The sequence below is a fragment of the Lepus europaeus genome, chromosome 11 (assembly GCF_033115175.1).
Source record: "Lepus europaeus isolate LE1 chromosome 11, mLepTim1.pri, whole genome shotgun sequence".
Lineage (NCBI taxonomy): Eukaryota > Metazoa > Chordata > Mammalia > Lagomorpha > Leporidae > Lepus > Lepus europaeus.
The window spans coordinates 10,394,637-10,677,802 of NC_084837.1; the positions used below are offsets into that span (position 1 = coordinate 10,394,637).

General features: G+C 54.0%; 1 protein-coding gene and 1 long non-coding RNA gene across 3 annotated transcripts; both read right to left on the bottom strand.

Annotated features, from left to right (window-relative positions):
• Window positions 1-3,545: 3,545 nt before the first annotated feature.
• PCSK6 (proprotein convertase subtilisin/kexin type 6) lies at window positions 3,546-175,361 on the bottom strand. 2 transcript variants are annotated; one of them, XM_062204975.1, is made up of 22 exons: window positions 175,077-175,361; window positions 130,747-130,851; window positions 115,660-115,770; window positions 115,079-115,222; window positions 113,624-113,700; window positions 111,683-111,771; window positions 83,665-83,837; window positions 78,397-78,609; window positions 75,170-75,270; window positions 73,512-73,615; window positions 71,962-72,079; window positions 61,108-61,296; window positions 56,777-56,913; window positions 30,323-30,502; window positions 30,123-30,161; window positions 26,043-26,145; window positions 24,550-24,746; window positions 22,815-22,902; window positions 20,388-20,491; window positions 10,935-11,064; window positions 6,437-6,549; window positions 3,546-5,069 (listed from the first exon to the last, which is right to left on the bottom strand). In XM_062204975.1, the coding sequence occupies exons 1-22, from the start codon at window positions 175,359-175,361 to the stop codon at window positions 4,972-4,974; spliced, it is 2,898 nt and encodes a 965-aa protein (XP_062060959.1). In that variant the 3' UTR covers window positions 3,546-4,971. The 2 variants fall into 2 exon arrangements, with proteins under 2 accessions (XP_062060959.1, XP_062060960.1); XM_062204976.1 differs by lacking the exon at window positions 30,123-30,161.
• A 44,417-nt stretch (window positions 175,362-219,778) lies between these two features.
• LOC133769349 (uncharacterized) lies at window positions 219,779-248,486 on the bottom strand. The gene is made up of 3 exons (XR_009867195.1): window positions 248,370-248,486; window positions 246,638-246,770; window positions 219,779-220,282 (listed from the first exon to the last, which is right to left on the bottom strand). It is a non-coding gene; the product is annotated as an uncharacterized LOC133769349 (long non-coding RNA).
• Window positions 248,487-283,166: the final 34,680 nt, after the last annotated feature.

Here is a 283,166-nt window from a genome sequence, read left to right on the forward strand (position 1 = left end):
GAATCTTCCATCCACTGATTCACTCCCCAGATGGCCAGAACGGCTGGGGGTGGCCCAGGCTGAAGCCAGGAGCCAGGAGCTTCTTCCGGGTCTCCCACATGGGTGCAGGGGCCCAAGCTCTTGGCCCGTCCTCTGCTGCTCTCCCAGGTGCGTTAGCAGGGAGCTGGATCGGAAGTGGAGCAGCTGGGACTCCAACCAGAGCCCATATGGGATGTGGGCACTGCAGGCAGCAGTGAAACCCACGGAACCACAGCCAACCCCTTTTATTTTACTTGTTCTTTCTTTAGCTTTTTTCTTTTTGCTCCCCTGTTCACACTGGCTGGGACCTGCAGCACAGCATAGAGCAATGGTGATAGTGGACGGACCCTCTTTAGCAGGCAAGGGGAAAAGCCCTAATCAGGTGATCAAGGGTCATATTACCACAGAACAAAACACAATGAGGTAGCCCCTGCTAGGATGCCGTGAGGAGGACACAGAGCCACTTCCTGTGAGATTCCCGAGTCGAAACACGAGGGAACCTGACAAATCCGAATGGAGGGACTGCCCCCAACACCTGGCCCCTAGCCTTGGACGGCTCAAGGTTGTGGGAGTCCAGGATCAGCGAGGGAAGGACCTTAAAGGTTCAGGGTGACTCAGTGCAAGGTGATTCTACCCTGCAGCGTTTGCGGAGAATCACTGGGCCGAGGGTGGATGGCGGTAACACCATCTGATGGTGTCGGGGAGTACCCTTACTTATAGGAAGCGCCCACTGAGTATTCAGGCTCATGGGGTGTCATGTCAATGATATCGTCTCAAACTGTTCAGGAAAGAGAATGTGTGCTATACTTGCAACCTTTTTATAATCTTGATGTGATTGTTAAAAAGTTCCAAGTATCCAAACTTCACTTCTAGGAAGAACCACCAGATGGAGCTCCAGGCCCAAAGTTATTTTATTAGCTTTTTCCTTGGTGGGTTATTTCACGTGTCTCCCTTGGCTGAAATGAAGCCATGGGTGGTTTTGTCCGTTTTGGGTATCTCTTAGGAAGTTGCAAACGGAATTTTTCGTTCTGATCCATTTCCCAACCTCAGCAGGACTGGCGTTCCGGGCCGTCCTGTGGGTCACAGGAAGTCTGGCGGCAACCCTGGCCTGTCCGCCCTGGATACAATCCCATCCCTCCAGCCGTGCCATGCACACACGGCTCCAGACATTGCCAAGTCTGCCCTGGAAGACAAATCATCCCTGATCGAGAGCTACTGTTCTGGGCAGTAAGACACGCCCTGGTCTGGGCACTGTGGTCCTGCTGACCCCACAGGGAGGCGAAGATGAACCGTTCACCCTTAGTGGGAGGGGACTGGACCCCAGGGTGAGTGCTCCGTTATACACCCTGCGAGTGCTGTTCTCTGTCGGTGACCAGGGCCTGGGGCCTCAGCAGAGGTCTCAGACAACCAAGAACGAAGCCCGGAGATGTGGGAGGCGGCAGCAGTGAAGCCTGGGCACGATGCAGGCGGCTGCTCTCCCGCAGCGACCAGTGCTAGCCGCCTCCCGCTGGCTGGGCAGAACCGTTTGGTTTTCCTCCACAGCCCTGCTTGTACTTGTGAACTCGTCCTTCCTAGGGCCGGCATCGTGGCCCAGTGGCCAAGCTACCTCCTGTAATACCAGCATCCCAGACGAGTGCTGGTTCGAGTCCCTGCTGCTCCACTTCTGATCCAGCTCCCTGCTAATGCACCTGGGGAGGCAGTGGAGGACGGTCCAAGTCCTAGGGCCGCTGCACCCACGTGGGGAGACCTGGATGGACTTCCAGGCTCCTGGCTTCTGCCTGGCCCAACTCCAGCTATTGTTAGCCATTTAGGGAGAAACCAGTGATGGAAGATCCTTTTCGCTCCAACTCTACCTTTCAGTAAATATCTTAAAAATAGAATCCTTTTGTACCTCACTTCTCCACTCGCTTCCCGTCCTCAGGCACCCTAGCAAACCTCAGGTGTTTGGTGAGCGGCCCCCTCCAGCCATGGCATCCAGGGTGCAAACACAGCAGAAGGCTATCTCAAGTTCAAGGGCACCCCGCTCCGGGCCACAGTTAGACCACTTGGCTCCCTTGTTCTCAAGCTCCGTCCCCTCTGCTTCCTATGACGGATATAGACTTCTCCCCAGCCCTCTGAAGAGTGACAAGATACAGTCAGCAGCGGTCTGGGAGGGCAAGGATGCACATATGGGGGCCACGGGGAGGTGCCAAAGCCTCTGGGGACAAGGTCATAAAAGCGTCACCCTCTGGAACTAAAGCCAGTTTAACAGGAACACATGGTGGCTGCCACTGGCCCCGTGCAGAACTGGCTCCTGCAGCAAGCCCAGGAGGGGAGCAACCTGGCCCGTGTGTGGCCCAAGGTGAGCCACGGGGCCTCTGTGAGCCAGGGGCCTGTCTGTGGAGGAACAGATCTAGGTGGTGCCTGGTCCTGACCCTTAAAATCCATAGGCACATGCTACCTTAGCCGGGCCCATCACTGCCTCGACACTGGTCAGTCCGTCTAAACAAGGGGGTGTCCACTGTTTGGGCAGCCGCTCAGCCCAGGGCAGATTGGTCCAGCCACAGCAAAAGGGTGCTCCCGAGGTGGCCATCTGGGACAAAAGGGGAGGTCTCATCTGACTCCGCGCCACACATGCTGGGCTGCGAGCACTCAGGGGGCAAAGTGCTCCCCTTCATCCTCATCCGGGTCTTAGAGGGTGAACTGGTGCCCTGTGCTGGGGTCCTTAAGCTGCTGGGCTTTATTTCATCAGTCTCCTGGGGGGAGGCTGACCCCTTCTGGCTGTTGCTCTGTCTGGGCTCTGGCACCCGGACGTGCTCACTCTCCCTTCCCTGCTCCACGGTGCTGCTGGTGGACGGCTAGCGGGGCGTCCGCTGACCTCTCTGCTGGTGCAGGCCTCCCTGCAGCCACATTCGGCTGCACAAGCCCGGCTATGGCGCCAGGTGAGCACCGACACGGGCAGGCTAACCGAAGTTAGCCCTGGGGGAAGAAACAGGGCGCAGCCAGACCCACGAGGTCAGTGCAGGGGGTAAGGCTGGTGACAGTTCCACGCGGGAGAGTGGTGGTCTTGTCACGCGTGTCATCACCCGCAGGTGCAGGCTATGCAAAGTGAGAGGGGCCTGCTGCAGGGCCAAGGGGGTCCAGATGAGATTTACTGCTGGCCTCGGGAGCCCCTCCCCGGAAACTGCTTCACCCCAGATCCCCAGAACAATGCCCCCCACCCACCTCAGCAGTTCTAACTGGCACACTTCCTTTAGGTGCAGCCAAAAGATTCTGAGCTTCTGACCTTGCAGAGAGGCAGGCCATGGCCCAAACAGCAGCACCTAACCCATGGGGGCAGGGGCTTCAAGCACTGTGCACCATGGGGCAGGCCACGACCTGACCAATGACACTTGGTGGCTACGGTGACAGGCTCATGGTTTGGGCCATGGGCAGTGGCCCCGTGTCGGGATGGTCTAGCCCCTTCTTCCAGTCAGGCTAAGAGGGTCTCTGCCAAACTCGTGCTGGAGCTCTGGGTTTTCCCGTTGCTTTATTACATCAACATTTGCTACAACTCAAAGAAGACCTTCAGCGTAATGACATCAAATAAAGCCATGTCCACTTTACCTTTCTGTGTAGGGAAGAAACAGGCTCCTTTGCCACGGATGTTAACTCTTTTATTAATTTAAGGTTAACACTGTATTTGCTTTGTTGATTTCTGTTCCGGGGTTGTGGATTCAATGAACCACAGCTGGAATTCCCCCTCCCCAGCTCACAGGTGACGAGGCAAATGCACTGTGGTCCAAGGGGGAGCAGGACGAGACGGAGAAAGACGAGGCCGGGAAAATTTAAGGCAAATGTTGCTCCCCTACTCAAGGGAACTGATCGAGCAGATCTGTGCATTTCAATGAAAATATATGAAATATTTGTCAAAATAATTAACATCGGTAAAAATTAGGACATGTAGCTTATAAAATGCCTACACAGGTTTGGCAGCAATAAAGCCAACCGGGTCACGTAGGCAGGTAATAGACAAAGACACAGGTGCGCCCACCTTGACAACGAGTCTCCTGGGAGCAGCCAAAGGGGTTTAAAAACGAGCCCGTAATCAGGAAGTGACGGATGACTGACAACTGAGGGGCTGCCTTGGCGTTTCGCCAAGAGGAATGGTGCGGCCGGGGCACCTGCTAGTGGCCCCGGCTGCCTCCTTTGGCTCCTCTCGGAAGGCTCTGCACCAGGGACAGGTGGTTGTCCAGGGCCACGAGACTCCCAGAGGCACCGGGAGAACGCGGTAAGCAGGAGCGCTCGGCTCCCCGCGGGGAGAACACTGCAGACTGGAACAATCTGATGGGACGCTACGCCGCGGGCGGGGAGAACACTGCAGACTGGAACAATCCGATCCACGTGTGGAACGGGGCGCCACGCCACGGCCGCGGTTTCTGAAGGAGCTGACTGTGCAGAAAGACACACGCCATCTCCAGTGGTCACAGATTTCATGCCCCCAAACCGATTTTATTTACAGTCTGACCAAGCTGCCCCCAGGCTCAGCAGCAGGTGTGGAGCGGCCCACGGGCAGCCAGGGCTCTGCGGTTGCTGGCCGGGCAGCTCACCACCAAGCCACACGAGGCCCATGTGGGAGATGATGACGTGTGAGGCCGGGCGTCTTTTCGTTCTGCTTTGGTCTTGAAGGTTCGGTAAACTTAGGGTCCCAGAAGTGGCTGCAGAGTAGCCGGAGCTGTTATTCCTGGAATTCCTTCTGTTCCCGTTTCGAGTTGGCCAGAAGGGGAGCTGGGAGGACACAGCCCTCCTTCAGCGCCACCGCCCACCTGATCTGGGTGCCCAGTGATGCTGCAAAGACCTGGCTCCTGGGGAGATAAAGCTGTGAGGGCAGGGCGCCGCCTTGCAACAGGCTCTGGCCGACAGTCTGGAGGAGGGTGGACGGACAGACGGCTGGCCGGCCAGGGGGCCCCGCCCTCTGCGGGCAGCCAGCACCCCCTAGCCGGCCAGGAGGCACGTGCGGCAGCAGAACTGAATGAAGAGCTTCCGCTCACACAGCCGGTTGGACTTCACCATCTCACAGAAGGTCTCGTCGGCTGGGACCCGGGAAAGGAAAGGAGGGAGAGGTCAGACGCTGGGGCCTGTAATGGTTTCCACCGCTGCATGTCTGCTGGGCACCCAGGACGCACCAGGCAGGGGGACGCAGAGGGAGGCAGGCGGCAGCTTCCAGGCTCCCCTCCCATGATGCACTTGGCTGTGGGAGCCCAGTGTGGCGGCGGTGGCGCCTGGGGTAGAGGGGCTCTTGCCAAGTCTGGGGACTCACACGGACACATCTGGGGGATGGCCCTCGATGCCCGGGTACATGCACCAGTCATTCAGGACAACTGTGCTGGGGGAGGTTAGGGGGAAGACTGTAGGGATGGGCATGGAGGCTGCAGCCACAGTCCAGGGGACACCCCAAATGGCAAAGAAGGGGATGGGAGGAAGACAGCCATCAAGGCAGACGGACAAGGCTCAGTGACTAAAAACACCATGGGCGAGGCGGAGGCTGGTCCCTGGGCCGCTGGCTTTTGAGGATGCCGTGCCATTTACGGAGCTCAGAGCCCTCGGGGGCTCCCCCTTTCCTGGGCTGCATGCATAACCTCAGCAGGTGACTTCCTCCACAGGACGCTGCCTGGCCCTGCAGGGACACGGTTCTGCAAGCCAGAATAAAAAGCCAACAACAAGGCGCGGAGGCCACCGCTGGGTCTGAGGAGCAGCCCCAAGGATCTCTGTGGGCTTCGTGCTTTGCCAGAGAAGGGCAGTGGCAGCTCATGCCCTCGGATACTGTGGCGCTGGCAGCTCCCCTCTCCCGCACAGCAGGGGTGGTGCCCAGCACTGGCCCCAGGCAGCCCCTCCCTGCTGCTGGCTGAGCCAGGATCCTCCACCTGGCCTGCAGGCCATGGTCCCTGCTCAGACTCTCCAGCTGGGCACCGTCTGTGGTCCCCTTCTGAGTTTGTTTATAACTAGCCTTGTCCCCCAGACTCCTGGAGAAGCAGGCCTCCCTGGGGACAGCTGAGAGTCCAGCTGCTGAGCTGAGCAGGGCCTGGACTCCGGGCTCTGTCCCCCCAGTCCCGGGGAGTTGACAGCCCGGGTCTCTTGCTATGACTTCCAAGGCTGGGCCTCCTCTGGGGAAGCTGCCACACCCGGCCACACCTATGGCGTATGGCATACAAGGGGGACAGGGAAAGAACAGACTACTTTGTAAGGTCACTCAATAAACTAAGCCGCTCTGGCTGGGCTGGTGGTCAGATGCCTCAGGTCCACGTAAGAGAGGCCTGCAGGGGAGTTAGGAAAGAGGGCAGCTGTCTTCCGCAGTAGCCAGAGGCGCCCCGACGGGTGACAGGATCAGGCGCGTGCATGCCTGGGGCTTCCCTCCTCTTTTGACCCTGGGCCCGGCCTGCGCTCGGCCCTGGGGCCTCACCGTTGCTGCACGTGTGGTTGCTGATGCACGAGCTCCCCAGCTGCGTGAAGCCGGCCTTGCACCTGCTGCAGTTCCTGCTGGAGCCCGCGCAGCTCAAGCAGTTCTCGTCACACCTGCGGGAAGAGGCAGCTCCTGCTGGTGTTTGGGGAAGAGGCCCCCCCCCCCCCCAGGCTCCCCACAAAGCCTGCCTGCCCTCACTGGACCCTCACTGGACCCTCTGTAACATGGGCCCAGTGTCTGCAGGTCCCTCCCCGTGTGACCTCACCATGGGCCAGGCAGGGCCAGTGGCAAGAGCAAGGCTGAGAGTGGAGGCCAGGCCTGGGTCAGAGACTCCCTGTGGGTCAGCTGGAGGCCCCGAGAGCACTGGCGCTCGCCCCCCGCGTGACTCCCATGTCCTCTCCAGCAGCCGCCTGCGGCGACACCTGTGGGCTGTGGCCGGACTCCTCCCGGGAACGTGACCGATGACGCCACTGCTGCCCCACTGGCTTCCTTTGGAGCCACACAGGCCTACCATGCAGGGAAGGGCAGGGGCGGTGCCCTTCTAGTTCTCGCCCCGCCTCCCTGCCCAGAGCCAGGCCCGAGGATTTTCTGGGACCCAGGGCACTCTCGCTCTCAGCCTTGTCACGTGGGGTGGCTCAGGCGCTGTGGGGCAAGTGGAGCCGCTGTGACAGAGACAAGGTGGCGCCTGACGGAAACACTGGGCCCTCGGCCGGGACTTGCAGGTTTCCTCCTACAGCCCTGTGCACACCGCACTGGACCTGCTGCCTTGGCTGAGTTCAGCGCTGGGGACTCGGGCTCCATGGTGCTCCCACATGCTGCCCGCCTTCCCCGCTGCGGCCAGCAGGGGGCACAACCAGCACCACGGGTGGAGCTCGGAGATGGGAGGCAGGGCCTGCACCACCCCTGTGTGAGGCACCAGCGATGAGCCTCTGGGGCAAAGCTGGCTCTGATCGCAAGGCTGAGCTGGCCTCTCCAGCCCCCCTCCCCCCCCCCCCCCCCAAATCCCCAGCCAGGATGCAGCGGGTTTTCATTCCCAAGTCTTGCAAATGTGGAAATCCCAGGGGACAACCCGTGTCTGGGAGCCTTTGCAACTTCCTCCTCCTGCAGCGAGAGCCTGGCAGGCTGCCCGGAGGGGAGGCCAGGGTCCGGGGACTCACCAGGGTTGGCTGGGGGGACCCTGTCCTCATGCTCTTTTCGGGAGCACTGGGGCCCCCAAGACGCTGCCCCTGCACCTTGTGGTGGCCCAGCCACAGGGGCAGACCTTCCCCCAGGGGCCCTCCCAGGGTCTCTCACAGATGGTGCCCAGCAGTGAGATGGGAGCTGGGCTGGCTGAGCCACGCGCGAGCCCTCAGTCACCTGAGCTGCTGTAACCACGGACAACACTGTGGAGGGGCTGTGGTGGTCTCAGTAGGATGTGGCTTACTTTCCAACAGTTCATGGAACATGTAAGGACATGATGCATTTTGGTGCAAAGAAATGTAATCCATGCACAGAACGGAAGGGCGGTGGAGGATGGTCCAGGTGCTTGGGCCCTGCACCCGCATGGGAGACCAGGAGGAAGCACCTGGCTCCTGGCTTCGGATTGGCGCAGCGCTGGCTGTAGCGGCCATTTGGGGGGCGAACCAATGGAAGGAAGACCTTCTCTCTCGCTCACTGTCTAACTCTGCCTGTCAAAAAAAAAAGGGGGGGGCGGTCTTCAAAAAGTTCCTGGACAATGCATAGCATGAAGAAACTATGCATGGATTTCAAAAAAAATTTTAAAGATATATTTATTTAAAAGCTTGAGTTACAGAGAGAGAGAAAGACAGAGAGAGAGCGAGAGAGCGAGCGAGCACCAGTCCATCTACTGGTTCACTCCTCAAATGGCTACAACAGCCAGGGCTGGGCTAGGCCAAAGCCAGGAGCCCGGAACTCCACTGGGGTCTCATGTGAGTGGCAGGCGCCCAAGCATTGGGGCCTTCATCCGCTGCTCTCCCAGGTACACTAGCAGGGAGCTGGACAGAAAGGGCAGCAGCCAGGACTCGAACTGGTGCTCATATGGGATGCCGGCATGGCATGGATTTCAAATTCTTTTTGCACCAAAGTAGAGTTATCTCTTAACTCCATTTTCTGTAGACTCTTGAAGTCATGCAGTGCGAGCTCCCAGAGCCTAGTGGGGCGGCAGGTGTCCTGGTTTTCCACTGCTGTCAAACAAATGGGCACAAACACAGCAGCTTCCAACACCTGTCCCGGGCTCCCGCTTGTGCAGCAGAGGTCCAGGTGGGCGTGGCGAGCTGTCAGCTCGGGTCTCACAAGGCCCAGGAGGCGGCTGGCCTGAGTGCTCATCTGGAGGCGGGGGAGAGACCCCAGGGTCCTGGCTCCCCGGGAGAGGGATGATAGCCCCCAGGAGATCCCCCGCTGCCCGGGGCTCCTGCTGCCTTCTGTCCGGGCCGTAGGCTGGCAGGTGCGTCTGAGATGCCTCTGGTTCTGCCACTTCCCTTGCACCTTCCTCACCCCCAGGACATCGTGGCCGCTTTGCCCTGCCCAATTTGCAAAGGGTAGCTGTGTGCACTGCAGTGGGGCCACTTGCCCTTGGGCTGATCCGGGTGAGAGCCAGACACAGGGAGCCCCGGATCACAGGGAAGCCCTGTGTGGGCTTCAGGAACCCTCACCTTGCTCCAGTCGGGGTACAGAATGAGGCAGCAGGTGTGCTCCCCAGGGACTCTGGCCCCACTGAGCATGGAGATCGGGGCGGAGTGAGGGGAGGCTGGGGCCTGAGCAGTGAGGCCAGCACTGCACGGCTGCTCATTTCTCCCATGTCACCCTGGCTCGCTCTTGCAGTCACCTTCCTAAGTCTTGGGGGTTCCTGCACCTCCACTGAGATACTTCACAGGGCCTCTTCTTTGCCTAAGGCCTCAGATCCACCTGCCTTCTGCACTCCAGGCTGCCGACACGGCAGGCCTACATGCCGGCCAGGTGCTTCCTCGGAGCTGCCAGCCTGTCTCGGGGGACAGACACAGCGTCAGCCAGCATCCTAGGGCCTCTCTATCTGAGTTGGGAGAGACGCTGTGGAACCAAGCAGACCAGGCCCTTGTCACCGGGACAAGTGCACGCTGACGGGCTCTGTAGGGCCAGGGGACTCTGATGACGGAAGCTTCCTGAAACACAGATGTGTCCTCCCTGCGGCGGTGGGCTGGGCCTTCCCCAGTGCTGTTTCTCCAACACCTGCTGTGCTGGCCGCAGCACCGGAGCCCCCTCCAGGCTGAAAGCTTCCCCTACGTGGAAGCGAGCACCCAGGAAATGCCTGGCCTCTGATGCCCAGGGAAGCGCTTATGGAGGCCAGCTGCCTCCTGCTTCCCTCCTGGGGACGCCACAGCCGTTGGGTGCCTGCGGGATTCCAGCTGCCACAGCTGTGGCACCCCCGAGAATACAGGCATTTGCCATGTGAGAATGACGATCTCGGTCTCCGAGTTCTCCCTGGGCCACCATCCTCCGCTTAATTCCGCATGGACCAGCTGGCTGGTTAGGATGAAAGGTTTCCTGCAGACGACTGAGCACGGGGCCCTGAGCAGGACTCTGCGAGCTGGCGCAGGGAGCAGGACGCCCCTGACCTGGCACAGGCACGTGTCCCCGGACCCTCTCTGTGGGTGGCCTGAGAACAAGGACTCGGTGGCTCCTTGCTGGCTGCTGCAGGGCTGTGTTTCAGTTTTCTGTTCTGATTGTTTTAAGGAGACAGGTGCCAATCACTCGTTCTCAGAGCCAGCCTGGGCGGAGTCGGTCTGCCAGCGCTTAAAAGGTCGCCTCCCAGGGTGTCCGGGCTTTGAGCCTGTTTCACATAGAAGCCCCCTCCCTGGCCGCCCACCTTTGTGTCATCTGTCTTGGTCACCCTGCTGCTCTCACCCTAACAAAGTCCTGGCACAATTTCCATGCAAGACAAGAGCGACCCAAAGGAGAGGCTTCTCTCCTAACAGCAAGAGGGAACATGACACGGCCAGTCCAGGACGCTGGACGGTGTGGGCGCACAGGAAGCAGTGGCCCAGGGCGGCCGAGGGTGCAGCCGCCTGTGTGTGGGCTGCGGGGGCTGGGGGTGGGGAGTGGGCCGGGATCTTGGCACGTCCTCTGAAGACTTACATTTTTTACAAAGACTCTCAACATGCCTTCCTTGATTACCAACTGTGCAAGGCAGTTCTGAGCTGGGCACAGCTGGGGTCACCCGGTGGGGTCTGTTACTGTGTGAGTGCCACAGGGGGCACCTTGTCATCCTGCTTCCTGTCCCCTCCCAGCTGCCACCCAGGGCCAGGCACACAGCAGGCCCTCAGCAAGTAAATATGCACTCCATGACCAAGCCCGGAGGCCATCGATGAGCTCTGTGTACAGCTTTCCCCGCCCAGGGCACCCACGGCACTGGGGTGATTGGCACGCCCTTCCCCCAGCCCCCAGTGCTCCCCTGGCCACTGCTTGGCCGGACATAGCTGAGCGCTATGCCCTGGCAGTCTGGGCCTCCGCCCGGAGCCTGTACCTGCGACACACTTTGTGGGGCAAGCCCGGCATCTCCTCTGGGTAGAAGCCCTCGCCACAGGCTGGCACACATTTCCAGTCTTGGAAGTGGAAGTGCTGCGCACAGTGAATGCACTCCTCTCTGCTGGGCCCTGGGAGGTACAGGAAAAGGAGGCGTCAGGGGCAGGACCTGGGGTGCCGTTCAGCCGGCCCTGCAGCTGATACCTTCCCAGGTGTCCTGCAGGGCTGGGCGGCCCCCGCCCACTCCCGGGAGCTGAGTGGCACCACCCTCCTTGCTCAGAGTGGGCATGGGAGACATGAGCCCCGATCCCAAACGCTTCCTTCCTAATGGGACAGGACCCTCCTCGGCTAACGCCAGCGTGGCCACCACTTCCCAGCCTCGGTGACCCCTGAGACGTGCTGCGGCACAGAAAGCACACTGGGCGTGAGGGAGGAAGGCAGAAGAGCTGTTCCCTTTTATACGACAAGTGTTGGGAGATCTCTTAGACATGCTGGGTTAAACAGGATGGGTCAGCAGAATCATTTTCCCTTCTTTTTACTTCCCAAGCTGTGGCTGCTCTGCACGTGTCTCTCACGTGTCAGAACACCGTGGAAGACGACCCGGAAGGTGAACCACAGGTCCTTGGGAATGGTGCTGGCAGGCGTTTGGTGTGGACGCCCAGGCCTTTTCCGCCGTGGAGGACAAGTGGCTAAGGGCAGCCGGAAGAGAGGGTCCTCCTCTGAACACAGGACCAAGGGGCATGGGGAGGAGACCTCGGCCCCAGAGGCAGGCAAGGACCTGCAGACAGGCAGTGGGGGCTGCTGGCTGGCAGCGCGGGAGTCGTCTCAGGTGCTCCCTGGTCATCACAGTCCCCAGATGAGCCTCTCCCACCCTCCACTTTGCTCCGATTGTGGTTGTAGACAGAGGTTTGGTGGCTAAGGTGGCAACAGCCCCTCTTCCTGGAGGGAAACTGGCTGGGTGGGGGCCTCTCTGTTGCATGCAGATCCTTTGCAGAGCATCCCCAGTACTGGGGGGCTACAGGCACAGGACTCAGGGCCCCGGGGCTGGCTCCGTACCTCAGGGGGCTACAGACACAGGACTCAGGGCCCCGGGGCTGGCTCCGTACCTCAGGGGGCTACAGGCACAGGACTCGGCCCCGGGGCTGGCTCCGTACCTCAGGGGCTACAGACACAGGACTCAGGGCCCGGGGCTGGCTCCGTACCCCAGGGGGCTACAGACACAGGACTCAGCCCCGGGGCTGGCTCTGTACCTCAGGGGGCTACAGACACAGGACTCAGCCCCGGGGCTGGCTCCATACCTCAGGGGGCTACAGACACAGGACTCAGGGCCCCGGGGCTGGCTCCGTACCTCAGGGGGCTACAGACACAGGACTCAGGGCCCCGGGGCTGGCTCCGTACCTCAGGGGGCTACAGACACAGGACTCAGGGCCCCGGGGCTGGCTCCGTACCTCAGGGGGCTACAGGCACAGGACTCAGGGCCCCGGGGCTGGCTCCGTACCTCAGGGGGCTACAGGCACAGGACTCAGGGCCCCGGGGCTGGCTCCGTACCTCAGGGGGCTACAGACACAGGACTCAGGGCCCCGGGGCTGGCTCCGTACCTCAGGGGCTACAGACACAGGACTCAGGGCCCCGGGGCTGGCTCTGTACCTCAGGGGGCTACAGACACAGGACTCAGGGCCCCGGGGCTGGCTCCGTACCTCAGGGGGCTACAGACACAGGACTCAGGCCCGGGGCTGGCTCCGTACCTCAGGGGGCTACAGACACAGGACTCAGGGCCCCGGGGCTGGCTCCGTACCTCAGGGGCACAACTCAGCTGTGCAGGGGATTCTGGGCTCTGCCTTTGTTGGGAAGCCCAGAAGGCCTGGGGTCTTTGAGCAGAGGGCAGAAGTGAGACCCTCTGGGGTGGCGGGCCTCTGTCACAGACCCGTCTCCCAAAGGAGAGGTGCCCTGCCTCTCTTCCTGCAGCGTGGATGACAAGCCGCCCCACACGCGGGCTTCTGTCTGGCTCATGCTGTCCTAGGGGGTCAGCTGCTCTCATGCCTTGTCCAGTCTGCCCCTTCCCCCCACTGCTAATCTCCAAGGAGCGTCCACAAGCACAGTGGGGCTGTCATTCCAGGTCTGGCCTCCGGTACCCACCACGGTCCGTCTCCTGTGCCTCACCTACTGACCACGCCACGCGCTCTGTCTCTCCTCCGACACTATGGGCCTTAATGGCCGAGGGGCCTGTGGGGAGGGCCGGAACACAGGCTGGTGTCTGCGCTTAGTCTAACGCTCTGTTGATTACATTTCAGTGGTCACATGTTGAGCTGGGGGGGACAAAGGACCCTGGAGAAGGCTGGTAGCGATGGCTGCACAGCAGTGGCAGAATCCTGACAGTGCCTACCCCTAAAATGGTCAGGACAGTGCACTTTATGTTATGTGCATTTTACCACAATAATTAAAAAAAGCTGATTAAACATACCTTTCCCAAGCAAACTATTTTCTCAACTTCAAAAAGTTATGTTTCTAACAAAGTCTCTTCAGGATTCTATTACATTACAAGTCTTTCTAGGCTCCAAATGCTTTAAACACATCCACGGTCAGAAGAATAACAGCAAACCAGGCAGTGCTTGTGCAGGGACAGACACATCATTTGTGGGCCAATCAACAACGTGGGGCCTGGGCCAGCATCATAGTGAATGGGGAAAAGTTGGAAGCATTCCCTCTGAGATCCGGTACCAGACAGGAATGCCCACTCTCACCATTGCAATTCAATAAGGTCCTGGAAGATTTAGCTAGAGCCATTAGGCAAGAAAAAGAAATCAAAAGGATACAAATTGGGAAGGAGGAAGTCAAACTATCCCTATGTGCAGATGACATGATTCCTTATATAGAAGATCCAAAAGATTCCACTAAGAGACTACTGGAACTCATAGAAGAGTTTGTAAAGTAGCAGGATATAAATACACAAAAATCAACAATCTTTGTATACACAGACAATGCCATGGCTGAGAAGAACTTCTAAGATCAACAATTCACAATAGCTACAAAAAAATCAAATATGTCAGAATAAATTTAACCAAGGTTGTCGAAGATCTCTATGATAATTACAAAACATTAAAGAAAGAAATAGAAGATAGAAAAAATGGAAAAATCTTCCATGTTCATGGATTGGAAGAATCAGTATCATCAAAATGTTCATTCTTCCAAAAGCAATTTACAGATTCATGCAATACCATTCAAAACACCAAAGACATTCTTCTCAGATCTAGAAAACATGATGCTGAAATTCATACAGAGGCACAGGAGACCTCAGATAGCTAAAGCAATCTTGTACAAAAAAAACAAAGCCAGAGGCATCACAATACCAGATTTCAAGACATACTACAAGGCAGTTATAATCAAAACAGCCTGCTACTGGTACAAAAACAGATGGATAGACCAATGGAAAACAGAAACACCAGAAATCAATCCAAACTTCTACAACCAACTTATATTTGACCAAGGAGCTAAAACCAATCCCTGGAGCAAGAACAGCCTCTTCAACAAATGGTGATGGGAAAACTGGATTTCCACATGCAGAAATTTATAAAGCAAGACCCCTACCTTACACCTTACACTCAACATGGATTAAAAATCTAAATCTATGACCCAACTCCATCAAATTGTTAGAGAACATTGGAGAAACCCTGCAAGACATTGGCACAGGCAAAGAGTTCTTGGAAAAGACCCAGAGGTACAAGCAGTCAAAGCCAAAATTAACAAATGGGATTACATCAACAGTCAGGGAGGCAAAAAGGCAGCTGACAGAATGGGAGAATTTACAAACTATGCAACTGATAAAGGATTAATAGCCAGAATCTACAAAGAGACAAGAAACTCCACAACAACAGAACAAACAACCCAGTTAAGAGATGGGCCAAGGACTTAAACATTTCTCAAAAGAGGAAATCCACATGGCCCACAGACACATGAAAAATGCTCAGGATCAGCAGCCATCAGGGAAATGCAAATCAAAACCACAATGAGGTTTCACCTCACCCTGGTTAAAATGGCTTTCACACAGAAATCAACAAACAACAAATGCTGGCGAGGATGTGGGTAAAAAGGTACCCTAATCCACTGTTGGTGGGTATGCAAACTGGCAAAACCACTATGGAAGGCAGTTTGGAGATACCTCAGAAATCTAAATACAGACCTCAGAAATCTGAAAACTGACCTACCTACGACCCAGCCATCCCACTCCTTGGAATTTACCCAAGGGAAATGACATCGGCAAATAAAAAAGTTATATGCACCTCCACGTTTATTGCAGCTCAATTCACAATAGTGAAGACATGGAATCAATCTAAATGCCTGTCAACAGAAGACTAGATAAAGAAATTATGGGATATATACTCTATGGAATACTACACAGTGGTAAAAAAAAAAAATCTGGTCATTTGCAACAAAATGGATGAATTTGGAAAACATCATACTTATGAAATGAGCCAGTCCCAAAGGGACAAATACCATTTGTTCTCTGATCTGTGACAACTAACGGAGCACCTAAAAGGAACCTGTAGAAGTGAAATTGACACTACGAGAAGCAATGACTTGAACAGCCTTTTTCTTGACTGTCAAGGAACCATTTATTATTTTATTATTTTTTACCTTTTTTTAAATTTTTTACAGGCAGAGTGGACAGTGAGAGAGAGAGACAGAGAGAAAGGTCTTCCTTTGCCGTTGGTTCACCCTCCAATGGCCGCCGCGGTAGGCGCGCTGCGGCCGGCGCACCACGCTGATCCGATGGCAGGAGCCAGGTGCTTCTCCTGGTCTCCCATGGGGTGCAGGGCCCAAGCACTTGGGCCATCCTCCATTGCACTCCCTGGCCACAGCAGAGAGCTGGCCTGGAAGAGGGGCAACCGGGACAGGATCGGTGCCCCGACTGGGACTAGAACCCGGTGTGCCGGTGCCGCAAGGCGGAGGATTAGCCTAGTGAGCCACAGCGCCGGCCTTATTTTTTACTTTTTTTTCTTTTATTCCTAATACCATTGGTTGAACTCTTTACTTAACATAGAATTAAGTGTATAAAGTCAGTTGGAAATAGATCCCTGTGAAAAATATAGAGTGGGAATAAGAGAGGGAGGAGACATACAGTTTAGCACACACTCCTATGGACTTACCCCTAAGGGTAAAGCTAAAAACTTGCTATGGGACTCCAAACCCCATTAAGCTAGGTGGTACTAATGCCATCTTATGTGTTAAAGTGATCACATTAAATGTGCAATTGATCATATAGATAGCATTAAGTGTCAAAGGGATCACATAAATAAGACGAAGTGTCTGGTAATAACAATAGATAGACTTAAAAAGGAAACAATGATCCAACAAGGGCAGCAGGCCACACAGCAGACTCATAGAATGACAAACACCCTAAACAGCACTCACTCTGGCCTCAAAATCAGCCCTTACGGCATTCAGATCTGGCTGGAAAGCCCAGGAGCACATTTCAGGCATGAAAAGCCAAGACACTGTGGCAAAATATATTCTACATGAAAGATCTCAGTGGAAAGAAGGGGCCGTCAAAGAAGGAGGTACCTTTCTCTGAAGGGAGGAGAGAACTTCCACTTTGATTATGGCCCTGTCTAAATAATGTCGGAGTTTGTGGACTCAAAAGGCTTCCATAGCCTTAGCAGCTCATGACAAGAGCCTTGGGTAATCACTGACATCATAAATAAGGGTGTCAATTGTTAAATCAACAACAGGAGTCACTGTGCACTTGCTCCCCATGTAGGACCTCTGTCCTTAATGAGTTGTATTATGATAATTAACTGTAAAACTTGTTCTCAAACAGTACTTTATATGTTATGTGTGTGGGTGCAAACTATTGAAATCTGTACTTGGTATCCAGTTGGTCTTCTGCATATAAAGATAATTAAAAATGAATCTTAATGAAGAATGGGATGGGAGAGGGAGTAGGAGGTGGGACGGGAATGGGGGTGGGAAGGCAGGTATGGGGGAAGAACCACTATATTCCTAAATCTGTACCTATGAAATCTGTATTTATTGAATAAAAGCTTTCTTTAAAAAAAAAGGAATGCGGGGCCCTGGATCAGAAAACAGAAGAGGGCTGGGTGTTTGACACAGCAGCGAAGTCGCCGCCTGGGACGCCCGTGCCCCGCGTTAGAGGGGCTGTGTTCAGTGCCCGCTCCTCCCCTGTCGTGCTAACGTGTGCCCGGGAAAGCAGCAGGAAAAGCTTCCTGCCACGCGGACGGGAGACCAAGACTGAGCTCCAGCTCCCGGCTGCTGCTGGCCTTTGGGGAGTAAGCCAGCGAGGCGAGCCCCTGTCTCCCCCTTTCTGTCTCTACCTCTCAAATGAAGACATATATATATTTTTAAAAAGCAGGAGAAACATGTTGCTTTAGGAGTCCTAAGACCAACAGCATTTTCTTGAGCAATCTGCCTCCACCTGCCACGTGTTCTTACTCCCAGTTCACGTGGCGCTCTCTCAGGCACAGGAAGTTCACGGGCAAGGGATGACCCTCACAGGTGCCTGGGATGCTGCCCCTTGATGTGCTGTGTGTGGGCCCCCCACCCCTGGAGGCCAGCTCCTGAGCAAAGCAGGTAGCTGAGAACAGGAACGTCTGAGACCCAGACCAGACAGGGAGCAAGAAGCCTGTGGGTGACTCACAGCGGGAAGTGGCGGCTCTCTCCAGGGGCTGCCTGGGAGTAGACGTCAGGCCCCCAGGAGGAAACGGGGAGGTGGGAGAGCTCCCCTTGCCCTGAGAGCTGCAGACCGCCAGTTTATATTCCTGAAGTGGTGGAGAAGTCGCTGGACTGAGATGAGAAAACCTACGAACGACTTTATAAAGCCATCAGACTGTCTGGGGACTAGAGAATGGATTTACTGAAACCAGGAGTTCACAGCTGCACGCCTGAATCACAGGGACTCGAGGGACCACGTGGGGCAGGTGCAGCGGTACAGGGGGCGAAGCTGGCACTCAGGAGGCCTGCATCCCGTATCCAAGGGCCTCCTCCACTTCCCTGCTAACAGGCACCCTTCCAGGCAGCAGACGGCTCAAGTACTTGGATCCCCATCACCCACACGGGATGGATCCAAATGGAGCTCTGGCTCCTGGCTTCAGCCTGGCCCAGGCCTGGCTGTTGTGGGCATTTGGGGACTGAACCAGAAGATGGAAGATATCTCCCTCTTTCTCTCACTCTGCATTTTAAATGAATGAATTAATGAATAAATTACCATAGGTAATTTTTAAAAACTAACCTGGTCTACACAGTGAGTCAAGAAATAAAAAATAAAAGCAATAGATGAAAAGAGGGCAGGTTAACTGGTAGGTAAGACTGCTGAGCTGCCCGTGGTGGGACCCCAGACCCAGCTCCCTCTTGGCTTGTCCGAGGAGGGCCTGAGGAGGGCACACCTCCCACAGTGGCCGAGGGCCAGCCCGGGCCATCGTTGTGTGTGCCGCTTGGCCGCAGCCTTGGTGACTCTGGCATGTCCACTCCTAGACTGCACAGCTGATGGCTACGTGGGCTTCAGAGCCACTTGGGGAAGGTCATGCATATCCTGTGGCATTTCCAACCAGCAGCACTGTGGCAACTGCAACTTAGCAGACTTACTCTTTAGATTGTTATTGAGGCCAAAGCTCATCCTAACGCAGGTTTGTTAGAATGGACCAATGTGCTGGGGGCAGGAAGGAGGGCTGAGAGGAAGAAACCTAACTCAGACCACACACAGCCTACATGTATATGCTGTGCTTTAACTTCCTTGTGAACATAACTGTAAGACAAAACCCAAAAAACGAGTAACTTCTCCACTATTCTGCATAGGAACTGCTCTGGGAGGCTGGTATTGTGGCACAGCGGGTTAAACTGTTGCATGCTGGCATTTCATATCAGAGTGCCAGTTTGAGTCCTAGCTGCTCCAATTTCCTGCTATGTGCCTGGGTGGGTAGCAGAAGATGGCACAAGTACCTGGGCCCTGCAATGCATGTGGGAGACCCAGACAGAGTTCCTGGCTCCTGGCCCAGTTCTGGCTATTGCAGTCATTCAGGGAGTGAACTAGCGGATGGAACATCTTTCTCTGTCGCTCCCTCTCTTTGGTGCTCTGCCTTTCAAATAAATAATGTATTTGAATAAGTAAGTATGTATTTGAAAGGCAGAGTTAGAGAGAGACAGAGGCAGATAGAGAGAGGTCCTCCATCTGCTGGTTCACTCCCCAGATGGCTGCAATGGCTGGAGCTGTGCCAATCCGAAGCCAGGAGCCAGGAGCCTCCCCCAGGTCTCCCACATGGGTACAGGTGCCCAAGGACCTGTGCCATCTTCTGCTGCTTTCCCAAGCCACAGCAGAGATCCAGAACCAAAGAGGAGCAGCTGGGCCCCGAACTGGCACCCACATGGGATGCCGCTATTGCAGGCTGTGGCCTCACCTGCTATGCCACAGCACCAGCCCCACTATATATATATTTTAAAATATATTTTAAAAATAAGTAACTTAGGGCTGGGCCAAGCCAAAGCCAGGTGCCTAGAACTCCATCTGGGTCTCCTGTATGGGTACAGAGGCCCCACGACTTGGGCCATCTTCTGCTGCTTTCCCAGGTGCATTAGCAGGGAGTTGGATCGGAAGTGGAAAAGCCGGGACTTGAACCGGTGCCCATATGGGACGCTGGTATCACGTGCTGTGGCTTAACCTGCTGTGCCACAACACCGGCCCCAATAAATAGCTTTAAAAAGTTGCGCTTGGGAAATATCTGCACTATGATCCGTGCTGGGATGTAAAATGCATGTAAAGTTGTCGACAGAAGTCTCTTCCTCTTGAACAGAGTGTTCACAACAGTAAAGGCAGGCGGGCAGTGCTGCAAAGCCATGCCCACCTGACGCCCTCCCTCCCTCGCCCTGCTCAGCTCTCGGGATCATCAGGCTGTGTCTCGGGCAGCGCCACACCACACAACACGGAGCTCCAAGCAAGACGACTTATGGGTGACAGACACGGTTTATATCCTCCAGAGCTGGACAGCATCCACTGCGTGGCTGGGTTCCTAACTCTGGGGAACATAGGCTGCTTGCTCAGAATGGGTCTTTGCATTGTTTTGGGTTCGGGTTTTGTTTAGTTTTTGAAAGCTTGTGAACTGTGGGGACAATGGACATCACATAACATTTACCAGTTCAGGGACATTAACTCCATCCACAGTGTTGTACAACCATCGCCACCATCCATCCACAGATCTCTTCACCTTGTAGAATTGAAACTCTGTGTCCATTAAACAGTAACTTCTCTTCCCCCTTTTCCACCAGCCCCTGGTAGGGCCTTTGTGTTTTCTTCTTGTTTTGTTTTATGTTGCCTTTGTGTTTTAACACTGCAAGCCCATGAAGGCCCAGGGGTTTGTTTCAAGATAGCTGGCCTGCCCACCCTGGCCACCGTAGTTCTAACTATCTGATTATCCGGCAAAATAAAGGCCTCTGTGGACAGTGAACTCACCCACGCAGGTTCGGCAGGTGTGGTGGCATTCCCCACACTGGATCAGCTCAGAATCAAAGTAGGTGCCTGGTTCACAGTCGGGAATGCAGCTGCCCCGTGCAAGGCTGTTAACGAGAAATGGCAGGTTTCCACATCTGTTCCAAAGCCCTAATTAAATTATGATTTGCATCAAAGGCCTCTCCCCAGAAGAAATGAGTTACTGAAGGTTCCAAGCTAAGGAACGCTGGGGAAGCTGTCCTGAAGCCAGCTAGAGGCCTGCGCCTGGGCAGCAGAGCCTGCATGGAGAGGGCTAAGGCCTCCCAACCCCTCCTGCTCTGTGCTGGCTTCTCTTCTCCACTGCTGCTCCAACCTGAATCTGTACCTGGGGGGAGAGCTAGAGCACGTGGGACACTCCACTGCTGGCTCAGTCTCTGTCCAGGTCAATGTCAACAGTTACAACGTGGGAGGCCGTGTGGGCTGCAACGGTGACCCTGCGATGCCTCTCCCTTGCTTGAAAGCGTCTGTGATTTCACAATGAACTTGAAATAAAATCCCCACTTGGGACCTGCCCGATGTGGCTCCCATCTTCCCTTTCCTCCAGCCAGACTGCCCAGCGCCCAAGCACAGACACAGACTGAGCTAGACCGCCCAGGCTGGATCTGGCCTGTGCCACATCCCAGCTGTGTGATCCCAGGCAAAGCAAGCCACCCCCTCGGCACCTCCATTCTTCTCCCCCAGTTGGGCTTGGAGGACTCCGCGGGCCATTACACGTAAACTGCTGTGTCTGGCATGTGGCCGTAAGCCCACATCACCCACTGTGACTTCTTTAGCTCCTGAGAGTTCCTGTGCCCAATGCCCATGCTCTAAACGCAGCCACTGCACACACTGTGCAAGTGCCCTGCACTGCATGTCGGGTCCAGAGGATCCTGCTGGGGTTCTGTGATTTGTCATTAGAAATATGGCTTTGCTGCCTGTCCTGGCACTCAGCTCCTAATACCCTTGGAGTATGACACATGCCTTTCTCTATGCTAATGCGATGACTGCAAGCTGAGGGCTTCCCAGGGGCCTCAGGATGGGAGCTGGTTGCCAGGGGAACCCATCTGGTTAAACTCTCAGCCTTACCACCCAGACCTGTAGGGAGCAGAGAGGAGCTGAAGGCTAAACCGACCATCCAAGGCTGATGATGTAATCAAGCATGCTTACATCATGAAGCTTCCATCAAGTCCAAGGACAGGGTTCTACAAGCCTCTGGGCTGGTGCACAGAGCACACCCATGTGCCAGGGGGTGGCGCCCCAGACTCCGCACAAGCAAATTCCTGACCCATCTGAACCGTGCCCTGCCTGTCTTCTCCCGGGCTGTTCACCTGTGTCCTCTGCAGCATCCTTTGTAACAAGTGGGTAAATGAAGTGAAGAGCTGCCTGCCTTCCGTGAGCTGCTGCAGATTAACCGAACCTCTGCGGGAATGCTAACAACTGTGGGACAGAGTGCAGGTGGCAGCCTGAGACTCGTGACTGGCCCCTTCAGGCGGTTGGGAGGTGTGGTCTTATGGGGCTGAGTCCTTAACCTGCGGGACCTGATGCCCCCTAGGGAGTGTCAGGACTGAGTGACATGACGGGCTCCCCGGCTGGCGTGTCCCGGAGAACAGCTAGCCCAGTTCGGTGCATGGGGTGAAGTGTGTGGTGCTGGGAGCAGGAGAACAAGCTGGAATTCTGGTATTTCCTATCTCCTACGCCTGCATCGCAGGGAGGCGTCTGCTTGGATGGCAGGTGCCCACCCAGGGCTCTTCCTCATCAGGGCTCTGAGGGCGCTGTGTGTGGCAGCTCAGTCGTGGCTTTGTGGCTGACATTCTCCTGCGCACCTGCCCTGCGTTTATCCCTCCACACACAGCCGTGGCTGGGACTCTTGTGGTTGTAACGCGGTGGTGACGACCTTGAAGTCAGAGCTTAAAAGGACGTCAGGCAATAACAGGAAGCTCCCTGTGGATTGCAGCTGACCACACTCCCAGGGCTGCAGGCCCTCTGCATCCTGTCACTGCTGGACCCACTGCCCTTCCTACCAGGCTGGCCCTGAGCTGGGTATCTGACTTCCCTGCCCAGGGGACACACCCTGCACTCTTCTCTGCTGGGAGACAGGTCCCCGGGGAGCTGCCGCCACAACACCTTCCCTCCTCCCATGCCCAGGATCACAGCAGGAGGCGCTGACTGCTCCCAGCTGCCCCGCCAACAAGCCCAGGACAGCAGTGCGGGCCTCTTCCCGGCGCCCCAGCCACAGCCCCCAGCTGAGCGCCTCCTCTCCAACAACCAGCTCTAATCAGACACAGGATTTTAACAGACTTGGAATCTTCGCCCTGAAAAAAAAGGTCTGGGGCCTGTGACACTTCAGCTTCTAGGAGAAGCCGCAACCAACCCGGCCCCGGCCCTGGCACCCCCAGGCCTCAAGGGCCTCACCTGAATCCGTCCTTGCACACGGTGCACTTCTCGGGCTCGTCCACGCACTTCTTACAGCTCGGGTGGCACTTCAGGCAATTTTTCTGACCTGGAGAAAAACAGCACGAGGAGCAGAAGAGGAGGGGCTGTGTGGGAGGAATCCCGCCCAGCCGGCGAGCCTCCAGCGCCGGGCTGGCCGGACGCCACTTCCCGCCGTTACCAATAACAGCACAGCCAGAGCCTCTGCCCTCCTGCAAGGCCCTCAAGCAAACGCGAGGCTGGGGAGGCCATCCTGCGCCAGGGCAGATGCGCTCTGGTCCTGCTTGGAACTGGGCCCAGTTTCCGGCTGGCTTCGTCGGGGCAAAGCCTTAGAAAGGAGATGGGGGGGTGGACTGACACCACTGACGAGGGGTCCGTACTGAAGACTACAGCTACACAGTCAGACGGGAGCCCGTGCCGAGCCGTCAACACACTGGGAAACAGGGTCACCCACTTCCCACCTGCACTTGTGGAAGTTATCGCCTGGGCTCTTCTGTTGGGGCATCCATCATCAAACGCCACCCTGCACCCTCACTAAGTGGTTGGGGTGTTCTGAGTCTGAAGCTGACAGCCCCCTGCCCCCCACAGATGGGTTACACACAGCAACAGGTGCTCAGCAAGGACGCACTGGGCAAACCAGGGCACCTGCTTCCGACAAAGGAGAACCCCGCCCTAGAGCAGGTCTGGTTAGCAGCCCAGGGTGTGGAATGCGTCCTCGTGACTTCTGGACCCCAGCTTTGCTTGTATTCAGGCATGTCCTGGCTCCTTCCCCACAGGTTAACAGTGAGGCCAGACACAGCAGCGTCCCGAGAGACCTGCCACCCGCCACCCGTCAGAGCACAAACATCACCACGGCAGCTGCGTTTACGGGCTGGAGGACAAGCCCTCCTCAGCTTCACCCAAGCCCTTTCTGTCTCTCCTGGGGTGAGGCGAATTGCGGAGACAGGGCCGTGGTCCTGGCCCAGCGCCGCGGCCTGTCCCACCCACTTTCCCAGGACACGTGGGACCGCAGGACATCTGGCTTTGCTGTGCTGAGTTCAAGTCCCACCTCCGTCATTACCAGCTATGGGCCACTCCCTCTCTCAGCCGCAAGAGGCGGAGAACACTTCCCACCCTCAGGAAGCCCAACCTGTCCCTGTGAGCCCAGTGTCCGTCGGCCACAGCCCCCCTGCCATGTCTGGAGGACTTCACGCCTTCTGCCTGCTCCACAGTCCCCGTTTCAGCTCAGGTGCTGGGCAGGTGCTTTCCCCCCGTGTTGACTGCCAACGCTAACAACTCAGGCCGAGTCCCTGACTCCTGCCCAGAGCCCCCAGGTCATAGAGAAGCTGAGGGCATGGTGTCTCCTGGAGGCAAATCTACAGGGCATCCTCTTCCGGGGCCTGCAGAGTGAGCCCTCCTGCCAGTCACGTGTCGGCCCCTCCTCCACAGCGGGCACTGACTGCAGACGCCTGCAACCCCTGGACTTCTGGGACCCAGTGAACATCACTGCGAACTGCCCCCGGCCAGGGAGTGGGCGCGCGGGAGCTACAGGGGCTGAGTGCTTGGATTTCATCACCATCTCTCCCCTACCCCACTCCCCCACCATGGAAGGTTCTTACCTAAAACAACACAGCATACAAGCAGCACAGGGCCCAGAAAACTCCCCTAGAAGAGGGGACATCAGCCCAGGCCGGGCTGCGGACTCGCTGACCCTGGCGCCCAAGGACGTGTCACTTACTTTCATCAGCGTAGAACCCGGCAGGACAGAGGGTCACACAGGTGTTCATCTCCTGGTGGTGATAGAAGCCGCGCCGGCAAGACAGGCACTGCGTGGGGCTCCTGCCCGAGCACGTCTCACATCCCTTGTGGCAGCGGCGACAGCGTCTCGCTGCGGTGTCCCCAAAGTAGCCCAAAGGGCACGCGCTGACGCACTTCCTGTGGGAGCAAGGGCAGAGCAGGGCCTTTCCACCCTGGCCCAGGCCCACCGCTTGGGGGGGCTTCCCCAACTTCAGCCGCCCCTCCGAGTAGGTGAAACCCTGAGACACAGCAGTCCGCGGGTGAAGGCTACACCAAGGGCGCCCTCAGCCTTGCATGCCGCTGAGGGTTTCCCAAGTGCACAGCGGAGCTCTGAGGACTCGAGCAGAATCAGGAGTCCCTTCCTTCCTGAGCGGCCCCAGTGGGACATCCTGAGGCTGCGCGGCTTCCCCCGGGCACTATAAAGTTCCTCCTTGACTTTTGGAGTTCTGGGCTTTGGCAAAACCCCGTGGCAGGAGTCTCCCGGGCAGTGGGAAGAGCCAGCAGGATGAGCATCTCTGCACAGTGGCGGCCTGAGTGCAGCCATCAACGGTCCCCAGGACACCATCAGGGCCAGGCCTGCACCCCTGCCCCTCCCTGCCATGCCCCACCCCAGCACACCACTGCACCCCTGCCCCTCCCCACCCCAGCACACCACTGCACCCCTGCCTGGGCCCTCATGGGTGTGCTGCAGTGGTTTAGGGGTGCACCTGTCACCTTGGCCTCCTGGGCCAGCATGTATTGCTCCCAGGAGACGCTCGGGAAGGTCTGAAAGGAACAAACCAGTGACAGAGTGGCTGTGAAGCTGGCAGGGATGAGAATCTGAGAAGGTGACTCCGCTACGGGAGCTCGGGAGGCAGAGGGCAGGGCCGGGCTGCAGGGACACACAGGAGAGCCAGCTGGGCCTGGGCAACGGCCACCTGCCTGAGGCCCAGGTCTCCTGATGCCCTTGCTCGGGACACTCGGTGTCACGGGCTGTCTGGGGCATGGCCAGGAGAAGGCCTGTGGAGGCCACACACACACAGTCACCAGCCTGCAGGAGAGTGAGGCCCCCACAGCCGGCCCGGCTAGGCCAACAGTACTGGGCCCTGGAGTCACCTCTGTCCCAAATTCCCAGGTGGGCAGCCCTGGCATGCTCAGTAACACAATGGGTAGAGGGAGGGTTATCAGCACAGAACCAAAGTGCCACAGCCAGAGCTCTCCAGAATGCACACGTATGGCTTATGTGATGAGAACAAAGTCACTGACCCCGATGTCATCTCCCTCCCGGGATGTTACACTGATTCCTGACCGGGGCATAGGTGAGGAGAGGCTCAGAGCACCCCGGTGTGTCCTGGGGATCCCTGATGGCTGCTCTGAGCCTCTGGTCCTTTGGAGGGACCCCTCAGCGGGGCACCCTGGGGCCCAGGAGAGGCCAGCGGCCATGCCAGTCGTTACCTGCTGGTCTTGAAGTTGCCCAGGCTGAAGTGCACACAGTTCAGGCACTGGTCCGCACCGGGGCCGTCACAGCCCTTGTTGCCGCACTCCGGGTGGCACACACCTTGAAGAAAGAAACGTTTCCTTTCATCCAGAGACGCTCCCCAGCCGAGTCCAGGCCCCCGGGGCCCGCGTCCGGACGCTGGAGCTGGGTGGGGCAGGACATGCGCCCCTTAGGTATGGCGGGTGCTAGGGGCTGGAAGGCTAGGCCACAAGGTGTAGCAGCCACTCCCACAGGACCGGGTTCCAGCCCAGCTGAGCCCAGCCTGGCTTTGGGGTCAGAGTCTGGACAGTCTAGACAGGGGCTTCATGGGAACAGGTGAGCTGGCCAGCGAGGGTGGGCGACCAGGCTCACTGAAAGATCAGACTGTGACGTCCAGGAGAGGCCGAGCAGGGGAGGGGCGTGCAGGGCCCTGCGTCAGTCATGCTGGGACTGCCAGCGCTTCGATGTCCACTGTGACAGAGCAATGCCATGTGGGGTACTTAGCGAAGCCACCACCAAGCCGAGCGGATCCAACACGCATCAGGCAGGGAGGGTGGATTTCATGTGTTCAGAACCACTGGGCAGGTGTGGGGAGGGACAGACAGCACCCAGCAGTGGGACGCTGGGGTGAGTGGGTGTGCACTTCCTTCCAGAGAATTCCTTTTGGCTCCCCTCGCTCTAGTCCTCAGGGCTGGGTGGCCAACATCTTCCTGCAAGTCCTTACAGACCTACAGATTCTAGTGGGGGGCCTGGATGTGGCTGGCGAAGAGACAGGGATGTGTAGCAAGCCTCCCTGTTCCAGGTGCCTCCCAGGCTACAGCACGGGGCTGAGCCCTCTGCATGGGGAAACGGGTCAGGAAAACCTTTCAAATCAATCTAAGGAGACCCAGGAAGGCTGAGCGGGGCACAATGAAGGCTCTTGAGCAGGCAACACCCAACACACACACACACACACACACACTTCTGGGGGCACTGGGCTGAGGGAGACACAAGTCCTCACTCCCTGCTGCCCCAGAGGGTCTCTGCTGAGCACACGCGGCCCTCTTCCTTGGCCCCTTCCGAGTCTCCAGGCCCTCCCAGCATGAGGCCTGCTTATTTTGCTTCCCTCCTGGAAGCGTCCCTCTGGCTGACAGCCCCAGGTCTGCACCGTGGACCCCTTCAGCGCCTGGCGTGACCCCTCCTGCCTGCCGCTCGTGCTCCGTGTTCCAGACACGCCCGCTGCTTCCAAGCCCTTCCAGAAGCCGGGGCGCCCTCCCCAGCCTCCCAGCTCCCCCGTTTCTCTCATCTGGAGTCACCTCTCGTCTGTTTGAATCCTTGTCGGTGTCACCCGGGGTCACTTACAGGGGCAACCTCAGCAACTCGTGCTCCCTGGGCCACGGTTTTCAAGCCCCACCGAGCCTGGCCACGGGGCTCGGCCTCCCCACCAAGCGTGGCGAGGGCCTACAGTGGCCTCAGTGACGCAGTGACTTAAGGACGTCCATCCCTGTTCTCCTGCAGGACTTTCTCCCAAGGCTGAGGGAGGCAGCAGGCCGTCTGCTGGATACACTGGACACTTCCCTTCATGTAAGGGAGATCGGCCACAGGCTCCTCACTCAGCCCATGTGCGGGGGAGACAGGAGCTCCCTGCAGGCCACCATGTCCCAGCACCCAGAACTCACATGGCATGGGCCAGGCACGCAGGAAAAGGGCAGGTGCAGGAATCCTCACCCTACAAGGCAGAGTGTTTTCTAGAAGATCTGCACAAGGGGACGGTTCTGTGGAGGCCTGGAATGGGGTTTCCAGCCCTTGGTCTCTGGGATGTGGACTTCAACCCGTCAGTCATCCTGGGGAGCTCCTTGCGAGGCTGGGTCTACCCAGCAGCCAGGGCCACGGGACCCTGACACGCAGCCAGGCTGTGGCTGCACAGGCCACATGCGGAGGGTGCCAACAAAGCCTCGCAGCTCTGCACCTGAATGTCTGGAGATCAAGTCCCATCTCCCACGAAGCCCTGGATCCAATCCAGCGGGCAGGCCTCTGGCCCAGTCACCGCCTCTCTCCCAGGCATGCTCTGGCCCAGCTGTCACTCATTCTCGGGGCAGTGCATGTCAGTGGTGGTGTGGTTTGTACTTGCTATTACTTTCCCACTTCCCTCAACTCACGGGCAAGCTCCTTGAGGGCCGCTGACTCCCAGGACACAGGGCGGCCGACAGCAGGGCCTCCTGGGGAACTGCACCCGAAGTCCTTTGTGGAGTGAGTTGAGGGGGTTTTAGATACACAAACAGGCAAACAAGAGAAAGCAGTGGGAATTCTGGCCGGGCCGCATCACGCCGTGCCTAGGCCAAACTGAGGAGAGGCCAGGAGGAGGTGGTAGGTGGGCACCATCTTCGTCCACAGTCACTCCATCCGGGAAAGCACACTGGAACTCAACCTGACGCTGTTAGACCCAGTGTGGATGCAAGAGCTGGGCTGGCTGACTGCAGACAAGAAGCGCTGGCCGGAACAAGAGACCCCTGTCCTCACAATGCTGGCGCTGCCTCTGCTCCCACTCCTGGGAGTGACCCTGGCCTAGAATGCCTGATGCTGGCAGCTCCCTCAGGGTGGCTCCCTTCGCCAGGCGGCAGTTCAGCCGGGCCCTGGTGGCCCTGCAGCTGGGAGCCCCTCCCTCGCAGTACATGACCTGGCCGGCCGCTGTCCATTCCACTGTCCAGGCACACTCCCCGGCCCTCCCTCACTTCCTCTCGTTCTCGTCCCTCCTCTCCGCCCTCTTCCTTATGCTGTTTGCCCCCTCCCCGTGCCCCTGACCCACTGCTCCATGAGACTGCCCTCTGTGCCGGGGTGCAGGTGGAGTCTCTGCTGGCCTGGGCCCACGGCCCTCAATGTACCTTTGGCTCCTGGCAGCACTCTACGTCCTGGATGCCCCCGACCTTGCCTTGGCCTCTACGTGGCTGCTCCCACTCCTCCTCCCATGCCTCCCTCGCCATGGTTCTGGCTCCCTCTGTCTCTCTGAGAGGTGGGGTGCTCCCTGCTGTCACTCTCCTGCCCACCCCACTTGCTGCAGACTTCAAGGAGCTTCCCAAGAGCCTAGAGGGTGTCTCAGTCCCTTGGGGACCCCGTTGCTGCAGCCAGGCTGTGCTAGGCAGAGACCAGTTACACAGAGCCGCGGGACAGTGTCCTGGTGAGTTTCCAGTGTGCAATGCTAAAATCAGTAGCAGATTTTACAAAGAAAAACCCAGTCCTTTATTAATAATTACTGAATCTTGCCAAGGCTTATAAATCACGGGGGGAAACGCAGCAGATTAATCCATACATAATTCAATGCCCTGCGTTAAAGGAATGGTAGAAGAAATTTAAAATGGAATTGACCATAATTTATGCTTGATATGTATTGGTAGATTTGTCTGTTATTATTTTTTTCGGAAGATACTAGACAACTCAAAGCATCAGTTTTCTTAGCAAGCACTCATCATTTATCAAGAAGCCGGAACACTCCGCAAAGGAGAACACGTCCAACTAGAAACATCCAGTGTGGCACAAAGTGCTACAGGACGGCTCAGAGAGAAGGGAGCAGTTTCTGACCAAAAATGCTAATGAAAACCGTGCCTGGCTCTGTGGCCGGCAGTGTCCAGCGCTGCTGCTGGGCTCTGTGGCTACTGAGTGCGTTAGTGCAGGAAGCCGGTGGCCCAGCGCCAGGGGCCGCTCTGGCAAGGGGACGGTGGGAGGAGGATGTGCACGTGGCGTTTCTGCCAGCGTCAGCATCTACTGCCATCAGCTCCTTGGTGCCAGCCCTCAGGCAGGTCGGCTCTCTCCTGCCAGCTCCCTTCCTGGCTGTGCTCACAGAGCCTAACCCTCCAGGGCTCTCACTAGTGACCTTGTCCCTCTCGGGTTCTGGTCGTGGAGAAGGTTTGGACTTGGGAGAGTCAGGAGGCTGAGCCATGAGATGGGGCTCTTTGGGGGAAAAGAGGGTGCCCTGGAGGTGGCCAGTTAACCAGGGGGCAAGTCCAGTCCTGGCTGGGCAGACACAGGCTTGGACTCCCCACTGGGAAGACAGGAGGATACTTACTGGTCTGCAGCATACTTACTGGTCTGTAAAATATTAGGAGAGCCTTGGGTGGAAGGAGCTGTGTGAGTGCAAATTTACCATCATTATTACAACTTCCAAGCAAGAGGAGGCACAACCATACCCCCGCCTTCTGCCAGGAACAGCCCCACATCTGAAGGGCCAGAGAGGGAAACCAGAACTCCAGGAGGCTAGCCGTCTCCTCCCACTCCGGGCTGTCACCTGTGTAGTCCTCTTCATCCTCGGGGCCCTCCGCCTGCGACGGTGACACGGCAGCCTTGGGGGGCTCCAGCTCCGGCGCTGAGAGCTCCAGCATCCGTGAGCGGGACTGATGGGCGCTGAAGGTGTGGTACGGGTGCTCGGCTGTGCCGTACAAAATGAGGCTCCATTCTTTCAACTTCCCTGGAAGACACCAAACCCACACGTACCTGGAGGAGCTCCCCAACACGTGCAAAGACCTCTGCCACCCACAGAAAGAAGTGTCTTCCTCCCAGAGCAGGGTTCTGGTCCACTACCTTCACTTCCTGGTTACCTGTTCGCCAGGTGTGTGCCTACTGCCCAGGGCCATGGTGTTTTCCCCAGAAGTCTCCTTCCTGCAAGCTGGTGCTCCTGAAGTGCCCTACACTTCCTGTGTGCACCCCATCCCACAGTCACTCAATGCGATAACTAGGCCTCACCAAGGAGCCCTGCTGGGTGGCTCCTGCACCTTGGGCTCTACCTGTGCAGCCAGCCCAGGGCTGCTCAGACCCAGCTGTGCACAGAGGCTGGGTGCAGGGCCAACCTCCTTGCGAGCAGCAGGGTAAATGGCACACGTCAGGCTCTGAGGGGTGAGGACAGCACCTGGTGGAGAGCACCCAGTCTGTGCTGGAGGTGGCAGGGACCCCGCCCCACTGGCTGCCTCCATGTGGGAACAAAGCCCACGCAGCTAGGCCTCAGGATAAGCAGTGGGAATGCTGGCCCGTAGTTTCCAGATGAATTCTGGATGCCCCAGAACACTGAGGTGCATCTGAGCGCTGGCTCACTTGCAGGCCACTGCTCTGGGGTTCCCTTCCTTACGTAGCATCCTGGGCACTCAGCAAGGTGACTGTTTAGGAACCATTCCTGCGCAGACGGCACCACAGTCCTAGGACACAGTAACAGGACCCACGGCCGCCCAGCCTCGCAGGGTTTGTCTGCATTGGCATCGGCCCAACGTGATACACACTCACGCCCCACGCAGACCCCTCAGTGAGCCTGCAGGAATGACGGCTGCACCAGCTGGGGACGGGGTCTGTGTCGCTTCCTCGTTCTGTCATCGGGTGTCTTGGCACCAGGATGCTTTAGGCAAGAAAAGCGCTGCTCTGACCCTTTGCTAATGGGTGTGCTTTCACGGTCACTTCTCGCTCCCATACTAACGACTCCACACTTTGTCCTGAACTGCAAGCCATTCGCTTGCCTGAACACTGTTTCTGCATCATGGGCAGCTCTGCCCGGACAACTTCACGTTCTGCTCCAATTCTGGGCTCATCTGAGACTCCACATCCCAGAACAGAGGGCACCGGCTTGTCCATGTCCCACAAGCCTGTGGGCTCTCATCCCTAAGACCCAGAGTGGGCGGGATTCAGGCAGGACTGGCTCTGCATCTCCCAAGCCAGACTCTGCTGCTGCTGCAAAGGGTGCTGGACTTGACCCAGTTACACAACGCAGCACAGAGCACCACTGCTTTGCTTCACCTTCCCCCTCGCCGACGACCGTACCAGGTCCCCAAAGCCCGCAACCGTCCGGAAGTGTCTCCCAACGTTAATGTCCTCGAAACTCAAGCCCCAAAATCAAACGCTGATGGCACCTGGAGGCAGAGCCTTTGGGAAGGGATTAGGATTCGATGAGGTTACGGGGTGGGGCCCCCGTGACGGCACGAGGGGCTGTGAGTGGAGAGGCGAGACCCGAGCTCGCAGGCCCGCCCCTCTCACCTCGCGACGGCCCCGCCCTGCTGGGGTGCAGACTGGGGCTGTGCTTAGTGTCACAGCCTCCACCCCCAGGAGCCAAACTGCTCCTTACAAGTCACCCCCGGGCACCCTAAGTAAACTGCTCCTTACAAGTCACCCCCGGGCATCCCAAGTCGGGCCCTGTTTGCCACAGCCTCTCCTGGTAGACAAAGTCCTCCCTCAACGTGGGAGACACCTTCCTGGGCGGATGGCCTCCTAGCTTTCTTCCATGACACACGCAGTGCTCATGTCCCGAACACGCTTCCACACACAGCTTCTCTGGACATCTGACAATGGCAGGATGAGGAGTGCTTTGCAGGCACACGTGTGGAAGACACAGTCACTGGGGGGTGGGGGTGGGGGGGAGCCTTCTTCCAGCCCCAGCTCCTCAGGATCCAATTTCAGCTACATTTCAAAGCCACCACAGAATCTGGGCACTGGAAATACTGAGTGATGAACTGTGATTAAGGCGGGGGTATAATGACTGCAGGACAGGGACCAGAGGCTCCGCAAGCTGTCATTTGAGCTGAAATTTATTTCACCCCTGTGGAATGTCTCCGCGAACACCCACAAAGGCCTGGTCACTGGAATTATTTCTTATTTTTAGATACAGCATTGGGAGGACAAATAGCAGGCGCCACTCCAACCTCAGCGTCAGTGCTACGTCCTGCATGGAGGGACGTACAGAATTCCCACGAGGCGCACAGCAGGGTGGCCTTGGAAAGGACACGCTTGGCGGCTGCCTGGCAGAGAGAGACAAAAAGACAGAGAGACAGAGAAACGTCCACCTGTTGGTTCATTCCCCATATGCCCACAACAGCCAGGGCTGGATGAGGCTGAATTCAGGGGCCTGGAACTCCTCCTTCCAGGTCTTCCAGAGGCTCAAGCACTTGGGCCATCATCTGCTGCCTCACATGCACATTAGCATCAAGCTGGACTGGAAGCAGAGCAGCCAGGACCGGAACCAGCACTCCCATAGGGGATGTGGGCATCTCAAGTGATAGCATAACCTTTGGTGCCACAACATCCACCCTTGTTTTTTGTTTTGTTTTGCTTATTTATTTATTTGAAAGTGAAAGTGAAAGTGAAAGTGAGAGTGAGAGTGAGAGTGAGAGAGAGAGAGAGAGAGAGAAAGAGAGATCTTCCATCTGGTGGTTCACTTCCCAGCTTGCCACAATGGCCCGGGTTGGGCCAGACCAGGCTGAAGCCAGGAGCTGGGAGCTTCATCCAGGTCTCCCACATGGGTGTAGCAGGGGCCCAAGCCCTTGGGCCATCCTCAGCTGCTCTCTGAGGTGTATCAGCAGGGAGCAGCCAGGACACAAACTGGCACCCACATGGGATGCCAGTGTCACAAAGGCAATGGCTTTACTGGCTACACCACCGCACTGGCCCCTACCCTGGTTGTTTTTTTATTCCACAAGCATGTATTACTTACTCACATATATAAACTTAAAGATATTTGATTGGCTGGCGCTGCAGCTCACTAGCCTAATCCTCCGCCTGCAGTGCCAGTACTCTGGGTTCTAGCCTTGGTTGGGGCGCTGGATTCTGTCCCGGTTGCTCCTCTTCCAGTCCAGCTCTCTGCTGTGGCCTGGGAAGGCAGTGGAGGATGGCCCAAGTCCTTGGGCCCTGCACCTGCATGGGAAACCAGGAGGAAGTAGCTGGCTGGCTTCAGATCAGCACGGTGTGCTGGTCATAGCAGCCATTTGGGGGGTGAACCAACAGAAGGAAGACCTTTCCCTCTGTCTGTCTCTCTCTTTCACTAATTCTGCCTATCAAAAATAATAATAAATAAATAAATGAAAGAAAAAGAAGATATTTGATTTTGGATATCCATGAACAAAGTAGTTATGTAGTCAGAGAAAAAAAAAACTTTTTTTTTTTTTTTTTTTTTTTTTTTTTTTTTTTTTTTTACAGGCAGAGTGGACAGGGAGAGAGACAGAAAGAAAGGTCTTCCTTTTCTGTTGGTTCATCCTCCAATGGCCGGCACACTGCGCTGATTCGAAGGCAGGAGCCAGGTGCTTCTCCTGGTCTCCCATGGGGTACAGGGCCCAAGTACTTGGGCCATCCTCCACTGCACTCCCGGGCCATAGCAGAGAGCTGGCTTGGAAGAGGGGCAACCGGGACAGAATCCGGCGCCCCAACCGGGACTAGAACCCGGTGTGCCGGCGCCACTAGGCGGAAGCCTATTGAGCCGCAGCGCCGGCTTAGAAAAAAACTTTTAAAAGCAGTGGGATTCAGAGCTTTTGCTTGATGTTGCAGAATAAGTGATGTCCACGGATGGCTCAAATCCTGAAGCGTAAGAGAGAATGCAACAGAGGCTCTCCCCACAGCCCGGGGGCCCAGGTAGCTGTTTCTTGTGTGTTTTCCCACAGCTGTTTTGCTCTTATCCAAGGGCCCCTGTATTTTCTTTTCTTTCTTTCTTTCTTTTTTTTTTTGACAGGCAGAGTGGACAGTAAGAGAGAGACAGAGAGAAAGGTCTTCCTTTTCCGTTGATTCACCCCCAATGGCCACTATGACCGGCGCACCGCGCTGATCCGAAGCCAGGAGCCAGGTGCTTCCTCCTGGTCTCTCATGTGGGTGCAGGGCCCAAGCACTTGGGCCATCCTCCACTGCACTCCCGGGCCACAGAGAGCTGGGCTGGAAGAGGAGCAACCAGGACAGAATCCAGCACCCCGACCGAGACTAGAACCCGGTGTGCCAGTGCAGCAGGCGGAGGATTAGCCTATTGAGCTGCGGCGCCGGCCGCCCCTGGTGGTGGCTTTCTCCTGCTGCGGGGGAGATGGGCAGCACCTGTCACTTAAACACCCTCTCCTGCCGGGCACTCGGGGTGCTGCACGATTATGTTCTGCGACCACAAAAACCGCCGCCGTGGAACCTGCGCTGCAAACTCGGCCACACAAGGAAGGACTTGGTGACAGCCACAGAGCGAGGGCCGGGGCAGCATGTCGTGAATCCTGGCTCCACAGCCGACCTAGCTGTGACCCTTCAGTCTCTGCATCTATAAAGCAGGAGTAACAGTGCCAGCTAGCTCACCGAGCTGACGGGGAGACAGCACCAGCACAGCGCCGGGCACATGCGGGCTGCCCCCACCTGCATCCCATGGTCAGGTCCTTCCCACGCTCAAGCCTGCCCATCTACAGGCAGCCAGGACTGGGCTGGGACTGGCAACTCAGGCTAGTTTTGTATTTCTCCAATCCTGTGAGAAGCTAAGCATCATTCCATGTGAATTAGAGCTGGATGCCTTTCTAATGAAATGAAACATGACGCCATTTATAAACTTGGCGATTTACCAAAAGTAGTGGCTAGGAATAAGTAACGAGTTGCTAGAGATACTGAGAAGCACGCTTTCGCTGGTTCGTAGTAAGGGTGCTACGGCTGGGACGAGGAGGTGTTTTGTCCAAACCTGGCTTATATCTTTGCTCCTCACCACCTGCAAGATATTCAGGAGAACCTACAGGGGCAGGCCAGTGCTGAGGGGGAGGGTAGGCAGGTGCCGAGTTGGGGGAGGAGGTAGGCAGGTGCTAGACTGCCTGCCTTCGTGAAACACCTTCCAGTGAAGCCATCAATTTGAAATGAGACTCTGTTTTAAGTCACTCTTTCTCTAGTGATAAAGAAAAGAAACATTATTAAATGCTGGAACGTGCAAAGAAGAAAACGGAAGTCCTTCAGAGTTCCGTGGGTGGTTTCCCAGGCACGTGTGTCACCGTGCCCCGCCCCGAGTGTGAGGTCACACCCAGCGCATCGGAAGCGGCCTCCCTTTTCCAGCTCGTGTTTTCCCTGCCAGCATCAGACCGGCGGCGTCTGGCGCCTGCGCAGAGCTGCGTCTTTCTCACCCCGTGCGTTAGCTTTGGGGGGAAGAAGCTTCTGCCATGCAATAAGTGCTCAGTAAGTATTTGCTTAGCAAAAGAATTAGACCTTAAAACATCATTTTTTGGACAGGAAAATATTTCACACGAATGAAACTCTAGCTAACCAATGTCCTCTGACGGATTATGACAGAACACCTGTTTTGGTACCCTCTTCTTCTTTAATAATAATAAACTTGCCAGACACATCATTGGCTGCAGCCTGGACTGGTTTCCCCCACTAGATTTCCTGACTGAGGAACCACTGGTTAGTGAGGCACTGCCACGACTCTTCACACATCTGGCCAAGGGACCACACCCGGTCGCCCGATGCTAGGTTCCAAAATTGCAGGTCGCCTGGGAGAACGAGTGCCCCTCTAAGATCACACCTGTATTCAGCCCCAGCTAGCTGGTAACTTCAGGAAGCAGACGGAAGCCGGGCACAGGATGAGCTGCAGCGACTCCTTCTGTTGCCAAGCCAACAGGAGCCACCGGGCCCAGCATCTGGCACGCACGTGCCAGGCAGGCTCCCCAGGGCTTTCCCATCGGTCACTGCAGACTGTGAGGACAAGGCACACGGGTGGTGGACCAACGGCGAGAAGGAGAGCTGCGCCAGGCCGAGCAGGATTCACACCTGATTCCTGCCCAGGCTCGGCAGACTGAGAACGTGGGCCCTGCAGGCGCCGCACGCGCCAGAGAGGAGAATGCACTGTGTGCTCAGCAAGCCGGCCTGCGTCTGCCGTGACCAAAACCCAGCCAGCGCCGCGAACTCCTTCAGTGCCCAAGACGGTGCTTCCAAGATGCTGAACGTCAAATCCTTTGCCTTTCTTGTCATTAGATCCCCAAACCAGAGAAGAAAGAACCGCAATTCCACCTGCTTCAACATCCTGGGCCGGCACTGCCGGCACGCTGCCTGCAGATGTCAACAGCCTAGCCCTGGGGACCGCCACAGAGGATAATCCGCCATAATGCCATGGAGGCGGCATCATTCACTCGCTTCAATCCATACCACCCCTTGGTGAGTTAAGGTCCTAATGAACAAACAGGATTATTTCTGGTCTTCAAAGACAGACCACAAAGGAAGGTAAGACCAAGCATGAATTTGCCAACAGGAATGCACCAGCAACAATAAGGCTTTTCTCTGCCCAGCATTTTGAGCTAAGCCCTAAAAAGAGGGGAACTGACAGCCAGACGCCAATCTGGTGGGGGGGGGGGGGGCAAGGTTTTGCGAGATTAAGGACTCTGAGCTAGTGCTCTGGAATTCCTTGGCTTCCTTGTCCTTAGGAGAAGTTATTAACAATGAAGAATTCATTAATCCTTCCCTTCACCTCCCACCCTTAAAATATGCAGGAAGACACGGTTTAGTTGAAACACAGAAGAGAAAGGCAGGCCTAGGAAGGCAGGGTTAGCGCACATTTCAGGCCCACACTCCAGTGGCAGCTTTTCCCTGCTGAGCCCCAGGGACTTGGTCCTCTGAGGGCTGCATTCAAGTCACAAAGCTGAACACAGAGGTTGGGTGGAGGGAATGGGAAGTGAGTGCCTCCATCTATTTATAAAATAGACAGTCACACTGCAAAAGGGTGAATCATATCTCAATAAAGCGTTTACTAAAAATATTATTTATAAAATACACAAACTTTTATTCAATAAGTTTAACACATAATTAAAAACTCAGGGGAAGGCATCTGGTGCAAAGTGCGCCAACACTTGAGATGCCCGCATCCCACACTGGAATGCCTGGTTTGAGTCCCAGCTACTCCGTGCTTCTGATCCAGGGTCTTGCTACAGCACCTGGGAGGCACTGGATGATGGCTCAAGTATTTGGGTTCCTGCCACCCACGCGGGAGACCCAGATGGAGTTCTTGGCTCCTAACTTAGCCCGGCCCAGCCCTGGCTGTTGCAGGCATTTGGGGAGTGAACCAGCAGATGGAAGCTCTCTGTCACTGTTTCTCAAATCATCTTTTTTTTAATGCACTGAGTTCACATCATGGCAAGCGACAGGGAGGAAGGTGAAGGAGATGCAGGAGCCGGCCTGGAAACCAGGACAAAGCAGAGGGCACAGGTGCACACGTGTGGGGTACAGATGCCCTGCACCCTCGAGCAGATGCAGGAGAGACATGGAGAGTTGTCTCTGTGCTCTGTCAAGTGCCAGGAATAGGATCTAAGAACCCTTAGCTCCAACTGTTATTTTGGTGAGACACAGAAACAACTCTAGTGGCCTTGCCTATCCTCAAGGGATGTGTTCTAAGACCCCAATGTTAATAAAATCAATATGAATTTTTTTCTTCTTTGTAACTTGATGGACAGTTTTTTGTTACCATAGGTCTTAGAAAACTCAGAATACAACTTTTGTTCTCTTAGGAAGATCTTTCACCCTTTCACTTAAAGAAAGCACTTGTATGGCTTCTCTTCGCCATGTCCGGATCACCAGGGACACCACCCTTTGCTCTGGAGCCACTGTTACATGAAATGGGGGTTCCTCAAGAGCATAAACACCGTGTTGTGGTGGAGGCCACCAAGTGGCTGAGGGCAGCTGGTGCGTTCAGTTCAGATCTGCTGGACCAAGAGAGGCGCGTGTGCTGGGAAGCGCGGAGTGAGACTGCACCCGCTGCTCACGATGCGGTGCCACTGAGCGCCTACGTCATTGTCTACAGGACTTTCCCTGTGACATCTGCAGACGGAGGCTCACCGGGTAACCCAAACCGCAGACCCTGTGGACAGTCAGTAAAGCGCGATCACTTTGCCAGGACAACAGTGCACAACACTAAGCTCGTCGGTAAGGTTAGACAGGAAACACCAGACAGCGCCTTTTCAGATTCTTCAAATAAAGAGCATTCTCAACAGCCAAACGCCACAGCACGGTGGGTAACAAAGAGCAGTCCTCCGCCTCACGCTGCCTCAGAGCTGCCCAAGCCTTCTAGAACACTGGGAGCTGACCTGCCCAGCGTTTCCCACTGCACCGACAAACACGCTCACAGCCACGTCTAGTTTCTCAATTGCAGGCATCGCCAGTGCCTTCTCTTACACCAGGGCTGGGGACCGTCCAGCCAATGGGCCATGGGAGACCTGCAGAACCACGTGGTGGCCCTGTCAAGGTGACCACGGGCTGTGTACGCCCTGTGAATGATTCCTCGATATCCAAAAAGGCCTGGGCAGAAGAGGTTCCCCAGCACCGGGGAACGGGGTTCTCAGACCACCGCACCTGAACATCTTCCCGCACCGCAGGTCTTCACCACAGTTCCCACTGGGCCAGTGCTCAGCATTTCCGTCCACCCTTATTCATTATCTGGGCAATTTCCTCAACTTTATCCTCTAAATTGTCTGTAGGATTTAAATTTTTTTTAGCTCATATTAAAATTTTAAAGCATTTACCTGGCTCTCCCAATGTCCAATTTTTTTTTTTTTTTTTTTTAGAAAAGGCTTATTTATTTATTTGAAAGAAAGAGCGCCAGACACAGAAAGGGAGAGACAGGCAAAGATCTTCCACGAGCTGGTTGACTGCACAAACCAGGGCTGGGCCAAGCCCAAGTCAGGAGCTTGGAACCCCATCAGGGTCTCCCCCAGGGGTGGCAGCAGCCCAGGGACTTGGCCTGTCCTCCACTGCTTTCCCAGGTGCACTAGCAGGGCGCTGGATCAGACGCGGAGCAGCCGGGACTTGAACCAGCATTCCGACACGGGATGCCAGCGCTACAACGGCAGCGTAACCCGCTGTGCTGCTTTCTAACAGGCAGCGCCCTGTTCCGCTCTCAGAGGAAGCGCTTCCTCTTCCTGGAGGCCCCCAGCTTTCTCTGGCTGACAAACTGCCCCTTTTGCCTCCGAGTTTATTCTGCACTGTGCTCGATTCGCACTGACACTCGGACACACTTGAATGTCTGGCGATTCTTGAGGAGGGAGGTACTAAGGAGCTTTGGCTTCGGGTTCTGTGTATTCCTGGAATAGGAGTGCGTTTTTGTGTTTCTTTCTTTCACACCAGCAAGTTCAATAGCTGACACAGGTAAGGTGATATTTCAGTGCACCAGGGGTCCCAATACAAATGATAGTTACATAAATGTAAAGTGCTTCCCATCTGAAACAAGAGGTCAGAAGAAAATGCAGTATCTTTGAAGTGCTGAAATTTTAAAAAATATTGCCAGCCCAGAATTCTATATCCAGTGAAAATACCATTCAAAAATGGTTGAAATTAGGACATTTTCAAATAAATCAAGGCTGAGCAAATTTGCCACCAGCAGGTGAGCATGACAAGAACTGGTCAGAGAAGTTCTTCAGATGGAGGGAAAATGATACGGGATAAAGATTCAGATCTACAGAGGAGGAAAAAGAGCGCTAGGAAGATAAATGCGTAGATAACACAGAGGCGTGGTGTTTGCTCTTTGCTCAGTTTGCTTAAGGGACAAAATACTGCTTACAGCAAGAGATACTATCCCTGTAGCACTGAGTTAATAAGTAGACGGACGAAAACACACACCACCACCACAGCACCAAGCAAGGAGGGAGGGGGGAGGGAGACCGGAGACCAGAGTCACCCTATTACTAGTCTCTCACCTTTGTCAAGTGTGAAATCACTACAATGACTTCTCAGTAAACTGTACTCGATTAAGGATGCCTACTGAAATTCCTGCACCAACCAAAGTATGGATAAAAAGGCAAAAGAGGAAATAAAATGGAATACTAAAAAATATTTAATTAACCCAGGGCCGGCATTGTGGCGCAGCGGGTTAACGCCCTGGCCTGAAGCGCTGGCATCCCATATGGGCACCAGTTCAAGACCTGGCTATTCCACTTCCAATCCAGCTCTCTGCTATGGCCTGGGAAAGCAGTAGAGGATGGCCCAAGTTCTTGGGCCCCTGCACCCACATGGGAGACCTGGAAGAAGCTCCTGGCTCCTGGCTTCGGATCGGCGCAGCTCTGGCCGTTGCAGCCACCTGGGGAGTGAACCAGGGGATGGAAGACCTCTCTCTCTCTCTCTCTGCCTGTCCTCTCTCTGTGTAACTCTGACTTTCAAATAAATAAATAAATCTTTAACAAAATATTTAATTAACCCAAATAAGTCAGGGAAAGAGGAACAGAGTATATTATCTTTCTCGTAACAATGTTGGATTGAGTTTGTTGACACTGGACTCAAGAGTTTTCTTAGTTATGTTCTTGAGCGAGATGTTGCAAATTCTCCATTCTCAGAGCGCGTTGTTGGGATTTGGTCCTAGGGACGTACTGGCTTCACTGGACCAGCTGGGACTGTGTCTCTCTCTGTTGTCCAGAACGGTCTATGCAGCATCGCCACTACTTCATCCACTTGAGAGCTTAGCATCTGCCAGTGAATCTACCTGGCTCCGAATCTTCTTTTAAATTATAGAACCAATTTCATTAATAGGACCATTATAATTTTTATTTCAACTACATCAATTTTAAATAGTTACATTTCTTTTTCTTGGAATTTGTTGATCAAGATTTCAGATTTTTTTTTTTTAATTTGAGAGGTAGAGTCACAGAGAAAGGGAGAAACAGAGAGAAAAGTCTTCCATTTGTTGGTTCACTCCCCAAGTGGCCACTACAGCAGAGCTGGGCCAATCCAAAGCTAGGAGCTTCCTCTGAGTCTCTCACGTGGGTGCAGGGACCCAAGCACTTAGAGCCCCTTCCACTGCTTTCCCAGGCCATTAGCAGGGAGCTGGATTGGAAGAGGAGCAGCCGGGACAAGAACCAGCACCCACATGGGACGTCAGTGCTGTAGGCAGAAGCTTAGCCTACTACACCACAGTGCCAGCCCCTACTGCTTTTGTTTTTGTTTCAAAGTTGTTTATAGTAGCTGCACAATAATTTTAACATTTACAGGATCTATACTAATATTCCCCATCTCATTTCTGGAATCATATAGTGCTCTTAGTTTTTCCCTTAATTGGTCTTCCTAGAGGTTTATCAGTTTTATTTGTTTCTTCAAAAAAAAAATCAACTTTGCAGATGTTTTTCTATATACTTGTATGTTTATTTTCTATTTCATTACCTTCTGCTATCTTAAAAATTCTTCTTCCTGCATTCTTTGGGTTTATTTGTTGGTCTTTTTACAACATTGTAAGTTGGATGCTTGGGGCACTAAGCTTCAGTCTTCCCTCTTTTCTAGTATGTGCAGTGAGGGTCATGAAGTTTCTCTCTCACCACGACTTTAGTTGTATTCTCTTTGCTTAGACATGTAATATTTCCATTGTCATCCAGGTCAAAATATTTTCTAATGTGAATTATGATTTTCTTCCTTTGATTCATGAGTGACATAGAATGCTTTCCAATTTTCAAATACTTTCAAAGTAAAAGGGAGGCAAAGAGACCGACCATAACATTAATGCAAATTGGGTTAAAAATGGAATTTTTGGACCACCACAGGCATGGGGGCTGTCTGGCAACTACCGGGTTCCTCCCCACTGTTTCCATGGGAGCGGGAATGGCACTCTGTCCATGATCGCATTTTCTAGAAATGAAGAGTTCAGTGGCAAACATTAAAGTCTGCCCAGAAGGCTTGTCCTCTAAACCTGTCTTCCTTCCCAGCATCAGCCACAAGATGGATTGAGCCATTGGGTGCACACTGCAAAGTTTCAGCTCTGATCTTGGAAATGAAGATTAGCTCAGAACAGATGTCAATAAAACAGAGGTCCATAAAGCCTGCAGTAAAATGAGAACAGCTATGCTCCTAGGAAAAAGACATGAAGGAGTCACTGAAATCATGGACCACTTTATGAGGGGAAAAAGGGGATAAACAGTCACACAGGAGAGGCCAATTTCTGCCCCTTTTATCTGATTATTAAACATTTTGCTGAGTACACATAGCTGAAAATAGAGCTGATTAAAGTCATACGAGCTCTTGATTTTCAACAAGGCTCACGCTTGCGTGCACGTTCATTTACACAGTCCTTCAACAACTACTGATTAAGCAGGTGCTAAGCTCTGGGCTCTGGGGAGAGAGGGACAAGAGACCCAGCCCGACCTGCACAGGTGACACAGAAGCACACGGCCTCGCTCTCCATAGGATGCCTTTCATCAGCTATCCCCCTGCAGTGCCTCACAGGGGTCAGCGAAGCTCGCGCTCGGCTTCCCAGGAAGCAGAGTCTGCAGCCAGGCTCCCAGATGGGGGCTTTCCTGGGAGTGCAATCCCAGGGCAACAGGCAGAGCCGGGCTGGGCAAGGGAGGGAAGCGCAGAGGCCGTGAGAAGGTGTGTGTTCCTCACTGGACCCAGCTTCATCCAAGACAGGTGACGTCCTCCAAATGGCCCTGCGGTGCCATCACACCTCAGAGTGGCTGCTGGGAGTCTGGCTCCTGCCTCTTGCTGGGCTAACCTGGGTTATGTCACCTGCCCCCTCCAAGGAGCTATGCACCAGGGAAGACGGGTGCCAAGGCTCACCTGGGAGTGAGGAGAAAAGCCATAGACAGACCCCGTAGAGCCACTGCAGGTCCTACCTGGGAGGGGGAGGGCAGCCATGTCAGAGCCCAGCCTTCACCTGCAGGAGGCCAGGGGAGGAGAGAAGCAGCACGGCCAGGGCTCGCCAGGGGGCAGGAGGCAAGGCCCGGGTCCAGCGTGGCACTTATGGACTGGTCAGTCATGGGTGCTGCAAGGGATGAAGCACGACTGTCGCCAGGTCTGAAAAGAACCCGCTTCCCCTTCCACAGGATTGCACGCGAGCGGGCGCGGCGCTGTCCGGAGACGCAGAACTGCAGGATGCAGTACTTAACCGACATGTGGACTGGATGCCACGGAAACTGCTGTCAAGAAACGGTTACTGCAGTTTGGGGCGTGGGAAAAGACAGGGACTGTGCACGTAGACTCTCCTGCACCTGAACCTCACGCAGGCCCGGGGTAGTGGATTGCACCATCTCCACCCAGTACACAAAGAAAGGGAGGCTGGGAGAGAGGTGACCAGACCAGAAGACGCCGCGGGATCACCGCAAACAGGCTCTCAAGGCCCAAACCCAGGGCAGCGACTCCCGTGCACGTCACAGCCTGGTTTCCCGTCCGCCAGCCTCCTGCTGGCTCATTCAAGCTGACCGGAACGTGGGTCAGGCTTGGTCTTCATGGCTTCTCTGTGCCGCCCCAGTTTGCTCGGCAAGTTCTGGCAAAAGCCTAACAGTTCTGACCAGGCCTCTTTGATCTCGCCCCTGCTTCGACTTTCAGGTTCGTGGGAAGGAGAGAACCAAAAACGCGACGCCACGGAGGTGAAGAGGTGGAGTCGGGTGTACCGGGCTGGGCTCCAAGGAAAGCCAAGATGTGTGGGAACCTCTTTAATGGCTCTGACGCTGGGGAGTGTGCCCGGTGCACAGGCACTGAGCAGCCAATGCAATCTGCGGCTTGCTATCTCCTTGCGGCGGTTTCGGAACAAAGCCATTGGTTAGCAAGGTTTTGTTTGGCTTGCCTGGAAAAAGCATGGCGTAAGAAGACAGGACTCAGAGAAACGCACCTGCCGAGTTCAAGACTGGGAAGAGTTTTCCCCTGGGCCAGCTGGCAGGAAGGCAACACAGCCGCCTTCCACGCACACCCCCGGACTGCGCCATGCCAAATTGCTGGGTTCTCCAGAAGTCACTGCCAGTTTCAGCTTCCTCAAAGGGCATCGCTGGGCTAGAACTTTCCCACAGGGGAAACAGACCAGGCCTTAAGGGCTGTGGGAAAGCCTGTCCTTGTAGCGGGCAGGCAGGAAGAGGGGACACACGGGGACTGAAGCTTCCGTGACCACCTAGGACAGGTCACGCTGGAAATGGTTCCCTCGGCGAGGTGCTCACAGCATGCTTAGGAGGGAGTGACCCGTCCTCACAAGACCTGTCAGACAGGAAGCAGTGCGGCCGGCGTGGTGATCCTGTTTGTTTTGGGGTCCCCAGGGCTTCTGTCTGTAGGCTTGCTCCCAGGATACCCACGGTCCTGAATCTTCATTTCTGTTTTCTCTAATTAGCACAAAGGTAGCTAACTTTCGCTTGCTGGCTTTTGTATTTCTTCATCAACTGTCCTTGCAGGTGCTGTAGTAACATGTATACTCACTGTACAGTAAGGTCACAACGCAGCACAAAGCTCTGTTGGCAGGCATCTGACACGGGGAGAAATGCCGGCAATGAAGAAGCTGTGTGCCCCTGGACGAGATTTTTAATACCAACTGCTGCTTTAATTGCTTCCCTTGACTCTGGCATATTGAGAATTCAAACGATGACTATTCATTGACAAGCAAGATTTAGTAAGGAAAATAGCTTAATTTTTTTTTTTTTTTTATTTTTGACAGGCAGAGTGGACAGTGAGAGGGACAGAGAGAAAGCTCTTCCTTTGCTTTTGGTTCACCCCCCAATGGCTGCTGCGGCCAGCGCACCACACTGATCCAAAGGCAGGAGCCAGGTGCTTCTCCTGGTCTCCCATGGGGTGCAGGGCCCAAGCACTTGGGCCATCCTCCAACGCACTCCCGGGCCACAGCAGAGAGCTGGACTGGAAGAAGAGCAGCTGGGACAGAATCCAGTGCCCCGACCAGGACTAGAACCTGGTGTGCCAGTGCCGCAGGCGGAGGATTAGCCTATTGAGTCGCGGCGCCGGCCAGCTTGATTTATTAAAGAAGCAGTTAAACCCACCGCAATGAGACCTCCACTCCTCTGAGTGGGCCCTGAAAAGAAACTAACCAATGAGAGGAGAGCACCTGGTCCTGGGTGGGGATCAAGGATAAGGAGGAGTCGGAGGCTGAGCTCCACCACACCCTGAAAGGCCCCCATAGGACACTGCTCCCGAAAGCCCGTCCAATCCCTGTGCACGTCTCATTCTGCACGACTGTGCTGGGGCTGGCTCAGTCACACGTAAAAGAACCGAGTTTTGACATTTTCAGGAACTCTGTGAACTCGAAGTTCAATACAATACTTACTTAAAATTAAATAATATAAGCTCAGAATTAAGCATGTTATATTGAAAACAAAGGTAACAAGTACATTAAAAAAAAAAAAAAAAAAAAAGCCTGTCCTGGGGCCGGCACTGTGGTGTAGCAGGTAAAGCTGCCGTCTGCAGTGCTGGCATCCCATATGGGAGTCCTGGCTGCTCCATTTCCGAATCAGCTCTCTGTTTTGGCCTGGGAAAGCTGAAGATGGCCCAAGTCCTTGGGCCCCTGCACCCACGTGGGAGACCCGGAAGAAGCTCCTGGCTTCAGATCTGCACAGCTCTGGCTGTTGCAGCCAATTGAGGAGTGAACCAGCAGATGGAAGACCTCTCTCTCTCTGCCTATCCTTCTCTCTCTGTGTAACTCTCAAATAAATAAATAAATCTTTAAATTAAAAAAAAAAAAAAAAAAAAACCCTGTCCTTGCTCCTTTAGGAGTTGCTGCCGTTGTCTGTGCTTCAGGGACTGGCGAGCACCCACCCTGTCTATGCAGTGGAAGTGCTATCTACGGTGGCTACCAGGTACTTCTCTGCAACTCTGCTTTCAGTGAGGTCATGCTGGAAACTCATATTAAAATAACTACGTGGGAAGTCACTACACTGAGGCGTCTCTAACACCCAGTTTCCCTATACAAGCAAATCAAAACCGAATTCAGACTCATTGCCTGTAAGTGGTTAATGTAAGAGAAAACAAAACGTGAGTACAATAAATCACAGGCAGTCAATTGGGCATTAATTTTATTGTCTTAAACTTCCTTCCAAGATAGTTGAACTAAGGCAACTGCCCAAACTTTAACCAAATGACGGCTTTACTATCCTGTAAAAGCTTTTCCTTCTAGCTCCAGCGTTGAGATGCCGTGGTTTGGCGCTGCCCAATTCATGAACAGCTGTTTGCTGAAATAAATTTTAAATTTTAACGTGCCTTATTTATGTTTTCACACTTGGAATCAGCCACGCTGGGACATCAACACACGGAAATCGACAAATGCCACAAATAAGGACTTGATTTATTGTTGATCTTCTGGACTTAGAAGGCCATGACGAACATGTTAACAGCGCAGATTAAACCTCACAGCATGTGGTATCTGCAGCCATGGTGTGTGAACAGCATGAAAAGCAGAGGAAGTGGTCTCCCTGCGTTGAAAACTCATGTCCAGTTCAGCAAAGAAGTTGCTCACATCTCTGGTGAACAAAGGAAGCTCCTTACACATCTTTGTTGTTTTTCTGACAAAAAATGTCAACCACTCTTTACCAGGGGTCAAGAATTGCAACTAGAGATTGGCTATGGGTACTAGAGTTTGGTAAAAGCCAGTGAGAGTATGAGAATCAATTGGCTATACATCTGTGAACTACTCAGGTTTGCCCGGAATATTCTAACCAGTTAAATTTATTTGAAAGGAAGAGACAGACATGGAGAAGGAGGGAGCTCTCATCTGCTGGTTCACTCCCCACATGCCCAACAGGCAGGGCCAGGTAGGGCCAAAGCCAGGGGCCCGGAACTCAATCCAGGGTGGTAGCGGTGGCAGGGACCCACGTACTGGAGCCATAACCTTCTGCCTCCCAGGGGGAGCGCAAGCAGGACGCTGGGATCAGGGGCAGAGCCAGGGCTCAAACCACGACACTCTGATGGAGGATGCCGGGATTTTAAGTGGCTTCTTAACTACTACACCAAATGCCTGCCCTTAAGGTATTTTATAAATATGTTTCTAATTTTAATTTTATGGTTTTTGCCATTTTTGTTTTGCCAAACAAAAGTTTCTAATTTTATGTGGGAGCATCTATCAAGATAATTACTTCCTTCCCCCGCGGCTGGCCAGTGGTCAATGGCTTCTGCGCCACACTTGCTTCTTCCCCACCAATCTGAAAGGCTGCACTCGGCGTTCACGGCCCATGCATGGGGCAGAAATGGAGAATTCAAGTAAGGACTGCTGTGTTGCCACATGCGGGCCTGAGAGAAGGCAGCCTGCTGGGCTAGAGTATGTACATACATACGCACATGCGTGCACACCATGGTACATGTGTGCACACAGTCACAAACACACACATCTGCACGTACATGTGTGTGCCACCCCACCCCACACTGCTGTGGTTAGTTCCCCCAAAGGCCCAGGTGTTAAAGTTTGTTTGCTGTTAATGGCATGAGAGGGTGGAACAGGACCCACCTGTGGTATCCGAGGTGGGGCCCTGGGAGGTGACTGGATTGGATCAGGCTGTCCTGGTGGGGTCCCCATGACCAAATCGTGGTGGATTTATAAGAGACATAGACAGACAGCCCTGTGCACTCTGTCCTGGGCTGCCTCAGGACTCTGCCAGCAAGACGGTCACCACCAGACGTCAGATGAGTGGACTGAGCACAAACAAGACACTCCTGCCTTCCTAAGCAGCTTGTCTCAAGTATTTCATAGCGGTGACGAAGAGCTAACGATGTACACACCCACACATACACACATGTACATATCCACGTATACACACGTGTACATATCCACACATACACACATACCCACACATACACATATGTACATATCCATGCATAAACACATGCACACACATCAACACGCGTACATATCCATGTATACACACGTGTACATATCCACACACATATCCACACATATACACATGTACACATCCACGTATAAACACATGTGTACATATCAACATGTGTGCATATCCATGTATACACACGTGTGTACATATCCACACATACACACATGTACATACCCACACATACACATGTACATATCTACGCATAAACACATGCGTACATATCAACACATGTACATATCCATGTATACACACATGTGTACACATCCACACACATATCCACACATACACACATGTACATACCCACATATAAACACACACGTACATATCCACACATACATGTACATATCCACATAGACACATGCATACATATCAACATGCATACATATCCATGTATACACACATGTGCACATATCCACAATAGACACATGTACATACCCACATATACTCACACATGCATAGCCAACACACATGTGTACATAGTCACACACGTGTACATATCCACACACACAAACATGTGTACATATCCACATATACACACACGCATACGGACCCGTCACACACATACACACATACACAGTGTAGGACCCTGCCTTACTCCTACACAAATTTCCGACTGACTTCCTGTGAGTGAGAAAGTCCAAATATAAAGAGGAAACTAGTTCTCCAGGCACACGGAGTGTTTTTCTCACACACACGTGGAGAATGAGGCCAACTTTCTCCCTCGCAGCTGACTCAGAGCAACTCCTCTTTACGCTATTCAATCGACTGTGCAGTCTCAGTCTCTCTGACAGACCTTCCTTCCGACCACCTCGCCAAACCTGGGGCTTTAGCAAACTTCATCAAGGGCATTCTCATACAAAATGGAAGAGCACACTGACTCCACATCCCCACCACACTGCCCTAACAACCGCCGCATTTTCCAATCTCGCGTCCTCTACCCCCTCTCCATCCTCCATCCCCACGCCCCTGGAGTATTTTAAGGCAAATCCAAGACACTACAGTGTGCAACCACCTCATTCCTTACCACCCGCTGTACTGATTTACAATAGAGAGAGAAGATTCCATCCATGCCTAAGGAAACACACAAGCACCAAACATCAGTCTAACCCAGTCTCGTTCCTTTGACAAATTTGCCCTCTTCCCTACAGTGCTGGGAGTCTGAGAAGCGGAGGGAGGCCAGACGCTTCAGCCCCAGGCCCGTCTGGTCCTGCAGCACGTGTCTGCAGACAAGTGAAGCTTCCTGCACTCGGTATCAAACTGGAACTCTCTGGGCATCCGGATGGGGACGCTCTGCTGTGCAGCCAAACTTCCCCGGGCACGCTCTGCAGGCGGGGACCTCAGCCCCACTGACTGCCCTGCTGCCCGGCCTTGCAGGCTCCGCGTGGCGACAGCTGCTGGGTGGGCTCGGCTCACCCTGCCCCACACCTGCACAAGGTCAGACTGCACACGCCTAGCCCTGGGCGTGCCCCTAGTGTCACAGACCCAGTGCTGAGCAGAGCTCCACAGAGGTGTGGAACGGATGAACAAAAAGCAACTGCACTCGCAGCAGCGATGCCGAGCGGGACCACACCTGCTTTCATCCCAGAATCAGCTCCCAGAGGAGAGTGAGCCTGGGAGCAGACACACCCTTCCCTTGGCCTAGGAACGGAGAGGGAGAGTGAATGACTAAGCTCTGCTCAGCTGTAGAGAATGGTTTTAAAACCAATTACGGAAGTCAAGTTCCAGTCCAATCTGACAGGTGCTGAGTATTACCGCAGCCCGCCTATCACTCAGCTCACTTAATTACTCAATAATCTCCAGGCCTTCTTTGGGACTTGCGAGCACTTTCACACAGCACACCATCAAACACAGGGGCTTTTCTTTTCCTTTTCTTCTAAGCACTTAAGTCGCAGAGATTTGAGCGAGACTGAAACGAATAGCACAGAATGAAGCCGCTCACGGCAGGCACAGGCTCTCGGCATCCTAGGACTGGCACTGCCCTTCTGTGCACAGTGCCTGTGTCTTCGGAACACAGAGGGGCCCTCACACTCACAGGCTGCCCTGACCACACGACCAGGAGGCCGGAGACCACGCCTGTTTCGGATCAGTGCTCACCTCGGGCCAGCTGGGCAGGCAATGCTGTCCAGGCCTGCATTTCTCCTGGGCTCCAGAATCCAGGCCCTGGAATCTGGCGTTATCCGGAGTCGCCATCTGCTGAGGTCTCAGTATGATTTGTCCCTCAAAGCCAGGCAGCAGTTTGGTCTCCCAAGTCTCCTGTCCATGGCATCAGGAGGGTGGTGTTCAGAGGCGGGGCCCTTGGCAAGCGATGAGATGTGGTCATTAGGGTGGAGCCCCCAGGATAGAACCGTGGTGGCTTCGTAGTGAGCGGGGGCAACCACACAGACAGACATGCGCTCCGCCCCCTGCGGTGGGATGCAGGGCACTGTCATGGCTCTGCCAGGAGCAAGGTGGCCTGCACCCCACGAGGCTCCAAGACCTTGACCCAGGGCACCATGAGCCCAAAAGGGCCTCTCGGTGAGTTTGCTGCCTCTGCTGACCATCTGCAGCGATGCAGAGTCGAGTGACCCTTCCCAGCCTGGGTGCCCAGCAGGCACCCCAGGGCTGCCCTGGCCATTTCACAGCCTGCCCTTCCCTCAGCATCACCACACCCCGCCCCCCGGTAGAACAATGTGCACTTGGAGCTCAGGTCCCCTCTTGGCCCAAAGGCCAGTTATAGACCCCTGCAGGAAGCTGTCTCACCTGCCCAGCGTGGCCTCTCAGGGTGCTCTCGGCCACTCGGTCACTGGCTGACCAGTGACTGCACCGGGACTCAGGACTCTGCAACAGTGCAGCCAGCACCTCAGTGGGCTCAGGGTGGGCGCCCAGTACTTGGTCCTTAGAGCACCTTTCCCCCAAAGCATCCTGAGTCTCACCCGCTCCGTGACATTTCCTGGCGCCATGGCCATTTCCAGAGTGCAGGCTCCCCTCCAATGTCTCAATGTCCCCTGCCCTGGATAGCCCTGTCCTCCAGGCTGCCTCGGCCAGAAGCCCTGCCCCGGTCTGCAGTGAGGAAGGCCCCGGCGCATCTGGGCCCAGACCTGGCCCTGGAGGGAGCCAGCAGGGCCGGGTCACACTGCCTCTCTGCCCTGGGGGCAGGTGTGGACACTTGCTGCCTCAGGAGTGACCCCGCTGTGGTCCATCCCACTGCCTGATGAGCAAACCCCTTGGTGATAAGGCTGAAGGGGGCAGGTGAGGAGGAGGTGATGGGTGGGGGTTGGCTGACACTTTGTTTTACAAAAACCAAAGGTGATGGCCGCATCCCATAGAGATGCTGGTTTGTGTCCCAGCTGTTCCACTTCCAATCCAGCTTCCTGCTAATGGCATCGGAAAAGCAGTGGAAGATGGCAAAAGTGCAACTATGTAGGAGACCCAGAAAAGTTTCCTGGTTCCTGGCTTCAGCTTGACCCAGCCCCAGTCATTGTCGCTACCTGGGGAGTGAACTAGGGGATGAAGATCAATATCTCTCTCTCTCTCTCTCCCTCCCCCGCTGACTCAAGTCAATAAACAAATATTTTTTAAAAAACAAGAAACCAAAGGCACAGCAGCCCCCTGCTGGTCAGCCCCCCTCTCCCCAAGTCCTCCTGACCGTGGGAGCAGCTCTGACATCCCAGCAGGCCTTAAAGCAACCCTTCCCTGCCAGCCCTTCCTTGCTCCCTTTAGCAGGCGGTTGAGGCTTGCTCCACTGCGCTCTGGGGCAGTCTGCCACCAGTTCCTGAGAACAGATCTGCTCCCGACCAGCCCGCCAGCTCCTTGGAGCCCAGGGCCCTCTGTGACCCTGCCCCCTGCCTGCCATCTGCCACCAGAGCTCTGCCAACATCCACTGGTTAAATGCCTGTGGGGACACATGGCCCTTCCATTGTGACATTGCTGAGACACCTGGGAGAGGGGTCCCACACTTGAGGCTGAAGGGGGCTTACCCCAGACCGACCCTGAAAGTACCAGGCCCCACAGAGGCCCAGGAAAGAGCCGTTTCACCTCCACGCCACCCCTCACTCCACTCACCACGGTGCTGGGAGGCCCCGCTTGCTGCACTGAGCACCAAGCCCAGAGGCGGCCCTTAAACAAGATACAGAATAGGGCACAGTGCACTGGGGAGACTTGGCTGCAACTGTGGTGTCTCCCGAGAGGACTTGGAGATGCGGATGGAACCATGGTTGACTCCAGCTGTGTTCTGGAGGATGCACCAGTGCCTGGGTGGCTGAGCTGGGCCCAGAAAAAGGCAGCTCTCCCCGGGGACACACGGAAGGACACACTCACTGGGCCTCAACAGGGGCAGGACACTGGGCCACCCTTGCTTAGGAGCACACAGCACTCTGCAGGGAAAAACTCGCGATGAATGAAACGACCCCCGAGACCACTGCAGGGACGTGCAGGCTCCGAGAGGGCACTGCGGCATGTGTCCCCACCCCCAAGGTTCAGTCGGCCACAGAAGTCAGAGCTAGAAGGTTGCGCAGGGTGTTTATTCTGCTCCCATCAACTTTCTACAAAGACCCAGATTCCAACAGTGCCTGAGGACAGAAGCTGCCTCATTAAGGGACTTCATCTGGGCCACGCCCAGGAAGTCTCCCGGTCCCCACTAACTCTACGTCCTCTGCAGCGACCTGAGCCTCTGGTCATGTGGTGCTGGTAGACAGTGCCCACTGTGCCAACGCCCTTGCCAACATCTACTCCACACCTACATGAACCAGCAGCAGGAGGCCCCAGGCCACACCCAGCGCCAGAAGACCAGGCTCCATGGCAACCTGGCAGCAACAAAGACCAGAGATGCTGTGCAGGCAGGAAGCAGGGAGCTGACACAGCAGCACCTGCTTAGGCAGGAGAGGGTGGGCAGGTGCACAGGTGTGCAAGGCGTGCCAACTCTGTGCTGTGCACACTACAACCTCCAAGCTGGCTGTCTAGGCTTCAAACGCTGTTTGTTTGTTGTTGTTATGTAAATGGGTCTCCCATGGCCCCTTTGCCCTGGATAAGGACCCTCTTACTATACTTGGTGTGTATTCCTAGCCCAGCCCTCCACCGGACTCTAGGTACACGTGGCTACCTGGACTTGTCACAGCCTCTCCAACTGAACCCACTGGGACCGTGACCCTGATCTTTCCAGTACCTGATCCACCTGCAAAGTCGCACGCCCAGGAAACTGTGACTGTGTTCTTTGGTTGTACAGACAAAAGCTCCAGAATGGTCGACGCCCGGCTCCTCTCACGGCCCACGTCTGACGTGTCAGTAGTTCTCAACCCTGCTTTTGGAACCTGACGGCTCCTCACACCTCCAGTGCTGTGCCCTGAGCCTCCCTCACTGCTTACCGCAGTGACTGCTGGCTGGCTGTGCTCCCCACCCTGTCCCTTCCCCCCCTACTCCACACGACTCCCGCCAAGCTGTCAGCGAGCCTGTTAACACCGAAGTGCAGACCCTTCTTCCCTGCCAAAAATCAGCCCCACCAAGCCCTCGCAATGGCCTGCAAAGCCCTGTGTGACCCGGGCCCACATGCCTTCCACGAATGACCTTCTCTACTGTGCAGCCTTGCGGGCCTTTCTCTTCTGCCAGGAACACACCAGTAGGCTGCTGCCCCAGGGCCTTTGCACTTGCAGAGCCCTCCGTCCTTTCTCCAGGTGTCTGCATGGCTGCTCGCTCCCTCATCTTTGACCCTTACTCAGTTGTCTCTTCTAGGGGCCTGAGCTGTGGCACAGCAGGTTAAACCATCACCTACACTGCAGGCATCCCATACGGGCACCGGTTTGAGTCCCGGCTGCCCCTTTTCTGATGCAGCTCCCTGCTGATGTGCCTGGGAGAAGCAGATGCAAAGGCCCTGCGGTGGGTAACACCCAGTGAGAGCGAACCCTGGGGAGACTCCCCCTGGGAAAGCAAGGCGCAAGCATGCTCTGTGCCCTTTCCCATGAGCCCACGGGGCGGGGGAGGGGGCAGTGGACCGACCTCTGGGGCCGCCAAAGGATACGGAGTCATGACTGTTCCGGTTTCCTTTCCTGGTTGCACCGCCATCAGCAGTGCCTGTCCATAGTAGGCAAGGGGCAAGAATTACCTGAGAGAACATAATCTGAAAACCTGCAGTAACCACCAAAGGAACACACTCAGGAACAACTTCAACCACGGAGGCAAAGGACTGCACACTTAAGAATCGTTGTTAAATGGGAAGGAATCCCGTGGTCACGAATTAGAAAACTCGATTTTGTTAAGATGGCAATATTCCCACACCTACGGATTTAGTCTCCGCCAACGTTTCAACTACTTTTTCTCTTTAATAAGAAATATGCAAGTCTACCCTGAAAGGTGTCAATTTGCAAGGGACCTAGAATAGCCAAAATAATCTTGAACCAGAACAAAGTTTGAGGACGCAACGCTCTGATTTCAGAATTTACTGTAAAGCTACGGCAATCAAAAGCGCTGTGGTATCAGCCGAAGGACAGACACAGACGCTGGAACACAACTGGGGGTCTGGGAGTAACCCCTCCCAAGGCTGCTGATTTCCCACAGGGCACGAAGGTCACCCGAGGGGAAGAGCGGTCCTCCTGAAGGCGGTGCTGGGGTGACTCAGCCGCTTCATGCGAGAGTGAACTTGAACCTTCACCTCACACCATGTAAAAAGTGAATTCAAAACGGATCAAAGACCTGAGGAGAAGAGCTAAAACTAATACATTCTTAGAAGGAAACGTAGGCGCGAATCTCTGTGGTCTTGGGCTAGCAATGGTTTCTAAAATTTTACCCCAAAAACATAAGCAACAACAGAAAAAAAGATAAAACTAAAAACTTTTGTGCAACAGAGGGTACCAGCATGAAAGTGAAAGCAGAAATCCACAAACAAAAACAAGAATTTGTGAAAAAAATTACACAACTGGTAAGTACTCTTACAGCTCAACAACAAAGAATGATCTAATTTTTTTTTTATTTGCAGGTGGAGTTATTGACAGTGAGAGAGAGACAGAAAGAAAGGTCTTCCTTCTGTTGGTTCATCCCCCAAATGGCCACCATGGCCGGTGCTACACCAATCTAAAGCCAGGAGCCGGGTGCTTCCTCCCAGTTTCCCATGCGGGTACAGGGACCCAAGCACTTGGGCCATCCTCCACTGCCTTCCCGGGCCACAGCAGAGAGCTGGACTGGAAGAGGAGCAACTGGGACAGAATCCAGCGCCCCAACCGGGACTAGAACCCGGGGTACCAGCGCCGCAGGTGGAGGATTAGCCTAGTGAGCTACGGTGGCGGCCTTAATTTTTTTTAAAGATTTATTTACTTATTTGAAAGTCAGAGTTATGCAGAGAGAGGAGGCAGAGAGAGAGAGAGAGAGAAAGAGAGGTCCTCCACCTGTTGGTTCACTCTCCAACTGGCCCCAATGGCCGGAGCTGCGCCTATCCAAAGCCAGGAGCCAGGAGCTTCTTCCAGGTCTCCCACATGGGTGCAGGGGCCCAAAGACTTGGGCCATCTTCTACTGCTTTCCCAGGCCATAGCAGAGAGCTGGATCAGAAGTGGAGCAGCCAGGTCTCAAACCAGTGCAGATACTGGATGCCGGCAGTGCAGGCAGGTGGCTTTACCTGCTATGCCACGGTAGCAGCCCCAAAACAATCTAATTTTACAACTGGGCAGAGCATTTGCACCGATCTCTCTCCAAAGAAGACACACAAGTAACAAGCACATGGAAAAATGCTCAACATCATCAATCAGGAAAATGCAAATCAAAGCACAAATACCACTGCAAAGCCACTACCTCGGCTGTAGTAACAACAATAGTACTCAGAAACCCTCAGACAGCAAGGCGCATCAGTGAGGACCTGGCGGGCAGGAGCGCCCACCCACTGCTCGTGGGAAAGAAGACGGTACAGCCACCGCAAACAGTCTGGCTGCTGCTCCGATGTTAGAGTGACCACAGGAGCCCGCCCCTCCATTCCCTAGGCACCACGGGAAGTGAAAACAGACGTTTACCCAAAAACACGTGTATGCACCTTCACAGAAGTACCAGTCCTGACGTCCACCAACAGGCAAAGCACAGACAAAATGCCATGGTCTACCCAGGCAACAGGCGACTGTGAGGCTACCTCAGTCACGTGGGGCTGACGGCCACTCCACGGCTGATCCGTGAAACACCATGCCAAGGGAAAGAAGCGGGCCCATCATGTACAATGTCCCAAACAGACAAACACATAGAGACAGCAGGTAGTCCGGGGGCTGGGAGGGGGGCGGGAACAGGGCTGTGACTGTTTAATGGGTGTGGGGTTTCACTGCCAGGTATGAAAATGTTCAGGACACTGCGACTACACCAAAAGCCACAGGACTGTACAGTTTAAAATCATGGAGATGGTGAACTCTGTATCCATTCTACTTCCATAAAACAAAACAGACTTACCAGAGCCGCTGCACACAAAGCGGCAGAGTGGGAAGGGGTGGAATTGTGGAATCCCCAGGACCACTGACCTTGCTTCTCCGGGTTGCGGACCTGGGACGGCATGTCTTGGATCTCCAAGGTCCATTCCCCGTCAGCCTTTTCTCCCCAGCAGTGGACGGTCATGAACTCCCAGTTTGTGAACCCTTCGTTGGAATGATCCAGCAGCCTGCAGTGGGAGACGCGGGATTAGAAACTAGTGGGTGTGACGCCAGGTGGCAGCCCGGGGACGGCTCTCTCCTGCACCTCTGGCATCTGTGTGGTTCAGACAGGGTGCACCTGGGGGGGGGGGGCAGCAGAGCAAGAGGTGGGGAGGCAGGGGAGCAGGTAAAACGTTGACAGTTCTTAAGCTCTCCCAGCAGTTTCTCTCCTGGCATTGCACGGGGCTCACACGGCCCACAAAAGATAGGGACAGGGTGTGCTGTGGCCTCCTCCCTCTCACCCTGACTTAGAGACCCCAGGAGCACTGGGCTGCTGCAGGCTCAAGTGCCCATAACCAGCCAAGCGGGGCTGACTTCCCTTCTGAGTTCTTCCAACCACCAGCAGGTGTGCACAGGGTCAGCACCAAACGCCCTCCGTCCCATCACCCCTCTGAGCAAAGCGTCCGGGCCCTTCCCATGGCAGGTAACCAGAGCTCCTTCACGGAGGCAGACGGAGGCTGGGCCACATCACCCTCTGGGAGTTCATGGAGAAGCCTTTCTACAGTGGGGGGTCGTGACCTAGGGCCAGCTCTGGGCACCTCTCTCCAGAAGCTACAGACAAGAACCAAAGAAGCAACTGCTCAGACTCGCGGGGGAAAGTGTGGTCCCTCCAGGGCTTGGCCAGTTTTATCGGCCACCTCTGGGGATGAAGCTGATGCTAGGCCTGGTTGTGCTCCGACGTGGGTGGGAGGCACCCTTGGGCAAGGCATGAGAGGAGCAGGAAAAGGCGGCTCTTTCTCCTGCCCGCCATTAGGCCCCCTCGCAGGCTGTGACGAGCCCCCCAGCTGTGGTCTGAATACGGCCTGTTGCCACCAGAACTCATGCTGCACGCGGTCCTGATGTAACGGCCTGGGCGATGGGGAGGAGCCTTCATGAACAGACCAATGCCTCCTGAGTCCTGCTCTCACAGGACTGAATTAACCACTGCTGCTCCAAAGCGAGGTCCCCAGGCTGCATCTCCTCTGCACCTGCCCTGCCTGTCCACTTCCAGCCATGAGCTGAGGCATCAGAGGTCCCGCACACGTCTTCCTCCAGAGGCAGGAGCTGAAGCGTCAGAGGTCCCAGACAGAGGCTGCAGCACGATCTTGAACTTGCAGCCTCCAGGACAGGGAGCCAGAGTAAACGTCTTTCCCCTTTAAGTACCAAGTGTGCCAGGTGTTCCCACAGAGCCACAGAAAATGCACGGAGGCGCTTCCTTTGTCTTTGCTCTGAGGCTGGAAGGTCTTTCTTGGCTGTCCCCGCCAGTCCCTGGGTCTCCAGCCTCTGTCCATGTTGCACGTCTGGTTTCGGCAGAAGCAGGAAGCAGCCACCGGCACCATCTCTTCCCACACCCAGGCTCCTCCTCCTGTTCTCGCCTGAGACGCAACAATTCCAGGTTCTTCTCACCTCCTCTTTCTTCACAGCCTAATTCTCCGCCTCCTGTTTGGAATTCGTTGTTAACATAGGGCTCCTAACTGTTCACCAGAAATTCAAACAGGTAAGCTGGGAGATGTGAGATTCCACATCCAACATCGTGGAACCTGGGAGAACACTGGGAGTGCTTTCCCTCAGGAACCAGCCAAGGTCAGGGCTGAGGGTCACGAGCTCCTGCACTGACCCCGATGCAGCCGGGACACGCTGTTTGGTAAATGCCGAGCTTGAGGAAGTCAACTTCCTCTTTGCGGTGAAGTGGCAGCCTGAAAGACTGCCACACTCGGAGAGGTGTGACGTGGAAAGCAATAGATCCCAGCAGATCTTCCGGATCTAACTGAAACATCTGCCTTAGGATAAAACGGACTCCCAAGGCTGAGATGATGACCGGGTGGCCTCGGGGCACTCTTGAAAGTGCTCAGGCACGGGTGCGGCGCAGCCTAGCCAACGGGCAGGGGCAGAAGCAGAGGGAGGGAAGGCAAAGCCGGCCCGGGAGGGATGCGAGGGCCCGGAGAGGTCTGTGGACCAGGTGGCTGCATCAGAACAGGACACAAGGGCAGCCAGACGCCGGGGCCAGGGACACTGCCGAGCATGGTTATTTACGTGATATTGCAACTCTCACAGTCCGCCCAACGTTTACAAATAAGTGACATGACATTCTAGACATGAGGAATAAGGTGAGGCCAAGTGCTCCCAGCCCACATCCTCTGGACACCAGCAGCCTCCATGCCCGCCTGTCACCTGCCACCTCAGCCACGAGCCTCAGCACAGGCTCCTGGGCTCCCCACGCCATCACTGTGCCAGCTCCTAGTCTGCCTCCCATCAGGGGTCACAACCTTGGGTGCTGCTGGGTGTAACTGCAGCCGGGAGAGAACGGGGTAAGGGGGCAGGATGCTTCTGGAGAGCCCGTTAGCACCTGTGCTGTGCCAGGTCAGGAGGCTCGGGCTGCAGGGATGCAGGCTGGCCTGCCGGCCCGAGGCCGGTGTGCACGGGGAAGTGGGCCCAGGGCTGCGGAGCTTCCAAATCTTGAAGAAAGGCTGGAAATGTGGAATTCCTTACAACTTCAAAAACAAAGAACTTCTAGGAGCCAAATGGCATCACGTTCCGGCTTGCAGCTGTACCTGCAAACTGTGCGTGCCCACGCTGGGCTCTGCTGGGCTGGGGCAGGGCAGGCCGTGCCACATCTGTGGGGGGAAACGACCTCGTGTTGCTAGAAGAAGCGAACCTGGTAGGGACGGCTGTGGGGACCAAGCTCTTTTTTTCTTTTTCTTTTTTAAGGTTTAAAAGCAAGCTTTATTAGAGTCAGAGACCTCCAGCTAGAGCGCCATTAGGGGGGCGGTCCAAGGGAGGAAAGACCCCGGGACCAAGCTCTTGAACCCACAAAAGCAGAGTTTGGTGTCAGGGCTGACTCCAGGCCCCCGTGCTCTGCCAGCAGCAGAGAGGCCGGGCAGCTGGGCAGAGGCCCAGAGGCTGCGCTGCCTGTCCATCGCTCCGCCTTACATAAAGCAGCCGGGGAGAGGGGAGGCCTGATCCACAGTCCTGCTAATCTCGAGGCCAACTGCGGACCAGAGCCCAGGCAAGCAAGCCAGACGGATCCTGGGAGCCCTGGGTCAGCACATGCAATGGAGGCCACGGCCCAGTGGACAAGGCAGCCTCTGGTCTCGGGGTGCTTCCTGTGGGAATGGGGATCCAGTCATCAGTTCCGGTTTCTAAGAGAAGCTGGAAATGCTGCTTTGTCTCCCTCTGTCTCTTAGTTAGCAAGAGACAAAAAGACACCCTAGTGCTCCCCTGGCCCCAACCTCCCACAGATGCCCAATTATATAAATGCATTGAAGCGCTGTGGGAAATGACTCCACAGCCTTCCACAGTGACGCGGTAAGCTTCAGTGCTCAGAGTTTGTGTCTGAGCACTGGCATCTGGGGGAGAAGGCCTCAGAGGGCCTCCTGGGAGCCCCTTCCTGCGCCCTGCCCAAGCCTGGATTTCCCATGGGGCACACTCCTGGCCACTATGGAGCCCACGAACAGGTGGGGGCAGCTTCAGGAGATGCATGGTGCTCCTGTGACATGCACACTCTCACCCATGTGTCTACTGCAGAGGATAAAGGTGACCCTCAAGGGGCCGGCACTGTGACGTTGGCAGGTTAAGCCAACACCTTATATGGGTGCTGGTTCAAGTCCCAGCTGCTCCATTTCCTATCTAGCTCCCTGCTTGTGCACCTGGGAAAGCAGTGGAAGATGGCCTAAGTCCTTGGCCCTCTCACCCATGTGGGAGACCTGGATGAAGCTCCTGGTTCCTGACTTTGGCCTGGCCTAGCCTGGTCATTACGGCTACTTGGGGAGTGAACCAGCAGACAGATGTCTCCGGCTGTCTCTCCCTAACTCTGCCTTTCAAATAAATAAAATACATCTTAAAAGTAAAAAAAAAAAATAAAGATGATTCTCAACAGATGTCTAAGAGCTACGAGGGCACAGCCAGAACTCCATCAGCCTCTGCACCACACAAGAAAACGAGGTGAGCAACGCCTCTGTGGCTGCTTCCAGAACATGCGAACTTTCCAGGGCTGCTCGAGACCAGGTTCCAGGGTATCCCCTTTCCGTGAGAGAGGGGGCTGCTGGCTGCTGGTAGACCCCAAAGACCCTCCCCCCCCCACATGCAGGGGGCCTTCCGGGACACTGTGGGCCTGGACTGGATGGCACTGGTACACCCCAAATCCCATGGTGAGCCCCAGCCCTCCCAGACTAGCCCAGCCTTACCTCTTGGCCAGGAGCTGAGATTTGGTTCCTGAGGGAGAGATCAGGTGGATCTGAAGGTCTCCCCGGCGCGGGTGCGAGATGGAGATGCGAGCCACCACGTGTTCCAGGTAGACCACGCGCTGGTCCGAGTGGTCGGCGCAGGCGCTGGTCAGGGCCGTGCTGCGTAGCACCTGCACTACCGGGATGCTCCTGGGGAGGGAGGGGCAGCTTAGGACGCAGTGTCACGCACGCCACAGCCTCCTCCTCGTGCTTCCCGGTCAGATGCCCCACCTGGAGCTACGTCACCCACCAGAAGTTGCTTACAGCTTTGCAACCTGTCCAGGGATTTCAGTAGTTGGTTCCTGGGCCGGCTTCAGGCCGAGCAGACAGCTTCTAAGCAGCATTTGGCCAGCTTACTTCCTCCAAGGTTGTGGTCTACAAGGCTGGACTGTCCCACTACTTCCCTTCAGGCTGGCCTTGACCACAGAAGCACAGCGCTGAGTAACAGCAGCGGCGAACATCGGAGCAGATGGGCTGGGCTCCGGTCTCAGTGACCAGAGGCGGCACTGGGCTTGGCGGCTGGAATCCAGCGCCTCTACCTCTATGCCTTGCAAATGTGCCCATGGGGACCCCATGCAAGGATGCAGGGCCACAGTCTACTCGTCTGTGCTGACCACCCTGGTCCAGGCTGTTGTAGATGGGCCAGTCCCCAGAGCTGACCAGAGCTGGCCAGCCCCCTCCTCTCTTGTCCTGGGGTGGACACACATCCCATGATGATGGCCACAGGGGGTGGAATCAAGCCCCAGTCACTCAACAAATGATTTCTACCAGGATTCCCTGACACACTGCTCACCCAAACAGGAAGTCTGTCCCCAGATGCTGCTCACGCGTCCGGGCTAAGCCGTCACCTGCCTCTTGTGGGCCACCTCGCCTCTGCCCTCCACCCCAGGAGCTCCCAGTGAAGAAAGATGGCATTCTTTGGGGCAGACCTCACTGCAGCCCGCAGCCTGTCAGTGACGCCCCCCCACCCCCATCCGGCTGGCGCTCAGTTTATTACAGGGCGCGCGTTTCCCATTAAGCCCTGACTCGCCTCCCAGGGGGCTGCGAGTGCCCCGAGCCTCTCAGGGATGACATCGCCTGGCTCTAGTGGGCCTGAGTCATAAAAAGCAATGCAAACAGTTAGAGCAGTGATGTAATTCCCTCGGAGACTCTGTAAATATTTGCAAACATGGTTTGCACGCACCGTAAACTGATGTAGGGACGTTGCCTTCTTTCATTGCCTTCTCCCGAGTTTTACTGTCTGTGTTTATCGGTCAGCAGGTCCTCAGCATGGCGGCAGATGCAGAACACAACAGAAAGCTCTAGAGAGTTCCAGGCCCTGCAGGTCCCACATACAACTCCAGGTAAAGTACACACCGGCAGCACTAAAAATGCAAAGTGGCTGCTTCGGGGTAGGGGTCTCGTGAGGGCGCAGAAACTGTAAGTCCACGGACTCAGCAATCGCTTCTCTGGCTGCCCGTCAAGACCCCAGACCCAGGAACAAGCCTACATGCTTAGACTTCTCAGACTGGATGAGCAAGATCAAGGCCAGCAGAAGCCAAACAAAGTTAAGAGAGCGTCCTCCATGGGAGACCTGGAAGAAGCACCTGGCCCTGGCTTCAGAATGGTGCAGCGCCAGCCATGGCAGCCATTTGGGGAGTGAACCAACGGAGGGGAGACCTTTCTGTCCGTCTCTCTCACTGTCTATAACTCTACCTGTCAGAAAAAAAAAAAAAAAAAAAGAGAGAGAGCGAGCGAGCGAGCGAGAGCGTCCTCACCCACCATGATGTGCTAACTGGCAGGGGGAGCAACAGACCTGGGGTCCCAGGGAAGAAACCTTGTTGACAGGACAGCGGCTTAAGAAAGCAGAAGCAGGGTAAAGACAGGAAGACCTACCCCTCACCTGCTCTCCTCTGCACCCAGCCCAGAGCACGAGGCACAGAGAAGAAAGACCTCAATGTCTCTCCCATCTGGCTTCACGGTGGCCGACTCCCACCAAGGGACTCCAGCCGGGTTAGGTCTGAGCCGCAGGGAGACGTGAGGCTGCAGCCTGTGGGGGGGCTGCAGTGGGCAGCACTCAGCTCCTTCAGGAGTCAACGGCTCGGTTTCCAAAGCCCAGACCTTCCCCTTCCCCGGGGGCGAGGAGCCGGAGTGGCTTTTGGAACAAGGCTACGTGTAACGGTTTTTCCGTGGACGGTGCAGTTCAGGTCAGCAGGACTCCTCATTTCTGCCAAGTTCTAGGGGACCGGAGGGGACAGAATGGACAGAAGAGCTAGCACCAGGCAGTGAGGTACTCTCCTCCTCATGTGCATGTGACTCCCCTCCCCCCATTTTATTTCTGCTCTTGCTGTTGAAGCCAATAACCGTCAACACAGCACATCGCGGGCTTCTAAGTTTCCTCACAAAAAGCAGCAGGGGCTGCTGCCTGTAACGCCAGAAGCCCACAGGCGCTGCTCCTCTTCCCACCTTGCTCCCTGCTAATGCGCTTGGGCAAGCAGCAGAGGATGGCCAGAGTGCTTGGGCCCCTGCCCCCACGTGGGAGACCCGGATGAAGATCTCGGGTCCTGGCTTGGCTCTGGCAAGCCATCGCCATTGCAAGCCATTTGGGGATGAACCAGCAGGTTGAAGATCTCTCTCTCTCTCTCTGTAATCCTGCCTTTCAAATAAATAAATAAATCTTTAAAAAATGAAATAAAGAAGGAAAGAAAGGGAGGAAGGAAGGAAGGAGAAAAAGACAAAGAACAAAAGAAGAGGCAGCTTTAGCATGTTTTAAGACAGCGAGCTCAAGTTTTGCTGGTTCAGGTGGGAACTCCAGGTAGGAGGCAGGTGCTGGTGCGGGGGTGGGGATGCTGCTCAGGACGCACACGTCCAGTATCAGGAGGTGGGGGTTTGAGCCCCAGATGTTTCTCATTCCAGCGTCCTAGTAGTAGCATGCACCCAGGGAGACGCAGTGATGGCTCAAGGAATTGGATTCTTGCCACCTATGTTTGGAGACGTGCACGGAGGGCCTGGCTCCTGGCTTTGGCCTGGCCCAGCCTTGACTGCTGTGGGCATTTGTGGAATGAACCAAGAAATGAAGATTGCTCTGTTTCTCTCAACAGGTAAATATATATATATATACATATATACATATATATATGTATGTATGTTTTTTTTTAAAGGAAAGAAACTCTAAGTAGGGAAGTCAAATATCAAAAGTTCTCAGCTTAAGGATTAACTTAACTCCGAGGCAGAAAGCGAGATACTCGATGAGAACAATGGAAATTATTTCCTGTGCTACAGTTAGGTCATGGTTAGACAATGTAAAGTGATCCTTTGTCACACAGATAGAACGACATCATACTTTAACCATGAAAATTGATTTAGAAACATCTTAAAATTCCCAGGAAAACTGAAAATGTTCTTATGCTATTAACTTTTGCAAGAGTGCACAAAGCCATCTTTCCAGGGCCCCAAAGGAACCTGAGGGTTTCAATGGGCCGAGGGAGCAATGTTCAAGCCAGGGAGACAGTGATCTGGAAAGTTCATGGAGGACAGAGACGCCACTGCCCGCCAAGGCACATTTCAGAATTAACGACTCTGGTCCTGCAGCCGCTCTCCACTCTTCCTAACCCCTCTGGACCAGGAGCCCCTGGGGAGGCAGAGCCATCGCGACAGGCGCCAAGCATCCCAGACCACGGACATGATAGCCTCCTCCTAGGTTTCCCTGTGGAGATGTAGAAAGCTGTGAATCTGCTAAGATCACCCACGGAAAGTCTTGAGGGGTCAGAGTCACATGCAGAGACATACACATGTGCACGTGCCCAGGTGGCAGGGAAGGCTGGGAGACCTCCACTTCCCACAGCCGCTAGCTCCCAACTCGCCCTTCTGCTGTCCGGGGAAGCTACTTCAAGTTCATTTGTCATCCTGAAGACCGCTCTCCAGCTCAGCTTCCTGAACTGACCCGCACCTGTGGCAATGCTGCCCTGCCAGGCTGCAGGGAACAGCAGGGTGCCCACTCCTTACTGGACAACCCCAGCTCATGGGGGCTCAGCCGGGAAGCCTCTCTGGCTTCTAAGGGAATGAGCAGAGCAGAGGGCAAAACTGGAACAGGATTTTCTTTTTTTGGGGTTTAAGGTTTTTTTTTTTAAATTTAATTGTCCTATTAATTGTGCATATTTATGGGGTACAGTGTGACATTTTGATGCATGTAAACAATGTATAATGACCAAGCTAGAATAATTAGCATATCTATCATTCAAGTCTTTATTGTTCCTTTAAGCTTCTGGTCAACAATTTTCTTCAACCAATCGATACAGAACCTTGATTTACATATCCTATAATCTAATAATTTTGAAACGTCTAAGAAATGAGTGGTAACCAGTCACCCCTCTGTGTTTCAGAAAGAGAACGCAGTCCTCCTAGCTAATGGTATTTTGCACCAACCTGTGCCGGCCCCTCTGCCTTCTCAGCCCCTGGTAACTACTACTCCTACCGCACACTCAGTGGGCACAGAACGGTGACACCACCAGGAAGCCACAGCAGGATCTGCACGGCCACAGCCCAAGGCTTCAGTGCATTCTAGAGCGTCGCTCTCGCACGGACCTCGCAGCACGCTGCTCTCAGGGTCGGAAGTTGACCGAGGACCTCACTACTCTGTGCGCCTTCTTGTCCACAATTAGTTCACAATTACGATAATCAAATCCACAGCCCATCAATGAAGCTAGAAAAAAACTAAAAAAGGATAATGAAGTACGTTAATGAAGACAATGCTGTCTGTGAGAGATGGGCTGTGAGGCGAGTAATACACAATATTTAAGTTTATGGCACACATTCCTCCTTGTCTGTGGAATGCCTGGGCTGTCTGTGCTGGCTTTAAACACTCCTTCTCGTTCCAGAGGTCTGACATTCAATTGGGTGCGGAGTGAAAAAGGCAATGGGATCTACAGTCAACCCTCGTCATTTTTCAAGGATTCTGTATTTGCATACTCATGGACTCGCTTAAGTTTTATTTGCATCCCCCAAGTCAATACTTGTGATGCTTTCTGGTCATGTAACAGAAACGCACAGAGCGGTCCAGTGTCGGAGCTGCACACGAGCACGCCCCAGCTGAGCTCAGCCAAGGCTGCGCCCTGCACCAACAAGCATTCCTTTTGCCATCAACGTGGTGCCACGCTTTGCACCCACGTGTGCTTTCTGTCCAGGAGCTCAGTTTGAAATGGCCCCGTCTGGCACCGGAGTGCTGTCCGATGCTCCTACGTGCCAGAGGCTGGGATGTGCCTTCGGAGATGAGTTCAGCCTGACTCACAAGGCTGTGGGCTGCGGGATCAATGCTAACGAGACAACACATGGAACAGTAGGCGTCCTTAAGCACCAGCCGATAAAACAAGGGTCTGCGTTGGTCAGTTGAAGAAAATGTGACCAGAGGCTTAAAGGAGGCTGACCTTGTATCCCCACGCTGGGGCCCAGGACATGACCCCCGCAGAGGGAAGGCCACAGAAGCAAAGTCCCTCTCTGTCTCCCGCTCCCCTTTCTCGTCCCCAAGGCCAGCCACACAACGGAATTCCTCTTCCCCACACCTAGCCGTAAAGTCCAAAAACAGTTTGTCCTCCTCGCCTTTCTTTCTTGGAGCTGGCCGTGGAGACATTCTCTGGTCTACCTTGTGTGACAGGTCCTAAGACCCCGGTCCTGCAGCACACGGGGGAAGAAGGACCCGGAGAATCTGGACAGACAGGACTCAGTTTCTGCCCAACTGCCTCACTACACGCTGCTCCTGCTTCCCCAAAGGGAAGTGTAACACGGACAGCCCACCCTGGATTTGAGTTTCCAGCCGAAGGCTCCGGCATCACTATAACTTGGACAGAACAAATGTGCTGTGCGTTTCTTTTCAACCTGTCCTGCTGTGGGTGTGTGGCCAGTGATTCAGCACTCACTCCGTGGTGGCGATGTCTCTGGAGCTACCAGGAGTAACGTGAGCCAGGACATTACTCAAATTCAAACACTGATTTGAGAAGTAAGCAGCCTTTACCGTTAGGGGTGGGGTTAACTTAGCTAGGAGGGCAAGAGCTGCTTCTTCAGCTATCCAGGGCCTGGGAGGGGCACCGGGAAGCAGAAGAAACATGGAGTCCAGTGCAGGGCTGTACAGCCTGGTCCAAGTGTTCTGGGGATTAGTAGTGGCTCAACAGGAAAAAGCAGGCAGCGGTCTCTGGGGTAGCCAGAGACGCAGAGACCAGACGTCCTAGAGGGAGGCCTGGGAAGGGCGGGAGGGGGATGGGAGAGTTGGGGCAGGCGTGTTCCTGCGTAGAATTGGAGGGAGCCCAAAAAAACAGTGGCTTTTAGCTTCTAAGCAGATGTCAAACCAGGCTGTGTACCTGTTCTCAACAGGCAGTCAGGTGGACATGAGTCCAATCCAACACGTCATAAATAAGGGATCTTTAGACACAAGCCTAAAAACAGGGCTCTGTGTTCACAGGTCAGCTGCAGGGGCTGCCAAGGGCTTCAAGGAGCAGCTGCGGCTGTTTCCTGGCTCACCTGCTGCGAACAGCCGCCAGGAGCTTCCCGTCCCCACTGGGACGAGCGCCCAGCCACGGCTGGAGGACCTCTGGGTGGCCGGGGCCAAGATGCCCTCCCATTCTGGGAGGCAGTGTGCTCATCCAGAAGGGGGGACATGGAGAGTGGGAGGTGGGGTACAGGTTCCTGTCCTTGGCTCAGCACTGCCTGGGGTGGAAGTCCAGCCCCGGGGCAAAGTTCTGATCTTTGTGCCTCAGTTTGTTCATCCATAAAATGGGGATAAAAATAGCACCTCACACCCATACTGGGGGTCTTGAATGTGTTACTCTAGGAAGATGCCTGGACCTCACTGGTGTATGGTGAGTGCCTTTATAATCTTTGTCTGCTCATCAGCCACAGCCATCCACCACTATCTGTGGAGCTGATAACTCCAACCATCACAGGGCCAGCATCACGGAGTAGCGAGTTAAGCCGCCACCTGCAACACCAGCATCCCACACGGGTGCCAATTTGAGTCCCAGCTGCTCCATTTTCAATACAGCTCCCTGCTAATGTGCCTGGGAAAGCAACAGAAGATGACCCAAGTACCTGGGCCCCTGCCCCCATGTGGGAGACTTGGAGGAAGCTCCCGGCTTCAGGTGGGCCCAGCCCTAGCTGTTGCGGCTACTTGGGAAGTGAACAGCAGACGTAGGCTCTTCTCCCTCTCCCTGTTAACTCTACCTTTCAAATAAGCACATCATATATATATATATAAATATATATATATATAAATCTATCATGTGCGGTCTGGTTTAGTGAGGTGCCAGGCAATCGGGGGTGTGGCTAACCTGGAGTCGGGTCGTGAGCACACGTGAACACTGTCTGCACCTCACGCCTCTCGCTCACAGCAGCCCTGCGCGAAGCGGCGCGGGCCGTACGCTCTTCAGTAACACACCACCTGAGCCAGAACCCTCCACACCAGCGAGACTCCAGAGGTGCAGTGCCGCCTTCTGTCGGCGTCACTGCTGTCCTCCAGCACCTGGCCAGGGTCTCGGGCACCACCGCAGCCTGGGTTTTAAAGAAGCGGGGGAAGCACCAGCCAGAAGAGCAGAAAGGGTCAAACAGGAAGTTTAATAAGCCCGGCCTCCTGTCGATTCATAGCGTTAGGCTGAGCCTGGTTTTTCTTTTCACTTAAGAAGAGCTTTGAGCGAGTCCATTTCATCCTCCTCTACTGACTGCACACAGATTTCTAACGGCCTGGCACGGGCGCTGTCACTGGTCGTGATCCCATCTCCTTTCAGCCACAGGAAGGTTCTGCATAAATGAGCGCCACTGTGCTGGGGAGCTGTGTCGGGGGTCTTTGATCTTCCGTGTGGGTCTGGCTGGACGTGGCAGCAGACAGCCAGGCCCGCCTGCAGTTTCTTCCAGTGCTGTCTACAGGACTCCCAACGAGTCTTTCTCTTGTGCAAAAAGCTCCTGTCAATCAGTTCAAGTGGCTTCCCCTTGCAGGGCTGTGATGGACCCTGCCCCGTGGGGTCTCCTGCTGGGGGGACTCAGACCTTTGTTCTGGGCTGGGGGGACAAGAGGCTACCAGATCTGGTAGTGCCTCAGAGCAGGGGGCCCAGCCCCTCCACCTACGCCTCCACACACCTCTACCCAGGTGGGCTCCCTGCCCTCCTCTGCACTCTGGGAGATCCATGCTCAACCCCTCCCCATCTCGGCATGGGCAATGTCCTGGCTCGCAGTGCACAAGGTTTCCGGCTGGTCCTCAGTCACAGCACATATGGCCTTTGCTTGAATAGCAGAGAGTGAGTGACAGCTTCCTGCTGGTGGGGACGGTCACAGCCCTGCTCCTGGCACAGCGGCCCTCCCTGCACAGTGCTGTTGGCCTTTCTACCCCTTTGGGCCTTAGTGAGACTTGGGGTCTGCACTGCAGAGAGCAGCTCCGTGGACGGACTGCGTGGATGGCCGAGCGCCGATGCGGTGTGGTCACCTGGGGCGCAGTGGCCACCACGCAGCTGCTGAGTGCAGGCGGGTGCGCAGGACGGATGTGCAGCCAGGGGCCCATGGCTCCTGCCGTCACTGCCTGGCAGGACCCACCTCGAGCCACAGCCATGTCCCAGGAGAGGGACGCATTGCCGCTCAGGGCTGGGGCTGGAGAGAGGAGCCCCGCCTTCACCCTGCACGTGACCAGAGGGTGGGCGCAGCCCCAGCCCCTCTACCGTGCACATTGCAGGGCTGGCCCCAAAGCCTTCTAGGACTCCTGGACTGGATGTCCGGTGAGCTCAGCTCTCTGCCTTTGGCACTGCCAGGGCACTGTTTCCCTTCCACTCACTAAAGAGGAAAGGCACAAGGTTTACACAGCCTGTGCAGTGTACACACAGCTGCCCATGGATGGAAACAGAAAGACCCCTCCCCCGGCCCCGTGCTTCCTCTCTGTATCACTTACTCGGCTCCTCACAAGGAGCCACACCTGGGACATTCCAGAGAGGAAGCACTGGACCGAGGCTGTGACAGTGGACAGCTGGACCACGTATGTGGAGAGGAGAGGGAGAGGCCAGGAGGGTAGGACAAGCAGATGTGTGTGCACCCAGCCTTTCTAAGTCAAGCGATCCCAGTGGCTGGGACAAAGCTGGGTGACAACCTTGATGAGGGTAACTGACTACAACTATGGGGACACTCAGAAGCCGGGATTCGAGTGATCACCCCCAGGCAGGCAGGGCCCGTACCCTCCTCACAGCAACACTCTTCTCTCTGCAGGATCAACTGCTTTATGGAGCTAAGCAAGTGGTTTGGGACAGAATATTCCAGAAAGTCTGAGCCTGGCCAGGGTAGAGGGGATTTTTCTTTAGAAACAGGAGTCTGATTCTTGCTTCCCCTTGGAATCTGCAGAGTCCTGATTTTCCTCAAAGGAGAGGAACAATGTCACACTGTGTGTTACCCTCAACCTGCTGTCTAGACCCTGTGTGCTTTCACTTAAAAAGCAAAATAAAATAAAAATAAAAACAGCCACTCGCCACCTAGGCACCACTCGACCATCTTAAAACGGCTTCTGGCAGGAGAAGAATGCTTCATTCAGGAGCCGCCCTGCCGGGCAGTCTGGTGGGAGGGGACAGGGCAGCCCCACGGGGCGGGAACCAGACCCAGGAGCCGGCATCGCCTTACCTGATGGCTGATTATCTGTGCTCCCTGTGTTTTCCAACAAACAAAGCCAAGGCAGGCAAAGGCCTCCTTTATCTCAGAAACACCACCCCTCCCGACCCTGCTTTCCCCCAGATTTGCCGGTCTCTGGCCCCCCAAGGAAAACGAGGGTAAGAGGTCAAGGCTGACACTGGCCCAGTGGCCTTGGCGTGAGCGCCCAGTGGTAGATGTGCACGATTAGTAACAAACAAAAACACGGTGATTTTCGGAAAGGCCCTCCCTGGGGGCGCTATCGAGGCAGCATTCGGCAGGAGAGACTTTCTGAGCTCCTCCGTGGGCAAGGTGTGCATGGAACACCTGTTCAGCATTCAGTGGCGGAAGCGCCCATGAGAGAAGAGGCCGTCTGTCTACGTTCAGAGATAGAGCGACACCGAGCCTGGCGTCACCTCCCGCATCGTCTCTCTCATACGCGCATTTCCCGAGGGTAGCAAACAGGTGCAGCTGGAAAGGCACCCCTCTGGTCAGATGCCAAGGCCTAGAGGGGCTCTCCTCTCCCCTCGGAGCCCAGGAGGATCACCTGGCCCTCTCCCCTCTCCGCAGTGGGGAGCAGCTCTGAGCATCCGACTTTCTTTACAGCAGATTCTTTTTTTTTTTTTTTTTTTTTAATAAAAATGTCACTGAGCAAATGTAACTGGCAATGCCAGGGAGTGCACCAACATGGAAGAGATGAAGTCAGGGCCCAGTGCCTGCTCCTCAAAAGTCTTCTTAAAAAACAAAACCCAGCACTCGAACCTTGAAGGCCACAGAGGACAGATAACAGTGGTGCAGAGCTGGACACTGAGCCCCGCAGTGCCACAGAGAAGGCTCTTGGCCAGCCCCGAAAGGCCGCACCGCAGGCAGGTTGCCTCTGGGTGGGCACAGAGAGGACACCTGGGGCTGCTCCTTGTCACACCCTGCGAGCCAGGGCAGATCTCCAGTCTGGTCCGTTGTGCTAAACATTAGGGACAGGAATTTCAAACGCGGGCCAAGGGATTTGTACTGAGATTGGCTCCCTGCCACGGATCCATCTGCCACAAAAGAAGACACACGCACAGACTCACACCACCATGCACACACACACCTGCCTGTGCACGTGGCACCATGTGTGTCAACACGGCCGGCCACACCACAGAACAGCAGGGTTGGGTCCAACATGTGAGAAGTCACTGTACTGGAACGGAGCCTCACCTGGGCCTCTTGTCCACGGTGGCCACACACATGTGCTGGGAGGGCACTGCTGTCCACTTCTTGGCTTCGAGAACCAGAGCTTCTGCATCCACCAAGCCGAATCCATAGAGATGGCTAACTGAAAAGACAGGGCCATCAGCGCCAGCCCCCTGCCTCCTCAAGCCCCGGCTGCAGGACAGGCCCTCAGAGGGCTGCTGGGGACTCCGCAAGCTCCATTCCCTTGCTCCTGAACCCCTTCGTGTAAGATGGGGCCACACATGCCCTGTTCAATTGCACAGTGCGAGTGTGGAGAGGGCCTAGGACTCTTCGGTGGAGACCAGACAGATCTCTTTACATCGAAGGAGCTGCTGGCACGTGTACTCCCCAAATCCAAGACCAGGCAGGAGAAACCAACCCTGTGATCCACAATGTGCTGTGGACACAGTCAAGCAAGGTTGCCATGCTCATCTTGTTTGCTGTTTTCTTTGCTTGCTGAATTCTCAGGGCGTTTGGGACACGTGGTGACGTACAGCACGAAGAGAGGGCCTGTGGACTGGCCTGACCTGGTGTTTAACTTGGCGAAGACAGGAGGGGCTTCAAAGTTTAATTTACGAGGCAAGGTCGGGACCCAGATACAATCTGTTTTCCTATTTAATTAGGCCAAAATTGAAATGTAGGGCAGCTCTTGTTACAGCATACCACTACCGCCAACACTCCTGCAGAACAAAGATGTGGTGAGGCTCGAGCAACGGCCTCCTTAGTGAAAGGAATGTCCCTTCGCCCATGAAGGTAAAAATGACACTTGGCCTCCACCTGACAGGTCATAGTACCAGGCCAGGGGTCCTAATAGCTGGACTTGGGCTTCAGAAAAGGAGTCTTTTTTGAGTATTGCTGGTTGATTCATCAAATCCAGCAGCCCAGTCCTTTAACTGCCTGCTCCCAAGGCTCCCCATATCTGGGATAATGAAATTCTAACCAGGCACTGATGTCATGGTCTGCATGTCCCAGGGCAGACTGGGGCCAGAGGTCCTGTTGCCCTGTGAGTTACCTGCACAACACAGGAGTTGGCCACCAGAAGTTGCACAGTTGGAAAGTAACTTACACAACCGTGTCAATGTCTTCTTTGTACAGATGAGGAAAACCACAAATCTACTCAGGGCTAAGAATGCAAGTTGCCCTAAGGTGGCAAACAAACATCATCTATCCTAATAATCATGGATTTGTCTTAATGTAAATTAAAAAATATAATTACCACTCACCCCCATGATTAACCAGATGGAATAATGTGTCCTTTAAAACACATTCCTGTTGTTGAAAGAAAGGGCGTCACCTTGAAGAGTCAACTGATGTCTCAACTCTTGCAGCTCGGGGACCCACCTGCTGATGACCTTGGGGTCCTCCCTGATGCCAGCCTGAGCACCCAGGGTGCTTCTCTAAATCCCTGTGTGTTTTTAGTTCTCACAATGCACACCTAATGCTGACGGCTAGTGCTATCTGGGGATCTTGCTAAGCGATTCAAGAGAATTCACATGGCCCCTGAGACGTGTTCCAAGGGCGCGCGACAGCCGCACCTTTATGCCCGGCACCGTTGACCTTCCAGTCGCTTGCCTTCAGGTGGGCCGGCCGGGAGGTCTTCACTAGCAGGTGCTGGACATCCCTCCAGGTCAGCTGGCTGCTGCAATGACACAACAACAGACCACTGGCCACACCAACCAGCTGAGAGGTGGTGTCGGCGCTGGCCGCAGGCTAGCGACTGCGTTCTGCAGGGGTCTACGCCCCCAGCTCTCGGTGAGAACAGTTTCCAGCAATGAAATCCCGAGGTAAAAGAAAGCCCAACCGTGAGCCGACATCCACAAGCACGGCGCCCAGCCTTGCTGCCAGGCCCTCCTGGGGTCCGTACGGGACCGACAGGCAATTTTGGAAGCAGAGAAGAAAGACTGTAATGTCATGGTAAATTTTGATTACGTATTCGGGGCCATTCTGAGCATGATGCGAACCCTAGTAAAGCGGACCCACATCTGTACAGAATGTATGCAGTTTTTTAATATCATTTTTTCCTATGCAATTCCAGATGATACCATTTGTGTAGCATTTTCTAGAAATGACCTGAAGTATCGGGGCACACTGTGGCAGTGACAGACCACGCATGGGTTCACAAGTCAGAGTTTTCATTTGGTTCATGGCAATCAAACTGTCTTATTGTCAATTTCTGCGCTAAAGTCCCTAGAGGAAGCTATGGCAGCGGAACGTGTGATTTGGTACAAATCGGAGCAAGGCTTAGGGCTCTGCTCCGCCCAGCCCCAGCCCCCAGCCAGGGCAGGAAACGGTGGGCCCCTGGAGGGAAAGAGGCACTTCACACCCATGTCGATGGCCTGAAGAGGAAGGAGACTGACAACACGGAGTACCCTTGATCCGAAACGTGGGGGACTAGAAGGGCTTCAGATTGAGGGCTTTTTAAATTTTGGAATATCTGCACAGGCCTTATTGGTTGAGCAACCTTAATCTGAAAATCAGAAAAATGAAAAACAAAACAAAACAAAACAAAACAAACCTGATGCTCACAAGGTTTTGGATTTTGAAGCACTTCAGGGTTTTGGACTAGGGATGCTCAGGCTGTACAGTGCAAATCCACCCTCATGAGCAGTCCATTTCACATGGGCAGCAAGTCCAGGGGTGGCCTGGGGCAGGGTGCGATGAGTGCGAAGGCTGGAATGGTGTCTCCCTAACATTGGTCTGCTGGGGTCCTAAGCTCCAGTGCCTCAGAATATGACTATATTTGGAGACAGGGCCTTTAATAGAGTGATTAAGGCAAAAATGTTGTATGAGAGTGGACACTCGTCCAGGATGGTTACTGTCCTCACATGCAATCTGGACCCAGACAAGTGCAGAGGGAGGGCCATGTGAGGACTGGGAGAAGGCGGTCACCTGCAAGCCACAAAGACCAACCCTGCCGAGACCCTGACCTTGGAGTTGCAGCCTCCAGAGCTCACGGCAAACAAGGGCCTGCTGCAGAGACACCCAGGCTGAGCAGCCTGAGAGACCAGTCAGGTTCTACCCTGGTCAAGGCTTCGATTTGGGAAGCTGCAGCAGCTCTGAAGGTGGACGGTGACAACACGGCACAGTTCCGTGAATGTACTAATGCCACAGACCTGTACACCTGTACAGCAGCAATGGTGAGTCCTACACCACGCGTGTCTTACCACGAGACAGAAGGGCAGTGGGGACTTACTTTGCTTCCAGAGCCAGGGCAATGATGCCCGCCACCATGGGGGCCGAGACGGAGGTCCCAGTGTGGCCGTCTGTGCAGCGCTGGCGCAGATCCGTGGTGACCTGGACGAGAGGGCCACAGGCTGAGGTGAGGATGCAGAGGCTAAGCCATTCCCAGCAGACATCAAGGCTACACGGGTGCCAATGGGGTGCGGCCCTGGACCCCAGGAAGAGAAGGGGCCTCTGGCCGGCCACAGGCTCCTGCGGCTCTACTCTCGGTACACATGGCACAGACCTGCCTCGGGTGGGAACAGGCTAACCTCAGGGAGAGCAGGCAGGGGGAGGCCCAGCAGCATCACTGCTCAGGCGGGTGGGCAGAGAGACAGGCAAGGCCAAAGGAACCCAGAGGGAGCCTCCACACACCCTCTCCTTGCAGTGCTTGGTATCATGCCCCTGCCACTAACATGAGAGGCCCCCTGGCAAGACCACCTGCCAGAGCCCACCCCAAGTCACCCCTGACTTCAAGGCAGCTGAAAATCCCCCATCCAGATACAGGCGCCCAGGTGGCCCAGTTTCTGCCCTTAGCCACAAGGTCACAGATGGGGTCCCCACCCAGATGTCCTCCTCAGATAACTGACAGGTACCACATGCCTTGCAGCTGGCCCCACTGCAGAGGCAGGCAGACCTGGAGCACTCTTGACCTCATAGGGCCTGTTGAGCAGGAGGCGGCCAGCTGTTCACTTCGGGGAGGGGAGGCTGTTCTGCTGGGGAGGATGGGGCGACTCTGCCTTGGGGCAGGGGAGCTGTGCTGGCCCACGCCTAGGGTGCTGATGCCAGCGGTGTGGACAAGGTGTTTTATACCTCCCTGCAGAACTGAGCCGGGGAGACTGACTCTGGGCTTAGCTATGCGAGACGGGACTGTGGCCCTAGGATCTTGGCCCTGGTGTTAACCCGGGAGATTATCCTGGGTCATGAAGGTGGGCCTGGTATGATCGCAGGACTCTTACAGGTGGAAGGAAGGCAGCAAAGCCTGACGGGGTGACGTGGGCCCTGAAGAGGGAGCCGGGGGTCACAGCCAAGGCACATGGTGCCCCGGAGCCAAGAACAGGCCTCAGCTGACCGCCCATGAGGAAACAGGAACCTCAGCCCTATAACCGCAGGGAACTGAACGCTGCCAGCAACCTGAAGGAGCCAACGCAGCTCCCCAGGGCCTCCAGAAAGGAACTTGGCACTGCCGGCATCTTGGTTTCAGCTCCAGGAGACTCAAAGCAGAGGCTCCGCGGAGGCTGCTGGGCCCGACTGCGGAGCTCTGAGCTGCAGGTCTGCTTAGTTCTGGCAGGAATGGAAAAGTAACACCCCACCCACCAACTCTGCATCACCCTGGGGCATGAATTCTTCCAGGATAACAATCCACACCCACTCCCAAATGCAACTCCTTCCCTGGGCTTCAATGGCTGAGTTAACCAGTGGAGGGGCTGAGCCTGCGTCACCCGGCCACAGGAAGACTGGACACCAGAGCCCCACCCTTACCCCTAGCCCGTTCAACAGGGCTGAGGCACTTGGTGTGCAGGGAGCCACTGAGGGCAGGGGAACGGGGCAAGGATGTGAGCTCGCTGTCCTCAGCACCCACCTCTGCAAACAGCACAAGGGCACGCCCTTCATGGGCACCTACAGGGCCTTGTGCTTGGTAATGGCAGTCAGCGAGAGAAACTGGGGTGACTGGGCCAGAGCCCAGCTCCCAAGAGGCCTGAACCAACATCCTGCATCCTGGTGCTGAGCCTGGAACGTGGCTCTTGCTCAGTGAACGAGCAAACTCTCTTCTAGGGGACTGGTGACAGGCATCACAGGGGCCAGCAGCACAAGGGGTCCACTGCGAACACGGGCTCTGGTGCGACAGCGAAGCCGCCATCTTCACTGCCAGCCGAGTCCCGGACAATGACTGTACTGCGGGCATCCATCCAACTGCAACCTTCCGACCCTCACGTTAGCACTTGAAGAACTTTTTAAAAAATTCTTTTCAAAAAGAGTATTTTGTAGCTATGGTGTGCACACCCACAGACACCTGCAAACAGGCACACCCTGGCATGAAGAATTAAGCAAACACAGCCCCAAGCCCGGTCTCCAGGGTTGGGAGACACGGTGTTCCCAGCACACTGCGTCTGTCCACATGCCCTGACTTGTGTGACCAGTGGGGCGACAGGCCCTTGTCAGGCTTTGGCCCAAGCATCTGTTAAATGAGACTCAGGTATGTCCGTGTTCACGTGAGCTGGACTCCTGAGTGAGCAGGACACCCCTCAGAATCTCGGCTGCCCATCCCGGGGTGCGTGGTCCGGTGGAAAAGGAAAAGAACTTACATTAATCCTTAGTGAAGCAGCATGGGCCGCTGCCAGGCCATTGGCAGGACGATGGTGGCTGACCCCTCGCTGGCACAGAGCAGAGCAGGGAGCAGGAAGCCTGCCTGCTTCTCCCAAAAAATGTAAACCTGCAAGTAATTTCTAAAGACGTGGCTCAGCGGCCGGAGGAATGGAAAAACAACGTGAGCTCTAAGACTAAAGCTTGTCTGACCAGCGCCATCGTCTCATGTTTGTTTGTTTGTTTGTTTTAAAAAAAAGTCTAGTTAGTGACTGTGCAATTAAATTCTGCGTTAATTTGGGCTAGAAACTCTGCATTTGTTTTTTTTTTTTTTTTTAAGTAGGAAAATGTGTAGGGAAGAAAGCAGCACACAGTCCTCCCATATACTACAAGAATTACTGTTTAAAAGATAAATCACTCTTGTATTCACGTAAGCGGGCGGCAGACAGAAACTACTGCTCAAGGTAAAAATGACCAGGGTACAGCCTGTGTGAGCAATGCAATGACTAGAAGAACATTTCTAGAATGCTCCAGCATGAAACCAAGACTTTCTCTTACTCAGTTTTACAGGCTGGAACTGCACTGGTCAGTTGGATTCCGAAGGACGTGACCATGGAATTCCAGAGAACTAAAATGAGAAGTGCTGAGGATGAACCCCATTCTTAAATGCTATTTTGAGATCTCTGAAGCCAGAGAGGGTTTTCATGGGTTTCTGGGCAGGGAGCAGAGTGCCAGGACACTGGGGTTGACATCCAGGCCCTAACGGTTCTGTAGGGCCCTGAGATCTGGAACAATCTGGCCTCGACCTCACTCATCTTTCTGTGAAGGGGAAAGGGGGCCCCTCCCAGAGGGCTGAGGCTTGTGTTCCAAACCCTCCCACTTGGCAGGAGAACTTACGATTTTCCGCTCATAAAAGGCCCCGCTGCTGTAGGTGGTGGCCAGGGTGGAGGCGCACTCTTCCAGGTACCAGGGCTTGTACCCGTTCTCGGTGGTGCTGCTCACAGAGATGGTGTAGATGCTGTTGGTGTAGCCGTCACAGGAGCAGTAGTCCCCTTCTCTCCCGCCATTCCCAGACGCCCAGACAAAAATGGAGCCCAGGCCCTGGCGGCCCTAGAGGGAACAAGGACCAGGTGGTAATTCTAGCAGCCAGAACCTCACTGGCCAGGTGTCAACATGGCCAGAATCTCACCTTCTGAACGTCCATTCACAGAGCAGGACAAGGAACTGCTCAGACCACCCAGGTGCCAGCCTCCAACAGCTTGGCTCTATTTTTTTTTTTTTTTCTTTTTTAAGATTTATTTATTTACTCAAAAGGCAGAGTTGCAGAGAGAGGTCTTCTATCTTCTAGTTCACACTGGCCAGGCCAGGCCAAAGCCAGGAGCTTCATCCAGGTCTTTCCCATGGGTGCAGGGGCCCAAAAAGTACCCGGCCCATCTTCCACTGCTGTCCCAGGTGCATCAGCAGGGAGCTGGATCAGAAGTGGAGCAGCTGGGACTCCAACAGGTGCTCCTCTGGGGCGGCAGCGGTGCAGGTGGTGGCTTAACCTGCTGCCCTACAACACCAGCCCCAGGGGGCTGGTTTGGAGGACTCTGCTCTGGTGTCGATGATGCACCTCTGCCTGTGGCATCAGCCATACAAGTGGGGAAGCACAGGACTGTGGGGGAGGGGGCAGCAGTGTCTGGGGGTTCTTTCTGGAAAACTCAGGTCCCCAGCAGAAGCTGCTCTCCTGCAGGGCAGGCTGCACAGACTCCATCATAATGGCCGAGGATCAAAGAGACCCAGCAGTGCCACAGTAGCACCGAGGTTACAGATGGTGGTGGAGCTGACAACCTCAGTTTCTCCAGACTGAAAGAGCCGGTCTTGTGGGGAGAACACATTTCTGTGAAAACATGGCCAAGGAGGAACCCTTCCTGGAGAGCAAGCTCAGCCTGCAGCAGGGGCTGAAGTCAGAACAGCGGAAACAGGTCTTGGTGCGGAATGCTGGTGGCTGCACTTGGGAGTCTTATTCACACTCCTGGAGTCTCCACTTTGGACGAGTGTTGGCGTGGTCAGATAGGCAATGCCTGCCCAGGACACTGGCCTCACTTCTGTGCAGGTTTCTCAGCACCCATGTGTGAAAGCAAGGCTCTGAAAGACAGCAGCCTGTCAGGACAGGTTCCTCCAGGATCAATGACTTCTGACCAGACCAAGAGCCATCAACGCACAAACACTTGCAAAGCGTTGGCTGGATTCACTGATGCAGCCCCTGTAGCTGGGCCTGTTGGTGGTACACAGGCAGCCCCAGAGAGCAGTGCCAGCATTTGTCTCCACCTGAAACCAGATCCATGGGGCTGAGACCGTGCGGTTCTTACCCAGGCCTCTGCTTTCCAAACACACAGGAGGCAACTAAGGCTCATACCCAGCAACTGGCCACTGCAAGGTCACTCAAACCACACCCTGCAATCCTTACAGCCAGCTTGACGCCCCGCTGTGCCCTGGACACAGCACGCTCACCTCAGAGTGTGGATCCCCCTTGCAGAGCACAGCCACCTGCTTAGTAGCCCAGGGGACTCCAGAGGGAACCCAAGGCTCCCGACAGTCTGCTCACTCGGCTCAGCTGCTTCACGCTGCTTCGCTCACTCTGCCGGCTGCGTCTCTCAGAGGTCTCCCCTGAGCAGGTAGCAGCTCTACAGAAAGGTCATTCACGCTCAGTCAAACAGTCCACTCTCTGGGGCCAGCACTGTGGCGCTGCCTGTGATACCAGCGTCCCACGTGAACACCAGTTTGAGTCCCAGCTGTCCCACTTCCAATCCAGCTCCCTGCTAATGTGCTTGGGAAAGTGCAGAAGATGGTCCGAGTGTTTAAACCCCACCAACCTCATGGGAAACCTGGTGGCATTCCAGGCTCCTGGCTTTAGCCTGGCCCAGCCCTGGCTATTGCGGCCATCTAGGGAGTGAATCAGCAGATGGAGGATCTCTGGTCACTCTGCCTTTCAAAATAAATTTTAAAAATTCTTTAAAAATATTTATTTATTTAATTTGAAAGGCAGAGAGAGACAGTGAAGGAGGGAAAGAGAATGAGAGACTGATCTTCCATCTGCTGGTTTACTCCCCAGATGGCTGGTGCTCATATGGGATGTAGCAGGCTTAACCTGCTACACCACAGCACTGACCCCAGTAAATATTCTTTTTTAAAAAAAGTTAATACTGGGGCCAGTGCTGTGGCGTAGCAGTAAAACTGCCACCTGCAGTGCCAGCATCCGTTATGGGCGCTGGTTTGAGTCCCAACTGCTCCACTTTCGATCCAGCTCTCTGCTATGGCCTGCGAGAGCAGCAGAAGATGGCCCAGGCACTTGGGCCCCTACATCCACATGGGAGACCTGGAAGAAGCTCCTGGTTTTGGATTGGCCCAACTCTGGCTGTTGCGGCCATTTGAGGAGTGAACCAGCAGATGGAAAACTTCTCTCTCTGCCTCTGCCTCTGAGTAACTCTGCCTTTTCAATAAATAGATTTTTTTTTTTTAAAGTTAATCTTCCAGAAGAAAGGCACAAAATACTCTGGAAAAGGTGTGTCTGCATTTAGCTACCTGGAAGAACGGAAGCCAGCATCCAGTGAAAAGGCACTTGGGCCACCAGAGGCGGATTTCATTCCACATGAGACTCACCCCTAGGCACTGTCACTCTCAACCCCCATCCCCCTCAAAGTTACTTATAAAACGTGGTCACTTTGCAGAGAGGAGCAGGCAGTCTTACTGCTCCAAGATGATGGCTTGCAAGGGTGCTCCCAAAACACGAGCCACCGGGAATCCTGATCCCACGTGGAGCCTGCTTGGCTCCCAGGTGATGCCCTGCCTTGAACACCCAGGGCCTTGAACACCCAGGGCCTTACACTGGGCACCATCTGGACAATCCCTTCTCACGTGCATCACAGTACCAACAGCCTCTCTGCTTGCTTAAATGATTCCTTGAAAGTGAACATGGGAATGACACGGCGGGCGTGGGAACATGGGAACGACACGGCAGGCGTGGGGGGTGGGGGGTGGGGCAGGGAAAGCACCTGGATCTGAGGTCCAGGTCCAGGTCAGATCTCCCACTGGCTCCGCCTGGGAGCCACAGGGCAGCAGCAGCTACAGGGACGCTGCAACCCGACTACGAACTCGCGTTCTGTTCAGTAAGGCCACAACCTCAGCCTGACCAACTCGCAGTCTAGGGAGCTCCCCAGGACGCGGAGAGTTTACCCCTGAGCTCAGAAGCATGACTCGTGCCGGCCAGCGCCTGCCAGCCGCCTGAACAAGCTGTGAGGTCTGAGCTCCGGTCCTGCACCACAAGCCCCGGGAGGAGCCGGGCCTCATAAGTACCGACATTCAGCCAGGTCTCCATGCCAAGTTACAGCACCATCCACCAGAGATGAAGTCAGATCTTACTGAAAACGACTACAGGTGACAAACGGGGTGGCGAGGAGGAAAAACAGATGGGGGGACGTGGCTGGCTTTGAGATCATCCAATTTCCAGGAGGATTTTCCGTGACAGCCCCAGACAGCTGCGATTTAAGGCTCCCTGTATGACATATTTTACTTCAGAATGACTAAAAAAAATTAAATGACCTCAGTATTTCAAGAAACCGTGACAAGGAGGAGGGGGACCACATGGCCCTCCTGCAACTTCCGCGCTCCCCTGACAGCTGGTCTGAAGTCAGAAGGCAAAGCTCCCCGCTCTGCTCTCGCCCCAGGGAGACAGACGACCCTGAACACAGCCCTGAGCGCCGCAGGAAACGGGCGGGCGTCTCCTCCTGGGAGCTCACAGCCCCAGAAGTCATCTCAGGGAATCCACAGTCAGGTCACCTCGTCACCAGGACGGGGTCCTAGGGATGTGGGGGTGGGAGGGGAAGCGGAGTAAAGGAAGGATGGGAGCTGTATGTTTGGTGGCTCCCGTGCCCAGGGACTGAGCTGAATCAGCCAAGTTCACCCTGCCCCAGTTCAGGGGCTCAGCCGCCTGCCTGAAGCACCCACTGTGTTCTCCTGGGGCCTGGGGGGATAAAAGGAAGCTGCCAGGCATCCTGGAGCACGGGCCACACAGTGTGGATGTGTCATGTGTGTCTACACCATCTCTCTTCCTTCACGGAATTTATTCTCACGTGGACTATCTGAGCGAGGACCGAGCTCCGAGGGACACGAGTGGATGCCCGTACTTCTGGTCACCTATTTCTCAGGCACACAAGCCCTGAGTGGTCAGAGGGAGACGGCAGGGAGGGGACGCCTCAGCAGCACAGGTACCGGGGCAGGTGCGAGCGAGCAGGTGCACCTCAGCTGCTCTGGCAATAGGCAGAGATTCCTGCAAGCCCCAATCCAGGAAGCGCAGGGAAAAGGGCAACTCGGGGCTTGGAGAAAAACTACTCGATCCCACAAGAGGAAATGGATAAACAGTGATGGAACAACGCGCCCAAGAAAGCCAGCACATCCTGTTACTTAGAAAGACAGAATCCCATACATGACTTAAGAAGCTGTTTTCGATACAATCCTTGCTTGATGATTTTTTAAACCATGTTTCACTACTGTATGTGGATTACAATATAATAAAACCTTTGAAAAATGTTTAACAAATAAGAAAACGGGCACAGCCCCTCCCCCCCAAGACGTCAGCGATGCCTGCCCTCCCGCAGTGGCCCTGGCCTTGCTGGCCATGCCTCGTGTTCTGGGCTGGGCCTTGCTGGGCCACCCAGGGCTGCCTGGACACTGACCGCAGCGCCGTCTGCTCGCTCCAAGAAGCTGTCTGTGCTCAGGACTGCGCCTCGCCACCCACGGCTAAGAGCTCGTTCACCTCCAGCCACCTCTTCACATCCTTGTGGCTGGTCGGCAGCCAGCCATGCTGCGAGGGGCCCTGGAGTAGCACACACCCGTGGGTGGTGCACAGCGTTCCACACCGGGTATTTCTCTGGACAGGTGAGCCGAGGGCCAGGACACCCTTTCCACCTGCAGAGCCCAAACAGGGACCCCTCCCACCCACCAGCACGTCACTGGCAGGCCCAGGCAGACCCACGGCCAGCTGCTTCCCACTGGAGCAGGTGGAACCCGCCTACCCCCTCCCTCCGGCCCTGGCCGTGTCTGTCCAGCTTCAGGGCTCCGACAAGCGCGTCGCTGACTCCTGAGCGTGGAGACCGCCCCCCGCCCCCCGCGGCCCCGTACTCACACCTTTTTAATGCCGTACTCGAAAGCCTGCTTAGCCAGGCGGCCAGGCCCGTCCACCGTCTTCCCGTCGTCGTCCGGGCCCCAGCTGGCGCTGTAGATGTCGATGTAGTTGGGCCGGATGCCCAGCGACTTGGCCTCCACCACGTCCGTGACGTCGCCGTCCAGCATGCGGATGCCTGCAAGCACAGCAGGGCGCGGCTGCAGGGTCCTGGGCCGCACCCGAGCCCAAGGAGGGCGCCTTCCCAGCGCACGGAAGGCTGGGCACGCTTGCTCCCCGCTGCAGGCTGGCTGACGTGAACAACCACGACGAGCCGTGAAGCGCTGCCATGGTGCGGCGGCAGAAAAGGAAACCAAGGCGCCACTTCCGGAAGGGAAGGAAGGCGCCATTTCCGGAAGGGAAGGAACGCCTTAGCCACTTCCGGAAGGGAACAAACGCGCCACTTCCGGAAGGGAAGGAACACCTTAGCCACTTCCGGAACTGAAGAACGCATTAACCACTTCTGGAAGGGAACAAACACACCACTTCCGGAAGTGAAGGAACACATTAGCCACTTCCGGAAGGGAACAAACACACCACTTCCGGAAATGAAGGAACACATTAGCAACTTCCGGAAGGGAACAAGCACGCCACTTCCGGAACTGAAGAACGCCTTAGCCACTTCCGGAAGAGAGGAAATGGGAGGGGAGGGATCGCAGTCCCTCCGGAAGGGCCCTTCCCAGCCGCTGCTCAGTCTTCGTGATGTGTGATTCCCCTGACAGTGAGCCTTTGACTCGTCCGGCGGAGGCGCACCTGGCCTGTGGCGGAAGGGCTGGGGTCTCGCCCTCGGGCAGCCATCTCAGCTCCATCTGGACTCAGGCTCCTCACAAGTGGGCGCTCCCTCAAGAGCACCACAAAAGGAGAGGGGGGCTGGGTTCCCATGAGCCTCCCTGGATGCCCACCAGGGGCCGCTCCGCCTTCCCACCCCCGGCCCCACCAGCCACAGGGGTCGGTAACACTGGCACGAAACCGGGAGCCAGGCGTTGACAGTGCCCAGCGCGCCCCTTCCGGATCCCTCTGGATGGGGAAGGCAGAAGTGATGCCCAGAAAACCCGCTGTCCCCTCAGAGGTCCCCGGGGGCCCTCGGACACCAGGCCCGGGCCTGGGTACAGCACCATCGTCCTCTCATCAAAGCTAATTCGAGGGCTTAGAGTTCCTGAAGACGCAATGGGAAAGTGTCCTTTTTCTAAGAACAACATGTTTGTATGCTTTCTGCCCTGAATTTGGGAAACACACACCAGAGGTGATATGTTTGTCACTTTCTCCTGGTGTCTTATCTGCTCATAGCACAGATTCCCTTTCCAAACAATTTTTTCCCCACTAAACTTTATACAGAACATTTCCCTGTTCCATTTAAAACTCTCTCCCCAAGACATGGATGATAGCAGGTGCAACCCCCACCCCCCACACCCCATCCGGGTAACTCTCTCTTTGGGGCTCACCTCACCTGCACTGGCCTACATCAACATGTGGTGGGTACTCAAAACAGGAACCTTGAATATAGCTGAGCACACCCTTGACGAACGTCCTAAAGGCCGCCTCCGTAGTCTACTTCACCAGAGACCAGGAAGAAAAGAACAACGTGAAGATAGGTGGCAGGCCAATCAATAACAGCTTTGCACAGCGATCTGCCAGTCCACCCCCAAAGTGTACCAGTTTTCGGTGTGGTAGGCCAGGGCTTTGTACTCATAGTAGTCATGACAGAAGCCAGCTGCAAAGAGCTGTCAGCTCTGCCAAGAGCTGGGCCGCTGGTAATGGAACTGTCCTGGGGCTGAAGCACTCCCAGGTCAGAGCTGCAGACCCTGTTGGCTCTTCCTAAGCTGAAAAAGCCCTTCACTCCACCCAGCTTCCAAATAACCATTGCTATTGAGGGCATGGCCAAGGATCAGTCACGGGGCAGGCAGGACTTTTAGAGATGCCATCTGTTCTATACTAACCTGCTCCCAGGCCAGCTAGCTAATGGAGTCAAGCGGCTGAGTTACTAATGAGCTCCACACCTCCCTCATAATGTCTCTTCCAGTACTCCGCGTGGAGAGAAAGGCAGGTCTGAACCTCACGTAGTCCTGGCCAGGCCTTTATACCCACCTGGTTACTATGAAGCCACTCCTGTCCATTTCTAGTTGCCTCTCAATGGGAAAACTTCCTCCTAAGTCCTCTAGTGATGGTTCTGTCCTTTGTCTGGGACCCAGTGTATTTAATATGCTTGTTAGAGTTGTCGCCTCCAGACTTAACGACCATACATGTGAAATCTCAAATAGAGACAGTTTCTGCGAGCTGGCACGGTGGCCCCGAGAACCCTGCTGGAACCCTGTCTTGACCACAGGTCCCTACTTCACCCCTACCCAGCCTGAAGAAGCCAGACCAGTCATCGCGCTAACCCTGGTCAGCAGCCAGGGTTTCCATAAGCAGAGGGAAGGAATGAAGGAGCCTGGGATGCGAAGTCAGACCAAGACATCCCGCAGCTCCCTGCTGGCACATACGGACTAAGCAAAGCAGGAGTGTTCGTTCTTTGTGCTAAGCAGGCATGTACCTGTCTTCCCACTAGCTGGACAGGGACCCGTACTCTCATATTCTTACTTCTTCCTTCGTCCTGTACTCTAGGCCAAACGTTATTCCCTGTCCCCCGAACCAGATGTGTGATGAGGGACACTAGACTTAGCCTTAATTACACTGGTTTGGCCAGCGCCGCGGCTCACTAGGCTAATCCTCCACCTGTGGCACCGGTACCCCAGATTCTGTCCTGGTTGCTCCTCTTCCAGTCCAGCTCTCTGCTGTGGCCCGGGAAGGCAGTGAAGGATGGCCCAAGTGCTTGGGCCCTGCACCCGCATGGGAGACCAGGAGGAAGCAAGCACCTGGCTCCTGGCTTTGGATTAGCGCAGCAACGGCCATAGCGGCCATTTGGGGGGTGAACCAATGGAAGGAAGAACTTTCTCTCTGTCTCTCTCTCTCTCTCACTGTCTAGCTTTGCATGTCCAAAAAAAAAAAAATTTTTTTTTTAAAAAAGAGCAAGCTAATGAAATCTGTTTGCAAAATAGTTCCTCATCATTTTGGCTGTGGCCATCTTTCCCACCGTGGCTGATGTCTCCACTTTACCCACTCCTCCTCACAGTCCCAGTGCTTTTATTCCTACCATGTATAATTAACAAATTTCAAAAGTTTCTACACGAATGGGTAACCACTGTGTCCTGAGTCATCACACAGGAACACAAGACTGCTCTTCTCCAATCAATCTGATCCAGAGTAGAGACCTTGTCCCATGACAACGCCACATACAAGCAGGAAGTAGCCAGAAAGAAACCGGCGCCCCTTCCCCCTATCTATATTCATTCAGAGTCAGGATTGATGGAGTAAGGACCAAAGCCTTAGCTCTGCTTTGGCCTCTCACCTGCATGACAAGCAGCCCCCACTTGCCTGCACTCTCCTCCAGCCGGCTCAGCCCGTCCTGCCTTGACCAGCCCTGCCCTGCCTCAGCTGCTGGACATACCACCATCTAAAGAGTCTGGCCATCAGCCTGAGCTCCCCACACCCTCCCAAGCCACTCCAACCCAAGGTCTCCTTACTCTCTTAGCAGCCCAGCCTTAGTCTAGACCCCCAAGCCCTCCCCAACTGCTTTGTGATACATAAGCCACTACTCCGTAAGGGCAGGTGCGCTCTCTGCTGTACATTCACCAGGAGCGGGCCCCTCCCAGGCTTATTCTTTGAATAAACCTGGTCTGGTTGTGAGTTCCTGTTTTGCCTTGTCTTTGTCCTTCTCTCCTGTCCTCACCCTAATAGCCTTAAGAGACAAAAGAGGGACTCTTCCCTGAAGATAGGGGAAGGACAGGACTCAAGGTCGGCCAGGGAGGCGAGGACAAACATCTCACGTGAATCAAATCCTCCCATCCCATCCCTTTAATCACAGGGCCAATGCTGTGGTGCCGGGAGCTCCAGTTTGAGTCCCAGCTGCTGTGCTTCTGATCCAGTTCCCTGCTGATGTGGCGGGGAAAGCAGTGGAGGATGGTCCGAGTGCTTGGGTCCTTGCCACTCATGTGGGAAACCCGGATGGAGTTCCTGGCTCCTGGCTTCAGGAGCGGCCATTCAGGGAGTGAGCCAGTAGATGGATGATCTCTTGCACTCCCTGTCTCTCCCTCTCCATGTCCCTGTGCATTTCCAATAAATAAATCTTTTAAAAAATAATGACTAGGTGTGCATCTTCCCAAGTAGTATAAAAATAAATAAATGGCAATCGGGGGCACTGCGCTGTCACTTCCAATGGATAATTGATGGGCAGAGGTCTCCAACACCCAGCAGTGGCTCTGGCCCAGCCCCACATGGATCATAAACAACTGCGCCCCATGGCTGGCCAGGGTGAGGGCCTGTCTGCCTACAGGGGATGTGAGGACTTGCTGCAGTCAGTTCTTCTCTTCTGCCATCCATCTGACCCCGTTCTGAAGGCCCAGGTTCTCTCTGTCAACAGTGGCCCTGAAACTGTACAGCCCTGAGCCATGGAATTCACGAGTTACCGCAGTGGCCGGTGCTGTGGTGCAATGGTGAAGCCACCACCTGTGACACCGGCATCCCATATGAGCACTGCCTTAAGTCTCAGCTGCTCCAATCCAGCTCCCTGCTAATGCACCTGGGAAAGCAGTGGAAGATGGCCCAAGTGCTTGGGCCCCTGTACCCAGGTGGGAGACCTAGATAAAGCCCCTGGCTCCTGGCTTCAGTCTGGCCCAACTATGGCCATTATGGCCATTTGGTGGGTGAACCAGAAGATGGAAGATCTCTCTCTCTCTCTGTAACTCTGCCTTTCAAATAAAAAGTCTACAAAAATTTAAACAAAACACTATTTGTTATGTACTAAGGATTCTACGTCACACGCACTGATTATAAAGCCTAGTAAATGAGGCCTCTACCCAACACAGAACGAGGACGTGACCCCCGCCCCGTGTCCTGCCACCCTGGCCGTCAGAGGAAGGGCTCAGATTTTGGATGACTCACTCCCTCACCTTTTAAAAACTGCTGGACTTAACCAGGGGATGCTTTAATAGCACAGATTGCTGTCTTCCTGGATGGGGAACTCACTCTGTGCTGCTTCTACAGGTTGTAAAAACCCTCTCCCAGTTTAAACCCTGACTTCTCACATTGTTTGTGGTGTCTCTTGATACACAGGGGTTCGTCTTTCCAATTCAGCGAGCGCTTATGCCCCCTCTCAGGTCAGGGAGCCACAGGGGGACCAAGCTGCTCCCGGGTTTGTCGGCATCTAGTCTGAGGCTCCTTCCTTCCACAGGCTGGGCAGAGCCCTCAAGGGCTGTGACATCAGTTCAGTGTACTCTCCCCACTGTGAATCCCAGGAGGAAAGGAAATCGGGCGACCATGAGTGCCGGCCCCCTCCAAGGCTCGGATCCATGTACCCAGCCCCATCCATCTCCATGACAGGGACGCTGGGCCAGGTGCCTCCAGGAGAGGGACCACAGCTGGTGCAGGATGTTGGAGGTGTGGCCAAGGGCAGCCCCTCTGAAATTCACAGCAGCTCACGTCTGGGGTAGAATCCTGGCTTCGTGTGCCCCAGGCCATGGCTCAACCATGTTTTCTGTACCTTCTTCCTGGTGAGGTAGCTGTTGAGTCGATCAGTGAAAACCAAAGTCAAGGTCCTGGCTTTTGGTGCTGCCAATAAATGGTAGCAGCATCCTCCACACCCTCTGTAGTGGTCAGCTTCTGTCACTACAATGAAATGCCCGAGACAAGGGACATGACAGAGACTTATTCTGGCTCAAAGTTCTGGAGGGTCAAGTCTGCTGGTTTGGCTCCTGTGAGGGTAGTGGAGTGTGTGTGATGGACAGACCACAGGACAAGCCAAGAAGCAGAATGAGGCTGGGCCCAGCTCCAGCTTTGCAGAAAAACCATTCAACAAGAGCCACTTCCGAGGGCACGCCCCCAGGGACCCAAGGCCTCCATGATGAGACCCACCTCTGGAGTCAGCTTCTACCCTCGCCCTCACTTTACCATAAGCTTATGTCTGAGGGGTTTAACAGTCTGTCTGAGTGCAGGAACCAAATCTGCAAACCATAGCACCATTGCATTCGGTGATGCACTTTCCAGGGCTGGAGACCCTGCAGCCACACAGGCGGCCAGAGCCAACTCCGATAATATAGAGGTGAAACGGAACCTGCTGTTCCAGGCCTTCTCCGTACAAGTCATAGGAGCTGAACCGCTCATTTTTGGACAAGACAAACAGGAAGCCAGAAGGCGTCCAAAAATACAGAAAGACATAAAACCAAATGGATTTCCCGACACCTCTCACCATACTTCAACTTGGAAGATGACTGACGGGTGTGTGGGGCAGCGAGCATTGTGTATTTATACTTTAACGGAACATCTATTTTCCCCAACACTGACAAGTTGCCAACCGAGAAAAGGTAAATATTTTCAGTAGAAGCCTGCTGTTCCAACATTAGCTTTAAATGTGAATGGCTCTCTGCAAGTGCCAAGGAGAAGAAAAACAGTAATCGCTTCTCTAATGAAAAAAGAAAGACCCATTTGCTATAAATTGCTGGGTACGAAAATACTTCGGACAGACCATTTTGACGGCAAATTAACTCCCCATTGTCAGCAAGCTAATGGGTAGCTGTTCCGCACGCTGGCTGCAAGCTCGGCTGGATAAACACACTTGACCTGTCTGCCGTGAGGACGAGGCTGCAGGCACGAGGACGCGGCGTGGACGGGAGGAAGATGGCGGCTACGTGCTGGGTGCGTGACATGACCACTCTCTCGCAGTTCCGTCCCGGCCACTGAGTCCCCGAAGTCCCTCCGGGAAACTCATACAGGCTTGCCTCGCTCTCCGTGACGTATGCACGCCAACAGAATCCCTAAACCCAAGAATTTTTTTAAAATGCCCTGGCAGGACTTGCTGAAATGAATGATTTTAGAAGTCTCTTTATAAACACCATCACCAAAAAAAAAATATGCAACTTTTCTTCCCAGTGACCCATCTTTTCTCCCTTTCTCTTGCTTCTTAGTTCAACTTTCCACATAACAGGTTCACGGAAGCGAGGCAGAACCATCCACCTGCAGTCGGCCCTAGAGAGCAGCAGAGAGACAGCAGTTCCCCTGCACATTCTGAGGCAGCTCAACACTGAAAGGCAAGGAGAGGAGCACTCACACCCACGTACATACGTGCCCACACACCCACGGACACACGTGCACACACATGCACGCACACCCACGGACAAACATGCACGCTCACCCACGTACACACGTGCACACACACACGTGCCCACACCCACGAACACACGTGCCCACACCCACGTACACATACCCACGTACACACGTGCACACACACATGCACACACCCCCAGGCACACGGGTATGTGTATAAGCATACGTGTACATGCACACACACACACAAGAACTCAGCCATCCTATCCTGGCTGCAAACCCAGTCCGCAGGAAGGCAGAGGAGTGGGGTAGCTGGGCCCACTGTGTCCATGGAGAAGCAATAACTTTTGCCTTCAGCAAATGAGTGGCAATGCAAAAGCAATGACAGTGGCAAGCAAAATTAGACCGTGGCTCCCTGAGTGTGACAAATGGGTCTCCCAGACACATTTTGCTCATTAATCCTGAGCCTATTTTAGTAAATCCACAGAGAATTTTGTTTCCAGTAAAATGACAGCACGTTCTGTGCTATGAGCGGCTGTTCTGAGCCCAGCAAGGTCTTGGCAGCTGTTTAGAAACGCCACAGACCCAGAGGCTGTCTCAATCCTTGTTAGCACTCGAGACAGGACTCCCAGATATCCAATATGCCCCTGCAAACAGCCTTCCCCAGCAGCCTCAGGGAGCCGTGGCTGTCTGGCTGTCAGGGCACCTCTCCAGCCACACTGTCACGTGGAGACTGGCAGTGAGTTACACGCCGCATCTCTCCTGGCCTCCCTGCTCTGCCCCTCGTCTCCTGACAGAGCCACTGCTTCCCCTTCCAGGGTGGAAAGGCAGCTGCAGCCAGCGATGTAGGCCATGAGCGTGTGTGCCGTGGGCTGCGGCCCCATAATGCAGCAGTGAGCTCAGGGGCGTGTGTGCCGTGGGCTGTGGTCCTGTGTGAGCTCACAGTTGTGTGTGCATGGGCTGTGGCCCCGTGATGTGACAGTGAGCTCAGGGGTGTGTGTGCCGTGGGCTGCGGCCCCATAATGCAGCAGTGAGCTCAGGGGCGTGTGTGCCGTGGGCTGTGGTCCTGTGATGTGGCAGTGAGCTTGTGGGTGTGTGTGCCATGGGCTGTGGCCCCGTGATGTGGCAGTGAGCTCGTGGGTGTGTGTGCCGTGGGCTGTGGCCTCATGATGTGGCACTGAGCTCGTGGGTGTGTGTGCTGTGGGCTGTGGCCTCGTGATGCAGCAGTGAGCTCATGGCCTTGTCCCCAGTGAAGCCATGGGTCATGAGCTGATGCTGGTATGAGGTGGGGTTTGTGTTAAGTTTGTCTTCTCATTTTGTATATTCTAATGCTTTAGCAACTGGGGCCTGGCTGACCCTTCTAAGGCTGGCTAACTGCTAGGGAGGGTAAAGACTCTGCCCTTGAGTGTGCCCTTCACATGCAAATCTGCCCACCCAGGGCCACACCCCACCACCTCCCTGGGCGCACGCATTCCAGGCCACCCTCCAGCTGCCCTCATCACCGCAGGCCAGGGGCCAGACAACCAGGGACAGCCCGCTGGAACGACAGTTGACAGTTGGTCCAGGGCCGCCTGCCCCGCCTCTCTGGCTCTTTCCCATGGAAACACTAACAGCTCTCGCCCACATCTTCCTCTCACTTCCTCTGCCTCCTGACCCTACCCGGGCAGGTCCCCCCAGGGCCCTGCGTGGTGTACCGTGCCCTTGCTTCCTGGGAGTTGTGAGCAACAAACCACTGTTGCCATCAGTGGCAGGCACCTCCACAGCTGACCGCCTTGCCAAACCTAACAACAAAAACTGTTCAAACCGGCCTCTTGCATTAGCAGGTCCCACAAGTTCTTCAAAGAAGGGTAAAAACCCAAGGTGTCCAGAGACCTGGTGTCTCCCTGCTAGGATAAGGGGGCCGGAGCACAGGACACTGCCCAGGACGGCCAGTGGCAGCTTGGGACACAGGACAGGACAGCAGGCTTCTGAGCCAGGATGGGGGCACAGGTCCCCACAGCACAGATGAACAGGGAACCCCAAGCAGATGTGCACCTACGACAGAGAAGGTAAACGCACGCGCTGAGGTGGCCTCTGGGGCCAACTGTGAAAAGAACAGGGGACCTTGCCCCTGAGACTTGAATGGGCTTGCTTTGCTCCGCTCCTGTCTGTCTGTCTGTCTGTCTGTCTCCCACAATGACCCCTCCTCTGTGTCTGCGAGGTGCCCAGAGCCAGACTCACCTGTCCCACAGGGTGGCTGCAGCATGGGGCTTCAGGAGGGTGTGGCCATCAGAGACCCCCAGCGCACAGGGGCTGGGGCCACTGCTGTCCATCTCTGCCTTCTCTCTTTGCCTAAGGACGCCATGAGCCAGCACACAGGGGCCTTTGGGGACACGCTGGGGGAGAAGGATGAAGGAGAGGGGCACCCTGGCTGCCTGATGACACGAGGTCCCCACGTTCACAACTCCCCCAAGCCCCCCGACCCATCTGGAGCCCTTCGGCCATGGAGACGACGCTGCAGGCCCAGACCGCTTCACAGGAGACGGAATTCTGCGACTCAGAATTAGCACAATTAACCCCTTTATGGGCATGCATTACTTTCTCTGTGAGGTACTTAACGTTTTCATGTTTATGACAGGAAAAACATGATTCAGTTCCCCAAGCAAAAAACAGGGCCAAACACCAGCAGAGACTTGGCTGTTGCTGTTTACTTTTCCTTCCCAGAAGTGCCATAAACAGCCTGACAAGATGCGAGGGCCGTGTGGGGCCTGGGCAGGGTACTCCTCCCAGCATTTGTCACGCCCCAGGGGTCCTGGCCCAGAAGTCGCCTGGCCCTGCTGACTTAGCCTTGAGCCTCCTTCTGTCCCTCCAGCTGATGTTGCTTGCCCCAAGAACAGGGGGTCCCTAGGATGCCCCTCCTGCCCCAGGAAAACATGACCAATCTTGTTAAGCAACAGGTGAGAACCTTGCCAAAGATTGAGTTCCTCTTAAAGTTACAGGAGTGGGGCTGGCACAGCCAGCATCCCGCATCTGAGCACCAGCACCAATCCGGGCTGCTCCACTTCCGATCCAGCTCTCTGCCAATGCACCTGGCAAGGCAGCAGAAGATGGCCCAGGTACGTGGGTCCCTGCCACTCACGTGGAAAACCCCAGTGGTGTTTTAGGCTCCTGGCTTCAGCCTGGTCTAGCACCAGCCAATGTGGCCACTTGGGGACTGAACCAGCAGATGGAGGCTCTCTCTCTGTCTCACTCTCTCTTCTCTGTCACTCTGCCTTTCAAATAAATAAAATAAACCTTCAAGAAAAAGTTACACGGGGAAGGGCATCCCTAATTGCACACTCTACTCAGGCTGAAGAAGAGGCACACCCGGCTCCCCAGAGTCCAGCTCAGGGTGGGGCTGGGTGCCCTCAGCCTGCAGTCCGGAGGGGCCTTCACCCCCTGCAGGCGCCAGCAGGAAGGGCTCTCCAGGGAGCTCACCTCCAGGGTGAGCCTGTGATGACGATGAGCTGCAGCCGAGGGACGCAGCCCAGGCTCGTGACCCTCATCGGGGACACCAGGCAGAAGCAGACGGGATGAGAGAGCAGCGACGTCACACAGAGTAAGGGAGGAACGTGAGTGCACTCCACCGTGCTCGTAGAACACGGAGTTAAAGCTCAGAGCAGGCGCCTGGCCTGGCGGCTAGGTTACCCACGTCCTGCAGCAGGGACCCACTTCTGAAACTCCTGACCCCAGCCTCTCACCAGTGCAGACCAAGGAGGCAGCAGGTGATGGCTCCACTGACTGGGGTCCCAGCCACCCACACAGAAGACCGGACTGGGTTCCTGCCTTTCAGCTCTGGGCCTAACACAGCCTGGTTGTCACGGGCATCTGGGAAGAAACCCATTGGGTGGAAATGCCTCTCTGTCTCTGTAATAATAAAATACAATAAGTTTATTTGGTGCAAAATACTTTTGAAATCCATGCATATTAGGGGAATCTTCAAAAAATGTATATTATGAAAATACTTGTACAATTTCAATTCTTTCTGCACTAAAATAAACCCATCTCTTAATTCCATTTTCCTATGACCTTACCTTGAATTTTGGTACCATAGAGCTCCAAAGTTGTATATAGGTATGTGTAGGATCAAAATTTTTAATAAAAGGCTCAGAGCTCGACAGAGCAGGGACAGGTTCAATGAGCGGAGAGGTGAGGAAAGAGGACAGCCACTTTCCGACACAATTCCCACTGTCACTCATTTTTAGGTGAGGAGGAAGGCAAGGCCAAGTTATGCCAGAGGGAACATGGCCTTTGGTCAATAAAACAATGCACTTACACCCCACATAGGCTTCCTTTCTGGGCGTGTGGGGCCCCTGGGCTCAGGGGCTGCTGCCCCCACCTTGTCACTGCCCCATCTTAGCATCAGAGAGCTACACCTGCAGTGCAGAAATCCAGGCACCAGGTCCACAGTCCTGAGTTCACATCTCTGCTCTGCCTCCTGACAGCTGTGTGAACCTGGACGTGGCATTCAGCTCTGATTGGTGTTTTCCCTGGTATAAAATGTCATAATAACATCCAACCCGCCAGCATTGCGGCAAGAAGGTAAAGCCGCCACCACCTACAACATTAGAATCCCAGTGGGCACTGGTTCAAGTCCCGGCTGCTCCACTTCTGATCCGGCTCCCTACGATAGTATTTGGGAAAGCAATGGAAGATGGCCCAAGTGCTTGGGTTTCTACCACCCATGTGGGAGACCCTGAAGGAGTTCCAGGCCCCTGGCTTTGGTCTGGCCCAGCCATGTCTGTTGTGGTCATTTGGGGAGTGAACCAGAAGATAGAAACTAGCTCGCTCGCTCGCTCTCTCTGCCACTCCCTCTCTTTTTGTAATTCTGCCTTTCAGATAAATAATATAAAACTTAAAAAAAATAAAATAAAAACCAGGAAGGTCGCTGCTCAGAATGACTGAGCTCTTGGTGTAGCACTGGCAGCCAGCAGCAAGCTGCAATGGCCATCAACCACCATCATAATAAAGATACTAAGATGACCACATCAAGAAGGAGGGTTGAGCACGCAGCCCAGCTGTCCACAGGGACCAAATTCCTAGAAATGAAATTCGAAAGAAAAGAACAAACCGGTAATTGGCAAGCACAATGTTCCAAGATTTGTGGGAAGCAAAAGCAGATGGCACTGGCCGGCAGCAGGAGGCAGTGCCCTGCAGGGAGACCTCTCCCGGGCAGGAGCAGTCACGGAGGTGCGGGTGTGCCAGACAGGAAGGGTCCCAAGCAGGTATCAGTGCAAGCAGCGGGGGCACAGCAGGTCAGCTGCCTACTCCTCTACACTGTAAGTGGCGGCCAGAGCCAGCCAGAGCCTCATGGTCAAAGAGAGCGCTGAGGCCATCGGCTGGGACAGTGCCCTAGGAACAGCGAGCCACCCACCACCCTCCCAGGAGAGAAAGGCCTCCCTGCCCCACAGCACAGAAAGATTCCTGCCGTCAGACTGGACAGCCCCCCTTGCCACACAGGGGTCTGTGGGCACAGACACGAGTGGCCAACTGAGAATCAGAGCAAATATTTGAGGAAAAGCATCCAGAGAGAGAAGCAAATTACAAAGCAACAGACAAAAATCAGAGGAACCCAGAGATAGGGTTCATAGAAGAAACAGAAAAGACCTTCAGAGTTACGTATCACACATGTGCTCACAAGAACATGAGGAGCTACAGCGTCTGCAGAAATCAATGGGAGGCCCCTGTTACCAGGCGGATGGAGTAGAACCTCCTCATTCTGCCTGTGACAAAACGCCAAATTCAGGCCGGCGCCATGGCTCACTAGGCTAATCCTCTGCCTGCGGCACCGGCACACCGGGTTCTAGTCCCGGTCAGGGCATTGGATTCTGTCCCGGTTGCTCCTCTTCCAGGCCAGCTCTCTGTTGTGGCCTGGGAGTGCAGTGGAGGATGGCCCAAGTCTTCAGGCCCTGCACCCACATGGAAGACCAGGAGAAGGCACCTGGCTCTTGGCTTCGGATAGGCGCAGCGCGCCGGCCATGGTGGCCATCTGGGGGGTGAACCAATGGAAAAAGGAAGACCTTTCTCTCTGTCTCTCTCTCTCACTGTCCGCTCTGCCCGTAAAAAAAAAAAAAAGCCAAACTCGGATACCACACAGGAAACACTTGCAAGAATACTCTCAAGGGGGAAAGAGGGCAGGCTGGCTGGGACCGTGGGACAAAGTGACACAGTGACGCGTTCTTTTCCGCTTCTTTTTGTCTCATGCATCCCAGAGATGAAGATGAAGATGCCGGCCACCCAGAAACACCCAGGGGAGCAGACAAAAAAGCCACAACAAGAGACTACTTTCTCCAGTGCAAACACCAGAGGAGGGCCAGCGCCAGGACAGAAATGGCCACATAATAACTGCTCTCCTCCTGCCAAGCACCACAGGAAGAACTGTGTACCCATCGCTATCTATGGAGGCTCCCTGGGAGGTCTACACCTCCACCCTTGGGAGGAAGCACCAGGGCGCCCTGCCCGCTCTGCTGGGTGATGCCAACGTGGGTCAGAGCGAAGGGGAGTTTTTATCACCTCCAACTAAGAGGTTCAGCTTCATGGTGTCGTGGACAGCAGCCCGTGGGCCTGGTCTGCCCACTGGGAACCAGGTGTCCCTCCTCCTCCCTAGACTTGCATCACGAGGCCCCACAGAGGGTCTGGATTTTTATGGTTACCTGGAAACAGGAAGTGACCTCCACTGGGGCGTCACTAGAGGCACACGGGCAGCTGGAGCCCCCCTCTCCCCATGCTCAGCAGCCAGGAGGAACCCTGTGGCCAGCAGGCATCAACAGAGGACGCACGGTGGGCCTGGAAGAAAAGCTGCACCTGGCAGTCACCACGTGCTGCTCCCCCACCCCCGCCGTGGCAGCGTGAGACGAAGCCAGCAGAAAGCAAAGATGTCAAGTAAGTTCCAGACGCTGAGAACCTGCCCCAGAAATGTATGGGTTTCAGGTGAAAATCATGCATCCTACTAAGAACAACTAGGAAGATCTCAATTGCATGAAAAATGAACCAGTCACGCAGTGAGTGACGGGGTGTTCACCTGAGCTGACAAAGACTAAAGCAGCCAGGATGAAAGGCTTCAGTGAGAAGTGATAAATACGCTGGAAACAAATGAGAAGGCAGCTTCCACAAAGAAACAGAAGATACACGAAGAACCAAGTAGAGCCACGGTGACTGAAAATACAATAACCGAAATAAAAAGCTCAGTGGAGAGTCTCAATAACAGAAAGGAGGAGACAATGAGAAAAAAAGAGTGAACTGGGAAACAGAACAATGGAAACTACTCGGTCTAGGGGCTGCTGCTGTGGCGTAGAAGATCAAGCCTCCACCTGCAGTGCCCGCACCCCATATGGGTGCTGGTTCCACTCCCAGCTGCTCCACTTCCCATCCAGCTCTCTGCTATGGCCTGGGAAAGCAGTAGAAGATGGCCCAAGTGCTTGGGCCTCTATGTCCATGTGAGAGACCCCGAATAAGTTTCTGGCTCCTGGCTTTGGATTGGTCCAGCTCTGGCCATTGCAGCCATTTGGGGAGTAAACCAGCGGATGGAAGGCCCTTCTCTCTCCCTCCTTCCTTACCTCTCTGTATGCCTTTGCCTCTCTGTAACTCTCTGCCTTTCAAATAAATAAATAAATAAATCTTTTTTTTTTTAAAAAAAAGAGCATAATACCAACAGAGACCCCAAAAACAACATGGATAAATCAAAGTGAAGTTCCAAAAAGTGTTCAGGTAACTCACATGAAGGCACAAAAAAGTAAATACAGTTATGAAAAGCAGAGAAAACAAAGTATAAAAGGGAAGACCTAAGCCCTAACATATCAATAATTACATTAAACATAAATGGTCTAAATACAGCAATAAAAAGAAAGAGATTGGTAAATATTTGGCCCAAATATATGCCGTTTAACAAAAACTCAATTCAAATATAACAACATAGGGAAGCTGCAAGTTAAAGGATGGGAAATGATATAACCATGCAGCCCCTAACCAAAGGGAAACAGGAACAACTACATTAATATCAGACGAAATAAACTTTAGAGCAAAGGAAATTATCAAAGGCAGAGAGGGACCCTTAGAAGAATACTGTCATGGGATAGTATTTTTAAAATTATTTTGAACTTAATATCTAAACCTAGCCAAATTTGTAGGGAGAAAATTAAAATGTTTTTAGTTTTCAAAGACTCAAAAAGCTTACAATCGTTTACTATCTATATAACCATCCATATGTATAGCAACCACTCAAAAATGTCTTGAAAACAAGATTTGATAGATGAGAAAATGCAGTAAAATTAAAAATCAATATAAAAGAAAGACGTGAGAAATGATAGTGACCAAGGGAACTGGTCAACCTTATGGATAAGCTCAATAATTGTTGACAGAGGACACAAAACTGTTGAAAAGAGCATCGAGTTAAGATCCTGGATCTCTGCTCAGGGAGGCGCTGAGAGAGCAGAGATGCACAGAGAAGCCCAGGGTGGTGAGGCTGCGGTTCTGCTCAGGAACAGGAGCAAGTACTGATTAGCCAAACGCTGTAGAGAAATATTCATATGTATGTATTTTTTTTCCAGGGTAACAAAACAGATTTAGAAAGTAAAAATTTCAAGCCATTAGACTGAATGGAAACAAAGAGAGAAGAAACTCTATCAGGTAGAGGCAGGTAAGACATGTACATCTATACTCACAAACAGGTTTTACACACACACACACACACATAAAACCAAAATACAAAGCAGGAGGCCGGCGCCGCGGCTCACTAGGCTAATCCTCCACCTTGCGGTGCCGGCACACCGGGTTCTAGTTCCGGTCGGGGCACCGGATTCTGTCCCGGTTGCCCCTCTTCCAGGCCAGCTCTCTGCTGTGGCCCGGGAGTGCAGTGGAGGATGGCCCAAGTGCTTGGGCCCTGTACCCCATGGGAGACCAGGAGAAGCACCTGGCTCCTGCCATCGGATCAGCGCAGTGCGCTGGCCGCAGTGCGTCAGCCGCGGCTGGCATTGGAGGGTGAACCAAAGGCAAAAGGAAGACCTTTCTCTCTGTCTCTCTCTCTCTCACTGTCCACTCTGTCAAAAAAAAAAAAAAAAAAAAAAAAAAAAAGCAGGAATAAATCCAAACACATCTGAAATCTGCACCTGGGTGAATTTTTTTATGAAATTTCCGCTTTAAAGAAATTCTTCAATTATGTTAAATAAACGCAGACACAGGCTGCTGACAAAACCAAAGTTAAAATAAGGAAAAGGAAACCGATGATAAATTAACTCTGCAGATGTGGCAATATTCATATGAGACAAAGTGCAAATAAAGAAACAAAAAGAACAAGACAAAGAGAAGGCCACACACTGATGAGAGACTCATCTCACCAGGAAGAGAACCCCCCCAGGCACCTTGTAACACAGCGATGAAGCCTACAAAGCGAAGGGAAAGACGCTGACAAAGCTGCAGCCATCGCAGAATGACACCCTGTCTCAGAAACAGGTCCGGTGGATCGAAGGTAAGAACGGTCCCAGGACTTCCGGATCGGTTTGGTCAAACGCCCAGCTGACCGATGCAGAGGCCTCCAGGCAGGCAGGGCAGAAGCTGGGGATCCCAGCCTGGCAGCGAGGTCGAGGCGAGGAAATGGGGACTGCTCTTGGAGGCAGAAGCAGCCCTGTGGGGCCTCAGGACACAGCTGCCGTGAAGGAGTGAGGCCACAGCATGGACCACGCTTTTGATTTTTCAAGAGAAACACCAAGTTCAAATATGTACATAAAATCTCATAATTTGTCAATGTGTTTAGAAAAAAAAAAACAACCATATAGGCCAAACAAAGCACCTACAGGCTTAGGGCAGCCTGTGGTCCGCCAGATGCAGTTGCTGATCGAACACCTACATAGCTTGTGTGCTGGTGCTCACTGTCTCACACAGAATGTCTGGCACAGTAGACAAGTTTGTGCTCAAAGTATAGGATGAAAATACTCTTCAAATAGCTAGTGGGATATTTACAAACAATGAACATGTGTCAGGCCACAAAGAAATTTTCAATCAATCCCAAAAGGCAGATATTACATGGAATGGTCTCCGATCCTAATGCAATAAATGTTCAAATTAGCAACAACAGGAACACCACAAAAACATTTTCCACTGAAAAATTCTGTAAGTCTCTTCTAGTCGGCTGGCGCTGTGACACAGCAGGTTAAGCTGCTGCCTGTGATGCCCACATCCCATATGGATGCAGGTTCGGGTTCCAGCTGCTCCACTTCCAATCCAGCTCCCTGTTATGTGCCTGGGAAAGCAGCAGAAGATGGCCCAAATGCTTGGGCCCTTGCCACCCACGTGGAGACCTGGATTGTGTTCCCGGCTTTGTGCTGGCCCAGCTCTCACCTTTGCAGCCATCTGGGGAGTGAACCAGAGGATAGAAAATACCTCTCCCTCTTTCTCTCTCTTTTTCCTCTTTCTATATTTCAAATAAGTAAACAAAACCTTAAAAAAAAAAAAAAAAAGGTCTGTTCTAAATAAACCTTCAATTACAGAGAAAAATCCAAGCTGAAACTAAACCAGTGATAGGTGTTGAAAGGAAAATCTAGAGAACATTTATTTATTTATTTATCAGAACACATAAAAACCTAGAACTAAACAAGAATTCCATGCAAGGAGCCAGGAAAAAAACAGCAAGCTTAAACGTTAGAAAGCTGGAGGAATTACAAAACAAAGAAAATAGGAATGCATGAGGCAGAAAATAAAGGAACTTAAAAAAATCTATTTCACAGGAAATAGTAGATTTTCATTAATTCAGGGAAAAAGAAGAGCCCATCACAAGATTAGGAACAATTATAAATATGGAGAATGTATTTTTAAATTATGAGCATATTAAACTTATGCTATATATTTTAAAGTCTGCCGAAATGGATGAGTGTCTGGGAAGACTTAATTACTAAAATTTCCTCAAGGAAAAATAAAAAAAAAATATGAATAGACCCAATCCTTTGAAACGTCTCCATATCCAATCAGATTGACTGCTGAGGTCTAACATTTCACCAACCAGGCACCATCCACAACACAGGAACTGCTTCAGAGTGCACTTGGGAAATCTCCCAACTTCCCAAGGACAGCCATGGTACCCAACCGGAGAGACAACACAAAAACAGAAACCAGAGTCCAATCCATCAACAGAGACCGAAGCCGAACGTGAAACATTAGCAGTCAAATGCACATCTGTGTATTAAAAGTTCACTACTTAGGATCCAGTGGAGTTTATTCCAAGAATGAAAGAAACTGCAAAGTTAAAAAAACCTATTGAGGCAGGGCGGGGCTGGCATTTAGTGTAGCGGTAAAGATGCAGCTCAGGAAACCTGGGTTCAAATCCCAGCTCCACTCCCAATTCCAGCTTCCTGCGAATGTGCGCCCTAGGAGACAGGAGCTGGCTCAAAAGCATAGGTCTGGCCGGCGCCGCGGTTCAACAGGCTAACCCTCCGCCTGTGGCGCCGGCACACCGGGTTCTAGTCCCGGTCGGGGCGCTGGATTCTGTCCCAGTTGCTCCTCTTCCAGTCCAGCTCTCTGCTATGGCCCGGGAGTGCAGTGAAGGATGGCCCAAATGCTTGGGCCCTGCACCCAGTGGGAGACAAGGAGAAGCACCTGGCTCCTGGCTTTGGATCAGCGCGGTGCACCGGATTGGGGGGTGAACCAACGGCAAAGACCTTTCTTTCTGTCTCTCTCTCTCACTGTCCACTCTACCTGTCAACAAAACAAAACTAAAAAGCGTAGGTCTATGCACCCACGTGGGAGACCCGTATTGAATCTCTGGTCCCAGGTTCAGCCTTCCCCAGCCCTAGCTGTTGCAGGCATTTGGGGAAGGAACGAGCAGATAAGAGGCCTCTCTCTCTTCCTCACTCTCCTTCCCTCCTTCCCATCTCTCTGCCTTTCAAATAGAGAAAAATAAATACATTTTGCAAGTTAAAAATCTGTTAATATGATTTACTACATTAAACAGACCAAATGGTAAAACTGAAAAACAATGACCTCAACACTTATTTAAAAAAAAAAAATTCAGTTTTCATTGCTGATTGAATCTCTTGGAAAAGTAGAAATATAATAAAATTTCATTAACTTGATAAAGGGTAACTATAGAAAACCTACATAAGGTAGCCACTATTAGTAAAAAACTAGAAGCATTCCTGTATAAGCAAGAAATAAAACAAAACCTATAAATCTGCAAACCATTGTTCAGTATTCACCAGGAGTCCCTGTATGTTGAAATAAGGTAAGAAAAAGAGAATTATCCATATTGCAAAGACAGAACCACCTGTACCTTTACAGATAGCTATGACTCACGTCTATCTAGAAAAGCCAAGAGAATCCAGGGAACATCATTGCTCCTGTAGAGCTCAACAGGGTGGCCAGAAACAAAAACCAACCCACAGAATCAACACCTTCCCGGAATGCTCTCCAATAACCACTACTAGAGATACAATTTTGAAAAAAAAAAAAAAATCAACCTAGATATAAAGCTAATCAGAGCTGCATAAGATCCACATTGAGAAAGTGCTCCAATTTTTTAAAATGATGCACAAGCCTGAATAAATGACAACATACCATGTTCCTGGGTGGGAAGGCTGCCATTGCTCCCCCAATTAATCTATAATTTCCATGCAATCCCATGCAAAATCCAAACAGGATTTTTTATGGAACTTGACAAGCAGATTCTCAAGTTCATCTGAAAGAGAAAATGTGCAACAATAGCCAAGAAATTTTTGAAGAAGAACCACAAGAGAAAATTTGTGCTGTCACTTATCAAAAAATTCTCAAAAACCAAAATTCTCCTAAACTATAATAATTCAGGGAGTGATATTGTTCATTCAGACTTAGAAAAAAAAAAAAGGCCAATGAAACAAAAAGGGTGAGCCAGCACACACAGGAATCTAGGATGTGCTAAGGTAGAAGCAGGATCACCGAGCACTAATTGGTATAGAAAACAGTCAGGTTTCTATCTCCCATTAGTCACAGGAAAAAATTCCATATGGATTATAAAGCTTAACATGGGTCTGGCATTGCGGAGTGACAGGTTGGGCTGTCACCTGCAGTACCAGGATCCCATATGGACACCAGTTCAGGTCCCAGCTGTTCCACCTCCAATCCAGCTCCCTGCTAATGTGCCTGGGAAAGCAGAAGATGGTCCAAGTCCTTGGGGCCCTGTACCCATATGTGAGACCTGGAAGAAGCTCCTGGCTCCCAGCCCCTAGTTGTGGTCATTTGGGGAGTAAACAGCAGGTAGAAGATCTCTTTCTCTCTGTCTCTTCCTCTCTCTGTAACTCTGTCTTTCAAATAAATAAAATAAATCTTAAAAAAAAAAGCTAAACATAGAAGACAAAACCATTAAGCTTTTAAAATAAACTATTGTTCCAAAATTCAATTTCTAGAAAAAACACAGGAAAATAGATTATCTTGGGTTTTTCTAAGCTAGATCTCAAACTCCAGACACAAAGAAAAATGAACAAGTCTGACGTCATAAAAACATTAACCAGATTTTTAACAAAATATTACACGTAGGAAAAAAGGGCAGAAATGAGTATGCAGCTTGGCAATTTAATAAAAAATTTAAATTTCTCTAAACTGCAGTTCATCAGGGACTACCCCACTCTCCTCTCTGAAAGCAATGAAGATAATGCACACTTCTGGATTCCTGGGGATGCATATCTCCCGACATAGGTGAAACCGAGGGTGTGGGGCCTGGGGAGTTTACTCTGGAGGTTATAAGGACAGTTCCACTATGTCTCTCATTGAAGTATTTGTATATGATACAATGTGTAAGAAACACGTACAGTGTTCCAAAGAAAGGAGGTTAAAGTTATTCCCCTGTGTAAACATGTAGTCCAACGATTTAGGCGATTTGAAAATACATCCGCAGATTCTTCAACACCTTTTCAGTCAGAAGATGTAGACACCTTCCTGCCCCTTGAGTGCATGGGAGACTTGTGTCTGCTTCTAACGACCAGAGGGTGGCAGAGAGATGGGGTGTGATTCCAGAACCAGGTCACGGCTGACACTGCTGCTTCTCCTGCCTTCTCTCTGGGACTGTGTGCGACGTGGAAGGCCGGCTCTCAGGAAGATGCTCGGACAGTGCAAGGAGAAAGCCACGCGTGGCGAGAATCAAAGCCTCCTGCCAATCAGCAACCAGCAAGGGGACCAAGGATGCCAACTAATGGCTGCGTCAGGGACCTGATTTGGGAGTGGATGCCCCAGCCCCCATCAAGATTTCTCAGTATTGTCATAGCCAACAGCCTGACTTCCATGTTGTCAGTGACCCTGAGCCAGAGCCACTGAGCAGGGCCAAGGTCTGTGCTGTAACAAACGTTACAAACATCTGTTACTTTAAACAGCTACATTTTGGAATGACCGACATGTAGCCATGGAGAACTAATGCACAACCAAACCGGTAAAGAAACAAACCACAAGCTTTAGTTTCAACAACGGCAGAGTAGCTCCTATCAGACTAATTCTTCTAAAGATAATCATTACAAACTCTGAAAAAATATTTATTTTAAAGAATCCAAGCTTTTAAGGGCACTGGGGAGTAACCCAAAGAAGGCAGAGCACACGGGGGTTCTGGAAAGAAGGCATGTCACCGGACTTGTCCCGAGGGAGCTCCCATTCCTCTCGGCACAGAGGGTAGAACCCAGGGAATGTAACGTTACTCTCCTGCGGAGTCGCAGAAGCTGGAAACCAAGGGAGAACTCGGACAGGAGAGGAGGACATGCGAACTGCCCGGAACCACTCACTGCCCCTAAACGGTCCACGTGTGGGCAAAAGCGAACAAGTCCAGGAGGAAAACAACAGCTGAAAGACAGAAGGAGCTGAGCAGAGACTCCAGCTGCTGCCTTTGCAGGGACCCAGTCTGGAGTGTGTGCTGCTAGGTCAAAGGTCTTGGTAAACATTCCCCTGAAATACCAAAGGGATCATGGTACAGGAGCAAAGATTATGCACCTGGGCTAAGAGATATTCCTTAAGGCTAAGGGGAAATCAGAAAACCAACTGTTAAAAAAAAAAACAGTTCCAATGTAACTATTGGAACAAAATTCAACCATATTCAAAGAAACAGAATCCAAAGATTACACAATGTAGCATAACAATGCCAAATGTATAATAAAAAATTACTAGACCTGTGCAAAGGAACAGGAATATGTACCCCATTGTAAAGAGCTGAATCAATCATCAGAAAACCTAGTTACTGTAATCAGTACAAAAGACGTTATGTCTTACAGGCATGCTAAAGAGCTTAAAATAAAAGACAGATACAACAGGTGAAGAGATGGGGAAGCTCAGGAGAGATTGGAAACAGTAAAAAGAGAAAAAAGAGCCAATGGAAATCATAAGACAGCAAAGTGCAATCTGTGAGATCTTAAAGAATCTTGGGATGGAATTAAGAATGGACTTGACTGAAGAATGTGTTAGTGAACCTGAAGAAAGTCTGATAGGAATCATCTAATTTGAAGCACACAGAGAAACAAAAGATTTTTTTTCAAAGATTTATTTACTTATTTGAAAGTCAGAATTACAGAGATAGGAAGAGAGGGCAGGGGGAGAGGTCTTCTACCTCCTGGTTCACTCCCAAATAGCTGCAATGGCTGGGGCTGGGCCAGGCTGAAGCCAGGAGTCAAGAGCTTCTTCTGGGTCTCCCACATAGGTGCAGGGGCCCAAGCACCTGAGCCATCTTCCACTGCTTTTCCAGGCCACTATAGCAGCGAACTGGATGGGAAGTGGAGCAGCAGGGTCTCAAACTGATGCTCATATGGGATGCTGGCACTGCAGGTGGTGGCTTTACCCACTGCACCACAATGCTGGCCCAGAAACAAAAGGTTTAAAAAAATAAACAGACACGTGAGGTATATCAAGCAGTCTAACAACTAATTGGTTCCAAGGGAAATGAGAGTAAAATGGAATGAAAAAAATCTGTGAAGGAATACTGACAAAAATGTTTCCAAATTCAAGGGAAAAAAAGAGAGCCCACTAAGACAGCAAACCCCAAGAATCATATTCAGAGAAGTACACAAAAGAACATTGTAGTCAAAGGCACAAATAAAAGAAATAAAAAAATAACATTATAAAAGCTGTCCATAAAAAAGAAGAAAAGGAAACCCAAATGCCATTACATAAAAGAAACGAGGATAATGGCTGACTTGGCACAAGACACAATGCTCCCCAGTAGACGATGGAGCAGCAACTTTAAAACATTCAAAGGAACTCTATGCTCAGCAAAAATTCTTCCAGAAATGAAGATAAAGCAAAGACAATTATAAATAAATCTGAGAGATTTTTTTTCACCAGGATATCTGCGTTTCAAAAGCCACTGGATGAAATTCTTCAGGCTGAAGAAAAATGGAAACAGGATGGAAACCTGAAGCTGGGGAAACTCAGAGTGCCCTTGGAGTGGAACATAGGTGGGTACGTGTGTTTCCTTTCATGACTAAGTTAAAGTTACCTGAGTATTTAAAGCAAGAATAACAGCAAGGCACTACGGTTTTATAACATATGACGTACAATGTTATAGGACAGAGTAACTGTGAATTGAAATCATCTGTTTGAGATTCATATATTGTACATAAAATAGTATACAGGGTGAACATCTGTGATACAAAAATCTGAAATCCGGGTCTGGCGCTGTGGCGCAATAGGTTAATCCTCCTTCTGCGGCTCTGGCATCCCATAAGGGTGCCGGTTCTAGTCCTGGCTGCTCCTCTTCTGATCCAGCTCTCTACTATGGCTGGAGAAGGGAGTAGAAGATGGCCCAAGCCCTGAGGCCCCTGCTCCCTCATGAGAGACCCGGAGGAAGCTCTTGGCTCCTGGCTCTTGATCAGCTCAGCTCTGGACGTTGCAGCCATTGGGAAGTGAATCAGCAGGTGGAAGACCTCTTTCTCTGTCTCTCCCTCTCACTGTCTGTAAATCTACTTCTGGTCATGCAGAAATTTGAAATCTGAAATCTGAAATACTCTGGAATCCAAAACTTTTTTGAGTGCTGCTGTTATGCTACAATTGGGAAATTCCACATCTGCTTTCCTGTGATGGGTCACATGCAAAAGGCAGCTGTGGGGGCTGGTGCTGTGGTGTAGCAGGTTAAGCCACTACGTGCAGTGCTGGTATCCCATTTGGGTGCTAGTTCGAGTCCAACTGCTCCACTTCCAATCCAGTTCCCTGTTAATGGCCTGAGAAAGCAGTGGAAGATGGCCCAAGTCCTTGGGTCCCTGCACCCATGTGGGAGACCCAGAGGAAGATCCTGGCTTTGGCATCACCCAGCCCTGGGTTCTGTGGCCATTTGGGAAATGAACCAGTGGATGGAAAACCTCTCTCTGTGTTTCTCTCTCTCTCTCTCTTTCACTCTCTCTGTAACTCTACATTTCAAAATAAATAAGTCTCTTAAAAACAAGGGCAGGTACACTAAAAATGTATAAAATTACCTTAATTCTATGTGTATAACTTATATGTGAAGCAAAATGGAATTTTGTGTTTAGATTTGAGTCTAATTCCCAAGATATTTTATTATACATATGAAAATATTCCAAAAATCTGAAAGAAAGCTCAAATCTGAAATACTTCTTGCTCCCAAGAATTTTGGACAAGGGATAGTCAACTATTAATCCCAGATAAACTGGGAAAAGTTAGCATAAACATTATAGCCTCTTCAGCAAAAAAGTAAAGGGAAAAAAATGACAAAAAGAAGTTAGCTTCAAGGCCAGCTCCAGGGGCATTCAGAGGGATTCCCTGCCTGCACTAGCACACTGGAAGGGAGGCCATGCCATGCTGGGGTCCCCACCCAAAGGCTGCCTCACACAGGCGTGGGCTTAGAAGGAGGGGCAGGAGGGAGGGGTGGCTGTCTGCATGCAGAGACTAAAGCCATGTCCAGCAGCTTTGAGGCCACACGCTATCTAGCGGTCCTTGAGTCAAGGCCAGCCTCCACATCACACCTGCGTTCCTACGTCCCGGCCTCAGCCCCAGGCTCCCTTTGCCCCCAGCTCCATGCTCCAAAGCCTGCCGATTTCTCCACACCCTGTCCACGCACAGTGGAATCCTTCCGTGCAGAGCTCGGGCAGGTCCTGTGTGTCTGCCTTCACGGAGGGCCTGCCTTGAGGCTCCTGGGCTCCCTAGCTGCCCCTCTCATTTCAGACTTTGTTCCCCTACGGTCTTCCCGGAGGCCCCGACTGTGTCTGTCATCTTTCTTTCCTCCCTCAGTGTATCCACAAAGTATATGTTCAAAGGGCACGCGGACATATTCAGTGTATTAATTTAAAACATTCCGGTTGGAGCTGGTGTTGTGGCGCAGCAGTTCAAGCTGCTACCTGTGATGCCAGCACCCCGTCAGAGCACCTGTTTGAGTCCCAGCTACTCTGCTTCCAATCCAGTTTCCTGTTAATGTGCCTGGAAGGAAGATGGCCTGAGTACTTGGGCACCTGCCACCCATGTGGGACACCCGGCTGGAGTTCCTGGCTTTGGCCTGGCCATTTGGGGAGTGAGCCAGCCCATGGATGGTCAGTCTCTCTGTCTCTCTCTCTCTCGATCTGTTTTTTGTTTTTTTTGTGTGTGTGTGTTTAAAACCCTGTTCCCAAGCCCAGCAAGTGGAGGTGCTCACCACAGACTCTGGGAAGCCTGGGTCTCCACTCCTGCGTGAGGGTGGAACTGCCCGATGGTCACAAGCTGAGCAGCTCTCTGGGAGGTTCTGCAGGGCATCTCTTCCCTGGACCGCCTCACGCTTCCCTGCCTGCATCACCCCAAGTCCTGCGCACTTGCTCCTCCAGTGCCATCCGCAGGCACAGCCTCTGGGGGTCTGTCACTCTGAAGACAGCATCTGCAAGGTCTGAGACGGGGGCTAGGAGTCTGTGCTCCGAACAGCGTCCAGCTGATGTCCTGGCTGCCTGCCAGGGGCACATCGAGGACTGCCAGGATTTGGAGGAGCAAAACTCACACAACCCCATTATGGACCGAACACAACTTGGCTCCCCCAACTCAGGGAGACATTTAAACCCCAAAGTCTTATGTTAACCGTTAATGGATTGGAGGCAGTGTTGGGGTACAGTGGGTTAAACTGCCACCTGTGATGCTGGTGTCCCCAATCCCCTATGGTGCCAGTTCAAGTCCTGGCTGCTCTGCTTCCAATCCAGCTCTTTGCTAATGCACCTGGAAAGCAGCAGAAGATGGACCAACTACTTGGGCCCCTGCCACTCATGTGGGAGACCCAGATGGAGCTTCTGGCTCCCGGCTTCAGCCTGGTCCAGCCATGGCTGTTGCAGCCATTTGAGGAGTAAACCAGCTGAAATATCTCTCCATCTCTGTCATTGTGTTTCAAATACATAAAAATAAATGTTTAAGAAGCCAGCTAGTGGGTTAATGCTTTAACAGTGGATTAGAATAGAGTCATAATCTAAATTTGACAGCTGGGAGGTGGGCCCAGGGGTAGGTCTTTTGGTCCTGCGGGCTTGTCCTCGGCAGGTAGCTCTCAGGAGAGGACTGGGTATCCCAGCTTTGTTTCACAAAGCTTCTCTGTTTCCTGGTTGCCATGGGACGGCCCCTCTGCACCTGCTCTGCCACCGTCAGCATCCATCCAATGCCAGACCATGGAGCCAGCTGATCATGAACAGTGAACTTCCAAACCACTAACGGAAGTAGCCTTGACCTCAAGAAGGTCTTCTCAGGTATTTTCATTAAAGTAACGGAAAGCTAACCAACGTAAGCCCAACACTGGCCTCCAACCCCTCACTCAAAGCAACACGAACATCTTCGTTCTCTCTCCCGGGGGTTCCTGCATCAGGGAGCGAGGAGGCCAGCGGCTCCCTGCAGGCCAGGCTCCGAGCCCACGCTCACACATGTGGAGTCTGACTTCAGCGCCACAAGAAAGCCACGTCACTGCCACTTCCCCCCACAAAAGCAGACAGCTTATGCAGGGCCGGCTTGTGGGTTGTCCAAGGACACACAGCCGGGGATGGTGGGAATGGGGAAGGGGAGTGGTGCTCAGGTCAGCCTGATTCCACCGCACGTGGGAAGGCTTCTTAGGGTTTCTCACTCATCACCAAGGCTCCAGGGAGCACCCCTGCATCTCCAGAGGAGTGAGGCCATCAGCTGAGACCCCCAATTTGAACCCAGACTCAACGACACGCCCTTGGGGCGTACACCTGTCACAGAACCACAGATCCTGGCGACTTCAAAGATTACCCAGGGAAAAGTAAGTAAAAGCTTGGGACCCTCTTTCTAAACAAAACTCAAGAAATCCCCCAAGGACGGAATGGCCCAGCAAACCCCTGGCCCAACCCCCCAGCCTTGTGCAGCTTGTGAGTAGAGCTGAGAGGAGGCAGCCCAGCCGTGCCTGGAGGGTGCGTGAGAATGGCCACGCGTCCCAGGTGAGATCGGCAGGCACTGGGGCTCTCTGGCATCTCAGCCCCTCCCTACAGAGGGTCTGGCTAAAGCAGAGGGGCAGGGGCAGAAGAAGTGGGTCAGCAGGTTCGAGTGGGAGTCGGACTCAGAAAGAAACGAAAAGACTGTAAATCTATATGGGAAGAGACAGAGGGCCAGCCAAGGGCTAGAAGCAGGAGAGGACCATCACGGCCATTTAGGGGGGTATCTGACAGCCAGAGGCCAGGCTAGCAGACCCAGAGGAGAAAAAGAGGGGGCCTTCCTGAGGGGAGCTATGATGGCTCTGCAGGCAAAGCTGTGAGAAACTCCTGTCTCAAGGCCCCAGCACGCGTGCTGCCTGGGCCACGGCACATGTGGCCTTGCTGCTGCTGGCCCGGGGTTTGGCACGGCCATGGCTGAAGGACATGAGGCTGCTGAGCCTGCAAGAAGGGCACGCTATGGTCCCCGGGGCCCCCGGCCGCTCAGCTCCCAGGCTGCACGCCCCAGCCTTACCTCCGATTTTCGCGTTGTATGCTATGCCCACGATGCAGTACGAGTTGTTGGCTGAAGCAGCGACTTCTCCCGCACAGCGAGTGCCGTGTCTGAAGCAAAGGAGCAAACACGGTGAGGACCCAGCCCAGCAAATCCTAGGGAACTGCATGCGTCGGCGACAAGAGTCAGCTGTCCCCAGCCCCCACTGCCTTTCTCGTCGCCACCCTCAGCCGGGAGGGAGCATCAAGCCGGGCTGTACGTGGCCCTTCCTGGCCCCTGCGAGCCGCACACACCTGTGCATGGGCCATCTCTTGCAGGATGCCTCCCCTCGCCCTTAAGTCAGGGGCAGGGCACCTGCTCTCATACTCTTGGCCCTGGGCTTGTCCCCTGCCCCCCTCCCCACCCCACCCCCCCCCCGCCGTCACTTCTGCTCATGGGGCAGGGACCGTGCTCCATCAGCTCTGTGTCTCTTAGGACTGACAACATGACACTTGGCACACACAGGTGTAGCATCAATGCCTCCCTACCTGATGGCATGAAAGAAAGAAGAAACCAGCATTGATGTCTCAGGTCTTGCCGCTGTGTACATAGGGCACCCCTCACCCCCAAGGACAGTCCCCTCAGCACTCCTACTGCCGTGTAAGCAGGAGCCGAGGAAGCATGGACACGCCATAGCAGCGAAGAAATTACCAGAAAAACCTATCGCTGTGCTCAGTAATGACTCCATTCTCAGTGTGCCACCTTGGGTCAATTTCTCCCACGGAGGCTGAAAAATGGGTAAATTCAAACAGCACGTCTCTGAGAAGAGTCCACGGGAACCGGGATCATTGATTCAAGTTTAAAGCCGCCTTTAAAAACGGGTCCCCGTCTGGCCCTCTGGAGGGCCTCAGCTGTCGTTCCCTTCAATTCGCTTGGCCCCGGGACTGGGGCCGGACACAGGGCACACGGATCCATTCGATCCCGCCCTTCAAGGGTCACTGCATAGGCGCCAGATCGCTCCTCCCTGCTCCTGCGGCCCCAGGTGGCCTCCCGGTGGGGCAGCAAGGGCACCCTGAGACGTGAGGCAGGCAGGCAGCCCTGGCAGTGGCCTATGCGGGCCCACACGGTGTCACGCAGGCCTGAGTCAGATCAACCTCGGCTAAGAGACGCTGGTGGGAGGGTCGGGCTAGCACCTGGTCCAGAACTGGGGGAAGAATGCAAGGGCGCTTGGGATTTTCCTCTAAACATTTTCAGAAGAACGCTAAGGACTCGGGGCTTGGGGTCTACTGGTAGAGAAAGGATAAACTGGCCGCACACGTGAGCATCCAGGGCCGGGGCTGCCCAAGTCCCTTTACAAAAGGATGGGCCCGCAATGACCCCCACAGCAGCCTGGGCAGCCGCTGGGCGGATCCCTCACCTGCCCTCTCCCCAAACCTCACACCAGTCGCAGGAAGCAGAGCGGCAGCTCCTGGGACAGCCTCTAAGACACAGAGTCCCAGCAACATCTCCAGTGGGCAGGAGGCCCCGGCCAGTGAGTGACAGAGCTGGGGTTTGTCCAGCATCACTCAGGGCCTCTCTACCTGGCTCATGAGGTCCAGAATGGTGTCACAAACACTCAGGCCCGTGACCCGTGTGCTCCAACACACCACGGCTGTCTTACCCCAGCCAGCCACGGAGACCTCCTCGACTTCCACGTTATTCTTTCTTGAACCATTTCAACATGGTTGGAAACAAGAAATAGCTTCCATTTCTAGCTGAGCAGCAGAGGCTGCACCCCCCCAGGAAGAGGCTGGCTCCGCAGAAGCCTCCGTGGCCTGAAGGCTGGTGTGGACGTGGCTTCCAGCTCCCAGATAAAACCCCACCAGACAGCGCCCAGGCAGGTGGAGACGCGCCCCCCGCCCCAGCCCAAGCTGTCTCTGGGACCGCTCTGTGCAAGGTGCAGCCTGCAGGGAGAGCAAGGGGAGAGGGCACAGAACAACGTACTTGTTCTCATTGCTGGCGTCGTACCGCGGGGACGGGTCATAATCGTTCCCGTTGACGTCATAGCTTGCATAGGAGTCCTAGAGAGAAGACCACAGACAGGGTGAGCAATGGCACAGCCCTTCCACTTAGCATGTCTCTGAAGCCCGTGCTCATGGCTGCAGGTGTCAGGATTTCCTTCATTTCATATTTTCAATATGTATGTTTTTGTTTATATACTTTGAACAGTAGTAGCTCACATAGTTTTGTATCTCCCTTTTAAAACATATCATAGGGGCTGGCGCTGTGGCGCAGTGGGTTAACGCCCTGGCGTGAAGCACTGGCATCCCATGTGGACACCGGTTCTAGTCCCGGCTGCTCCTCTTCTGATCCAGCTGTCTGCTGTGGCCTGGGAAAGCAATAGAAGTGCACCCACGTGGGAGACCAGGAAGAAGCTCCCGGCTTCAGATCGGCGCAGCTCTGGCCATTGCAGCCATCTGGGGAGTAGACCAGCGGATGGACAACCTCTCTCTCTGTCTCTACCTCTCTATGTAACTCTTTCAAATAAATAAAATAAATCTTTTTAAAAATATCATAAAAGCTTTCTCACTTTATTGACATAGTCTCTAAAACTCTTTTTTTTTTTAAGGATTTATTTATTTGAGTCAGAGTGAAAGAGAGACAGAAAGATACAGAGAGAGAGAAAGAGAGAGAGAATCTTCTATCTGCTTGTTTACTCCCCAGATGGATGCAATGGCTGGCCAGGGCTGGGCCAGACCAGGCTGAAGCCAAGAGATGGGAGGTTCATTCGGGTCTCCCACTTGAGTGCAGGGGCCCTATGATGCTTTTGCAGGCACATTAGCAGGGAGCTAGATTGGAAGTAGAACAGCTGGGACTCGAACCGGCTTCTGTACAGGCTGCCGGTATCACAGGTGGCAGCTTTACCCACTACACCACAGCACCAGCTATCAGATGGACACAATGTGGCTGACTACACCACTGCCAGCACCAGGCTCTTCAGAGTATCGAAGGAATTGATAATATTGACTCTCTACTGGGTTCTCTCCTTCACCCTATGAGCCCACTGAATCCTTACAGTGATGCTATGAGGTAACCCCCTTTCTTAGCCCCATTTTACAACTGGGCACAAAAAAGTCACCCAGCTTCCTCGAGGTCTCAGAGCGGTGCAAGGGGCTCACGTGCTAATCCTGGAACCGCTCCTATCATGAAAGTCCACACAATGACGGGCTCTGTGACGCATTTAATTCCGTAAGCTCCATTCTGAGAAGTGGGTGACTCCTCAAACCCAGGCTGGCTCCCTCGGCAAACCCTCTCTCCTCGGCACCTGGCCAAGCAGCTGGCAGCCTAGCGTTCGCCTGGGGAGTGGGGGGCAGATGGGGCACTTGCTTTCTCAAGTTGAATGCGTCTCAATGGCGGGCATAGCTGAGCCTCCAGGCATCAGGTGCACGGAGAACTTACGTAGTTGGGGGCCAGGTCAGGGTGGTTACGCTCTATGCCATCATCCAGGATGGTGACCACCACGTTCTTCCCTGTGTAGCCCCTCTTCCAGGCTGCCTGCACGTTCATCTCCGACCGGCAGCGGCTGTTCCTGTCGCCACAGTGCTGTGTACACAGAAGACACAAAGCCCCCCACCGCCGACATGGACCCTCTGGATGTGGAATGGACACCCAGGGCAAACCCACAGCTCGTGCTTGCAAATAAACAAGAGCCGCCCCAGGTCCCACCTCTTCCTCCCTGGAAGCACAAACGTGGAGGGGCCCCTCCCTTTCTCTGCACCTGGCACCTGCCTGTCATTTCCCCCCTCCCTCCAGGGGCTCTGCCCAGGGTCTGGGGTTCCCCAGTTAGTCCTACAGACTGCATTAAGAGACCCCCTGGACTTCCACCACTTCAGAGAGAATTCACAAGGTGGCTCTTGTGCTGCCCCGCCTCAAAGGAGGGGTTTTGCACTCAAGCTGCAGCGTGACCATCTGGAGCTGTCGTGCAAAGTCAGCTGTGTTAGGGGAAGCGACCCGCGCCAGGCCAGGGCACCGCCACTCACCATGTACCACATGTTGGACCAGATGGGGTCGTTGAAGTAGAGTGCCTGCGAGTCGCTCCGCACCTGCCTCTTCACCCTGCGCTTCACTTCCTGCTGTTGCAGCCACTTCACCTGCCGGGAAGAAGCGAGGGGACGGTTCGCTAGGGTCTGCATGTGGGCCGAGCACGTCCCCAGAGGTTCACGTGCCAGAAGCCGGGTCCCCGGCGGGGCAGGGTACAGGCAGCAGGACCTAGAAGAGGCGGGTGATTCTGGAAGGTAACTGGGTCACAGAGACTCCCCCTGGGGAGGATCAGTGCTGGCGGAGTGAGCGAGTCTCTCGTGACTGTGGGCTGTCGCAAAGCAAGGCCACCCAGGGGCTCGGCCCCTCCCGCACGGAGCCGTTTCTCTTTCTGCTTCTTGACCACACTGGGATGCAGCCAACCAGAGACCATGCAGAAGGGCCACCTAGTCTCGGACTTCCAACATCCAGAGCTGTGAACCAAATGGACCTTTTCTTCATCAATACCAGCTTGAGGTATCTGTATCACAACAGAAAATGGAGTCACAGGGGCCAGCATCCTGGTGCAGCAGGTTGATCCGCTGCCTGGGATGCCAGCATCCCATATGAGCACCAGTTCAAGTCCCAGCTGCTCTGCTTCCAATCCAGCTCCCTGCTAATGCGCCTGGGAAAGCAGTGGAAGATGGCCCAAGTGCTTGGGCCCCTGCACCCATGTGGGAGACCCTGATGGAGTTTCAGGCTCCTGGTTTCAGTCTGGCCCAACTCTGGCTATTGAGGCCATTTGGGGAGTGAATCAATGGATGGAAGTTCTCTAACTCTGCCTTTCAGATAAAATAAACAAATCTTTTTCAAAAAGGAGGAAAATGGATTAAATCTGTTTTTAAAACAATCTCCTGATTTTCTACAGCCTGTCTAGGGTGTTATATATCTGTGTCCTAGTAGTGTTCTGTAGGCAGTAGGGTGGGGTGTACAGTAGGGTGCAATATCTGTGTCATAATAGTGTTTTGGATGGTGAGTTCCAAGGGGACATTTTTACTTCATTTTTAAAAAAAGATTTACTTATTTATTTGAAAGTCAGAGTTACAGAGAAAGTGGGAGAAACAGAGAGATCCTATATCCTATGGTTCACTCCCCAAATGGCCACAATGGCCAGGGCAGAGCCAGGCTGAAGCCAGGAGCCAGGATCTCCCACATGGATGGCAGGGGCCCAAGCACTTGGGCTATCCTCCGCTGTTTTTCTCAGGCCATTAGCAGGGAGCTGGACTGGAAATGGAGCCGTTGGGACACAAAGCAGTGCCCATACGGGATGCTGGCGTCACAGGTGGCGGCTTTACCCCCTAGTCCACATGCTGGCCTCCCACTTGTACTTCAGAGTGACCATATTTGAAAAGTGAGAACTTGCATGCCTTTGTGAAAGGAGAAATACTACCAATCTGTAGATTATAAAGTCATTCTACCAGGGGAAGGTGGGGGAGGAGGACTCGTGAAACTGCCAATAAACTATCTGATGACCCTTGTCCCCTCCCCCAAAGGAAATGCAGGTATGGAGAGAGAGGAAGACACGTGTGATCGAACTGTCATTGGACGCCGTCTCACAGTGAGGGCTTGAGTAACTAAATGCTGGAAATCCATTCATCGGAATTGTTGGCAGCCACTAGAAACGAGGAAGTGAAGCATGCACAGAGAAAAATCTAGAGCGGATACAGCAAACTATTAAAAGCAACAATGCCTGGATGCTGACATTGTGACAACTTTAAGCATTTCTAACTGCTCTTGGGATTTTACACCTTTCTTTCGACTGTTACAATCTGCCTTCACGACCAAGGAATGAAGTCTGAGAGGTGGCACAAAAGATATTTAAGAGAGGAACCAGGGGCCAGGGTGTCTGGGTCAAAACCCAGGGCCACACTCCTGGGAAGCAGTCAGCTCACCTCCTTGACCTCCGTTTGTTCATCCATAGACTAGGGACCATCCCTTGTTGCCAAAAGGGGTAGTATACCCAGAGTCCAGTATCAGTGCTTGGCACACAGCCAGTATCATTGTTTGATGTCGATTTATTTATGTGTGTTTATCCGAAAGGCGGAGACAGGGGCCAGCACTGTGGTGTAGCAGGTAAAGCCACCACCTGCAGCATCAGCATCCCATCTGGATGCCGGTTTGAGTCCTCACGGCTCCACTTCCAGTCCAGCTCTCTGCTGTGGCCTGGGAAAGCAGTAGAAGATGGTCCAAGTCCTTGGGCCCCTGCACCCACGTGGGAAACCCAGAAGAAGCTCCTGGCTCCTGGCTTCGGATCAGTGCAGCTCCAGCCACTGCAGCCATTTGGGGAGTGAACCGGCGAATGGAAGATCTCTCTCTCTCTCTCTCTCTCTCTCTCTCTGCCTCTGCCTCGCTGTAACTCTGCCTTTCAAATAAATTTTTAAAATAAAAAAAGGCATAGATAGACACAGAAATACAGAGATCTCCCATCTGCTAGTTTCTTGCCCCCAAATCCACAAAAGCTCAGACGGGGCCAGGCCAAAGCCAGGAGCTGAGAACTCAGTCCAGCTTCCACCACGGGCCTGCCACCCAGGGTGTGCATTAGAAGAAAGACGCAACTGGGGGCGGAGCTGGGACTTGAACCTCGGTACTGACGTGGGACGCAGCTGTCCCAAGCAGCGTCTCAGTCACTAGGCCCAACGCCTGTCCCCCAAAGACTGTGCAGAAAGCGGGACCAGCATTGTGGTGCAGTAAGCACCACTCGGGAAGACTGCAGCCCACCTTGGAGGGCCTGGGATCAAGGCCCAGCCCCTCTGCTTTCCATCCAGCTTCCCGCTAATGCACCTGGGAGGCAGCAGACGATGGCTCAAGTACTTGGCTTCCTGCCACCCACGTGGGAGATCAGGATGGGGCTGCTGGCTCCTGGCTCCTGCCTGGCCTAATCCTGGCTGTTGAGGCCATTTGGGGACTAAGCCAGCAGGTGGAAGATCTCGCTGTCTCTCCTTCTCTTGTCACTCTGCTTTTCCAAGGTGGAAGGAAGAGGAGGAGGAGCCCAAGGTGACTCAGAGTCTGGGCTAAGGCAGGGGACTTCAGGCTGGACCCAGAAGCTAGGACAGGTGTGGGGGTAAGGAGCCACCTGAGGCCGAGAGGCAGGGGGCGAGCACTCCCCGCGGGAGGGGAGTACCCTCAGTTTGAAGGGAGGAGGGGATGGTCCTCCAAGGTGTCCTTGGTGTAAGGGCCACTCAGCTCAGAGCACTGTCCCACCGCCAGGGGTTTGGCCCAGAAAACACCTGTTCAGGGGGCTCCCCAGGAACACTGCCAGGAGCTCAGGACTGATGGTGGGTTGGTCGCTTCAAAAAGCCTCTGCGCCAAGTCTGAGATCATTTATAATGCCCCTGGCAGGTATCTCCAGGGAACATGAAACCGGGAGAGCCTCTGTTCACAGTACCCGCTGAGGGCAACTTGCAACTGCCCCAACTAGAGAGCTCTGACCTTGTGTAAAATACCGAGGCCAGAATCTCACAGCCTGTCCACCGTCCTGTCATAAAACCACAGACTGCATCCCTCTTCCCAGGCTGGGCCCAGCACCTCCATCCAGCCCCACCCACAGGGCTGCCCACCAGGCAGGGAAGCAGGTGAGAGGGTGGCTCACCCTTACCCTCCCCAGTCAGCTGGCATTTGCCAGAAGGCATGAGATATTCCCTGGTGGGATGGCAGAGCCCCCGGGCCCCTCACGGTTGCTGGGCTCAGGTTAAGTGACCCCCTACATCCACACAGCGCTCTGAGGGGCTGTGACAGCACCAGGTCTGCAGCACGGTGCTGGGGGGCTCTCGCTGGCCTGGTTTCAGGGGCAGCCTGCTCAGTCTAAGTCTCTGGCCAAGGAAGACTCTGCCAGGCCAAGGGGGCTGAGAGATTATTTGCCAGGGATGGGGGGTTCTGGACCCCGACTCTGTAGAGGTGGAATCCAGGCGGCCAGTGCAGTCACGGAGGCAGGGTCAGCCAGTGGGCACGCGGCTTCCTTGTCCAAGCTCTGCTGACTGTCTTGCTCTTTGCCCATCCCCAGGAAAGTGCTGGGGGACCCCACACCCGACTTGCTGCTGGGGGACCCCCACACCCAAGTTCCTGTGCTAGGGGACCCCACACCCGACTTCCTGTGCTGGGGGACCCCACACCCGACTTCCTGTGCTAGGGGACCCCACACCCGACTTCCTGTGCTAGGGGATCCCACACCCGACTTCCTGTGCTAGGGGACCCCACACCCGACTTGCTGTGCTAGGGGATCCCACACCCGACTTCCTGTGCTAGGGGGTCCCACACCCGACTTGCTGTGCTAGGGGACCCCCACACCCAAGTTCCTGTGCTAGGGGACCCCACACCCGACTTCCTGTGCTGGGGGACCCCACACCCGACTTCCTGTGCTAGGGGACCCCACACCCGACTTCCTGTGCTAGGGGACCCCACACCCGACTTCCTGGCCAGCACAAGGACTGCGTTTTCCCGTGTCCTCCTTCCCTGATTTCTCTGGACAGTGGGCATGCTGCGCGTTGTCTACCCAGCTGCTCACTCAGCTACAATGTACTGGGTATTCCTGCTTGTCTGGCACGAGGTACCTGGAATACACCTGGTCCGGTCCAGAGCCAAGGTGCCTGGCCCTGCTTCCCCAGCTGGGATGCAAAGCTCAGGCTGAACCCAGAGTCCCCGGGCCACCCTGGGGAAGGTCAGCCGTGTGCCGATGACCCAAGTCACTGCAAGTTGAGCTCTCATCCAACAGAATCAGAACCTGCCCACGAGCGAGGGGCACCCTTGAGAGACCCTTCAGGGTTCTCGTTACATGAGTGGGTACGCAGTGTGTGATAGAGGGCTGTGGCCAGCGTGCAGGCGGAGAAGGACACGCGTACCTTACACGGTCAGCTCTCCGTGCAGGGAGCAGTCGCCATGCTTCCCTGTCACTCCACGTGCAAGCTGCTGTCAGGGTCTCTTCACCGGGCCCTCCCAAGCTCCTTGCGGCTCAGACCTCCTCTTAGTGGAGAAGGTGTGGGGAGAGACAGCGGTGCACATGGATCCATGTTGCAAAGCCCCCGACATTGGGAAAGCAAGCCCTACACAGGATATACCCACGAACGAGAGCCTGCAGCAACACAAAACGACATTGCTGTGGCTGAGGACAGACAGCAGGGCCGGGGTCGTGCGTGGGGGCTGCCATCTTCTCGTGTAGAGACTGCTCCCCTTCCAAAGCCCTGAGACCACAGGATCGTGGGAAGGGGAGCTACTGCTAGCAAGGAAGCTCCTGCGCATTCTAGCCGATTCCCTGCGGGTTTAGGGAAAGCGTCATTAAGACATGGATCCCGAGATGCACGCATCTTGGATTCTCCGGGTGCGCTCTCAACACAGTAAGACGTTAGGGAGGCCAGGGGGATGGAGACACGGGAGGAGATGGAGGCAGAGGCTGGAACGGTGCAGCCGCTACAGACCAAGGCGGCTTCTCCCACACCCTCTCCTGGAGCCCTGGGAAGGACACGGCTGCCGACGCAGCAGCCCCGACTCTTCGCTCACCAGGACCACAAGATGGTCAGTTTCAGCTATGCTAAGCCCCCGGTTTGTGGTATTCGTTATGGTAACCCTAGAAGACTGACAGGGGTTTCAGGCACTAAAACCCAGCCTGTGGGGCGGGGGGTGTTCCCAGCCTGTGGGGGTGCATTCCTCTCTTGCTGCTACTGACTGATGGGGAGGCTGGGGCCTCTTGAGGTGGGAGGGTCCAGGTGGCCAAGGCTACAGCAGGTGCCCTGGGCTAGGGAGGAGGCTGCAGGCAGAGGCTTTTTAGTACTATTGAAAACTGGGAGCAGCAGTCCCGGTGTACTCAGGGGTGGCCCTCTCCTGCCAGAAACACCACCCATACCAAAGGCCTCCCAGACCACACCTCTCAACCTGAACGCTTCTCTCCCTGCACTCTGCTGGGCACAGGATCCCAAACCGGCTGGCAACTCCAATTAAAGCCGCCCCAAAGGGAATCTTCACTCAGATCCTGTTCCTACTGGCCTTACAATGCCTCTGCTCTCCAAGTCAGAACAACCTGGAGTCCCCTCTAATGCCAGGGTCTCACAGAATCCCCTAACAAGCCAGGGTCCAGGCCCTCCACGGGTTGCCATGGCCACCATTCCCTGTATCAGGACAGTCACAGTGGGCTCTGGTGGGGTGCCCCTCCTCCATCCTGCACGTGATGCCATGTGACAGATACCTGGTATAAACTGGACCTCCTGCACCTCACAGCCCCCAGGCCACCCACAGTGCCCGAGGCCTCTTAGCCGGCTCTGCCTCCTGGTGCGGCATCGCGGGGCAGCAGCCTCGGCTGTTTCTCCAGGCTGGGCCTCGCAATGAGAAAGCCCTTCTCTCCTCACTGGGCCAACCGGGATCTAAACGTCAACCCTCACCACCTGGAAGCCTCCAGCGCCCAGGCTGGACAAGGCAGGGCCTCCCTCTCAGGCTCCTGGCTTTGACTGGCCCAGCCCCAGTCATTGTGGCCATTTGGGGAGTGAACCAGCAGGTGGAAGATTTCTCTCTCTCTCTCTCTCTCTCTCTCTCTCTCTCTCTCTGCTTCTCTTCCCCTCTCTCTAACTCTGCCCGTCAAGCAAATAAAAAATAAATCTAAAAAGAAAACCCTCCTCCCTGCTATGGGATATTGAGAAGAAACTTAACCTACTGTGGTGTTTAGAGATGGGGGCGCCGGGAGGTGACAAGAACTAGACAAGGTCCTGGGGTGGCCCCTGGTCCTGGGGATGCCTCCTTACACCTCCAGAACCCAGAGCCAGAACTTTTAGAACTCTTCAGAATCTGCCCATCTGCCGCAGTGCTCAATAGCAACAGAAAGGAGCCTGAGACATGAAGAACAACTGTGAGAGAGCAGCCCAGGAACATCACGAACCCCTGCTGAGCCCCTGCGGAGACCCTCCCCCACCCCCACCAGGCACTCCCATCAACACTGAGTGCACTCCCCCACAGGCACGTGCCACTCAGCCTACGCAGGTCCCTCTCCACTGCCAGGCCCTGGCTAACGTCACACAGGGGACGTGGGGGACTGAGCCGAGCTCTCGGCCGGGGCCGTGCTCCCTGAATGAACGAAGGGCGGCCAAAGTGCTGGAAATGCCAGGAGCTGCGTGGACAACGGTGTGGGCAGGGGTGCATAACCTCTCTCTGGTCTGGAGAGAGAGAGAGAGAGAGAGGACAAGCCCACTAGCCCACAACTTTCGCCAGCTCCTGCAAGGGGCCTGTATCCCCAAATGCTTACGAACCATCAAGCTACGCTGGTCTCACGAAGGAGGGAAGAACAGACATGACAACTGTCACTTCTGGAGGGCAGTGGGGACCAACACCGAGAGCAAGCACTGGCTAAAGGGCTCCACTGGGCCCCTGGGGCGGGGGAGGGGGCTGTCAGGCTCCTACCGCAACCCCAGAACCCCACAACTCCACAACCCCAGGGCAACAGAGGAGGAAGAGAAGTTGGAGGGACCAAAGCAATAAGAGAGATTCTAACAGCCTTGAGACCCTCCCAATCACCATGGCAACTGGGAACCCAGCCCTTCCTGCCCCTCCCCCTTCCACACCTGCAGCCCAGAGAGAGAGAGAAACAGGGCACAGACCATTTGGAGACCACCCTGTGGAAGAGCCCTGGTATGCAGTCTTTAAAAATGACAGCCCTGGTTCCCCTGGTTCTGGAGACTGGAGAGTGGGTGAGACACACCTTGGGAAAGGTCTCTTCTCTCCTCTGCCTATCATTGGCCTCCACCCATGGACACCAGGCCCGGCAGCCAGAGTCCCATTCTCTTTGCTGTGAGCCCCCTAAATCCTCACGTTGAACGCCCAGGACCTCAGAATGGGACTGCATTTGGAGACAATCTTGGTTAAGCTACCATGAGGCCGTGCGGGTGGACCCCAGCCCCTCTGACCAGTGCTGTCCTCGGCAGAGGAGGTCAGCTCAGACACACACAGCGGGAGGGGCACGGGTGGACACAGCGCAGACGCGGCCACCTTCTGTCATCTCTCCTGACCCTGGACCTCTAGCACCTGTACTCGGGAGACGAGGCGTTTCTGTTGTGCAAACCACCACCGGGCGCTGGTCAAGGCCGCCCTGGCACACTGGTCAAGGCCGCCCTGGCACACTGGTCAAGGCCGCCCTGGCACACGAACACCCCTGCGAACCAGACCCAGGCCAACGCACCCAGGTGCAGCCTCCGCCAGCGCCTCCCTCGGCGTGGCTGTAGCCGCACAGAGTGCGGCTTTGTTCACGCAGGCTCCCAGTCTGCTTTAACCAAGGTGGCCCACTATGTTCTTTTTTTTTTTTTTTTTGACAGGCAGAGTGGATAGTGAGAGAGAGAGAGACAGAGAGAAAGGTCTTCCTTTGCCGTTGGTTCACCCTCCAATGGCCGCTGCGGCTGGCGCATCGTGCTGATCCGAAGCCAGGAGCCAGGTGCTTCTCCTGGTCTCCCATGGGGTGCAGGGCCCAAGGACTTAGGCCATCCTCCACTGCCTTCCCGGGCCACAGCAGAGAGCTGGCCTGGAAGAGGGGCAACCAGGATAGAATCCGGCGCCCCAACCAGGACTAGAACCCGGTGTGCCGGCACCACAAGGCGGAGGATTAGCCTGTTAAGCCATGGCACTGGCCCACTATGTCCTCTTGAAGCATTCGTACGGAAGGCAGCTGACAGGCGACACAGCCACAGACAGCACTTGTGCATGTGAACCTAATCTGTGCAAACTGAGACACAGCTCAATACACCCGCACTGAGCACCCACCTACTACTGACTCTGTAGCTGCCGGGCCTGCAGGGGACTGAAAACAACCCAGACGTGCAGCGCGTTTCACTGCACCAGTGAGAGATGGCTTGCATGTGCCTAACCACGAGCCAGGTCAGCTCACTTCTCACAGCCCCTCCCCACCCTGCCGCCCCAACCCTCCCAGCACCATCTGCAGATCCCCTGCCAGCCCTGTCTCTGTCACTCTGTCACCAGCTCCCAGGCACACACCAGCCCTCACCCCCACCAAACACTGCCCCGGGTGCCCTCTCTAAACCCACAACTGCTAGGGAGAGCAGACAAGCCGCAGGACTCTCCCCGGGAGCTGCCAGGGGGCTGGGGAGGAGAGTGGGGTGCATTCCATGCAAAAAGGAGGCGTGAGGGCCATTCAGGAGGAACTTAAAAGCCAGGGCTCAGAGGCTGCAGGAGGCCAGACCAGGAGGGTGTGGGCGGGGCCCTGTACCTCTCACATCACCCCTTGGGAGCAGGGCCAGCAGAATGACGGGGGCCAAGGGCGCTTGGGAGACCAGCAGTGCAATGGTCCGGGTGAGAGAAGACAGATGCCCGCCTGGGTTAGGGGTGCGGGCCACGACGGGCAGGCTAGAGCCAGGCAGCTCATGGAACGGCTCCAACGGAGGGAACCACGCTGGAAGGCTTCAGGCTGGCCTCGGAATTCAGAGAACGGTCTCTGAGATGCAGCGGGGGTCCCTGTCGCTGATCTGGCTTTGGGACAGAACTTGGAGGTGTCCTGGAGACATCTCAGGGGACGTGCTAGGCACGCAGGTAAGCTAGGAAAACAGCACCTTTTAAGGTGTATTTTAAGACTCAAAACTTTGTTGCCAACTTCTGCCAGCCACTAGGACCGGCTGGGTTGTGCTGAAAACGTGAAAGGACAGCTTGTTACTTCTTCATCCCAGACGCCAGGGACGGGAGTGACGGTGTCTGCGACCACTGGTTAGGACACCTGAGGTTCCCACTCTCCCCGTGGCAACAGCCGCCCCCGCCCCGCTCACTACAGTTCATCGCCCCCTGCGGCCCAGTCTGCTCACTTGCTGTCTCTGTGACTTTATTTGCCAGGAACTTTTTGTTTGTTTGCAGTTCGAGTGGCTCTAGCACACACAACTATCAGATAAAATTCCATCTGTGGCCGATGGAAACATCGGCTCCGTGCGTTGCATCACTGCTGGAGGAAACCTGAGCTCTGATTACACTCTGGGGGCAAAGTCGCAGCCTACAGAACAGCAGGCTCGCTCCAGTCTCGAAACCGTTTTTGCAATTTGGGAGCTTTCAACTATGAATGGGAAGCATGGAACCAGAGGCTCCCACCGCCCCCGGAAGGAGACCCCGGGGGCCTCCCTACTCACATCTTGATCCTTCCATTCCGGCCACCAAACTGGCTGAGGAGGGAAGGGAGGAGAGGGCTGAGCCCGAGTCATCCTGCTGAAATGTAAGGTTTGGAAGACGCAGGCAGCAGCAGCTAACTATAAGCCAGCTTGGAGCAGGACCAGAACGAGTAATTTAAAAAAAATTTGTGAGCCCTTTCAGCTATTGGCTGATGCGTTGGTAGCACCCACCCTTCTCCAGACTTTTGGCAAAAGAGCAAGTTAAAAACAAATGCTTTCAGTTTGGTGAAATGACAGCCCTTGGAAAACCCAGGGGTTGATACAGACCTCGGAGAACACTTGGGCCGTTCTCCCCAGGATGGGCTGAGCGACCACACAATCAGCAGAATGGCCCTTTTCAAAGATGGTTAAAAAAAACACACACACAACAAGGTAACTGCGAGTGCAGCGAAAACTATGGCACAATTCTGGGACATGGTCAGTGCAAAAGGATGCTGCCTAAAAGTGTAGGTGTGAGTGGGTGTGTGTGCACACACGGAGGAGTGTCGTGTGCGTGTGTGCACACGTGGAGGAGTGTCGTGTGCATGTGTGTGTACACGCGGAAGAGTGTCGTGTGTGTGCGTGCACATGGAGGAGTGTTATGTGTGTGCACGTGGAGGAGTGTCGTGTGCGTGTGTGCGCACACGCGGAGGAGTGTCATGTGCATGTGTGCACACGTGGAGGAGTGTCGTGTGCATGTGTGCACACGTGGAGGAGTGTCGTGTGCGTGTGTGTGCACACGTGGAGGAGTGTCGTGTACGTGTGTGATTAAAGAAGAAAATCCTGCCTTGTCTCCTCTCCCCCAGCCTGCCCCTGTGCATTTCGTTTTGTTTTAACAAACGCACACTGACTATGGGGAGGATCGTAAATTCTATCAGTTATTGGAGCACTCTTATACAATAGTGACTGGAGCTAATTAAAACAAAGAGCCATCTGTATTCAATCGAACTTTATCCTAAGCCCTATAACATTCATTTCCAGTTTGGTCATTCAAAGGCAATGGTAACTTCGCATTCCAATGTCCCTGGATCACGTTAACTCATCTTTGCCTTGTGTTAATAATACTAATGACAGGGCAGACGTTAAGGTGTCGTGCAAGCGCTCTGCTAAGGAGAGGAGACTGCTTGGATGCACTGCAATGCAAGATAACCTTCAACACCGATCGCAAACCGTTCGTTTGGACAAACGTTGAATCAGAGTGACCAGGCGCAGTAAATATTAGTCAGACTGACGGCTAATTGATTCGGTTTGCCTTAAAACTAGACTAATTTTCACCGAGGTATTTCAGTTGCGATTCTGAATTCCTAATTGGTTCTGAAGCCTATTTGCATTTCCTGGGGCTACAGCTTTAATGAGAACTTGGAGAAACAATCAGCCAATCCGTGGGGGCCCAGGCAGGGCTGGGCTATCTGGGCTGTTTACCTCCCCCCTTTCTTCCTGACTGGCAGAGCGCTTTGATAGCAGTCCTGCCAGGAGCTTATTAGGCAACTCTGCACAAAAGGGGATTTTATTCAAAGACATTTAACTGCCCCAGCCTCTGCCTAGGAAACCTACCCTTCCCTCTGTTGCCTTTCTGGGAACGCCCTGCCCACAGACCCAAGCTCATACACCCAAAACCAAGCCGGTGCACGGCTGCAGGAGGGGGCAGGCCTGGGGCACAGTGGCACTCAAGCTTTGCCTAGAATCTGTCTCTGCTGCCTGGGCATACGTTCCTCACACACGCATGGGTCTCTGGTCCCACTTCTCTGGGTGCTCCCCAGTGCACAGGCCTGCTGGGCCGCTCTCCATCCCCCAGCAAGGCCTTGGACCCCGCAGGTGCACAGCCGGTATTTTGAGAAGGCAACGAAGAGCAGTAGAGTTGAGCACCTTGGAAAGTTTTATGGCTGAGTCACCAAGAACAAAGGATGTCCCTACAGCAGATGAAGCCGCTGGTATCTACTCTAGACCAGGCTGAGGACTCCAGACGCGGGAGGGGCGGGCTGCCTACACCCGGCAGATCACCTATGTGTGTGAAGACAGTGCTGCAGCGACTCCTCTCCCAGCTCAGCATTGTCCCCAGGATGACAGAGCACGGCCACTTTGGACCTCACAGAACCCAGGCCCCTCCATGATCACGCCACACTCCTTGCCCGGATCACACGTGGATCACACGTGGCGCTCAGCCACGTGCCAGGTCTGCTCGTCCTTCTCCACTTGCCCCACTCTGGCAAGGAGCAACTACAATTTGTCTTTGCTCTCCAGAGGAAGAAAACGTACCAGCCCTTAGGAACAACATTTCTTCAAGTCCCACGGTGCAGGCTCAAGTATGTATAATCGTAACCCTTTATGATTAGATGAGTAATATGTTAAAATGCCTAATAAACACATGGCAATCCCTACATAAACATTAAATTCCTCTCCTTGGTATTAAGGAAAAATGCAATTAGCATAATTGGATATCTACCTCTTTGTATCTGTATGTCCATCCATCCACCTATCCACTCACCACTCACCACCCATCCATTCATGTTTCCATCTATCAATCATACATCCATTCAACTACCCACCCATCCATCCACCCATCTACCCATCCATCCATCCACCCACCCACTCACCAATTTGCTCATTCATTCATCCATTCCTCACTCGCCCACCCATCTGTCCACCTTTAAAATGAATTTAGAAACACATTCCAGCCATGTCCGCCTTTTCACAGCCCACTTCCATGAACAAGCTCCCCTGGGGCCCATGGAACAATGACCCGGAGGGCGGCAATGCAGGCAGAGTGCCCCAGGATAAACTGTCCTCCCACAGCCCAGCTTGGCCAATGCAGAGGGAGCCATGACTGTCAGTGGAGTATACAAGGTAACACCAAGAACCCCTTTTCCATGGAAACCTTACCACAAATGCTCTCTGGGAATAGCTGAAATGGTGTCATGTGCCAGCCAGGGAGCCCAGTCTAGCACTGAGCACGTTGCTGTTGAGAGAAGATAACTTCTGGGGAGGCACAGTGAGGTACAGGCTAAGCCACTGCTTGGGATGCCGGAGTCTCATGCCAGAGCGCCGGCTGCTCCACTTCCAATCCAGCTCTCTGCTAACGCGCCTGGAAAGCAGCAGCCCAAGAACCTGAGTCCCCACCACCCAGGTCGGAGACCCAGAGGGAGGTCCTGGCTCCTGGCTTCAGCTCTGGGCATTTGGGGAGTGAACCAGAAGAAGGAAATCTCACTCTCCCTCTCCCCTCTACCTCTGTCACTCTGCCTTTCAACTAACTAAATTAAAAACCGTGTTTTTAAAAAAAAGAAAACTTCCACGCTGTGCTCTAAGACCACGATCTACCGAAGGCCGCCTGAGGTGCTAGGGCTGCCACTGCTCCGTCCGTGACCTTTGCTTTCCCTCGGGCAGACGTCCCCTCTGTGACTGTCGCATGCTTTTCTATGGTCTGCTTAATCGTCACCCCCACTGTCAGCTCCACTGGCCTTGCTGTAGACAGAGCCAGCCACAGGCAGATATTCCACAAATACCCATTGAATAGAGGAACTTACTGAAGGCTCACTGGAGCACCTTAATTTTTTAATATTTAAATTTTTAATATTAACCAACCATCTGTTGACTGATAGGTGTCAAACACTAATTTCAAACTTATATACGATGTATAATTAACCACTTAACAGATATGAATTAAATTAAACCTTCAAAGGTTAGCATCTGGGGGTGGAGGCAGCATTATGATGTAGCAGGTAAAGCTGGTTCAAGTCCTGGCTGCTCCACTTCCAATCCAGCTCCCTGCTAATATGCCTGGGCAACCAGCAGAAGATGGCTCAAGTGCTTGGGCCCTTGCACCCACAAGGGAGAGGTCTTCCACCTTCTGGTTCACTCCCCTAATGGCTGTAACTGCTGGAGCTGGGCCGATCTGAAGCCAGGAGCCAGGAGCTTCTTCTGGGTCTCCCACATGCATGCAGGGATCCAAGGACTTGGGCCATCTTCCGCTGTGTTCCCAGGAGTACCATCAGGGAGCTGAATGGGAAATGGAGCAGCCAGGACTAGAACCAGCACCAATATGGGATGCTGGCATTACAGGTGGTAGCTTTACCTGCTACGCCACAGTGCCAGCACCTAAGATAAATTTTTGAAACAACAACAAAAAAAATTAGCTTCTTTGTGAGAGTGGGGGTGGAGGTTCAGCCTAGTGGTTAAGATGCCTATGTCCCAAATCAGAGTACCTGCGTTAGACACCTGGCTCTGGTTCCCGACTCCAGCTTGCCGCTAATGCAGGCCCTGTAGGCCGCTGCGATGGCCCAGCTGTCGGGTGCCTGCCACCCATGTAGGAGCCTTGGATTGAGCTCCCAGATCCTGGCTTTGATGTGGCTCGGCCCCTGCCACTGTAGGCACTTGGAAACACTCAGAGGATGGCACTCTGTTTGTTGCCTCTCTTCTGTCCTCAAATAAATAATTTTTTTAAAAAGGTTAGCCTCTTTTCAAATTTCTGTTTTACATCTCAAAGAGCACATGAATTTTTAAGGCAAAATAGTTACATTTACTTCCCTGGTTTAAAATGTACAGCAACTTTTAAGATATGTGTTAAAACAACAACTAAAACATCTGTCTGATTTTGAATTTCATTACTGAAATATTTGCTTGAATTGCCTAGTGTTTTTACTTCATGGATAAGATTCACATATACATCTCTCATAATTACGGTGTATTTTGTTGGTTTTTTAAATATTGCTAGTGCTACCCTAACATGATTGCTACTCCCAACCAGAGTGACGAATTCAAATTCTCAATGTGACAAGGGATCTATTATTTGGAGGATGAAGGATTTAGACGGTTTGGTGCATGGCTTCACACCTGCCTTGTCTTATTCAAAGTGGGTAGAGAAAACAAATATCCGTCTCGTACCACATTATCGTCCACCCTCAGCCATCTGTTGGACCACCAACCCACACGCTGCGGCCCCGCGGGTACCTGGGGGTCCATTCTGAGGAACGTGTGAGGGCCTCTGCTACTCAGGGTCGATCTCTTAAAGGTTTTGCTGTGGTAGAAATGGTAGTAGTCCTCCAGGTTGCCAATCTGGAAAAGAAGAAGAATCCATCAGTGACAGCGGGCTGAGGGACAGCTTCCTGCACCCCACAGAACGGGCCCCGTGCCTTTGAGGTTTAACCTGTCCGGAGAGGAAATACAACCTCCCCGCCCCACCCCCGCCACGCATCCCACTCAGAGCCCTGCCTGGACTCAGCGTTTATGAATGGGGACGCTGATCCAGATCCCCGCCCCCTTGTAGATAAACAGCACGAAGTAACATTTCCCACGAAGAGCATTCTTCACCAAACCCTGGGCTGAGTTCGTAACACTCAAAGCCTGGACCACGCTGGCCAAGATGCTTCAGACATGAATTAGTGTTCATTTAGGGTCAAGCTTCCCCAAAGTAGCTAAGTTAGTGTCAACTCAGGTCCACACCAAAATATTCCCTTATAAACAAACCCCGTCCTCCCCACCCCATGGGTAAACCGAAATATCTAAGAACGAACGCTCGGTCTCAAGTGCAACACGGGAGCCAAAGAAAACACACAGACCCATCTGCTCGGGATTGTGGGACGGTCAGGAGAGAATGGCCCAAGCACCCGGGGCGCAGGGGGAGGGGCGTCCCGCTTTCCCGCTAGGGCCAGTTTGGGGGGACTGGAGAGGAGGCTGCAGGGAACCCTGAGAAGCCAGGGGGCCCAGGTGCCAGCCTTCAAGGACCCCGTCGGCCCCGCTGTGGAGCTGACTCGCCCACGTGTCTGAGACACGGTTCCCAGGGGGCTGCTAACTCGCCCTGGTTGGAGAATGCGGCCTGGCAGTCACCACCCTTGAACGTTCTAAGCAAAGATGGGCTCAGTGGGTTTGGTTCTTGTTCGTCTGACTGTGCCTACAACCTTATCATGGGCAAGCATGTATAGGAGCAAACAGCACACGGAGGGCCCGCTACCCTCCCAGAAACGTCAGAAATATCCCCCGCAGACAAGCAGCGACGACTTGTCCTGGAGAGCAGGTACGTGTGCTGACTGCAAACATGAGTTCCCAGTGAGATGCACTTCACTCAAACCGTCCGTACCCTCATTTGCCACCATTAGTCGTGTGACCACGAGCCGGGATAGTCAATCCCTGTGGATCTTGATGCCTCAGCTGTGACAGAGAGAAGACCCTCTTGGAGCTATTTAAGGGCTGTAGCACGCTCACAACAAGCCCTCGCCCGCCCCCCTCACTCACAGCCACTCTGTCTGCCATGGTTGACCCAGTAGACCTGACTGGTCCAACAGACCTGGATGCTGCATGAGAAGATACAGCAGGTGCACAGAGCAGGTGCACAGCCTCGTGGGTACCCTGTAGCTCTCCTTCCCAGCAATGCTGCCAACCTACCTGCCTCCTGGTTTGGGGTTAGAAGACACCCCTACATCTGTGAAATAAAGAACCTCTTTTTTTTCACTTAGGCTGGCCCTAGTGTGTTTCTAACACAACCACAGAACATCCAATATGGGGACCATCAGCAGAATCCAAATAGCTATCATCTGTATAGTGCCTCTAACCCGCCAGGAGCTCAACAAAGCAGGCACTGGGAGCTGGGACTGTCTCTCGGCCCCTCTCTAAGCTCTCCCATCCCCCTCCCAAGATGATCTGGGTTTTGGCCAAATCTGGGTCTTCACCTAATTAACCTTCCCTGCTGGATGAGAATCCTTCCCTGCTGGTTTCGCCCTCTCTGGGTCTCAGTTTTCTCCCGAGACCGAAGACCATACTCCCAGGGATCATTTCTATAGTTCGCTCCTGAGACCCACAACGACCACCTTGCGGGGTTGCTCCAAGATTCAAATGACACAGGCACGTGTGAGCACGCCAGCAGGGCACCGGGGAGGTGAAGCCCCTGACAGCTGGGTTTCTGCAACTCAGTTCATTTTCTGCCATCACGAACCTCCTAAGTTCGGTCCTCTTTTGCACGGGGCACTTTGGTTTCTCCCCTACAGATAAGTCACCTTGCTCATTTCTTCAGCAAAGTTAATTGCCACCTGTGTCCAGAGGCTCTGGTCATGGCGTCTTAGCCTAGAGCGGTGTCTCATCAGCGTGTCTGCCTACATGCTGCCACCACCATCCCTGGGAGACATTACATAAGCTTCGGTCACGTCATTCTGGGCGTTCAAGTCAATTCCTATTCCGAGACATGGAGAACCCAGGAGCTGAATGAAATTTACTGGCAAAGGAATTGAATTCATTGCAGAGCAGCTGACGCTTGGAAGGCCCGTGTCAGGGCGGCCCCTGGAAGCCACCCAGGGAGGCATCTGGCCTTTGGGTGGCTGAGCCAGGCCAGAGGCAGCCACCCTTCCCCTGGAGGCCGATCCCAACGCTGTCCAGCCCCTGGATCGGGACAGCCAGGACCATTCTCAGAAATGGCTCACGGGGTCTGTGCTGAAGGGAGCCATCCTTCTCCTTAAACAATCCAGGAAAGGAACAGATGGTCTCGTCCCCCGAGAGTGGACCAGGCAAACCGCATCTGGGGACAGGACTGGCCAGCTCCACATCTGTTTGGATGTACGTCCGGCCCGGGGCAGAGCTGAGGGTCTGGGGAGGGGAGGAGCTGCCCTCCTGCCTTGCAGAGCCAGCTGCTGAAGAAGCTGGACTCATCGCATCACTCCACTGGAATCACACAGTGGTTGTCCTGTGATTATCCCACATATTTTACTGTTTTACTTATTCCAATCAGCCCAGTGTCCCCATGGCTCCTCCACGTGTGCAAACCTCCTTCCTGGTTTAAGGCTGAATGATGCTCCACCCCATGCATGCACACTGACTTAGCCACACCCCCACCACGGGGCACATGGGTAACCTCCACCTGCTGGACGCCGCGTAACGCTGCTATGATCGCAGCCCACAATATCCGTACAAGACTCTCCCTTCATTTCTTGAGGCAAATACTCATCTCTGGTTCTGTAAGTTCTACTGGAACATGGCCACACCCACTCACTCACCTCTGCAGCCACTTCCGGTCTCTCCTCCCCAGTGCTCCCAATCCCCCGGGTTCTCATGGACCATCAACCCCAGAGACGCCCTTCCCCTGTCTGGGAAGCAGCTCCCTCAGATCTGAGTGCTTTCGGGAGGAAAGAGGGGAGAGGCCAGGCTGGGAGTTGCTGGGCTTGGCCAGGGTCACCTGGGGGATGTGGCCATTGGCCTGGGAAACGAGGGAAACCTGTCTGCCCTCTGGCCCTGACTCACAGGTTGGTATTTATGGGAAAGAACCACAGAGACGGCCCCATACTACAGATGAGGAGACTGAGGCCAGGTTCAGTTCAAAGTCACAAGGCGCGAGCCAGTAGTCTCCTCACTGTGCCCACAGAAGAGCAAGTGACAACATTCGATTCCACACGACATACAGGGGCACAAAATAGTCTGAGATGATTGCTATACCTCTGGTATGTACACACACACACACACACACACACTTGGAGGTCAGAATGGCAGGGGCCGGACTCCTAAGGCAGCCCACCCCTACCTCTATGCGTGTGTTCCAACACCCACAGTGGGTCCTGGGACCTTCCCACGGTCCCAGCCCTGGGTGTCCTGGGCTTACTCCTATACATACACGCCCATGGTAGAGTTGAGTTTAAATCAGGTGCAATAATAAAATGGAACCATTGTAACACTACGCCGTAATAAAAGTCTGTTGGCGTTTTTAAGTTACTTCTCTCTGGAACTTTCCACTTCGTATTTTCAGACTGTGACCGGCCTCAGATAATGAAACCATGGAAGGAGGAACCTCAGATAAGCAGGGGACTCAGGAGAGTTTGCAGGGGCACCATAAAGACGGTTACATCCGGGGCCATCTTCTAGCAAAAGATCCTTTTTACTTGACATTGGCCCTGACATCACAGTAGCAGCTCCTCCCAGCTCGGCCGCCGTCCCCCGGCTGTGGCTTGGAGTGGCATCTACACAGGTGGTGGCCGCTGCTCTGCACCCCACTTCTCAAACCAGAGTCTGAGCAGCCTACTAGCTTCCAGGGGACACCACTGCTGGCCACCATGGTGGCCCCCATCTCCCAGGACGCTGCCTGGCCCTGTTCCGCCCCCCGCCCTTCCCAGACCCCCATCTGCTCCTCATCAATGAATCCAGTCTAGGAGGCATTGTTTGTCAAAGTTACAACATGAAGTTCCAATATGCACTTCTGCTCTGTCGTGCCCAGGGTCTGTTAATTGGAGCCAGCCTCTTTCCGCACTGTCAACAAACCACTCGCTCAGCACGGAATATTCACGTCTCTCCTCGCTGATACGTCATCATACACACTGCTTGGTGAGGCCGGTATCATCACTAAGGTCACCTTGAAAAGCCTCGGCAACTGTTCTCAAGCAGAACTTGGAAGAAACGAGATGGAAGCACCCAGAGTCGAGGGTGGTTTAATGCTCTTGGACCAGACATTCAGGTGATGGGGATACTGCAGAAGTTCGTAATAAACGGAATTAAAAGGAGTTTATTTTGGTGCCAAACTCCATGCACATGCGTTTCCATGAACTTTCTGAAGACCCCCGTGTATGCACCCGGTATCCAACGTGGAAGGCACAGACGGGTGAGAGCTGGCGAGAAACTGAATGCGCCCCCTTCCTCTCCTGTGCCCACTCGAGTCCCCAACCTCCAGTGAGTGCTCCCAGCTCCCAGCAAGAGCTGCTGACACTCACCGGGTGCGTCCCCACGCCGGCAGCCAGCTCTGAGTCCAGCGAGTTACAGACGCACCCTCACAACAGCTCTCAGAGGCAGCTACTGTGACGGACACAGGCGGTGCTTAGTGCCGGGGTCCCAGACCGGTGCTGCTGGATCAACCTCATACCCCCGGAGTGTGCGGACACCCACAGCTCAAAGCTACAGCTCAGTCACTGCTGTGGGCTCCTGACAGTCAGCACACGCAGTGAACACAGGCTGGCCGAGGCTGCTTGCTGCTGGCATTTTTACAGTAAACTCATTTTTAGGGTCGGAGGAGCGCACCCTAAAGGAAGGATGAAAAGTCGAGTATGGGAAACACAGCAGCAGTAACACGGGCGTCTATGGTCACGCGTTGCGTTTACACCAGTGCCTCCCACGCCAGACTCAACAGCGTCACCATCACTAGGCGACAGCAAGTTCTCATCCTATACGCACTTGGTGGCTGAATGCCATGACGTGACATATGGCTGTGTGTGTTCAGGTGTGTGTGTGCGTGTGAGCACACATAGGTACATGTGCTGGTGTATACAGGCATGCATGTATGTATTCAGATGTGTGTGAGTATAAAACAGCCATGAGGACGTGTATATGATCATGTATGTTTGTACATACAGTCATGAGTATATGTGTCCAGAGGTGTGCGTGTGTGTGAGAAACATGTATACATATGGTTGTGTGTGTGTACAGACATGCATGTGTTTATATATACATGCATATGTACTAAGGTGTGTGTGTGAGACAGGGAGTGAGTCTGGATATATGGCTGGCTCTGTGTGTGTGAGTGTAGACATGTGTTTGTATATACAGGCATGGGTGTATGTACTCAGCCGTGTGTGTGTGCGAGTGTACACGCGGGTGTCTGTATACACAGGCATGGGTGTATGTACTCAGATGTGGGGGGGGGGGTGCACACGCAGGTGTCTGTATACACAGGCATGGGTGTAGGTACTCAGACGTGTGTGTGTGTGTGTGTGAGTCTGGTATATGCCTGGGTGTATGTGCGTCTACTTTCACAAACCCATAAACCGACGGCTCTAAAGCACCACCAGGCAAGTCCTTGGTTCTCCCGCCGCCCTCAGGCACATGCTAACTCCTCCCGGGGCCACTGCCAGACTCCACGCATCAGCGCCCTTGGATCTGGGGCTCCCCGCCTCAGAGCAGGGCAGAACGCAGGGCCTGACCACCAAGGTCTGGGCAGCGGCCTTCCCCCTGAGCCAGCCCAGGGCGGCGGCGGCGGCAGAGCAGAGGCCTCTCTCAGGAGTCGGCTCTTCCGCCCCGGCGCACAGCCAATCCTCCTGCCTGGGCTCTGGCCGTCGTAGGCAGACAGCATGGGCACACCAAGGTCTCCACAGCTGGCCCAGGCCTGGTCCTCACCCACACTGCTCTCCTGTGGGGATGGTTAGTGAGGGACGCACCCCTCGCTCGCTGTTTCTCACCCCAGCAGCACTGATGTCTCTATTCTCTCTTTAACCATCACTTTGGCTTTCACCGCCTCCAGGAAGCCCTCAGAGACCGCTTCCCAGGTGATAACTGTACCCTCCCCCCAGAGGACATAGGTCATCTGTCAGTCCTCGGAGCCTGGCAGCCTGCGGTACTCAGGACCTCTCAAAACTGGAGAAAGTAACAGAGTTCTGGCCCCCAGCACCACTGGATGGACACAGGTGCCTTTCCCACTCCACTCGCACACAGGGCCCAGTCCTGTGTCAGTCTTGCCTGTGGGCCTTCCGGTCCCTATCCCAGGACAGTTCTGAGGCTACAGGCAGACCACCCCCCCGTTGTGTGGGACCCCCGTCCCCAGGTTCCCTGAAGACGTGAGGCAGGCAGCCCTGTGCTCTGCACTGCACCCTTGGCCAGCACGCCCGGCCGGCCAGAGAGGAAGGCACTGGGGCCGGCAGGTGGGGATGGGCGAGAGTAAACAACTCGCAAAGCCAAACAAGGCAGAGGGGAGGCCTGGGCCGGGTGTCCACAGGAAGAGCCATTCTTGTCGTGTTTTCTCTTTAAAGCGCAAGAGTAGCCGGCTTCTGCCCTCCACGCTGCCTTCTGCAGAGCAGGTGCGGGGCTGACGGACCCGGGCGGGCGCTGTCCCAGGGGCCCACGCTGCCTTCTCGAGCGGAGACCAAACAACTCAGCACTTGGACGGGCTGGAGGAGGAGCCCGCAGGCACGCGGCCCTGCGTCCACCCCAAGTGACATCAGAGGGTTCCAAGGGCCCGCCCATGAGCGCTCCAGTGGACATGACTCCAGATGCAGGTGCAAGCCTGTGGGGCCTCGAGCCGGCAAGTGGGGCTTGGGCGGAGGCAGGGCTGGCTACGTACGCACTCTGGAACACAGTCTCAGAACACGGCAGCCCGCCTCCCCAGGCCAGGGCGGCGAGGTCCTGACAAGCAGCCACAGAACGTCACAGTCCAAGGTCTGCTCCCAGTAGCTCTCAGTAGCTGCGCCCGCCAGTCTTCTGAGGGCCTCTACATCTGAGAGGCACGCTCGCCTGAGCTCTGTTATAGAATGTGATCAACCCCAGTTGGTCTGCTTAAGGAAAACATAACTAATTAGAGCCTATAAAAACCTACACACCAAATTAATTCTGTATTGCTCCAGTGAGTTCCGCCCCCCAAAAAAGTCTTAAACCTAGATGGCCACCAAGCCTATATTTAGTCAGCGCTGGGTTACCTGGTATTTATAATTAAGGAAGCCCAGAGAGAGAGAGGGAGAGAGAATGGACATTTTGTTGTTATTTTTTTCCAAGCAGGTTTTAAAAAGTGCTTCCTATTTCGGTCACATACACACAGAGCAACATTCCGTTACTGCAGTAATTGCCATGCTGACCCCAGCTAAGATGATTGCACAACTTCCCGGTCTCTTAAAATTACTTTCTTCATCACGTATCCACCCAAACGGTGCAATTAAGCAGCTCGACTTCCTACAAATTCCTGAAAGTCATTAATTTTACTTAGTAGACTTCATCCCCTCTTCCCATAAGTCACCCAACCTAGTGGCGTGACTTCTGCTGAGGGTGCCTGCCTTACCCACACAGCGCCAGCCGAGACGTCCGACGTCCACAAAAATCCAGGCATCTGACTTTGAAGATCTCTATTTTAAATCATTTACTAGGGAAAGGTTTCTTTGCAGCTGTCTGGAGTGAGACACCTCACCAGATTCCTAAATCCAATACCCTTTTAGAATTCGTTCATTCATGTTTTGTCTGTTTACACACAAAGTATAGGGTGGGTGTTACACTGCTACTGGGGATGCCCACATCCCACTCAAAGGCCTGGTTCAAGGCTCAGCTGCTCTGCTTCCAATCCAGCTTCCTGCTGATGTGCCTGGGAGGCAGCAGGTAGTGGCCCAAGTACCTGGGCTCCTACCACCCACATGGGAGACCTGGATAGAGTTTGGGGCTCCTGGCTTTGGTCTGACCCAGCCCCAGCTTTGTGAGCATTTGGGGAGTGAATCAGTAGATAAAAGCTCACTCCTGCTCTCTCACTCTCTCTGCCTTTGAAATAAACAAGTAACTTTTTTTTTTAAGGAAAAAAAAAAAAGAGTATGAAGACCTCCTCTTATGAAAAATACCACTCTAAAGGCACCACACAGGGCAGAGGGTGGCATGTGTGGGAAGGGACAAGCAGGGGACCTGGAGTGGCCCAGAAGAGGGCATCATTGGAGCCAGCCCACTCTGGGAGTCAGAATCCAGGCAGATGGGGAGGGGGCTCGCCTGGGGCAGGTGCAGCCGGAGGCAGGGCAGGCCAGTGACCTGCAGGGAGGCTGGTCAGTACGCTCACATACCAGGAGCACCAGGAATAGGTTCCTCACTGTAGAGAAGACAGGGCCAGAGAAGGCGGCACCCAGAAAGGACCTGGTGGAGTTAGAAGAATCAGGAATCCATGTCAACCACAGTTTTCAACCGCGAGTGCGCATGCGTCTACATGTGAGCATGCGTGTGTGCCTACATGTGAGCATGCGTGTGTGTTTCAAACGCGGTGGGGGCGCAGGCACACAGCCCCCAACTCCCCTACCAAGCAGTCCTGGAAGCAGCAAAATCCCAAGAGTGATGAGCCCGAGAGCCCACATCTTGGCCTCCAAAACACCCTTTGCTGTACCGAACAGAACCAAACCAGGCACGAAGGCAGGGACAGTGCAAAAGGAACCTGTAAAGCTGCATTAGGGCAGAAAACAGGAAACCGCTCAGAGAACACGGAGACAGCTTCCGAAAGGCGGGGACAAGGTGAACATCAAAACAAATACTTGTGCTAGTAGGATCATCCATCGACTTAAAGAGGAAGCCATGGTCCTGAGCAGTGTAACCGGGCCAACAAAAAACCCAAAGTGTTATAGGAGTATTTGGTATTTCTAGAGTTTCAATGTAACTCTCCACAAAAATACTAATTATAAAAGCAAAAAACAATCAAACAAAACCACAGTGCACATCCCAGCAAGCAAAGGGACCAGCTTTGTGGCACAGCAGGTTAAGCTGCTGCCTGCAGTGCCGGCATCCCACATGGACTCTGGTTTGAGTCCCGGCTGCTCCATGCCTGAGAAAGCAGTGAAGATGGCCCAAGGGCTCGGCCCCTGGGGACCCAGGCGGAGTTCTAGGTTCTAGGCTTCCACCTGCTCAGCCCTGGTCATCATAGCCATTTGGGATGTGAACCAGCAGATGGAAGACCCTCTGTCTCTCCCTCTCTCACTCTCTGTAACTCTGCCTTTCAAAAATACTTATAAGAACCTCGTAAAAAAAAAAATCACTTTAATCAAGCCATCAAGATGAACATCCCCAGTGATGGAACGAACTGAAGCTGAGGTCACAGGTCAGGTGCCGTAGGAACAGAGCACTGCCTCGGGTGAGGCTCGCATCAGGGTGCACAACCGAGCCTGGCGGACAAGCCCCACACAAGAACATCAAGGTCCCAAAAGTCATAGCAAGGCTGCAGAAGCCTCCAGACGGGGAAGCAACCTCCCACCTGAAGCCACACCCGCGCCTGGGGCTGAGCCTGCCGTCTTTGACAGGCTTGATATTTTCTTCCTGGTGGGTCCTGTGCATTCATTTTTAGTTCAGGAAACATCGCACTCACGTGCTGTTCATCTTGATTACCGAGTCTCTGGCATCCCATTCTATTTTATACTCGACGTGTGCACAAGCCTTGCCTTAAACAGACACACGTCCACTAAAGAGACCCGTAGACCCAACAGAACCCGACTCTGAACACGCTCCTGCCCTGCCAACGCCACTGCTGGGCACCCCGGGAAAGCGCAGGGGTGAGGCCGGGAGGGTGGAGAACAGCTGGCGGCCACACCCTGGGTTCCGTGGCGCTGTACCTCCAGATGGCCAGGCCAGCAACACTCGCTCCAGGGCTCAGAGCCCGTACTGCGCTTTTCTGTAAGTTTGTGGTTGCTTTAAGAACTTCTGCAAAAAACTGTAACAGCAAAAACATAAGGCCACCAGACTTTCTCAAAAAAGCTTAAATAGGCCGGCGCCGTGGCTCAACAGGCTAATCCTCCGCCTTGCGGCGCCGGCACACCGGGTTCTAGTCCCGGTCGGGGCACCGATCCTGTCCCGGTTGCCCCTCTTCCAGGCCAGCTCTCTGCTGTGGCCAGGGAGTGCAGTGGAGGATGGCCCAAGTGCTTGGGCTCTGCACCCCATGGGAGACCAGGAGAAGCACCTGGCTCCTGCCATCGGAACAGCGCGGTGCGCCGGCCGCAGCGCGCTACCGCGGCGGCCATTGGAGGGTGAACCAACGGCAAAAGGAAGACCTTTCTCTCTGTCTCTCTCTCTCACTGTCCACTCTGCCTATCAAAAAAAAAAAAAAAAAAAAAAAAAAAAAAAAAAAAAAAAGCTTAAATAGTCCGCGATCTACAATCATAAACCCCGTGTCACACCGGCTCCCAGAATCACTCTGAGAGCATCTTCCTCCAACTCCGTGTTGCAAACCACCGACGGGTTTTAGGCTCATCCCACCTCTCCTTCCTGCCGCCAAGGCAGACCCTCGGAGGCCCAGGAACTGGTTTGCAGGAGAGCCACAAGCAGGTGGGGTTGATTCCTGGAGCAGGTGACCTCAGAGGCAGGGCACGGGGCCTCCGCCCCGAAGCTCCCCGCCATGAGGCTGATTGGATGGTAAGGGCAGGGGCTGGTGTCGTGGTGCAGCAGCTTAAGGTGCCTCCCCCCCCCCCCCCCACATTGCTAGCATCCTGTGTGAGTGCTGGTTCAAGTCCCAGCTGCTGTCTTTCTGATCCAGCTCCATGCTAATGTGCCTGGGAAGGCAGCCTGCCACCCACGTGGGAGACCTGGATGGAATTCTAGGCTCCTGGCTTTGGCCATCTCAGAGTGTATCAGCAGATAGAAGATCTCTCTCTGTCTCATTCTCTCTCTCTCCAACTCTGCCTTTTAAATAAATTATGTATATACATAAAAAATGATGGTAAGGATATGTTTGTGCTATATGTCCCTGCTAACTCCCCTGTGAGAGAGCAACCCCAGTGCCTGCAGCCTGGACAGGGACCCCACAGTGGGGAAGAAGGGGGCCAGGAACCCAGAGAGCCGGACCTCCTGAAGTCTGCCACAGAATCTGGTGCTCAGACACTGCAGGAGCTCCTATTCAGGGGCCCAAGGACTTGGGCCATCTTCCACTGCTTTCCCAGACCACAGCAGAGTTGGATGGGAAGTGGAGCAGACAGGACTTGAACCAGTACCCATATGGGATGCTGGCACTGCAGGCAGTGGCCTTACCCGTTACGCCACAGCGCCGGCCCCAAGAGGAGCTCTTATTTTAAATGCTACCACTGATGTGCAGCCTGCCCAAAACACACCCACAGGCTGCAGGTGGCTTGTTGTCCTTGGACCGGGGATGTAAACGCTGGGTTCAGACTGCCCTGATCCAGGAGGCCAGCTGGGTATGGAAGGAGGAGGAGGACGCCTTAGCCTCAAAAAGTCTCATCTGAAAAACTTGCCAGGGAGGAGATGCTACGGCCGAGGCCAGATCTGCTCTCAGGAAGACGAAGTGAGTCTGTGACTCCAGCAGCAATGGCCGCCCCCAGCCCACCTGGCCAGGCTGGCGGCGCCACAGACGGAGAGCAAGCCCACCCTGAGCACCCTAGGGGGCGGGGTGGGCCCAGCGGCTGCTGTCTGGGGCTGCGAGGCTCAGCAAGGTCATATTGGAGGAGGCTGCAAGGTTTAAAAAAAAGAAGGCAAAACACAAAAACCAGGATTTTGTTTTAATGAAAGAAATATTGGAAATTTAAACTTTAATATCTAAGACATTCTCACTGAAGAGCAGTTATCCTAAGGGAAATTAAACTGTATTTTAAAGAAATTAATCCCCCAAATTTTCACTTTCAAAATAAATCCCTGGGGCCAGCATGGCAGTGCAATGAGTAAGCTACTGCTCACAACACCTGCATCCCAGTATCAGAGCACCAGTTCGAGTCCCGGCTGCTCCACTTCCAATGCAGCTCCTTGCTAAGGCACCTGGGAAGGCAGCAGGTGATGGGCCAAGTGCTTGGGCCCCAGACACATGTGGGAGACCAGGATGAAGCTCCTGGCTCCTTGCTTCTGGCTTCAGCCTGGCCCAGCCCTGGCTGGTGCAGAGAGAACCAGTGGATGGAAGAACTCCCTCTCTGTGTCACTCTGCCTTTCTTTTTTTTTTTTTTTTTTTTTTTTTTGACAGGCAGAGTGGACAGTGAGAGAGAGAGACAGAGAGAAAGGTCTTCCTTTGCCATTGGTTCACCCTCCAATGGCCGCTGTGGCCGGCGCATTGCGCTGATCTGAAGCCAGGAGCCAGGTGCTTCTCCTGGTCTCCCATGAGGTGCAAGGCCCAAGGACTTGGGCCATCCTCCACTGCCCTCCCGGGCCACAGCAGAGAGCTGGACTGGAAGAGGAGCAACTGGGACAGAATCCGGTGCCACTACCGGGACCGGGACTAGAACCCGGTGTGCTGGTGCTGCAGGTGGAGGATTAGCCTATTGAGCCACGGCGCCGGCCCACTCTGCCTTTCAAAAAAATAAACACTTGCTATAAATAGCAAAAGTGAAAGCAGCTATGAGACACCTGTGCACCCATGCTCATCACTGTGTTATTCACGGCAGACCAGGGGAAAAAGCCACCCTAGGGTTCAGCGATGGCTGAGTGGATGCTATGGTTTTATTTTATCCGCCCCGAAACTCACCTGGACTTTGATGCCACTGGGGCGGGGCTGGGAAGTGAAGCTGCTAGGAGGCATTCGTGTCACTCAGGAGGAATGAACCCTTCTCTGCAGGCTTCTCACTCACTGAGAGAGCAGGCTGTGCAAAGCCGAGTCCACCCCGGCACCCCGCCTCCTCCCCAGGCGCCCGCCTGCCCGCCTGCTTTCTGCCACGCGCTGGTGCTGCCCGAGGCCCCCCCCTCCACACAGCAGCCCCCCAATCCCAGACTTCCCAGCCTCTGGTGTTCTGTGATGGCAACAGAAGGTGGGTGAGCCGGCGCATAAGTGACAGGTGATCTGTCTGTAAGTGGAGTACCACCGAGCCTGACAAAGGAAGCGACAGCGATGCCTGCTGGGACACAGAGGAACCCTGAGGACCTCAGGAAGGAAGCCAGCCCCAGACAAACGTGATTTTTTTTTTTTTTTTGACAGGCAGAGTTAGACGGTGAGAGAGAGAGAGACAGACAGACAGACAGAAAGAAAGGTCTTCCTTTTTCCGTTGGTTCACTCCCCAAATGGCCGCTACGGCTGGCTCTGCACTGATCCGAAGCCAGGAGCCAGGTGCTTCTCCTGGTCTCCCATGCAGGTGCAGGGCCCAAACACTTGGGCCATCCTCCACAGCCATCCCGGGCCACAGCAGAGAGCTGGACTGGAAGAGGAGCAACCAGGACAGAACCCGACGCCCCAACCTGGGCTAGAACCTGGGGTGCCGGCGCCGCAGGCGGAGGATTAGCCTAGTGAGCCACGGCGCCGGCCCTAGACAAACCTGTGATTCCACTCAAGTATGCAGTCACATTCATAAAAGACAGAAAGCAGCATAGGCTTGGGTGCAGGCCATGAGGGAGACACCTGTGCCCTACATTGCAATGACTGGGCTTGATTCTGTTTTCGGGCTCCTGGCTCCAACTTCCTGCCAAGGCAGACCCTGCAGGCGGTAGCGATGGCTCAAGTCCCTGGGAGACCTGGATTCCGGTCCCAGCCCATGGGCAGCCACGGCAGGCAGCTGTGAGTGGAGCTCAGGCAGTCTCCTCCGATCTCTGATCTTCACTTCTCTCTGCCCCTCAATAAGAAATCATGAAAAGAGCACTGCTGGCTAACTGGACCGTCGGGGTAAGCCGCCGTGCTGGAGTCGGCGCACGCAGTGGAGTCGGCACACGTGGTGGAGTCGGCACATGTGGTGGAGTCCCGCACAGTCGCCTCTGCCCGGCAGCTTCTGCTCTCTCGGGGGAGGAGCTGCCGCAGCTTTCACAGTGACATTCACAGTTCATAGAACGTTTGCCAATAAATGATTGACAGAGCTGCCACAAACAAAGGAATGGACTTAGACACGAGAAGGAATCCCCGGGAGGAAGCAGGAGGAAACGGAGCAGCCCCATCCCACTGCCCTCTCCCGGCCACCCACGATGTGCCAAGGCACCGCACACATGGCCACCTGCAGAGCAGGCACCCAGGCAGACCCAGCCAAGGGCCCTCACCCGCGGGAGCCTCCTCCCTGACCGCTGGGTGACTCTGGCCCTGTCCTGCCCAGAGCCACCGCAGGTCCTGCGGGCAGGTGTTTCAGCCAGGGTCTCGACATGGGAGATCCAGCAGGGCCACTGGGGGGGGGGGGGGGGGGCTTGGGCCTGTCTCCTGGGGAGACCCTGGTAAGATGAGCATCTAGAGTGAGATGCTACACGGCCCCCTGCCCGCTCCCACCCCACCCCCCGCACTCCAAGGGCACAGCTGGGAGCAACAATCTGCCCTAAACAGATCCTGAGATCAAGACAGGCGCCCGCATTCCTGGGCTTGCAAGAGCAGCAGGGCGCAGCCAGGGTGAGGGCACAGGAGGGGGCAGGGGCAGCGACGAGGGGACACCTGGCCTCACCTTGCATGGACCGCACAGGACACTCCTGGCAGGCAGACTGCTCAGACCTGAATCCCAGCTCCTCTGGGGTTTAATCAAAGAGGTACTGTGGCACGATCTCTAATGTCCCTTTGCATGCAACGGAATAACTGGACCCCATACCAAGGCTGCTGCAGGACTGAGGGGGGACACGAGTGACTGCCCACCTCAGGGCCGTGTGCACAGAGGCTGTTCCTCACGTGGCTCTCCTTGTGTTATTTCTTCAAGAAAGGGACAAGGGTGCCTGTCACTTCTGGACTGTAATAGTTAGCTGCAGTTAGATAACATCTCATTTGCCTTCAGGTTTCAATTAAAAACCAGTGGGTTCCTTATCTGTGGTTCCTGGAGGAATAATGGCACCTAGACCAAGGCAGGAAGGGAAGAGCCTGCCGGCCAGGCCTGCAATGCAGGGCGGGTTGTGCAGGGTGAGGGGGAGCAGAGTTTGTCCCAGAGCATGAAGGGGTGGGGGTGGCAATGCTGCACCCACCTAGGGGGCAGGCCCGGCCCCACGTCTGGCACTCAGCTGCGTTCCCCAGTTCCCTGGAGCCCACTTATGTCTCATCCGTTTATTTTTACAAACTCTCCAGAGATGAGCTTGCAGGATACGTCTGGTCCAGGCTAGAGCGTTTCTGAGGCCCCAGACTTCTGATTCTGCACGGTGCATCCAAGCCTGCCCCAGCTCTTGGCTCACAAGTCTGGAGAGACAGATTCAATCCAATCAGAGACGTGCTCCCTGGCTGCTGCCCTCGAGGTCCTACCTGACGCCCGCGCACCACCTCCTTGGCTGACAGCTGCCGTCTCCAATGTCCTCACTGACCAAGGCTCACGGTGCAGCCTGCCCCGCCTCGGAGTCAAAGACCCCAGAGCCACCTTCCTCGCAGCCCCAGGGTTTGGACTGGCCAGCGCATCACACACAGCACCATGCCAAGGACCCCTTGTATGCCTCCTGCTCACTGGGCCACCTGTCCCCACTGCCTTCCACTCTAAAAGCCCGACATCCCCTGGCCCAGTACCCACGGAACATCCCAGATGCAGCCCCCACCTGCTCCTGACTCACCAGTCCTCACCCAGCCTCCGCACTGGCTACTCCCATCACACCCTCAGGAATCCCCTGGGGTGGGGGTGGGGAAGAAAGCCACAGAGAAAGAAAACCCTCCCTGACAACGCTTTGATAAACAGTCCCTGTCTGGCTTTCTCAGGCCTGCTGCCCAGGTAAGATTCCGTGGGTCTCCCTCACTCTTAGAAAGGTCCTGGGCCGTGCAGTAAGACACTGCCAGGCCCGCATGGCTCTCAGATCTCCCCTGAGGCTCCTGCTCCCATGTGCACACCGCCTGCCGCCAGCTCCTCAGTACCGTTGTCAACAAATTCACCTCAGCCAATGCCACTTTGCGAGGGCTGGCGTTGTGGAGCAGCGGGTTAAGTCTCCACTTGCAGTGCTGGCATCCCATACTGGAGCGCGGGTTCAAGGCCTGACCCCTCTACTTCTGATCCAGCTTCCTGCCTGGGAAAGCAGCAGAAGATGGCCCCCTGGGAAAGCAGCAGAAGATGGCCCACATAACCTGGGCTTCTGCCACCCACATGAAAGACCTAGTTAGAACTCCTGGCCCACTGGGGCTGGCGCTGTGGTGCAGCGAGTTAAAGCCCCAGCCTGTGGCACCGGCATCCCATATGGACACCGGTTCGAGTCCTGGCTGCTCCTCTTCCAATCCAGCTCTCTGCCATGGCCTGGGAAAGCAGTAGAAGATGATCCAAGTCCTTAGGCCCCTGCACCTGTGTGGAAGACCAGGAAGAAGCTCCTGGCTCCTGGCTTTGGATCAGCTCAGCTCTGGCCGTTGCGGTCATCTGGGGAGTGAACAGCAGAATGGAAAACTTCTCTCTCTCTGGCTCTACTTCTCTGTAACTCCTCTTTCAAAATAAATAAAATAATTCTTAAAAAAAAAAAAAAAAAAAAAAAAAACAAAAAAAAAAAAACTCCTGTTCCAGCCCTGGCTGTTGCAACCATTTCAGGAGTGAACCAGAGGATGGAAGATCCTCTCTCTGTGTCTCTCCGTCTCTGTCACTCTCTCAAATAAATAAATCTTAAAAAAAAAAAAAAAAAAAAAAAAAAAACTACTTTGCCATCAAAGTAATGACCCTCCCGATACCTTGATTCTCTCCCCACCCCCTCCTATGCCAGCCACCATGATCACCGACTCAGCCAAGCCCCCACACCAAAGCCCCACCACCACCAGGTCTCACTTGAGGCAGCCTTGTCGGCACCTGCTCCTTGGTCCCTCCCACCTCACCCACTCCTTCAATTCAGAGAGGTCCCTTCCGGGAGCTGGGTCAATCAGCTTCTAACCCCCTCCCCCTCTGCACCCTTGCCTCCCTGGTCCTCCCTGGCCATCCTGAGACACAGCAACACTGGCTCCCCTCTCAGTGGCCACACAGAGCCCCCCACAGCCCAGCCCATCAGCAGCCTCCCCTGTGGATCTTGCCTCATCACCTCTCAGACAACTCTCTCCTGTGCCCTCCCAAGAGGGGCCTCTCCCCTGGGCAGCCTAACCTCCCTCTGCCCTCTCCCCAGAGGCCGCTCCACTCCTCCCACCCCTGCTACCTCCGCCCAGGCTCTTCCCTGCCTTTACCAGGTCCTCACGCACCAGGGCCAGCCCAGTACTTGCTCCTCCTAACCAGCACCCTGATCCCGGGGCCCACAGGGCTATCTCAACAACAGGGGGTCACCAGGATCACAGCCAAGGGCAGGGACAGGGCGGGAGCCACTCCGTCTCCAGGCCTGCTGTGCAGACGTAGGAGCTCTGCACCCAGGACAGGGAACAGCATCCTCCCCCGAGGACACAGACTTTGTTTCCAAAGACCAAGCCAGCACTAGGATTCCAGGCAAACGCCCCAAAAGCCAAAGAACTGATGTCTGAGGCAGCGATGCAATTAAGCTACAGGTCATGCACACAAAGAGAAACTGTAAATGCCACACTTCTGAGCAAATGCAGTCACTAACATAACTCGTAACTCGGGGTCCAATAGCACAGGGGGCTTCAAAACAGGACCGGGTGATGATGGAAACGCTCCTCAGGACAGCTCAGGGTGGGAGGGACCCGGACCCCAGGGCTTCGATCAGAAGGGGCAGTGCTGGCCAGCCAAGAGATTAAGAGGCCAATGAAAAAGTGACAAAGAGAGAGGGGCAAAGGGGATGGCAGAGAGAGGAGCGGGGCTCTACAAAACAGAAAGTAAATTTGCACCAATAGAGAAAACAAAGTTTAAGATTTATATATTTATTTGAAAGGTAGAAAGAGAGAGAGAGAGATCTTCTATCTGCTGGTTTACTTCTTAAATGGTTGTAATGGCCAGGGCTGGGCCAGGCTTAAGCCAGGAGTCAGGAGCTCCATCCAAGTCTCCCACATAAGTGACAAGGACCCAAGGACTTAGGCCATCTTGCACTGCTCTCTCAGGCCTGTTAGCAGGGAGCTGGATTGGAAGTAGAATAGCCAGGACTCCAACCTATGCTCATGGGATACTGGCATTGAAGATGGCAGCTTAACCTGCTGTGCCACAATGCCAGCCCTAGGAGAGAAAATTTTAGAAGCCAGAAGCAGTTCTTCAAGAATCTAGCCAGAGGGGTAGGGATTTCATGCCGTGGTTAAGATACCACTTGGGCCACCTGCCTCCGACAGCAGAGTGCCTGGCTCTGAGCCACAGCTCTGCTCCCAGTTCCAGCCTCCTGCGAGTGTGCACTCTGCAAGGCAGCAGGTGACGGCTCAAGTAGTTGAGTCCCTGACCCCATCTGTTCACTCGAGTGGGCTCCTGGTTTTTCCCTGACCCAGCATCTGACATTGTGATCGTTTGGAGAGTGAACCTGCAGATGGGAGACCTGTGTCTGCTGTCTCTCTGCCTTTCAAACAAATAACTGAAATAAAAAGCATTAAAAAAAAATAAAAACAAACAAGAGAGAAACCCCATCTCAACATTGATAAAAACTGAGAGAAAGCAGAGAAGTAAAATTTTAAGTCAAGAGATTTAAAGAATAAGTTGCCATTGCCAACAGTAATATATTTGAAAACTTAGACAACATGAGCAAATTCCTAGAAAATTCTTACTTATGAAAATGAAGAAAAAAATACTTATAGGACTAGTCAGACTTTCTCCTAAGGAAACTGAAGCAGTAGTAAAATGCCTCTCTCACACACAAATCAGGCCTAGACAGTTTTACAAGTAAGCACTACCTAAATTTCAAAGTATAGATCATTCTCACCTTGTACAAACTCTTCCATAGAAAAGTAAAATTTTATGAAGCTATAATAATTTTAACATTAAAAACAGACATGGATGCTGTAAGAAGGGAAAATGACAGGTTCACTTTAGCAATGAATATTGAAACTGGACTCCCAACTAGAATATTAGAAAACCAAATTGAGCAATGAATAAAAAAGATAATCTACAAAGACTGCGGTAAGTTTATTCCAGAAATGCAATGATATTTTAACATCAGAAAATCAACCAATATAATTCATTCCTTTAACAGACTAAAGATGAGGCAGGGTCCACCGCCTGCAGTGCCGGCATCCCATATGGGTGCAGGTTTGAGTCCTGGTTGCTTCACTTCTGATCCAGCTCTCTGCTATGGCCTGAGAAAGCAGTAGAAGATGGCCCAGGCACTTGGGCCCCTACATCCACATGGGAGACCTGGAAGAAGTTCTTGGCTCCTGGCTTGGGATCCGCACAGCTCCGGCCGTTGCGGCCACTTAGGGAGTGAACCAGCAGATAGAAGACCTTTCTCTCTGTCTCTCCCTCTCACTGTCTGTAACTCTACTTGTCAAATAAATAAATAAAGTCTTTTGTAAAAGGGGAGGGGAAGTTTATAACAAGGAAGGTAGATATGAGGTCAATATTTTTAAAATTGCATTTCTGTTTACTATTAAAAACTGTCCACTCCGCCTGTCCAAAAAAAAAACCTGTTAGAAAGATTAAGATATTTCTAGAGTTAACAAAAGATGTATATGTCATATATAGAGAAAACTTCAAAACCTTTATTAATAATTCAAGGAAACTTAAATAAAAAAGAGCTATACCATGTTCATGGATTGGAAGATCCCCATCTCATAAGGAAATGCCAAATAGATTTATGTATTAAGGAAAACTTCAGTCAAAATCTCAAAGGGTTTTTGTGTGTCTGCTTGTTTTATGGAATTTGCCAAACTGATTCAAAGTCAACATGGAAGAACAAAGGGTCAAGAATAGTCTTCGAACACCTACAGAAGAACAAGATTTGCTCTATCAGATTTCAAGGTTTATTATAAAGCCATTGCTAAACCAAAAACTCTAGAGACCCTGGGACAGCTTAAGTAAAAGGGTTTATTGAGCCATTACAGATGCTAGCCAGCAAAGTTCCCACAAGGTCCAGCAATAAGGCGAGGTAGCAGTTGACAAAGTGTGTGCCAGATCCTGAGCTAAGAGTACTTTGGGTAAGGAAAGCATAATTTGTTGACACTGAACCTAGCTGGCTACAGATAAGAGGGCTAGATAACACCCAGCAGCCCATAGAAGCACTTCCGGATTGCTGGGGGTTAGAAGTCTGGAAGGTGTGGCCATGATGGGATTACTCCTGATGGAGATTCCAGAATGTTTCCCAGGCTGTTAACTGATTAACTTCTCTTATCTTTCCCCCTCCACCCTGCAGCCTTTGTAATTAAATTGAGGACATGTGAGAATTTCTTCTTTATCACTGTACCACTGCCGTCTGTGAGGCACTGGGTCAGAGACAGACCCATTTAACTCAGGGAACAGAAAAGAGACAGAGCCCAGCAAACACAGCCTTTGTTGGATGACAGAGCATCGGGGTGGAAGGCAGCACTGATTAGCTGATGGTGTGGGAAAGGTAGCTATTCAGCGGTGAACAGAAGCAGCTAAGCCCCTCCCACACATCCACACACACCCATCCGAGGGAGGTGGAGCAGGCAAGGGTGGGAATCAGACTGCAGCCTGCAGAGGAGCAGACAGCAGTGGGCTGGGGCTCCTCTCCTCACCCCTTAGTCAACGTTCCAACTTCCTCCACCTAGCTCTGGGCCCCAGGAATCTGAATCACCCTAGCTGGGCTCCTGTTCCCTCCTGCTGTGGGCCCGGTTTGGTAAGAGAGGAGGGTGGGGCTGGCCTATTTCCTTCCCCAGCCCCTCCCTGTGGGGTCATTCCAGGCCAGGCCAGCTGAGTCTCACCCTGAAGACCCCTGTGCTCTCCTTCTGGGTCCCACCAACATTCCCCTCCCCCTTCCCTTCAAAGCAAGAAGTAGAAGCAACTGTGCTGTTACCGACCCCACTGATTTCTCTGAACCCTGCCCAGGCCTTTGGGAAAAGTCCATCTGCGACCCTCCCTCACAGTGCCCAGGTTGGAGCCTGCACTCTCTTTCCTGCTGAGAGTTTGACTGACAAGTCCCTGCCCCCAAAAGTGTGCTCACAGGGGGAGGCTGGGACCAGGGAGCTCTATCCTCCAGCAGGCTGATACTCAGCTGGCCAGCGTGTGTGTGTGTGTGTGTGTGTGTGTGTGTGTGTGAGAGAGAGAGAGAGAGAGAGAGAGAGAGAGAGAGAGACAGACAGGGACCCACCAGGAGATAGAATCAGGGCAACCACAACATTTTGGACTATATGCGAATCCACAGCATTTGTAATTAGGCATAGTGATTGAAGAGCCACTTGCCAAGGTGGGAGGCCTTGGCAGACTGGGAGACCAGTGTGGCAACAGTGCTTGCAAAAGTTGTAAGGTCACATAGATTCTTTTTTTTTTTTTTTTTTGAAAGGCAGAGTGGATAGTGAGAGAGAGAGAGAGAAAGGTCTTCCTTTTTGCCGTTGGTTCACCCTCCAATGGCCGCTGCGGCCAGCGCATCTCGCTGATCCGAAGCCAGGAGCCAGGTGCTTCTCCTGGTCTCCCATGCGGGTGCAGGGCCCAAGCACTTGGGCCATCCTCCACTGCCTTCCTGGGCCATAGCAGAGAGCTGGCCTGGAAGAGGGGCAGCCGGGATAGAATCTGGTGCCCCGACCGGGACTAGAATCCGGTGTGCTGGCGCCGCAAGGCAGAGGATTAGCCTGTTAAGCCACAGCACCGGCCAAGGTCACATAGATTCTCCTCATTGCCCTAGACAATGACTTAAACAATTCAAAATGGAATTAGAAGATAAATTTATTTTGATGCAGCACACAAGGGATCCTCCTAATGTTCATGAAAAATGTGTATGATGGAAAAATTATGCATGGGCAAGGGGAGGCATCCTCTCTATCCTGCCAATGACCAAGGGAGACTCCCATGCCTGGGTTCCCCAATCTCACGGGAACCGGGGCACCCTCAGTGCCGGAGAGGCTGGGCAGGGCTCGGAGCAGCAAAGGTCAGCAGCCTGGTCAGAAGCTGGCTGACATACAGAAGCTGGGAGCCACGGCCTGCTGGGCACAGCCGCAGTAGGGTCTCACAAAGCCAGAGGCAGTGCCCACGGCCAGAGGGAGGGTGAGGTCCCTCCAGGGATGGCCCTGCAAGGGCCATAGTGCATGCAAGGAGCCTTCCCTCACATTTCTCTCGGAGACCTTGGCAGCCACGTCCCAGGCAGGCCCACCGGTGGCCCCTGGACAGGAGTCCAGACCCTGCATTGCTCCTGCACCCCAGACCCGTCACTGTGGTCTGCAGGCCCCGCCTCTCAGACAACCCCTTCTCTTTTTCTGCTCACCTGTGCACCTGGCAGGGCATCAGGGCAACCACCGGCTCCTCCTGGGGTTATTCCCCAGCTCCGGAGTGTGGCGTGTGAGTAGAGACATCAGGGAATGGCCAAGTCCCCTGCTGGCTCGGGATGGGGGGCATCCGCTGCCCTCTGGGGCACCAACAACAGACAGAATCCTTCTGACCTTGGAGGTCAGGGGTTTCTTAAACAAGATCAGAGGAAGCACCCCCATGAGAAAAAGCACTGGTGCCCTCCAGGGTTGGGCAGGGAGGGGGTGGGCTCGGGGACCCTTACTCTAAAACATTTCCACCACAAGAGAGCAGCATGCTGTTCCCGGAAAGTGTGCATGTGGTACACTCTAAGGATGCCATTCCATTTCTAAAAATCAGTATAATTTTTGATATCCTAAGTGAGGAGATAAAGTGGAATTCTATGAAATTAAAACCAGAGAAGGCATGGGTGGAGTAAAGAACAAATAGAAAACAGGTACAACGACAGTGGACAGAGACCCCCGAAGCCAGCAGTCACTGCGAATGTGAGTGTCTAAATCAGGCACAAGATGCCATAGCCCACTGGAGAAAAGCAGGAACTCTTGGCTGCAGATGACACCATGGAGAAAGCGGGAAGCGACCCCCAGGGTGGGAGAAAGTCTTTGCAGACCATCATTGCTAAGGGAGTCAAATCTAGAATACACAACAGTAAAAGCCAGAGAGGCCAATTAACAGTGAGTGAGTGAGAGAGCTGAACAGACTTCTCTCTTAAAAAGATACACAGATGACCAACAAGGGCATGAAAAAAAGAGAGGCTCGGGACCATTAGCAATCAGGAAACGCAAGTCCAGACCACGCTGAGCTGCCATTTCACACTCACCTGGATGGGCTCAATGATAACAACTGAGATGAGGGGTGAGGGCCGGGAGAAGCCGGAGCCTTCCAGCTGCCAGTGCCGCCCTGGGATACGCCCTGGCAGCGGCTAACCCTTTAAACCTACAGTTGCCACACGACCCAGCAACCCCACTAAAAGAAAACCACACATTCACACAGCAGCTCGCCCGCGGATGTCCCCAGCAGTGTTATCCACCACTACCAAAAAGGCAGAGACAGCCGAAACAGTCATCCATCGATGAACGGACACACAAGATACTCACACATCAGCCTGTTTATACAGCAGAAGATTATTTGGCAACAAAACAAAAACTACTAATAAATGCACTTCCCATGGATGAACCTCGCAAACCTAAGTGAAAGACATCAGTCACAAAAAGGCCACTTTTTATATGAATCTATACATGCAATGGTCAGATTTAGAATAAGCAAACGCAGAGACAGCAAGTAGATGAGCAGTTGCCCCAGGCTGAGGGAGAGGCTGGGTGTTGCTTTTGGGGTGAGAAAAAAAGTCCCCAAATTTATCATAGTTATGGTCACACAACTCTGGATACACCAGAAACCACTGGGTTGTATCATTTAAATGGGCAAATAATATGCTGTGTGGACAATGTTTTAATGAAAATGTTACCAAAGGAAAAAAATGGATACACATACACAGGTAAAAGTTACCTCCTCCATTTTAACCACACAGGTTAAAAAAGAAAATCATAAACCAGGAAACACTATTTCCCACACTCGTTAACTGGTAAAGGGGTTCGCATCCAGTCTGTATAAACCCAGGCAAAGGTCACTGCAGGGCTGTCCTTGGTAGCCATGTTCTTAATGAAAATCACCTTCCAGCCGGAATGGACAGAGCCCCTAACACTGCGAAGGACTGGAAGTGAGCGTATCACAGTTCAGCCGGCGATGCAGCCACAGTGCACCTGAGCCTTGGAAACACAGCGCTAGCTGATAAACAGAGTGAGGCCGGAACACCAGTGTAGCACCCTTACCCGAGCTCAAAGACAAAAGTACTGAATACCGGCCTAAGACACACACACACACACGCACACACATGCATACGCACACCATGTGCACAGTGGCTGCCTGTGGGGGCTGCAGGCCTGGTGGCCATTTGCAAGGTAAAAGAGGAATACAGAAGAAATAGAAGGAGACTTTAACAGGTTTGTGGAAAAGATAATTAAAAGATGTTTATGTTGGTGCAAAAAAATTCTGCATGTCTTTTTCATACGACATGTGTCTCCCATGAACTTTTCTGAAGCACCCTGGTATCGGTTACAGACCTGGCTCTGGGCTGCGTGGTGGCTGACTTCACAGGTCCTAACACAATGCTCTCATAAGTAGCCTGTGTCAGGGAAATAGTTTGTATGCATCCAAGAACGTGACTTTCAGATAAAGGGGAGATACATGTGGCTTCAGCTCTGTGTCTGTCATTTCTTTTTTAAAGATTTATTTTAATTGAAAGAGTTACAGAGAGAGGTACAGCCAAAGAAAGAAAGAAAGAGTGTGAGAGAGAGAGAGAGAGAGAGAGAGACTTCTACCCTCTGGTTCTCTCCCCAAATGGCTGCAATGCCCAGAGCTGAGCTGATCCGAAGCCAGAAGCCAGGAGCTTCCTCTGGGTCTCCCACGCAGGTGCATCCACACAGGAGCGTGTGTCTCGGACATGGACTTCGCATCCATGCTCATGCCGAGGGTCCCTCTCGCAGACTTGCAAGCACCTGCCCAGTCCTCGCCGCGGGCAGACCTAGAACCGTGTCTCGGCCGTGCTGACTGCAATTACATTTCACAGAGGAAAGTTCTGACGCCGGCTCCCGACGGTTGATCGACGCGCTGTCCAAAGTGCTTGGGTTAGAACCCAGCTCTTCTAAACGCTGTGCTTTTGCCATCGGCTCTGTCTGCAAGAGCTACCGGATCAAAACACCCCACACAAAGGGAACAGCAGGCATATCCTTGCGCGTGACGGGAAATTTAGCTATTATGGGAAATTTAGCTATTATGGGGAGAGGAGGAGGAGGAAGAAACCCCTGGCCCCCCAGTTCTGGGGTCACCTTATGAGTTCTGCTCCCTTAACCAGGGCAGTCAGCATTTCTTGCAACCCATCGAGCGATGCCCAAGCTAGAACAGTCTGGGAACAGGGACAAACCCAGCCTGTCCAGCACAGCCTTCTCTTAGGGGAACAGAGGAACGTGGACACTTGGAAAGAAAAGGCAGTGCACACCGGGACCCAGCCACCGCGGGCCCCCCGGGCCATGTTCGGCAACAGACCACCCCTCGACCCGCCAACCAGGCTAAGTGATGGGACCCAAGGCTTTGTTCTGTCTTCATGAACTCCCAACAACCAGGTCCTCTCTACAGCTGTGGCGGTGACCACGGGCCTTGCAGAACCTGCAGCAGGTGGAGGGTGGAAGGCGCGGCCCTTGGGCCGCTGCACCCTGCAAGCCAGGACACTTGGAACGCGTTGAGTGGAGGTTCATTGGGTCCTCGCTAGCCTGGCCTGTCACCTTCTCCATCCCAAGCCCTTCAAATCAGCTAAGCTTTTGGTCCCCAATCCACAGAAAGTAAAACATGCAGCATGCCCTAAATCTTTTCCACAACTAGCAGGTAGCATGGTCTCCCTCTCTTTCCTTGCTCGTAGCAATCGCCCTGACCATGGTACTAGCGTTCCCTGCAGCAGCCGGCCCTGGGTGCCTGCTCCGGGGCTGGGGCAATCCCAAGCGCTCGACTGACTTCATTTTTCAGAAGAAAGAGCTGGGGCCAGGGCGGCCGAGTTACTCTCCGAGATGAGACATGTGGCCTTCCCTGCCTTCTCTCCCAGGATCTCATCTGAGAAGTGAGTTCTATTTCTTGCCTTTTTTTTTTTTTTTAAGATTTATTTATTTATTTGAAAGAATGAGAGAGAGAGAGAGAGAGAGAGAGAGAGAGAGAGAGAGAGAGATCTTCCATCCACTGGTTCACACCCACGTAGTTGCAGGGGTCGAAGCACTTGGGCCATCTTCCGCTGCTTTCCCAGGCACATTAGCTGGGAGCTGCATCGGAAGTGGAGCAGCCGGGACTGGAACCAAGGCTCATAAGGGATGGTGGCTTAACCTGCTATGCCATGGCTACAGCCTCTCTACTGCTTTCTAACCACTCACTTTAAGAAACCCTCATTCACTCAGCAAGGCATTCTTTTAGCAGATTCACCACATTCCAGCTTTTCCAATGTAAGTGGCCCCTTAGTTTGTATCTGGTCCCATCAAAGAGCTATCCCACGTGAGGCCCTGTGCTGGCTGCTGGGACCAAGCAGGCAAACTATAACTATTTACATATTTTATTATCTTTAATACATTTTATTTTGCCTCTTAAAGCACATTAAGTATTTAATTAGCATTATCTGCTTTTCCAACAATGACATTCTATTTGTCTTTATGATGTAATTAGTATCATCTCTGTATTTGTTTGCCCCTTGAGTCAGTTTAACACTTTCTCCTTTTCATTACGAAATATTTTATGTTTCCTTCCAAGGTTTCCCCTCACTGGGTCCTTAACTCAGGCTCACTGTCCTGAGTACTCTAAGATGATTTTATTTCAGAAAAATGTCATATCTTCCTTTTAGAACTCAGCCCCTCTTCTTACTTTACTGTTGTTCCCGATTTGAGCCGAAGGTCTTTTCATTTCTATGATGTGTTGTGTTCCAAGTTTCATATCCCTCCGGCACTCATTTTAATAGAATTAGGAGAATCTATAAATAAAAGCAGCTTCTTAGAATACTGCTTTCATTCTCCTCCCCGTCTCCTGCCTGAAATTGACCAGCGGCCCCTGGCGAGGAGCCCCTCCTCCAAGGAGGGGGCCAGTGTGGCTCCAGTGCATCTGGGCTGGCACAGCCCCTGGCTGACCCAGGGACCCAGCTCCAACTCGGGACACCGTCCATCCACCGGGGCGCCGGCAAGAGTGGCTGCTGGTCCCTCTCTTCGGTTTGACAACCCAAGAGAGCATGGAATTCTACAGAAAATCAATACTAATTCAGATCCTGACACTAGAGAAACCCCACAGAGCAAGACCAAGGAGACAATTAGCAGGCAGGCTGCCCAGACACCCAGGGCTCGGCTGGGTACCTGCGCAGACTCGCCTCTGCTCCCCTCCTCGGGGTGGGAGGGGAGGTCTGGGAACCCCGGGACTCTGCCCCATTCTTCACCAGGTCGGCTGCCCCCCTGGGGCCGGAACTCTGCTCAGGAACACACAGAGATCCTTCCAGAGGCCCGCTGGACCCACAACACAGCTGGCAAGAGAAGACGCGCCCTAACCCTGATCCCACTTCTTTGATGACATCATTCACCCCCACTGAACCCCTAAGTCGCTGAATCCTCAGCACGGAACCCCTTCCCCATCCATCCCACCCCCAACACCTCTGACTCCCGACTCTTTGCTACACGTGGTGAGCCTGGAGGATGCCATGAGCAGGGACCTGCTCACTAAGACTCCCCTCCTTCCCTCCACTTCTCACCTGTCAATCTTGGGCTTGGTGCTTTCCAATATGTCTAAATACTCCATCCTCAAGACTGCATATATGCGCTTTTGAGATCAAATTTACATACAATGAACTGAGCAAACACACGAACTGGTGTGGCCCATGTCCCTCCCAAGATCCGGAAGGCAGCCCTCACCCCAGCAAGCTCCCTGTCTGTCATCCCGGTTAGCCCTCTCCCCCATACACACAGTCAGTTTCTACTCTGCACAGATCGGTTCTGCCTGTTCTAGAACTCCTGCAGAAGGAACCATCGAGCTCTTGCATGAGGCTCCCTTCACCTGGCATCGAGTGTGAGATTCATCCACCTGACCCTTTTTACTGCTGAATAAAGGACACGCTCACTGGATGAGTCGCATCTGGCCCCTGGACAGACCTCAGAAACTTACACTGTGATAAACAAGCTCAATGGCCCAAGGAACCCCATAATCCTCTGGGAAAAAGAATGTCACACAGAGGCAGCAGCCAGGTTCTGAGATCCCAGCAGGGGACAGCAGCCTGGTTCATGCTCTGATCGATAGAAGCACTTGTTCGCTTCGTTCCCTCATCAAAGCCTCACAACCAGGCAGGGCAGCCACAGCCCCAGCTCCTGCTGGCCAGGGGAAGGCCCAGTCACATCGGTCAGCAGACCACCTTCTGCTGCGAGAGGCTGCTGCAGACGTCAAACAGGGCTCAAAGACCTTGGGACGATCGGATCAGGTAGGTCTGAGAGAGGGCTCTTCCCTGGAGGCTGCGTGCACTGTTCCCAGTGATCTCTGCGGCATCTGTTTCGTGCCTGCACTGCACACAGATGGCCTGGCAATCTCATTCCCGTAGCCTAGTGGCGCAATCCAAGCAAAACTCAGACACCACAGGGAGAGAAGCAGGGACAAGCGTCCTCGGCCTCGGGGGACAGAAAGACCCCTCGAGGGCAGCGCCTGGCGATGGAAAGATGCTCCTCGCCCCAGAGGAGGCCAGTGTTTGGGGGAGACCCAGGAGGAGGTTGAGCAGCCGCCTGGCACCAAGACAAGCCCCGGCTGGCACAGCCGTCGGCACAGAGCAAGCACAAAGTGCCGTGAGCAAAAGACTTCACAAAAGGGACCGCTTGCTAGAAAGGAGAAGCTACTTGAATAAGAAAAATAAATCGGCCTTACACAGGATGCTCTGTAGCTCTCTGCTGCCATGGAGGGAAGACACACCCAGGGCCCTTTGAGGGTGGGAAGCAGAGTGGAAAGGGGGTGGGGCCTCCAGCCCTGGGTCCTGGAAATGCACTCAACTCAGCTGGGGCTGGACCACCGCCCAGAGGGTTCCTCCATCCTGGTTCCCCCAGCACATGTCTCCACACGACACAGCGTGAGAAGGAATCAGTTTGCTTTCACCGTTCCCACTGTGGGCAGATTATCAGAACAAGCTAGAAAACCACGTTCCTCTAGACACCCCAGCAGTGAGGAAGTGCTGACAAGGACACGAAACTCTGCAGGCACAGGAGCTCCCACAAACCGGCTTGTGCGTCTTGTGCTGAGATGAAGGGCTGTGAGGGCGCAGGACTGGCCAAGCGGGGCCACGTGCACGTGTCCAAGCCACAGACCGCAGCCTGGCTTCATGCTGGGGCTGGCGGTGCCCCACGCCTGAAATGAGAATCGGAGAGATGTGCACACGGAGATGGCTTCCGCTCAGTCAGGAAGGGGTAATTTAGAGCTGGATAGAAACACGGCTTCTTTTCCTTATTTTCAGTAGACATTGGACTTAGGGGGACACACATCGGGACTTTGTTTGCCTAAGTTAAAAAATACTGCAGAGGATCGAGATGTGGGTTAGTTGAGTGCACTCATGGCCAAAAATGGACTCCTTTTTCTGTGTTCAAACCTGTCCCCAGACAGACACACCTACATAAACTGCAAATGGGACAAGGAGGCCCGGACGTAGGCACGTGGGGTCTCGCAGGCACAAAACCACAGGCTTCAGCTGTGTGCCTCGGTGGAAAGCTGACACCGCTCCGGGGCCGGCATCCCTGGGTGCGCAGCCCGCCTGCCTGGCCCATCTTTCTAACTCAGTGCCCTGCACCGTGCCCCGCTTCACACTGGCTTTTGATAAATATTTGTGCATCAGAGCCCCGGCCAAGGAGTGCCCATGCTGCTAACACCCTCAGGGCTGAGGTCTGCACGTCCCCAGGATGCTCCCAGCCCAGGCCCTCCCCTGACTGGGCTGACTCTCCCACAGCCCCGGCCCTGTGCCCTGCAAGGCTGAACCTCCAGCCACAGCACGGGAGGCACCAGAAGGAAGCCACATCTGCCACAGCTCCGGCTCCCACGGGCCTCTGCCAGCACTCGCTCATCCCCTTGTCCCTGCAGCAGTGCCCTGTCCCTGGTAGACCCCTGGTACCTCGCGCCCTCTTTGGGGGCTCCCTCACCTCTGCTCACTCCTCTCTAAGCAGTGCTTCTGTGAGACTCTCACTCAGGGTCCATCTGCCCAAACACCAGCTCCCTTCCTGTTCCTGTCTCCAGAAACCCCGGGGACCCATCAGGTCTGGCCACAAAGCCTTCTGGGAATCTCCCAGCGGAAAGTCGGCCCCCTCCCCTCTGATGTCCTAAAGCGCTGGAATCCCATCTCTAGTGTATCACGATTTCTCTGGCAATGCTCACTTAACTTCTCATCTGCCGTAGGGAGGACCCTGTCATTCCTCTCTGAGTGACACACAAGTGACAAGTCCAAAGCCTTGCACACAAATGGCGCTGCAGTTTTTACTTAAAAAAAAAAAAAAAAACCAGCAGGCAAGCAGACCCTCTAACAGAGTTCAAAGCAAAGTGACAGATGGGAGAACTATCTGTAACATACTTTAAAACAAGGGATTAACACCCACAATAGAGACAAGTACCTACAAATCAAGAGAAAGGACAAACAGCCCAACTGGAGAAAATGGGCACAGAATATAAATCAGCAACTCAAAGAAGAAGTAAAAGGGCTAATAAATAGGCCAGCGCTGTGGCTCAACAGGCTAATCCTCCACCTTGCGGCGCCGGCACACCGGGTTCTAGTCCCGGTCGGGGCGCCGGATTCTTCCCCGGTTGGCCCTCTTCCAGGCCAGCTCTCTGCTGTGGCCCGGGAGTGCAGTGGAGGATGGCCCAAGTGCTTGGGCCCTGCACCCCATGGGAGACCAGGAGAAGCACCTGGCTTCTGGCTTCGGATCAACGCGGTGCGCCGGCCGCAGCGTGCTGGCTACGGCAGCCATTGGAGGGTGAACCAACGGCAAAGGAAGACCTTTCTCTCTGTCTCTCTCACTGTCCACTCTGCCTGTCAAAAAAAAGGGGAGGCTTTCATAGTGATCAGAACAAAAGCAAATCAAACAACCATCTGATCCGACTCCTTTTCAGCTACAGAACTGGCCATCAATAACCTCCACCCAAGGTTGGGTACCCTGTCCCCATCACACAGTGACAGCGGCAGCCTGGAGAGCCACACTCACTGCCTAACACAACGCCCTGGGCGTGCACACGCTCAGCCTCCACGGCTGCCCAACCTGTGGAGCCGTCTCAGTTCAAATACTGGCCCTGGCACCGAGAAGCTGTATGACCATGCACAGGTCATCCAACCCGTCTGCTTTGGCTTCCTCCTAATCACTGGCACCCACTTCACAGGGCTTCTCAGAAGGTTAAATGAGTCAATACAAGGAAAGCACCGGGAAAATTACCTGGGAGCTGGCAAGGGCCAGAGAGGTTATCTGTGAGCGCCACTCATTGTTTTTGCTACTGTTGGTCCTACAGAAATTCTAATCCATGTGCACAGAGAGGCCGGAAGGAGGATGGTCGCTGCAACATTGCTTCTAATATGAAACAAACTGCAGGCAAATCAAAGGAACATTCATAAACCATGTAACAAAATGTCGCATCCATAAAAAGGCTATAAAACTATTTAAAGCTGCTTAAAAAGAATGAAGTAGATCTCTATGCACCAGTAAGGAAAGACGGGAGGAGGGGAGGAAGGCGATCAGGGCTTTTCCTCCTTCTGTATCTGTCTGAGTTCTTTACACTGGGGGCGTATTTGTAGAAGATGTGTCACTTTACAAAATAAAACTGCTCAATAAAATCCTTACAAATTAAACTGAACCAACGTTATCAAGCCGTGGACTTCTGCGAGACCAGTGGTACAGGATGGAGAGCCACAGAAAAATGGGTCAGGCGTGTCACCAGGGGCGCAGGGCGTGTCAGGGCAACACAGCATCCCCTTCCTGCACAGGCCTGACGGTCCAGCCCAGCGGCAACACCTCCGCCTCCCCAGGAAGTCACAAAGAATCCGTGACCTAAATGTCAGGGAAAGAGCAGGTCGGTCAGGGACCAGCCGTGCAATGGCATACGGAGCAGCCATTAAAAATTACACCATAAATAGTTAGTGACTTGGGAGGAACAAATCGAAAAGTTGTACAATCCTATTTGCATATGGCATCCGTGTTTGTGTATGCTTGCATGGATATGAGCAGGAGCGCACGCGCGCACACGAACACACACACACACACACACAAACAAAAACCAAAAGAACGTGGCCCAAAATATGCACAGGGCTGATCACTGGGTGGTGGATAATGGATGGTTTTTGTAGTTTTCTCTATTTTATGCATCCCAAATTTTCTGTATACACAGCGTTTCTGTATTATGCCGAGAAAAATCAAGTAAGGTCACCAGTTTCATTCCGTGGCTGTGCCACCTCCGTGCAGCCTGGCTCCCCGCTGGGCCCTCTTGCTCCTCTGAGGCTCTAGCTTCTGCTCTGATGCTCGGGTCCATGAGTTCTAGCTCCTCCCTGGGCGGGGAAGCACACACACAGGCTCTGGTAGGCTAGGGAGGGACAACAAGCAAGACCCCTGCCCTTGTGAGTCTCAGATGCCAACGTCAAGAACGCTGGCTGAGAGCCCTCAGCGAGTCACCCCCACTCTAGCCGGTGGCACAGGGACCTGCCCCAGCCAGTCAGAAACCCCACTCGAGCTCCCCGGCTGCTCCCTTCCCGAGAGGACGTGGACTCGGCCTACGAGGAAGGCCTGTTCGCTCATCTGCTTAATGAGGCTAATTCTAGTGATCGGGGGCGACCATCAGTAGTGCCTGGCAGACAAATAAAGATGACACAGGGGCAGCTGGGCAGCACTCATGGAGGGGATGCGGCATTCTTTATATTATTCTTCGAGAGACAGAAGAACAGACAAAAACAGACAGAGACATCCTCTGGTTCACTTTCCAAATGCCTACAATGTAGGAGCTGGAGCTGAGTCCAGGTCTCCCTGGTGGGTGGCAGGGACCCAGTCATTTGAGCCATCACCTGCTGCCTCCCAGCATGCACATGGGCAGGGAGCTGGGATTGGGAGCCAGGGTCAGGAACGAAGCCCACAGACTCCGACAGGGGAGTCCCTAACCACTAGGCCACACACCCAGGAAACACAGTCCCAAGTGGGGCAGAGAGACCTGGGCTTTTTTATTTTTTTATTTTTTTTGAGAGGCAGAGTTACAGAGAGGAAGAGACATTTGGCCTGACCCAAATGGCCAGAGCTGGGCTGATCCAAAGCCAGGAGTTTCTTCTGGGTTTCCCACATGGCTGCAGGGGCCCAAGGACTTGGGCCATCTTCCACTGCTTTCCCAGGCCCTAACGGAGAGCTGGATCGGAAATTGAGCAGCTGGGACTTGAACCGGTACCCACTTGGGATGCTGGTGCTGCAGGCAGAGGCTTAGCCTCCTGCACCACAGCGCCAGCCCCAGACCTGAACTTCTTCATAGAGGCTGAGCCGGACACGGGGCAGACTGTACCTGAGGCCCTGGGTGCACCCACACCTGCCACTGGGTGGTCTCCCCACCCCTTGGGGCTTCCCCAGTCCCCCATCTCGTTCTTTCTTTGGCTTCCTTTCTCCTTCTTCTGCCCACCCAGGGGCCAGGAGCCGAGCCCCGATTTCACTGAATGCCACCAGGATTCTGCACGCAGCCAGATCTGCAGGTTCTGCCACAGAGCAGCCCTGTGGTGCGGGAGACCCTGAAACCACTAAGTAAGAATTGGTCCCACGGACCATGTGGCCCGACTTCCAGGAGCCAAAGATGCCACAGGGTGGGAACCTCAATTGGTATCTAGCTATAGAAAAGCACCACAAACGTGTGTACCCACCAACCCAGGGGTCGGCAAGAGAGGCAAGAATAAAATGAACATTCGCCCCTCGCTCATGCTCCGAGGACCACGGAGTAGAATTACAAAGTCACAGGGATAAAAAACCTGGAGGTTTCTCACTCGCTAAACCTTCCAGGGCCAGCGCTGCGGCACAGGGGGTTAAACCGCCGCCTGCAGTGCCAGCATCCCACACAGGCGCCGGTTTGAGTCCCGGCTGCTCCATTTCCAATCCAGCTCCCTGCTAATTTGCCTGGAAAAGCAGTGGAAAATTGCCCAAGTCCTTGGACCCCTGCACCCAAGTGGGAGACCAGGAAGAAGCTCCTGGCTTCGGATCAGCTCAGCTCCAGCCACTATGGCCATTTAGGGAGTGAACCAGCAAATGGAAGACCTCTCTGTCTCTCTTTGCATCTCCTTCTCTCTGTGTGTAACTCTGATTTTCAAATAAATAAATATTTTTAAAAATAAAAAAAATAGCCCTTCCGTGCATCAGAATCGTGTTGGGCCCGAGGAAACACAAAGGAACAAGGCATACGCTGACCACGAGGCGCTGTGGCCGATGGGGAGACAGACACTGCCCACCACAGCCCAGCCCCTCGGAGGGGCTCCCGGGCCAGTGTCAGCCCTGCTGGGCAGCACATAAATACGAACGCTCCATCTCCCCTAATCCCAGAGGAGAACAAAAGCCCTAGGCAGACCACCCAGGGGAACAGCACCCAGGTCAGAACAGAGGTGCAAAAGGCCGAAAGCGGATGGCAAGAGCCCAGAACCCCCAGGTCTGGCTTTGCTGGGGCACGTGACCAAGGTGAGGGTTCCGGGCTGAGGACAGAACAGGAAGGTAGAACAGAGGGAGCATCCTTCACTCTGCCCGAGCCTCTGCTGACGTCAACGTGGTGAACGCACAGCACTGGGGCTTGGGGCTCTGTACAACCACGGCTAGCAGTGTAGGGACGGCCTGCAAGGGCGGCCAGAGGCCATCACGAGAGGGTGCAAGCAAGAAGGTGCAGCCAGGGCTACAGCCATGGGCTCGGCAGCAAGAGGAGCTGGACGCAGGCCGGCCAGGACTTGTGGCAGGGAGACGTGGGCTGAGGGGAGGGGGAGTCCACGGTAACAACCCTGTTTCCAGCCTGGACAACAAGGGAAGGGGGTAGGACTCCTTCCCCTGCAGTCCTCTCCTACCAGGCCTGGTCTGCAGACAGAGGACCCTTATGGGACAAAAGGGCAGCACCCTCCCCCCCACCCCAACCACCCTCCCAGCTTGTGCCCCTAGGAGAGCCTGGCAAGGAACTGCAGTGGACAAGGCGGCTCGTTTGACGACAGCTGCTGGGCTCCTGCAGGGGGACAGCCCGGGAGGTGGAGCTGGGAACTTTCCCACGGGTGGTCGTGGGTGTGGTCGTGGACTGGGACATGCAGCCCAACACTTCACCTTGACCCAATGCTCATGCTTCCCTGAGCGCCTTCTTGGGGTGGCTGACGTGGGCAAGGGACGTGAGGTGTACGGGGTGACTGATGGGCCGGGGGCGTGGGGAGTCCTGCCCCACTGCCAGGCGAGTAGGAGCTGGCTGAGTGAACCAAGGAGACCACCCCAGAGCTCTCACCAGGGCATCTGGAAACCAGAGCCAGGATCGCTGACCTCTGACCCCAACTTCCCCACCCTGTGGCGACAGCAGCATGGCCAATGCTCACAGCTCCAGGAGGCTGATCCGTGCAGGCCATGCCTTCCCATGGGGAAGACGAGGACCCCATAATGCCTCCATGGGCCACGGGCAAACAGCAGAGGCTCAGGGAGGGCAGAAGGCCGGCACGGTCAGCCCTGGCCTGACCCCAGCCAGCAGGTGGGTCTGTGCAGGGCCAGGCAGGGCAGCACGCCGCTCCGGGCTGTGGGTCCCTGTGGAACGCAGTTTGTTTGTGCCCAAGCGACTCAGGGGGAGACAATGAGACTGTTTCTTCCTCTCCACGGTGCCACCGACTCGACACTGAGGGCATTGATGGGCTGGTTACCATGGAAACCCGAGGCTGCCAATCCCATCCCACGGAGCATGAGGCTCCCGACAACTGACGGCCATTCATCCCTGTCCTCGCGACCGGCCTGTGGGCCCGGGCCTGCCAGCGGGGCGCCAGAGCCCGACTCGGAGAGCAAGAGCTCTAGGACATCAGGGGCACCCGGTCCCCACCGGGGTGACGGGGCCCACTGGGTCTGGAGCTGAGCGGATCCAGTCCCAGAGAGGGTGCCCTCACACACAAGCACACCCGCAGGAGGGGGCCCACGGAGAGGCCCCTGAAAGGCAAGGGGTTCAGGTCAGAAGGCAGCAGGCGGAGGGGCGCAATCACTGACGCCAGCATGCAGGAGCTCACCGAGGGGCTCCTGCCAGGAAGGGCCTTACCCTTCTTATTGCTGAGCGCCAGCAGGAGCAAGAGCATGTGACAAACTCACTGAGGGAACGAACGCACGTGCCCCGGCTGCAGGCTGACCTGGTGTCGTGGCCTGGCTCACTGGAACTGACCCGAGGCAGCGGCCAGAAGGCCACCTTGGGGCAGACTTGCCCAGGAACCCAGAGCCCGGGGCCAACACAGGCCACCGATGATGGCTGTCTGCGGGACAGCAGAGGGGCTGCAGTGGCCTGGGCAGGCCCACGTGCAGCCAGCCGTGGGGCAGAGCCGAGGACGAGGGGCCCAGCCGGCAGACCAGGGAAAGCCATCGTAGGGGGAAAGAGCAGCGTAAGAAAGCCCAGGCGCGAACAAGAGTGAAGAGGTTCAGCGGAGCTGCAGCTGGTACTGGAGCAGAGATGGCAGGGCAGAGGCACGAGGGGACCCCTGGCGTGCTGGTGGGCAGTGGCAGGGAGAAGCAGGGGCACCTGTTGGCCACCTGAAAGCCAAAGGGATGGGCGTGGCTACCGACCAACAGCTGGAGAGATTGGAACAGGCGGAGGCAAGGGTGGCTCCCAGCCTCTGCTCGGCACCAAGGGAAGACAGTGGTCCCTCTCTGCAGACAGGGGCCCACGTGAGGAGGGGTCTGCAGTGAGAAATGAGTAGTCCGGGGGCTGGCATTCTGGTGCAGTCAAACCATCACCGCAACACCAGCATCCCACATGAGCACAGGTTCAAGTCCCAGTGCTCCACTGTCAATCCCTAGCTCTCTGCTACTGCACCTGGGAAAGCAGCAGCAAATGGTCCAAGTGCTTGAGCCCCTGCTACCCTCTGGCTCCTAGCTCCGGCCTGGCCCACATGGCCATTTGAAGAGTGAACCAATGTATGGAAGATCTCTCTCTGTCCTTCTTTCTATGCAAATATGCCTTTCAAATAAAACTTAAAAAAAAAAAAAAAAACCATTAGCCCTGTAGATGATGAATGGTTTGAGCAATTGGGAGAACTGGAGGATGCTGGGGAGTTTTATTCCCCTTGGAGAAGAGAGATTAAGTTTTGACACTGATAAAATGTCTGAGTATCCCCAGCAGAGCATCGCTGGAGAGGGGGCAACAGCGGTCGGGGTGGGTCCACACAGGTTCATCTGTCAATCAACTGCTCATCTCAGAAGGGAAAGGCTCACCTGCGTGAGGAGCAGGAATGAGCGCCACCTGCCAAAGGTGACAGCCGTGAACTGGAGGATGGGTTATCGTCCCTGGCTTGTCCCAGCCCAACTGCACCTGAGGCCTCACCGCCCCTCAGTGGGCTGGGCACGAGGGTCCATGAGCAAGAGCCCTCATACGAGAAGCAGTGGCTAGGGTGAGGGGTGCTGAGGTCAAGAGGGAGACAGGCACCCGGGGCAGCACAGTGTGGACACTGCGTGGGTGCCAGGTGCTGGGAGAGGGTGAGGAGGGTTTCTGCACCAAGGAGGGTCAGAGGAACCACTTTTCAGACAGTAAAACCCGTGCAGAGGCCAGCGCCGCGGCTCACTAGGCTAATCCTCCGCCTTGCGGTGCCGGCACACCAGGTTCTAGTCCCGGTCGGGGCACCAATCCTGTCCCGGTTGCCCCTCTTCCAGGCCAGCTCTCTGCTGTGGCCAGGGAGTGCAGTGGAGGATGGCCCAAGTCCTTGGGCCCTGCACCCCATGGGAGACCAGGAGAAGCACCTGGCTCCTGCCATCGGATCAGCGCGGTGCGCCGGCCGCAGCGCGCCTGCCGCAGCAGCCATTGGAGGGTGAACCAACGGCAAAAGGAAGACCTTTCTCTCTGTCTCTCACTGTCCACTCTGCCTGTCAAAAATTAAAAAATTAAAAAAAAAAAAAAAAAAAAAAAACCGTGCAGAGGCTCAAAGCCCCCTGGGGACTGAGTTGGCAGACCCAGAGCACGGGAGCAGCCCATGGACAAAGCCTGGTGGAGTTCTCCTGGCTCCACCCACTACAGCCCTCAACTTAAGAGGGCTGGCCACTCAGTTAAAGCCCTGTCCACTTAAACCTGTGATCTCAGCACACATGCCACATGGGAGGGTCGGGGACAACAAGCCTCACCAGGCCACTCTCATCTGTGTCCCCAGGTCCCATAGGGGCCACTCCCAGGTCACCTGTGCACATGGCTCTCTGCTTGGAGCAGCAAACCAAGACAGCATCGGCCAGAAATCGCTGAGACCCAGGACGCGGGGGGTCACTACTCTGGGCTCCCCCTTGTCCCTAGCAAGCCCCCGACACTCTGGCGGATCCATTTCTGGCCCGTAAGTTAACACCCGGTGAAGGCATCAGCGCGCTGTGCCGTAGGAACTGGCTGTCTTTAGCACGGGAAGTCTCCCGGGCTGACAAATGAATTCCACAGACCCACCTGAAACGCTGGGCCAGGTCCGTCCCACTCCGCAGCTATTTTAAGTAAAACTATTTAAGGCAAGTTCAACATCGTTTAAGGCTCTTAGATCTTTTAGGGCCCTGGCAGCTGGCCCACCTTTTTATGTTCAGACGCCGAACCAACAAATTAGCTCAATACCCCAGGCAAAGCAAAAATGCAAGGGGAAGTATGGTGTCTAAGTGCCACCCTCAAGATAAACATCACTCCCGAGCTGCCGTGCACGCGGGACCTCACTGCCATTCTCGTACATAAACATCTTGTCTTGTCCCAGAGGCATCAGGGCCCCTTCTGCCAAGAGAGGACTCCATGGAGAGAGGGGCAGAGCAGCGGGGAGGGCAACAAGCGGGAGCCACGGGTCCAGCTCTGTCCGAAGGGCTGTGTGATCTGCAGCCAAGCACTGCTTCTCAGGGCCACCACTTCCTCGACAAGCGGATTCGCGCAGCCTGGGAGGTCCAGGGCTTGTTCAGCCAGGGCCCAGAGGCGCTTGTGTATCTAGAGACAGGCTTCGGGTGGTCCAGGACCACCGAGGGGTGTGTGTGCGTGTGTACAATGTCCATTTCCTCTTCTTCTCCTTGAACACCTGATGCACATGTATAAACGTGTGTATATAAATCCATACATGTATATGAATGCATATATACTTCTGGGTATGCACACGTACCTGTAGCCACATGCCACACACACTGACACAAATAAAAAATGCACAGTGCCTAAATAGAATCTTGTATGTACTCTGCATATATTCATATTCATATAGGAATAGGAATACATACATAGTTGTTCCTTGGAATCTGAGAGAGGAACAACGCAGATACCAAGACCCGTGGGTGATCAAGCCTCTTATTAAAATGGTGCGGTATTTGCATATAACGTACGCACACACTTTAAACCACCTCCAGATGATTTGTAATACCTGATCCAACGAAAAGGCTATGTCAACAGCTGTTAACGCTGCATTGTTCAGGAAGAGCAACAAGAAAGCGTCTGTGTATTTTCAGTCCTGCCGCATTTTATTTTTCAACGTTTCTGATCTATGGTTGGCTGAAGGGGAGGCTGGGGAACCCGCGGATACGGAGGGCTAATGTACACACCAACACACGAGGGGCTTCCGAAAGCCCACGGGACACAGAATTAAAGGGTACATTCATTCTGGAGCAAAGAAAACTCCCGAAGTCCACGGGCAGTTCTCCCACTGTGTATGTGTTTCGTGACCTTTTTGAAGAGCCCTCGTAGGCACGGACTTCAAATTTTTCGCACCAAAATGAGCTCACCTTTCACTTCCATAGTCCATGAAAGTTTTGGCCTTCCCTTGTACGTGTGTCTGTTGTGAACGAGAACAGTGCAGTTCAAGTTCTGCTCCCAGTCTCTTCCTCTCATCCCCCCCTCAGAGGTGTGCAGGGGACTCGCTGGTGCCGAGGGCGGCTGCCCCACCAACTCCCAGGGCAGCTCGCTGTCACCTCTCAGGGTTTGCTCTTCACCAAACTCCCCATCCATATATTCTCCAGTTTTCTACCAGGCATTTATATTTTTAAAATAATATTTTATATTTTTAAAATAATCTATATACTAATCTATCTGTAATATGTTGCAAATCCTTTCTTCAGTATTACTTTTTAATGCAGATTTGTTTATTTGAAAGACAGAAAGAAAGAGGGAGAGGGAGAGAGAAAGAGAGAGAAGGAGAGAGAGGGAGAGAGATGTTCCATCTACTGGTTTACTCCCCAAATAGCCACAACAGCCAGGTTTGGGCCAGGCCAAAGCCAGGAGCTTGGGTCTCCCATGTGGGTGCAGGGACCCAAGCACTTCAGCCATCTTCTACTTCTTCCCCAGGTCCATTAGCAGGGAGCTAGAATGGAAGTGGAGCAGCTGGGACTGGAACTGGTGCTCAGATGGGATGCTGGCACTGCAGGCAGTGGCTTAACCTGCTACACCACAGTGTCAGCCCCTATTTCTTGCTTTTTAACTCTGTTACCATACCTTTGTTTATATAAAACTTCTAAAAGCATCAATTGTTTCCTTTGTTTATTTGTTTCCCCTGGTACCTTCTCTTTCCTAATGTCATAAAGGTATCCCACACGGATATTTAACCCTCGCTGGAATGTACTGTGAACAGTTCATTCTCCCAGCACCATTTATTAAACGCCCTCCCCTCCCCCATCCATCTGCAATGATTCTGCCCAGGCGTCCCCATTCGTGCTTGGCTGGGCATCAACTCCCCTGCCCGAGCACTAGGTTGGGCCCGTGCCCAACGACTGTGATCACAACTTCGTTCCTATTTATGTATTTATTTCCAAGGCAGAGAGACAGAGAACTCCTATCTGCTGGTTTACTCCCCACATGCTTACAACAACTGGGGCTGGGCCAGGCCAAAGCCAGGTGCCAGGAGCTCCATCCAGCTCCCACGTGGGTGACAGAGACACCTGCTGCCTCCCAGAGCCTTCATCAGCAGGAAAGTAGCGCAGAAGCAGAGCCCAGACATGGACCCAGGCATCACAAGTAGCATCTTAACCCCTACGCCCAACACCCACCTCTCCTCTTTTTTATTTATTTATTTATTTATTTATTTTTTGACAGGCAGCGTTAGACAGTGAGAGAGAGAGAGAGAAAGGTCTTCCTTTTGTTGGTTCACTCCTCTAATGGCTGCCATGGCCGGCACTGCGACAATCCGAAACCAGGGGCTGGGTGCTTTCTCCTGGTCTCCCATGCAGGTGCAGGGACCCAAGCACTTGGGCCATCCTCCACTGCCTTCCCGGGCCACAGCAGAGAGCTGGACTGGAAGAGGAGCAACCGGGACTAGAACCCGGAGTGCCAGCACCACAGGCGGAGGATTAACCAAGTGAGCCGCGGCGCCGGCCACCTCTCTTCTTTTTTAGACCTGTCCAGACATTATTCTTGAACCTTACTCCTCCTTGCAAATTCTAGAATTCATTTGTGCAATTTCATATTCCACAGAAAATCCTGCAACTGAATCCCATTGAATTCACACAGTAAGTAATGATTATATTCTTGAACACAATCTCTCTCTCCATTTTCCAGACTTCCTCCTTTCAATCCTCCCTTTAAATATCTCAAAATCTTCCCCACACACATGTCAGTGTTTTCAGATTTAGTCCAAAGTATCTCAGAGCTTTGATGCTAGGCTGGATTATAATATCTTTTATTCCTTCGGATGTTGCTGCTGTACAGGTAGCTACGGGTGGCCAAGCAATGCATTAACTCATCTCTCTTCTTTGTTCTAATATTCACTCTCTAGCTACTCTCAGATCATCTGTGTAGTTATGTCATCTGTTAATCATGACATTTGATTCTTCCAAACCTTTGTTGTATCATCTGGAATGATATACAGAGGAGCAAAAGGATGCAATCTTATCTTGTGCCTGAGGATGTGCATTTTTTTTTCCATCGAGAAAGGCCCAGAGCCTTTCTTAATTCAAGAAAGACGAACAACACGAAAGGCGAATAACCCAGACCGTGAACTGCATCAGGCAATCCACTGTGTGATAGAAAGTAAAACAGTCAAGCCAGCCGGAGCGCACGGCAAGGATCCCGGAGAAAGCAGGGCTCTGACTCGCAGCGGCTCCCACTAGCTGCCCCTTCCAAGAAGGGGAGGAGAGGACACAGCAGGAGACAGCGGGCAGGGGCACACTGCCAGCGCTGACACACGCTTGCCCTGTGCAGGTGAAAGGCCGTCCCCCCTTGCTTTACTTCCAGGTGCTCACCTGCAAACCAAGGCTAGTCCGATACGCCTATGTCTCACGTGGGACTCACAAAGTCTCCTGGGTATAAAAGGCAGTGAGGTTTCCAAAGAGTTCTTACTAAGTGGGCAGTCTTCCACACGGACAGTGCTCTGAGAGGTGGGAGGGACGGCTGGGTTTGGAACAGTCTCAGGTGCTCCTGGAGTGATCACAAACCAACCTTGCAGACAGTACCTGTCCCCATCCAACTCATTCCTGGGTCCACCCTGACTGCACCCAGGCCAGCCGGGGCAGGGAGTACAGGCAGGGAGGAATCTTCTCTCCCCCAGGCAAAACCAGGCGTGCGCTTCCGGCACCCGGCATGTTCATTCCCAGGGCCCAGAACCAGGGTGGGGTGGGGTGGAGGTGGGAGGGTAACCACTCCTCTGCCTCTCGCTGGCCACGTCCAGGCACCCACAGCCCAACTTTAGCTCCTTCCTGCTCGTTTAATTATAGGAGCCAGAAACGCAGCCCTTTGTAATTTCCCGTGCACTGGAAGAGTCACTTTCAGCTGAAGACAAATTTCTGGGCCACCTGGGCAGAGCAGGGACATGTTGGCAGGAGCCAGGGGCCCCAAGCCAACACCAGCAGCACCCACCTCCCTCTGGACAATCAGCCAGGGCAATTTAGGAGAACAGAGAGAAACAAAGGCAGAGTGGCCCAGAGGCCACGTCTTGGCCCTCAGCACGTCTGGGGAGACTAAGTGTGTACCCACACATTTCATCTCACTCACTGTATTTCACACAGGTGGTGAAAAGCATGATCGAACTCTCCCGCCCGGGGCAGGATCGCGCCTTCCAGAGGGCACAGCGCCCACGGGCGCATCCCCACGGGGCCTGGCTGCAGAGGGCTTGTCACTGACGCCGGCGCGCGGCACGCTCCGCACGCAGGCTTCGCCAGCGGTGGTGATGAAACTGAATTTAACGCGGTCTGGCACTGACGCTGGAGTCCGGAGGCGCCCCCCCCCTTCACTGAGCGCCCCGAGTGCAGGTGGGACCCCTGCGCTGGGCACTCTCCTTGTGGGAAGCACACTCCACCATCCACCCGGACCGGGACCCGCACCTCGGAAAGCGCACCTGCCAGTGCCCAGGACTGGTCCCTGACTCATGGGCAGCACAGGGGCGAGGTTGGGGGTGGGAGTCTGGCCCTGGTTCTTCACGGAGGGTCAGGTCCAGTAGCGGCCACACGGAATTTGGCATTCCACTGTCACCGGCGCTACGGACCAGCAATCCGGCAACTGACTGGTCCAAGGCCACACAGCTCAGAGGCAGGGGGCCGCCCCCCATCCTCGGCAGAACCCCAGAAACAAAGCAGTCTCCCTGAGTGCCGCGAGCGGTTTTAAACGCAGGGTGCCTGTTCCCGGACAAGGGCGCGGCTTCTGGGACCTGCGCTGCGCCGGGAGCACCGACGCCCCAGGGGCCGAGCCCCGCGCACGTCGCCCGGAGCGAGCGGCGGCCGGCGCGCACACGGGGCCCAGAGCCCCGCGCCGCCCCGTCGAGGGCAGAGGGGCTGGCGGGTTTGGGGCTGGGGCCGGGAGCGGTGCGGGGCAGGGAGTGCGCCAAGGACCGAGCCTCGGGCAGCCCGAGACGCTCCCACTCGCGCGCGGCCCGGCAGGTGTGCGCGCCTGCCCCTGCTTCCGCGGCCACTCTCCCGAACGCCCTGCCCGGGGACTGCGGCCCGCGCGCCAGGCCTGCGTGGGCGCCCACGCGGGCCCCAGGTCGCCCCGCCAAAGCCCGCGGGGGGCTCCCCCGAACGTGCGGGCCGAGCCGTCCCGGATGCCTTCCCACGCGCGTGCCCGCCGACGCCGGGAAAGTTTGCGGCGCGCGGGGCCGGCCGCACTCACCTGGCCCAAGTTGAGGTAGCCGTGCGCCGCGGCCACGCGGTCCGCCGCGGCCGGGCCGCCCAGCACTTGCACTGCCCAGTGGTTGGTGTAGACGGGGCGCGGCGGCGGCGGCGCGGAGCAGGCGGCGGGCAGCGCGAGCAGCAGCAGCCAGCGCCAGGGACGCGGCGCGAGTGGCCGGAACCCGCGCCCGCCGGCGCCCCCCTCGCCCCATGCGCCCGCGGCGGCGGCGGCGGCGGCCCGGGGCGGCGGCCGGGGCCGGGGCGCAGGCGGCGCGCGCGGAGGCATGGCAGCGGCAGCTCGCGCGGCGCCCGGGCGGCGAGTGCGCCGGGGGGTGGGGAGCCGCCTTTTAAAGCCGCTCCGCGCCGGGAAGCGCCGCCGCCGCGGGCGGGAGCGAGGGAGGAGGAAGCGGCCGCGGCGCGTTCCCGCCTGCGCGGCCGGCGGCGCCCCTGGGCCCGCGCTCGTGCGCCGGGTACCGGCTGCGCCGACCGCGGCGGGAGAGGCCCGGAACGGTCCCCGCCGGGGTGGCCTCCCCGCCGACTTCTGGGACCTTCTGGCGCAGGACAGCCCCGGGGGCTCTGCCAGGAGCTCGGAGGCCCCGGGGGCATCTCAGGTGCGTCCCGCGTTCCCCAGAGCAAATGCCAGAGGTCGGCGCCACCCCACAGGTAAGGCACCTGGGAGGCCGCACTCACCTGGTGGGGCTCCCAGGCCCAGTGGCCTGCCCACGTCGGCGGCCGACCCGATGGAAGGCGCCCCGCGGACTGGGGCCGAGGCACCTGGCAGGTTACCTGGGTGTGGGGAGTCCCTGGGGAAGCTGGCTGTGCGGGAGTCCCCGGCCCTCCCCTTGGCGGCTGTGTGATCCTGGCTAGTGCCTGGCCTTGTGGGGCGCGGGCGCTTCACCTGTAAAGTGGGGGTGACGGTGGCATATACCCCACAGGCCGTCAGGATGACGTCAGAGGCCGCTGGCGGTGAGCGAGTGTTTTGATGGGGCCAGGCCTGCCGCGTGCTGGGTGTTCACGCACCCACAGAGCTGGGGGAAGGAGTTGCCTCGTGGCTACCCCTGCTGGCTGGAGCAGCCCGGTATCCAGTAGATGTTTATCCGACTGCACGCAGGAGAGCGGTGGAAACGTCCCCATGGTAAACAAGCCCGCACCATGGAGAGACGGAGATCCCCAAGAGTTAGCTTTCTCCTCTCGTCCCTCCCAGACCTACTGCTGCCCGCAGGCCCGGTGCGGGAAGGGAGCCTCCAGCTTCAGTACACTACGAAAGCCTAAGGAAGCTCCGTTCCCAGGAGCAGACTTGTCCTGAGTGCTTGCAGAGGCACCTGCTCCGGGTGGGCATTGGCCGGGCCGTTAAGCTGTGGCTTGGGAGTCCTGCATCCCAGATCAGAGCCTGGGTTGGAGTCCCCAACTCGGCTTCCACCTCCTGCTTCCAGCTAAGGTGCGCCCAGGAAGGCTCAAGTAGGCGGATTCCTGTCACCCACGCGGGAGACTTGGGTGGACCTCTCCGCTCCTGACTTCAGCCTGGCCCAAGCCCAGCTGCTGTGGGCATTGGGGGGAGCAAACCAACAGATGGAAGATTCCTCCTCCCCACTATCTTTCAACAAATAAATGAATTAAAAAGAAAAAGGATTCTTGCTCGATAGTGCGGCTTGGCAGGTGGAGGTGAGGGGCCTGGAGCAGGGGTGGGGACGGGACAGGACCGGCAGAGACAGGGTTCCTGAGGCCCTTCCCAGCCTCCCTCTCAGGAGCCCTGGGGTTTCGTAACCCACATGACTCATCTCTTCAGCAAGTGTGAGTCATTCTAATGGAGTAGGGGAGCAGGGGGTGTGGCGGGAGGCCCCACCCAGATGAGCCGAACCCTCCTTCACAAGGGCTCCCATGGCAAGCGGAGTCTACCCCCTGGTCCCTCACCCCTGCAGGGCGCAGGCACCCCTGTGGTCCAACATACAGCCCGGATGCCTGCAGTCCCTGCCCATCTGGGAGCCACATGGCCCTAACTCAAACAGGTCAGCCTTGCAGAGGAACGTGCCACACCTGTTGGGCAAAAGTACCAGAACCTTCAACCCATCTGCCCGTGTCGCCTGGAGTGCCGGACCAGCTTCCTCTTCCACGAGGAGGAAGGGCCCACTGTCACTTTCAGTGATCCACTGGGGTGAGTCCAGCCACCTGCCCATCTGCTGGCCACGCTGTGCCTGGAACGCATCCTGTGTTGTGCTCCTTCCAGTAGGGGGTACTTCACAAAGTTTGTGGCAAACGGAATTAAAAGATCAGTTGACTGTGGTGCAAAACTCTGTTGAAACCCTTGCCTGATCTTTTTCATAATACGCATTTTTGAGAATGTTTTGAAGGCCCCACGTGAGGCCTGCTTCAAGATAATGCGCGCTGCACACCATCTAAGTGATTAAGGCTCGGCTCGTGCTTCCCAGGGGACGCCCCCACGACAGTGGTGGCTTTGACAGGCAGAGATAAGGGTTTTTCCATAATCATCTGGAAGATTAAGGGATTCAGCCTGCCGAGCTGAGAGGAGGCCAAAACCCATCTGGGTTTTTATTTGGAGGGATCTGAGTTTATCGTGTTATGGAGTCTGGTCCTTTGAAGCTAAACTTCGCACTCATCATAGAAATGCTTGGGCCATCTCGGGGCCCCAGCGCTGTGGGAAGACCAGGATCCCAAAATGAACGAATGTCCTAACCCAGATCGCCCCCTGTGGCTTTCCTGTTGATTCATACAGTGACAGGAGTAGCTCAGTCATAGGAGCAGCAGCCCTGTGCGTTGGCAAAGGATCTGCAATAAAACGTGGCTTGTCCTCCTGTCACCCTCGGGTGGCCCTGGAGGGCCACACGGCTCTGGGCAGGTGCCCTGCTGCTTCCCTACACCTGGTACCGGTTCAGAAATTGTAGAGAACATAAATAAGGAAAGGTGATATTTATGCTAACTTCTTCCCCAGACAAGAAGGAGCTGGAAGAGGCACCAAGAAGTTACTGAGTTGTGTGCGGTTGCCGTGCCCACGGCTGGCTCCTCTAAAGCAAGTTAGGGCAACCCAGCTGGGGCCCAGGACAGCATCAACACAGACTCTAATCCAGAGATTACCTCCATGGAGGCAGTAGCCACTTGATGGGAAGACTACATTTTTTAGATCGTGCTGGGTTCGGCAGGCCAGGGTGGTGTCCCTTGGAGAATGTTCCACGGGCACCACCTTCGGGATCCCAGAGCAGAGCACGTGCAGCGTCAGGCCCTGTCTGCTGACCGTGGCAGGAATGTAGCTGCCCCCTTGCCTGGTGCATCGCACTGAATCAGCACTCCCCGGTGGGGTGGGGTGGGGTGCGCAGAGCTGCGTGCTCTGTCTGCTGGGCTCACGGGTTCGTACGTGTGCAACTGTCCTCCATGCTGCTCGAATAACTTCTCCCACTCTTAACAGGAAGCACCTCACAATGGCTGCTTTGCACTTACCACTGCCTGGACTGAACTAAGTTCTTCCAGGGAGGCTTTGTAATTGCATCTGCCAGTGCCTGGGGGACAGCAGCTCCTGGTACCCCTGGAGACATCTGGGTAGTGTCCCTCCAGACTGGGAACCAACTTACACCCTCATGGTCAGTCCAGGGCCTTTCTCCCTATGTCTCCCTCTAAGAGGGCCAAGGTAGAAACCAGGCAGCTCCTGTGGGCCCTGTCTGTGCCCTGGGTTCATGTTTCATTTTCTCCTACACAGATGGTGTGGCCTCTTGTTCCAGCTCTATTTTTAAATTTATTTATTTATCTATTTTTTGGACAGGCAGAGTGGACAGTTAGAGAGAGAGACAGAGAGAAAGGTCTTCCTTTTTTGCCGTTGGTTCACCCTCCAATGGCCGCCGCGGCTGGGCCATCCTCCACTGCCTTCCCGGGCCACAGCAGAGAGCTGGCCTGGAAGAGGGGCAACCGGGACAGAATCCGGTGCCCCAACCAGGACTAGAACCCGGTGTGCCGGCGCCGCAAGGCGGAGGATTAGCCTAGTGAGCCGCGGCACCGGCTCAAACGTGATGTTTCTATCGGGAGAACCTTGGACACTCCAGGTGACATACCTGATGCAATTGGCGAGCCACTCCTTAGGGCTGCCTGTGCCTCCCACAGCCCGAGACACACCTTGGCATCAGGAGACGCTGACACAGACCTCTCGCTCAGCAAGTGGGCCTGAGACAGGGAGGGCCGGGGACAGACAGGCTCTGCCTCCCCAGCCCTCCCCTCACCCTCCTGTTCCAGAGAAATCTTTATCAGGCTCAGTGCTCTACAAGCTAGGGGGACCCCAGCCAGGTGCACTTTTCCTCTCCTTTTCACCCCCTCCCCACCCTGATCTCCCTCTGCTTTGAATGTGGTTTGCCCCCTGAACGTTCAGCATGTAGGAGCTTAGCCCCCAGGGTCTTAGATTGAGGGCGCTCCAACCGTGGTTCTCGGCCATGGACTCTTTAGAAAGAGATCGAACTCAGCCTGGTACCTGGTGTGGAGTCAGCAGCACTGAATCCCGGTAGCTTTAGAAGGAGCGCGACAGAGACAACGCCATGCCTGCTGCCTGTCTTTTCTCTGCCAGCAAGAGGCTGAACCAGGGAGGCCACCTGGCCTTGGACTGCAGAACTGAGAGCCGAAATAGCCCTTTTTTTTTTTTTTTTTTTTTTTTTTTTTTTTTTTTTGACAGGCAGAGTGGATAGTGGGAGAGAGAGACATAGAGAAAGGTCTTCCTTTTTGCCGTTGGTTCATCCTCCAATGGCCGCTGCGGCCGGCGCATCTCGCTGATCCGAAGCCAGGAGCCAGGTGCTTCTCCTGGTCTCCCATGCAGGTGCAGGGCCCAAGGACTTGGGCCATCCTCGACTGCCTTCCTGGGCCATAGCAGAGAGCTGGCCTGGAAGAGGGGCAACCGGGATAGAATCCGGTGCCCGAACCAGAACTAGAACCCGGTGTGCCGGTGCCGCAGGCGGAGGATTAGCCTGTTAAGCCATGGCACCGGCCAGCCCTCTTTTCTTTATCAGTTGCCTCCGGTATTTCCTTATAGTACTGGACAGCTGCATCCACCCACAGCGGCCCCTGCTGGCCGTAGTGGGCCAGGGCCTCCTGTGCTGTTTCTCAGTGGTTCATGCTGAACTGTACTCCCTTCTGGACAGCAAGGGGGAGGACGTGGCCATCCAAGGTGGGCAGGGAACAGAGCAACTTCCATTCCACTCTTTGCCTCTCTCTTTGTATCTGGATCTTAGTTGTTTTAAGAGTCTATGAATGGGGCCGGTGCTATGGCATAAAGGTTTAAGCCTCTGCCTGCAATGCTGGCATCCCGTGTGGGTGCCGGTTTGAGTCCCGGCTGCTCCGCTTTCAGTCCAGCTCCCTACTAATGCTCCTGGGAAAGCAGCAGAAGGTGGCCCAAGTGCTTGGGCCCTAGAGCCATTGGGAGACCCAGAAGAAGCTTCTGGCTCCTGGCTTCGATTAGCCCAGCTCTAGCCATTGTGACCATTTGGAAACTGAACCCACAGATGGAAGATCTCTCTCTCTCTCTCTCTCTCTAGTTCTATCACTCTCTCTCTTTCCTTCTCCCTGCATTTCTGCCTTTAAAATAAATAAAATCTTGGGGCTGGCGCTATGGCGCAGTGGATTAAAGCCTTGGCCTGAAGCACCAGCATCCCATATGGGCGCCGGTTCTAGTTCCAGCTTCTCCACTTCCGATCCAGCTCTCTGCTATGGCCTGGGAAAGCAGTAGAAGATGGCCAAGGGCCTTGGGCCCTGCACCCACGTGGGAGACCTGGAAGAAGCTCCTGGCTCCTCCTGGCTTCGAATCGGTGCAGCTTCGGCCGTTGCAGCCATCTGGGGAGTGAACTAGCAGATGGAAGACCTCTCTCTCTCCTCTCTCTCTCTCTCTCTCTGCCTCTCCTCTCTCTGTGTAACTCTGACTTTCAACAAATAAATAAATCTTTAAAAAATAAAATAAATAAAATCTTAAAAAAAAAAAAAAAAGCCTGTGAAAACTGCTTCTCTTGCTCAACAGTTATCCCGGAAGTTGTAACTATCTATCAATGTCCCACGTGGAATTTAGTGTCAAGCAGGGAATTAGGGGCTAAAGCAAACAAACAATAAAAACCTGAAGCTTCCTGAAAACGAGAGCTTTACGGTTTATCTACTTCCCCTTTTTGCTTTGGCTTCCAGGATGCGCAAAGCTGCAAGTGCTGGAAAACCCACAAGTGTTTATTTCTTCCTGCAGCACAGCCCTTGGTTACAGAATCCTAAGGTGCCCAGCTAAAGGGAACACAGACAGTAGACACAGCTCATTGTTTCGGGGAGAGGAATTTGCTGAAGGTGGATCCGGGGTTGTTAATTCCGCCACTGGTGACGCTAGGCCCCCAGAGAGCTCTTCCCTCCGCAGCCTGGCTTTCCTTGCACATTCCTGGATGCCTGCCACAGATGGAGCCTGGGATCCCTCAAGACGCCTCCAAAGTGGGAGGGGCAGGAGCACCCTTCTGGGTCCCTTAGGAGGGAGACGCCTTGAACCCCCCCGCCCATCTCCTCTGGGCTCCAGCACTGGGGCGCAGACACAGCCCCTGCTGCCAGGGCACCCTGGAGGACAAACTGGGCTCCACCCCCTCCCATAGCCCCTGAGCACCTGCTGCCCCAGGTTGGGCACAGCCAGGATTCTGTTAGCACCAGGAGCCCCAGGGGGTCCCAGAGGGGCTGCCACCTCCCCCTCTCTGTGACTTTTCTGGGGCGCTCATACAGGTTGTGCCGGGTTCCAAACACATGTTTATTGAAAGGAGCGGAGGAAGGAAGGGAGGAAGGGGTGGGGTGGGAAGAACACAGGACAGTGAGGGGGACAAAGGAAGGGGTGCAGGGAAGGAGGCTGCTGTGCTGTTCGGTATTTTAAAGGACACAAATCCGCCACCATAAACAGCCGAACTTGGACCCCTCCCCCACCCTCCACCCCCGCCCCCGCCCCAATGAGGATCAAGTCGCATCCACCCAAGCGCAACCTCCTGCTCCCACAGGGCGGCTCTGGGGTCTCTTGCCCAAGAATCTTGTCTGGCGGGAGTTGGAACTTGGGCTCCCTCCCAGGTCAGGAGCTGGGGAGGCAGAGAAGGGGTGGGTGTGCCGGAACTCTGGAGAGAAGGGCTGGAGTGGCGTTGAGGAGCTGAGCACATCCTGAGAGCCCGGGAAAGCCGCGTGGGTTCTTCCTGGCCAGTTCCTATGGATGCCTCTCTGCTTCTGTGCCCAACCCAGGAAGCATCGGACACAAACACCATCGCTGCCCTGCCTTGGTGCCCTGGTGCCCTCCTGACTCTCACAGCCTCCCCTTCTCCTGGCCCCTTGCCCTCCGCTCCCCTACCTGGCTTCCTTCCTGCCCTCCCTGCCTCTTCTTCCAGCTAGCTCTCTCTCTCTCTTTCTCTCTCTCTCTCTCTCTGTCTCTCTCTCCCCCAGCCCCGCCCCTGCACAGCCAAGTTTCTGGAGACTGCATCCCTCAACTCCCCATCAGCTCAGCGCCTGCACCTATGCCACGAAGAGGTGATGGAGAAGCACACCACCCAGCTGGCCTCACGCCACTGCTCAGTGCACGCCGCTCCTCCCAGCGATGGGTGGGTCCTCACTCTCACCCACAGCCTGGCTTCCTTCTTTATTTCTTCCTTGGAGAGAACATTCCTCACCCCCTCCCCCCGCACCTGGCCCTGCCCTCATCCTCATGGAGACCCAGTCTCCATCCCAACCTGGTGGCAGTCACGGGCGCTGTACACCACCTCCACACTCCGCTTCCTCTGCTGAACCACGGCGCCCTCTACGGCTGCCCACCACTCGCTGTTCTTCCCTTTAGAGCAAAGCAAAACTCAAAGGATCTCCACCGCCTGCGGCCTCAGTTTCTCTCTACTGTTGCCTACAAACCTGCTTCTGCAGAGACGCCCCCATGCAGCCCCCACCCAGCTCTCGTGCCCGGCACCCGCAGCCTGCAGGGTGCTGAATCCAGGCGTTGGTTCTCAGTGGGTCTTGGGAGACCTGCCTGTGGCGTTTGACCTCAGGGCCTGTCCTCCTGTGACTTCCGGCCCGCGCCTGGTTCTCCTCCCTCAGGCTCCTTGCTACTTCCTTCGCAGGCACAGGGAGCCCCAGCTCCGTCCTGGCCTCTCCACCTCCCCCCCTCCCTCCCTGATGGTCTCAGTCTCTGTAGCTTTACCTGCCCATGACCTGCCGCTCACTCCCACGTGTGCAGCTGCTGGCTTGGACGTGGACAGCCGACACCTCCACAGGGACATCTAAGGCGCTTCACAAACACTGAGCTCCTGACTGGACGCCCCAGCCCACCCCAAAGCTCCCCTGCCTCCTCCTGTCCCCAGCTCTGCCCATCACAGCCAGGGCCAACTCTGGCCTGAGGCACCCAATGCCCAGGCTGCTGGTGAATCGGGGGCATTCTGCCTTGGAGCCCACCCAGAGCCTGGCCACTGCTCGCTGGGCCCACAGGGCTGAGCCTCCTCTGCCCTCAACAGCCTCCTCTTTGGCTTCCCTGTCCGCCCTCACCCTTCATCACAGAGGAGTGTCTGAGAACAGACGACCGGGCCAGCGCTGCGGCGCAGTGGGTTAATCCTCTGCCTGCGGCACGGGAATCCTATATGGGCGCCAGTTCAAGTCCCAGCTGCTCATCTTCCAATCTGGCTCTCTGCTATGGCCTGGGAAAGCAGTCGAACATGGCCCAGGTGCTTGGGCCCCTGCACCCACGTGGGAGACCTGGAAGAAGCTCCTGGCTCCTGGCTTCAGATTGGTGCAGCTCCAGCCGTTGCAGCCATTTGGGGAGTGAACCAGCGGAAGGAAGAAGACATCTCTCTCTCTCTCTCCTCTCTTCCTCTCACTGTCTGTAATTTTACCACTCAAATAAATAAATAAAATCTTTAAAAAAGAAACGAAAAAGAAAACAGATGCCAGCTTGGGCTGCTCCTTGGCTAAAAATACTTCCGTGGCTTCCAGGCTCGTGCAGAGAAAGATCCCAAGCCCTTCCAGGGTCCCACAATCCCACATGACTTACCCCTGCCCCAAACACACAGACACACACACAGATGCATGTACACACGCATACACACATGCACACACAGTACACACGGGTACACACATGCATGAACAATACACACGGGTACATACATGCATGAACAATACACACGGGTACACGCATGCACACACAATATACATGGGTACACGCATGCATGCACGACACACAGGTACACACATGCACAACACACTCAGGTACACATATGTACACACAATATACACGGTACACACATGCATGCACACACAGGTACACACATGCACACACAGGTACACACTTGCATACACACACACACTCAGTGGGGCCTGCCAGATGCTAGAAGAACATTGAACAGGATGGCTAGGGCTTCCCAGAGGAAGTGCCTTTTAAGCTATGTTTGAACAAATAAACAGGAAATGGCCTCCAAGTGGACCGTCCATCAGGTGTCAGCCGGAGAACAGAAGCCGCCCTCAGTGCTCACAGCGGAAGGGGCTGGAGACTCGCTGGGGGGTGGAGGAGCAGCCCAGGCGCCGCCTTTCCCGGGTGGAGGCACCCACACAGGGCACCCCAGGTGGGCCAGCTCGTGCAAAGGCCCGAGGCAGGAGGAAGCTTGCTGGGTGGACCAGGGGACAAGCGAGGCGGCCAGAGGCCAGGCTGGGACAGCTTTGTCAGTCTGGACCGAATCCCAAGAGGAGTGGAACACAGAGGCGGGACACTCCCATGCCCTGGCCGGTCTGGCCTCAGCGGCTGCAACCTGAATGTACAGCAGCCTCGCTCTGTCTGCAGAAGGCCACACCCCGGTTCCTCTCTGTCTCTTGGCCTCCCCAACCCAGACAACCTGAGTCAACTCCCTCACCCCCAGGCCCCTGCCCCAGGGGTTCCCTGTGAAGCTCACGGAAGTGACCCAGCCCCGTCCGGACTCTCCACCCCTCCTGCAGCTCCTGTCCAGCTGAGATCCTGCTTGTGCGTGGACTGTCACTGTAGCTTCCCCAGAGCAGTCCCTCTGGCTTTGGCCACTGCCCCCTCACCCCCACCTGCTGATGGCTGTCCGGCCCCACAGCGAGTTTCCTGCCCGCGGGGGTGGAGACAGAACCTGGGGCCTGGCCCACAGCAGTCAGCACTGATTTTCTTGCTCTTCCTGCCCCACCACAGGGCCACTGGCTCTTCCCAGGCGGACTGGCCATGCAGGCCTGGACGCCTTGGCTCTCGCTGTCTCCTCCCCGGGCATAGCTTTCTCGGCTCCCTCCTGCATGCTCACCTGCTGCTGGCAGGCTCACACTGTAGATGCCCTCCATGGAGCCTTCCTCAGCTGCAAGTCCGCCTTGGGGGGGGTGGAGTCCCTCGTGGCCAGCTCAGTGCCCCACAGACCTGGGGTCGGGTCTCAGCTGCTCTGAATCTCAAGCTACCTGCGCTCTGCAGGCGCTTCACTTAGAAGATGAAGCCTCACCCCAGGGGAGCTCGCCCCACCCGATCCCCAGGCAGAGACTCTGACCCATCTCTCCCTGCAGGGTCTCTCAGGGCCCGGCTTCTCTCTCCACTGGGCAGAGCAGTCCAGGGAGAATGCCCAGCAGGGGGACCGCCAGGGCGTTGGTAGTGAAGGGAGGGTGGGGGGAGAGAGGGCTGGGATGCTGTCAGCCAAAATCCAGTAGAACCCTGAATTTCTCCTAGAATTGGGATGGCTAGGGGCTAGCGTGGCATAGAGTTAAGAGCACATGGGACGTCAGCATCTAGTCCGGTTGCCCACTTCCTATCCAACTCCCTGCTAGTGGCCTGGGAAAGCAGTGGAACATGGCCAAGTTCTTGGGCTCCTGCACCAACAGTGGAAACCCAGACGAAGCTCCTGGCTTCTGGCTTTGGCCCAGCCCTGCCCAGGCCATTATGGCCATTTGGGGAGTAAACCAGCAAATAGAAGCACTCTCTCTCTCTCTCTCTCTCTCTCATTGTGTGTGTTTGTGCACACGTGTGTGCCTCTTTCTCTCTCTGTAACTGTGCCTTTCAAATAAATAAGTAAATCTTAGATGAACTCTATAATATAAAGTGTCAATTTCACTTCTATAGATGACCTTTCAGGTGCTCTGTCAGTTACCACAGATCAGGGAGAACATATGGGATCTGTCCCTTTGGGACTGGCTTATTTCACTAGGTATGATGTTTTCCAATTGCATTCATTTTGTTGCAAATGACTGGATTTCATTTTTTTTAACCACTGTGTAGTATTCCATGCTGTTTATTCCCCATAATTTCTTTATCCAGTCTTCAGTTGATGGACATTTGAGTTGATTCCATATCTTAGCTATTGTGAATTGAGCTGCAATAAACATGGGGGTGCTGATAAATCTTTCATATGCTGATTTCATTTCCCTTGAGTAAATAACCAGGAGTGGGATGGCTGGGTTGTATGGTAGGTCTACATCCAGATTTCTGGGTATTACCATACTGTCTTCCACAGCGGCTATGCCAGTTTACGTTCTCACCAACAGTAGATTAGGTACCTTTTCCCCCACACCCTCGTCAGCTTTTGTTGTTGTTGATTTCTATATGAGGCCATTCTGACTGGGGTGAGGTGAAACCTCATTGTGGTTTTGAGTTGCATTTCCCTGATGGCTGGTGATCATGAGCATTTTTTCATGGGTCTGTTGGCCATGTGGATTTCCTCTTTTGAAAAAATGTTTAAGCCCTTGTCCCATCTCTTAACTGGGTTGTTTGTTTTGTCATTGTTGAGTTTCTTGAGCTCTTTATATATTCTGGATAGTAATGCCTTATCAGCTGCATAGTTTGCAAATAATTTAGTTTTTTACATACTATTTGTTGAACTCTTTACTTGGTATGGACTTAATTTTATGTGTATAAAGTTAGTTGAAAATAGAGCTTAGTAAAAAATAAGAATGGGAATAGGAGAGGGAGGAGGAAGAATGGTGGGAGGGTGGGTATGGTGAGAAGAATCACTATGTTCCTAAAGTTGTATTTATGAAATGCATGAAGTTTGTATACTTTAAATAAAAGGTTTCTGAGTAAAAAAAAATCTAGAAAGAAAGAAGGAAGGAAGGAAGGAAGGAAGGAGGGAGAGAGGGAAGGAGGGAGGGAGGGAAGGAGGGAGGGAGGGAAGAAGGGAGGGAGAGAAGGAGGGAGGGAGAGAGGGACAGAAGTGACGGCCAACTTGAATCCTAAACATCACCCCTCTGAGTTATCTTTCCTCAATGGTTTCCTGAAAGGGCTAAGAACAGAGCTCTGTTTGTAGGTATCCAGGAGCTGGCAGAAGCCTCTGGGGAAAAGCCCTGGGTCTCAGCTTATTCTGAGCACCCCTGTGGCCAGGGTGAGCTTCCGGCTTCCTGAGCACCAAGGGGTTTCAAGACAATCAGTGCATTAAGTGAAATGGAGGGCATGGACGAGGCAAGGCTGGGGACCCCAAGTCTCCCGGAAGTAAGCCACAGAGCAGGCAGGCTCCTCCCCACCCACTGCAGGGGTCTTCTGCCGATTCTAGCCTTGCTTCCTGGCCGATTGGCTTTGGGGTGGCCTCGAGTGAAAGTGGAACCCGCCCACCAGCTTGGACGGGGCTCCTCCACTGTGGGTGAGACTCCCACAGCCCTTACTGGTGCCTGTGAGTGAGGCCAGCCTGGGCTGAGGCAGGCCGACGGCGGCAGGACTTCCCAGAGGGCGGGAGTGTCAGGTGGAGGGGGTGGCAGAGGGTGGTCCCACACCCAGCTACATTTATAGCTTGCAAAAACCCCAGCCGTTCCTTATCTTGTTGGATCTATGTGGCGAATTTAAAGCTTCCCCAGATCCTCCGAGGCTTTTTATATACTCCTCACTATTTATAGTCTAAGCTTCCAGTATCTCCAGCCCAGCCCAAGTCGCTCCCAATATGCTGGCTGTCCATGCCAGACTCTCCCTGCCGTGCGACAAGCCCCTCTCCTGCTCCAACAGGGTCACCTGCCGCGTCTGGTGCCACTCCCTCATGGGGGCCTCAGCAGCCCCTCCCACTCCTGCCTTCCAGGATTGCCATTTCTCAAAGGCTGGGCATGTGGCGACCAAATGATGCTGTGACTGGGGCCAATTCCCTTAATTTTTCTCTTTCTCCCCTCTGAGCACTCTCTCCCTCCCTCCTGGCAAAGGGAGCTTAAGTTAGAAGCCAGCAGAACAACAGGACAGCGTGCACAACCACCGTGGGCCACAGATGGTCACCAGCATCCAGAAGCAAGTCTCACTCAGGCCTTCCCTTCGGTGGGTGGCAAGTCTAGAACCTTCTCACGGTCTAGAACCTTCTCATGGTCTTTCAGTGCAGTGATCAGTTCTTGCCATGGTTCAGAGCAGAGAAGGACCTAACAGGCAGTGACACGCCAGTCCTGTCCCACGGAACAGGCAGGGAAGGGTCCAAGCAGGAAACTTGCCTAGGCAGGAAGATCAGGGGCAGAGTAGCCCAGTGGTTAGGGCAGAGGTTCTGGAGCTGAGCCTCTGGGCTCTCATTCCAGATCTGCTACTTCCTAGCTGTGTGACCTCAGGTGAGTTCTGAGCAAGAACTGGACAGGATGTGCACGTCGACCTCCAATGAATTGGTAGGGATAAACGTTCCGCTTGTGCTAGGTATGTAACTGCTAGTATCAAAATATAAAACCTGGGGCCGGCACCGTGGCTCACTGGGTTAATCCTCCGCCTGCGGCGCCAGCATTCCATATGGGCACCGGGTTCTAGTCCCAGTTGCCCCTCTTCCAGGCCAGCTCTCTGCTGTGGCCCGGGAGTGCAGAGGAGGATGGCCCAGGTGCTTGGGCCCTGCACCCGCATGGGAGACCAGGAAGAAGCACCTGGCTCCTGGCTTCGGATCGGTGCAGCACGCCGTCCGTAGTGGCCATTTGGGGGTGAACCAACAGAAGGAAGACCTTTCTGTCTGTAACTCTACCTGTCAAATAAATAAATAAAAACATCTTAAAAAAAAAAAGGCAAAAGCCTGGGCAACAGGGCCAGCTTCGGGGCTCAGTGGATTAAGCCACCACTTGAGACACCAGCATCCTGTATCAGAGCACTGGTTTGAGTCCCAGCTGTTCTGCTCCAATCCAGCCCCCTGTTAATGCACCTGGGAAGGCAGCAGAAGATGGTCCAAGTGCTTGGATTTTCCGGCCACCCACATGGGAGACCACCATTCAGTGGCCCTGGAAGTCAGTTCCTGGCTTCAGCATGGTCCAGTCCTGGCCATTTCGGTCACTCAGGGGAGTGAACCAGAAGATGGAAGATCTCTCAGTCTTGATCTCGACCTCTATCTCTGTTTCTACTCTCACTCTACCTTTCAAATAAATGAATAAAAATTTTTAAGGCTTTGGCAAGATCTGATTGCTTCCTGTCTACATAAATGGTTCTGCGTGTGTGCCCTGGCTGGCCAGCCCCAGGGGGAAGCAGCCTTACATCTCCCTCCAAGGAGACCCTCTGGTAGCTACCCCGCCCCATCTCCCAGACCCAGAAGGGCCTCAGCTCCCTGGTGGTGCCGGCCCAGAAGGGGGCACCAGGCAAGGGAGAGCGGACGGAGGATGTCACAGTGTCCCCATTGTCATTTCTAAAGCACCTCTCCTCCTCCCATTTGACAGACAAGAGAACCCAGGCCCAGAGGGTAGCCGGGCCTGGCCCAAGGCCTCCACCTGCTCAACCTGTCAGGGGTAGGGTTAAGGGTCAGGGCTGCAGCAGGCCGAGGTGGAGGAAGGCCCAGAGGTTCCCACCGCCTCCTGTGGAGCAGGAAGACCAGGAGGGGAGCGGAGGCAGCACTCTCCCGGGTCCAGCCCCAGGGCAGGAGGACCAGGACCCAGGCCGGGGAGATCAGAGACCGTCTACAGTGTCCCCATCCAGGACTGGGCTCTGTCCCAGGTGCTCCCTGGCTGGGGAAAAGACCTGCTCCCTGGGGATCAGCAGGACACACTGTTGCCAAATCGACGAGAGAGAGTGGCCAGCCCGTGGGAGCCACCTGTCCAGCTGCATACCCTGAGCTGCCCTGACCTGTCGGGGGCTTAAGACAGTGAGTCCCTGGGGAGCCAGTGGAACTGGGCCTTTGGGTGGAAAGACCCCAAAAGGCAGAGTGTGGCCATCTGAGGAGGCAGATGAAGGGCAGGTCCCTGTGTCTGCCAAGGGGCTGCCCCAGGGTGCATTTAGAAGGCGCCGAGCCCTGGCCAGTGGCCTCCGCAGTTGGATTACTGCTCCTTTCACAAAGAGGGCGGAAGCCCCCTCTGCAGAGCTGCAGCCACGTGCCCGCCAGCTTGGCCATCACATATGAATATTCTCTTCAAAATAAAAATTATGGTGCACTTAAGAAGGAGCATGTTATATCAGCACCGGTGATAAGACAATTTATTACTGTCTACAAAAGAAGGCACTCACGGTGTGCTGCGAGCTGGCTCAGCGGGCTGTAAATTAGGAGCCATTCACTCCCCGGCAGGAATAAATCCCCGTCAGTCACAGCTCTCCCCGTGGCAGGCCGGCCGCAGCAGGGGGCAGGCAGAGCCCTGAAGGACAAGTCCATTACCAGAGCAAGCCCAGCAGAGCCGCCCGCCCTGCTGCCCGGTGTACCCTCCCACGTGCACACCGCGCCCACCGGAGACTGCCAGCCACGGCTTTGAGACGCGTGTCCTTTCTGACATGAGGAAATCGCAGCTGTCTGTGGCCTGCTCTCAGGCCAGACGGAAAGGAGGGAGAAGAGTTCCGAGAAATAGGGGCGGCATCGCAGAGGGGAACCCCCGACGTGAGGACAGCTCTCTGCACCCCTCCTGGGCTGCCTTTCCCATGCCTGGACGCCTGGACGAGCCCACAGGTAGAGCTGCTCTCCCCGGGAGGTGGGGGCTTCCCATGCAGGGAGGGGTCCAAGCAGGGCTGGGGAGCGCCTGCCGCAGGTGCCGGGGAGGGCGCCCTCCAAGCTCCAGGGCCATTCCTGAAGTCAGTGAAAACAGGGCCAGCCCTCCCACCTGCCCCATCCTGCCTTCTTCCTTCTGGGAGTCTCAACACCTTCCAGAAGCACCCTGTGCAATTCACGCCCTCCGTGAGGGCAGCACTCAGAGGCATGGCTTCCTGTGGCTCTCAGTGCCCGGGACCCCCTGGTGCACGCCATCAGCACGCAACGGGAACAGGCCCCTGTGTCTGTGGTGTGTGAGGTGGACTTCGTTGTGTTTACGGCAGAGGGCTTAGCCGGCAGCATGAGCAGAGAAATACTAGGCACTTTCTGTTCAAGAATGAGAAATCTTTAGCATAAGTATATCCCACACAATTTGTGGGATGTACTTGCACTGACAAAGTTACTTACCTGTTACCTGTCTGAAACTCACACTGACTTGGGTGACCTGTATTTTTATTTGCTAAATCTGGCAACCCCAGATGGAGGGTGTCCAACGCCCAAGCTGGCAATGGGTAGGGAAATGCATCGCTAACATATTACAAATGAGTGACAGGCTATGGTTTTTGTTTAAGCATACTGTTGTGGCCAAGAATCGAAGCAACTCATGCCATTAAAAGTGTCTGGTTGGGCTCAGATACAGCCCACTGGGCATCCAAGCAGATCAAAATAAAAAAAATAAATAAAGGGGGGCGGGGAGAGAGAGGCCGAATGGAGCAGGTGGGAGGCCCGAACTCTTATGACTTCAGGCAGCCATGTTCCTGGGTGGGGCTGGTTCTCCCTCCACGCACATGAGCTGGTACTGCAGGAAGGGTTGGGGACCTGGGGAGGAGCCCCTTTGCCGGCCATTCCCTCTCATCCTGGTCTCACTGGGCTCCGGGCCTGGGAAGGGCAGTGCTGAGAAGGGCTTGCTCCCTGGAACAGGGGTGCCCAGACACCCCGTCCCCCAACACTCCTGTTGGCTTCTGTTTCATCTTCGTATTCCCAGCTACCTTGTCCTCGCTGAGTTTTCCTTTGGGTCTTTCCTCCACGTTCTTGCTACTTATCCCCCCTGACCACCCAGGTTTTTCTGGGGGTCTGTGTGGTCTGTGTTCTATGGGGGGGCATGAGAGCCCCATAAACAACCCACCATGAATTTCCAGTCTGCCCCGAAAGCCCAAGTGCCCACAAACTTTGCCAGTGTTGTGTACACTGAGCAGACGGGACCGGAACAGTCGTCCTGTGGAGAGATGCACTTGGTACGGGAGACATGGATACAGGCCGTGGGGGCAGAGAGGAGTCCAGCCCGTGAAGGAAACATCAGCGCCCCTGTCTTCCGGCTCTGACTGCTAGAGTGTTGAGATAAAGGGGTGAGGACGGGGAGGAGGGCCTGGTTTGCTCAACAACCTGTAAACTGTAGTTCAACATTAACCAGCCCCTCTGAGGGTCTACAGAACCATGGCAGTGCTCTGTCATGGGTTAAATTGTACCCGCGGCAGAATACTTCACCAAAGTGTTTCTTGATTATTTAAAAGTTGATTATTCATGGCAGCCACATATGGTTGTGTTGTACCAGCTACAGGTTCTTTTTTTTTTTTTTTTAAAGATTTATTTATTTATTTGAAAGAGTTAGAGAGAGAAGGAGAGGGAGAGGGGGAGAAAGAGGTCTTCCATCCACTGGTTCACTCCCCAGATGGCTGCAACTGCCAGAGCTGCGCCAATCGGAAGCTAGGAGCCAGGAGCTTCCTCTAGGTCTCCAACGCAGGTACAGGGGCCCAGGGTCTTGGGACATCTTCTACTGATTTCCCAGGCCATAGCAGAGAACTGGATCGGCAGGGGAGCAGCTGAGGCTCGGACTGGTGCCCATACGGGATGCCAATGCCACAGGCAGAGGCTTTACCTGCTACCCACAGTGCTAGCCCCAAGCTACAGGTTTTGACCAAGGACCGTTTCTCCCGGTTGAGAGTGGGCTGCCCCCGTGGCCTCTGGACCCTGAGTTCTGTTCTGTCTGATTTTGTGCTTTGGGCCAGAAGAAAAGGATGGATCGGGACAGAGAAGCAGGTCACAGGCTACCCCTAAGTAAACACGTTAAAAGGCAAAGAGCTATGGACATGTCACCACCTGCTGCTGCCAGCGCATAATCAGAGCGCTTTTCCAGCTGAGTGGGTCTGCAGCGACACCGTCCCCACTCCCTGCTCCATAGGGCAGGAGGAGGCTGCTGCTGCCACACGGGCACGTGGACAGTACTCCGTCGCGGGCTTGCTCCCAGGCTGTGGCAGTGGGCGTCTGGCACTGTCTGGACTGCACAGAGGCCCAGAGCAGGACCGCTCTGCTCTGTTCTCTTCCGCGCATGCAGCATGTGAGTCCGTGCAGCTTGTTTTAAACGCGCTCCAGATGGACACCGCCCACCGCAAGAGGGAGGGCCAGGCAGAGGGCTCCACCTGCCACCCCGAAAGGAAAGACGGCCAGAAGGCCAGGGAGCGGGCGGCAGAGTGGCTGTGGTGAAACTGGCCGGGTCTGGTGGAGAGGATGATAATGAAGAGAGCCTAGAAGAGTCGGGGAGAGGGCGGGACCAGATTAAGGGACACGCAGGGGCCTGGGGAGCATCGGGGTATTTACAGAGGACGCTCATGGGACCCGGTGGGCGGAGGGGAGGCTCTGTCCTCAGCGTGGGCTGAGGCCAGGAGGACCGGTCCTGGATCAGGGAGGCGTTCCTCTCGGCACCCCCTCCCCCGCCTGGAGCCGCGTCACCCAGCCCCTCTGGACCTAGGACTGGCAGCAGCAGCACGTGCACTCCCCACCCGCAATGCCAGGTTCCCAGGCCTTTGGGTCACGCTGAGACAGTGTCAGCTTCCTGGGTTCCGGGACTTAAGACTTGGGCTGAGCCCGGCTGCTGGAGGGTCTCCAGTTCACAGGAGGCTTGTCCAGGGCTCCTCGGCCTCCTGAGTCGTGTGAGCGGATTCCAAGTCCTCCCTCACACCTCTATCTTTCTTTTTTTTTTTTTAAGTTTATTTAAATTTTTTTTTTTGACAGGCAGAGTGGACAGTGAGAGAGACAGAGAGAGAGGTCTTCCTTTTGCCTTTGGTTCACCCTCCAATGGCCGCCGCGGCCGGTGCACTGTGGCCGGCACACCACGCTGATCCAATGGCAGGAGCCAGGTGCTTCTCCTGGTCTCCCATGGGGTGCAGGGCCCAAGCACTTGGGCCATCCTCCACTGCACTCCCGGGCCACAGCAGAGAGCTGGACTGGAAGAGGAGCAACCAGGACAGAATCTGGTGCCCCGACCGGGACTAGAACCCGGTGTGCCGGCGCCGCAAGTCGGAGGATTAGTCTGTTGAGCCATGGTGCCGGCCATATCTTTCTGTATCTGTATCTATCTACCTACCCACCTATCTGTACTGTCCATCTATCATCTATCAATATCAATCAGCCATCTGTCTCTATCATCTACCACGTCTGTCTATCTATCTATCTATCTATCTATCTATCATTGGCTCCCTGGAGAACTTTGGAGAATATAGGTGGCTGCATGTCTGGCCACACTAGTGTTTTTCGTGTGACATCTGTAAGTGATCTGTGGGCATCTGCCACTGTCCTGGAATACAGATCTGGTCCAAAGGGGAGAGCACTCCCCTTCACTGATGCTGAAAGCCAGGGGAGCCTGGCTTCCTGTGGTGTCGCTGCACAGCACGGCCATCGGGGTGGGCCCGTGAGTGTGTGCTCTGAGATCACCCACGGCCATCGGGGTGGGCCCGTGAGTGTGTGCTCTGAGATCACCCACGGCCATCGGGGTGGGCCCGTGAGTGTGTGCTCTGAGATCACCCACGGCCATCGGGGTGGGCCCGTGAGTGTGTGCTCTGAGATCACCCACGGCCATCGGGGTGGGCCCGTGAGTGTGTGCTCTGAGATCACCCACGGCCATCGGGGTGGGCCCGTGAGTGTGTGCTGAGATCTCCCACGGCCATCGGGGTGGGCCCCTGAGTGTGTGCTCTGAGATCTCCCACGGCCATCGGGGTGGGCCCGTGAGTGTGTGCTCTGAGATCACCCAGGGGCATCGGGGTGGGTCCTGAGTGTGTGCTCTGAGATCTCCCACGGCCATCGGGGTGGGCCCGTGAGTGTGTGCTCTGAGATCACCCACGGCCATCGGGGTGGGTCCGTGAGTGTGTGCTCTGAGATCACCCACGGCCATCGGGGTGGGTCCTGAGTGTGTGCTCTGAGATCACCCAGGGGCATCGGGGTGGGTCCTGAGTGTGTGCTCTGAGATAACCCACAGCCATCGGCTGCTGTTTCAGAGCCCATGGGACAATGCCTGTGAGCTGGGATCTTTGGCATGGCCACCAAAGGTTTTGCTTGGGACATATGTGAGAAGTAATACACTATGGGGGATGGGGACTTCCTCCCACCATGGTAGGGGCGGAGAAGGGGGGGTGCCAGGTGGACGTCAGAGGACGCACAGAGCAGTGGCTGGCTGTTTACATATGTACACACACCATACGCCCAGGTCTGAAGGTCTAAGAAATGGCTCGTCACTCTCCAGGTTTTGGAAGACACATTTTATATTGTTTGTGTGAAGCATTTCAGGATGTATTTGAGAATCCACAGGGTAGCGAAGGTATTCTCCCATTCCATTCCCTTTCTTATTTTTTTAAATTTATTTTTTATTTTTTTGACAAGCAGAGTTAGACAGTGAGAGAAACAGAGAGAGAGAGAGAGAGAGAGAGAGAGAGAGAAAGGTCTTCCTTCCGTTGGCTCACCTCAGAAGTGGCCGCTATGGATAGTGCGTTCCAGTCAGTGCGCTGCGCTGATCCGAAGCCAGGAGCCAGGTGCTTCTCCTGGTCTCCCATGGGGTACAGGGCCCAAGGACTTGGGCCATCCTCCACTGCCTTCCCGGGCCACAGCAGAGAGCTGGACTGGAAGAGGAGCAACCGGGACAGAATCCGGCGCCCCAACCGGGACTAGAACCCGGGGTACCGGCGCTGCAGGCGGAGGATTAGCCTAGTGAGCCGTAGTTCCGGCCTCCATTCCCTTTCAACAGCCTCCACCGTTAACCATGATGCATTTGTTTTTCTGGACGTTGCTATCCTAACTCTAAATGGCTAACTCGTGCCTCTATCTTGGTAGTCAACCTAGGCACTGTCTGTTGACTCCTTTATTTATTTATTTATTTAACTTATTTGAAAGGTGGTGGGGAGAGAGATCTTCCATCTGCTGGTTTACTCCCCAGTGACTGCAAAATACGTGGCTGCGCCGGAGTGAATCCAGGAACCAGGAGCTCTGTCTGGGTCTCCCGTGTGGGTGGCGGGAACTCAGTTACCTGAGCCACCATCTGCTGCCTCCCAGGGTCTCGTTAGCAGGAAGCTGGAGCTGGGAGTGGAGCTGGACTTAGACCCGTTCACTTCCCGTATGGGACGCGGGCATCCCAAGTGGTATCTTAGCCGCTGTGCCAAACACCACGAGGCGTTAGCTGACCTGCAGCACAGCTTTGCCTGTGTTTTCAGTCACGTTGTTCTTCTTAGCGTTTCAGTTGTTTATCTTTTTTGCTTTCAATCTCATACCTAAATCTTATTTCTTCTACTGTTTTCAAATAACACAGCAATTTCTCTTCGCTACATTTTAACCGTTACACTGTCACAGCTCGTAGCTTTATGTACTGTCGCTCATGTTTTGTCCACAGCTTGAGCCTAAAGATCCAAAAATCCTTCAAAGCCCATCATTATGTTAGAGTTGTATTTGTTTTATCTGTAATACAATGTCATTTGCTATAAATCACTGAAAAGTCAGCTACGGAATTCATGTCATATTCGTTCCCTCTGCATTTAGACAGAAACATAGATCTCTTACATAGCTTTTGTTTTCTTGGAATTTTTATCTTTTATTTATTTATTTTTAAGATTTTTTAAAATTTATTATTTGAAAAGCACAGTTACAGAGAGGCAAAGGCAGAGGCAGAGAGAGAGAAAGGTCTTCCATCTGCTGGTTCACTCCCCACATGGCCGCAACTGCCGGAGTTGGGCCGATCTGGAGCCAAGAGCCAGGAGCTTCTTCCAGGTCTCCCACATGGGTGCAGGGGCCCAAGGACTTGAGCCATTGTCTACTGCTTTCCCAGGCCACAGCAGAGAGCTGGATCAGAAGTGGAGCAGCCAGGACTCGGACCAGTGTCTATATGGGATGCTGGCACTGCAGGTGGACATTTTACCTGCCATGTCACAGCACTGGCCCTTATATTTTATTTATTTACTTATTTTTAAGATTTTATTGGGGCTGGTACCACGGCTCACTAGGCTAATCCTCCACCTGCGGCGCTGGCACCCCGGGTTCTAGTCCCGGTTGGGGCACCGGATTCTGTCCCGGTTGCTCCTCTTCCAGTCCAGCTCTCTGCTGTGGCCCGGGAGTGCAGTGGAGGATGGCCCAAGTGCTTGGGCCCTGCACCCGCATGGGAGACCAGGAGAAGCACCTGGCTCCTGGCTTCGGATTGGCACAGAGTGGCAGCCATTTGGGGGTGAACCAACAGAAGGAAGACCTTTCTCTCTGTCTTTCTCTCTCTCTCTCACTGTCTAACTCTGCCTGTCAAAAAAAAAAAAAAAAAAAAGATTTTTATTGGGCTGGCGCTGTGGCACAGTGGATTAACGCCCTGGCCTGAGGTTAGGCATCGGTTCGAGACCCAGCTGCTCCACTTCCGATTCAGCTCTTTGCTATGGCCTGGGAAAGCAGTGGAGGATGGCCCAGGTCCTTGGGCCCCTGCACCGTGTGGGAGACGTGGAAGAAGTTTCTGCCTCCTGACTTCAGATCAGTGCAGCTCTGGCCGTTGTGGCCAATTGGGGAGTGAACCAGAGGATGGAAGACCTCTCTCTCTCTCTCTCTCTGCCTCTCCTCTCTCTGTGTAACTCTGACTTTCAAATAAATAAATAAATCTTTTAAAAAAGATTTTATTTATTTGAGAAGTAGAGTTACAGAGAGATGGAGAGACAGAGAAAGGTCTTCCATCCTCTGGTTCACTCCCCAAAGGGCTACAATGGTGGAGCTAGGCTGATCCGAAGCCAGGAGCCAAGAGTGTCCTCTGGGTCTCCCAAGTGAGTTCAGGGGTCCAAGCACTTGGGCCATCTTTCCCACTGCTTTTGCAGGTCATCAGCATGGAGCAGGATTGGAAGAGGAGCCACCAGGATTTGAACCAGCGCCCACACAGGATGCTGGAGTCTCAGGCAGATGCTTAACCTACTATGCCACAGCGCCAGTCCTGTTTCTTGGAATTTTTGATTGCCATAGTTTTTCTTTAAAAAAAAAAAAAAAAACCATACTTTGTCAGATCCTCATCATTAGCAAGCCTCTTAATCACACTGTCTTTTGAAGCTTTTGTTGGCCTGAATCCTGCAGTGCCAGAATGAGCGCTGGGGAGCTGAATTCTCAGAGTACTTGAGAAAAAAGCTCTGGTTTGTCATCTGCTTCGTAGTTCTCTGAGCATAGCATCCTGGTTTTTAAATCTATTTTCCAGAACTTTCTCTTCTAGTATCCCACATGACCGTTACTGATGTCTGAGAACTGTTCTTTTTGCTCTTTTGAGAATGACTTTCTCTTGTTTTCCTGGAAGCTTTTGGGAATTTCTCTTTGTATCTGATGTTCTGGAAGATCTCCAGTCTGTGTTGAGGCGTGAGTCTCTGATTCTTCCTCCTGCTTAGAACACGGAGCTCTTTTACGCCAGAGAGACCGTCCCACCTTTCCAGGGAGCTTGCTTCCAGCATGTCTTTATCCTTTTACTTTTGATTTTAAAAGCAGTACATTTACATGGCTCAAGAATTTGAGAGGTCTAGGAGTATCACAGTGAAGGTAAGAGGTCCCTTCCAGCTCCCTGGAAGCCACTACTGTGGATGCTTCTAGTGTTATCGCATTTGCCCTCATATTCCTATATAGCTTCCTCGAGTTCCTATTTATTGAGGTTTTAGATATTGAAATATCATAAGGGTTTAGGTCTCCTGCTCCCTTCTCATACTCTTGAAATTATTTATTTATTTGAAAGAATGAGTTCCGGGGAGAGAAGAGATAGACAGAGAGATAGAGAGAGAGATCTTCCACCTGCTGGTTTCACTCCTCAGATGGCTGTAATGGCCAAGACTGGTCTAGGCTGAAGCCAGGAGCCTGGAACTCTATCTGGGTCTCCCACACGGGTGGCAGGGACCCAAGTACTGTTCTCCTGAGCCCGTTAGCAGGGTGCTAGATCAGAAGTGGAGCAGCCAGGACTCAAACCAGTGCTCATTTGGGAAGCCAGCAACATACGCTGGCCCCTTCCTGCACTCTCAAATTCATTTCTTTTCCCTCTGATCTTCTAATAGCATGCTGTTATAATCTTTGGACAAATCAATATTTATCATTTATATTATTATGATTATGGAAATACTATTTGAAGCTAGACCCATGTAGTATATTTGGCTTCTTATACACTTTTTGTTCTCACAAGAGTCTGTATTTTTCCATCTGTTTAATTTTCTGTGCACCCTCACCAATCCATCCATAAACTGAGAACGTGAACAATTCAAATGACTTGAGACACTGCACGTCTTCAAATGTCCAGTCATCTGTTTGATCCTAATAGCACCTTGATTGTCAGCTGCGGATAGAGGGTTCTCAGCGAGAAAGTGTACTCAATTCAGCTGTGGGAGTGCTGCTCTATGATCACTTAGCTCTCACACTGCTGGAGGAGGCTAACGCAGCACTAAGCCCAGACCTCTTGAATATGACCCCTTCTTCCTCTCTCCGAGTGTTCTCCACTGCTCCTTATCCCTGGTATTCTGAGATTTCTGACTGATGTGGTTTGTTTTCATTCATTGTGCTTGGCACTTGGTCTCCAAATTCGTGTTCTTTGTGTCCAGGAAATTTTCTTGAATGGTTTCTTCTATAAATTGTTCCCCCACTTCTTTTTTTTTTTTTTTTTAAGATTTATTTACTTATTTGAGAGGCTGAGTTACAGAGACAGGGAGAGATGGAGAGAGAGGTCTTCCAACTGCTGGTTCACTTCCCAAATGGCCACAATGGTCAGAGCTGGGCTGATCCAGAGCCAGGAGTCAGGAGCCAGGAGCTTCTTTCAGGTCTCCCACATGGGTGCAGAGGCCCCAAGACTTGGGCCTTCTTTCCCAGGCACATTAGCAGGGAGCTGGATCAGAAGTGGAGCAGCTAGGACTTGAACCAGAACCCATATGGGATGCTGGTACTGCAGGCAAAGGCTTTACCTGCTATGCCACAGCTCCAGCCCCTTTCTTTTCTTCTTTTTTTCTTTATTTTTGAATGTCCCATTATTGAGGCTGTTATACTCTCTTTTTAGTTCAATTTTCTTATTTTTAGCTTCTTCACTGTAGTTCTAATTATTGGAAGATTTCCTCAATTTTATGAGTTTTTCACTAAGTTTCCATTTTTTAAAAAAATTTTTTGTTTATTTGCGAGGTATAGTTAGAGAGAGAGAGAGAGAGAGAGAGAGAGAGAGAGAGAAAGTTCTTCCATCTGCTGGTTCACTCTCCAAATGACTGCTACAGCAGAGCTGGGCCTATCTGAAGCCAGGAGCCAGGAGCTTCTTCTGGGTCTCCCATGTGGATGCAGGAGCCCAAGCACTTGGGGCATCTTCTGCTGCTTTCCCAGGCCATAATGGAGAGCTGGATCTAATAAAGAGGAGCAGCCAGGACTAGAACCGGCGCCCACATGGGATGGCAGTGATGCAGCCAGAGGCTTAGCTTCCTGCGCCACAGCACCAGCCCTCATTTTTGTGCTTTCAAATTCCAAAATCACTTTTGTTTTCTAACTGCTCTTTCCTACAACAATATTGTTTTTCAGGCTTCTTGGGGGATAAGTCAGACCTAACTGCCCATGTTTGAAGACCACACTTTGGGGCAGGCATTGTGGCATAGCAGGCTAAGCCCCCACGTGGGGCCTGCATCCTATGTCGAAGGCCCGCTTGAGTTCTGCCTGCCCTGAGCTTCCAGTCCAGCTTTTTGTTAATGTGTTTTGGAGCCAGCAAAGACGTGCCAAGTGGGTTCCTGCCACACATGCGGAAGACATCGATGGAGTTGTTGGCTCCTGGCTTTGGCATGGCCCAGCTCTGGGAACTGTGGGCATTTGGGAGTGAATCAACAGATGGACAATCTCTCTCTCTCACTGTCTCTGTCTCTCTGTTTCTACATAATCTAAAGAAAAAAATAAAGCATACAACCCGTAAGTTCTCATGCATATGTCCATGAAATCATCCCCACTGTCAACTTAATACACAAGCCCATCACCATCTGAAGTTTTCTCATGCTTTTTTGTAACCTCCCCATCTTCCCTCTCCCAGAATCCCAGATAGCAGCCTCAGATGACGGCCGATCGCCTGTTCCTGTCACTGCAGATTATTCTGTATTTTACAGAACTTTGTATAAGTGGAATAGAAAGGAATCTGCTCTTTATTGCACACATGTTCCACACATTTCATTCTTTTTTGTTCTACATCATATTTCACTGCATATTGTATATAATGCAGTTTGTTTATCCATTTGCCTACTCATTGACATTTAACTTATTTCCAACATCGGGCTAATACAAATAAAGCTGCCATGAGCATCCTTATATGGGCAGATTCCTTCATTTCTTTGAGTAAATACCAAGAGTAAAGTGATTATATCATATGGTAGGTGTTTAACTTTTAGAGAAACTACATGATTGGTTATCTACTACTGGGTAACCAAATACTCCAAAATTTTACCAGCTGAAAACAACACGTGTTTTTTTTTTTAATTTTATTTATTTATTTGAAAAGCAGAGTTACAGAGAGGCAGAGGTAGATAGACAGAGAGATAGGTCTTCCATCTATTGATTCACTCCCCAGATGGCCGCAGTGGCTGGGGTTTAGCTGATCTGAAGCCAGGATCCAGAAGCTTCCTCCCGGTCTTCCTATGCGGGTACAGGGGCCCAAGGACTGGGCCATCTTCTGCTGCTTTCTCAGGCCACAGCAGAGAGCTGGATTGGAAGAGGAGCAGTCAGCCCCCAAATGCTTGTGAAAGAAACGGAGGCCAGTGGGTTTTGGTCCTTTATTTTTTTTTTTAATTTAAAACTTTCATATTTGCATTCCAAAAAAAAAAAAAGAAGAAGAAGAAGAAGAAGAAGAAGAAGAAGAAGTGGAGCAGTCAGAATTCGAGCCAGCACCCATATGGGATGCCGGCACTGCAGTTGAGGTCTTTACCCAATACACCACAGTGCCAAACCCCAACACATGTATTTTAATCTTGGACTCTCTATGGGTCAGGAACGCAGGCATAGCTTGGCTGTGAGTGGTCAAGGTGTCGGCCAGCCCTGAGGTCTCACCAGAAGAAGAAGACCCCACTGAGGAAGAATCTGCTTCCCAACCCACTTATGTGGTGGTTGGTAGATTTGGTTCATTTGAAGATTGCTGGGCCTCATTGGCTGGAGGTCTCTCAGTCCTTTGCCACCTGTGCCTCTCCAGTATGGTAACATGATTCCAGGGAGCCGGGAGCCGGGGAGGGGCCGCTACAAGAGACAGCCACACTCTTGTGACCCGGGGGTGGAGGTGGCAACCCCTGCACGTTGTGTGGGTCAGTGCAAGATTTCTCAAGGAGAGGGGGTGCACAAAACCACGGATGCTGGGAGGTGGGAGGTGCTGGGGCAGGGGGGCTTTGTCAGAAGATACCTGCCACCCTGCCCCGCAGCTTTCCGAAGTAATCGCGTCATCTTACGTGCACACCAGCCTTCAGGACCAGAACAGGTTCCCATATGGGATGCTGGGTTCCCATATGGGATGGCGGCACTGCAGGCGGCAGCCTTATCCACCATGCCACAGCGCCCGCCCCGCTTTGTATATTCTGAATATAAACCTTTATCAGATACGAATTTGCAAATACTGTCTCCAAGTCTGTGACTCTGCCTATTTATTTTCAACATCTTTCAGATAAAAGAAATTTTTAACATCAATGCAGTACAACTTATCTTTTTTTCTCATTGTATTTTTCTATGTACTTTTGTGTTGTGCTTTTGATGCCCTACCTGAGAAATTTCTTTCTGACTCAAGCTCACAAGGATTTTCTGTTTGCTTTGTTGTGTTTTTTCTTTCATCTAGTAAATGTGTAGCTCTAGGTTTTACATTTATAATCTATGACCCAATATAAACCAATAATCCAGGGTTGTTAGTTTTTCATGCATATTTGTCTAATTGTTCCAACATTGCTTTTTTTTTAAGATTTATTTTTTTATAGGAGGCAGGGTTACAGACAAGGGCGAGACAGAGAGAGAGAGGTCTTCCATCCGCTGGTTCAGTCCCCAAATGGCCACAACAGCGGGAGCTGGGCCAATCCGAAGCCAGGAGCCAGGAGCTTCTTCAGGTTCTCCCGTATGGGTACAGGGGCCCAAGCACTTGAGCCATCTTCTGCTGCTTTCCTGGTGCATTAGCAAGGATATGGATTGGAAGTGGAGCAGCCGGGACTAGAACCGGCGCCCATATGGGATTCCGGCACCGCAGGCGGAGGCTTAATCTGCTGTGCCACAGCGCCGGCAGTTGCGCTATAGGTGTGACTCTAACCTGGCCTCCCTGCTCTCCTCTACTGATCTGATCTATGCTTACCCCCATAGCCACACTGCTTGGTTACTGTAGCTGTATAGTCAGTCATGAAATCGAGTAGAGAAAGACCTCTAAATGTGTTCTTTTTTTTTCCCAAGATGTTTTAGCTACTCTAGATCTTTTGTATTACCATACATTTTAGAAATAGCAGGTCAATGGCTGTGAAACAGTCTGCTGGGAGTTTGATTGAGTGTCTACTAAATGTGTATGTCAGTTTGGAAAGCGTTGTCATCTTGATACCACGGAGGCTTCTGACCCATGCACATGCGTGCCTGTTTATTCAGATCTTTCTTAATTTTTCTCAGCTCTGTTTTGTAATTCTCAGTGGAACATCTTCCACATCTTTTGTCAAATCTACCCCTAATTATTTGATAGTTTGGTACTATTGTAAATTATGTTGTTTTGTAATTTTATTTCTAATTATTCATTGTTAATATGCAGAAACCCATTTGATTTTCTTTTGTACGCTGATGCTGTGTCCTGTGATCTTGCTGCACTAACTTCTTAGTTTTAGGAATTCTTTGCAGATTCTGTAAGGATTTTCTGTGCAGATGATCAGGTCTGCAGGTGAGGGAGTTTCTTCTTTGTCAGGGTACAGCTTTCTCTCCCCTCCTCCCCGCCTCAATCTCTCTCTCCTGGCTTTACTGAATGGGCCAGAACCTCTAGGGCAAAGCTGGAAGGGAGCCACAAGCGCCAACGTTTCGGCTTCCTCCTAATCTGAGAGGAAGGGCATTCAATGTTCTTCCCCCTCCCTTTTGTAAAGACCATTTTAATAGAGGTACAAAGTCAAAATCATAAAAGAAACCTTTTGAATGAAGTGGACTCTTTGGATTCGGCCAGGTGCTGAAACACTGTTGCTGCTGCTTTTTAATGGACTGTATTGGTAAGGAAAGCTTCAGAGTCGCAGCAAGACTGAGCAGACAGTAGCGAGCGTTCTCAGGCACCTGCTCCCCTGCGCTCACCGACAGCCTGTCTCATCAGCAGTGCGTGTGCCGTGGTCCTTGACTTACCTGGATGCATCACCGTCACCCAAAGCCCACAGTGCGTTAGAGTTCACTCTCGGCGTCGTATGTTCTGCGGATTTGGACAAATCTGTGGCATGGATTCGCCACTGTGGCATCACACAGAGTCGTCTCATGGCGCTGAAAGTCCTGTTTTCACCCTGTTCATCCCTGCCTTCCTCTAACGTTTGCCGGCCGTTGATCTTTCCACTGTTTCCACGTTTGGACTTTTCTAGAAAGTTCTAGAGTGGGATCACACGCCATTCAGATTGGCTTCTTTCACTTAGTAATGGGCACTCAAGTTTTCTCTGTATCTTTTTACAACTTGATGGCCTGTTTGTAAAAATGTTTCTATTTATTTGAAAGGCAGAGTTACAGAGAGATACAGAGAGAGAGAGAGAGACCCAAGCACTTTGGTCATCTCCTCCACTGATTTCCCAGGCTCCTTAGCAGGAAACCGGATTAGAATGGAGCAGCCAGGACTCACACCAGTGCCTACATGGGATGCTGGCACTGCATGCTGGGGTTTAACCCGCTGCACCACAGCGTGGGCCCCGAGATGTGCATTTTTCATAGCTTCCTTCTGTCTGCAGGAGGAAACTCTTACATTTGTAGTTTGCAGAGAGTGAAAACACTTGATCAGGAATGGATGTTGGATTTTGTTAAGTACTTTTCTGCATCTACTGAGATGGTTATGTAATTTTCCCCCCTTTTAGTTTGCTAACACGGTGAACTGCATCGTCCGATTTTTGAATGTGATATCAAACTTGAATTTCTGAGTTAAACCCCACTTGGTACTGGTGTATCATCATTTTTATTTACTATTTGATTAACCTTGCAAAACTTCATTAAGTACTTTTGCATCCATGCTCATGAAAGATACTTGTTTTTAGTTTTATTGTCTTCTAACTCCTCAGGATAACGCCGGCGCCCACAGATTCGGTCAGGAAGGACTTCCCCTTCTGCGGTGTCCTGGCAGTTCCTGTGGACTTGGCTGTATCCATCCTTTAAACGCATCTCGGAACGCACCAGCGCGGTCACTGAGGCTGGGGTTGTCTTTTGAGGGAGGATTTTACTAACAAGCCCAATCTCTTTAACAGATATAAGTCTATCCGGAGTCTGGCTTTCTTTTTGCTTTTTATTGTGCCACAACATTCATGATACAAAAGTTACCATTTTAAAAGTACAGTTCAGTGGTGTAGAATACATTTGCAATGTTCTGTAACCATCACTACTCTCTTTTTCCAGAACTTAAGAAAAATCATTTCAAACTAAACTCTGTTTCCGTCAAATATTAACTCTCCTTTCCCCATCTCCTTGCCCTGATTACCCCTGTTCCTCTCTGCGAATTTTCCAATTCTAGATGCCTTATATAAACGCCAGCATGCAGCATTTCTCTGTTTGTGTCGGGCTTGTCCACTCAGCGTAACATCTCTAAGGTTCCTCCATGGTGTTGCATCTATCGGAATTTTATTTCTTTTTTATCACTACCTCTTTCTTTTTGTCTTTAAAGTCATTTGTCTACATTTTAAATTTTATTGGAACAAAGTTGTTAGTCCTGTCTTTTAATCTTTCTTCTACATCTATGGAGTCTCTAGTTCTGTCATGATTCTCATTCCTGACATTGGTAATCTGTGTCTTTTTTTTTTTTTTCCTGATCTTTCTGGCAGACACTTTATCAAGTCTAATGATTTTATCAAAGAATAAAGTTTTGATTTCATTGATTTTTCTGATTATTTGTTTTCTATTTCATTTATTTATACTCTCAACTTGTTTCCTTTTCTTCTGCTGTCTTTGAATCTGAATTGCTCCTCTTTTCCTTATTTCATATTCTGGAAGCTGAAATAATTGTTACTAAACTTTTCTTTTTTCTAATATATGCATTTGGTGCTATAGATTTCCCTCTGCACACTGCTTTAGCTGCATCTCACAAATTTGGGGAGGTAGACTTTCCATTTTGATTCAGTTCTTCTTTGATTTATTCTTTGATTCATGTGTTATTTAAAAATATATTTGATTTCCAGATATTTGGGAGTATTCCAGATACCTTTTCAATATTAATTTTTAAATGATTTCTGCTGTGGTCAGAGAAGTTACTTTGATTTAAATCCTTATACATTCATAGAGCTGTGTCTTTTTTCACATGAAGAATAAAGTCCCTCTTAGTCGATGTTTCATATACACTGAGCAGCGCACATTCCTCTGTGGTTGGGCGGCCTTTTCTAGAGACACCCACTTGATCATGCTGGTTGAAAGGGCTGTGTAAGCCTCCTATTTGCTAACCCATTTCCACCTGCCTGTCCTATAAATTATTGAGAGTGGGATGTTGAAATCGCTAACTACAAGTTGGACTTTGCCATTTCTTCCTTCAGTCCTATTTGCTCTTGATTCATGAATTTGAAGCTCTGCTATTATGTGTAAAAATACTTAGGTTTGTTCTGTGTGTGCTCCGTAAATTACATTCTGTATCACTATGAAATTACCTTCTTCATCCCTGGTGACACTCGTAGCTCCGGAATTCATCTGTTAGCATCTCCCGCTTTCTTTGAACTGATGTCAGAATGACGTATCTTTTCAAATCTGCTTTTCAATTTTCCCTATGCCATTTTCCAACTTTGACTTTTAATCCATTTGTGTATTTTTATGGTTGTAAAAGTACATGTTTGTTGAGAGAGAGAGAGCCTGCTCCATCTGTTGGTTTCCTCCCCAGCGCCTACAATGGCTGGGACTGGGCCAGGGGGGATTGAGAGCTGGGAAATCCATCACATGGGCAACAGAACCCAGATACGTGAGCCGCCATGTGCTGCCTGCAGGGTCTGCGTTAGAAGGAAGCTGGAAATCGGAGCGGAGCACGTACTGAACCCAGTGTGGGACGTGAGCATCCCAACCGGTGCCTTACCCGCTGGGCTACACAGCCACTCCCATCTTTTTGTTTGAATAGTCTTACTGTAGGTGATCCAAGGAGGTCTCCCCACCTCCTGTGTAGACTTCACCCAACCTTCCCCTGGGAGACTCACCCAATACCTTTGATGCTGCTAACCCTGAGTGTTTTTAGGGTTCTTCAGTTTCTGGGTTTTCTCCAGAGCCAGAGAAGGCTTGGCTTTCCTGGGCTGCTAGCAGTCACCACTGGTCAGCTGCTTCCCAGCTCTCCTACGCACGCTTCTGTCCCCTCCCCCACCAAGTCTGCCCCTCCAGCTGCGCTCTCCTGTCCTCACTTCAGTGGAGCTTCGAGGAAGCAGCCGTGCCTCCCGGTGTTGTCACCGCCTTGCTAACCAGCACCTGGCTTTCCAGGACATCTCCACCTTTATTTGATCATACCCTCCTCTCCGTTGTCTATTTCTAGAACTCCGAGATGGATGTCCGCTCCCCTGGGCGCAGTCCTCTGGCAGGCTCCTGGTTTTCCTTATCGTGGTGATCTCTCCGTATTTCATGTGTGGGTGATCTCCCCCACTTAGCTCTCAGTCCTTCTATTGAACTTTTAGTTTCCAAGAACTTCATATCCTCTTTTTATAATGTTCAATTCTGATTTTATGGGTGCAAAATCCCCCCAAATCTCTCTGAAGAAATTAATTAAATTTCTCAAGTTCTCTCTACTCCTTAGTTTATCTTCTTTTTTTTTAAGATTTATTTATTTATTCAAAAGACAGAGTTACAGAGAGGCAGAGAGAGAGAGAGAGAGAGAGAGAGAGAGAGGTCTTCCATTCTCTGGTTCACTCCCCAAATGGTGACAATGGCCAGAGCTGGGCTGATCCCAAGTCAGAGCCAGGAGCTTCCTCCAGGTTTCCCATGTGGGTGCAAGGGCCCAAGGATCATCTTCTTCTCTTTTTCCCAGGCCATGGCAGAGAGCTGGATAGGAAGTGGAACAGCCGAGATTCGAACCAGTGCCCATATGGGATGCTGGCACTGCAGGCAGCAGTTTTGCCTGCTTAACTTCTTTACAGTGGAGCCAGCTCTTCCGTTCAGTATGTGTCTGGGGCCCTTGGCTGGAGGATGCAGGGCCACATTAACAATGGTTGGCATGAGCTGTCTCCTCAATGAGCCTCACCCTTGAGTAAGTGAAAGGTTCGAATGGGAAAGCCTGTGGGGTGGGCTCTTGTGTATCAGCACCTCTGTAGGGTTCTAATGTCGTGGGGCCATCCTTTGATGTTAGAATAGGTGGGTCCTGACACCCACGCTAGAACCTTAGGTTTCCATGTTCAATGTGTTTAGCGGAGAGTTGATTGGGGAAAGCATCTGTCAGTCTCTTTCTGTGGAGGGCAGGGAGTTCAGGGAGGGCCTGACTGGCACGACGGTTCCGTTGACAAAGCTTCAGCAGACGTCCTTATAGACGCCGTCTTCGCTTCCCGCTGGGCAGCCGCATCCTCCCACTGCCCAGCCTCGCAGCCCAGTCCCTGAGCCCCGCCTCCGTGCCCTCCGCTCGTTGGCTCCCCGTACCACGTCCGTGCCCTGCTCGCGTATAACCCTCCTCCCACCCTCCTTCCTGTCTGGGAAGATTATTTCATTTTGTTCTTCTTTATTGGGATTTGTAAGGAAAAGGAAAAATCCATGTGCAAAATCCACCATCTTAAACCGAAAGTCTGTTTTCCTCTAGTTTTACGAGCCCTTAAGCTTCTGCAGAATAAACACATAATTGGCTTTCTCCTAAACTAGAGAAATGTCTGAGAGGAGTTCACAGACCTCCTGAGTTCCCCAGCTCGCCTGTGCCATGTGTCGGTGTGCACAGAACGTGTGTGCCCTAGTGTGTGTGTGCACACACATGTGTGTGTGTGCCCGTGTGTTGTGGGGGATGGATCTCAAGCCAGAGTTGCTATCGTGAGATCTGTGATTCCAGTAGGCTACAAGAACTGAATCATTGCAGTGTGGACAAAACCAGCAACCTGAAGCTGCTCGTGGAATTAAACTGAGTTGGCACCTGAGTGGATTGCTCCTCGGTGAGCACAGTCCAAAGAGAGATCCTGTGAACAGTGCGTTGTCCTGAGCCTGGTGCTGGAGACGGACCGCTAAAGCCCACAGCCCAGGGACCTGTCACTCAGGGCGTGCACTGCTCATTGTCTTCTGGGGGCAGCTGGTTTATGGATGCCAGAGACCCACAGCCAGGGGAGATGACCCTTCAGACCCACCCTCCGATTAAAAAAGAAATCCCGATTTGCTAGTATCTCTGAGCCTCCACAGAGTCTAAGATGGGTCAGCATTCGGAGTGTCACCAGCCCCTGAATGTGGTGCTTCTAAATACCCAGTTTCGCCATGACACAGATGTCATTTCTAGTGCAGAATACGAAACAGCCCCACACCTTCAGCCATTCTGTCTTCGGCTATTTGCAGATACGTTTTGAAAACACAGCATTTAAATATGGACGGCAACTTCCTGTTAAACTTTGGATACAGCAACCGACAAGAAATATGGCCCTTGGTGGCGAGGGAGGGAAAAATAGTTTGTGTATACAAAGCCCTAACATAATAAACAAGCAGAGGCACTTCCTGATAAATAACGCCAAGCAAACATTCATATCCTTGCCTCTGCTGTATTCAAAATATTTTTACTAAACCAAGTGCAAAGTATTATTATCATTAATATTAAGTTTATCCTGCTTGGAAGGGATCCAGGCTCCAGTTGTACCAGAAAGTCTGGTAGGAGCCCAGGGTAAGGATGTTAATTGTGGCAGTGTCTTTGACCTTAATTCTCTTCATAGAAATGCCGCAGAGCTGGGCACGGATGGAGACATCACTGGCTCCCTGCAACCCCCGCCCCACCGCCCCAGACCCGCCGCACCCACCCCACAAGCCCATCCAAACGGAAATCCCAGAGCAGGAAGCAGATCCAGTCCTGGTCCCTGGAGGCAGCCTGTCCAGAGGCTGGACAGTGGTGAAGGCAGCTGGGTGTCCACGGGCTCCTCCAGGCACCCCCTTGGGGAGCGGCCAGGGCGCAGGCGTGGGTCCCTGTGGGAACGGGCCGGGAGACACTTCTGTGTGTGTTCTTCGCTGCCCAAAGCAAGATGCCAACTTGGGTGTCCCCTTTATCTGAACAACACCCCCCACCCTGCCCACCGACCCCTTTTCCTTAACAGAGGGCCAAGACTGCAGGCATCCTGAGTACATTTTGGTGAATCTTCCCCAGCCGAACCCGGCAGTGTGAAAGGCGCCCAGAACGTCAGCAGCCCCCAGCAGGTGGCCTTGGGTCCTTTTTCAGTCAGCCCTGCCTTCACCCACACGCCCTGCCCATGGCATCCTTATCTGCACATCTTCCTGGGCGGGACCCGAGCTCCAGAGAGGAAATGGAGTCGATCAAGCGGCTTCGTCCCGGTGCACCGCGACAGAGCTGCAGGGCCCGCACATGACAAGCCGTGGCTTCCCCAGGGTACCCTCGGCATTCCCCACAGGAGCTAAAGGAGGCTCTGCGGCAGGGGGAAGAGTGGGGAGGAGAATGAGAGAACCCGCGTGGGAGAGGCCGGAGTCCTCACAGCTTGTCAAGGTCCTGTGGGACCAGGCAGAGGGACAGGGACATCACAGTGACATCTGTCACAGCCACACGGGCTCTGCCTAGCTGGTGGGCAGGCCAGGATCATGTCCCCAGCAGGGGGTGGGCTTGGAGACCCCACCTAGGCTCCATCTCCCTTTCATAGGTTGAGTCACGCTGGCCACAGTGGGGGAAGACAGCCAGGTGTCACACGGTGTGGAGTGGGGGAGACGCAGGGCCCACCCTCGGGCGTGTCCCCAGGGGTCACCACGGTCCTTCAGCTGAGTGAATGCACACAACACCTCTCCCGTCTTGCTGGAAGCATCTGGGAGGTGCTGACAGCCAGCTGGTGTGACACATGACGCGGGGCCCCACCCCGGACCCTCCCTGAGGACTGCTGGGCTGACAACGTGCTCCGGGGAACCGCGGGCAGGCGAGTCCCAGGCGTGCAGCTGACAAGGAATGAGTTCAGGAGGTTAGCATTTCCCGCAGGATCCGGGGAAGGCTTTGTACAGAGGACCGCATGGGGCAGGGAATGAGCGGGGGGCACCAAGGCCCCCTGTTGGTTCTACTCTGTCCCCTCAGCATGGGAGCCACCTCCCTCTGTGGCTGTCACTGGGTGGCTGCCCTGGCTCAACACCCCAGGGAGGCACTGGCCCAAGCGTGATCACCCAGCCCATGGGGAGGCTGAGAAGGGAGTCTGTCGCACTGGAATTTGCTGGAAGCCTCTCTTCCCAGATCTCTGCCGGAGCAAGGGACGCAGGTGGCATCAGCACATGGGAGGGCCCCTCTGTACCCTGCCTCTGAGTCTCCAAGAACCAGGAGGAGCCAGGAGCCCGGGGTCTGGGGCTCGCCGAGTGACAGCGGGCAAGTGCCAAGCGATTCCGATCTCACGCTGCAATGAAGCAGAACTGGATAGGGTGTCCCAGCCGCTCCACCTGCCTGGTGAGAGGCCCCCACGTGATCGCATGAACGTGACTCACACAGGAAAGCCTTGGGAGCAAAAGAGTCTGTTGGAGGTAGCCTCTGTGTGACAATTGTGTTGGTGAGCACAGTCCAAAGAGACTATGGCTGCCGGCTGAGCTGTGTCCCCTGGAGACCTAGGTTCAGGTCGTAACCAGCATTCCTAGAAGAGAGAAGACAGACATGGACACACAGGAGGCTCGCCCGGTGGTGCTGGAGGCTGGCCCTGAAATGCTGCAGCCACCAGCCACAAGTGCCCGGGGTGACCAGAGGCTGGCAACGGCAGGGAAGCAGCTTCCCCGGGGGGCATCCAGGCAGCACAGCCCTGCTACCCCTTGATTTCAGACTTCTGGCTTCCAAGACTGGGATACGGTAGATTGTTTGCTGTGTAGACCACTCCGTTTGTGGTCCTTTCGAAGAGCAGCCTCGGGCACCGACACAGATGATGCGCTGAACCTGCAGTGTCTGTGTGTCCTCCCACTTCCGGCACGAGGCAGGAGAGGGATGTAGTGGAGTTTGCCTTTGCCCTCAGCCAAGGTCGTCACGTCCCTAGGGAGAGGCTGGACAGCACGGGGTTAACAGCCTGGACTCTGCTCTACCCCTTCCCGGCCTGTGTGACCTTGGGCAGCTTATTTAACCTCTCTGGAAGAGCAGTGAGTGAACAAGCACCAAACTCCCCCGGGGCATAGCTGGAGCGCAGGAGGTGCCTCTGATCTGTGGCTGTCTCCTTGTCCCCAGGACAGCAGGGGGTCACCTCATGGCTGCACGGACGCAAAGTGGACAGAGGCGAGGCAGGAGGGATCGCGCCCGCAGGTGGAGTCAGTGCAAGGTTGGCTGGAAGAGCCAACAGCTAAGAGTGTCCGGGGTGAGGACCAGGACACACACTATGTGGGGTCCCTCACAGGACCAGACAGCTGTCTGGGGAAGCCTGGCAGCCAGCCCCCGCAAAGAGGGTGAAGCGGAGGGCCTTCGACGACGGAGACCCTCGGAGCAGGCAAGGGTCTTAAGGAACCCCACAAGCAAGGGGTGTGGGGGGGGTCCACTGCCCACTTGGCACATGGCAAAGTGGACACCCGGCTCGGGAGGGTGTTGCAGTGCCAGGCAGTGGCCGGCTGGTCCCCAGGCTGGTGCACTCCGACTCTGAACAGCTGTGATGACCGCCCCAACTTGCCGTCTCTGGACTCAGCCAGACACGGCACAGCGCCTCCCAGAGGCACACTGACCCCGGTTGTGTAGGGCCCCCGTAGCCAGCTTGAAGCTCTCTGGGCAGCCAAAGCATACCCAGGCTCAGGCCGCTGCCCTGAGCAAGCCAGAGAGACGTCTAACTGTGAAGACACACTCAGCTCACCCTCCCTGGGGTCCTGGGTGAAACCCTCCCCCACCCCACCCCGGGGCGCAGCCATGCAGCCCCCCGCCTTGCTTCCCTTCTGGGGACCCCTCTGTTCAGTGTCATAATTCTGGGTAGCACACTTGCACCTTCCCTCTTCCTTTGCCGCTGGTAGGCAACATTCACTGATTCTGTACTGTTAAAAAAAAAGAGAATTTTATCTGTTCTCCCAACCCACCTCCTCCAAATCGTGGTTTGCAGCTTCCTGGAGAGTTAGGTTCACAGCATCGGTGCAGACCCCGGCGCATCTGCTTTTCTGTCTGGAGACGACGCTGAATCTTCACCACGCCCCTCCCTCCTCCCCCCTTCCTTCAGCGGGGCTCTCCCTCCCCAACACCACAATTGGACGAGGTTCTGCCGGGTTACTGTAATTAAGTTTTCTGCTCTTTGTGAGGTTTTATCTGTGTGCAGAGACAAGTGACAACTGTGCTTTGACGACTCCGTAAGTCGTAGCTCTTGGTAGCAGCGGGTCGGCTTCCTCCGCTGCAGAGCTGGTGGGCTGTCCCTGGGCCCCGCTCGAAGGAGAATGATTCCAGCGTCAAAACCGGGCGGGTTCTTTCCTTGCGCACCTTCCTGTGGCTTAAGACCATAGCACGTGTTCCGGTTGTTCGTGATTAGCTCGTGACTTCCGTGGACGACTGGCCGAGTCTCCACCTCCCTCGTGTGCTAATTGCCTTTCTTTTTTCTCGTTGACACGGAAGAACTGTCTCCTAGCTCTGTCTCAGCCTTGCTGTCTGTGCTAGCTCCTGCCTGCTGCCACAGCTCCAGACCTGCCGTGGTAGCTCCCATGTGTGCTGCAAGCCGGTGCACTGTTCCCCATGCCAGCGAGAGACCCTGGGGGCTGGGAGGCAGGGGCACGGAGAAGGCGTTCCGCCACCCTCTGGCTCGGGCAGCATCAGCCAGGGCCGCTGTATCGGTAGAGGGAGCGGCAGTAGCCATGGGGCTGCTGGTTGCCAGTCTTGGTAGCAGCAGCAGAGGCTGGATCCTCGTTTCTGGTGGTGGTACCTGCAAACTCTGGACTCCTCACTTCCACTTCGTTCCTCCAGCCCTACTGGAAGTTACCGGCCTGCTGTCTTAGGGGTTGAATGTTTCATGTGTTGAAAGACCTAACCCCTAACGTGACTGCATTCGGAGGAAGGGCCGTTAGGAAGTAGTTAAGGTGAAATAAAGTCATAAAGGCGGGGCCTTAACCTTACAGACCAGAAGATCTCTCTCTCTCTCTCTCTCTCCGAGCACATGTCCATCAAGAGAAGGACGGATGAGGGCAGCGGGGAGGTGGCCTTCAGCAGATACAGCTCACATCTGCCTCTGCCTCTTCAAACTACATGGGTTTTTTTTTTTTTTTTTTTTTTTGGTCTTTTATTACGCCTTGTAGCTTCTTGTTGAAAGCCAGACATGATGTATCAGGTAGGAGGAAAGAAAGGAATTAGGTTGTTGGTGTGACGTTTCATGCTTCCCTGTGTAGAGGTCCAGCTGTTTGCTGCTTACTATAGCTGCTGGGGTTGGAGGCGACAACGTCCCTCCTCTGCTGTCTCTGGAGAATTCTTCTTCGGTAATGTCTGAGCACCGCCGTTCTCTCCGCTGCGGCCCCCTCGGCTGTACGGGAGCCCTCCAGAGAGACGAGGGAGGGGGACACTCTGCGGCCCCTTCCTCGGCCCAGGTGTTTTCAGCGGCAGCCTTTTCCCCTGGGCTGTGGCCTTCAGAAATACTGCTCAGCTTTGCTCGTGTCCCCATCCGAGGGCACAGGGAGGCTGGGGGGGCTCACTTGGCTCATCCTCCACTTGTGGCGCTGGCATCCCATGTGGGCGCCGGTTCTGTCCCGGTCGCTCCTCTTCCAGGCCAGCTCTCTGCTGTGGCCCGGGAAGGCAGTGGAGGATGGCCCAAGTGCTTGGGCCCTGCACCCACATGGGAGACCAGGAGGAAGCACCTGGCTCCTGGCTTCAGATTGGCGCAGCGCGCCGGCCGCAGTGGCCATTTGGGGGGTGAACCAACGGAAGGAAGACCTTTCTCTCTCTCTCTCTCTCTCTCTCTCTCACTGTCTGTAACTCTACCTGTCAAATAAAAAAAAGATAATAAAATAAACCCTCTGCTTGAATTGTCTGGAGTTTTGGTTTTCCTGACTGGATGCTGATGTGCTTGGAGGCTGCGCTGGGAACCACAGCTGGGCACGAAGCCCAGGTCCAGGGCGGGACCTCAGGCCCAGCTGGCGTCTTTAGCATCAGGCCAAATGTTCTCCCCATGGACGCTTCCTTGTCGACCTACAGTGGCACGGGGTAGCTTTTGCAGCCTGAGGATTTGTCTTTGATTACATCTTAGATTATTTCTGCTCGCCCTGGAACGGTGGTAAATCAAACGCCGAGCATCCTGATTGATTTACTATGCCGAGCGTCCTGATTGATTCACTATGCCTGTTTTCCTCTCCTGCTCTTTCCTGTTTTCCTCTCTTTCTCCTTTTCACTCTATGCTCTGGGAACTTCCCGGCTTTATTGTGTGAACAATTTCTGAATGTTTATTTACTTTTTTTGAATATTTAAGCAATCATATTTTTAATTACTAAGCTTCCTTATGATCTAATTGTTTCTTTTTCATAGCACCCAGTTTCTGTTTTCTAGATTTAAAAATGTCCCATAACCCTCTGAAGATATTGTTGAACCCTTGAGGAATTATCTTCCGACACCTGGACTAGGCTTTTCCCTAGGGGGTTGGTTGTTCACATCCTTGGTGTTTGTCTCCCATCGTCCGCTGTCTCTTGGTCCCTCCCTGCCGAGAGTGACGCCCCAGGCCGAGTGCTCTGGGTGTCCTGTGTGCTGTTTGCCTGTGGTTGGAGTAGACCCCCCCCCAGGACCCCTCCGTGAGTGGGGACAGTGACAGGGAGCAGTGGGTGAGCACAGAGCATGCAGACTGGGAGCAGGTTTCGGGATGAGCAGGGGGAGAAGGCTGGTGCACGCCGAGTGAGAAAGGCCTTGCTCTGCGCCCGTGGTTCCTCCGTCCTGGCTGGGGCTGGCAGACTGCTGAAAATCCCGATTCCCGGACCACACACAGAACCAAGTGAGACGAAATCCCCGGGGGATGGGAGTCCAGAGTTCCCTGGGACTGTGTGAGAAATGCGATTCTTAGGCCCAGCCGCCCCTTTGTGGACCAGGAACCCTGCGGGCTGGACCGATCTGTCCTCATCGATGCAGGTCCTCCGGGAGGTTCCGGGTGTTGCTGCTGGCCTGGGAACGTATTTTGAGCCATTTCTTTAGAGCAGCTCAGCCCACGTTGGAAGCCCAGCCCTTCTCGGGAGGTTTGTGCAATCTCTCTCCACCAGAGCCTTTCCTGGTGGGGAGGAAGAGAGGACCTGCTGGGAGTCCGGCCGCCTCTGCAGCTCACCCACCGCCTGTGGCCCCTGGGGTCACAGAGGGAGCCGGCGCCCACACTCCCAGCCTCCGCTGGTGATGTTCTGAGTGGCGGGCTGTGTCTCTCTTTCTCCTCAGCCCTCACCTGTCTGCTCTCCTGGCATCACTGAGCTGGTTCTTCCAGACCTTTCCACCGCTAAGGACCCTTCCCAGGCCAGCAGGCACGAAGGCCCTCATCTCCCATGGCCGACATCTCTGTGCCCCTAGGAGGCTTTCCTGGTCTCCACAGACTACTGCTGGCTCGCTGTGTGCAGGCCCCGTGTTTCACTGACAGGGCCACAGTCGACTCTCTCACAACACTATTCCCCCACTTAGGAACCAGGAGGGTGACTGCACAGAGGCCCCCCGGGCTGGGGCCCAGGAGTCCCGGCTGGGGGTGTGAGATGGGCCACACCTCCCCCAGGAAGCTGCCCAGACAGCACGCAGCGCCCCACCTGGCCCACACGGGAATTGCAATCTTGCACCCACCACCTCTTCTCCCTGGTTAAAAAAAAATTTTTTTTAAAGAGAATATGTCTTTTAAAAATTAAAGTGAATTGGAGATGATTTTATTCTGAGAGCTTCAGAGTAGCTCTTGAGATAAACTAAAGTGACTTTAAATTAGTTTAGTTTTGAGATGCTCTCAATAGCTCTTAGGATATGCATAATTATCTTGGAGCCTCACAAAGCCAGGCTAGAAATCTCCGGCTCAGACTGGAGAAAGATAATCCTGTGCGTGCACATGAGAACTCTCTGAGGCTCCCACAGGAAGGGAAAGGCGTGGGTGGGAGGGAGAGCCCGCCCCTCCCTCTGCATGAACTTTGGCTGTGCCCCACCCCACCCCACGGGTCACCCAGGAAGGAGGTTTGAACTAGCAGGTTGTCAAGTCCTATGGTGATGACCACATCCACAGGGGGACAGACACACCCTGCACCTGGCCCTCCAAGTCAGCTCCTTGTGATGTAGGCAGGCAGAGAGGGTAAAATTGATTAGGTTTGTGAGCTGGAAGACCCCTACCTGGCCCCACCTGTATGCCCACCTGCCAATCAGGCTACGTGGCCACACCCCTTTGGAAATGGATAAAAGGCCTGAAACATGGCAGGTCCAGCCCTTTGTCCCTTTTTTTCCCCTTTGTCCCTTTTTCACCATTATGGACCTTGGTTGCCCTTGCTGCCCCGCGCCTTCGGGCCACCTGCGTTCTCTGGCCCTCGCTCTCTGCCTTCGCTTTGCTGCCCGTGCTAAGCTGCTTGTAACTGCTCTTAACCAAACGCTCGCTGCACGTGGCTCTAGGCCTGCTCTCTGCTCGTTATGGACTCCAACTTAATTTCCGGACTTTTCTTTCAGCCTTAGATTAAAGCCCTCACTCTCCCATGCATTTCTCTCACTCAATAAAAAGCTTAAAAACTTACCAAGCTGCCTGGTCTATTTGAGCCCGAATTCAGAATTCTTCTCTGGATATGTGGCAAGCACCCACACAGCTTGTTAATTTCGGGAAATATTAATAAGCAAATCAGTATCTTGCTCCGCCCATCCCACTTGGGGGTGGCCGCTGAGCCTTGTGGGGTTCCAATGCCCAGGGAGCTCTTTCTCTGAGCTTCGTGAGCAGGTGTGGGTGTGAGAGAGCCACCTGCTTCCGAAGCATCCCACCAGGGCAGACAAGCCTAGGACTGAATGTGCCCCTCTGTGTGCCGGGAGGCGGGAGAGGCCCCTGTTCACACTTCCGAGTGTGTTCACTACGCTGAAGGGGGAGCTACAGAGACCGATGGGAGAGGCAGGGGGAAGGGAGCAGAGATGCTGGGCCTTCCCACAACTCCGTAACCAGCAGGGCAGGAGCGGCTGCGGCTTCCTTCCAGCCGCAGTGGCTCTGGGCCGGAATCAGCAATTACTTACACATTGAAGGCAGACGCCTGTGCGTGGAGGCTGCTCTTTGTTAATATTTAAGCCGAGCCCATCGGTCACAGGAAAAACAAGTGTTTATACCAGCGAGGCCAACAAAACACCCAGAGTGCTCAAAGCTGTGTGGCGCCCCTGGGGACGAACTGCTGCTCGGCTCCCTACCTCTCGCAGCTGGAGTGGGGCCCACGCCTCTGCCAGGCCACAGGGTGGGGGGGCCACGGCTGTCCCTGGGGTGCAGAGAAAGCTGTAAACATGCAGCTCGGGGTCAGCTGCCCTGCTCCAGGCTCGCGGTTTGCAGGAAACCCAGCCCTGCAGCTGAGCCTGGGCGGTGGCCGCTGGCCGGCCGGCTCCTCACTCAGGCAGCTGCTCCCCATGGCCCCTGGCCGGGCTGTCCCCCTAGTAGACATCCTGAGAAACTGAGGCAGGTGCTCCAGGCGGGACTCTAACCCAGGCAGAAACCACGAGCCTGCCTGGCAGTCTTCCAGCTCTGGGGTGCCAGGCTGGACCATCGCCCAGGGGTGACAGGCTGGCCTATTTTCAGAGGCGGTAACGCAGGAGTCTTTTAACAACAACATTCCTCCCGGGCCAGGGCCAAGGCCAAATGCACGTACTTTAGGCCTTACTGCCCAGAGCCTACTCCCAGCCATCCCACCAACCTCAGCACCGTCCCACCGAGGCCTCCTGGGGCCACACAAGAGACGCTTCGGGCTGCACTGAGTGTGAGATCCCAGGTCAGGACCAGCAATGCTGAGACCTTGAATTCCGATGCTGCCTCACGTGAGGCCGAGAAGCCTGCTTCTTATTGCACCCTCCAGGGTGTTGACTGTGAAGCTGCCCAACCCAAATCCATAACCCTGGCCTCTTCCTGGAATGACCTGCCCACGCTATGGGTGACCCTGACCCACTGACCACTCTCCAAACTGTTGTTTGCACACCTGGCCGTTTGTTACAGAGGATGGAATGCTGAGCAGGGATTCCTGCCCTCAGAAACCTGTACAAGCACCTGGCCCTTGTTTGTTAGAGCCAATGTTTGGGCAGATATTCAGCCCTGGGTTGCACAGCATAAATGCATTTTTATATTACACTGGGCACCAGGATACTTCAAGTACCATAGTAGTCCTTTTTTTTTTAAGTTTACCCATCTTAAATATTTCACTAGCAATTTTTTTTTAAAGATTTATTTACTTATTTGAGAGGCAGAGGCAGAAAGAGAGATAGAGAGAGAGAGAGGTCTTCCATCCGGTGGTTCACTCCTCAAATGGCCGCCAAAGGCTGGAGCTGCGCCGATCCGAAGCAAGGAGCCAGGAGCTTCCTCCGGGTCTCCCATGCGGGTGCAGGGGCTCAAGGACTTGGGCCATCTTCTTCTGCTTTCCCAGGCCATAGCAGAGAGCTGGATGGGAAGTGGAGCAGCCAGGACTCGAACCGGCACCCATATGGGATGCCGGCACTGCAGGTGGTGGCCTCATCCACTGCACGGCCGCACCGGCCCCACCACAGTATCCTCGGCCTCTCTGAGTTCTCAGCACCGTTGTGAAGGGTGGGCACAGGAAGGAGCACTTGCAGGAGTCACAGCGAATGTCAGAGTGTTCGAGCAGCGCGGGAGCCCACAGGGCGGTCCCTCGGGCTTTCTCGTGGGCCGCTGTCGTGGCTGTTGCTGCGGTTCACCTGGACTTTGTCTCCTCACAGGCTCACGTTGGAGTTCAAACCCCACTGCGAGATGGAAGAGGGCAGAAGCGTGATCCACCATGGTGTCAGTGCCGGGGCCCTTGGGCTGTAATTAGGGGCCGATAAAGCCATCAGGTAGCAGGGCTCATGCTGAATTCTGATGGCTTCATAAGCAGAGGGAAGGACACATAAACACAGTCGGGCACACGCGCCCCCAGTCCCTGGCCACGTGATGCCTGGGGTCACCTCGGGCCTCTGGCAGCAAGAAGACCCCCAGCAGACTGCACCCCCAGAATCAGGAGCCCAAACAAACCTCTCTGCCTTCCAGCTCCCCGGGCTGCGCCATTGTGTTCTTATCAAGTGGGTGAATCCGGTGTCCAGCACTGGGCCCACACCAGGACCCTCAAGGGTCCAGAATGTCACATCCTCACCCTGCAGGGAGAAACCCTCGCCCCAGCAAGCACAGCGACTTCAGGTTCACCTTCCACTCCCCAGCGGCCAGGCAGGGGCCGGCAGGTGCCCCCAGCAGCACAGACCATGCCCCGGCCACACATTCTGGGGTCAGCAGCTCTGGGGTCCTGGCCGTTTCCCCAGAGTGATTCTGCAGCCAGTCACCCACTGGTCACTTGATCTCTTGTAATGCATTTGTCTTCCTGTGATTCACTGGCTTGCTTTGACAGGCACAGCTCCAGGGTGTGACCCTGGTTGGACAGTCTGGGAGCCACCTCCTGTCCCCACGGTGCTCTCAATGCAACCCTGGCCAACTCGGTGTGATGTTCAACGTCCAGCAGCTGTACCCAGGCCAGGCACTGCAAGCCCTGCCCTCCCGAACCCCTTCTTCCTCTTGTACATTCTGATGGCCTCAAGTGTCCCGAAATCACACACAGCAATCGAGAGCCGGCAGCAGGTGCTCCCGCCCTGCTGCTGTCAGACACAGTGGCCGGAACAGGACAGCAAGTCTGGGGTGCAGAATAACGCAGGGCTTTCTCCCTTCCCTTCCCCAGAGGTCATGGCAGGGTATGCACAGCTTCCCTGCATCAGGAGCCGGAAGCTTACCTGAGCGACTGCACACTCTTGGTGTCCACGGGGCGACGATGCCCCTGGCCCAGCCTCGGGTAACAAGGAATTGTGACAAGGATAGGGCAGCCTCGGGAGGGCCAGGCTGGCCCAAAAGCTGGAAGCCCCGGATTGACTGCACCCCTGGGACCACTCTGGGAGCTCACAAGCTCACAACTCTCCTGTGCCAAGCCAAGGATGGAGCCACCGCTGTGCTCATATGGAGGTGTCCCCTGCTGGGATGTGGCTTCTCCATGCCCGGCAGGGGACAGTGAGACAATGACCAGGCAGCATGGCAAGTGGCAGAGGGGCCATGGCCCTGTGGCCCTGCTCTGTATCAGGTGGCACAGGGACAGCGGGTCCTGGCCCCTGGCACTGTGGTCCTGTTGTGTATCAGGCTCCCTGAGGGACAGTGGCTCCGTGAGCAGGCAGTACCCGGCCCCCCCAGCAGGCTGGCGGCTCCTGAAGGCATCCCGAAGGCATTTCCCCTGCTGCTACTCCTGCCCCTTGAAGGTCCCTGGGATCAACTGATCTCTCTGGTTCCTGTGCCAAATCTGCAGGGGCCAGATTCGATCCTGCCTGCCAGCTGCTGCCTCCTGGGCTCCCCTGGGCAGCGAGGGAGGCCTTCCCGTCCCATCCTGGGGCCGTCTCTTGGGCTTCCCTCTAGCGCTGGCCCTGTCTGGGCCCCAAAGGCAGCACCCCTTGGTCTGTGCCCTCCACCCCCGCCGCCCTGCGGTAGCCAGGGGAACCACGGGGCTCCCAGGGCGGCCCTGCTGGGCACTGGAGGCGGAGGGGCCTCCTCGGCGCCGCTCCCCCGTCCCGCTCAGCCGGCGCTCTCCAGCGTCTCTCCGATCTTGGCTTCGGCTGTGGTTGGAGCGCTTCCGCTCCTATTTAAACCTTTACAACGGGAGTCCAACTCAACATACAGATGAGGAATGTGGCTAAAAGTGGAGACGTGAGGAGCAGCTTTTTTTTTTTTTTTTTTTTTAAGGCAGTGCAAACATGTTTGGAATTTAATTTTCCTTAGGAAAAAAACACAAGTTGCAGACAGAGCGTCTGCATCCTATGCTGGAGCCCCTGGGGCCTCTGGTGTCTTTATTTGTAAACTCAGCATGGTGATATATGACCCCGCACACCCACCCATGTGGCCCTCCTGGCGAGCCGGGACCACGGTCCTGCTGTTCCCCCGGCCAGCCCCTGCCCCTCCCCCCCACTCTCCCCCCTCCCTTTCGTCTTCTTGCATAATTGTGGGCATAGAAGATGACATCCTTAGGGCTCCAGACACAGGCAGCGTAGAAAGCAAGCCAGCCACCGCTACCAGGGTACGGGCCCGTTGCACTAGGCACACTCTGAAAGGGGTGCCGACAGGTGGCAGAGCCACCGTGCACGGTGAGAAGGCAGAGGCTGGTGGGAGCAGAGCAGGGTGGGGACAGCAGGGGACAGCAACCGTGAACACTCAGCCCCTGGGAAGGGGGGCTCACACTTGGTAGGCGCTAAAGCTGTGGCCGTGAGAGAAAGAAACCCCTCACGTGGCTCCCCAGCCCCAGATGGCCAATCTGTGCTGCCCTGTGGGGGGGTCCTTGGCACGCCTTCCCCAGCACTGTCGGCTCAGCAGCTTGCCCCCACTGTGGTCCCCAGGGAGTCCAGGTTGGGGATGAAGGCGCCAAGGGTGTTCACACAGCCGGTGACGGTAACAGGGCATCTGGTCAGGAGCACTCACGTTTCCCTGGTGGAAACTGGCAAATCCCCACAGCTCCAGCCCCGGTTATTGATTAAATAAACTACAAATGTCCACACCCCTGCGGGCCATGCAGCCACTGAAAGTGAAGACGGGCGTGGGAAACAGGCTGACGAAAGCTGAGTGCATATGCATGTGCGTGTATGCGTGTGCACAGGCGTGTGTATATGTGTGCAAGTGTACATGTGAGTGCATGTGGATGTGTGTGCATGCATGGGTATATATGCACGTGTGTATGCATTTCCACACTCCTAGTGTTTCTATAATAGACTGGTATTATTCATGCTTTAAAAGCAGGGCTTAAAATACGAATGAATGAATTTCTGCATGGACACAGGACCGCAGAGTGTATTCAAGTTCCCTGTGCAGGTCAGCGTGTGCCGTGGTGGGGGCCTGGCCCTGGGGCAAGTCTGGGGGAGTGCAGAGTGGGGCACTGTGAGCCCCACAGGGGCGTGCCACTGTGCGCAGCCTGCGGCCGGCAGCGCCCGCACCTGCACCTGTCGGACCTTGGGCAGCCCTGGGGCAGGCGATGTGGGGGCATTGCAGCTACATGCAGAGGGGACTCCTGACGGGCCAGCGATGCATTTCTAGCGAGGCTTTCAGTCCAAACACCCGCCAAAAGCCAAATGAAGGGTCGTAGCCTTGAACACTGCATCTAAGAGCCCTATTAAAATATCCCCGTAAGCACCCACATTTTGCGTTTCAGACACACAGACCTCAATACAACATAGTGTGGTCGGTGGCAGTTACACGACACTCGAGCTTTGGAGGTGCTGGGAGGCGGATGGACGCCCAGCACTCTTTTCCTAAACCAGGGCAGGATCTCAGATCTCAGATGTCCCCTTTCTTATTCCTGTCCCTGCTGCCTCGTTCCTAACCCTCCCAAGAACACCCCACCATTTCCAGCCCACAAGGACCAAAACAGCGGCTCGTGAGAGTCCCCCGAGGGAGGCCTCTTTGCTGAGGACCCAGCTTTCCGTAGAGACTTAAGCCCTTCTTCCCTGTCCACTCTGCCCTTCATTGTTTAACAAAGTCTGGATTTTAAAGAACCTGAACCAATTCAAGGTGTTTGGGGCTCTTGAGCTACACACCTGGTACAGTGCACTTGGTACTCTGCACTAGGTACAACCTATCCAGTACTGTGCACTAGGTACTACATACCTGGCACTCTGTACTAGGTATGATGTACTTGGTACAAAGTACTCAGTACTACATACTTGGTACTGTGTACTAGGTATGATGTACTTGGTACAAAGTACTCAGTACTACATACTTGGTACTATGCACTAGGTATGATGTACTTGGTACAAAGTTCTCAGAACTACACACTTGGTACTACATACCTGGCACTCTGTACTAGGTATGATGTACTTGGTACAAAGTACTCAGTACTACATACTTGGTACTGTGTACTAGGTATGATGTACTTGGTACAAAGTTCTCAGAACTACACACTTGGTACTACATACCTGGTACTATGCACTAGGTATGATGTACTTGGTACAAAGTACTCAGTGCTACACACCTGGTACTACATACCTGGTACTGTGCACTAAATATGACACACCTGGTATGATGCACCAGGTGCTGCACACTTGCTACGACACACTAGGTGTAAGTTCCTGGCTCCACCAAGGATGCTGTGAGCCTTTGAGGAGTAAACCATCAAACGGGAGCATTTTCTCTCTCTCTCTCTCTTAAAAAAAGTGAAAACAAAAACAGACAACAGACAAGAGAAGGGGAAGGCGGCCAAGGCTGCTGCTGGAGTCGGAGTCAGCGCAGCAGGGGCAGGGAGCTGGGAGGGAGGGCCAGGCGGGGCCAGGCACAGCCTGCTGGGGCTCATCAGGGAAGAGCCGGGAGCTGGAGCTGGCTGTGAGCCCGGAGCCAGTGCTGGCCGTCCGGCTCTAGCAGCCTGGCCTGGGGACCGGGGGCACCCGGGCTGGTTAGGGCTGCTGGAGTGGAGGGCTCTGGGGACAGCTGAGGGGATCCTGGCAACCACTCCAGCCATCACGAAGTCCCATGCCCCAGGGCAGCCTGGGGCCCTGGGGGAGACAGGAAAGGGCGCAGTCTGTGCAGAGGGCATCTCCCCTGGCTCAGAGAGACCACCAGGACCCCCAGGGGCCTCAAAGCTTCTCCCCAGGGAGAGGGGATCTATGCTGAGGCAGGCACCTGTAGAAACTGCCACCCCTCCAGTGGGCACGGCTGGGACCCTGAGCTCCTGGTGGGGTCAGCACCTCGCTCTTGGATTCTCTCCTCCCTGTCGGCACAGACTGGGGTCTCCACTGATGACCGTGGAGAGATGAGGCCTGGATACGTCCATGCTGCCTGGCTCTGGCTCACCTGGGCCTCTGCCTGCCCCCTGCACAGCTGCAAGCCCCTTTCTTCTTCTCCTGGGACCCTCACTGTCCCTCCTGGCCCCCTGAGCACTGGACACAACAGAGTGAGCCCTGGGCAGCCACGCGAGAAGACCTCACAGTCATACCCCCAGGGGTGCAGGGAGAGCCCAGGGGTTCCCATCACCACTGCTGTCCCCACACACGGCTCAGGACCTCCCGTGTGCCCCGTCCCCCATCCTTGTCTCCCCACTCTTCCCCTGCCCTGCTCAGCACCTCAAACCACATCCTGGGGTGAGGAGTGGAACCTGGCCCAGTGGCTGCTTTGGTGGCTGCTGTCTGTAGCCAGGACGAGCAGGGAGGTGTGTGGGCGGGGAGGGGGAGGCAGGGGTGGTTCCCAGGCACCGCTCTGTGTCCCCTCGGGGTGGCCACAGTCTTTCCAGTGCGCAGGCCAAGGACTACAGCTGCCCCCATTGCCCACGGAGGAGACATTGTCCCAAGACCCCCAGAGGATGCCTGAAACCATGGTCTCCCGCCTGTGCGCAAACGTCCTGGTTGCCCCATACACACACCTAGGGTAAAGTTTCATTTATAAATTGGACACAGTAAGAAGCTAACAATAACTAATAATAACATACGACAGTTATAGCAATACACCGCAGTAGAAGCTACTTTGAAAATCCATAAATTGTTTCTTCTGGAATATTCCATGCACTATTTTCAGACTCTAGTTAACCGGGATAACTAAAAGGGCAGAAAGCGAAACCATGGATGGGGGCAGGATGTGGGGCCTCCATCCGGGGTGCGTTGGGAGGGGTCCTTCAAGGGCACAGATCTGACCTCAAGGAGCAGTGGTGTGGACCCCTGCCTCCCAGCCTCCCAGCTCTGGGACCAAGGTCGTGGCCCTGCACAGGAGGCCCCAGGTCTGCCAAAGACAGAGCTGGGGGTGGGCAAGTGACCGACAGGCTTTCAGATGGGTTCTGGAAGGTTCCATGCACAAGAGCGAAAGGTGTCAGGGGTCAGCCTTGCCCCTCCCAGGCAGGGCTGGGTCTGAGTGGGGCTCTGGAACCAGCCAGGCAGGAAGGACTGGCTCTGCCCGGGCGCCTGCTTCTGTGTTGGGGCAGCTCCCCAGCCTCTCTTCCTCCTCCTGTGCAGCCCGGCCCCCTGCCTCGGACGCGCCGAGGGCTCTGCTCCTGTCCCAGGGCGGCAGCTCCAGCCTCCACGTTCTGAGCCCACACTGTCCTTTCACAGGTGAGGAACTGGAGGCTGGGGAAGGCGAGGGACTTGTTAGCATAGGGAGGCCAGGGACCTGCAGGCCAGCCCTGGGCCCCGGGCCCCGGGCCCCGTGCACCCACCCAAGACCCCAAGCTGCTGACGAGTCTTATTTTTCCTTTTTAAGACTTATTTATTTGAAAGGCAGAGAGAGAGAGAGAGAGAGCGAGAGAGAGAGTGCTTCTATTCATTGCTTCATTCCCCAAACAGCCACAATGGCTGGGGCTGGACCAGGCCAAAGCCAGGAGCTTCTTCCAGGTCTCCCACGTGGATGCAGGAGCCCAAGCACTCAGGCCATCCTCCGTTGTTTTCCCCAGGCACATTAGCAGGGAGCTGGATTGGAAGTGGAGTAGCCGGGACTTGAACCAGCGCCCATATGGGATGCTGGCACTGCAGGTGGAGGCTTAACCTCCTACACCACAGTGCCGGCCCCAACATGTCTTATTCTACTCAGGAGAGCTCTAGAGGTCATAGCAAGTAGCCTTTTTGTTTGCATGGGGTCCTGAGTGGACTTTGCTCCCAGGTGGAGACCACAGCAAAGGACAAAGGATGCTACCTGCAACCTGGAGCCCGGAGAGACTTGGTTCACACCCACATCCCTGGAGCTGGGAAGGCACTCAGGGCGCATTTCCCACAGCGGCGTACAAAGCCAGGAGGGCTCCCAAGGACTTTCTCAGTTAATACTAAACTGGCAGCCCCCCGGGGACTCACGGCTTCCTCCCTGTGCCGCCTCCCCCAGGCCTGCCTGTGCTTCTGAGGTCAGGGGAGAGCTTTGCTGCACAGCCGTCTCTGGGGGTCCCAGCCTCCCTCCTCGCACCCATGCCATGCCTCCCGCTCATGGCTCCTGGGGGACTCAGCTGCCCCACCCGTTACCCGGCCTCTGTCCCCAGTGCCCCACTGCCGACCGCGACGGTCTGGACGCCTTGCCCAGCGGCCACGTGTGTACGCGGAAAGGATCCTGCGGAGAGGGCCAGCTCCAAATAACAATGTGGAAAAAATGTTAAAGAGACGAACGCGAACACGGGATTGCTGCAAGTCTCATTCATTAAGAGAAAAAGCAAGGAAAATTGGCACGGGAGTCAGGAAAATACCAGGTATTTCCTGCAAGGACTGTACGGGACATCCTTGGAAATTTCTCGAGGCATAATAAGTTTGCTGTTCTTCTTCATTTAAAAAAAAAATCTTTGCTGTGGCTCACCTGTGCCCCTCCCCCAAGGATAGAAAAGCAGTTATTTATGGGCGTAAAATACCGCCTGTTTCCAGCAGCTTCCGAGAACAAACACTGCTGTGAGTGTCCCCAGCACTGAAGAATTTGGCACAGGGTCAGGATCTGAGGCTGGGTGTTTGCTTGCAGCCATTAATTGCTACATAAAGCCTTTGAAAAAAAGCCTTGTACCTGGGAGTCGCCGCTATAAAAGCCCATTGAGAACCAGTGGGAGCTGGTCTTTATGTTCTTGTCCACAGAGCCTGCAGTATCCAGGCAGGAACTCCCAATTACCTGTTTATGGGACAAAGGTAGAGGGGCTACCTGGGGGGTGGGGTGGGGTGGGAGGGCAATTACCTGTGAAAATCCCTCTTTGAACCTGCCATTGTGGGATGCCCAGACCTGCCCCCTCCCCCCACAACAGCGGCCTTTGTCACCGCCAAGGATCCCCAAGAGAAGTGCCGGGGGACTGGAGAGAATGGACGGGTTCCTTTCTCCCCCTCCCCTGCTAAGAGGCCTCTGAGCTCTTCGATTTTGAAGGTCCCCAACTGAACGCCCACGTGCAGCTGCTTTGGTGCACACCGGGGGAGTTATTTAGAAAGCAAACACCTGCCATGAGCTCGGCGCAAACCCACTGCGCTACAGAAGACGCTGCCAGCACATGCCCCGTGCGCCCCGGGCGGCGAGAGCGCGGCTTCTCGGACCACGCGTCCCAGCTGGGCTGCGTGGCACGGGCGGCAGTGACCTGGCCAGGGGTCTGAGAGGGGCAGAGGTGGCCGCCACAGCCTCTCCCTTCTCCGCAGGGCGTGAGAGTCGCCCTCACTGCCACCCTCTCGTCACCAGCAGCCTGCCGTCCCCAGTTTCTGCCCATCTGAGCTGTATGTTCAGTGCGGAGGGCCCGTGTGTGGTGTGCGCTAAGAACATTCTGCAGAGTCAATGCAAATGCCCATAAGCACGCGGCACAAGTCTCCGGCCTCCCAGGGCCGGCAGAGACAGGTAACAATAAATCTCCACCCATCCAGAAAGTGGCAAAGGTAGTGCAGGTGTTGGCTCGGTCCGCGCTGTGTTACCATACCCGGAGTTCACAGGCCGGGACTCCGTACAGAACAGCGGTTTGTTTTGTACAGTTCCAGAGGTTGGGCAGTTTAAACCGGAGCGGCCACATCTGGCGAGGGGCCTCTTGCTGCAGCGTCACGTGAGGGAGAGCACCCAGCGGGTGAGGGACAGGGAGAGCGTGGCAGAGAAAGCGCTCCCTGTCCCTGCGCCAAAGCAGAATATCAGGGACTCGGTCTCAGGGTGGAGGAGAGAACATTTGCTCTCTGGACAGGAGGGAGCTGGCCAACCTCAGGGTCTCAGGAACCACCTCTCTGCGGGATGGGGGCATTTAGGGGTTCTTAAAGAGGGCTACGTGGAAGGGGGTGTTGGTGTGGGACTTCACGAGTGTCAGGCACTGAGCTGGTCCCCAGATGAATGGCAGTGGTTGCTTTTCTTTTCTTTTTTAAAGATTTATTTATTTCCTTGAGAGGCATAGCTACAGACAGAGAGAGGTAGAGACAGAGACAGAGAGGTCTTCCACCTGCTGGCTCACTCCCCAAATGGCTGCAACAGCCATGTGAGCTGATCTGAAGCCAGGAGCCAGGAGCTTCTTTTGGGTCTCCCACGCGGGTGCAGGGGCCCAAGGACTTGGGTCATCCTCTACTGCTTTCCCAGGCCATAGCAGAGGGCTGGATGGGAAGTGGAGCAGCCAGGACTCCAGCCAGGACTGGGTGTTTAACCTTCTACGCCACAGCGCCGGGCTCCCCTGTGGCGGCTTTTCGGACGGAGGGCCACGGATGGAGACAGTAGATCTGGCCTGGCCAGGTCCTCCTGCTCTACAAAAGCAGCAGAGATAAAGCACAGGACAGTTTGTCCCTTAGGACGTGGGCACGGGCACGCAGACAGCCAGCAGCCCAGCCCCGGAGCATCAACTTCCCCGTTCAGTGGTTAGCATTGTTTGCGTGTGGTTACAAAGGCACAGGGGGTCCACTCACTTTCACAGCAGCCTGCTCTTGAGCTAAGTCACTCACCCCTGTGGTGGGAACACTAATCACCTCTTCTCCGGCTCCTCCTCCCAACACTGGTGTACTGGGGATGAAGTTCCAACACACGCATCGGGGGGCACACTGGCCGCAGTAGGTGTGGACAGCGCACCTGGTGTTGGTGCTATGTTGAGCAACAGACTTTCTTGCCACAAGGAACAGCCAAGGTGCCTACAGCGTTTCTAGAGGGCAGGCAGGCAGTGCTAGCCAAAGCGTCAAAAACACGCAAAACAGTTTGGACTTCCTCCAGTGTTTGGTGACCTTATTTCAGAGCAACCCTTTTACCAGGAACAAAGGAGCACAAATCGGCTACTTGAAGATGGAGCGGGTAGCCCTGGGGCAGTGATAACTTGACTGGACAAGAGCTGGGGATACGACAAATGCAGAGGATGAGCCTGGAATTTGGTGCCTCCGCCATCCATCATCATCTGTGATCTACCTATCATCTACCTACCTAGTACTCATCTGTATCATCTGTCTCCCTTCCTACCTGCCATCTATCTAGAGCTGTCTATCATCTGTATCTATCACTTATCTGTCTACCCCTGGGCATTTGCCAGTTCTCACGCTGTGGCTGAGAGGCTGAGCCATAACCACAGAGGGACTGGGAAGCTGACAAAGTGGGCGGAACTGTTGGCATCATGGGATGGGGCACAGAATTTAGGGCTGGGGATGTGCAAAGGAGTACGCATGATAGGTACCCCAGGGCTTTCATTTGGAGCCCAAAGGCTCCTGGGGGTGACCTGTTTGTCCTGGGCTGTCTGGATTTGCCACTGAAAATCCCCATGTCCCAAAAAACCCTGTAATCCAGGGTGAATCGATGGGACGGCCACCCTGGATGCACCCCAGGACTAATGCTGACACCCAGCTTCGAACCTTCTCCGGGGCTGAGTTAAGGGATATTCTTTCCTTCACACCTTCCAGAAGCAAAGGCAAATCCGCAGAAAGATCCCACACACAGCCTCAGATCTTCTCTACAGTTCTCGTATACAATGCCTGACATTCGACTGATCATAGCCGGATATGAAAAATCGCAAAGTTGGAACAAGGGGAAAAAATGAACAATAGACACAGATCCACTGGACATTCTGATATTGGTATTATCAGGCTTTAAAAAGCTTTAAATCAAGAGTGATTGATTTGTCCGTCAAATTAACATCAGGATGCATTTTCCATTGTATTCTAGAAGCAGGGAGTGGAATGAGCCAGGCACAGCTTTGCTGAGTCTCCTCACGTCCAACATGGCTGCCCTTGTCTGGTGGGGCACAACCAACCTCAGGCTGTTGCTGGAGCTCCAGCCTGGGGCAGAGAGAGGCCACATGGAGGAAGAGGAGGCTGAACTCGCTTTCTAACAACCCATTCTCACAAGAAGCAGTCCATTCCCGTGAGAACTAACCCAGTCCCAAGAGAGACATTAATCTCTTTTAATAACCTTCTCCCAACATTGCTATATTGGCAATCAGATTTCAACAAGAGCCTTTGTGGGAACAAACCGCACCAAACCGTGGCAATCTCTGTGGCTGAGCCCAGGGCCAGGTGAGTGGCAGCAGACCAGTACCTGACATCCGTTGTGTAGTCACCCAGAGCAGCCCCACCCAGAAGCCCTGGGGCCCAATCTTGGGGGTGGGTCATCTGGGGTGACCCGTCCCTCCTTCCTGCACTGAGGAGACAAGCTGTTGCACCTGTCGGGGGCACCGAACTCAAGTTGAAGCAAAGCATTCTGCATCTTCAGAATAGAGATTTGACTTTGTACCACTGAGCTCTGCTCCCAGGGATAACACAGCATCCCAAGGGTGCCACATGGACCCTCTGAAACCAGGAGTGAAGGGGGTCAGCCCTACACAACGCCGGCCCCCTGGGGGGGGACCTTTAGGAGATGGGGCCGGTGGGAGGTGACTGGGTCACGGGACGCCACTCTGGGGAGGTGAAAGGATTAAGGTGGTCCTCCCAGGACCAGGGTGGTTCCCAGGAGAGCAGATGGTTTTGGAAGAGGGAGCTGGGCCCCTCCTATCTCCCACTTCCGGTCCCTGTGTGACAACTCTGTCTCGCACACACTCCCGCAGTGCAATGCAGCTGCCACGAGGCCCTCGCCACCGCTGGTAGATGCCGACGCCAGGCTCGTAGACCTTCGAAACTGCGAGCTGCAGGAACCTCTCGATGAAGCACCAAGCTCACGGCCACAGGGCATGGACTAACCACTGGCCTCCCGGCACACCCCACCCCCCGGGGTGGGGGCTGGTCCCGCCCTTCCCATCGCCCTTGTCGGAGCACCTGGTCCCGCTGATGAACGTCTCCTCCCGTTACGAGATCATGGTAGCCACACTTGCGATGCAGGGGAAGCAACAACGCGAAGACTACGCTCCTGCTATTTCTCCTGCGGTCTGGGTTCCAGGGGTAACTCCCTGCAGAGACTTTTGATATATAGATACGATACACCCACACTTTACCTCTGCTTTTTGCTTTAGAACAATGCGCCTGCTCCCTACAGAGAACTGCGCGCATTTAGCTTCTTACACTCCGTAGCATGAAAATTCCATGGTATTAAATATTCAGCTTCAAGGCTTCCGACGGCACGGGTTTCTAGTTTCTGGATTATTGCCATTGAGCTGGCACCTATTATGGGATATCTAAGTTGGAAATTACTCTGCAAACACCTCTGCCGTTGGCGCTCAGTATTCTGTTCTTTCCTGTAATATTTCTAAAAATTCTCTTGTGGTGAGCGCTCGGTTCTTTCACGACTTCTCTGGAACCAGCAGAGTCCCAGTCGCGGTGCCAGGAGTTTTCCTCCTTCAGACAAGCGTTTGCCACAGGAAGAGCCCACTCCTACCGACGGTGAGTCTGATTCGATTTGCTCCTCACTCACGCTGATCGGCCGAAAACAGCCCACATCCGTTAGTTTACGTTTCTGCAGGTCCCAAGCTGGACTTGGGTCTTCCTGGACTGGGAGCAAAGTCTCGGCGAGTGGCGTCTTTCTCCAGGGACACCGGGGACAGGATCCAGAAGCTGCCCTCAGCCCTTGGCTCACGGCCCCGTCCTCTGCCTGCAGAGTCCCTCTGGGCCTCTCTCCCTCCCCATCTTCCTCTGACCACAGTTCTCAGGGTTCATGTGAGCAGACTGGGTTCCCCTAGGAAGCCCAGCATAATCTCCCGATCTCAGCCTCCACTGTCCCTTTCGCTTTGTGACATCCCACATCTGTAGGTCCTGGGGATGAAGCTGGGACATTATTCTGCCTGCCACATGCGGATAACCGCCATTTGTTGGCCAGTAACTCTTACTGGCGTTGGTCTCATTTAACTCAATCCCAGCTGTGACCAGGCTCATGGGCCGGACGGGGAAAACAGAGGCTGCTACGGTAATGTAGACCCCAAGCCACAGGAGTCAGTGCGAACTCTGAGCCTGCTTGCTCTATTTATTTAAAGATGGCCTTCAAAGCTCAGCACAGATCCAGAAGTTTCTGGGAACTGCTGTTTATAAATGCTGTATTGGTGAATTACGTGTTTTTTATTATTATTTTTTTAAAGGCAGAGAGACACAGAGACAGAGTCTTTCATTTGTTGATTCACTCCCCAAATGTCTTGGATTGCAATGCAATCCAAGCCCAGTTGGACTGTGCGTCCTGGTCTACGACAGCCGGGGCTAGGCCAGGTCAAAGCCAGGAGCTCAGAATTTGCTGCAGGTCTCCCATGTGCGTGGCAGAGGCCCAAGCCCTTGAGCCATCGTCTACATAGGCAGGAAGCAGGTTCGGAAGCCGAGCAGCCAGGACTCAAACCGGGCCCTTGGGTACAGGATGTGGGCGTCTCAAGTCCATCCACGCTGCAGCAATCGCTCGTCCCGTGGTCAACTCTGATTTGAACCCTCCGTGATGGCTCAGCATCATGGAATCAGTGGGTAGAAGCTGGCAAGCCGGGCCGGGCACGGCTGTCTCCGGTCACTGAATCGCTGCCTTGAGCTGCTGTTGGCACTGTGCCTCTTTGGTGGGGTCAGACGTGGCTCCGTGGGACTTGCAGATCCCAAGCAGCACCCGTGAGCACTGTCAGATGAGCACTCGGGCCCTCATAAAAAACGTGCTGGTAAAAAAAAATCTTTTAAAAGATTGATTGATTCACTTGACAGGCAGAGTGACACAGAGAGGGAGAGCCTGAGATTGTCCACCTGCTGATTCACCCCCCAGATGACCGCAAATGGCCAGGGCTGGCCCAGGGCAGAAGCAGGAGCCTGGAGCTCCCTCTGGGTCTCCCGTGTGGCTGGCAGAAGCCCAAGCACTAGGGTCATCCCCTGCTGTTTTCTGAGGCGCATTAGCAGGGAGCTGGATCAGAAGCGGAGCAGCCAGTTCTGGAACCGACACTCACGTGGATGCTGGCAGCACAAGGGGTGCCTTAGCCTGATGTGCCATTAGTCTGCCCATACACATTTCTAAAAAAAATATTTACTTACTTACTTTGAAAGAGTTACAGTGAGGGAGAGAGAGAATCTTCCATCCACTGGTTTAATCCCCAGATGTCCACAACAGCCAGAACTGGACCAGGCCAAAGCCAGGAGCAGGAGCTTCTTCCCAGTCTCCCACGTGGGTGCAGGGGCCCAAGCACTTGGGCCATCTTCTACTGCCATCCCAGGCTATTAGTGGGGAGCTGGATTGGAAGTGGAGCAGCCAGGACATGAAGCAGTGCCTATATGGAATACTAGCATCATAGACTATACCCACTATGCCACCATGCTGGCCCCATAAAAATTAAAAAAAGAAAATGGTTTTTAAAATCCTGAGTGATGCAGCCGCCCTCTTGCTGGAGTGAGACAGTGACATTCAGCTTCAGCAGAGACCTCGCAGCTGGCTCTGTGCTGTGCCGTGGGAGTGAGCACATGGCCCTGGCCGCAGGACAGCAGGGAGCAGCACACGGGCTCCACAAAGAGCTGCTATGTCCTCGGCTGCTGGGGGGAGGGGACTCTTCAAAGGTCAAGTCGGTGCCGGGGGCCATCTGGGGCCTCCGGGGCAGGTGGACGATCTCTCCCAGAGGAACTAAAACGAGGTGACCTTGGCATTGCTGATGGGGAGGGCTGCCAGCCATAGTGGGAGAAACCAGGACGCACAGTCCAACTGGGCTTGGATTGCATTGCAGATAAACAGTGAGCAGTTTTTGAGCGCAAGTAGCTTCCCGAAAATGCATGGTTCCATACTTGCACAAAAAAATCATTTGTTGTTTGTCTGAAATTCAGATTTAACCGGGCACTCTGTATTTTATCTGGCAGCCCAGCTCGGGAGGAAGGACGCGCTTCTAATTCAGGCACCGGGTTCCGTGAATCCCAGCCTTGTGGCTTCGACCTCCCTGACTCACGGGGAACCAGTTCCACCCTCCAGGAAGTCTCCCCTGAGGCCTCCTGTGTCCCCAGGGTTGTGCACTGCCCCAGGCTTACAGTGGCCGGGGCACGGTGTGAGCAGAAACCTTCAAAGAACGGAACACGGTGCTGGAAGAGAAGAAGCCGGAGATGCCACTGAGGAGGAAACAGTTACTTAAAAGCCCAGTGACCCTGTCCCCTTACCTCTTTGATGGGTAGTGGTGTCCTCTACCTGTTCAGTTCCAACCAGGGAGCGAGGAACCAGGAACCAGCTACTGCTCAGCTGCCTGCTATACCACCAATATCCTGCAGGGGGCGCCCTGACTTTAGCCGAGTTTCTAGTAGAGATTTGGACACACAAGGGTGGGTTCAGTATGGGCTCAGTATGGAGTGAGGGTAAAACTGCTGCCTCCACTAACCAGGAGGCTCAGTGCCTGGGGAGGCTGGAGAGCAGGGTGAAGTCAGAAGAGGGGAAGGCGGTACGCCGAGTGACGGTGTGGAGGCAGAGTGAGGTTCCAGGCAGCAGGGCCTCCAGGGTCCCAGGGCATGGCCCCTTCTCAGCCCATGGCCTCAGCAAGGAAAGCCCAGGACAGCCCAGTAGGGGAGGCTGGTTCCCCCGCGGGGCCTGGCACCGCAGAGGCAAGAACAGGTCTTGAAAGTGACCGGAGGAGTCGGGCTCAGGATAAGGATGTGAGACCTGCAAGAAATCGGGTGGAGGCAGACGCCTTGGGCCAGCACCCAATGTGTGACAGTGTGGGGGGAGCACAGGCCGATGTCCACGAAGCTCAGTGAGCAGGTGGGTTCGACTGGAGGTCCCCCAGAATGTGCTAGAAGCTCTAGGCCAAGACGAGCAAAACTCTACAAACAAGGGGGTCAATATGGCTGCTTCCAGAGTGGGGTACAGAAGAGCTGAGGGGGTTCAGGGAGGGGCTTGCAGAGTGGGGATCACCTGAAGCTCTGGGGGCGAGGATGTGGGTGCTCTTGTGAGAGCGGGAATGCCTTAGGGACCCTTGGATGTTGTGCTGAGGCATGGGTGAGAGAGGTAGTGCTGTGATTAGACCCGTGACTACGGAACAAAGCAGCCCAGAGCACCATGCCCTCGGAGCGCGGGCCGCGCGGAGGCGTGGCTGTCCCAGTGCGACTTTTCTGCCCGGTCCTTTCTTCCCCACTTTTGGAAGCTAAAAGGAGCAGAAACGGAAAGGGACTAACGCCCCTGTGGACTAAATACGGGCACGGCCACATGTCACTGAGCCCCTAGCTCAGTCCCTTCTTGACAAGGGACTTGTTAGACTTTGTCACTGTGCCGACATGGAGTGTTCTTCCTCAAAGCCCGATGGTGTGGCCTACGTATTCCGCATCGAGGCTGTGTGGCTCCCAGGGTCACAGTGAACACAGCAGTTAGATACCCAAGCAGGCACAAGGGGAAATGACGCCACCAAAAGACGCCATAAGGGGCTGGCTCTGTGGCGTGGTAGGCTAAGCCTCCGTCTGCAGTGCCGGCATCCCGGTCTCTGCTTATGACCTGGGAAAAGCAGCAGGAAATAGCCCAAGTCCTTGGACCCCTGCACCACATGGGAGACCTGGAACAAGCTCCTGGCTCCTGGCTCCAGCCTGGCCCAGCCCTGGCCATTGTAGCCATCTGGGGAGTGAACCAGTAGATGGAAGATCTCCTCTCTCTCTCTCTCCCTCTCCCTCTCCCCCTCTCTCTCCCTCCCTCCCTCCCTCTCTCCTCCTCCTCCTCCTCCTCTCTAACTCTGAGTTTCAAAATAAATAATCTGAAAGAAAGTGAGGAAGCTGCAGGCACCCGAGAAGGTGTCCTGCCAAGAAAGAACCAGACAGGGACTTCAGGTGTTCCCAGTCAGTGGTGCCTGGGCCCGGAAGTCGGGGGCACTCGTGACAGAGCATCCTCTTGGTGGGCACGGTGGGGGCTGTCTCCCTCACTGCGCCCCTCCCCCAGGTTCTCCAGGCGGCTGAGTGCCCAGCCCATGCATCCTTCTGGGAGAGCGTTCATGGCTCCCTGAGATTTAGGCCTGCTGCCCACCCGTGCCACGCCCCTCGGGGGCCACACCTGTGCCCAGCCTGCTGCCCACCCGTGCCACGCCCCTCGGGGGCCACACCTGTGCCCAGCCCACTGCCTGGCTCCGGCTCCATCTCTGAGGCCGCGAGCAGAATCCAGACATTGCAGCTGTCCTAGAGAAAACACTCATCCTGCTAAGATGGCGGGGCTCCCGCCCCTCTTGAGTGCCAGGGGCCGGCTGGGGCAGCTTCTCTCTGCCCAGCTCCCATCAGGATCTGCTGCGGCTCTGACTGCAGAACAGCTTCTCAGGCTGGTGACGACGTCTTTTGCTTTAAAAATATTCCTCCTCCCCCGAATGGCGCAGAGGCACAACCACCCGTCTCCTCCGGGCTCACACTGCTGCCACACACAAATACTCCTAGGGGAGTGTTTTCTGCACGAACCTTGGGTCTGTCCCTCGTGGGTGCATTAGGGAATGGAAAACACAAATTCCCGACTCCGCGCAGGGCCCTGCAGGCTGGGCAGGAAATGGTGGTTATTTATGCACGCAACCCTCCAAAGACGGTCGTTTGGTCTAATAAAACTGATGGTGTGTCACGTGAGTTCCCGTGGATGCACCAAATGTGGAGTCAACAAGGGCACAAGACCAGCTAGCGTTGAAACGTGTCCCGGAGCGTGTGAGTCATGCCCGAGACCCCAGCGTGGAGGACAGCCCCGAAACAACCTGCCACGATGTCCCTAGAGCACCACGCAGCTAAACTACCAGAAGCCCACGCTCAGCTTGCTATGAGGGCTAAGCTGCTTTCTCTACACTCTTCGTGGCTGTGCAGCTGAGTGAGGAGTTGTGGCACGGGGCCAAGGAGGGGAGCGAGAGGGGCCGTGGGCCGTCACCCAGTGGGGAGCCTGCACAGTGTCCCTCCAGCCAAGTGAGGTGGTGCCAAGAGGACCCAGCGAGACCAGGGCCCGTGCCAAGGGCAGGAGGGATGGCATTTCCCGGCCGCCCATTGGTCCAGCCTGTGTGGCCGAATGGTCCCTGGTGAAAGGTTTCCTGGCAGATACTTGGTGGGTGTTTGAAAGTGGAAATGAGCAGAAACCGCTGAGGACGGGAGCCTGAGCGGGAGCAGCCGGGGGCCGAGGCTGCACGCTGGTCACTGATTGTGGCTGGCACTGCTGCAGCCACGAAAGGCGACCGGCTAGCGCCATCTCAACGGTGCTATGTCCCAGAGTGTGGACTGCGGGGCTGAGGGGACGCCCACAGGCTCCCTGGGGAGGGGGCTGCCAGGCTCAAAAGGGAAGGGAAGCCCCCAGTCCAGATCCCACCAGCAATGCACGCCAGATGGCTGAAATGAAGCGATGCTTCTCACTTGGGTTTGCTGAGCTAAGTTATATGAAATGAAATTCATCCTTTTGAGTTTGGCCCGATGCTTACGGTTGCCTAACGACCACCACAAGCCAGATATAGAGCATCCGTGCTGCCCTAACAGTGTTCCCTGGCGCTCTGGCAGCCGTCCCTGCTCTTCCCCCTGTGCTGGGCTACCAGGGGCTTGGAATCCCAGGGCAGGCTCCCCTTTGCACCTGGGTTCTTTCACTTTGCTAGGTAAGGAGCTGTTGCAGGCTGCCGGTACGTTCCTGTCTGTAGGCTAGGCAGTGCTCCATTGTATGGGTGTACTATTGTTTGGTTAACTTTTCACCCACTGATGGACATGTTGATTGCTTCTGTCTTTTGTGGTTAGGAATAAGCCTGCCATACGTATCCACGTACAAGTCTTTGTGTGTACATCTTTGCATTTCTCTCCAGCAAGTGTAGGAGTAGCAATCTGGGTCACATAGTAAGTGTGTGTTTAACCTTGGAAGAAACTAACGATTTCCCACAGCGTCGGAAGCATTTTGCATTCTTGCCATCAGTGCAGAGTTCTAGTTCCTCTGTGTTCTTGCCAGCACTTGCTATTGTCCCTCATTTGAATTTTGGCCGTTCTAGCAGGTATGTCGTGGCATTGCATGAGGCTAATCTGTGTGTGCGAATGACCAGCGATGCTGAGTTTATTTACCAGGGATGTATCTTGTCTGATGAAGTGTCTGTTCAAATTTCTTGCCAGTATTTTTTTTCTGGAGTTGTTTGTTTTCTTCTGCTTCCTATAAAAATTATTTATTTGTTTGAAAGACAGAGTTATATAAACAGAGAGGGTGGGATCTTCCATCCACTGGTTTGCTCCCCAAATGGCTGCAGTGGCCTGGGCTGGGCCAGGCTGAAGTCAGGAGCCTGGAACTTCATCCAGGTCTCCTATGTAGGTGGCAGGGACCCAAGGACTTGGGCCGTCTTCTACTTTCCCAGGCATATTAGCAGGAAGCTGGATCAGAAACAGAGCAGCTAAGACTTGAGCTGCCATTCATATGGGTTTGAAATAACTCCTCTCCCTCTTTGTTTCCCGCCAGGCGTGGGGGGAACACGCTTCCTTGCGTTGTCCTGCGGACTTCTACAATCACCCTGTGGTTCAGTTCCTTTGCTATCCCTGCTTTGCAGTTGGGGAAACTGAGGCACGGGGCAGTTAAGCAACTTGTCTGAAGCCATAGCAACCTGGTTTTCAGACCAGAAAATTTGATTATAGGGCCTAAGCTAACCATTTGTTTGAGAAGCAGAGAGACAAAGAGACACACTAGAGGCTGGCGCTGTGGTGTAGCACGTAAGACTGCAGCCTGTGATGCCAGCGTGCCATAGGAGCATCCGTGCAAGCTCCACTTCTGATCCAGCTCCCTGCTGATGACCTGGGAAGCCAGTGGAAGATGGCCCAAGTGCTTGGGCCCCTGTACTCATGTGAGAGACCTGGAAGAAGCTCCTGGCTCCTGGATGTGGACTGGCCAAGCTCCAGCTGTTGTGACCATTTGGGGAGTAAACCACTGGATGGAAGACCTCTCTCTCTTTCCTTGTCTCTCCCCACCACCCCATAATTCTGCCTTTCAAATAAATAAATGAATAAGTCTTAATAAGAAAAAGAACGGAAAAGGACATGGCGTTAACATCCTTCACAGAAGCTGGCTGCTTAAACAAAGAGACAGAAAGAGCGGCAGAGAGGGAAAGAGAGAGGAAGACAGATATTTCCCGGCCACTGATTCGCTCCCCAGATGCCCACAACAGCTGGGACTTGGCTGGGGCTGAAGCCAGAGCCGGAACGCAGTCCTCGTCCCCTACTGCTGTAGGCAGGGGGGTGACCGCGAGGAGGAGCCGAGGCCGCCGGCGCCTCCCTGCAGCCCTGCCTGGCGGTCCCTACCCCCACTTCTGTGCAGTAGAAAACCACAGCTTCTGGTGGTTTTGGCACTTAGGACCGGCACCAGCTAAAAATACTCGATCTGGCTGCTGGACGGCATCCTTGCCATGGTCTTTAGCTCATCAGAATGTCGTTAGAATGAGATTACCGCGGCAGAAACTCCCCCTCCCAGCATGCACCTGATGCCATGACACTTTGCAGATTCCCAAAAAAGGCAAAGAAGTGGGTGGCACTCAAGCCCCACCCCAAACACCACGCTCTTTGGATATTCAGTGAACCCCACCCCCTATGCCTCTAGAGCATAGAAAGAGGTGGCCCTGAGCCCTGCTGAGTGCAGCTCTCTCTGGAACAAGCCCACGCCTCTTAGTGAGAGTGCACCTCCCTTTGCATGTAAAGGAGTTTTGCTTCCCTGCTGGTCTTTATCTCTGTCTCATCCTTGCATCAGAGGAAAGAGCCTGGGCCAAGCGCCATCACTGCCGCTTCTGTGTCCTATGGTACATGGGTGAGTAATTATATATCTGAGAGGCAGAGCTGTAGACAGAGTTAGAGGCAGAGAGAAAGGTCTTCCATCCACTGGTTCACGCCCCAAATGGCCGCCAATCCAAAGCCAGGAGCCAGAAGTTTCTTCTGGGTCTCCCATGCGGGTGCAGGGGCCCAAACACTTGGGTCATCTTCTGCTGTTTTCCCGAGCTCATTAGCGTGGAGCTGGATTGGAAGTGGAGTAACCAGGACTCGAACTGGTGCCCATGTGGGGTGCTGGCGTTGCAGGTGGCGGCTTTACCCGCTACGCCCCAGCCCCGGCCCCCAGGCCCAGCAGTCTCTCTGGAGCTAAAGATTGTAGAGTCTGTGACTTGGCCAGAAACAGCGAAGGAATAAAGGAGATCAGGGTTGTCACATCCTTTGTATTTATGACCCTGCTGGCAGAGTTAGAAGTCAGGGGAACGGCGGTGAAGGATCTATTTGGCTGCATCCTTGTGTGCTGTCCCTTTTGTCCCGGGAGCTAGCCTTCCCGAGAGGAGCCGCGTTCCCAGCCTGCTCTGTGTCCTCGCTCAGCACCAGCCTTTCCCACCCGGGATGAGCTGTGCCTCGGTTCCTCCCACCCTGCCTCCTGCACACAGACCGGTGACCCACGTGTCTGAGAGGAGTGTCCACCAAAGGAAGTGTTGCTTCTTCCCAAAGACACTGTCTCCAATGGAAGACTGCCGCCTAAGTACAGCCCCGGGCTCAGTGATGGTGGAAAACGGAGCCGGTCTCGAAGGCTGGGCAGGGTGCCACCAAAACAGACGGCAGCGAGAAGCCTCCCAGAGCAGTGCAGACACGGGGAGGGGTGGACGCCTGTGTCCGAGCACCTGCCAGAGCCTCCCAGGAGCCCGAGCAGAAGCGAGGTCAGAAACGGGCTCAGCGAGCGGGGCCGTTCCTTGGACAAAGGCTTCCGTGAGCTCCCTGGGGAGGGAGGCACAGGTCTTCATGGGAGTAGAAGAAAGGCAGGGCGGTCCCTGTCCTGGGCGAGTCAAGGGGAAGTGAGATGGGCTGCCTGCTGGCCTGTGTCTCTCCTGGAGATGGACCGTATCTCGTAGAGTCCACCAAACAGAAAATGATGAGTGTTCAAGAGAGCAGCAGCCTCCAGCGAGTTCCTTATTCTCTCCAGATTCACAAGAGCAACGCCAGCACCCAGGAGACGTAAATTCTCGGTGGTGTTTTGAGTTCACCAGCCTGTCAGCCTGTCAGAGAAATCTCGGCGTTGGATGTTTTAGAAGCAACGGATCTCGTGTGCCCTTAATCACCTGTTTAGCCTGGTCCGAGGGACGCAGAGAGGCAGGAGCTTAGAGCTGTGCTTTGAACGTCCTTTCTCAGATGGACGCTGGGCCACTCAAACCGTGCTTTGCAGTAGTAAAAGGACGAGGACGTCACTCAGACCTCCCCCGTCCATGGGCGGAGCTGCATCCCTTAGGATGCGACCCCCCTCAGCCCAGAGGCTGGGAAGGAACGTACTTAGGGGTCTGCCAGGCAGCGGGCTGGGGCATGGCCACCAGCAAAGTGTCCCGGTGATACCCAGCGACCATCAGTGCTATTTCTAGGGCGGGGCCTGAGGTCGGTCCAAGCAGGTAGGAAGGGCACAGCTCAGCGGGACGAGCAGCACAAAGAACCCAAGAACAGAAGGCAGAGCACAAGGACAGCGAGGCGGCACCCCGGGAAGGGGAAGGAGGCAGAGCTGCCAGGGCTCGGGGGCCCGTGCCTCCAGCTGCCCTGCACAGGAACAGCACAGGGGCCAGCCAGCGGAGGCTCTCCCGTCACACACGCATTGAGAGAATTTAGCATGTACAGCGAGAAGCCGGAACCGGAGGCGGAGGCTGACTCACCTAGGACAGAGCCAGGCAGGGTGGGAGGCCCAGAGCCGGCCCCTGGGCCGCTCCGTATTCATAAAGCCAGCTCCGCCTGCTGCCGGGGTTGCCCCTTCCCACCTCCCCCACCCCCCGGCAGTGTGGTCGGGAGGACCAGACATGAAGATGGGAAAGGGGCTCAGCAGACAGAAGGTGCTGGAGCAGACACACTTGCCTTACCAGGGACACTGGGTGAGAGAACTGGACCAGGCAGGAGCTGGCTGGTGTCCACCGAGCAGGCCACGCTGAGTGCTGGGCCACCAAGGGCCGGATATGGCACTGTGCTGCCTCGGCAAAATACCACGAAGTGGGTGGCAGGGACAGCAGACGCTAACTGCTCCTGGCTCTGAGGGCTCCATGTTCAAGGTCAAGGTGCCAGCCGGCTGGGCTCCTTTTACAAGGGAAGGCTCTGCCCCAGGCAGAATCACAAGGCTCTTAACACAAGGGATTAGCACGGACACAGAAGCTGCTCCCAGAAACCATGAGCATCGTCATGGAAACTTAGGGTGCAACAAAAGGCCTGAAAGATCAACTTGAGAGATATTCCAAAAGGAATAAAATACAACGGTGTAAAAAAGAGAGAGGAGTCGGCGTTGTGGTGTGGTTGGCTCAGCCTCAGCCTGTGGTGCTGGCGTCCCATAGGGGTGCTTGTTCGTGTCTCAGCTTCTCCTCTTCTTCTTTTTAAAGATTTATTTATTATTTATTTGAAAGTCAGAGTTACACAAAGAGAGAAGGAGAGGCAGAGAGGAGAGAGGTCTTCCATCCGATGGTTCACTCCCCATTTGGCTGCAATGGCCAGAGCCGTGTCGATTTGAAGCCAGGAGCCGGGAGCTTCTTCCGGGTCTCCCACGCAGGTGCAGGGGCCCAAGCACTTGGGCCATCTTCTACTGCTTTCCCAGGCCATAGTAGAGAGCTGGATCGGAAGAGGAGCAGCTGGGACTCAAACTGGCGCCCACAGGGGATGCCGGCACTGCAGGCCCCCACACAGGATGCGACAGCGCTGGCCCCAACTGCTCCTCTTCTGATCCAGCTCTCTGCTATGGCCTGGGAAAGCAGTGGAAGATGGACAAGTGCTTGGGCCCCTGCACACACATGGGAGACCCGGAAGAAGCTCCTGGTTCCTGGCTTCAGATTGGCCCAGGTCCAGCCACTGGGGCCATTTGGGGTGTGAACCAGCAGATGGAAGACCTCTCTCTCTCTCTCTGTCTCTCCTTTCTGTCTGTAACTCTGCCTCTCAATTAAATAAGCAAAATCTTTTTTAGCAAGATAGAGAAAAAGAAGCACATTGGAGTAGTTGACTTCAAAGTAGCCACAATTCTCTACCGGTCCCTCTTCTCACTCTATCTTGCTCAGTTTTGCTTCTGTAATACCATAGCCTGGGTGGCTTAAATAACAAAGGACAGAGCTTTTCTCACAGTCTGGAGGCTGGAAGTTCAAAGTCAGGGTCCTGGCAGGACCAAGGTTGGTGCGGAACGCTGACTTCTCACTCCAACCTCAGGCAGGAAGAGGTTCTCTGGACTCTGTTCTTAATCTCACACAGCGGCCCTAGCTTCAGGGACTAACAGCCTCCCAAAGGCTCCATGTCCAAATACCATCACACCAGGCATTAGAGCTAACCATCAGGCGTTAGAACTAACCACCAGGCGTTAGCGCTAACCACCAGGCGTTAGAGCTAACCATCAGGCGTTAGAACTAACCACCAGGCGTTAGCACTAACCACCAGGCGTTAGAGCTAACCATCAGGCGTTAGAACTAACCACCAGGCGTTAGAACTAACCACCAGGCATTAGAGCTAACCACCAGGCATTAGAACTAACCACCAGGCGTTAGAACTAACCACCAGGCATTAGCGCTAACCACCAGGCGTTAGAACTAACCATCAGGCGTTAGCGCTAACCACCAGGCGTTAGCGCTAACCACCAGGCGTTAGAGCTAACCATCAGGCGTTAGAACTAACCACCAGGCGTTAGCACTAACCACCAGGCGTTAGAGCTAACCATCAGGCGTTAGCGCTAACCACCAGGCGTTAGCACTAACCACCAGGCGTTAGAGCTAACCATCAGGCGTTAGCGCTAACCACCAGGCGTTAGCACTAACCACCAGGCGTTAGAACTAACCACCAGGCGTTAGCGCTAACCACCAGGCGTTAGAGCTAACCACCAGGCGTTAGCGCTAACCACCAGGCGTTAGAACTTCCTAGGAAATTGTGCAGGGCCATGTTCAGTCCATAGCACAAGCCCACGGCCATGCAACTCAGCAGCTCCCTCCGACAAAAGCTGGAGTTTGTTTCTCCGCCCTTGAACCTGGGCTTGTTAGCTGCTTCAGCCAAAAGAATATGGCAGAAGTGACGTGCAAGCTATGAGCCGGGGCTTGGAGACCTTGTACAGGTGGGCTTGCGGTGCTGGATCCTGCCCAGCTGCCGCACACGTGGACCCCGAGTAGTCTGCCGGAACATGGGAGCGCCTGCTAGGGGAGACCGGCCACCTTAGCGGAGGCCATCTGGTTCCAGCCACGCACCAGCAAGGCAGCAGCTGACCACTGATGCATGGATGAGTTCAGCCAAGAGGAGAACACCTGCCCAGCTGAGCCCAAATTCCTACTCTGGGATCCTCAGCTCTGTGAGTGCTTGTTGTTTAAAGGCCGCATCTGGGGGTAGTGAGCTACACAGCAACAGCCAGGGGCACACTGCATTGGTCTAGGAAGTCTAAAAGCCCGGTCAGCGGAAGTGCCGAAAAGAGCGAAGGAGGAAGGAAGAAGGAAATCGCCCAAGATACGGAACAAGAAAGTCTCCCAGGCTTGGGAGTCTCCAGATTAGACGGTGCACTAACTTTCCAAAGTAATGAATGGAAAAATCCTGCACTACTGACATGATCGTAGAATTCCAGAATACCAGGGAAAAGAGAAGTTCCTGTGAAATCCCAGAGATTAAAGACTTTTACTGGCGTAAAGTGGCATCGGGTGTCCAGCTGGTAACCCTGGGAGTTAAAAGACAATGGAGGGGCCGGCGCCGTGGCTCACTTGGTTACTCCTCCGCCTGAGATGCCGGCATCCCGTGTGGGCACCGGATTCTGTCCCGGTTGCTCCTCTTCCAGTCCAGCTCTCTGCTGTGGCCCGGGAGGGCAATGGAGGATGGCCCAAGTGCTTGGGCCCTGCACCCGCATGGGAGACCAGGAGGAGGCACCTGGCTCCTGGCTTCAGATCAGCGTAGTTCCGGCTGTAGCGGCCATTTGGGGGGTGAACCAATGGAAGGAAGACCTTTCTCTCTGTTTCTCTCTCACACTGTCTGTAACTCTACCTCTTAAATAAATAAATAAAAATATTTTTTAAAAAAAGACAATGGAGAAACTGCCTTCAGAATCCTCAGGGCCAAGCTCACACCTGATGGATGGAACCAAGTGTGAGGGTACAGCACCGGCCCCTTCTATTCTCATTTCCAAGGATCCCTCATTCTGACTCATACTTTCTCTCTACCTCTTTTTAATCAAGTTCGTGTGTAGTGCTTTTCAACCACTAAGAGAATTTCCTGAATTAAGAAGACAATTATTCAGGTTGAAATGGGTGAGCGGGTACCGCGCTGTTTCATTTATGTGAGTATTACCGCATATATTTTGTAACCCAGTTTAGCAAAGTGAAGTGAAAAGGCCTATGGGTATTGCACCTGTTGGAGAGTCTGCCCAATTTGTCAGATGGAAGCAGTTTAACCACAGGTAACCGGAGGAACACGCACCTCTGACTTGCAAGGGTTCACGTTCGACCAGACCTTTCTCTTGTAAGGGCCTCAGAGGCATGGAGGCACCGTGTGGGGTTGAGATCCGTTTGTGTAGTTCCTCCAGATGTCCCCGCGGTCAAGCTTTTCGAATCTGAACAGAAAACAACCAGCAGTGAGACGTGGCACACCCATCACGGGTAGTTAAGACCTGTGCATACAGAACACGCATTTACGCCCTGCATGGTTAGAAAACGGGAAGGTTTACCCTTTGGGCAGGTGCCACACTCTTAGACTACAGAGGCTGTGGGCCTGGCTTTGTGGTGCAGCAGGTTGAGGTGTTGCTTGCAACCCAGCATCCCTAGCGGAGTGCTGCTTTGAGTGCTGGCTGCTCTGCTTCTGATTCAGCTCCCTGCTAACGTGCCTAGGAAAGCGGTGGAAGGCGGCGCAAGTACTGAAGTCCCCATCACCCGTGTGGGAGACCAGGATGGAGTTCCTGGATGCTGGTTTCAGCCTGGCCTGGTCTGGCCCAGCCTTTAGATAAATGAATACGTAAAAAATGTGCAGAGTTAGGGCTGGAGGCATTGACATGGACACAGACACTCGCGACGTGGTCCTGGCTCTCTGTTGAGTGTCCGCCTGTCTCGCCATGGTCTCGTCCCGAGGGAGCCGTGTCTGTTGCCCACACCTCTGCTTAGAGGAGCAAGGCTGCAGGAAACCCTGGCGAGCCGTCTGGGTCACTCTGCAGAGCTCCGAGACGCCTGGTGACTGCAATTTGGCTGTTGTATATTTGAAAGCATGACATGAAAATGAAATTTTTGTTTAACAAGAAGGGAATGTCCTGGTTCTCAACAGCCCTTCTCCCCTCCCTCCTCCCTGTGACGGGTCCTTGGCTGTCTCAGGTCTTCGTGGCCTGCCAGGATCGCAGGTCGAGTCACAAACACAGCAAGAGGAGTGTGACCCAGTTCTAGTGGACGGGATGTGGGTCAGGTCTCCCCGGAGGGAGTCTGGGGCAGATCTCTTCGCTCCCAAAATCAGATAAGGAAAAGACAGTTCCCTCCTTTGCTGTGGACACGGCAAGGCAGGAGCACGACACCTGGAGTCACGGCAGCCCCCTGTGCCCGCTGACTTGTGGGGTCTGCAGACAGAGGGGAGAGGAGGTGGGCGCGGGGCTGCCCCGCCCCCGCCCGTCTCTCTGGCTGCCCTGATTGGCTGTTCTCTCACTTACAGCCGAAAGCATCCTGAATGAGACGGAGATCCGCATCTACACGCACGTGATGGATCCGCAGAGTAGCCAGCATAAATCTTACAAAGAGAATGGCCTAGAGAAGCTTCCCGAAGTGAACAAGGAGAGATGGACCTCAAGAGTGAGATTCAGACAAGCAGAGGACCGACAGCACCACCAGGAGACACGGTGCTGTGGAGGCGTCTTCAGAAAGGAAATGAAGGAAGGAACAGGCTTCCCGCTAAAGGAGTAGCAACGTGACCGCAGGTGAGGGATGTGCCAGGAGCTGCTGGGAACCTGTGCGCGCTCGCCGGCAACCTCACACGCATGTGTCTTAGGGAGGAACCGAGAGAATACCCCAGCTGGGGCTGGCGTTTGGCGCAGCGGGTAAAGCCACCACCTGCAACACCAGCATCCCATGTGGGCGCCGGTTCCTGTCCCGGCTGCTCCGCTTCTGATCCAGCTCCCTGCTAATGTGCCTGGGAAAGCAGCAGAAGATGGCTCAGGTGCTCGAGCCTCTGTACCCACGTGGGAGCCCAGAAGAAGCTCCTGGCTCTTGGCTCCAGTCTGGCCAACTGCAGCCATCTGGGGAGTGAAGCAGCAGGTGGAAGATCTCTCTCGGCGTGTCTCCCTCTCTTGTTGTAACTCTTCCTTTTAAAGAAATAAAATAAATCTTAATAATCTTAAAATAAATCTTTAAAAAATATTCCAGCTATCCTCATCCCTCGTGGCTGCTACAACACAATACCTTGTCCTGGGTAAGTTACAAACAATGGGAGCTTCCTTTTTACCATTCCAGCACCTGGGGTGGCCAAGAACACAGCGGTGCAGGTGTGGCAGCCGGTGAGAACCGGTTCTGTTGGTGAGAATGGAATGGACTTGGTGCGATCTGGTTTTGGAAGCAACCAAAGGTATCATGGTTTTGGGCAATGGCGAGCTGAAGCACCAGCTGGAAGCCCTTGCTGGAGGCTAACCCACAAGGTGAGGAGCTGGCAGGGTGGAAATGGGCCCGGTGCTGAGAGGTGCGGTCTGTGAGAGGTCACTAGGATCAGAGAAGGTCATGGGGGTGGCGCCCATCACTGAGGAACTGTGACTTCAGAAGAACACACGTGCGCGCACACACACGTGTGCGCATGCACACACGTGCATACACACATGCACATACACATGCCCGCACTCACATACACGCGCACACACATACACACGCGCGCGCACATACACGCGTGCCCACACATACACACATGCATGCACACACGCACACATACACACATGCCCACACATGCACACACATACACACATGCACACACACATGCACGCACACACGCGAACGCTCCCTGACTCGTGTGCAATGCTCCGGCCGCCTCCTGACTCAGCAGCAAGAAGGCCGTCACCAGCGCAGCCCCTTGAGCCGAGACAAACCCTTCTTTACGGCTCACCCAGCCCGTGCTGTTGCTGTCCAGTTAATTGCAGAAAACAGACTCAGACAACTGTCTGTCTGCCTTCTTTTCCTTAACGACCCTAGGGTCCTGGCAGCGGAATCATGAAGGATGCGTAGTTCCAGCTCACGGCTTGGCTCAGCACTGGACGGAACTTACAAAGCTACCACCACTTTGTTGGGGCTTATCTGTTGGTTTCCATCTTTGAGAAGCAATCTACAAACAGAGCTATGGGGGACGTTTTGGATCTGGACAATGTAAGGGTAGACGTGCGTGGGCAGAAGGGAGGGCTGGAGGGAGTCACAGAGGACCCAAGGAACAGAGAGCGTGGCTGTGATGCAGACAACACACCGCTGTCACTTGAATGTCGTGTTTGACTTTAATGAGGATGTTTGCAACGTTTCACCAGGAACTATCACATGTGCTTTTGATTTTTGAATAGTCCTGGGCTTACAGAAAAAACTGAGCCGAAAGCGCAGAGTTCCCACAAATCTCTCGCCTCCCTGTTTTTGTCGTCTCCCCTTTGTGTGGGATGGTTTGCTACAATGGATGAGCAGCCACTGGGACTGTGGCTTGGTTCTGTAGGTTGAGAAAGTAGCTTATTGAGGATTTGAATCAGGCTGGATGTCAGATTTTTAAATTAAAGAAATTTATCAAATGAGTATATTCCCCCTTAATATGCTGGCAATTTACATTGATAGATTTCCAATTTTGAAAAATATTGAAATAGTGAGACAAATGGACTTACGATTAAGTTGTAGTCGAACATCTTAAAGAAAAAAACCTTTGATCCCTACTTCATACCCCGCATGGAATGGAAGTTCTAAATATAAAATCAAAACCATGAAGGAATCAGAAGAAAACTTGACAGAATAGTTCTATCAGCTTGGGACTGGGAAGGACTTCCTACCCAAGAACCAGACTCGAGATTAATAAAAGGAAAGGAGGGAGAATTTCAATGCCATAAAACTCTGTTGACAATCCTTACCTTAACAAAAAGGAGGAAAAAGAGAAGACCTAAAGATGAGTGGTTTCTTGGAGCTGGGGAGGGAGGGACGAACAGGTGGAACACAGGATTTTTAAGATTGTGAGGTTACTCTGCCTGGTGTCGTGGTGGGCACCTGTCATTGGTACCCATCACCCGAAACCTGTAGAAAGTACAACACCAAGAGTGAGCACTACCGTACACGAAGGGGTGGACATCGGGGTGCTGCGGGTTAAGCCGCCTCGTGTAGCGCCCACATCCCACATGGGTGTGCCGGCCCCAGTCCCAGCTGCTCTGCTCCAATCCAGCTCCCTGCTCATGCACCTGGAACAGCAACAGAAGATGGCCCAAGTATCTGGGCCCCTGCCACCCACGTGGGAGATGTGTGGTCCCCGTTAAGCTGCAATGCTCATGTCGCATTGGAGCACCAGTTCAATTCCCGACTACTCTACTTCCAATCCAGCTCTCTGCTGGTGTACCTGGGAAACAGCGCAATAAAGCTCAAGTACTTAAGTTTCTGCCCTGTGGCTTTGACCTGACTCAGCCCCAGTTGTTACAACCATTAGGGGAGTGAACCAGCCAATGGAAAATCTCTCTCTCTCCCTCCCTCCCTCTCTCTCTCTCTCCCTCTCTGTCCCTTTGCCCCCCTCTCCCTCTCCCTCTAGGTCTTTCAAATAAATACATTTTAAAAACTGTAAACGATGGACATTACTGGTTGTGCTGTATCACGGTAGGTTCACCAGTTGTAGCAAATTCACCACTGTGGTGGGCGGGGACTGTGGATGAGGGAGGAGGCTATGCCCGAGTCGGGGAAGTCTGTGTGCTCTCTGCTCAATCTTGGCTGTGAACCTGAAACTCTTCCATAAAAGAGTCTGTTATAAAAGATGAGACAGGGGCCGGTGCTGTGGCGCAGTGGGTTAAAGCCCTGGCCTGCAGTGCCGGCATCCCATATGGGCGCTGGTTCCAGTCCCGGCTGCTCCTCTTCCCGTCCAGCTCCCTGCTATGGCCTGGGAAAGCAGTAGAAGATGGCCCAAGTCCCTGGGCCCCTGCGCCCACGTGGGAGACCTGGAAGTAGCTCCTGGCTCTGGCTTCGGATTGGTGCAGCTCTGGCTGTTTCGGCCATCTGGGGAGTGAACCAGTGGATGGAAGACCTCTCTCTCTGTCTCTACCTCTGTCTGTAACTCTGTCTTTCAAATAAATAAAATAAAGCTTAAAAAAAAAAAAAAAAAGATGAGACAGCAGAGAGAAATCGCTCACTGTGCATAACAGATCAAGGATTAATACGCGTGTTACAGAAAGAGGTGCTACACGTTGGCAAAGGAAGAGAACTCACTGGAAAATGCATGAGGGTGACAAGCAGGCTGTTGGCAAACACGTAGAGAGGCCCAACATCGGGACGATTGAGCAAATCACTGAGCCACCCATCAACCTGGTCCAAATAAAGACAGGCAGAGCGGCTGCAGGCGGCACAAATGGGCGGGTGCCTGGGCAGAGAGCCCCCGGGAATCGAGGGGCTGAGGGGCTTGCCTCGCTGCTCTGTAGGTCAGCACCAGGCTGTGGAGTGGACAGGGGCAGGGGCGGGTCGTGCCACTCTGAGTCTTCCAGCCAGGATGGTGGGCAGGAACGTCAAGGTGGCAAGACCAAGGCTGAGCTGCCCATGGTAGCTGGTGGGAGTCCAGCATTGGACATGATGGAGGCGTCAGCCTGAAGAACACACAGGGAGACGGGAGAGGGAGTGGGTGGGAGACGGGGTGGTGGAGGGAGGGGCACGCCCTGGGACACGCGTGCTGGGACAGATGGCGGCCAGGGAGGTGGCGGCAAACGCAAACTTTAAAGGGGAAAAGAAGGCCACAGGTGTGTGTTGAAGCCCCAGTCCCGGGAGGCTCCTTGCAGGAGCTGGTGTTTGCTGCCTGGTGGCCCAGCTGTTACCAGGGAGATGTGGTCCTGGAGACGACCCTGGCTGCGCCTAGCAAGGTTCCTCCCAAGGATGGGTCAGGACGGGCTGCCACTGAGAAATCGGCTCATGGAGGCAGCCTTGACCGCAGGAGCGAGGTTTGGCTGTGTCCTTCGCAATAGTTCAAGTGTGTGTGAGGGCCTCCGGCCGAGTTAGTTTGGTTTGGACATAATGGAGTCCAGTCTAGCACCGTACACCGGCCCTCCCAGGCGGCTGCCCCTCATGGTCTGGTCCTCCTGCCTCTCCACCCTCCCACTCAGTCCAGAAGCCAGGAGCCCCACCCCCACCTCTGCCAGAGCAGCTGCTGGTGGAGAAGAGAGCGAGGGGAACAGGAGTTCAATGTCACCCCCTCCCTTTTTGTCTGAATGAAGGCTATTTGTTTAAAACCAGTGTAAATTCATCAGGAAAAAAAAAAAAAACGACAAGTGGAAAATGGTTGGCTAATTTAATAATCTATAATTCATCATAGGAATACAGCAAGTGCTTTGATTTCATTTTACCGAGAGCTTATTTACTCAAATTAGGGCTGGCTGGCCTTACCCCAGCGCCAGAGTGAACCTGGGTTCCAGCAGTGAGGAGCCAGGGCTAAGGATCCTTTGTCCTCCTGCCGCACCTGTAGCTGTACCCTGCGGGTGGCCCAGCCGCAGCTCCCTCACCTCCAGGCCCTCTCCGGATCCCCCCACGGCCTTTGTCCTCTTTGGCCTGTGTGCGACTGTTCTAAGGTGAATCACCTCCCTCTGACCTTGTCTCCTCTCCCAAGGGTCTACACAGCCCCGCTGGCTCTGCCAGGCGGTGCTGCTGTCTGGCCCCAGTCCCGGGGCAGGAGGAAGTGTCTCCACGTCCCATTGCTGCATCCAGAGCTGTTGGCCACCATCTCATCATTCCCCAGTGCCAGGGAAGCCTGCGCCGTCCGCCAGCCTCCCTCCGCTGCCCACATCACCGGGGACGATGCTAGACCCAGTCTAGTTCTTCCACACACCACGCCCTTCAGGGCACAAGGCCCTTGGAATATCGCTTTCTTTGCATCTAGTGACTTCTGCATCACCCTTCGCAGGCCCTGGTGAGGGCCAGGGCTCAGGTGCAACCCCAGAAATGGGCTCGCAGGGGTACACAGAAGTGGGGGTGCTGTGACACCTAACGGTGTCCCCTGAAGTTCGCGTGCCGGACACTTGGTCTGCAGTGCAGCAGTGCCTAGAGGAGTGGCCTTAAGAGGTGACGAGGAGAAGCCAGCAGCGGACGGAGGCCGTTCCCCTGGGCGTAGTGCAGTTACTGGGGGTGCAGGTTCCTGACAAGGCGATGCACTGTGCCCTTCTGCCTTTGCCATGGGATGAGGCAGCACAAAGGCCCTTGCCAGATATGGGTCCCTCAACCTCACAGTTTCCAGCTGCGGAACCGTAGGAAATGAATCTCTGCTCTTCACACATGAGCCACACTCGGATCTTCTTTATCAGCAGCAAAAATGGACTGAGAGACGAGACTAAGCCAGGGAACCAGGCAGGCCCAGAGTCACCTGGGCTGGAGGTTCTGGCTCTCACACTGCAGGATGGGAGCTGCCACCTTTCAGCACGGTCAGGAAGTAGGGGAGGGGGCGGGCAGCCACTGGCTCCCCACACACAGCACCGTTGCTACGGAAGCGCATCCACTTCCCACCCTAATCCACAGCAGTCACACAGACACCCTCTGCCTGGCTCTCACAACCTTGTAGCCACTGCTCCCGCAGCTACAGGAAACCCTGGTGCCTCCTCCTCTGTCCCTGCCCGCCGACCAGAGTGGAAGTGGCAGAAGGGTGGTCTCAGCCTCACCTCCCTTCGAGGGACCATGCACCTGTCACGTCTCTGCAGTAACCCAGGGGAACGCAGATTTGAGGCATCCTCGGGGAAGCTGGAATGAAGGTGAGGTGGCCAAGTGACACCTGCTGCAGCCACCCCTGCCGGGGCCCTGTCCTCACAGGTGCTGCCCACTCCCTCCTTGTGTTGCATAAACAACTTTGTCCCACAGCCTGCCCCTCCCAGGAGTGTGTACATGCGCTGTGGTGCAGCGTGTGTGCACACACGCGTGTGTGTTCATCAGAGAGGAGGCCCACCTTGAAGACACACACAGGGCTGGACTGGCTCTCCCTGTTCAGAGCGTGGGGCTTGGTCACTTCTGCTGAGCGACGCAGAAGCCAAGGGGATGAGGGTGACATTAAGTGTGTGCAGGAACAGATCCATTAATTCCTGGGGGAAACCCAAGAACCTAAGACCCAAAGCCGGGGAGGGGACTGCTTTGCCACGTGGCGGCCAGCAGCGTGCCATTTGCTTGGGTGGAGGCAGGCTTTGGCCCCAGCAAGAGCTGGGACAACCATGCCATCTCTGAGCTCTGTGGGGCTGGGAAGTATTGACTCTTGTGCCACTGCTGGCTTCCCATTCACTTCTCCCAGGTCTGTAAGGTGGGTCCCTCATTGCATAGAAGAGAGACCATGGTGGGGGCGGGAAGGGTAGGCCTGGGATGACCCGGGCAGGTGTGCAGGAGACACAGGCCATGAAGGGGGCTGCCGAGCCCCTCCTCTGACACTTCGAAGACCATGGCGTGGAGACAGAACAGGGAGTGGGGACCCGTGCTGATGGCCTGGGGAGCACCCACTGCACTCCCCAGCCTCAGTGTGCAAAGGATCCGTCTACTATTCATGAATCAGAATAACGGACAGGGACAGAACTCCAAGTATTCCTAAGTTTAAGAAGGGCAAGTGAGATGGGCCAGCACCGTGGCTCACTTGGTTATCCTCTGCCTGCGGCGCTGGCATCCCATATGGGTGCCAGGTTCTGTCCCGGTTGCCCCTCTTCCAGTCCAGCTCTCTGCTGTGGCCCGGGAGTGCAGTGGAGGATGGCCCAAATGCTTGGGCCCCTGCACCTGCGTGGGAGACCAGGAGGAAGCACCTGGCTCCTGGCTTTGGATCAGCACAGCACTGGCCGTGGCGGCCATTTGAGGGGTGAACCAACAGAAGGAAGACCTTTCTCTCCGTCTCTCTCTCAATGTCTATAACTCTAACTGTCAAATAAAAAAAAAAGAGGGGTAAGTGGGAGACTCCTCAGCTTGTGTAACGGGGACTTCCAGGGAAGCAGCCGGCTTCAGGCAGAGTGAGGCCCAGGGGATGGGCAACCTGTTGCCCAGCTGCTCCAATGAAAGCTATGATTGGCCCAGCTTCAATTGTCCCCCCATTCCAAGAGGGTGGAGTCTTCTGATTGACAGGGTCTGAGTTACAAGTCAAACCCTATAGCCAAGAGGGTGGGGTGGGTCCCAACAGAAAAAAGGAAGGGGGGGGGTAATCTGCTTTGAGAGCTGGCCAGACGAAATGCACACACTTTCAACCCAACACTGCCCACTAATTAGAGCCCAGGCTCGGTCTGACACCCACACAGGGAGGCAAGGACTCTTGGGCTGGAAACCCATCCACGGGTTGGAGAACTCCTCTCTACCCCCTGTTTCTCCTTAATCTGAACATCAGGCTCCGTGAGTCTGCAGGGGCATATTAAAGTAGAAAAGCCATAGAAACAAAATTGAAAATAAAATTTATGACCCCCTTTCAAGCCAATATCCTGAAGCTGACCGAGACAACCAACCAGATTTGGCCTGCTAAACTGCAGGGGAAATTTAACAGGCACTTGTATTAAACCACCCGCATGTAGGGGGACTCTGTTCATTTCCCAGCTCCCCAGGGGAGGGATGAAGAATGTCTCCAGGATTCTGCTTGCAATGGAGAGAGCAGGTGCACGTGACAACAAGCGGCTCATCTCGTCACTATCTCTGCTAACTTTGTTCAGGCTCATCCGTTACAGGGTCCTTGGCCAGGGAGCCGTACAGGCCCATGTTTGCTGCAGAAAAGTTCTCGGGAAGCTAGAGGAGTGCTGCTCGGGGGTAGAGATGTAGGTCGTGGGGCAGCTATCTGGGCCAGATTTCTGATCACGGATGACCCATTTAGTCTTGATGTAACCACTGTCCATTGGCTTGATGGGGAAGGGCCATGGTCAGGGCTGCCCCCAGGACCTGGCAATGCACATAAGCGTGCGCACACACACACACACACACTGTAGAGACAGAGACTCTCTCCAAGGCAGCCAAAGGGAGACCACCAACACTGACCCATCGACCGGGAGACTCGGAATATTTCACGAGGCGGAAGCTGGCTGTCTACCACGCAGGCCCTGGTGCGTCTTCTCCCAACAGCTCTTCTCCATTCATCTTTGCTAACAGAACTCCAGCTATGTCTGGGCAGCCACGAGGCAGCTGGAAACGAATTGTGTGTCCTGCACCTGTGAGCGAGAGTACAGGTGAGCATGTGACCCGTTCTGGCCAACGAAACACAAGGATAAGTATGCCTGCTGGGAAAAGGCGGCTCATTTTTCTTTCCAACTAGAAAGGTACATGGGAGGCAAGACTTCCTCTTTGCTGTCGCCTGTTCTCCAGCCTTGTGTACATGGCAAAGGCAGCGCTGATGGAAGTTGCTGTGTCCTTAGACCAGAAGAGGCCAACTTAGAGCCGTGGATCCACCATGCACTGCCCACCCCATTTCTATAAATAGTACTTGTAATGTATGAGACGGTCTTGGGTATCCATCCACTTCTATAAATAGTACTTGTAATGTATGAGACGGTCTTGGGTATCCATCCACTTCTATAAATAGTACTTGTATTGAAAGAGATGGTCTTGGGTATCCATCCTGTTTCTATAAATAGTACTTGTACTGTATGAGATGGTGTTGGGTATCCATCCTGTTTCTATAAATATTACTTGGATATATGAGACGGTCTTGGGTATCGATCCAGTTTCTATAAATAGTACTTGTAATGTATGAGATGGTCTTTGGTATCTATCCATTTTCTGTTGCTACAGGAAAATATCTGAGGCCAGGTACTTTATAAAGAAAAGTGATTGATTTGTCACATTTTTAAAAAAAGATTTATTTTATTTACTTGAAAGATGGAGTTACAGAGAGAGGTAGAGATGGAGAGAGAGGTCTTCCATCCACTGTTTACTCCCCAAATGGCCGCAATGGCCGGAACTGATCTGATCTGAAGCCAGGAGCCAGGAGCTTCTTCTGGATCTCCCATGTGGGTTCAGGGACCCATGCACCTCAGTTGTCTTCAACCAACTTCCCAGACACGTAAGCAGGGAGCTGGATTGGAAGTGGAGCAGCTGGGACTTGAACCAGCGCCCATCTGGGATGCTAGCGTTACAGGCTGGGGCTTTAACCGACACTGCACTACAGCACCGGCCCCTGATTTGGTAGTTTTGGAGGTTAAAAGGCCAAGGTTGGGCAGCCTCATCTGTTCAGTCTCTGGAGAGGGCCTCACGGCAGATGCCATAGCAATGGTGGGAGCAGGTGCAGGAAGCCTGGTTCTCTTTATGACCCCCGCTCATGGGAACCAACCAGGACCCTTCCAAGGGTGATGACATTGATACAGATACATTAATACTTCCATCCCCACAAGGATCTCTCCTGCTGCGCTTTCACAACCAGACCTGCGCCCCCCACGTCCACTTCTCATGCCCTCACCCGTATCTTTAACTCCCAGCAACTGCTAATCTGTTTCATGTTCTCCATGTGTCTAATTTGGTCATTTCAAGAATGTTATGTAAATGATCTGATACATGTTGTTAACATTTTGGGTTTTTTTTAGCCCAGCATTATTCCCTGAGTTGCATCCCAGTTGTGACAAACATCACGACTTCAATTTTTTCAAAAAGATTTCATTTATTTATTTGAAAGGTGGAGTTACAGAGGGGGAGAGGCAGAATCAGGGAGAGTGAGATCTTCCGTCTGCTGGTTCACTCCCTAAATGGCTGTGATGGGTGGAACTGAGCCGGTCGGAAACCAGGAGCCAGGACCTTCTTCTGGGTCTCCCACATGGATGCAGGGCCCCTCTTCCGCTGCATTAGCAGGGAGCTAGATTGGAAGCAGAGCAGCTGGGTCTCGAACTGGCTTCCATACGGGATGCCGGTGCTGCAGGCTGCAGCTTAACCTGCTGTGCCACAGTGCCGGCCCCTGGACTTCAATTTTTCTTAGTGCTGAGTCATAGTTCATGACAGGGACCCACCATAATTGGAGGAACCCCTGGGTGGTGTCCAGTTTGGGACTGTTATGAGCAGAGTTGCTCGAGCAGTTGCATGCGAGATATCCCACGAACGTGTGTTGATTTCTCCAGATAAACACCCAGGAGTCCCATTGCAGGAAGCGTGCGTGTTCCTTTCTCAAGAAGTCGCTTCTTCCGGCAATGTTTAAGTGGTCGGTTGCTCTGAATTCGTGCCAACACTTGGTGTCTTCGTCACTATTTTTTCATTTTAGTCGTCTGAGAAGTACGCAGCGGCATCTCACCGCGTTCCGACTCGCTCAGGACTGGCGGCGTCGGACATCTTTCCCTGTGTGTACTCATCACTGCTCAGCTTCTTGCGAGAAGCATCTGTTCATGTCTTTTGCTCATTTTTGAATTAGAGTGTTTTTTTTTTTTTACTGTTGGTTTTCAGAAGTTCTTTATATATTATTGATACTAGTCTTTTGTCACTTACATGGCTTGCAATATTTTCTCCCAGCCTGCAGCAGTTTCTATTTTTTAAGATTTTATTTATTTATTTATTTGAAAGGCAGACTTACAGAGAGGCAGAGGCAGAGAGAGAGAGAGAGAGAGAGAGAGAGGTCTTCCATCCACTGGTTCACTCCCTAGATGGCCACAACAGCTGGAGCTGGGCCGATCCGAAGCCAGGAGCCAGGAGCTTCTTCCCAGTCTTCCACGCGGGTGCAGGGGCCCATCTTCTACTGCTTTCCCAGGCCACAGAGGAGAGCTGGATTGGAAGTGGAGCAGCCAGGACTCGAACCGGTGCCCACTGGGATGGCAGCACCGCAGGCAGTGGCCTTACTTGCTATGCCACAGCGTCGGCTCCTCTCTTTCCATTTCTTCACAGTTTTTTTTTTTTTTTTAAAGAGCAAACAAATTTTTAACTTATTTATAGTCCAGTTTATTAATTTTACCTTTATGGTTGTGTTAGGTAGGAAGTCAGATATGAGCTTATGCGTGTGTGACAAAGGCCTAAAGAGTTGACATCTAGGTCTAGCATATGCAGCTCAAAGTCATCCCAGTAACCTGCCAGGGGCAGCCCAGTGTCTGCACTTCAAACGCCCTCCCTGCCCCTGCTATCCAATAACCATCCTTCATCCTTCCTCTAAGGCGGACAATGCCAGCCAGGCTTCCCCCAGTCTGGTAACTTCAGGGGGAAAACTCAGATAGGAATTTTTAGTATTTACATCCAAAAAGCCCTTTGTTCCAGGAGAAGAGGGGAAGGCAAGGCCCATCCCCTTAAAAACCCCTGGCCTCAACCAGACCGAGCTCAGCCCTCTGCCTCGCTGCTGAGCCGCCCGCCTGGCCTGCCCAGGTGTACTCTCTCCACTCCACCATGTAACCCCGCTCTCCCACAGTCTTGGAGACTGGTTACTCTCTCTCAGGTTCTGTCTGGACAGGTGCCCATCCGTTCTTAGGGATGTCCCTGCCCTAATCAACCTTGCTATTTTACTTTCCACTACTCTCTGTCTCATGCCTGAATTCTTTCTTGTGCGAAGACAAGAACCCTGCCATTCTCCGGTAACAGTTTGTGTTAAAAACTCTTTGCTTAATTCTACCTCCCAAAGATTTTCTCCTATGATTTTTCTCCCAAATTTAACTTTTGTAGTTCCCATGTATATCTGTAATCCATTTTAACTTATTTTTTTAAAATATAAGTTATGAGGTTTAGGTCACGATTGATATTTTTCCCCTGAGTTCCTGCTCTCTCTGGCACCATTTATCAAAATGACTATCCTCTCTCTGCTGAGTTGTTTTGTCAAAACTCAGGTGGGAGGGCGTTGTGGCGCCCGGTCACTCCTCCCCCGGGGTGACAGGCCAATGTATACAGGGTGTGGCTGAGATCACCTTGGGGTTCCTTCGCAACCTGGCAGGAAAGGGGAGGATAATCGACTGACTGCTGGAAATGTAGCAGGACAGTTAGAGACGCACTTCAGGAGGCCCTGCGATTTCCCGAGTTTTACCTCCAGGAGTCTCCAAATGTCTGGAAATTGAACAGCACACTTCTTAATACTATGTGGGTCGATGAAGAGTCTGAAGAATTTTAAGGTACTTTGTACTAATGAAAATAAAAACTCAAGTTATCGAAATTTGTGGCATACAATGAAAACAGTGCTTAGAGGGAAATTTATAGCATTGAAGGCAAATATGAGACGAGAAGAAAGATCTAAAAGCAATATTCTAAACTTTTACCCTAGAAAAATAGAGAAGGAAAAGCAAATCAAATAGAAAGTAAGGAGAATAAAAGAATAACAAAAGTTAGAGCAGAAACCAATTAAATTGAAAAAAAAAAAAAAGAGCAGAGAAAATCAACAAAATCGAAAGCTGTTTCTTGGAAAAGATCAATAAAATTGATCAGGGCCCAACCAGCTAACCAAGAGAAACCTTGAGAAGGTGCAAAATCACCAATATCTAAAGTTCAAGGGGGCGGGTGTGGTGACACAGCAGGTTAAGCCACATTCTGCGGTGCTGGCATCCCGTATGGGCACTGCCAGTTCAACTTCCGGCTGCTCCACTTTCCATCCAGCTCCCTTCTGATGCACTTGGGAATGCAGCAGAAGACGGCCCAAGCCCTGTCTCCTGCGTCCATGTTGGAGACCTGTATGGAGTCCAAGGCTCCTGGCTTTGTCCTGGCCCAGCCCCAGCTGTTGTGACCATTTGGGAAGTGAACCAGCAGGTGGAAGATCTCTCCTCTCCCCACCCCCTTCTTTCTCTCTGCCTTCCCAATAAATGAATAAATCTCAAAAAAGACACTGGAAAATAATAAAGGAATATTAGGGACAATGCCATGCTTGCAAACATCATAGCTTCAATAAAATGGATTGAAAAGCTTCCTGGAAGACAACCTACCAAAACTCATGCAAGGCAAGACAGTCTCAGTAAGTCCGTATCTACCCAAGAAACTGATTCAGTAACTAATAACCCTCTGGGCTAGGGATCACCAGTCCATCGAGTTTAATGGGTGAGTTCCACCAAATTTCTGGGGAAGAAAAGATTCCACTTCTCCACAACCTCCTTTATAGCAACAGAGGCAATGCGTTCTAACTCACCCTATGTGGCCAATTACTCTCACCCAAAATGAGGAGAGACAACAAAACAAAATCTATAGATCAATATCTTACATAACCATAGGTGTGAAATCTTCCATAAAATATTAGCAAATGGGGGCGGGTGCTGTGGTGCAATAGGTTAATCCTCTGCCTGTGGCACCGGCATCCCATATGGGCACCGGGCCAGTTCCTGGCTGCTCCTCTTCTGATCCAGTTCTCTGCTGTGGCCTGGGAAAGCAGTGGAAGATGGCCCAAGTGCTTGGGCCCCTGCACCTACATGAGAGACCCAGATGAAGCGTCTGGCTCCTGGCTTCAGATCAGCTCAGCTCCTGCTGTTGCGGCCTTTTGGGGAGTGAACAGATGGATGGAAGACCTCTTTATCTCCCCCTCTCACTGTCTGTAACTCTGCCTCTCAAATAAATAAATAAAATCTTTATTTAAAAAAATTAGCAAATGGAATCCAACAAAGAAAGAACTTTGCATTACAACATGATTTTTAAAAACTCTTAGCAAGTGAGGGAGATAAGAGGACTTCTTCAGCTTGATTTAAACAAACTATTAAAAATCTACTGCTAATATTATACTTTATGGTGAGAAACTAAATGCCTTTCACCCAAGGTCATGGCAAGGCAAGGACGTCCCTTCTCATAACTCCTATTTAGCATACTTTTTTTTTTTTTTGACAGGCAGAGTGGACAGTGAGAGAGAGAGACAGAGAGAAAGGTCTTCCTTTGCCATTGGTTCACCCTCCAATGGCCGCCGCACTGCGGCCGGGGCACCGCGCTGATCTGAAGCCAGGAGCCAGGTGCTTCTCCTGGTCTCCCATGGGGTGCAGGGCCCAAGCACTTGGGCCATCCTCCACTGCACTCCCTGGCCACAGCAGAGAGCTGGCCTGGAAGAGGGGCAACCGGGACAGAATCCGGTGCCCTGACCGGGACTAGAACCTGGTGTGCCGGCGCCGCAAGGCGGAGGATTAGCCTGTTGAGCCGCGGCGCCAGCTAACATACTTTTTCAAGACATAGCTGATGCAGTAAGATTTTTTAAAGGAAATAAAAAGTATATAGATTGGTAAGGAGGAAACCAAACTGTCCACAGCACGATTGTCGATGCTGAAAATGTCGAGGGATCAACAGCACTGCTCCCGAAGTCAGGGATCAGAGGGGACACAAGGCTCCTGCACAAAACAGACACATGCAGCTGCCTTACTCTCCAGCAATTACCAACGGGGATTTAACATCAGAAACACAACGCCACCCTACCGGGCAGGCACTCAACCTGGCGGCTCAGACGCTGGCTCAGGTACCCACACCCCACATCGGAGTGCCTGGGTTCAAGTCCCGGCTCTGCCCTCGACTCCAGTTTCCTGCTGACGTGGACCCCGGGAGGCAGTGATAGTGGGTGCCTGGCAGCCGTGCCGGGGACCTGGACTGAGGTTCCTGCTCCTGGCTCTGATCTGGCCCGGCTCTGGCTGTTGCAGGCATTTGGGAGAACTCTCCTCAACCCCCATCTTTTTCTCTGCCTCCAAAATAAATACAGATTTTTAAAAAACTACGCACAACATCTCTTACATCAGCAACATAAAAACAAACTCCTTTGGTAGAAATCTAACATAATCTGAATAAGACACACGTGAGGAAAGCTACCAAGCTCTGGTGAAAGAAATTAAAGACTGAACACACGCAGAGGAATTCCAAGTTCATGGATAGGAATATTCAATACTGCTGAGACGTTACTCCTCCCGATGATAGTTTATCTGTAAGTTCAGTAGAGCCGCCCCAGTGAAAATCCCAGCAAACTATGTTGTGGACATAGGCAAACTGATCCTAAAATGGATATGGAATGGCAAAAGAGATAAAACAGTCAACACGATACTGAGGAAAAAGAACAGTGCCGAGGACTGGCACTGACTTCAAGATCTACTGTAACAGCACAAGGATCAAGACCGCGTGGCAGTGTTGACAGAAGAGGCAGCTACAATGGGACGGGATAGAGAACTCAGCAATGAACCCGGGCGCGGGTCGAACGTTCTAGGAAGAAGCTGCATCTGTGCTGCACACGTTGCTCCCTGAACAGAGCGACTGCTTCCGCGGGCTGGGAGTTGCCAGTCATCTAGAGATGACTTAGGGCACACAGCTTGGTGCTAACCCCACGCCATTTTGTACGAGGCTCTTGAGCATCTGCGGTTTTGGAACCTGGTAGGTGAGCCCGGGGTCCTGGAGCCGATCCCCTGTGGATTCCAAGGGGTGATGTACAGTGAACTGATCTTTGACAAAAGGATCAAAGGAAGTGCAGGAGAGAATGGAGAGTCTTCCCAACAAACGGTGCTGGGAAAACCGTACGCACACTCAACAGGGACATCTTGACGCAGATGTTACACTGTTTGCAAAAACTCCCCATAAACAGGATCATCCACCTGGTAGGAAACGTAAAACCATGTAATTTCTAGAATACAAGATAATAACAAATTTAAGTGACTCTGGATTTGGCAATGACTTTTTAGATACAGCATCAAAAGTAAAAATCTGTGAATGAAAACATCGATAACATGGATTTCATTAAGAAATTCTGCTCTGTGAGTGACACTGCTCAGAGGATGACGGGATAAGCCACAGGCAGTGAGGAAATATTTGCAAAACATAACTGATGGAAGACTCTCATCCAAAACACCCAGGGAACTCTTGAAGCTCAACAGTAAGACAGCAAACAACCCCATGAAAAAGTGGGCAAGAAATCTGAACCCACACCTCCCCGAGCAGAGCTCCAGATGGCAAATATGCATATGAAAAGCGACTCCAGGGAACTGCAAATTAAAACAATAGTGAGGTGCCAGCAGACACCCAGGGGGATGGCCAGCGTCCAGAACACCAGTCCCATCAAATCCCCGCGCGGCTGGGGGGTAATTGGAACTCTGATTCACTGCCGGTGAAAATGCCACAAGTCACAACCGCAGAACACGCTGTCCTGCTCTTTGGTATTTATCCACAGAGGAAAAACTGTTTGTCTACACAAAATCCTACACACTGATATCTACAGCAACTTTATTCATAATTGCCAAGACTCGTGGCAGCTAAGCTGTCCTTGGGTGGGTGAGCGGACAAACAAGTGGCGCTACAACAATACCACGGAATATGACTCAGCACTAGAAATAAATGAGCTATCAAGCCGTGAAAAGACCTTAAAGGGCATTATCACATGAAGAAAGCCATTCTGGAAATGTTAAATGCTGTATAATCCCAACTACAAAACATTCCAGAAAAGGCAAAACCAAGGAAATCGCAAAAAGAGTTTTGTTTTAAAACAGAGGGATCAGAAGCAGATGGACAAAATTCTCTCTCTCTCCGTCTCTCCTTTTCAAATAAATAAACAAATAAATTTTTTTAAAAGGTAAGAAAAGCAGAGAGAGAGAGAGAGAGAATCTTCAATCTGCTAGTTCACCTCCCAGACGGCTGCAATGGCCAGGGCTGGGCCAGACCAAAGCCTCGAACCTAAAACTGTCTGAAGTGCAGAGTGGCTGCCTTTCAACCATTGTGCAGCTCTCCGTGCTGCATTGCGATGCTTTGCATCTGAGGAGGCCCTGCAGGACAGACACAACTCTGATGCTAACGCGGAGCTGGGCTGCAGCCCCGTGACCAATGGGAAGCCAGGAGGAGAGACGACAATGCATCGAGGATTTCAGGACCCTAACCAGCCGTGTAGCTCGGCTCTTACACAATGTGTAGACCAGTTGCTCTATTATTTATTGCCACTACTATGGCTTTGGGGGCAGAGGTAGAGTCAGAGTGAGGTAGCCGCCCTGCTTTCAGAACCCTCATGGCCATGGTCTCGTCTGAGCCTGTGGGAAGGACCCAGTATGGCTCATGTGGTCACACATTTTCTAGGATGTACAGGAATAATGGATTTAACTGGAATTGGTGGTGACTACTCTCTGTCTCTACTCTCCCTTGGGTTCTTCTGGATGAATTTGAGTGGGTGAGGACATTTGGGGTGACCTGCTAAAAGGAAGTGAGCTGGGGGTGCATCTATGTGACTTAGTCACCTCCGTGGATAAATTATTGGAAGTCATCTGGCATAGGGATGGTTTCCAAAAACGTGCTTGCTGCGTGCTGTGCTGACTGGGATGGCCATGTGACAAGAAAATATGATGACGCACTGGAGAAAACGTCATCCATTCGAAGAACACCTCAGATTGGCCACTGCACAAGAAAACCCGGATCGCCCTGAAACCTCACAGCTCACATAGGACAGGGACTGGATACAGGTTTTCCCAGATGTGAAAGAATCCAAGACTTTGCCAATGACAGAGTCCAAGCTGAAAGTAACTGTTCTAAACTATACGAAAATCAAATATTAACCAACAGTGCTAATGTAAAGCTTCATTTATCTTTTGATTCTCTAGGAAACGTCGTCACAATATTATCATCAAAACACACAGGAAGGAAGTGCCCCGGAGGTAACTGAGGGTAGAAAGTGAATTTTTAAAGCACTGCTATTTTTCAGGATGTTGTGATGTTTGCGGTTTAGGTTTTGTAACGTCTTGTGATTTCCATTTTCATTAAATATTTGCCTTTGTGTGCAGCTCTGTTGGCATCATTGTATACCCTGTATTAGAAGGGCCTGCCAGTCGCATAAGCTGGGAGTCCCACATGCCTGGGTCTGCCCATGGGGAGGCCGCTCCCGTCAGCGGTCACCACTGCACCTGCCCGGGGCCTGGGTGCAGCTAACAGAATCCAGTTGATTCATTGATGAATATGAGTGATCTCGCGGCCCAGTCAGGGAGACTGGGCTCTGGTCTGGGCCTCCAGGCCCATGGAGCCAGCCCTGCTGACCTCCACGCCCCAGGGGAGGTGGCCCCCGCAGCCCCTGATGGCCTCACTGCCCTGGGCATCCTCTCCGGGGTGGGGGGGCTGCCATCCCTGATGCTTGCCGGGCCCCATGCTGAGCTACAAAGCCAGACCCAGCAGGCTGGGACAGGCGAGGCAGGGGCTGTGCAAATGCCTGCAGGGCGTCCATGCAGAGGTTACAGGCACCCATGCTGCCCAGCGTCCCCTGCGTCCACCACAGTGCAAGAGGCCACCAGGTTCCAGGTACAGACAAGGCAGACTAGAGTGGGGGGCACCCAGGCACCCCAAAGGAGAGCGTGCTGATCCCACTTCAGACGCCCGTGGCCACTGATCCTCAGACTGACCGTGGTGGGCTAGGTGGCTCCAGGTGAGGTCACCGAGCCCAGGGCAGGCCCTGTGGGCACCCAGAGGCCAGGCCCGAGCTCTGAACAGCTGCCTTGGGTGTTGTGACAGCCTCAGGCCCCGGCTGCCTGTGAATGTCCCATCTCGATCCCTAAAGAGACGGGGAGACTGAAACCCAAAGCCCTTCCGTGTATCCGGCTCGTCTGCTCCCTCTCACTTGAAGTCACAGGGGGACAGGAAGGTTTGCTCTCCGAGGTTCTGAAATGTGTCTACCTACGGGGTCGAAAGTGTCTGGGAAACCTAACCCCTCGGCAAGCGAGAGGTGGACCGTTTGTTAGGAACGGGGCTTCTGTGAGTCAGGAGGGGAACAGAGTGTCCCCCACAGGCCACCATGAGTGCCCCCGACAGAGAGGCCACAAGCTCACAGCATGGGGAAGCCCTGGCTGCTCTGGTGTTCAGAGCGCCCCCTGCAGGACACCCTGCCATCCGCGCTGGGAGCGTGGAAGCCCGAGCATGCGCGGTGATACCCGCAGCGGGTATGACCACAGGGATGAGAAGGGGAGGCAGGTTTTCTATTTCTGCTCCACCCATAGCCACGCAATTCTTCCCTTGTGCGAGCCCTGCACCCTGCTGACTGCGGGTGCTTTCAGGGCAGAGAAGCACAGTCAGGGCGGCAGCCAAGGCGCCTCACCCCGCAAGACGTCCCACTGCTCTGTCCCCGTCGGTCCAGTAGGGATTGGCTGTGACCTCCTGAGCCTAAGAAGGGAAAGGTAGGGTGGACTGGACGAAGGCAGGCGAGCATGAAGCTGAGCGACCGTGTTAGTGCAACTCAGCGCGGGAGCCAGCCTCAAACAGCAGATGGGTCCAAGTCCACCTACACCCACCGCGAGAGAGAGAGAGAGAGAGAGAGAGAGAGAGAGAGAGAGAGAGAGAGGTCTCCATCCACTGACGCACTTCCAAATGCCTGCAACAACCGTGCCTGAGCTTGGCTGAAACCGGGAGCTCCACCCAGGTCTCCCGTGAGGGTGGCAGGGACCCAAGTACCCGGCATCACTGCTGCTGCCAGGGGTGCACACCCACAGGAAGCTGGGTCAGAGGCAGAGGCGAGACGACCCCAGGCCCTTCAGTACGACTAAGGGCAGCTCTGGGCCACCACACCCCCGTTCTCCCACACTGCAAATCACCCCTGGATCACTCACAACACCTGACGAGCACAGCCACTTGGTACTCTGTATTGTTTAGGGAAAAGAAACAAGAAAAAGTGTGTACATCTTTAGCACTGATGTCATTTTTTTCGGAAGTTTTTTGACCCACAGGTATCGAACCCACAGATGCGGAGGGCTGGCTGTGTGCGTGTGGGGAGGGGGATTTTATCACAAATTGTACTGATGTGAAAGTGCGTAGCTCACAAAGATAACAGTGAGGCATGTAACATGCCTTATTATGAGCCACGGCCAGTCGACTCTCACGAATGCCTTTGCTGAGTTTTGCCAAACCCTGGCGTCAGTAGCCAACCCCATGCGTCTGCTGACCGAGGGTCATCATATAGTTGCGACCATGAAAGCGAGACAATGGAGACGAATGTTGGACCTTCACTGTGCGTCAGTGTCCCGAGTGGCTTCTTCGTTGGACTGGACCACAGTTCTTGGAGACTGGTAGCGTTTGTCCTCTGTGTTTTGTGCGAGACACAGAATAATGATACACCGGTGTGGTGGGCTACATGATATCCCCAGGGACCACAGGTCCCTGTAACAAAACACAGAGGAGCCTGGCCCTTCCCAGGGACAAACCCCTGCCCTGACTCTGTCCCCTGCAGCCCCTAGGCAAGGCTGGTGGGGTTGGCAGGGAGCACGCCTCCAGCAGGGAGGGGCGTGCCGGGGACAGAACTGGCTGGAGCGGGCGTTAGTGAAGGAACAAAGCCACCATCTGCCCGGGGGCACACTTGGAGGAGGGGGATGCCCTGGGTTGGGGGCCCGCATCTTCACGGTACAGTGCGCCTTGGCAACGAGCTAACACGCGCATGCTCAGAGGGTGCAGGGCGCACCACTAACTGAACACGCGTGAGCGCAGATGCTGCAGGGCCCAAAGAGGCCCAAGGCAGAGACGGGAGATGGGTGAGGATCCCTTAGTCCTGGCCCGGATGGCAGAGCGCATGGCCTGTGAACAGGGCAGGAGGTCAGAGGGCAAGGACTCCAAGGAAACCCACTGGAGCTCACACCCCACGCTGTCATTCACAGGGCAAACGGCCTTTTTCAGCCTGGACATGTGGCTGGGACCACCTAACAAAGATCTGTATAAAGCACTCAGGGACAAAATAAAGGTTGTAGGGGCCGGTACTGTGGCGTAGCGGGAAAAGCGGCCACCTACAGTGCCGGCATCCCATATAGGCGCCAGTTTGAATCCCAGCTGCTCCAGTTCCGGTCCAGCTCTCTGCTATGGCCTGGGAAAGCAGTAGAAAATGGCCCAAGCCCTTGGGCCCCTGCACCCATGTGGGAGACGTGGAAGAAGCTCCTGGCTTCGGATTGGCACAGCTCTGGCGGTTGCAGCCAACTGGGGAGTGAACCAGCAGATGAAGACCTCTCTCTCTCTCTCTCCCTCTCTTTCTCTCTCTGCCTCTTCTCCTCTCTCTGTATAACTCTGACTTTCAAATAAATAAATCTTTAAAAAAATAAAGGTTGTAAGTAGAGCTCCCTAGGTATATAAATTAAAGTACTTACAGTTTTTGAAAATTGGATATCCAAAATTGTTAAGCAGAATCCCCAACTCCCCAGAACCTTCTTTAAAAAAAAAAAAAATCTGTTTATTTGAAAGGCAGAACAACAGAAAGGGACACACACACACACACACAATTTCCCATTTGCTTGTTCACTCCTTAAATGCCAGCAACAGCCAGGGCTGGGCCAGGCTGAAGCCAGGAGCCAGGCACCAGGAGCAAGGAACTCCATCCGGGCCTCCCACATGAGTGGCAGGGGCTCAAGTACTTGGGCCGTCTTCTGTTACCTTCCCAGGCACATCGGCAGGGAGCCGGGTTGGAAGTGGAGAAGCCGGGACTTGAACCAGCACTCGGATGCGGGACGCATGTCCACACCATCCCAAGCGGCAGCCTAATCTGCTGCGCCACAACCCCTGCCCAGGAGGCCAGGTTTTGAGCAGACATGTACCCACTGTGGCATGATCGTCCAGCAAGCTGGGCACATACAGCAAAGCGGCCTCAGAGTATGTCCCGTGCCACACAGAGCACTGGGCCCAGTGTCATACATGTGACACGCTTGGGCCACTTGGAAAAAACTTGGAGCCTGAAATGCCATGAAGAACTGGTCCTTTCCTGCTTCATAACCCACGGTGATGGCTCGACCAACAGACGGGGCCTGGGAGCCCATGCCCACAGCACGACACTGCCATCCATATGGGCACTGTCAGGCTCATGAAATAAAACCCGAATCACCACCCAGGGCAGGCACTGTATGTGAGTGTGCATGCCCGTGTGTGAGCGTGGGACGTTGGTGATACAGGACGACGTGTGCATGTGCATGCTCATGTGTGAGCGTGGGACGGTGGTGACACAGGATGGCGTGTGAGTGTGCGTGCCCGTGTGTGAGTGTGGGATGGCGGTGACACAGGATGACGTGTGAGTGTGCGTGCCCGTGTGTGAGCGTGGGACGTTGGTGATACAGGACGACGTGTGCATGTGCGTGCCCATGTGTGTGAGACAGCAGTGACACAGGATGACGTGTGAGTGTGTGTGCCTGTGTGTGAGCGTGGGATGGCGGTAACACAGGACATGTGCATGTGTGCATGTGAGCGTAGGATGGTGGTGACACAGGACGACGTGTGAGTGTGCGTGCCCGTGTGTGAGTGTGGGACGGCAGTGACACAGAATGTGTGAGTGTGCGTGTGTGCACGTGTGTGAGTGTGGGACGGCGGTGACACAGGACGATGTGTGAGTGTGCGTGCCCGTGTGTTAGCGTGGGACGGCAGTGACACAGAATGTGTGAGTGTGTGTGTGTGCACGTGTGTGAGTGTGGGATGGCAGTGACACAGGATGATGTGTGCATGTGTGCGGGCCCGTGTGTGAGCATGGGATAGCAGTGACACAGGACAATGTGTGAGTGTGCGTGCCCGTGTGTGAGCGTGGGACAGCGGTGACACAGGATGACGTGTGTGTGTGCACGTGTGTGAGCGTGGGACGGCGGTGACACAGGATGACGTGTGAGTGTACATGTGTGCACGTGTGTGAGTGTGGGATGGCGGTGACACAGGACGACGTGTGAGTGTGCGTGCCCGTGTGTGGGCGTGGGACGGCAGTGACACAGGATGACGTGTGTGTGTGCACGTGTGTGAGCGTGGAACGGCGGTGACACAGGACGACGTGTGAGTGTGCGTGCCCGTGTGTGAGCGTGGGATGGTGGTGACACAGAACGTGTGAGTGTACATGTGTGCACGTGTGTGAGTGTGGGATGGCGGTGACACAGGACGACGTGTGAGTGTGCGTGCCCGTGTGTGAGCGTGGGACGGTGGTGACAGGATACAGCAATGCCCCCCCCCCCCCCCGCTGTGTCTGAGAAGCTGCAGGCTTTGTGGAAACACAGACATCGCCCCCAGGCCGTAAAGGAGACCCTGATGAGAGCCAGGCTCCTGCGTCATCTCACCGATTCTACCATGGCAGGGAGCAGTGAAATCTAATTGTTTCGGGTAACTTGGGCTACTCCCACAATCACGCAAACTTACAAATCAGCATTTTATTGGGAACTTTTTTTATCCTTAATCAAAGTATTCAAAGCACAATTTAATTTTCCTTTGCTGACCCCGGGGTCCTCCCGCTGGGAGACAGGTCACTCCATGGGGCTAGCAACGCGATGAATCCAGCAGTCACCGTGGCCTCTGGTCCCTGCAGAAAAGGACTCTGGGTCACCGCGCCTTCCAGCCCCTCCCCTCCTCCCAGAGGTCACTCATAAGAGTGGCCCCGGGGATCAAGTCCAGCAAAGTGGCCAGCATGGACGTCCTCATCAATGAGAGGCTGTGGCTCAGCAGACACAAAATCGATCGCGTCAGCATTTGTCCAGTGCATTTGTAGAGGGAGAAGCGAGGGCTGGGGCTGGGGCCCAGGGAGGCGGGACACGCCCCGCCTGTCACCCGGGTGGCTGCAGGCCTGCACAGGTGGGCTGCATCTCCTAGCCCTGGCTGAGCTCACACCCGAGGCCCTCCCAGCCTCTGGAGTCACTGCTGGGCTCTTACCCCACCCATTCTGCGGAAGACTCGGGCTGGCAGACACTGTCACCTGCCACCTGTGCTCGGAGCCGCTGCCCACCCGGCAGCCTTGCAAGCCCCGCCTGCCACCTGTCGGGGGCCTGCAGCAGGTGGGCCGTTCTTGCCTGTGGGCGCGCCAGCATTACCCCGCGCTCTGCTTCTGCGGCTGCCTCCGGGAGCTGGCGTGACTCAGCCCTCAGTCCCTGGCTCCCTTCCAGGGGCCCACAGTAAACGGAGAGGCGGAAGCTGCAAAGCTGAAGCCCAGACCTCAGCTCTTGGTGACTGTCACCGTGCAGGGCACCACAGCCATGAGAACAGGAGCAAGCTGGGAGCAGAGAAGCACAGAAGCTGGCCTTATTTATTCCTATGGGGGCAGAGAAACAGCCACACGGAGAGAGTTCCCATCCACTGGTTCCCAACGTCCACCAGCAGCCAGGGCTGGCCTGGACACAAAGCTGGGAGCTGGGAACTCACTTCAGGTCCTGGTCAGTGGCAAGAACCCAACCACCTGAGCCATCACTGCTGCCTCCCAGCACCTGCATTAGCAAGAAGCCAGAAGCCGGAGCTGGGAATCGAACCCAGGCCTCTGACATGGGATGCCGGTGTCTGATCCCATGAGAGTGGCTAAATGCCCACTCATGGCATTATTCTGTTTGTCAATTAGAGTGGCTTATGACTATGTAAGGAGCTCACCCACTGTGCTGACTGCTATACACAAATTGTCCTCATCAACCTTATGAGGGAGTTACTAATCATACTCCCATTTTACAGATTAAGAAACTGAGGTCTGAAGTGGTTACAGATGGCAGAGAAGTATCTGGAGCTCTCTGGTGCCTCAGCTTTTCTCTACTGTTTTCTGCCTCCTGGTCAAGGCAGAGACCCCTCCCACTGTGCCTCTCGCCTCCCTGGCCTCGTGCAGGGAAGAAGGGACGGTTACGGCTGCCCCACCAAGCCCACTCCATAATCCGCAGCCTCTCTATCCGTGCAGGGCAGAGATGGTGAGCGGACTGCATGATCTGCCTACGTCGGGAGTGAGCTCGGCTCTCTGCTTCCTGCGACAATTCCCTTTCTTCCGTGGCCAGACATCAGCCGTGCCCGCTCCCCAGCACACTGTGGCCGAGATGCGGGACCGGCATTTGGCTGCTAGGAAAAGACTGGCTGAAACAAGACAGAATTGTGCTTCTCCCCCGTGGAGAAGGCAGAGCCGGGGTGGAAGCCGCGTCCCGGGCTCAGGCATTGGCTGGCTGGCTGCTCTGCCTCCCGGGAGTGCGGCTCTGTGACAGAAGTCATCGCATGCCCACGGCAGCCAGGAGGAGGAAGGACAGAGAGGACACATCCTGCCTGCTGCTTCGGGCCAAGGCTGCGTCCAGACCCCGCACCGGGCGTCTGAGCAAGAGGAGTTCGAGGGCCCGTCATCCCGAACGCTGGGGACCAGCGGAGGCTCAGGTCAGGGACATTCGCAGGGACTTCATCAGTTGAGCATCTCTAATCTGAAAACCCAAGATCTGAAATGTTTTCGAGCATCACGTCGACACCCAGGAAATCTAGGGTTCTGGGGCATTTCTGGTGTTTGGATTAGTAACTCAGCCTCTGTGAGGGCGTCTTTAAAAAATTCATGGAAAATGTGTGTCGTGACAAAAAAGTGCGCATGGATTTCAAAATGTCTTACATCAAAACAAATTCATCTTTTAATCCCTGTTTCCAATTTGTTGAAGTCCTCTCCTACAGAGCTGGGAGACCACAGAGGAAAAAGCACTGTGGGTGCCGCAGTGACCTTAGATCTGCATCTCCAGGAAGCAGCTGTGACCCCTGGGGCTCACGCAGGATTGTGGCCAGGCCACTCTCGCCAGCCGTCATCTTGGTCCAGCTCCGTCTCCCTCTCAGGTCCCAAACCTGCTGGCTCTGTATTTTCACGGACGCACCTTACCGCGTGTAAACGATATGGCTCCACCAAGGATAACCTAAGTCAGAGCGGCCATGTGGGGCGGCCTGCAGCACAGACAGGACTGTTACTAGGAGAGTCAATCACAGAACGTTGGGGAAAAGTGGCCCGACTCTCCGCAGCTCCACGTTCTTTAGGTGGCACAAGGAGAGCGCTAGCTCAACTCAGATTCTAAAATTATCCACCTAAAACTCTCCCAAATCTAAGATCACAGCAGGGACAGATGGGGGCTGGGCCTGTGGGTCCTTCCTCCAGACCTCAGGGTAGGGCCACGGGACGCAAACCCTTGGCTGATGAGCGCTAAGTGGCAGGGCCCTAAAAGGGATGTGAGGTTAACAGATGCTTGAAAACACAAAGGACAAAACAGAAACTCTTTTGACGGGGGGACCCCTGTCCATAGAGCAATTTAAAGAACCGCTGGACACTATGGGATCCTGGTTACAGGGAACCGAGACCCAGAGAGCGGTTCATCCGAGACCCAGAGAGCGGTTCATCCAGTGTGCGGTTCCAGGCATGGCACTGGTCTCTCAGCTCATGGAAGGTGGCATCGCGTGGCGGGAGCTTGCATGGAGGGAGAGATCCCACAGCGAGACAGGAAGCCAGGGAGCAGCTCAGGGCCCAGCCTCGCTCTGTTATGAGTCAGGGTGTCACCAGGCCCGCTGACCCCTCCCGAGGGCAGCAGCCCTGACCACCTGGTCAGCTTGCTCGAGGCCCGCCTCTTACAGGTCCCACCAACGTCACTGACCAGGGCACCCAGGTTCCAACCCATGAACTCTTGGGGGACGAACTCTGTCTGAACCAAAGCAAAACCCAAACGGCACCCCCGCAGAGAGACCTCCCAGAGAGGCCCGTGTGGAGAGGAGGCTCCAGGCGCGTGGCCAGTGAGCTTTCCCGGTGCCAGCCCAGCCTGGCCCTGCGGCTGGGGCTCAGGCATCACAGGGCCCTGGTGCTGGGCTCACCCGCATGTCCCATCCCCAGGATCTGTGAAAATAAGTGACTGTTGTAAGTCACTGAGGTTTGGGTGACTTGTTACACAGTCATAGAAATTAGAACATTAAGTAATCACAAAAATGTCCTGTCGTTATACGCACACTCCAGAACTAACTGGCTCAGATAAACAAATTCAACATAAAAGGAAAATAAAACACAGTATAAGGTCTCTTGAAATCCATGGGAGATGCTGTCCTAATTGGCTACAGAGAGCTTGTACAAATTTAAAATAATTGAAGGATTTTCAAAGGAAAGAGAAAAAAATTAGCCTCTGATTATATGTTGACTCTTTAATGTTTTTTTGAAGGATAAAAGTTTAACTGTGACTCCCATTGATGACCTTGGTTACCAGGCTACAAAATGTGATGAAAAGCAGTCATTCCAGCTTTTAAACGGGACTGGAAAACCATGATGGAGGGAGCCAAGGGTGCAAGGCAGCCAGAAAGCCGAGATCCAGGGAGGGCGCAGGCCTCCTGGGAGAGGGGGAGGAGGAGGCGGGCCGTCTCATCACTGACAGGGCAGGGGACAAGCACGTGGCCACCACGGGGCAGGAAGCTACCAGCCACATTCTGGCAAATCCCTAGAGGCCACGTGTGGGCTGGGACACGTCTGGAATAGTGGGGGCACCCGGACTTCAGGGAGTTCGCGTTCAGGGACCAGCTCTGAATTCCCAGGAGAAGCGCACACAGCAGGCAGGAGCCAGGGAGCGCTCCTGTGGGGCTGCGGGCGGTGGAGGCTCCTACCCACAGGAGCAGCAGCATCCACTGCTTTGCATGGAAGATCGGAGCAAAGCCCACCTGCCCCTGGGCAGGGCTGGGCAACTGGAGCCCTAAGGGCACAGGACAAGACCTGCCCGCCACTGTGCAAGGGGTCCACACAGAAACCTCCTGTCGCCAGGAGGACCAGGGTGCGGGAACCCAACCCACGGAGCAGGACGGCCTGCCCGGCACCACCCATGGGACTGGGGGTGGGGAGGGTGGGATTCAGCTGCTGTGCCCCAGGGAAGACCAGGAACACGGAGACAGCCTCAAGCTGAGGCCCAGGATCTCAGAATGAGGCTGGGCCAGGACCACCGGGAAAGACCCCTCGCTCTCAGCACTGGGGGGCGAATGAGGACGCTGCTCTCTTGGGGAGGGGCACAGAGGGAGCCCCTGGGCCGCAGAGGCAGGCAGCACGGGTGAAAGGGGAGGACGCCTCAGGAGCGCCTAGGACCACAGCTCCGCTCGGCTCAGGCAGGGGCTCCCCAGTGCAGGGAAGGCTGAGGTCTCGGTTGCAATCGCGGCCATAAAGCCCAGCCGACTCAGCTCCCGGCTCAGTGGACTCAGCCTGGCCAACTAACAGCCAGACACAAGAGGCCAAGAGGCATGGTAATTTGCAGGTGTACATACTAATTACCTCACTCCATGCTGTTCCTGGTTTTTTTGTTTTGTTTTGTTTTGTTTTGTTTTTTTTAAGATTTATTAATTATGTGAAAGGTAGTTAGAGAAGGACAGAAAGAGATTGCCCATCCACAGGTTCACCCCCTAAATGGCTGCCACGTCTGGAGCTGGGCCAGGCCAAAGCCAGGAGCCCGGAGCTTCTTCCAGGTCTCCCACATGGATGCAGGGGCCCAAGGACTTGGGCCATCTTCTACTGCTTTCCCAGGCCATCAGCAGAGAGCTGGATGGGAAGTGGAGCAGCCGGGACTTGAACCGGCGCCCATATGGCAGCTTTACCCTCTACACCACAACATACGGCCCCAAGAAATGAAATCTTGAAAGCAGGAATTAGAACAGATATTTGTATGTCAGTGTTCATAGCAGCATTACTCACAAGAGCTACAAGGTAGAAACAATGCTAATGTCCGTCATCGCATAAACAAAACATGATATATTCATGTGATTATTATAATTACATACAATCTAGAATATTATTTACTCTTAGGAAGGAATAAAATTCTGACACATGCTACACTATGGATGAACCTTGAAGACATTACGGGAAGTGACACAAAGGGACAAACACTAGATGGCTCTACTTTTGCGAGATAACTAGAACAGTCCAATTCACAGAGGTAGAAAATACAATGGTAGTTGCAAGGATCTGAGGGTAGGGGATTGGGAGTTATGGTTTAATGATATAGAGTTTCAGTCTTGGAAGACAAAACATTTCCAGAGACTGACGTTGAGAGTTGTGCAACAACATGACACTGAACTGTTTACCTAGAATTGGTTACAATGGTGTTATGAGGGTCAGTGTTGTGGCCTAGCGGGTAAAGTCACCGGCTGTAGTGCTGGCATCCCATATGGGTGCTGGTTTGAGTCCCGGCTGCTCCGCTTCTGACCCAGCTCTCGGCTATGACCTGGGAAAGCAGTGGAAGATGGCCAAGTGCTTGGGACCCCACATCCATGTGGGAGACCCGAAAGAAGCTTCTGGCTCCTGGCTTTGGATTGGCCCAGCTCTGGCCACTGTGGTCATTTAGGGAGTGAACCAGCGGGTGGAGGATCTCTCTCTCTCTCTGCCTCTCTGTAACTTTGTCTTTCAAATGAATAAATAAAATGGTGTTATGGGTATTTTACTACAATAAAAAGAGAAACATCAGAATCCTAAAAGCATATGCCTACAAAAGATTCTCAAAATACATAAACAACAGCTTACAGACCCGCTGTTATGGTTGGAAACTACAACAGTCCCCCTCAGTCACTGCTAGACTGTGGAGACAGAGATTGGCGGGGATGCAGGCATCCTGAGAGATACTCTCGACCAGCCTGGCCCGCTGGTTTCCCTGGGGCTGTGGAGCACGTTCAAGTGCACGCTAAGCCATACTTGACTCAGCAAATAGACCCACACGTTTGAAAGACTTGGAATAATACAAATTTTATTCTCTGACCACAATGAAATTCATTACAAAAAGAAACTTGACAATCCCTGTATATTTGGAAATCAAAAGGTACGTTTAAAAATAATCCTGGAGTCAAAGAGGTAGTTAAAAGTGGAATTAGGAAACATTTTTTTCCTATGACAAAATTTGTAAGATTATTCAGGTTAGAGGGAGACTTATAGCATTGCCTATACTAAAAATGATAAGTTTCTCAAATCAATGACCCAGGATTCTATTTTTTTTTTTTTTAAAGGAAAGAGTTTATTGGGGAAAACCCAACAGACTGGAGGGAAGGGGGGAAGAAAGAAAAGAGAGATGGAGACTGAAAGAGAGAGAGAGACAGAGAGGAGAGAGAAGAGAGACGAGAGGGGGAGAGGAGAGCAGAGAGGAGCCGAGAGACCAGGACTCTATGTTAATACACTGGGGGCGGGAGGGTAGGGAGTAGCATTGTGGCACCGAGGGTGAAGCAGCCGCCACGATGCCGTCTTCCGGCTGCAACGGTGACTACGAGGGTGAACCAGCAGATAGATCTCTCTCTCTCTGCCTCTCCTCTCTCTGTAACTCTGACTTTCAAATAAATAAATGAATCTAAAAAAAGAATAGCTGGCTGTGGGGAGTACTGTTTGCATCCTGTGAGTTTTCTTGGTATTTATGATTAAAATCTGGCAACAAGAGCCATTTTCCATTTTCTCAGCATGAAGTCACACGTTTCTTTTTCTGTGAAAAATGAGCTCTTTGATCAGAAGCAGCAAATAAGCCTTGGGAGGGACATCCACACCCAGAATCCGTATCCACTACAGTGATCACCAGTCCACGTGCTCCCCCGGATGGCGGGAGTGCAAGGACCAGTACCGCGGTGCCTGTGTTTCTGTGCGTGGAGAACGGGAGCTCCCAGAAAGGAGAGCTCGCTCACTGCTACCCCTCCAGATGCCGAGGGAGGTGCCGGCCCCGAGTACAGGCCGAACGAAGGGTGCCCGAGAGCAGCCCACGGCACAAGGGCTCTGCGGGGACTTGTCTCCTGTTTCTTGGGTGAGATCTTCAAGATGAGCTCTTCAGCCCTGCTGTGCACCCTGTCCCTCCACCTCCTGTGTTCTCGCGTGCGTCCTTTCTTAGCACTGTTTTAAGGTTTAGCATTTGAAAGGCAGACTTATAGAGAGGTAGAGGGAGGGAAGGAGGGAGAGAGAGGGAGAGGGAGAGGGAGAGGGAGAGAGAGAGAGAGAGAGAGAGAGAGAGAAAGTCTTTCATCTGATGGTTCACTTCCCAAATGGCTGCAATGGCTGGAGCTGGGCTGATTTGAAGGTAGGAGCCAGGAGCTTCTTCCAGGTCTCCCACGCAGGTGCCAGGGCCCAAGGACTTGGCCCATCTTCTACTGCTTTCCCAGGCCATCAGCAGAGAGCTGGATTGGAAGTGGAGCAGCCGGGACTCAAACCAGTGCCTATATGGGATACTAGCCCTGCAGGCGGTGGCTTTACCCGCTACACTACAGCGCCGGCCCCAGTACCTCATTTTTATGACAGAATACTATTCCATTGTATGGATTTACCACATCTTGTTCATAGCATTATTCACTGCCTGGACATCTGGGTGGCTCCCAGATTTTTACTGTAACACTGCTGCAAATCTGAGTGCACATATATTTTTATTTCTTTAGGCAGACATCAGAAGTGGAGCTGCTGAGTCATGTGGTAACCCGTTTAACAGTTTTAAGAACTGCAAGACGGCTTTCCAAGGTGGCCACGCCACTGCATGTTTCCACCAGCCACATATGGGGGTTCCAATTTCTCCACATCCTCCCAACCCTAGTTATTGTTTTTATTATAGGCCGCTCTGGTGGGTGTGAAGTGTCATTTCATTTTGTTCTTGTGTAATGTGGAAACTTCATGACCTCATGTGAGTAATTCCTGGGCGCTCTGGAAGCTGTATTTTGTGTTCTGTTCAGTGTTCTGTGGCCTGTTGGCTGTGGTGAGGCAGGAAGAGCTAAGACGGTTTTTTTTGCTACAGTATCTGGTTTCTGGTGTCTTTACTAAGATTTTCAACATACCCAGAATGAAGGTAACCTTGGCCGGGCTGGGGACTGTTTCATGACCCAAGGGGTCATCCTGGGCTTTGATCTTTTCTTTGGCTCTGCATGGAAGCTCCATGTTCATCAGAGTACCTCCTGCTTACTCAGCTGCCCTCGCTCATGGCTCTCTTCCCAGCAGCCTTTGCACTACCCCCAGCGGGAACAGGGAAAGGACAGGATACCCCAATTTCCTCTGCAACCTGTTTCTCTCGCCAGTGCGGGTTCCTGGATCTTGCCGGAGCAGCCTTGCACACCTGAGCCACGCATTTCTCCCTCCCCTACTCGCCACTTTTGGATCTTTGGCCACTTGGCTGTCGCCTCTGGCTTGCTGCTGTGTTTTTGTCTCTTCGCTTTTTGCAGGAAGGAGATGCTGTTTTTCTCTATTGTTTGTGCTGATGAGTATCTGATGGTGCCACTGTGTCAAAACATTCTCACCAGTGCTTCTAGGCATCCACCTCACTCCTGGAGATTCCTTGTCCCACAGGTACCTGCCGTGTGCCAGGCTGGGCTCTCGAACTGGGCGACTGCAGAGGACTACAGCCCTGCCTTCGGGGCCTGTCCCAAGCAACACTCTGTATTCTGCACAGAAGTGGGGGCGTCTACAGAAGGCAATCTCAATCCTTCACATCCAAGAATTCCTACCAAGGTCACCAAGTTAAACTTAGAAATCTGAAGTACAGAATGAAGGCTACACTTACTGAATACTGGAAATGTGGAAATTTGCTAGAAGAGTAGAGTAAATTTAAAGTGCTCTTACCACACAAAAAGGTTACCTATGTGACATGATGTACATGTTAATTTGCTTGATTGGAGAAGCCATTTCACTTTATACCAAAAAAAATCACATTTACACTTTAAGCACATATGACAAAAATGAAATATATATGCCCATTATGTACTAGTGACACAACCACAAGTGCTGGCAGGGGCGGGCATTTGGCTTAGTGGTCAAGTGGTCAGCTGGGATGCCCCCCACCCCCACTGCAGTCCCTGGGTTCAAGTGGGAGGCCCAGGATTCCTAGTTCCTGCACACTCCAGGAGGCAGCAGGCGATGGCTCTAGCCGGGTCCCCGCCACCCACATGGGACAGCTGGATGGCTCCTGGCTCCTGGCTCTGGTCTGGCCCAGCCCCAGCTGTTACAGGCACTGAGTGTGAACCAGCAGATGGGAGCTCTGTCGCTTTCCTTCTACCTCTCAAAAAAAGAAAAACTAAAATTTTCAGAACTGCCTTCATCAAATACGCCCATGGACAAGCAGGAGAGGAGGAATCTGCATCCACTTTTTCAGTTTTCTTGATGTTGTATGTGAAAAGCTGCAGCAGATAGAGCTCATTTTCCATTCACTGCTTATGGGATAAAATCATTTGCAAATTCCTTAACTGATGGTGCACCAAAAATAAATGCAATTCTGGCATAAGATATAAAAAAAAATCAAAGAAAGTCATGTGGCATAAAGAGGACATTTTTAAATCTTGAAGTGTACGATCTCTGAGAAATATCTTTTATAAGCACCAGAGAGCAGAGCTGCTCCTTAGTAATTTGCAGAAATCTCATCAACATGGTGCTAGAGACAAATATTTACTCGAAGCCAATTTCTCTCTCTTTTCTCCCGGCAGCCACCTCAACCACCCGTCCCTGGAATTCCACACAACTCCTTCGAAACCTCCAAGGCACCCCTGGCATTAGTCACTTGGAAAATATATGAGCCTGTGTGTGTGCAACATTGTGCTGGGGACAATGGGTGAGAGAAACAAACCCGGCACCTTCCCACGAGGATCCACCGGGTAAAGGGAAGAGTGCTGACAACACGAGGGGGAGATTCTTAGGACAAAATGATGGCAGATGGCACGCTGCTCTGATAAACCCCGCGCACCCAGAGAGCCATCGGCAGAGGCTGGCTGGCTGCTAGGGTTCCCAGGCTGGGTAAACACGTGTACGGGGGTGGAGTGGGGAGGGGTGGGATTCCTGTGTCGAAATCCTCAACCACCTGGCAATGCACTAGGAGGTGGGGCCATTGGGAGATGGCCAGGTGCTGGGGGTGGAGCCTTCATGAATGGGATGCAAGCCCTTACTAAAGAAGCCCAGAGACGACGCCACTCCCACCATGAGGACATGCAGGGGGTGCTGGCTGCCAGGAAGCAGGCCTCGACCGGCAGCTTGACCTGCTGGCGCCTGGACTTCACACTCCCTGAGCCTCCAAGCCCTGAGAAAGTTCACCCGAGCCACAGTGTGGACGGCACGTGTTACTGCAGCCCCCAAGTGGACAAGGATCACGCTGGGACAGGGAAGGTCAGACCCAAACGTGATGCTTTGCTGCCAGCAGAGGCCCATGGGATTTGCTCCAGAGCTCGAACCCACCCTCCCTGGTGCCCCTGGAAACTGCAGTTTTATTCTGTAGTTTCCCTTAGGGCCACGGGTGAGGTCATATCTCATAAACCGGTTTGAAGTCTGCATGTTTCCTGCCATCGGCCCCGCCTAGGCCTCCACACGAAGCACCGACTGGTTCACATCTAGCAGGTTCCCAGGCTAGCCCTCGTGTAGACATTCTAGGATTCAGGAACAAGTCACCCACTCACCTCCTAGACTCGGGCTTTGAGCTCTCGTCAGACGCTGCAGCCTCATGACTGACCCCAGGCTCCGAGGCCGTGGAGATGGGTGGCGCTACGTTGTTTCCTCCAGGGGCCAAGGGATTCCGGGGCTCCACCTCGCGTGGCTACTCAGGAGGAACTGTGAAAAGAGATTCGGTTCTGCACAAAGCTGAACACGGAGCAGACTCAGAGGAAAGCGCGCTCATTGGCTACTGGCAGGGGCAGCTCCTCTTCTAAAGTTATCGCCTGCTCATCCACGTCTCCTGGAGGAGGCAAAGTGTGTGTCTGCTCCTGCAAAGAGGGGGCCACCCCTTCCCGCAGCACTGCCCCTGCCCTGTGACAACTTCCTAGGGAAAAACTATTTAGCATCTGCCGTTTCTGAAATGAGAACAGCAAAGCAAATGTGATGTGGAGGCGCCACCTACAGCCCAGGACTGGAACTGTTACTGGATTGCACTAAATGAAGGGCAACTAACTGATGTAGCCCAGTCCTCAGGACAAGTCATCACCCTACAGACTGCACGCCCCTTTCAGGCAACCTGCGACTTAACTAACCTGTAGAAAACACACACTGTCCTGTTTCTTGGAGATACTCCCCAATGACGGCCTGGAGCTCCTGGGTCTGCTCAGGCTGGTGGCCTGCTCTTAGCACGTGCAGTACTCAGTCTTCAGACACCCAAACTGCAAAGCAAGACTGCTAAGAAATGTTTGTTTCAGAAACAACCCTGAGCGCAAACCATTTTGAATGAATAACTGCTCTGCTTCCCAATGAAGAAGAGGGCTCTACCGCCCGATAACGTCTCTAACCCTGCGACAATGGTGACGGCAGTAACAGCCCAGGTGCTGCTGGGATGAAGCGAAGCCCGGAAGAAACATTAACTCAGGATGAGGCTGACACAGAACACACAGAAACAGGTTCCTAGTATTTCTTAAAGTAACAC

Bases quoted from the DNA above. Each gene is read 5' to 3' on its own strand.
- PCSK6 (XM_062204975.1), bottom strand. From the start codon at position 175,361: ATGCCTCCGCGCGCGCCGCCTGCGCCCCGGCCCCGGCCGCCGCCCCGG. The intron at 30,162-30,322 runs GTGACAGCCCGG...GCACTCACACAG, and splicing joins GGATGAAGAGGACTACACAG to CTCCTTCCACCCAAGGCTCT. The intron at 24,747-26,042 runs GTAACGACTGGC...TTGCTCCCACAG, and splicing joins GGCAACTTCAAGACCAGCAG to GAAGTGCGTCAGCGCGTGCC.